Source organism: Panthera leo, chromosome A3, assembly GCF_018350215.1.
Source record: "Panthera leo isolate Ple1 chromosome A3, P.leo_Ple1_pat1.1, whole genome shotgun sequence".
In the NCBI taxonomy this organism is placed as follows: Eukaryota; Metazoa; Chordata; class Mammalia; order Carnivora; family Felidae; genus Panthera; species Panthera leo.
Window position 1 is genome coordinate 51,628,279 of NC_056681.1, and position 216,414 is coordinate 51,844,692.

The 216,414-nt window shown below is 39.3% G+C and overlaps 2 protein-coding genes, 1 long non-coding RNA gene, 1 other non-coding gene and 1 pseudogene across 12 annotated transcripts; 2 read left to right on the top strand and 3 right to left on the bottom strand.

Moving 5' to 3' along the window:
* The first annotated feature begins 893 nt into the window (after nt 1-893).
* Nucleotides 894-34,951, top strand: EDAR (ectodysplasin A receptor). Of its 2 annotated transcripts, none has more exons than XM_042931825.1 (13): nt 894-1,286; nt 4,094-4,261; nt 4,583-4,651; nt 5,378-5,500; nt 6,277-6,458; nt 13,477-13,562; nt 21,017-21,103; nt 22,692-22,820; nt 22,937-23,011; nt 23,296-23,368; nt 25,985-26,141; nt 27,233-27,293; nt 32,269-34,951. In XM_042931825.1, the coding sequence occupies exons 1-13, from the start codon at nt 1,278-1,280 to the stop codon at nt 32,589-32,591; spliced, it is 1,542 nt and encodes a 513-aa protein (XP_042787759.1). In that variant the 5' UTR covers nt 894-1,277; the 3' UTR covers nt 32,592-34,951. The 2 variants fall into 2 exon arrangements, with proteins under 2 accessions (XP_042787759.1, XP_042787760.1); XM_042931826.1 differs by having other exon boundaries at nt 22,695-22,820.
* A 36,775-nt stretch (nt 34,952-71,726) lies between these two features.
* On the bottom strand, nt 71,727-74,789 carry LOC122215903. The gene is made up of 2 exons (XR_006200604.1): nt 73,673-74,789; nt 71,727-71,899 (listed from the first exon to the last, which is right to left on the bottom strand). It is a non-coding gene; the product is annotated as an uncharacterized LOC122215903 (long non-coding RNA).
* Nucleotides 74,790-81,058: 6,269 nt separating this feature from the next.
* On the bottom strand, nt 81,059-215,371 carry CCDC138 (coiled-coil domain containing 138). 8 transcript variants are annotated; one of them, XM_042931828.1, is made up of 15 exons: nt 215,167-215,353; nt 213,724-213,781; nt 212,177-212,297; nt 210,092-210,219; nt 201,021-201,205; nt 193,711-193,869; nt 186,675-186,791; nt 178,152-178,229; nt 177,947-178,054; nt 175,040-175,204; nt 159,549-159,665; nt 144,633-144,825; nt 123,201-123,377; nt 83,059-83,197; nt 81,059-81,318 (listed from the first exon to the last, which is right to left on the bottom strand). In XM_042931828.1, the coding sequence occupies exons 1-15, from the start codon at nt 215,257-215,259 to the stop codon at nt 81,153-81,155; spliced, it is 2,004 nt and encodes a 667-aa protein (XP_042787762.1). In that variant the 5' UTR covers nt 215,260-215,353; the 3' UTR covers nt 81,059-81,152. The 8 variants fall into 8 exon arrangements, with proteins under 8 accessions (XP_042787762.1, XP_042787763.1, XP_042787761.1 ...); XM_042931829.1 differs by having other exon boundaries at nt 186,675-186,794; nt 213,724-213,757; nt 215,167-215,351; XM_042931827.1 differs by having other exon boundaries at nt 186,675-186,794; nt 215,167-215,351.
* Nucleotides 153,336-153,442, top strand: LOC122216798. Its single transcript, XR_006201124.1, has one exon. It is a non-coding gene; the product is annotated as a U6 spliceosomal RNA (small nuclear RNA).
* LOC122214792 lies at nt 175,844-177,074 on the bottom strand (annotated as a pseudogene).
* Nucleotides 215,372-216,414: the final 1,043 nt, after the last annotated feature.

The following is a 216,414-nucleotide window of genomic DNA, read 5'->3' on the forward strand; positions in this document are numbered from 1 at the left end:
CTTTCTATCTTGAAATAATTTCCACCTTACAGAAAAGTTGCAAGTGTTCATTATTGTTTTTGCCAGATGTGGTGTCTGTTGGCCCCTGGTTTCCTTCCCTGTGGGCAAAGAAGGATGTGCTTCCCCATCTGCAGGAACCCTGGCTTTCTCTTGAGTTCCAGAAAGTCTCCTTGAGCAAAGGAAGTGATCCAACAGTCTCCAGCCTGGCACTTATCTATCCAGAGAAAAGAAGGCACCTGGGAATGGGGTCTCCACCCCTCCTCGAGGCCTAGACCAGGGCTTTTTCTCATGAACAAGTCCTTGTCCACATGACAGCAAGGGATGGACCAATAGAACTCAGGCTGCCTTGACACTGTGACAGCCACGTCTCTCCTTTGCTCAGATATTTCTCACAAGCTCAACTCTTGTGTGCAGCTGCCAGAGGCTGCCTCCTCTTGGAGGCCCTCCAGGTTCTACAATGTGTTCACAGTTGTGACATCTCCCACCTGTGTTCGTTCCAACTCAGGAAGAACTTCACATGCCTCCCATGCACCCAGCAGCCAAACGGAGACCTGGGTCAACTTGGTTCTCAGTTTCCTTAGTCCTGGCCCCTCCAGGCCCTCCTCTCCACCCTCTGACCCCCTAAGGTCAGGGCACCATCAGCATCTTTCAGGCTTCCTCCCTCCTGCCTTGTCCTGTCTAAGCCAGTGGTTTTCAGATTACTGATCATGTCCCAGTGATGGTTTTCCTGATCGCTGTCTTGGGCTACAACCACTGCCATTGTTCTGTCGGAATAAAAATAGTAGGATGGAGTAGATCACAGTCCATTGTGTTCGGTAAGTATAAATATTGTTTCACTTGCTTTGGGGCGTGTGTGTGTGTGTGTGTGTGTGTGTGTGTGTGTGTGTTGGGTGGCATTACGACATACACTTCTTGCCAGAGTTGGCCCCTTCTGTCACTGCAATGGCAAGTTGGTCCCGCCACTCTCTCATTGCATCGCACAGCCTTTGTGTGAGACCCATGGCAACCTGATGATGTCATCTGACCTCATGCTCAGCCCTCTGGTCCAGCTGTGGCTTCGCCTCCAGCCATTTGGGCCCCCTACTTCCACTTCCTAGGAGACCTTTTTCCCACCTCTTTCCAAGTGAACTTTTACCTACTCTTTAGGACCTAGGTGAGACTCTGCCTGCCCTGATCTCTTCAAAAATGGATCAGGTGCCTCTGAGGGTGCAAGCCACCTGCCCCTCCAAAGCTTCTCAGTCAGTGGTCTTCATGGGTGGCTTCAATCAGCAACTGAAATGGCCATGGTGAGAGTGTTTATTTTACTAAAATAGTCAAACACTGCAAATCAGACACCTTCCCTGCACACCACAGGATGCCCTGAGCATCTTGGACCTCTAGCCCCCAACGTGTGGGTGACCCTCTGGCCCCTTAACTCTCCAGTCACCTGGAGAGCAGGAGGTGGGCCTCATTCTGTGAGCCCTCCAGCTCTAGCCCAGGACTGGAGAGCCTTTGTAGTTTTGAACAACATCCCAGAGTTGATATATCTCAGCTCCATCCAACCCTCCTGGTTAATAAACCACAAGCTTCTTAAGGGCCACACCTCTGAAAGCCATCCTGAATCTTCTGGTTTTGTGTTAACCACCAAGCTCTCCCAGGAGCACTGTGAAGCAGGGTCCCAACCGCTGTTCCCAGAGCATCTTTCCAGCCCAGGTCTCCAGAGGTCAGCCTGCTTGGTGTTAGCCAAAGTCTTGCCATAAAGTGAGGATGTTATAGGGAATCCATGTGCCAGAAATGCCGAGGCTGGAGCTAAGGTCGTGGTCACAGCAGGGGAGGCTAAATTCAAGTTTGGGAATACACAGGCCTCCCTTCCTCCCCATATGAAGTAGGCATTCATCTTATGCCTGTTTTATGGATAAGGGAACTGAGGCACTGAGAGGCTACATAACTTGCCAAGATGTGATTCAGCCCTTGCTCTTAATCACTACCCTTTTTTTCCTATTTGGTTAACAGCAGGTCTGGGACTGCAGGCTGAGGTCACAGAATGGAAAGGAAACAAACAGGCCAGTAATCCTAGCCGCACTCGTCTCTGCATGTGGGTCCACAGTTCGAGCCTGTTCTCACTGACCCTTGAGTTAGAGCTTGTGCTGGGGTGGTGAGAGTTAAGCCAGAGCAGTGCCTGGGGAGGGGTCAGAGGTCCACAGTCATCAGCTGTTGTTTCCATTGTAGTGTTGTTGTTCTAGGAGGATATGGTGCTGAGGAAGGAACAGTAGACTCCGTGGAAGGCAGGAGAAGCAGTGAACGAGGGCCGGGTGGGCAGAGCTTTCCTGAAAAGGGCTCACCTGGCCATGGGTCTCCGTGCTATCATGAAAGTGGCCACAGGCACTAGGAAACAAAATCGTGGCCATGAGACTGGGTGGTGGCTGGATTCACCTGTGGGAAGAGATGTTTTGGGGACACCTCCATTTCTCCATCACTGTTGGAGCTATAGGGGCTCAGCTCCTTCCACTGTCACCTCTGATGGCTGGCAGGCAAGGGTGCTGCCCTGCTCAGGGCACTGGGGGTCCCCAAAGTAAAAACCAGGAGGTCACTTCTGGGAACAGCTTGGGAACAGCTCCCAGGCCAGGCCAGCTCCCACGTGCAGAGCTTCAAGGGAAATCAGACCTTGGAAATGGAACCCTAACCAGAGGGCTGCCCTTGCCTTCCTCCCTCCACCCCGTTACCTTCTTTGAGAACTGGTAATCGTGGCAGAAATGCATCCAACACGACAGGCTTTGTTTTGCCTTGTGTATTTGTTTTTCTTTTCTGTCTTCTTGGGTTGGCCTGGGAACATCTTTAACGAGCCTTTCAATAAATGCTCTAGGTTGACACTCCGGTGCACCCAGCCCAGCCCTTCTCAGTATTTACAGGGAAGCCCTCCCAGGCTCAGCTATAATTGGAAGTCAATTACATTAGAAACCCTTAGTATTGTTCTTGGAAGGCCTCCAGGGCTGCAACTCTTCTGGGAAGAGCCTCTACCCCGTCTGTAGACCCAATGCAAACCCATCTCTGCTACCCACCATCCTGAAGCAAAGGCTGGGCTGCCACCATCATGAAGCTGGGGTGGCAGGCAGGGAGTTGGTTCCTAAGATCTGGTTGGGACTTTGTACCTTACCCTCCCCACCTGGCAGGACTGCAGGTGGGGCCTCCCTCTGCCTCCCTCCCTGCCTGTCCCAGCTTGCTCCATTGCTAGAAGGAAAACACCCAGAAGTTCACTGCTGGGGTGGCTGGGTGCTTTAATCTTGCCTCAGTTCATTTAGTGTGTCTCAAAAGTAAATGGGGCACTGAATTGCAAGACAGCAAGCGTGGTAGAAAGAGAGAAGAGGCAGCTTTTGTATCTCTTCAAGAGATTCTGGAAACCTAAGCCTTCCCCAAAGCCTCCCCACCAATGTTATTCACAAGTGAAGACACTTCAAGGTAAGCAGGGACAAGATGCTGGAAAGAGCCAAGCCCCCCAGGGCCCTGCCCCATTCCCCTTACTGACACAGTAGTAGCCAGTGGGCCCCTGTCTCTGGAATCACCCTTGGGACATCCTTCTCAGCCTGTTCTCAGAGTAATCAGATGCTTCTTCCCAAAGTGAAATGTCTTTATTGCCTTTTTTCCTGGTCACAAAGTTCACATCATTCTGACACTAGGAAATGTGTGGAAAGGGAGCGTTCCCCATAACCCACCACAGTCCATAGTCATTCCCACCCTATTTCACTCCTGCCAAAAAAAATCTTTATTGAAAATTTAGTGAATATCACTCCAGACCTGCTTCTGTGTATCACGTCCCATGTCTTTGTATAGTCAGGCTCCCAGGTAAGACTGCTTTCAGTTAGAAACACAGGCCTCCCAGTCTGAAAATGGAAAAGTGAAAAACAATACCTCCTCCTTCAAAGCAGTGCATTAATTTAGCAGTTGGTGAAAGCATCTAAACACCTGGGCTGTAGCTACCCTCTGTCTGTTTAGTGGCTGTGTGGCCCTGGGCATGTCACTACCCTCTCTGGGCTTCAATTGTTTCAGCTATAAAATTAAGTGGTTGGACTCATGCACTGAGTCCTTAATCACTCTGACAACAATCTGTTCTTAACAGAGACAAGAAGAGTCTGACTGTGGGGCCGGGAGAGAGGGCAGAGGGCTTGGGGGAGAGGCTATCCTGCCACCATCTCCAGGACTGCTCTGGAGCCAGAAGGTCAGGACCAGCCCTGAGTACCCCTTGACACACTGTGTAAAGCCAGGCTTCCTCAGACTCTGTGAGCAGGTGAACCATCCGCCATTGCCCTGGCTTCCATAATTGGCTCTCAGTGCACTCTGGACCTTTCGTCCTTGCTGGAGGTGGGGGGGGGGTGATACTGGGAGGACCATGGATGGAGTCAGTCCATGTGGCCTGGGGCTCAGCTTAAAACCTACCTTTTCTTTTAGGGTGCATTCATTTCCTGCCTCACTTGCAGGGAGGCCCCTCACACCCAGTGGGACATGGTGGAGGAAGCCAGACTGAGGGTGGGGGCTGGGCTGTGGCCAGCCAGTGCTGGGGCAGCTCAGGCCCTACAGGCACCAGGGTGCCATGAAGTGTGTCTTTCAGGCAAGGCCCCAGGAGAAGATGGCCCACGCGGGAGACTGCAAGCAGATGCCCTGGCTCCCTGTCCTGGTGGTAAGTGCACCCTCACCCTGCGGAGCACCTGCAGTATGGCCCGGGAGGAGGTTCAGTGGGAGCTCCTTCACCTTCCACACTGCTGTAGGCCAGTCCCTTGGCCTCTTACACCTCAGTTTCCACAGCTGTGCAGTGGGATTAATGTTAACGGCACCTCCTTCACCAGGCTCTTTTGAGAGTGCAAAGCACTGAGCAGCACCCGGTCCAAATCAGACTTCTCCTCGGTAGCTTCCTTTCTAGGGGGTCTTTAAATGCTTCCTTGTGTTGCAGTCTATGTAACCCAGTGTCTGTGTGGTGAGCACCATGCTTGTGGTCCTATAGCTGAGAAAGATCCAGGCCCCCATCATGGGACTCCCCAAAGAGGAGAGGCTGCATGTGACTGAAACCTGCCTTTCTAGAGGCTCCAGGAAGAGGGCTGCCTCCTCCATAACCTTAGAGAGGCTGGAAGCAAGATTTCATGGGTGAAGAGAGTTTGGAGCAGGCCTCAAAGATGGGATGGAGTTTTGATGGAGGGGTAAAAGGAGATGCAGGAGTGAAACCAGCTGATGGGAAGCGAGTTGGCCTGCCCAGTTTATTAGCTGCAGTTTCTAGGATTTGGTACCACATGAGTAGTAGCAGGCCCCCACACCCAGACTCCTTCCTCTGCAACATGTGCATGGGGTGCTCACACCTGAGTGTGTCTCCAAGGAGGCACAGAGGCCAAAAGGACCCCCTTTCTTGTGGCAGGTGTCACTGCTGTGTTCAGCCAGAGCAGAATACTCCAACTGCGGAGAGAATGAGTACTACAACCAGACCACGGGACTGTGCCACGAGTGTCCCCAGTGTGGCCCGGGAGAGGAGCCCTACCTGGTAAGGCCCCTGCTAGCTGTGCCTGGGCCTGGCACTCTCTATCACATGAGTGTTGCCCTCATCTGTATCACTCTACTTGTGGTTCCTAAGCTAAATCAGGCTAGTCACTATAGTCCTCAGATGTCACAATTAAAGGGTTGAAGCAGCAGTGAGCACAGAAACGGTGTCTCCCTGGCAAGGGAGATGGCCGAGCACTTGTTACAGATTTCTAAGGACCTGTTTTTAGTTTTTTAAAGGATGATTACTTTCCTACTCTTCTTTGATCAAGTAGGTTTCAAGCCATCTGGATTGGAGGATGACTGATGTCCTCCAGGAATGGCATACTGATTCCTGAGTGCTGCAGTGCCCCTCTTCTTTGGGAAAGCCTCATTATGTTGTTCTGTTAAGTGCTGAGCAAAACACCCACAGTGTCAGCATTCACGGTTCTTGTACAGAGCTGAGGACATCAGATGCCACAGGCTGCATCACTGGCAGGTTATCCCTTTAGCTGGCTGCCTTTATTCAGAAACCCTTGGGAGAGGGACAGTGTCTAAAGCCTAGAAGCACTGGGGAAAGAAGCTCAGAGTTGGAGATGCAAGGGGGTTGCAGTTAAGGCAGATCAGGAAGCCAAAGCCTAGCAAGAGAAGCTTCTGGAAACAGCTAGTGTGCTCATTGTGCGCAGTGTGCCCAATTCACCCACTGTGCCTGGTGTGCTGGTGCCCCAAGGACTGAAGGCCCAGTCGTGGTGGGTGTGGCTGCTGTACTCACCTGTATCCTCTGTCCGGTTTCTTGGCCAGTCCTGTGGTTATGGCACCAAAGATGAGGACTATGGCTGCGTCCCCTGCCCAGCGGAGAAGTTTTCCAAAGGAGGTTACCAGATATGCAGGCGTCACAAAGACTGTGAGGGCTTCTTCCGGGCCACCGTGCTGACACCAGGGGACATGGAGAATGATGCTGAGTGCGGGCCGTGTCTTCCTGGGTAAGCATGGCTGCTACCAGACAACACCCCAGGACACTTTGTGCAGAAAGCCCTGAATGTGAGCACCTCAGGCTGCAGTGTAGCATCACTCCTGCATTTGCCCATTCTATAAGGAGCAGCTCAGCAGGGAGGAGGGCATGTGTCTGGAGTCAGGAAGCACAGGGTCTAGGATGGTGAGTCCCACATCTTTCAGAGGATAGGCAGCCCACCCAGGCTCAGCTTCCAGATCTCTTAAGCGGATGTTCATCATAATAATGTCTTCTGATGACCCAAAACAAACAAACTTGTTGAATACTTACTATAAGATAACACATGTGGAATGCTTTGGAGAAAAGAAAACTAAAATTCTGATTAAATTTAGTGTTTTTGGTATTCTGGAAAAATCTGAGGGTACATATTCCTACTAAGGAATATGTGAGTCATTTGGTGCCTATAATTCCACCACAATTCTGTTATTTATCAAAAGTTATCCCATAAAAGCAAAGTGAAAATGCAGTTAGTGTGAAAGACAGAAAGATAATCTTCCTTCTCACAGGCAGGACACATTAGCAAGTTCTGCCTAGGAGAGCAAAGTGCAATCTTGACACTCAGATCTACCAAGCCACAGCTGTTGCTGCTGTCTCCCTCTAGTGTCCACATAGCACAATGCTTGGAAGGGTTACAGATAAAACTGAAAGCAGTGACAAAGGCGGCATGGTAGTAGAGGTGGTACAGGTGGTAGAGGTGGTGTGGTGGTAGTGATGATGGAGGTGGTGATGGTGATGGAGACAGTGGCAGTGATGATAGAGGTGGTGGGGATGATGGAGACAGTGGCGATGGTGGAGGTGGTGATGATGGAGGAAGTGGTGGTGATGATGAGGGTGGTGGTGACAGAGGTGGTGGTGATGGAGGTTATGGTAGTAATGATGGTAGTAGTGATGATAATGATGGTGGTCATGGTAATAGTGGCATTTTGAATAGCACACTATACTTTGCAACCCATTTGTGCGCATTATCTTTCTAGATCTCTGTCTTGGATTAAGAGGAGAAAGAAAACAAGGAGGATATATCCAAACAAGAACACCAGGCATTAGTCTGTAAGAAGAAGGAAGTATAAGGAAGGCATAAAGACCCACCAACTTCAGAATAGATTGAAAGTGAATAACTCTTTAAAATGAGGAGATCTTTTAAAATTACAGAAATTGACCTTAGTTCAAATTTGTGACTGAGAAGCATTGATTCCCATGGCTTCCACCACCATCTTTCTACTGGGGACCATCCCCCAGCCCTAGTCTCTCCCATTTTCTGTCTTCAGTTCAGACCTACCTCCAGAGCTACAGACCTTCATTTCCAAATATCTGCTTGACAACTCTATGTCAGTGTCCCTGACACAGAGTATGATTCAAACATATTGGTCAAATTAATAAAGAAAACATGGAATCTTATTACAGAACCTTATTTTTCAATATGCAAAAAATCAGGTAATACACAGGAATTAGACTATTCTCTTAAAAATGTGATAAAAATAAAAGTTCTATAGGTGACAGTCTTTAATTTAATTGTTGAGGCTGTTGTGTTGTGGGGCCTCCACCAAAAGGAACATGTTAGGAGAAGCAGAATCAATGCATTCCCACCCAATGGTACAAGCATCCATTGAAGGACTGCTCTGCACAGACGCCATGCTTGAATGAGACAAATTCAGTATGCTCTTCACATTAGGTGACTAGAACTAGTCTCTGAAAATATATATGCTTCCTGGAACTTCATCTTCACTGGTTTTTATTGGTGCAGATACATAATTCATGAAAGATACACAGAGTTTCACGGATTAACTATAAGTGTGCCAAGGAAAAGTGTGCACACCTTGCCATGCTCACACTGGAAAGTAAATAACCCTCTTTGCAAAATTTCAACTTATTCTCACAGTCTCTCAGGGTGAGAATCTGACTTGACATTCACGACCTAGCATAACCACTTCTGCATTTGTTTTAGTAAACCTGTGAAGTCAGAGCCTACTAGGTAGGCACTAGTGAGGCAAAGAGGAAAGACAGTTTTCTGTGAAGGTGACAAGAAAATCAGTAACCACAGCATAGTATGGTAGGTGTACACGGTGCTCTAGAAGTCCGGGAAGGACCCCTCGCTTCATGGTTGGGGTGGTGGGTCGGAAGGGGTCTCAGAAGACTTCTCAGGGTGACATTGGGAAGGTGGGTGTTAGGCTAAGAATTAGGACAGAGCTCTCCAAGATGCTCAGGGCAAGGCTCAAAGGGGCAAGCAACCTGGTGTGATGTGGAGCTGAGGGTCCCTGTGGCTGCAGAGGAGGCATGCCCAGGGGTTGTGGAGAAACCAGAGAGGGGGGCAGGGGCCAGAGGGAAAATGGCTCTGGAGAACGATGTTGAAGACACTGGTCGTTAGCTCAGTGTGGAAGCAGACCACCATGCAGACTTCTAAGCTGGTATAGGACACAATTGGACTGTACCTTGGAATGATCCTTTTAGCAGCAGTGAGGAAAATGTGCTGTGTAGGGAAGACATAGGAGCCCAGGGGCGTTGTGAGAACTGGGGCAAAGTGGGAGCCTTAGGAATTGGAAGGAGAGGAAACATGAGCGCTCACTGGAAGATAGCATTGACCAGAGTTGCAGACCAAGGGCGTGGGGGGTGGGGGAAGTATATTTTGAAAAGGAATCTCAGATGTCTTCCTTGGCCAGCTGTGTGGACAGTGAGACCCACTTGCTAAGAGGTGGGATACTGGAGGAGGAGGAATTTTGGAGGGAAGGTGAAGGGAGGGTGGAAGAGGTGTGTGTGTGACTTGAGGTGGTTGTAACATCCAGACCAAGCTATCTGACACAGAGATGGATAAACAGGTATGAAGTTCAAGTCAGATCTGCAAGTCATCTCTGCATTAATGGTGTTGTCCAGACAGGCTGTTCCAGTGAAACAGAAGGGGAGCATGGGTAGATGCAGAATGGAGCCTCACTCACAGCATTGCTGGCTTTGTCCCAGCAGTGGCTCAGACCATACATGCATCCCACAGTGGTCTCTGAGATTCAGCCATGGCATAATTACAGATGATCTAGAAGGGGCAATGATTATGCATATTGAGCAGGCTGTTTCATTCTTATCTTTAGGCTACAAAGACTTTCTAGCCAGAAAGCACAAGCCCAGGAACCAATGCAGTAAATAACCTTGTCCTGTAAGCAGGTGCCAGCTTGGTCACTAGAAAGGGTGTTCTGTGACAGTGAAGACAATTTCCTTGGTCCCAATATATTTACCAGAAAGATTACCAGTGGAATAGTTGTGAGTGCCCTGCTTCTAGAAGGCTTCAAAAGATAAGAATGACCATCTGTAGATTAATGGGGAAGCCAGCATCTGTACTCTTAAAAGGGTCTTCCGAGCTCTGAAGTCTTGAGTAACTCGCTCCCTGCTCCACAGGAACAGCGACCTCCTTCTTCCACACCTTGACTGAATCACCCAGAGCACTCATTGAGTGGATGAAGGCCACTGTGCCGGAGATACGTCTCAACTTTCATCTCACTGCATCCTTCACAGATATGAAGATGTAGTTGGTTTCCAGTTTGGCCCTGTAGTGTGACAGACCATTCAAATAAGTCACTCCCAACCCCAAGGCCACTGTAGCAGAAGGCCCCTACTTTATCTCTGGTCCCCCAGCCTCCTCAGAGGGGCTCTATAGAGTACTGTGCTTCTCAGGAGAAGGCTCCAGAGCCTCAGGACCTCCCGTCTCCTGTTACCCACCATAGGCCCAGAGAACAAATGAGGCTCTCATGCTCTGTGTCACAGGGGAGGGTTACCAGGAGTCTGGGTAAGCTGGCGCTGTTCACTCAGTGAAAGGCTGTTTTCATGGAGTCCATGTGGCTGCCAGGCCACAATGCAGGCCGCCACGGATTTGTCTTCCTAACACCATAGGCTCCCTTGGCCCTGCCCCCCTTGTGGTTTGGCAGGCATGCTCCCCTTATTCTTTGCCCTCTCTGCTGTGCGTCAGTATGCGGCTGAGATGCTGGCAGAACAATGAGCATACATGGCTTTCCTGTTGAGAAATGCTGTGTGGGAGGACAGGGAACAAATCAGGAGAAGAGGAAGACATGGAGGTTTTATTTCATAGCCCACCCCCACCCCCTGCCAGGGCAGCGTCTTATCCATGGCTGGCAGTGGCCCATCTTACCTTCTGTTGGCCGGTTTCCAGTCCACGTCCACTCCCTTCAAATAAGGCATTCTAGGGTTGTTGGAAGGCCAGGTGAAGGACACAGTTCTACGTGCCTCATTGTGTGGGAAGACAACATCCAATGGCTCCATCACATCCATTACAAGCTTAGGAGCCCTGAGGAAAGGAAATCTTTGGGTGAAATCTATATATCTGTTGACATGGAATAAGTCAACCCCTTCATAGAAGATTCTAGAGGCCCCATTTAAACTGTGTTTTATCTTTCTCCTTACCTTAATCAACCCTTGAGGAAAAAAACAAAAAACAAAAAAAGAACTAAGAAAAGTCAAAACATAGATCAAAGTGTAGGAAATCAGGCCTCTACAGAAAGACAGAGGGACCCAATACTCTGTGGCAGGGCCACAGACCCCTGAATGAACACCCAGCTTCAAGCTGATGGGAATCTGTCAGAAGCAGCCCAGCAATGATTCTCCACTCCTGTGTAGCCAGACTGAGAGGTCTGGGTGTAAGCTGCAGCACGAGTTGCTGAGGTTAGCCCTGAAGAGGAAACACACCTGACAATGTTCTGGGCAGTGGTACATGCCTGGAAATGCGAGAGGCAGTTCACATGCCGACTTAGGCTGGGAAGTTCCTCTGGAACCAATTTATTTTTTTCGATGTATTACCTTTCAGTATTTTGTTTCTTGGCTACGTTATTTAATATGTCACACAGCTTGGTCCAGACACAGTATCAGGACAGGAGGCCCTGCTGCAGCCCTCCCGAGCCCCCATGGGAGTCAGACAGACCCCCCCCCCCCGCCTTGGGATGAAAGCGAGAAGGAACTGTGTGTGAGGAAGGGCAGCAGAACCGCCCCCAAGTGTGCACAGAGCGTGGCGGCCCCAAGGACCCATCAGGGAGCCATGTTCTAAGCCCAGGCATTCTCCACCCGCTGGGCAGCTGCGGCTCTTCATCTCAGACAGAGCTCAGAGCTCAGATGTCAAACAGGGTAGGTTTAGCTGTGCTGCTTCTTTTTTAAAAGGGAGGAAGAAAGATGCACAGAATGCCCTCAGGGCCCTCGTCAGGCTGTGAACTTTGAACTTCTGTGGAGGAAAACTTAGTGTTGTTCATTTGGTTTTTCCAACCAATGTTGGCCTAGAACCATGCCTCCTCAGTGCCCTGCACAGTTAGTAGGAATATAGCTATGAGCAAGGCTGGCCCTGAGGGACTCCCAGGCCAGGCACACCAACAGTCCTGATCCAGCAGAAGAATGTGCCCGAAGCGGAGGTGAGGACTAACTCAGAGCCCCAAGTGCCAACAGTGGGTCTGGATGTTAGAAATCAGGGGGCTGGTCTGAAGCCTGTCACCCTCATGAGGCCACACACAGACACGTGCCACCTCTTGGGAGCAGGTGCTCCATAGGCCCCACTGTCACTTCCTGTGTCCCAGGCACAGATGCCTTATGGAGAGTGGCAGAATGTTTGAGAGAGGCTTTTTCCAGAAGGCTTAACTGTAAAACTGGCTGTTGTGGCTTCTCTGAGGGCTGTTTTAAGATTGACTAATTAATGTTTATGAGATACACAGGGATCTGAGGATAAAAGGCCCTGAGGAAGGGCAGGCAATTATGATCATAATGTTATTGGTAATGGTCCAGCTCATGGAGGCTGGAGTCCAAAGACAACCCCAGCACCCCTGCCATGCTGCCACCTACTCTGCCATCAGTGGGGGCCTGGGTGTGCACGGCTAATAAGAAAGAGATTAAAAACCAACCATGGAAAAAGCCAATAGTGAAGAGGGATTTTTCATCTCTTGAAATCATAAGGAAAAATGTTGGCACCAGCTCACGTTACTTAATCGACCTCTCATGATGTGATAAATGGTTTCATGATCACCGCTGAATGTGTGTTTATGAAAAGCAGGCACATGCCAAGAGAGGTGCCAAAGTCTGCATGTGGAAAGGAGCCCGAGCTGTGAGCACTGGAGGTGAGGATCGCCAGGTCCAAGGGGTCCTGACTCAGGGTACAGAGCTCTGCAGGCTAGCGTGGTCATCAGGGCTGGCACACTGACACTGGGAGGCTCCAAATACGTGGCATCAATGGGGGTAAACGACTTCACAGTCTTATTGTGAATGATTTCTCTGTTTCATTCAGTACATGCCACCCCAGTGTGAACACTTGAGCTCATGCAGGGTCTGAGTCAGGTGCTTCCTGAGGTGGAAACAAAGGAATTTCAGTTATGACCTGGTTGTATGTCAGGCCAACCCTAAGGCCTTCTGCGTTGACCTCTCTAGACATTGCTGCTTTCTGTACAGTGCAGCCAGCTCCATTCAATCTCAGCAGACATGCAGAAGGTCTGTGAGGTGCCAGTATCGTAAGGGCTCATAGACATATTTGCCAGTAATCCCGCCAGGCTAGAGGTTCTGAGACAGGCTTTTGCTGAGGGGGGGAAGCTCCTCCTCCAGGGGGATCTGGCTCGCTGGCTGGAACTCCCAGAGAGCTAATCAGGGTCTACATGTGGTAGGCACACAGACACTTTGGTCGATGATGTGGATGAAGATGATGAGGACACACACACACACAACAAATTCATCAGTGAAAACAATCAAAAAGGAAAGGAGATTTAAAGGCCCAAAGTGGCCTATTGTTGGAAAAACTATTTTTCCATTTCAAGACATGCTGAAAACTCCCAGGGAAACTCAGTGGTCAAAATGGGCTGCTATTTCTGAGGGTTCCTGATTCCCATGGCATGTGTCTCATCCCTGACTTTGGTTACACTTTGATCATGCTTGGATCATGCCTGAATCATGGGCATGCCAAGTGATCAGTACTTGCTTGTGGTGACACCTGGCTCACCTGTCTGCTTTGTCTTGTCTCGCCCTCCCTGTAGCTACTACATGTTGGAAAATAGACCCAGGAACATCTACGGCATGGTCTGCTACTCCTGCCTCCTGGCACCCCCTAACACCAAGGAATGTGAGTGCCCTTGTCCTTCCATTGGAACACTGCTGCTTCAGCACTGGTATCTCTTGTTATGCGGTGTTGTAAAAATAAGCCAGTCCCAGCACCCAGGCAGATGAATACAGTGAAGGCATAAACAAAAATGCTCCCATGGCCTGGCCAGTCAGGCAGCAGGTCCCTGAAGGGAAGTCTGCTATAGCTGAACCATGAGTCAGTCACCTGACACCTTGAACAAGTTTTGTCATCTGTGACATGGGGCTTTAAAATCTGAACCCTCCATCTCATGCAATTATTGGAAAGACCAATGAGATCACAGTTGCCAAGGTATTTTTGCAAAGTCCTGCAAAGTACTAGACAATTTTAAGTTCTTGTACATACATTTCAAACCAGATGAGACCAAGGGAAAGATGAGGAGTGGTCACAGTGAATGAACTGGACTCCACAAAGCCCATGTAATCAGTGAGGCTCGCAGATTCAGAGTCCCACCTTAAGCTGTCTCTTTCCCCTTCTCATTCTGGTTGATTCTCACTGCATTTATCTGTGAGGAAGGGCCAGGGACCTCTGCTCCAGAGAATGTAGCATGTGGCCCCTTGGATCTATGGTCTGGAGAGACGCCATGGAAGAGAGTGGGTGGACAGCTGTCCCTGGGCTGCAGGAGCCCTTCCTTGCTCTCCCCCAGGCCCACTCCTACCACAGGGCAGAAGAGGGGCTGTGCGGGGACCCTGCCTCTCCCCCACTCCATGTTCTCACCATATTCCTGCCTAGGGGAGTAGAACAAGGGCCTGCCCTTAAGAGCAGTGGGAGGGAGGGAAGGAGAGAAGCAAACAAGGAGCACCACTCCACACCGCGCCCCCCCCCCCCGCACCTTATGGTTCAAGGGGAGGAGATGCCCAAGTGGGCAGGTGAGCATGTGGCAGGTTGCCCCTGGGGGGCCATCCCTCTTTCCTAGATAACTTCAGTAGATGCACTGGCAGTAATGGATTTGCATATCTTTAAAGCTAAGCTTTGTACCCAGCCACATGCTCATTAATTCACAAATTGGGGGAGGGCCAAGGTCTCCAGGCTTCCAGCAGGTCCCGTGGTGAAGTCTGCTCACCATGCCACTGCCTCCTGCTAGAGGATCCCAACTGATTCAATACCAGATAGTTCCGGGATGGAGTTCTCACTGGGAAGATGTGAGGCACTCCCCCACCTATGCAGAAAAGTCTCTTTGCCTGAAGAACCTGGAAAACAAGCTCACACACATGAGGTTTGTTCTTGCTCAGGCCTTCCATAACCAGCCAGATGGCTGGAAGAGCTCTGAGGCAGGGGAGGGGTGCCTCCCTCCTCTTGCCGTCCAACAATGGGGTCCACGACACGGGGAGAGAAAGCAGAGCCCCTGAGCCCTCGACACTTTGAAAATAAGTGCATCCTCTCCCCAGCCCCCAGCCCTGAATTGCTTAACTGAAAACCAGCTTCCAGTAAGGCCTTGTAGTGGGTTCATAGCATCCAGCCCTAAAAGAGGCCAGCAAAGACACCGAAGCCAAGAGTCAAGGGGCAAGCCTCCAGACCTCTGTCTGCCAATCTGGAAAATGGGGAGAGGTAACCAGCTAGGTTGTGGGGTGTCATGGTGAATGGAGCCCTGTCTGGGTCAGGGTCTCAAGTGTGCATGTGAGAGTTTCTCTCTCCAGCTCTGGGGTCTGCACTTCCCCCATGCACCAAGCTTCAGTCCCAAGATCTTTCAAACCAAGGCTCCTGCTCAGGAGCAGCCAATAGAATCAGAAAAGCTGGTTGTGACCACAGCCTCCATGAAGACCCTGGGACTCAAATCCATAGGACTGCCTTCAACAGCTCCACCCCAGGAGAGCCAGGAGAGTCAGTGAAGCCTCATTCATCAGGATCCTGACATCACTGGCTGGCTGTCCCAGTCCCATCAGGTGCTGCCTTTCCTGAGCCTACAGTCAGTGGTCAAGAACTCCTTTGCCTCCAAGCTGAGACGCTCCCTCTAGTTTTGATGTGATTTACCTGGGCACTTGCTGCATGAAACTACCCAGAGTCAGTGAGTAGCAGAGTGTGCAAACCTGTGGTCAGAGAGCCTGGCATGGACCCTGGGCAAAGCATATAATGCAGACCTGGAGCTGGCCAGAGGTGACAGGAGTCCCCTGAAAGACACCCATGCAGGAGTCTGGAAGACACCATACCAGAGAAGGCCAGCCAGGAGCTGTCACATCTCCCCCCACCCTCTAGGGCACTCCGCCTCTCTCTGTACAGGGGTTCCTCTTCCATCTTACAGAAGCATCTTCCCTACACAGCTCTATGAAATGTAGGGTGAAGGGGCCATTGTTTGCGATCATGTTGCCTTTGGGCCAGTTGTTCTCTCTCATGAGAACAGAAATTAGTGGACGTTACTGTGGAGCCTGGTATTCAGGGACTGTGAAAAACCCTGCAAGCCAGGAACCACCCTCCATCTGTTTTCTCTCCTGTATAATTGAGAAACTAATATCCTCTCAGTATGCCAATAGGGCTGACCTACGTGCACAAAATACTTGCAGTATTGAAAGCACAAAGCAAGTGCAAATGAGGAGACTCCTCTCTAAACCAACTAGAGTGCAACAGGGAGACCCCTGGATGCTCATAGCACCCCCAGAGGAGCCTCCCCTCCTCCCTGCTTGTGACCTGCCCATAGGAAAGTGTGCAGCTTCCTTCCAGATGCAGCAATGACCGCAGTCACTTCCAATCCCATCCCTATCTGGGTCCTGGCAAATCAGCGCCAGATGGAAAAAAAAGAAGAAGCCCAAGTCAAAGAGCACTATTCACTTGGTGAACCAGCACTGTCTGTTTTTATTTCCCGCACATTCTGAAGAACTCATGCCTGAGGGCTGCCTCATAAAGGAATCTGTGGTGTGATAACACAGAGGTGGCCTAGTGCCATAGCCAGGAAGATTTGGGTTTCATTATGAGTTTCCCCTCTTGGGAAAGTTACTTAACTTTATGCCTTAGTTTCCTCATCCTTAAAATGTGGATATCTGTGTCATAAGATGTGGTGAGGGATGGTGCATCAACCGTGAATGATGAGTCCACCCAGTACCACACAGGGTGCTCAGGGAGCAGATGGCAGAGTTCCACAGCCCAATGGGTGAGCGTGGCCCCACCCCAGGTAGCCCACACTGACTTTCTGTCCCCCACCTGCCCCAGTGGGACCAGACCAACAGGAGCTCACCCTCACAGAATGCTGGAGGGACCAATGAGTCAGGTCCGGGGCTGGGTCCTCACTTGTCCCAATGTCCTCATTTTTATTATCCCTCCTCCGTGACGACAAGCCCTGCATCGGGTCCAGGATAGACTCAACCAGAGTCTGTTTTGGAGAATTCTGCTTAGGAAAGCTGTGGCAAGTTTCATTCAGATGCCATCATGCAATGCCCACTAAATGTGGAGCTGTGGCATTCCCAAATGCCAGCGGCCAGCTGTTTCTAACACAGTGTCTCTCAAACTGGAATGTGTACACCCATCACAGAGTCCTGCTAAGAAAGAGATCCCGACAAGGCAGGTCTGGGGTGGGTTCCTAGACTGCATTTCCAGGGAGATCCTGGAGACACCCTCCTGCCAAGTTTCCAGCAGCTTTGCCCATTGTTCCAGGCTCCGCCACTGGGGGGCACTGGGCCAACACAGCATCCTGGGGGCACCTGCGCCGACAGCTCTAAGAATCAAACAAACCACTCCTGAAAATCCAACCTGTTTGCCCTATGCAGAGAAGACCAGCAGTCTCTAACACATACAGCATATTTATAAACTGTGTGGATTAACAAACCACAAAGGCCCCGTAAGTCCTGTCATCACATTGAATAGAGGTATTACTGCATTGAGCCACAGGCTTACAGTTCTCAAAATCCTCTTGAGGAAAATGGGCCTACACCGTGTAGAACCCCCACCTCCCCTACCTACTGTCCAAGTCAGTCTGCCCCGAACACACCAGTGAGCTAAGCAGAGCCAGGACCCACTTGCTTTCATTTTAATATAGACCTTGTGTGAAGATGTCTGCTTATTTTCTGGGCCTATGGTTTTCATCTACTTCTCTGACTCTGTGTGTAAAGGACTTATCTCTGCTTATTCAAAGCTAGGCTCCAGTGGGAGCATTATGCTGTGTAAGATGGACCAGTAGTTGGTCACCCGACAGAAACTACTGAGAAATATGTTCACCTAACAATCCATTCTAAGGAGGCCAAGTGGACCCAAAACGTGCCATGTGTTGGAGTGGAGGGAAACCTCCTGGACACCAAATACTTGTGTTAGTACTGAGTTAACCCTCATTAGACCAAAGGGGAATCTGGAATAGGGAAATTGCCATGCAGTGGCCTGGTGGCCTGGTGGCCTGCTGTACTCAGGGCACCTACCCACAGAGATAGACCTCTAATCATGCAGCCTTCCTGCCTACCCTCCCTCTCTCCCTGGGATGTGCTCAGAACAGAACATTTTTCTAGTAGGCTCAGGGATCATTGAACAGCCAGAGAACACCCCACCCAGCACCTGCAGGCCAGGGCCATTCATTTGACACTGGCTAGAGCTCAATTGGGGGAATGTCTAGTGAACCAGGATGGAGGCAGGGCCCACCTTGCCACCTGACCGAGTTCAGGAGCTGTCCATTGGGTGTAGTGAGATGTGTTTTACAGACATGCAGTAGCCTGGACACCTTGTTTGCTGATGGCACTGTGTGAGCAGTCCTGCCAGTCGGGTGCAAAGGCATCTCACAAGTCTGTGTGTGGCTGGGCTGTTCTCATTGTTCCTCCCTGGACCACAGGCCTGGGTACATTTGTGCCTCTAACCCCAGACTCTGTCACCCAGCCTTGGCCAGCAAGCCCTGGCAGAAAGGGACAAGAAGAGACAAAGATGACAAATCCACAAACAGAGCCCATGGGTATTTTTTTTTTCCTGATGAATAGCTTAAACTCCTTTCAGCCCCTTACCAGATAGATTAGCTTTATTTTCAGTGTCCTGTTTGCTTTCAAAAAAGAAACTGGGTTCTGCTTAAAGCCATGCCCCATGTTGCTTTTCCTACTTGACTGGATGCAGTTGAAGCCCCCTTACCATGATGAAGGGGAGCCGCATGGCCTGTGAGGTGCACACAGCAGAGCCCCCAGCCCCAGGGTTTGCCGTGTGCACATAGCCCTCACAGGGAGACGGAGAGGGGGTGCGCCTTCCCACCAGCACTTCCTGAGAGGCCACTGGTTCTGAGGCCAGGTGAAAAGGCTAAAAACTTTGGGGATGGTTGGGGGGAGGAAGGTGCGGGCCACCTCCATTCTGAGCGGGTCAGCTCTGCAGTCTGCACTAACACAAGGGTAGCCCATGGTGGTGTGCAGGGCTGGGCACCACAGATGGGCCTGCTGCCTTGGTGCCCTGTGCACCCCTCAGCATGCCCCACCTCTTGTAATGGCAGAGCTAAGAAGTGATCCCCATAACCAGCAGTTGAGAAAGAGGAGAGAAGCCGGAGCCACAGAACTCAGAGTGCCCTGTGCAGGGGAGGGGACTGCTCCGTCCATTGTGTGGTGGTCCTGGCACAGCCACATCCATGTCTGGGGCAGCACAGCAGGTGACAGAGACCAGGTGAAAGGGCAAAGACCAGGAGCACCAGATAAGTTAGACCCCTGGGCTCCAGAAGTGATGGATCCCCAGACAGGAGACACCTCTGGTGCTGAGAGGTCTGATTTAGCAAGACTGCTCTGGCCTGGGCTGGAAGGGTGGCAGGGTGGTCCCAGCAGCCCCCAAGCTGACTTTGTTGACAAGCCTTCTTGGGCTCCCGGGCTGGCCCCTGTGCAGGGGCTGCTGGGGTTATGTGTGCCTCACACCCCTCAGTGCTTCCTTACAGTAGGTGTGTGGTTTAAAGAGCCCACCTCTTGACTCCTCCACCTGCAGATGACATTTCTCATCCAGCAGCAACAGTTACATTCCTGGCAAACCCAAGTGACAGGCCAGCCCTGAGACCCATGGCACCTAACAGAAGTACAGTGACCCCGGGAGCCAATCTTCAGTCTGTCCCCATTGTATTTGCAGTTTTCTCTTTTGTTCTGGCCCTGCTCTCCTGTGACCTTGTCTACTTACTGGACACAGATGTGTGGATAATTCAACAGGACTTTCCTCACCCAGTTGGCTGTGGTGCCCATCTCCCAAGTTGACCCAAGCTGTGTGCACAGATAGTTTTGGAAATACCACTTACAGAGTGTGGTTTCTCCTGAATGACTTCTCTTAAAGAAACTGTCTGTGTTACAGATGGCTCTCATGGAAGCCTTGAGGCTGGCTGACCAGGGTCCCAGGGCAGGTGTCACTCCTTGCTGGGCCAGCTGGGGGACCAAGTGTGTGACTTTTGGAGAGGCCAGCTCACCTGCCCTTACTTGGGATCATGCAAGGACACTTCACAAATTACTCCAGAACTGGCAGAGACAAAAATGAGACAGAGGAAGCATATTTGAAACATGATCATTTTCGTTAATGGCAAAACTCAAGTCCAGCCTACAGGAAGATTGGCTATCAGGATGTTGTGTTTTCTGTGGCAGAACATTTTTGCTTTGTTTTAACCAATTTCTCAGTGATGCAATTGGTCACAAAACCAGCTTCCATTTCATCCCTGCTAAGTGACAGAAGGAATAGAGAAGGGAAGTTTTAGGAGTCACAGTTTTGAAAGAAGGCAAAGTTCATCTCTGTTCTTAAACTGCTTGAGCACAAGTATTATTAAAAATGAATCCTAGGAGGGGCACCTCGTTGGCTCAGTAGGCTGAGCATCTGAATTCAGCTGAGGTCATGATCTCGCAGTCCATGAGTTTGATCCCCAGGTCGGGCTCTGTGCTGACAGCTCGGAGCCTGGAGCCTGTTTCAGATTCTGTGTCTCCCTCTCTCTCTGCCCCTCTGCTGCTCATGCTAACTCTCTCAAAAGTAAATAAACATTAAAAAAAATGAATCCTAGGAAAATCCTAAAGGAAAACACACCAAATTTTCAACTTCAGCTAGCAATTCTTTTACTTCTTTCTTGTGTTCCCATTTTTTTCCTGATTTTTAATAATGGAACATATTACTTTTATAACTAGAAAAAGTATTAAAAAGACATTTCTGTTTTGTGTAATTGAAGAAATTTCTCAATTATTACTTTCCTCCAGTAATACTTGTATGTATATGTACTTTTCTCATCTTTATAGATTGCATATATTTTACCTCTGTTCATAGAAATATTGAGTTGGTGAGGCACCACTTTTTAGTCTTAGCAGATTTACCTACGTGTCTTCTCTTGAAGATTAACCCTTGGGAGGTCAGAACACTCTTTAGGGATTATGAAACATTCTAGGAGATTAAAATGTTTCCCTGTCCCATGCCCCTTGCTGCAGTCCCTGCATAATCCAGAATACTAGATCTCCAGGCTCTGCGACTACACCTTGCGTTCCATCCTTGGAGGTGGGGCTTGTCCAGGTCATCCCGAGGAATACGCGGTGACTGGGTTCTCATTGCAGGTACAGGAGCCAGCTCCGGAGTCTCTGCCAACTTCCCCAGCACCTCTGGCAGCAGCACCCTCTCTCCTTTCCAGCACGCCCACAAAGGTAAGGATTGCACTTCTGCAGCTAGCCAGCTGGAAATGAGGGGCTTGGATAAGAGCAAAAGGGAGGCTGGAAGCAGCTATGAGGAATAGCAGTAGGGCTCCTCAGTGCCCCCAGTAGCAGGAAGGTGGTCATGATCTCTGCAAGGAGTGGAATGGATCTCTCCGTGGGTGTTCTGGGCCCCTTAGAACATGCTGGCAAGAAAAGCACATCCCGGGGATGGCAGGGTGGTGCTCAGAGCACAGGCGGCCCCTCAGAGGGGAGCCAGCTTCCTGGCCGTGGCTGGGCTTGACAGCAATAGCCATTCTGTTGCTGGCTTTCAGATAAACCTGCTGAGTTCAACACTTTAATATTTGTTTCCAGTAACTACGTTTCACTACCTATTCCCTTAGGGATGGAAAATCTTGAGGAGGGCAGGAGACCCCAAGACCCATGTTTCTCTCAGATCAAGGCCTCATGCTGCCATCTGGCAGTTTTAATGCTGTTATTTAAGCATATTTAGGGCCTTGGTCTCAGTGAGGCTTGGGGGCCCTTCAAAATCCCATAGTGCACTCAGCGTGCCAGCCTTGGCATTGCTCTCCAAACCTGACCTGTACTTTCACAGAGCATCAAAGCAGGAAGACTTTGCTAGGATATATGAGTCTCATTTCCTCCAGACCCCAAGTGAGGGGCAGGAGTAGCACACCACAGAGAATATTACAATATTTATATCATCCATACCTGGCATCCAAATAATGATACTCCCCACATGACAAGCTGAGGCCAGTTTTCCTGCAGACACACCCCACTGGGGAGGATGGGCAGCTGTGGAAACAAGCAGTGCTGGGGCTACAAGCTCTATGCCTCTTCCTAAAGGGCTGCCACCTCCCTTACATGGTCCCCAGTGCTTTAGATCTTATCCCTTTCCCATGGTGGATAACCTGGATCCTGCCTCATGACAACAGGAATCTTGTGATTTCAGAGAATTAGAACACATGTCAGGGCATTGTATGTATCAACAGCAGGCATTACTGGGGAAATGAGTGAGAACCGCCTGGCGAACTGCCCCAGGGAAGAATCATGGTGGAAGTGATAGAACAGAGGAAGAGGTGTGGCAGCACCTGTACCACCTTTGCCCTGAGACTCCGATTATTACATGCAACTGAAATTGCATGAGACACAGGACAGAGCCAAACCAAAAATAGAATTTCTAGCCCTCAGAAAAACCTTGGGTGGAACTGTCTTCAGGACACTTGCTCATGGGTCTCTTCCTCTCCATATCCCACCTGACCCAGGGCTCCCAAAGTAGGAGAAGCACAAGCAAGCACCTCAGGAACAAATGAGTGAACCCAAACCATGGGGTTCCAGAGAAGTCTGGATCAGCCTTAGTTAAGACCAGCCAGGAGAGCTCCTGGGCAGTCCTGACATGATTCCCAAAGAAAATCTGTACAGCTTTGGTCTCAGGCTAAGCATGTGTTTTGGATTCCGAGGGTCCCCTGGAAGCATCTCCTGCCACAGGCGCTGCCATCTTCTCAGAGGGCGGGTCCTGCCGGCCTGATGGGCTCTTGTAGGGAGTCCTGAGCCCTATGTTGCCCTCTCTCCCTGCCTCCAGCAGAGCTCTCAGGCCAAGGGCACCTGGCCACAGCCCTGATCATTGCCATGTCCACCATCTTCATCATGGCCATAGCCATTGTCCTCATCATCATGTTCTACATCATGAAGACGAAGCCTTCAGCCCCAGGTGACTGCTCCCCAATGCCCCTACACCCACCCCACAAACCCTCACTCTCAGACTGCTCCATCAGCTTACCCTGTCAGCGAGCCAGGCTCCTCACACCCTTCCCTTTCTCCAACCAGCATGCTGCACCAGCCACCCAGTGAAGAGTGTGGAAGCCCAAGTGAGCAAGGAAGAGGAGAAGAAAGAGGCCCAAGGTCTGCATACACAGCCCCCACAGCACGGGTGTCCATCTCCAGGGTGGAGGTTGTCTGCCCCACTCACCAGCCTGGCCTCATAACACTGGTGCTCCCATGCAACGTAGAACAGGGCTGCAGGAAAAAGTGTCAGTGCCCCCACATTGTGCTTGGCTTTGAGGGTGGTGTGGTTTAGACACCAGTCAGGCCTGCTAAAGAGGAAGTGAGCAGGGAAGGATGAGCTCAGAGTCACGGGCTGACTCCAGCTCCCTTCTCCCACCCCCAATCTTTCCATTTATCTGCAGACAGCGTGGTGATTTTCTCCGAGAAGGACGAATTTGAGAAGCTGACCGCAGCTCCAGCCAAGACTGCCAAGAGGTAAGCCAAGCCAAGGCAGCCACTTACCATGGGGTGGAGCAGCCCCCAGCCCAAGGTGAGGTCAGGGATCCTCTTGGGTTCCTGAGCAGGAAGGGGAGCTGGGTTGCCAGATGGGGAGCACATGGAGAAGCCTAGCCACTGGCTGGAGGCTCCAGAGGGAGCAGGGCCTCAAGACCGGCAAGGCAAGTGAGTACCAGGTTTCACCCTCACCACTGACCTGCAGCAGGGGCCAGGCAGCATGAGGGGCAGGTGGTTAACACCTTGCTCCAGGGCCAGATGCCCTGGGCTTTCTTCTTCTACATCCACCTTCTGCGTGCAGACCCAAAGCCTGCGAGTGCCCCTTTCTTCTCCAGCAGCCTACTGTGGCCAGCACTGACACTGACATCACTAGTGCTAAGGCCAGCACTAGTATCCCTAAACCCTGAATGGCACAGGTGATGATGATGGCTACCAGACATCTGGCCGCCAGGCACCATGCTAAGTGTAAGCACCCCATGAGCAAGGTGCTAATAATATCCCTGATTGTGGGAAGCCAAGGTCTGGAAGCTGTCACATGCCTGAGGTCACACATCCATGAGTGGCAGGGCAGAGAGCCAGAGCCCCTGGAGCTCTGACTCCAGAGCCCACATTGTACAGGCTCCAGACCAACCACTAATGCTTGTGAAGTAAGGCCTCTTAAGGAAGAGGTTTGGCATATGAAATTTGCACCATACTTAGTGCACATTAGGATGTAGAATCAGCCCTGGCTCTAATGTCTAGGGCAGAGGGAAGTGAACTTTTCCTTAGCCCCTTAGATGGTAATTTGAACTTGGTCCTGCTTAGGTTCCGAAAACCCACCGCATGGTATCAGCACCCTGTCCAGCCTCCACCCACTTGGCCATTCCAGGACACCATCTACCCAAATGCCCATGTATTTGGGGCACAGAGGCCATGGGAGACCCCCAAACTAGTTACAGGAAGAGCAGAGGCAGAGGACAGAGCAGAGGACAGAGGACAGAGGACAGAGGACAGAGCAATGCCTCCTGTCCTGGCCTCCGGCCTGGGACCTTCCTGTGGTGGGTGAACTCTTGCAAAGGCTTTCATTTGTAGGAATGATCATGAATCCACATGTTCATGTAGAGCTTTGGTGTTAATAAAGCACTTCTAAACATGTTACATTTGGAAAACCCCAGCATCTCTCAAGACCCTTGACACAAGGTCAGAAAGCAGACTTAAATCATGAAATCTTTGCATGCTGGAAGAAAAGAAAGTGTGTCCACCTCAGCAGGCCCTCAGATGGCAGGTATTTCCTGTGAGTGCCTCCATTCCCACTGACCTCATTTCAGAACCCCAGGGCATGCAGGGGCCATGATGCAGGGTCTGGCTCTGCAGAGTGCCTCCCTGGGGACAAGTTTCTCCTCCACCCTCCAGTCTATCCAGCCTGGTGTTGTGGCAGCCTCTCCTCTTCTGTTCTTCCAGCCTTTTCTCATTCTCAAAAGTAAGGAAAAAAGAATACTAAAAAGGGCAGGGATGTGTCCCATGACTTAAGCTTCATCTAAAGAATGAGGGAAATTTGGGGAATTTGGAAAAATATTTGGAAAAATAATACTTGTTTCATATGTAAATGTCAAGTAAAACTTAAAATCCAACGATGGTGCTATAGAAGACAAGGCACAGAGCTCCTCTCCCCTCTGCCTGCTCTCAGTTCTTAGGGAAAGGACCTGGGACAGTCAGTGGTCTCTGGGGACAACCATGCTTTTGTTCCTAGCCTGCTGTCAAGTGGAGACAGCAGCAGGCCAGCCAACTCCAAGTGAGTCCCTTGAACCTACTGGGCCTCACCTTTATTTGGTCTCTACAGTTGTGTTTGAGTGTGGGCTTCATTACTGTAACCCAGTTGCTAGAAAAGAATAATTCTTTGTAAGTCTTCAGCCAGACCACAGGAAGCCAGCAGGATGCCTATAAAAAAGAATGCTGTTTTTTATATATTTGGAATGATTTTGAGAGTTTGAGCTCCACCCCACATGTGCCTAGGGCTGTGGACAGTGAGCAGTGGTGGAACGTGGGCCCACATGACTTCCTGGGGGATTTCCCGGAGCCCCTCACCAGGCTCTCTGTGACCCCCCCCCACCACAATGCACACATTTCAGCCAGGTCACCCCCTAGTCAAGAGGGGGTCCCCAGGCAGGCTTCATTCAGCTTTGTTTTGGGTTATTCCAGAGAGCTTGCAGAGATTCGGTGCTGGCCACATAAACTGTTTGCGTTTAGACACGAGGCTGAACCTGGCACTTTCCTGCATTAAATATAGGAAGCTGTGACGTATTTAAGAAAGCTTGACTGAGCTAGGTGGGGGTGGACAGATGAACAGATGCCGTCCCCCTCACTGTTGGACCCCAGCCCTGCGGGGCTCATGAGACACCTTGTGAGTCCTCTGACAGGACACCTGCAGGCCACCCAACATCCGGGTCACTAGTTAGGAAAATAGCAGAGGACGAGGAGTAAGAGCGGGGCACGTCTCTCTCGCTTCATGCCCAGAAGCTGCTCAGTAAAAGCATGGGGAACAAGTCCCTGACCCGGTTGTCTCCCCACTGGGAGGACGTATCAGGGCTGCAGTTAACACACACCCTTCTGTTTCCACAGCGAGAATGACGCATCATCGGAGAATGAGCAGCTGCTAAGCCGGAGCATGGACAGTGATGAGGAGCCTGCCACTGACAAGCAGGGCTCCCCAGAGCTGTGCCTGTTGTCGCTGGTTCACCTGGCCCGGGAGAAGTCAGCAGCCACGAAGTCAGCCGGGGTGAGGCCCTGGCGCTGCCGCACGCACGCTCACCGTTCCCCAGTAGACCCACCGCCAGGAACCTAGACAGAGTGGCAGGTTCAAAACGATATAGTAAAAAAATAGGAAACTTATCTCTCTATTATAGAACTTTACAAAAGAAAATGAAAATAAGCAGAAAGAAAAAAGTTAAAATTGTTTGGGATACCATAGGACAGGAAAAAACCTTTGCAAACATACTGGTGTGTATCTAAGCAGACAAGCGTATGTATATGTGTGGGGTGGGGGTGGGAATGGGCATATGAATACACACACATACATAATATGCATTTTTCATGTAAAATTGTCCAAAGGGCTTGTCACCTAAATCAGGCCCCCACCCTCATGGCAGGGTGCATGGGCAAAGAAGCACAGCTCTGCCCAGGCTGCCTGAGTGTGTAGCACTTGGGTCGCTGGCAGCCCCTTGGGACCTATTCTCCCAACCCCAGGTCAGCATGTTGCTAGGTAATGTAGCTTAGGGTAAAAAAAAGTCCCTCCATTGGGAAGCTGGATCTGGCCTGGGTCTGGACAGGGATGCCATGCTCTGGGCTGCCCTGAGTTCAGGGATGTCTGTAATGGCACCCATCACTTGCAGGGACCCTGGAGGCCTATGGAGTTTTTCTGAGAGGTACTGGCTCCTGTGGGGCATGGGACTTTTCAGCCAGGGTCCCTTCTGCACTCATCCAGCATGGGCCTTGTGTCCTTACCCCAAGCTGTGTGCTCTGGGAGAAGAGTCTGTGGATAGCTGCAGACACGGCCATAGCATCTCAGGCCACCGCCAGCCGGCTGGGGTCCTCCCCACTTACCCTCCCACACAGTCTTGTGAGCCTGAATGTCCAGTGGGAGCAGCAGCCTCTACCTCTGTGAATACTGAATGTGCTTCAGGCAGAGACCTGAAGAAAAGGCTTTCTCCCTGTGATTTCCTGATGAGATGTTCATGTGAGGGCGCCATTCAGCATTTCTGACTAGAAGTCAGGGGAGAGCAGCTGCCAACACTCCAATGGAGAATTTGTATCTTTGATGGCTACCACTTTCCCTTGTGAAAATTAACATTCTCTTAACTTTTCCTATAGATTCAAAGTCGAAGGAAAAAGATATTGGATGTGTATGCCAATGTGTGTGGAGTTGTTGAAGGTAAGCATGGATGCACTGTTGGGGGACACTTAGCCAGGTTTCCCCAAGGATCTTGTCCCAATCATCAATATGTAGGAAACAGCTCTGGTAGGAGTCCTGAGGCCCCATGAGGGCTGAGAAAGGCCGCCCACTCTAGCTTGTCATGCTCCTTATCCCAGTAGCTGGGGAACCCACTTCAGGTGTGGAAGGACATGGGATTTGGCATGAAGCTATTTAAAACTTTTGCCTTGGGGCGCCTGGGTGGCTCAGTCGGTTAAGCGTCCGACTTCAGCTCAGGTCACGATCTTGCGGTCCGTGAGTTCGAGCCCCGCGTCGGACTCTGGGTTGATGGCTCAGAGCCTGGAGCCTGCTTCCAATTCTGTGTCTCCCTCTCTCTCTGGCCCTCCCCTGTTCATGCTCTGTCTCTGTCTCAAAAATAAATAAACGTTAAAAAAAATTTTTTTTTAAACTTTTACCTGGCACTCCCCACAGCCCTTTCCCTCACAGGACAAGAAGATGACACCCATCCCCAGGGCAGAGCCTGTCTAGGGCACTGTGGATTCATGATGATCTAGAGAACAGTGTCCTCCAGTGTCCCCAGATGCTGTCCCCACATTGGTGTTTTCAGTCACTTACCCAATAATTAGCTGGCCTTGCCCTTTCCCTGTGTAATGGTCTCCATCCACAAAGATGCTTCTGGAGCAAGCAAAGTCAGGCTGTATCACAGCAGGTACCCTCCAGGTATGGGCAGCAGGACTAGGAATATAAACATTTCAACCTGAAACAGGAATCCACACTGCCCACTTCTTCTCAATCCAGGCTCTAAATCACCTTTGTATTCACCCAGGAGACAAAACCCCTCATCACTGAGGTTAGGGAATGTTCCCAGCTTCATCAGGCCACTCAGTCCTGGTCTCACTGGCATCCCTCCTTGGACTTCAAGGTCTGGCCCAGGCAGCAGGAGTGGAGCCTGGTGCTCTCAGTTCTCCGCACAGTTAGAGCCCAGCACACCTTGCCTGGGGCAGGCTCCCTGGCTGGGTGCTCTGTTGGTCAGAAATAAGTTCTAGGGGCCAAGAACTCTACTTGGCTGCCTGCTGAAATATGGCATCTCTTCTCCAAAAATACACATGCCCCAGGGTCAGCCTGTTTGATAAGGCTGGCAAGGCCAAGGGACCTCAGCTGCCCAGTGGAGGGCAGCACTGTGGAGTTATTCCCAGTGCCAGTGGCTCTCTTCACGGCAGAAAGAAGGACACAGAGGAGAAAGTGACTGCTGGTGATTCATCCCTGCATGGGAAACACCAACAGCCTTTGGTTCTAAAACCTCCCAGAAAGAGGAGGATCCATATATCTTTTCTTCCCCCACCCCCATATGCAATTTTCTTCTAAAGGAAAGTCAAGGGAACTGACAGGAACCTAATAAAGATCTCTGAAAAGAAGTCTCTTCATTTGAAAAATAAACCATGTCTTTAAATGCAATAACTCCATGGAGAAATAAATGTAATAAACCAAATTTCATCCCTGACAATAGAAAAAAAAAGAGGTTGTTGTTTACTTTCCAAGTGTGTGAAGATTTTCCTGTTATCTTTGTTATTTATTGATTTATGGTTTGATTCCATTGTGGTAGGTAAATACACTCTTTCAATTCTTTTAAATTCTTTTGTTGAAATTGAAGGCCTGTATTCTGCTATTGTTGAGTCACGTGTTCTATAATGTTGATTGGATTTTCTTCATGGTTGGATTTTCCTTCTGTTGTTGAGTTTTGTATTCTTGCTGATTTCCTAGTAATTGTTCTATGAATCACTAAGGGAAAGGTGTTGAAGTCCCCAACTGTAATTGTGGAATTGTCTATTTCTCCTTTAAGTTCTTCAGTTTTTTGCTTCATATATTTTGGAGCTCTGTTGTTTGATGCATATGGATTTAGGATTGCTATGTCTTCACAGACAGTGGATTGACCCTTTTATTAATGTCCCTCTCTATCTCTGGTCATTTCCTTTATTCTGAAGTCTACTCTGTCTGATGTAATAGCCACTTGTGCTTTCCTTTTATTAAGTGTTTACATAGTATATCTTTTTCTATTCTTGTACTTTCAACCTGCCTATATCATTATATTGGACATCAGCTTCTTGTAGATAGCATATAATTAGGATATTTTTAACATAGTCATTGATATGTTAGCATTTAAGATTGCTATTTTATTTTTTGTTTACTCTTTTTTGTCCCTGTTTTTCATTTCTCTGTTTTCTTTTTCCTGCTTTCCTTTGGGTCACTTGAACATAATTTAGAAATACACTTTGATGTTTTTTGAGTGATGTATACTATATGTTTTGAGTGCATCTTTTTCCATAGCTATTTTAGCAGTTTCTCTAGGTACTGTATTATATATACATATATAATCCACTGAGGTCATCCTTTCACTAGTTCAAGGGAAGTATAAAAACCTTACGTCCTGGGACACCTGGGTGGCTCAGTCAGTTAAGCATCCAACTCTTGATCACAGCTCAGGTCTTGATCTCAGGGTCATGAGTTCAAGCTCCCCACTGGGTTCCGCACTGGGCATGAAGCCTACTTAAAAAAAAAAAAACAACAGCTTCTGTTTATGTCCTTCCTGTTTATAGTTGTCTTAAATATTTCCTCTCTATATATTTAGAACCACATCAGTTGCTTCAAACTAGCAAACATAACTCAGAAAACCTAAAAGGAAAAGGAAAGCTATTGTGGTTACCAATATTTTTGCTTACTGTGCTCTTTACTGATGTTCCAAAATTCCTTCTTTTAGCATTTCCTTTCTGTTTAGAGACCTCCCTTTGTCATTCTTTTAGGGTAGTTCTCTTGGTGACAAATTCTTAGTTCTCCTTCATTTTGAGAATGCCTTGATTTTCCCCTCACTCTTGAGAGGTATTTTCACTGGGCATGGGGCACTGTGTTGACAGTTCTTTCATTTCCATAGTTGAAAATACAGTGCCACATCCCTTTGGCTTCCAGGTTTCTAATGAGAAATACTTTCTCATTCTAATACTTTTCCCCTGTAGGTAAAGTGTTGATTTTTCTTGCTATTTTCAAGATTCCTTTGTCTTTAGTTCCATGAATTTATGATGTATCTTGATATGAATTTCTTTGGGTGTATTCTGTTTGGAGTTTTCTCAGCTTCTTAAATCTGTAGGCTTATGTCTCTTTCCAAGTTTGGGGAATTTTCAGTTATTTCTTTTTTCATCCACACTCTCTTTCTCCTCTCCTAGGCCTCCATGACAAAAATGTGAGATATTTTGTTATAGCCCCACAGGTCCTTGGGGCTCTGTGTTTTTCAGTTTATTTTTTATCTGTTGTTCAAATAAGTGATTCCTATTCTGTTACCCAGTTCACTAATTCTTTCCTCAGTCTATATTCTGCCACTGAGCATATCTACTTAACTTTTTATCTCGATTGTATTTTTGCAGTTCTAACATTTCTACTTGGTTCTTATATTTTCTATCTTTTGCTAAGGCTTCCTATTTTTTCATTTGTTTTAAGCATGTGTGTAATTATTTGTTGAAGCATTTGTATCATGGCGTCTATAAAATCCTTGTCAGGTAATTCTAGCATCTCTGTTATCTCTGATATTTTCTATTTTTATTTGAGATTTTTCTAGCTACAAAAACCACAGAGAATTTGGCTGACCCTGCCTCACACTCCTTATCCCTTTTTGGAAATATTTTCAAAAGTAAAATTAAGAACATTTGAGATCTTCCTAGTTCTTGGTATGATAAGTGGGTTTCTATTGAAATCTAGAGAGTTTTATGTCATGTTATGAGACTCTGTGTCTTATTTAAACCTTCTGTTGTATCTGGCTTCCTCTGATACCTCTATGGAGGTAAATATCTAGGTTCCCACTCAGCCTTCATTTACACCCAAGTAGGAATCTCTTTTTGTTGATGGCAGAGGGGTGGGGTGGGAAACTGTTTTTCCAAGTGGTCTCCACTGATACCACTGGGCTGGGAGGCTTGTTACCAGCTGATGATGATAAAGTCCAGGCTCTTGACCTTGCCTTCCCTGAAACCTGGTGCAATGTAACAGCCTATGGAGAGTGGACATCCAGGCTTTGCTGGCCTTGTTGAGGGTGGGGCCACAGTTTTCTCTGTGGTGTTTGGCTGTAACAAAGCAGTTACTGTCTAAATGTTTTCTTCTTGCTAAGCTTCTTTTTTCCTAGTGCTTTAGTTAGAGCAGGCATCTGTTGGACAATTTTGGTTTGTTATTGTTCATATTTCTGGATTGCCGGACTCTTCAGCTCCATGTCTGGGATAATGATGCAAAAGGCTCAGCACCATGTCATTGCTCTATTCCCAAGCTCTCTACCAGTCTGTCTTTTCTCACCACTTTCCAGAGTTTCTTTGTGTTTGCTTTGTACAGAGCATCTAGGGTTTTTAGCTGTACTTACTAGGAGCAATCAGGAAAAGCATGTCTACTCCAGCTGCCAAAAGTAAAAATACATCATTTTTAAAAAATGCTCCCAGGTAAGTCTAACAGGCAGGAAGATTGAGAACCATTGGACCACTCAGGTTGCAGTAAGTTGGCTCAGGTAACACCAATTTTGGGCTGTCTTTGAAAGCACTTTTCATAAAGGTGACTGCTGTCTCCATAAAGGGCATAATACTGTCTGTCCTTTTGACTCCCTCCTCAGCCCAGCTCCATGTAAAGCACGGTGACCTAAGGGTAGCCCATATTCAAGGCTTTGGTGACTGCTGACAGTGTTCTTGAGGGGATTATTGTAACAGTCAATATAGTGGCTATTTTCCTAGGAGGAAGGGGCTGTTATTGGGGTTAGGATCCATGGTAAGGCTTCTCATGTGGCTGGCAAAGTCCTGGGTGTAGTTCACCTCAAGCTATGCACTTATTTTATATGGTTTTCTGCATCTGTGTTTTATTTTACAATCTTTTTTTAAGTTTTAAAAATAATTTTTAATGGTGTTGAGCTTCTATTGACTGCCATTTGCAATGTCTGACTGTGGCTATTTGTCCGCAGGTCTCAGCCCCACAGAGCTGCCATTTGACTGCCTTGAGAAGACAAGCCGAATGCTCAGTTCCACGTACAACTCCGAGAAGGCTGTTGTGAAAACATGGCGCCACCTTGCCGAGAGCTTTGGACTCAAGAGGGATGAGATTGGGGGCATGACAGATGGCATGCAGCTCTTTGATCGCATCAGCACAGCAGGCTACAGCATCCCAGAGCTGCTCACAAAACTGGTGCAGATTGAACGGCTGGATGCTGTGGAGTCCTTGTGTGCAGACATACTGGAGTGGGCTGGGCTTGTGCCACCTGCCTCCCAGCCACCCACTACATCCTGAGGAGCCTGCCTATAGTCTGCCTTCCCTGGGAGGCACCAAGGATCTACCAAGGGCTCTGGAGCTGTGAGTGCTGGCAACAGACTGCCAAGAGTCAGGCTTTTTCTGCTGTCACGAGGATTTGCCTTAGGCCATTCCAAGGAACAAGAGGAAATGAGGCCTGTCTTCTAATCTAACCAAAAATAAAAGATTAAAGTTGGGATAGTCCCAGCTACCCACCTGTACCTCACCAGGCAGGATGAATATTTATTCAACTCATTCAAGGGATGTTTTTGGGTGCTCAGATGAACCAAACAATGTGGGGATGGCAGAGGTGAAGAATCTAGTACCTGTTTTTAAGGAGTTTACAACCTCAGGAGAGACAGAAGACGTGTCTACAAACCATCTTGCTAGAAAACATCAAACAGTCTAGATGAGGGGATACTAAGAAAACATAGTAAGTTCTGAGGGAGGGAGATGGCTCCCCACTGGGGTGATGAAGGAGGGCAGCATCATGAAGAAAGAAGCTTGAATGCCTGGTGAAATGGCTACCAAAGGCAGATGTCACACTCCACATAGTGTGTCAGGTTTGGTACAAGTCTGTTAATATCTTAAGTGGCTGTTCTTAAGGTCATTCGTATTCCTACAGCCCTTCCAATCACTAATGGAAGAGTTCACTCTGTGGCCTGCCTTCTGTTACTGATCTACAAGGCATGTGTTTGTCCAGTCAAGTAGACCTGTGTCCAGTCAGTGGCCAGTTTCACCTATTGCCTGATTCCCAGGCCTGAGACCCAGTGGTTTTGTATTACACATGAATTGCTTTCCACTCTCATCCCTAGTCAGATTTGACCCTTTGGGGGCAGCAATGTTCAAAGACACAGTCCATTTAAATTATGTGTCAGCCTGTTTTTGCTTCAAACAGAAATGAGTGGTCAGCTATATGTGGAAAGAGAAATGGTGACTTCCTAGGAATTCAGCCATGCATAATTTTAGATTCTGAGTGTCTGAGACTTGTGAATGAGCCTTGTGACATGAGGGTTTCTGAGCCAGTCAAGGAAAATGGAGCCTCACAACACAGGCAGGGCCTGGGCTTGAAATCCAAGGACCTGATTCTAGTTGTGCCAGCTTGGGCCATTCTCTTCTCCCTCTTGGGCTTCAGTTTCTCTTTTGCAAAAGAGAGATTAGTCTGTGATTCTGTAATCAGGAAAAGTAAGGTTTAGGTGGGCAACAGGAAAGTGGACTTCAGGAAATGCCAGGCCTTCAAGGTGCACATTGAAGTGAACACAGATGAGTCATCAAGATGAGACTAGAAGCAGAAAAACTCGGAGTAACTATAATTGTTTGACATACACTTAGAGGTAAAGTAATAAACTGGCATTGTTCTTGGCAAAATCTCTTACTACACCTGCAGTTGCCAAGAACATGGGAGCCAGGGTAGTGATCATACCAGGGGTTTAATTTAGAGTTCACTGCTGAGCTTCCTAATGACAGATCTGACTATAGTTATTACCAAATTAAAACCAGTCTCTGACTTACAAAGCGATGTTTTTAAAATTATAAGTCACATGACTGAGCAAATGCTTTGGGGAGAGGAAATCAGTCATACATTTAGAGCCAACAAGCAATTGCCCACCAATGAATGTAGAACATACTGTGATAGGATCATAATTAGGTCCTGAATATTTAATATCATCATTTTCTGTGTCTCTTTGCTGTTTTTCAGAACCTATTTGCTATATCCTACAAGCTAAATACTCCATGGCAAAACTTAATTATCCTTTTAACCCCTCTTTGAAATCCTATGGCACCCCTTTCTCCTGCTTTGTGATGATGATGATGAGATTGTCCCCCTGAATCAGGCTGCAAATGTCACATGTGATAAGAATGCTGTTCCAGGGAGACAGCTTGCAGTTTCCCAAGAACAATATTTTCAGTGAAGAAGCAGAGGCGGCTGTTCCTGGACCCAGAGCTTTGCCTCATTTCACACTTACAATGCTGGGGCCAGATGTCTAGCCAGCATCATGCCATGTTTCAGTGATTCTCAACCTGCCATTTTTAGAAAGTTAGTCCTTATAGAGCTAAACATTCCTTTGTCATCTACTTATTTGGACATAAATCCAAGAATAGTCTATTCTGATGAGCTTTAGCCTACATTGTGGAATTCAAATCAATGTGACCATAATGATTATCACTGACCAGAACAGGGACTTCCACCCTGACATTTTGTATGGAGACATTCATTATTTTGCTATACTTAAAAACTTTTAGGAAACACCCTAAGCTGGAGCTGTGGGCCTTAACCAGTGAAGTCTTAATTGTTAATAGTTTTGTCTCATCCTGTATATATAACTTATTATATTTTACAGTTTCAATAAACTAATAAAAAGGAGATCTACAGACTGCTACAATGTGAGTTCTTTCTGGGGGTGGAGGGAGGGAGGGGGCAGGTGAGTGGAGAAGCCTCTGATTACTCTGTTCCTGGTTATTGCACGTGTAAGATGAGACTGTAGGATTGTGACCAGCCTAAATGAACTTCCTAAATTTTTATGGCCTGGACCATGCACTCAACAGAAGCAAACATTACAGTGAGATTGTAAAACAAAAACAAAACAAAACAAAACAAAACAAAAAAACCGCTTTGCTTTCCAAGTTGCCATCACTGTATCACTTAGCTACTGCTGTGTAACAAACCATCCCAAAATTCAATAGCTTAAAGTGACAATTTATTATTATAGTTCGGAGGTCACTAAGGATCCCAGATGACCTAAGTTGTGCTCAGTTGGCTATGATTTAGATGGGGCCTATGGCTGTTGGGATACTTTAATTGGGGTTGCTGTGTTCCAATGTCCCCCATCCTTGTCCTCAAACCAACATCTAGCCTATGCCTGCCTTCATCATGGCAATGACAGAAGTGCAATAGTGAGCAGACACACAAAGTTCCTTCAGGCCTATACCCAGAACTGGCACACCATCACTTCTAGCTCATTCTTTTGGCCAGAGCAAATCATATGGCCAACCCAGAGTCAAGAGTAGGAAAACAGGCCCCACTCTAACTCTGTGAGCAATAAAGGTAACTCACAAAAGGCAAAATATTAAGGCAGAAAATGTAAACATCTACAGTTATGTTCATTTCCTATGGCTGCTGTAACAAATTACCACAAACCTAGTGGTTTCAAGCAACACAAATTTATTATCTTACAGTTCTAGAGGACTCCAAAGTTTTAACACAGTTGTATTACTTGTGGAGACTATAGAAGAAAATCTGTTTTCCTGCCTTTTCTAACTTCTAGAGTCTGTCCATATTCCTTGGCTCATTCCTCCCTTCCACCTTCCAGGCCAGCAATCCCATCTCTCCAACCTCTGTTCCCATTGTCACATTTCCTTCCCTGCTTCCCTCTCTTCTCCCTTGTGATCACACAGGACCCACCTGGGTAATCCAGGATCATCTCTCCATCTCAAGATCCTTAATCATCTCTGCAAAGTCCTTTTGTAACATCATGTATCACAAGTTCTAGGGCTTAGAGGGTATATGCTTTTGAGAGCTCATTGTTCTACCAACCACAATAAGTATGTAAGTGGCTGTGGAATATAACAACATAACACCATCAGAGGAAGTGTGCTGTCAAAGCATACTTTCCAGCTGGGGCTATTTTATTATATGAATAAATGTAAACTAAGCAGTGGTGGCCTTCCCACTGGGAACTATGAAGAAGGGATGGACGAGCTGGGCTGCAGGTGCTCAGCAGCAAAGACTTCAGTGAACCACCTGCTTCTATGAGCCCCACTCTCCTCCACCTTCAGCCTCAGTGGTCCAGGGGGATGTGGCAGAGTCTCATGAACACCCAGTTTGGATTGGACAACATCTCTTTATTCAGGGCTTTGTTTACACTATTCTTCCCCAAACATTTCTAGTGAATTACTTTGGCAACAACGATGGCTTTTGGAGGCTTAAATGAATTGTTGGCTTTATGTAAAAACCAACATAGACCTGTATTTTGTGGCTTCACTCTATGCATTTGGGGCCCTTCAAAGACAGCTTGCATTTTGTAATAAAATGCAATAGTCCTGGTACTATTTCCTCTATGTTGGAATGCTTTATGAATGAGGAAAATCTGGAAATAGCACAAACATTGTATTAAAAAAAGCATTTTCGAGTGTCAGAGGAATCCTGCTTAGCTAAACATTCTGGTGTCAAGAGACCTTGTGAGGAGTTCAAGTAATATAAATATTTCACTTTTTTAAACCCAGGGGAGAGATAACCAGAGGGTGAAAATGGAGACAAGGTTTAAAACCATTTTGCTGAGAGTCACCCTAAGCCTGGTTTGTCACTCAGACTAAAAGTTATGTAGTGATTCCAATGAAACAGGTTATTCATGTTCTGTCTATTCTTGTTTTCAAAATGCTGGTCAGCATCACTTATACAGGATAACTCCTCCACTGAGGGAAAATGTTCTTGTTCACTCATAGTCACTAGTGTGGGACTCTTTTAAAGACCACATGATTTTTATCCTTATGTCAATGTGGTGTATTACACTGACTGATATGCAGATGTTGAACCATCCTTGCATCACTGGAATAAATCCCACTTGCTCATGGTGTAAGATCCTTTTAATGTATTGTTGAAATTCAGTTTGCTAATATTTTGTTGAGGACTTTTCCATCTATGTTCATAGTGGCCTATAATTTTGTTTGTAGTATCCTTGTCTGGTTTTGGTATTAGGGTTGGCCTAATGCTGGCCTCATAAAATGTGTTTGGAAGTTTCCTGTCTTCTATTTGTTGTTGTTGTTGTTGTTGTTGTTGTTGTTGTTGTTGAAGAGTTTGAGAAGGATTTGTATTAATTCATTTTTTAATGCTTTGTAAAATTCACCAGTGAAGCGATCTGGTCCTAAATTTTTGCTTGATGAGAGGTTTTTAACTACTGATTCAATCTCCTTTCTGGTTCAGATTTTCTATTTTATTATGATTCAGTCTTGATAAGCTATATATGTTTCTAGGAATTTATCCACTTCTAGGTTGTCCAACTTGCTGGCTTATAATTATTCATAGTAGTCTCTAATGAGCCTTTGCATTTCTATGGTATCAGCTGTAACATCTCCTCTTTCATTTCTGATTATATTTATTTGAGTGCTCTTTTTTTCTTGGTGAGTGTAGCTAAAGGTTTGTCACTTTATCTTTTCAAAGAACTACTTCTTAGGTTCATCTGAAAGATTCAAGATGGTGACTAGAAGATCCTGAACTCACTTCCTCCCACCAGCATATTGAATCTAAAGCTACATATGGAACAATTTCCTCTCAAAATATCAAATGTGGCTGAGTGGTGACTATGCATTGGGAAATGAGAAGAAAACCACATCAAAGCAGGTAGGAGAGACTGGGACACAATCTCACCATAAAACACACCCTGGCAGAACAACCCATAACTTGAAGTGTACTAAAACCTAGAGCTTCTCCCTGAAGGATGAAGGGTTCAAACCCCACATCGGTCACCCCAACTTTTTAAAAAATTTATTTAAATTCGTAACATACCATGTAGTATTGGTTTCAGAAGTAAGTAGAACCCAGTGATTCATCACAGCCAGTGCTCATCCCAACAAGTGCCCTCCTTAAATGCCCATCCTCCATTTAGCTCATCCCCCCTCACCTCTCCTCTAGCAACTCTCAGTTTGTTCCCTGTATTTAATATATATTCTTAGGGGCGCCTGGGTGGCTCAGTTGATTTAAGTGTCTGACTTTGGCTCAGATCATGATCTCACGGTTCATGGGTTTGAGCCCCGTGTTCGGCTCTGTGCTGACAGCTCAGAGCCTGGAGCCTGTTTTGGATTCTGTGTCTCTCTCTCTCTGCCCTTCCCCCACTCACACTCTGTCTCCATCTGTCTCAAAAATAAATAAACATTTAAAAAAATTTAAGTATTTTTTAATGCTTATTTGTTTTTAAGAGAGAGAGAATGTGAGCAGGGGAGGGGCAGAGAGAGAGAGAGGAAGACACAGAATCCAAAGCAGGCTCCAGGCTCTGAGCTATCAGCACAGAGTCCCACATGGGGCTAGATCTCATGAACTGTGAGATCGTGACCAGAGCCGAAGTTGGACACTTAACAAACTGAGCCAACCAGGTGCTCCTGTTCTCTGTATTTATGAGTCTCTTATGGTGTGCCTTCCTGTTTTTTTTTTTAATGTTTATTTATTCTGAGAGAGACAGAGACAGAGACAGAGACAGAGACTGAGCATGAGTGGGGGAAGGGCAGAGAGAGAGAGAGGGAGAATAAGAAGCAGAAGCAGACTCCAGGCTCTGAGCTGTCAGCACAGAGCCTGACAGGAGGCTCGAACTCACTAACCAAGAGATCGTGACCTGAGTCAAAGTCTGATGCTTAACCGACTGAGTCACCCAGATGTCCCACTCTCTGTTTTTATCTTATTTGTTCTTCCCTTACCCTATGTTCATCTGCTTTGTTTCTTAAATTCCATATGAGTGAAATCATATGATATTTGTCTTTCTCTAACTGACTTATTTCACTTAGCATAATACACTCTAGTTCCATCCACATTGCTGCAAATCAGTCATCCCAAATTTTAAGACATGCACTTGAGAGCTCCCAAAACATCTTATTATGAAAGCCAACAGGGCATGCATCCTGAGACCCAGAAGAAGGTAATAATCTGTGGGGTGCCTGGGTGGCTCAGTAAGTTAAGCGTCTGACTCTTGATTATAGCTCAGGTCATGATCTCACAGTTCATGTGTTAGAACCCCACGTCGGGCTCTGAAGCTGGTAGCACAGAGCCTGCTTGGAATTCTCTCTCTCCCGCCCACTCTGCCCCTCCCCCATTCATGCTATCTTTGTCTCTCTAAAAATAAATGAATAAATTTAAAAAAAATGGTAGTGATCTGAGAAAAAGCTATTAAAGGGCTCATGCACTTGGACTCATCCACCCCAGGGCCTAGCTGAGGCACCCAATTGTGTTCAGAGTAAAGTGGAGGATCACCTTGGCCTGAGGGACAGACATCTAATTCAACACACACACTGCTGCTGGAACACTCTCTGGGCACAGAACTGGAAGGCATCATATTCACGTTCTCCCTTTGCCATACTCCAAAGCACCAGTATCTTCCAGAAAGGAGCTTTTATATGTGTCTGCTGCCCTGATTTTTGCAGCTGCTACCTAGAAGATGCCTCTTGATGCCTGACTCTGGAGGCCAGGGGGCGCTTATGCTCATGGCCCCTCAAGGCTGTATATATTTGCATACTTTTAAAAGCTGATCTCTGGGGTTGGAGGGAAGATGGCGGCGTAGGAGGACGCTGGGCTCACCGCGCGTCCTGCTGATCACTTAGATTCCACCTACACCTGCCTAAAGAACCCAGAAAACCGCCAGAGGATTAGCAGAATGGAGTCTCCAGAGCCAAGCGCAGACGAGAGGCCCACGGAAGAGGGTAGGAAGGGCGGCGAGGCGGTGTGCGCTCCACGGACTGGCGGGAGGTAGCTGGGGTGGAGGGGCGGCTCCCCGGCCAAGCGGAGCCCCCGAGTCTGGCTGGCAAAAGCGGAAGGGCCGGATGGACTGTGTTCCGACAGCAAGCGCGACTTAGCGTCTGGGAGGTCATAAGTTAACAGCTCTGCTCAGAAAGCGGGAAGGCTGGAGGACAAAGGGAGGGAGAGCTGCTGAGCCCCCGGATGGCAGAGCTCAGCTTGGCGGGGAACAAAGGCGCTCGCCAGCGCCATCTCCCTCGCCCATCCACCAGCCAAAATCCCAAAGAGAACCAGTTCCTGCCAGGGAACTTGCTCGCTCTGAGCAAACACCCAACTCTGTGCTTCTGCGGAGCCAAACCTCCGGCAGCGGATCTGACTCCCTCCCGCTGCCACAGGGCTCCTCCTGAAGTGGATCACCTAAGGAGAAGCGAGCTAAGCCTGCCCCTCCTGCCCCCGTGCACCTTGCCTACCCACCCCAGCTAATACACCAGATCCCCAGCACCACAAGCCTGGCAGTGTGCAAGTAGCCCAGACGGGCCACGCCACCCCACAGTGAATCCCACCCCTAGGAGAGGGGAAGAGAAGGCACACACCAGTCTGACTGTGGCCCCAGCAGTGGGCTGGGGGCAGACATCAGGACTGACTGCAGCCCCGCCCACCAACTCCAGTTATACACCACAGAACAGGGGAAGTGCCCTGCAGGTCCTCACCACTCCAGGGACTATCCAAAATGACCAAACGGAAGAATTCCCCCCAGAAGAATCTCCAGGAAATAACAACAGCTAATGAACTGATCAAAAAGGATTTAAATAATATAACAGAAAGTGAATTTAGAATAATAGTCATAAAATTAATCCCTGGGCTTGAAAACAGTATACAGGACAGCAGAGAATCTCTTGCCACAGAGATCAAGGGACTAAGGAACAGTCACGAGGAGCTGAAAAGCGCTTTAAACGAAATGCAAAACAAAATGGAAATGACGACGGCTCGGATTGAAGAGGCAGAGGAGAGAATAGGTGAACTAGAAGATAAAGTTATGGAAAAAGAGGAAGCTGAGAGAAAGAGAGATAAAAAAAATCCAGGAGTATGAGGGGAAAATTAGAGAACTAAGTGATACACTAAAAAGAAATAATATATGCATAATTGGTATCCCAGAGGAGGAAGAGAGAGGGAAAGGTGTTGAAGGGGTACTTGAAGAAATTATAGCTGAGAACTTCCCTGAACTGGGGAAGGAAAAAGGCATTGAAATCCAAGAGGCACAGAGAACTCCCTTCAGATGTAACTTGAATCGATCTTCTGCACGACATATCGTAGTGAAACTGGCAAAATACAAGGATAAAGAGAAAACTCTGAAAGCAGCAAGGGATAAACGTGCCCTCACATATAAAGGGAGACCTATAAGACTCGTGACGGATCTCTCCTTTGAAACTTGGCAGGCCAGAAAGGCTTGGCACGATATCTTCAGTGTGCTAAACAGAAAAAATATGCAGCCGAGAATCCTTTATCCAGCAAGTCTGTCATTTAGAATAGAAGGAGAGATAAAGGTCTTCCCAAACAAACAAAAACTGAAGGAATTCGTCACCACTAAACCAGCCCTACAAGAGATCCTAAGGGGGATCCTGTGAGACAAAGTACCAGAGACATCCCTACAAGCATAAAACATACAGACATCACAATGACTCTAAATCCGTATCTTTCTATAATAACACTGAATGTAAATGGATTAAATGCGCCAACCAAAAGACATAGGCTATCAGAATGGATAAAGAAACAAGACCCATCTATTTGCTGTCTACAAGAGACTCATTTTAGATCTGAGGACACCTTTAGATTGAGAGTGAGGGGATGGAGAACTATTTATCATGCTACTGGAAGCCAAAAGAAAGCTGGAGTAGCCATACTTATATCAGACAAACTAGACTTTAAATTAAAGGCTGTCACAAGAGATGAAGAAGGGCATTATATAATAATTACAGGGTCTATCCATCAGGAAGAGCTAACAGTTATAAATGTCTATGCGCCAAATACCGGAGCCCCCAGATATATAAAACAATTACTCATAAACATAAGCAACCTTATTGATAAGAATGTGGTAATTGCAGGGGACTTTAACACCCCACTTACAGAAATGGATAGATCATCTAGACACACAGTCAAAAAAGAAACAAGGGCCCTGAATGATACATTGGATCAGATGGACTTGACAGATATATTTAGAACTCTACATCCCAAAGCAACAGAATATACTTTCTTCTCTAGTGCACATGGAACATTCTCCAAGATAGATCATATACTGGGTCACAAAACAGCCCTTCATAAGTTTACAAGAATTGAAATTATACCATGCATACTTTCAGACCACAATGCTATGAAGCTTGAAATCAACCACAGGAAAAAGTCTGGAAAACCTCCAAAAGCATGGAGGTTAAGGAACACCCTACTAAAGAATGAATGGGTCAACCAGGCAATTAGAGAAGAAATTAAAAAATACATGGAAACAAACGAAAATGAAAATACAACAATCCAAACGCTTTGGGACGCAGCGAAGGCAGTCCTGAGAGGAAAATACATTGCAATCCAGGCTTATCTCAAGAAACAAGAAAAATCCCAAATACAAATTTAACAGCACACCTAAAGGAAATAGAAGCAGAACAGCAAAGGCAGCCTAAACCCAGCAGAAGAAGAGAAATAATAAAGATCAGAGCAGAAATAAACAATATAGAATCTAAAAAAACGGTAGAGCAGATCAACGAAACCAAGAGTTGGTTTTTTGAAAAAATAAACAAAATTGACAAACCTCTAGCCAGGCTTCTCAAAAAGAAAAGGGAGATGACCAAAGAGATAAAATCATGAATGAAAATGGAATGATTACAACCAATCTCTCAGAGATACAAACAACTATCAGGGAATACTATGAAAAATTATATGCCAACAAATTGGACAACCTGGAAGAAATGGACAAATTCCTAAACACCCACACTCTTCCAAAACTCAATCAGGAGGAAATAGAAAGCTTGAACAGACCCATAACCAGCGAAGAAATTGAATCGGTTATCAAAAATCTCCCAACAAATAAGAGTCCAGGACCAGATGGCTTCCCAGGGGAGTTCTACCAGACGTTTAAAGCAGAGATAATACCTATCCTTCTCAAGCTATTCCAAGAAATAGAAAGGGAAGGAAAACTTCCAGACTCATTCTATGAAGCCAGTATTACTTTGATTCCTAAACCAGACAGAGACCCAGTAAAAAAAAGAGAACTACAGGCCAATATCCCTGATGAATATGGATGCAAAAATTCTCAATAAGATACTAGCAAATCGAATTCAACAGCATATGAAAAGAATTCTTCACCATGATCAAGTGGGATTCATTCCTGGGATGCAGGGCTGGTTCAACATTCGCAAATCGATCAACGTGATACATCACATTAACAAAAAAAAAGAGAAGAACCATATGATCCTGTCAATCGATGCAGAAAAGGCCTTTGACAAAATCCAGCACCCTTTCTTAATAAAAACCCTTGAGAAAGTCGGGATAGAAGGAACATACTTAAACATCATAAAAGCCATTTATGAAAAGCCCACAGCTAACATCATCCTCAACGGGGAAAAACTGAGAGCTTTCCCCCTGAGATCAGGAACACGACAGGGATGCCCACACTCACCGCTGTTGTTTAACATAGTGCTGGAAGTTCTAGCATCAGCAATCAGACAACAAAAGGAAATCAAAGGTATCAACATTGGCAAAGATGAAGTCAAGCTTTCGCTTTTTGCAGAGGACATGATATTATACATGGAAAATCCGATAGACTCCACCAAAAGTCTGCTAGAACTGATACATGAATTCAGCAAAGTTGCAGGATACAAAATCAATGTACAGAAATCAGTTGCATTCTTATACACTAACAATGAAGCAACAGAAAGACAAATGAAGAAACTGATCCCATTCACAATTGCACCAAGAAGCATAAAATACCTAGGAATAAATCTAACTCAAAGATGTAAAAGATCTGTATGCTGAAAACTATAGAAAGCTTATGCAGGTAATTGAAGAAGATATAAAGAAATGGAAAGACATTCCCTGCTCATGGATTGGAAGAATAAATATTGTCAAAATGTCAATACTACCCAAAGCTATCTACACATTCAATGCAATCCCAATCAAAATTGCACCAGCATTCTTCTCAAAACTAGAACAAGCAATCCTAAAATTCATATGGAACCACAAAAGGCCCCGAATAGCCAAAGTAATCTTGAAGAAGAAGACCAAATCAGGAGGCATCACAATCCCAGACTTTAGCCTCTACTACAAAGCTGTAATCATCAAGACAGCATGGTATTGGCACAAAAACAGACACATAGACCAATGGAATAGAATAGAAACCCCAGAACTAGACCCACAAACGTATGGCCAACTAATCTTATCCAAGGGATAGAGGAGTACTGATGCATAGGGGCACTTGTACCCCAATGTTTATAGCAGCACTCTCAACAAGAGCCAAATTATGGAAAGAGCCTAAATGTCCATCAACTGATGAATGGATAAAGAAATTGTGGTTTATATACACAATGGAATACTACGTGGCAATGAGAAAAAATGAAATATGGCCTTTTGTAGCAACGTGGATGGAACTGGAGAGTGTGATGCTAAGTGAAATCAGCCATACAGAGAAAGACAGATACCATATGGTTTCACTCTTATGTGGATCCTGAGAAACGTAACAGGAACCCATGGGGGAGGGGAAGGAAAAAAAAAAAAGAGGTTAGAGTGGGAGAGAGCCAAAGCATAAGAGTATGTTAAAAACTGAGAACAAACTGAGGGTTGATGGGGGGTGGGAGGGAGGGCAGGGTGGGTGATGGGTATTGAGGAGGGCACCTTTTGGGATGAGCACTGGGTGTTGTATGGAAACCAATTTGACAGTAAATTTCATATATTAAAAAATAAAAAAATAAAATAAAACATAAAAAAAAATAATAATAATACCATATTGTATACTTGAAATTTACTAAGAGAACAGATCTCAAGTGTTCTAACAATACCAGAGAAAAGAAAAGTAGGTATGGTGGTGATGGATATGTTAACTACTTTGACTGTGGTTATCAGTGCACAATGTATGCATATATCAGCACATCACATTGTACGTCTTCTTAAATACAGAAAATTTTTATTCCTCAAAAATAAATAAATAAAAACCAAAATAAAGAGATAAAAAAAAAAGAAAAAGAAATTGTGCTTTATATACACAATGGAATACTACGTGGCAATGAGAAAAAATGAAATATGGCCTTTTGTAGCAACGTGGATGGAACTGGAGAGTGTGATGCTAAGTGAAATAAGCCATACAGAGAAAGAGAGATACCATATGGTTTCACTCTTATGTGGATCCTGAGAAACGTAACAGAAACCCATGGGGGAGGGGAAGGAAAAAAAAAAAAAGAGGTTAGAGTGGGAGAGAGCCAAAGCATAAGAGACTGTTAAAAACTGAGAACAAACTGAGGGTTGATGGGGGGTGGGAGTGAGGGCAGGGTGGGTGATGGGTATTGAGGAGGGAACCTTTTGGGATGAGCACTAGGTGTTGTATGGAAACCAATTTAAATTAAAAAAAAAAGCTGATCTCTTAAAAACTGAGAATAAACTGAGGGTTGATGGGGGGGATGGGAGGGAGGGTAGGGTGGGTGATGGGCATTGAGGAGGGCACCTGTTGGGATGAGCACTGGGTGTTGTATGGAAACCAATCTGACAATAAATTTAATATTAAAAAATAAAAGTTAAAAAAAAGCTGATCCCTGGGTATTTCTCTTCCAGTCAGCCTGAATCTAGGTGCTAACATTCTCCCGTTTGGGGTACTGACAGGTCTTGGCACATCCTCATCTACTGGGATTGATTGCTTAGATAAGCACAAAGGTTTGAGAGATGACCAAAAGCTGGAGTAGTGTTGAATGAAAAGTTTCATCTGCTACAAGAGGCCACTCCTTCAAACTGGGAGAGGTGGTGGTTTCATCTATTGTGTAGAAACCAACACAGAGAATCAAGCAAAATCAAGAAATGTAAGGATATATTCCAACTGAAAGAACTAGATAAAACCTTAGGGGAGAAAATGAAATGAAGATAATTTACCTCATAAAGTGTTCAAAGTAATGGTCACAAATAGTCTTCTTCCCACCAGACTTGGAAGAAGAATGGATGAACATCATGAGAAATTCAGTAAAGAGATGGAAACTATAAGAAATATGAAACAGAAGTCACAAAGCTGAAGAATACAATAATTAAAATGAAAAATACACTGGAGGGGTTCAATATCAGCTTAGATGAGGCAGAAGAAAGAATCAGTCAACTATAAGACAAAGCAGTGGAACTCACCCAATCAGAGCAGCAAAAAGAAAAAAAATATGAAAAAATGTGAAGATAGTTTAAGGGATTTATAGGATAACATCAAACAGGCTAACATTCATATTATAGGGGTCCTAGCAGGAGAAAACAAAGAAAAAGGGGAATATTATTTGAAGAAAAAATGGCTTAAAACTTCCCTAATCTGGGGAAAGAAACACATCCAGATCCAGGAATCCAAATAAGAAGAACTCAAAGAGACCTACAACAATACACATTATAATTAAAATGTCAAAGTTAAAGACAAGGAGAGAATATCAAAGCAGCAAGAATAAAACAACTCATAACATACAGGAGAACCCCATAAAACTAGGCACATTTTTCAGCAGAAACTGTGCAGGCCAGAGGGGGTGGCATGATGTATTTATTTAAAGTGCTGAAAGAGGGGCACCTGGGTGGCGCAGTCGGTTAAGCATCCAACTTCAGCCAGGTCACGATCTCGTGGTCCGTGAGTTCGAGCCCCGCGTCAGGCTCTGGGCTGATGGCTCGGAGCCTGGAGCCTGTTTCCGATTCTGTGTCTCCCTCTCTCTCTGCCCCTCCCCCGTTCATGCTCTGTCTCTCTCTGTCCCAAAAATAAATAAAAAATAAATAAATAAATAAATAAAAATAAAGTGCTGAAAGAGAAAACTTCCAACCCAGAATACTCTACCCAGCCAAGTTACCATTCAGAATTGAAGGAAAGATAGAGTTTTCCAGATAAGCAAAAGTTAAAGGAGTTTATCAACACTAAGTTGACCTTACAAGAAATGTTACAGGAGCTTCTTCAAGCTGAAAGAAGAAAGGGTGCTAATTATTAGCAAGGAACACATTATTAGCAAGGGTCCTAATTATTAGCAAGAACAAATCTCACTTGAAAAGTAAATATATAGTAGAGGTAGTGGCTTAATTACTTATAAAACTAGGATTAAAATTGAAAGAAAAAAGTAGTAAAAATAACTATGATTAGAATAATTAGTTAAGAGATACACAAGATGGGGTGCCTGGATGGCTCAGTTGGTGGGGTGTCTGAATCTTGATTTTGGCTTAGGGTTGTAAAACTAATTCCCATGTTAGGCTCCACACTGGGCATGAAGAAGCCTGTTTAATATCTGCTCTCTCCCTCTCCTTCTGCCTCTCCAACATGCTCACTCACACTCTCTCTCTCTCTCTCAAAAAAAAAAAAAAGATACACAAGATAAGATGTCACATAAAATACATAATATGAGGGAGGAGAAACAAAAAATGTTGAGCATTAAATGGAATGAAACTTAAGTTGTTACCAACTTAAAATAGACTGTTATAAATATAAGATGTTATATGTAAGCCTAATGGTAATCACAAAGCAATAAAAAAAAAAAAACAAAATAAACAAACAAACAACAACAATAAAAAACACAAAAGATACACAGAAAAGAATCTAAGCTTACTACTAAAAAAGTCATGAAATCACAAAGGAAGAGAGCAAGAGAAGAAAGGAACTGAGGCACCTGGGTGGCTCAGCTGGTTAAGTGTCTGACTTCAGCTCAGGTCGTGATCTCATAGTTCATGAGTTTGAGCCCACATTGGGCTCTGTGCTGACAGCTCAGAGCCTGGAGCCTGCTTGGGATTCTGTGTCTCCCTTTCTCTCTGCCCCTCCCCCTGTCATGCTCGCTCTTCCTCTCTCCCTCTCAAAAATAAATAAATGTTAAAAAAAATTTAAAGAGAAGAAAGGAACAGAGAGGAATTACAAAAAAAGCTAGAAAAACAATAAACAAAATGGCAATAAGCACATACCTATCAATAACTACTTTAAATGTAAGCAGACCAATTCTCCAATCAAAAGACATAGAGTATCTGAGTTGATTAAAAAACAAACCCATCTATATGTCGCGTATAAGAGACATGCTTTATATGTATGGACACACACACATTGAAAGTGAAGAGTTGAACAAAGCTATTCCATGCAAATGGAACCAAAAGAAAGCTAAGGTAGTTATACTTCTATCAGACAACATAGACATTAAAACAAAGACGGTAAAGGCACAAAAACACACACATAGATCCATACAACTGAATAGAGAACCAGAAATGGACCCTCATTTTTGACAAAGCAGGAAAGAATCTCCAATGGAAAAAGACATTCTCTTCAGCAAATGGTGTTAGAAAAACTGGACAGTGACATGCAGAAGAATGAAACTGGACCACTTTCTTACACCATACACAAAAATAAATTCAAAATGGATGAAAGACCTAAACGTAAGACAAGAAACCATCAAAATCTTGGAGAAAACAGGCAACAGCCTCTTTACCTTAGCCACAGCAACTCCTTACTTGACATGTCTCTGGAGGCAAGGGAAATAAAAGCAAAAATGAACTATTGATACCTTATCAAGATAAAAACTTCTGCACAGTATAGGAAATAATCAGCAAAATTAAAAGGCAACTGATGGAATGGGAGAAGATATTTGTAAATGACAGATCATATAAAGGGTTAGTACCCAAAATCTATAAAGAACTTATCAAACTCAACACCCCAAAAACAAATAATCCAGTGAAGAAATGGGCAAAAGACATGAATAGACACTTTTCCAAGGAAGACATCCAGATGGCTAACAGATACCTGAAAAGATGCTCAACATCACTCATCATCAGAGAAATACAAATAAAAACCACAATGAGTCACCACCTCACACCAGTCAGAATGGCTAAAATGTACAACTCAGGCAACAACAGATGTTGGTGAGGATGCAGAGAAAAGGAAACCCTTTTGCACTGCTTGCGGGAATGCAAACTGGTGCAGCCACTCTGGAAAACAGTATGGACGTTCCTCAAAAAATTAAAAATAGAACTATCCTATGACCCAGGAATTACACTACTAGGTATTTATCTGAGGAATAAAAAAGGCTGATTCAAATGGGCACAGGTACCCCAATGTTTATAGCAGCAGTATCAACAACAGCCAAGTTGTGGAAAGAGCCCATAACTGATAACTGATGAATGGATAAAGAAGATGTGGTATATATATATATATATATATATATATATATATATATATACACACACGCATATATATATATACATAATATAAAAACAGGGAGGGGGACAAAACAGAAGAGATTCATAAATATGGAGAACAAACTGAGGGTTACTGGAAGTCTTGTGGGAGGGGGGATGAGCTAAATGGGTAAGGGGCACTAAGGAATCTACTCCTGAAATCATTGTTGCACTATATGCTAATTTGGATGTAAATTTTAAAAAATAAAAAATTAAATTAAATTTTAAAAAGATAAAAAAAATTATCTTGTGACCTGGCACCTTGCTAAACTTTCTAATAGTTTTTGAAAATTTTAAATTCATTCCCTTGTGATTTCAAATCATCATACTGGTAAATAGTAATACTTAAAAAAAATCCCAATATACAGGCAGATCTTGCTTTCCATGGATTCAATATGCATGCTTATCAGTTGCTATAGTTTAGTTAAAAACACTACTCCTCCAACAACACAGTTCAGATTTCAGTTACCATGAAATATGAGCTGTGAGTAACTGCATAAAGTACAAATTTTTTACTGGCTCTTCAGTGCACAAATCACTACATAATAACAGATGCACATCATGATCAGTGGCCTATCACACTACTTCTTTCAAAGTCTTTTTTTAAACTTAAAAAAAAGTTAAATCCAACTTAGTTAACATGGTACAATAACGATTTCAGAAATAGAATTTAGTAATTCATCACTTACAACACCAGTACTCATCCCAGCAAGTGTCCTCCTCAATGCCCCTTGCCCATTTAGCCCATCCCTCCATCCAACACTCTGCCAGCAGCCCTCAGTTTGTTTTCTGTATTTAAGAGTCTCTTATGATTTGTCTCCCTCTTTGTTTTTATATCATTTTTGCTTCTCTTCCTTTTTTTTTTTTTTTTTAATTTTTTTTTTTTCAACGTTTTTTATTTATTTTTGGGACAGAGAGAGACAGAGCATGAGCGGGGGAGGGGCAGAGAGAGAGGGAGACACAGAATCGGAAACAGGCTCCAGGCTCCGAGCCATCAGCCCAGAGCCTGACGCGGGGCTCGAACTCACGGACTCACGGACCGCAAGATCGTGACCTGGCTGAAGTCGGACGCTTAACCGACTGCGCCACCCAGGCGCCCCTGCTTCTCTTCCTTTATATTCATCTGTTTTGTATCTTAAATTCCACTTATGAGTGAAATCATATGATATTTATCTTTCTCTGAATGACTTATTTTGCTTAGCATAATACTCTAGTTCCATCCACATTGTTGCAAATGGAAAGATTTCTTTATTTTTTTTATTGTTGAGTAATACTCCATTGTATGTATATACTACCTCTTCTTTATCCATTCATCCATTGATGGACATTTGGGCTCTTTCCATACTTTAGCTATTGTCAATAGTGCTGCTATAAACACTGGGGTGCATGGAACCCCTTTGAAACAGCACTCCCGTATCCTTTGGATAAATATCTAGTGCAATTGCTGAGTCATAGGATAGTTCTATTTATAATTTTTGAGGAACCTCCCTACTGTTTTCCAGAGTGGCTGCACCAGTTTGCATTCATACCAGCAGTGCAAAAAGGGTTCCTCTTTCTCTGCATCCTCACCAACACCTGTCATTGCCTGAGTTGTTCATTTAAGCCATTCTGACTGGCATGAAGTAGTATCTCATTGTGGTTTTGATTTGTATTTCCCTGATGATGAGTGATGTTGAGCATTTTTTCATGTGTTGATTGGCCATCTGGATGTCTTCCTTGGAGAAGTGTCTATTCATGTCTTTTGCCCATTTCTTCACAGGATTATTTGTTTTGGGGGTGTTCAGTTTGATAAGTTTTTTATAGACTTTGGATACTAACCCTTTATCTGTATGTGGTTTTCAAATATCTTCTCCCATTCCATAGGTTGCCTTTTAGCATTGCTGATTGTTTCCTTTGCTGTGAAGAAGCTTTTTATCTTTTTTTTCTTCAACTGCTGTATGTATGCCCACCCACAGGCCAACCTCCAGAGATTTTAAATGATAACTTTTACTAGTTACAGTTGTTTCCCTGGAAAGCAGATCCATGTAGCTTCTCACATGGCCATTCTAGGAGCAAGCTTTCTTGTTTACTTTTTAAAATAATGTAAAGGCATTCTTGTAGATTTTGGATACAAGTTCTTTGTCAAGTACATGTACGGCAAATATTATCTCTGAGTGAGTAGCTTGCTTTTAATTTTCTTAAAAGTGTCTCTTGATGAGCAGAAAATGTATAATTTTTATTAGTTCAGTTTTCTCTTCCTCCTCTTTCTTCCTTCCCTTCTCATACTGCTTCCGTCCACCTCCTCCTTTTGGTTACTGTTTTGAGGAGACTTTGCCTACACTAGTTATAAAGATTCTTCTATTATTTCTTATAAATGCTTTATATGCTTAACTTTTATGTTTAGAGTCTGTTTCAAACTAATACTTGTGTATGGAGCAAAGTAAGCGTTGAGATTCACTTTTTTCGTTGTTCTAGCACCACTTACTTCTTTCCCCATTGAATTGCTTTATCACATTTGTCAAAAATCAAAGGGCTATAGAAGTGTGGGTGTATTTCTGGAGTCCTGTTCTATTCCACTGATCTATATGTTTCATGCCATACTGCCTTGATTACTGTGACTTAATAGTCATTTTTAAATCAGATCATTTAAGCCTTCCATATTTGTTCTGATTATTTCCTATAATCAGGCTCTGACCCTCTCTTTCAAGTTAATGGTTTTTAGAGACATGAGGATGTGCAACTGAGCCAAACTAAACTTACTTCTCACTAGGCCTTTCCTCATAAATCCAAGCTCCCAGGTACATAATTAGGTTTGTGGTTCAGTTCTTAGCCTTCTCCACTGGGGAGGGTCTTCTAGATATCTCATCTTCTAAGGATCAGGCTCCAAGAAACACCACTCAGTACCCATACTATCCAAGGTGCTGGCTGCTTTCATTGGAAGGCACTTATGCCAACAAATGTAGACCCATGTCCTTCTCTCTTAAAGTAACAATTTATATGTAGTTGGATCCACAGTAAATATATATATTAGTTTAAGTTTTTCTGCTTAATACTATTTCGTTTGAATTTCCCCATGCATGTAGACGGCTGTTGAGTTTATTCTGTGAATGTTTGCATAATACTTCCTCAAGTAAACCATCAAGCTTTATGCTCTATTATACTTAGACATGTAACAGGTTTCTAGGGATTTTTTTTTCTATTAAAAAATATGTTGCCAGAAACATTTTTAACACATATTCCTTCTTTGAAGTTTGTATTTAGGCTAAATTTCCAAGTCTAGAGGACTGGCTCCGTCTAATAGATTTCATTACTATATTTCAAGGATAAAATGGAGCTGATGGGATGTTATATAAAGTAGATGATTATAAATATATTTAAATTACTAGATTGATAGGGTAAAAATTGTACCTAGAAAGTATTAGGATCACTAGTTCCAAAATTCCAAGTTAGAAAGTCAAGTGAGATATATTTTTACAAAATCTAGATATGTTAAAAAGATAATCCTACAACTCAATAGCACAAAAAATAATTCAATTAAAAAATAGGAGGTGGAGGCACCTGGCTAGTTCAGTTGGTAGAGCATGCGACTCTTGATCATGGGGTCATGAATTCAAATTCCAACCCCACACTGGGTGTAGAGATTACTTTTAAAAATATATAAAACCCCAAAGCACAACATCCTCAGGAAAAAATAAAAATTTTAAAAAATAGGCAGAGGATCTGAACAGATATTTTTCCAAAAGCCAACAGGTATATGAAAAGATGCTCAATATCACTATTCATCAGTAAGATATCACCTCACACTTGTTAGAATGTCTATTGTCAAAAAGACAAGACAAAACAAGTGTTGGTGAGGATATGGAAAAAAGGGAACCCTGGTGCACTGTTAGCGGGAATGCAAATTGGTGTAGCCGCTGTGGAAAACAGTATGGACGTTCCTTTAAAAATTAAAATAGAGGGGCGCCTGGGTGGCTCAGTCGGTTGAGCGGCCGACTTCAGCTCAGGTCATGATCTCGCGGTCCGTGAGTTCGAGCCCCGCGTTGGGCTCTGTGCTGACAGCTCAGAGCCTGGAGCCTGTTTCAGATTCTGTGTCTCCCTCTCTCTGACCCTCCCCTGTTCATGCTCTGTCTCTCTCTGTCTCAAAAATAAATAAACGTTAAAAATTAAAATAGATCTACCATATGATCCAGTAATTCCATTTCTGGGTACCTATCCAAAGGATGTGAAAACACAAACTCAAAAAATATCTGGACCCTCATGTTCAGAGCAGCATTATTTACAATAGACGGAAATGTCTAAGTGTCTACTGATAGATGAATGAAGAGATTCATATATCTATAATATATACAAATGGAATATTATTCCACCACAAAAAGAATGAGACCTTGTCATTTATAGCAATATATATGTACTTTGAGAGCTTTACGCTAAGTGAAATAAGTCAAAGACAAATAATATAAATACTGTACATATACGAGGAATCTTTAAAAAAAGAAAAGAAAAAGAACTCATATATACAGAGAACAGATTGGTGGTTGTCAGAGATGGATTGTGGGGGTAGGTGAAAAGGGTGAAAGTGGTCAAAAGGTACAAACTTCCAGTTATAAAATAATTAAGTTCATGGATTGCAACGTATAGCAAGGTGACTATAGTTAATACTGTATTGTATATTTGAAAGTTGCTAAGAGAGTAGATCTCTCAAAAGTTTTCATCACAAGAAAAAAAAGCTAATTATGTGTGGTAGTAGATGTTAACTAGGCATATTGTGATCATACCATAATAGATATAAATATTAAATCATAATTTTGTACACCTGAAACCAGTATACTATGTCAATTATATCTCAATAAGAAAGGCAATCTCAACAAAATGAAATAAATAAAATTAAGTTTAAAAATCAAATATGGGGAACACCAAAGAAAAAGGAGTAACAAATTCTTGGAGAGATGTCATATAAGACAAATTTTAAATATACTATAAGGGAATCTAAAACTAGAGATAAAAATGGCCTCCTGTATTATGAAATCTAAATAAGCAAAATATATTAATAGAAGCCTTTGTTACCTATCCAAATGAGTCTAGAGACCTGAGTCCCACATCAGGGAGAGAGCAGGCAAAGTGGATGTGTGTATGTCTTGGGGAGGGCATCCAGCAAGCTGCCAGCACAAAGCAGTTTCCTGGAAGAAAAGGCACATGGCCCAAAAAGGGGAGGCTAGAGGGGATGGAGCAGGAGGCCGCATCAGGGAGAGGAAAGGTAGGAAAGAAAAAAGCCAAGCGAGCTTAGAGCAAACTGTGATATCTGTCTCATAACAAAATAGATGCAAACTGCTGATGAATGAATAACTGGATACATTAAGTATCACTGATAAAAAGGTCCCTTCCCTCTACGATCCTGCGTGAAGGGGGAAGTGTGACAGGACAGAGCACTGCCGGGGAATGGGCTGTCCAGTGATGATGCCATGCTGACCTCCCTATGCTTTAGTCTGTGTACCTGCCAGAGCCCCCAGGCACAGACAGCACCCAAATCAGGACAAGATAAGGGAGGTTTCATGAAAGGTTGGTTACCAACATATGCCCAGGGTACAGCCATAAATGCAGTTCCAGACCAGCTGTTCCCAGCCCTGGGCCCAAGGGGGGTGGGCAGGGAGTTGGAGAGCGTAGGGAGCAGTTTCCAGAACCTTAAAGCAGAAAGTTGTGAATAGAAGGCCATCTTGAGAGGCCAGGACTCCGCCAACAATGTAGTCCCATGGGGAGGATGTGGGGAATCCCATAACCCACCCTGCTCTCCCCTCTCTCTGACCTCCTATCAGGGCTCTCCAGGGGCCCTGCCCTGGCAGACTTTTCAGGTCTGAGAGTGGGTTGGGAGCAAGGCTCAAGGTTCAAAGAGAGGGTGACCAAAATTGAACAGCTTGCCAAAGGGCAGGTAGGGGGTAATTGGACTTCTTGTGCAAATTTCTCCCCTTGTTATACTCATGATGCTGAAAAACATTAACTATTCATCTCCTCCGGGACTAGAGGTAGATCACTTGAACCTACCTCTAAGGCCCAGGTTAAAAAGGCCTGGCATCCTTGGCATGACCTTCTGTGCTAGGATTATTCCCAGCTACTTGTATAACAGTAAGGCAAGCACAGTGGCAGAACTCTAGGATTTATTCTTGCCTGTAACAGGAAGTCTAGAGGGGCAGCCCACAGCACGGCCAGCAGGGACTTAGGCTCCCACTGTGTTTATGCATTGAACAAAGAGTAGGGGCCACAGCCCAGGCAGGATGTTGGGGGTGGGTACAGTCCCAGTAGCTCTTCTGGAAGCCCTGTTAGTAACTTCATTTCATCATCAGAGTGAGTCTCACAGCCATCGTACTGCAAGGCAATCTGGCAAGCCGAGTCTTTTAACTAAGTCATTACCCTCAGTCAACTCAGAAATTTATTAGGAAGGCAGAAGGGGAGAGTGGGTGCAGATTAACAGTAGCATCTGCTATGTGCACTGGAATTCCCCTACCCCAAGCTGGTTATTCATCAGAAATCTTCCTCCACTTACCCTTTCAATTTATAAAACACGATGGGGAAATAACCTACATCAAACACAAAGTCATCATCCTCACTCAGAGCATTTTCTTCAAGTAAACAGGACAGTTGTCCATACAAAATGCAGTTGGACAATTTCTCAAAGTTGTTGATGTGTATACAAGTCACTTTCATTATTAAGTTGGTAGACAAGACACATCTAAATAAAGAAAAACTGCTTGAGGAGCTATAATGTTTTGTTCTTTAATTTTTAAACAATATTTAGGAGACTCAAAGCCTATTTGTTTAAAACATATGTAACACTTTCTAACAGCCATTTTTTAAAGATAATTTTTAAAAATGTATTTGGTTCCCAAACAATAAATGTCCAAGCACAACTTCATCATCAGGAGTCAAGCGCTGGTAGAGTGAACAGAAAGAAAGCTCAGAGGTCTATCCCATCAGATTTCCCGGGAAGGAGACACTGATGAGTAAACTATATCCGCTGAATCATAATTCAGCGTCTCTCGGCCTCAGTCTTCTGCAAAGATTTTTGTTGGCAGTATTCGGATTAGCTCCCTGGGAAGGAATGTTGGTGTGGCTGTTCTCATTCTGCAGACAGGGAAATTCCAGAAGCCTCTGCTGACAGAGAGTGGGGAGGTGCTGAAACACCTGGCCACAGAGGAAAGGTTTTTTCAAATGAGGGAGTTTGGCTTGGCAGGCACACCTTCCATTCCTGTGCCTGCACCCAGAGGTGGCATGCCTGGACTCACAGCGGCCTGGCATTTGAAAGGGAAAGAAAAAGGCCAAGTGGCCCTTCCCAGCTTGAAGATTGCAACCACAGCTGCTGGAGAGTTCTAGCTGGGCAGGGGAGGGAGATGGCCTCTGGCACACACTCACTGAGAGGAACCCGCTAGGACAGCTGCGGTGTGTTTACCTTGCTTCTTGGCCAAGACCATCACCTTGTATGAAATCAGCCTTGACTTTCTGATGTTTTTATTATGTGTAGTTTTATCACAGGATCCTAAGTAAAGGGGCTTTTTAAATACAACACCACTACCACCAAAAACCAAAAAATAAAACAAAGATCTTGTTTCCTCTCATTCTCTTCTGTAATATTCTTTCTGCTATTTTGCTTTTATTAGGCTCTTCAGAATAGAATCATACTCACCATCTCAGAGTCCCATTTTTCTCATGAAAGATGTTCTAATTCAAATCAGGTTATGCATTAAATGCCCATTCTGTGCCTCACAGAATTACATTGATAGCACACCCTTTTTATGTTTTCCAAAGTGCCTTTCCATCTGTTATTTTCTTCAACATTCACAGCAAGTGAGGTCAGGGATCACGATCCCTGACTGACAGGTAAAGAAAGTTAGGTCTGGGCTTTGGATCAAGATGGTGAAGCAGCATGGAGAACCTCAGCTTGTCTCATCCCTGAAATGCAGCTAGGTCAGCACCAAACCACTTTGCACGCCTAGCAAATTGATCTGAGGATTAACACAACAATCTGTATAACTTGAGCCACAAAACTTAGCAGGTATGCAGTACATAGAAGTGAATTGTGGGAGAGAGAAGCCACCAAGGGTAGGGAGCTGTTATAGCAGAGAAAGGACAGAGAAAGGGGAGAATGAGGCACATCAGGAAAGTACAGGAAAAACAGTTTCCCAAAATTAGCTGCAGAGAAAGAAAGAAAAAGAGTGAAAACACTTGCAGGGGACTGAATAAGAAATCTGTTCCCCAAAACTACGGACAGGGAGAAAGGAGAAGGTCTCAATACCACTAGGATTCTATAAACAGTGGAGAGCAGAGTCAGAAAGTCTGGAGCTCAGTGCCTGGTGGTGCTCTGGTGAGGAAATAGGGTGAATCCCCAGAAGCAGGCAGTGGGGTCTGAAGGGTCCATGTGCCACACTGGGAGAAGCAGTTCCTCTGCTTGGAGTGCATTTGGTAGAGGCCATATGCCCTCCCCACAGGCAAAGGTCCCAGTGGACCCCAGAGAGCAGCCAGTTTGCTGGTATTGGGACAAAGATGCCAGAGTATTGTAAAACCTGGTGTTGGCTGTGTGTTGTGTTTGGCACAATCTCTGAACCTCTGTTGCTGTGTGATCACACAAATGTTTTCTGGGGAAGCTGGCACCCATCCATTGCTCAGCAAGACTCTCCCCCAGAGAATCAGTGTGGGCCAAAGCTGCAGGGGTCTCTGAAGTGTGGGATTTTGAAAGAACATTGCATTTGAGATAAAACTCTGGAGGGAGGTGCCACCCAGCACCTGACAAGGTAGAGGTGGGGAGTGGACAGAGGACTGAGACAAAGGAGGGGTGCTTGATTACAGGTCTGTGAGGGCACAATATTCCTGTGCCAGAGACTAGGGAGCTGGATGAAGCCATTTCCACCTCTCCCACGCATACACATGCTTACCACACTGATCCAGTAAGCTAAGCAGTGCCATCTAGTGGAGAACGGGGACATTATACCAAGTCCTGCCCCCTGTGCCCTCCAAGTACATCCCCTAGAAGACGAGGACAAGTCCCTCCATCTGCTTAGTATACGGACTATAGAAGGGCTTCATAGTTTCAGTTCTAGGGGAAAGTGGATGTAACTTCATTCAGGTTTCATTCCGTTTGCTGGTTAATTTATTAGTCCGGGTTTTTTTTGGTTTTTTTTGTTTTTTTGTTTTTTGCTTCTGTTTTTGTTTACATTGTTTTCTCTTTTTTTCCTTTCTTTTCTTTTTCCTGGATACAGAAAGAGAAAAATTTATTTTTATTTTCTATTTTTAATTTTTAAAAATTTTTAAAATTATCTTTTGCTTTCTTTTTTTATTTTTTAAACTTTTTATTCTATTTCATTTTCCGTATTTCATTTTATTCTATTTTATTCCATGATTTTTTTAATTTAAAATTTTTCTTACCTTTTTTTTCTTTTCTTTCCCTTTTTTTTGTCTACTCTATCATGCTTTTTTCAACAAACAGACCAAAACACACCTAGGATTGAGCTTCCTTTGATTTTTTGTTTTGTCTTTAATTTGTTTAAAATATAATTTATTGTCAAATTGGCTTCATATAATACCCAGTGCTCATCCCAAAAATGACCTCCTCAATTCCCATTAGTACTTTCCCCTCTCCCCCCACCTCCCATCAAACCTCAGTTTGTTCTCTGTATGTAAGAATCTCTTATGGTTTGCCTCCCTTCCTCTCTGTTTGTAACTTTTTTCCCCTTTCCCTCCCCCATGGTCTTCTGTTAAGTTTCTCAAGATTCACATATGAGTGAAAACATATGGTATCTGTCTTTCTCTGAATGACTTATTTCACTCAGCATAAGACCCTCCAGTTCCATTCACATCTTTATTTTTTTAACTTTGTTTTTATTTAAAAAAATTTTAACGTTCATTTATTTTTGAGAGACAGAGTGCGAGCAGGGGAGGGGCAGAGAGAGAGAGGGAAACACAGATTCCACAGCAGGCTCCAGGCTCTGAGCTGTCAGCATAGATGCATGCCTGAATGGATGCTACAGTGGCAAGGATGGATGAAGCAGAGCAGCGAATCAGTGATAGAGACGACAAAATTATGGAAAATAAACAAGCAGGAAAAAAGGGGGGAAGGCAAAAGAGCACAATACAAGACTAAGAAAACTCAGTGACTTATTAAAAAGTAATAACATCCAAATCATAGGAGTCCCAGAAGATGAAGAGAGAAAAAAGGGGACAGAATGTTTATGTGAGCAAATTATAGCAGAAAACTTTCCTAATCTAGGAAAGGGCACAGACATCAAAATCCAAGAAGCACAGAGAACTCCCATTAGATTCAGCAAAAACCTACCATCACCAAGGCATATCATAGTCAGATTCACAAAATACACAGAGAAGGAAAGAATTATGAAAGCAGCAAGGGAAAAAAAGTCATTAACCTATAAGGGAAGATAGATCAGGTTCGCAGCAGACTTATCCACAGAAACTTGGCAGGCCAGAAAGGAGTGGCAGGATATATTCAATGTGCTGAATCAGAAAAATATGCACGAAGAATTCTTTATCCAGCAAGGCTGTCATTCAAAATAGAAGGATAAATAAAGAGTTTCCCAGAGAAACAAAAAATAAAGGTGTTCCTGACCACTAAAACAGTCCTGCAAGAAATTTTAAGGGAGACTCGTTGAGTGGGAAAGAAATGAAACAAAACAAAAAAACTGGGGCACCTGGGTGGCTCAGTCAGTTGAGCGTCCAACTTCAGCTCAGGTCATGATCTCACAGTTTGTGGGTTTGAGCCCCACATCAGGCTCTGCGCTGACAGGACAGAGCCTGGAACCTGCTTCACGTTCTGTGTCTATCTGCCCCTCCCGTGCTTGTGGGCTCTCAAAAATAAAAAAAATAAACATTTTAAAAAAAGTCCAAAAGCAACAAAGACTAGAAAGGACCAGAGAACAACACCAACTCTACAGGCAACACAATGACACTAAATTCCTAACTTTCAGTACTCGCTCTAAATGTCAATGGACTAAAAGTTCCAATCAAAAGACACAGGGTATCAGAATGGATAAGAAAACAAGACCCAGGGGTGCCTGGGTGGCTCAGTTGGTTAAGCATCCGACATCAGCTCAGGTAATAATCTCACGGTTTGTGAGTTTGAGCCCCACATCGGGCTCTGCTGACAGCTCAGAGCCTGAAGCCTGCTTCATATTGTGTCTCCCTCTCTCTCTGTCCCATCCCAGCTCATTCTCTCTGTTTCTCTCTCTCTCTCTGTCTCTCTTTCTCTCTCTCAAAAATAAATAAACATAAAAAAAATTTTTTTAAAAGAAGAGAAAATAAGACCCATTTATATACTGCTTACAAGAGACCTATTTTAGACCTAAAGACATCTGCATATTGAAAGTAAGGGGATGGAGCACCATCTAACATGCTAATGGTAATCATAAGAAAGCTGGATTAGCCATACTTATATCAGACAAAACTAGATTTTAAAATAAAGATTGTAGCAAGGGATGAAGAAGGGCATTATATCATAACTAAGGGGTCTATCTACCAAGAAGGCCTAACAATTGTAAATATATATGCTCCAAATGTGAAAGCACCCAAATATAAAAATCAACTAATCACAAACATAAAGAAACTCACTGATAATAATACCATAATAGTAGGGGACTTCAACATCCCACTTACAACAATGGACAGACCATCTAAGCAGAAAATCAACAAGGAAACAATGGTTTTGAATGACAAACTGGACTGGGTGGAATTAACGGATACATTCAGAACATTTCATCCTAAAGCAGTAGAATAACCATTCTTCTCAAGTGCACATAGAACATTCTCAAGAACAGATCACACTGTGACACAAGTCAGCCCTCAACAAGAACAAAAAGATTGACATCATACCTTGTGTATTTTCAGACCACAACACTATGTAACTCAAAATCAACCACAAGAAAAAATTTGGCAATACCGCAAATACTTGGAGATTAAAGAACACCCTACTATAGAATGAATGGGTAAACCAAGAAATTAAAGAGTACATGGAAGCCAATGGAAATGAAAACACCACAGCCCAAAACCTCTGTGATGCAGCAAAGGTGGTCATAAGAGGGAAGTATATAGCAGGCCTTCCTAAAGAAGAAAGAAAGGTCTCAAATACACAACCTAACCTTACACCTTAAAGAGCTAGAAAAAGAACAGCAAATAAAGCCCAAAACCAGCAGAAGAAGGGCAATAATAAAGATTAGAGCAGAAATCAATAGGAGCTACTTCTTTGAAAGCATTAACAAAATTGATAAACCCCTAGCCAGATTGATCAAAAAGGAAAAGGAAAGGACCCAAATAAATAAAATCACAAATGAATTGGAGAGATCACAAATAACGCCACAGAAATACAAACAATAATAAGAGAATATTATGAGCAATTATATGCCAACAATTTGCACAATCTGGAAGAGATGGCCAAACTACCAAAATTGAAACAGGAAGAAATAGAAAATTTGAAAAGACCCATTTCCAGTAAAGAAATTGAATCAGTAATCAAAAATCTCCCAAAAAACGAGTCTAGTGCCAGATGGCTTTCAAGGGGAATTCTATCAAACATTTAAGAATAGATAAAACCTATTCTTTTGAAGATGTTCCCAAAAAATAGAAATGGAAGGAAAGCTTCCAAGCTTATTCTACAAGGCCAGCATTACCCGGATTCCAAAACCAGACAAAGACCTGACTAGAAGAATTACAGACCAATTTCCCTGATGAACATGGATGAAAAAGTTTTCAACAAGATATGAGCCAACTGGATTGAACATACATTAAAAGAATTAATCACCATTATCAAGTGTGATTTATTCCTGGAATGTAGGGCTGATTCAATATCCAAAAATCAATGTGATACATCACATTGATAAAAGAAAGTATAAGAACTACATGGTCCTCTCAATAGATGCAGAGAAAACGTTTGACAAAATACAGCATCCTTTCTTGATAAAAACCTTCAAGAAAGTAGGGATAGAAGGATCATACCTCAAGATCATAAAAGCCATATATGAAAGACAGACTGCTAATATCATCCTCAATGGGGAAAAACTGAGAGTTCTCCCCTAAGGTCAAGGAACATGACAGGGATGTCCACTCTCACCACTATTATTCAACATAGTGTTGGAAGTCCTAGCCTCAGAACTCAGGCAATACAAAGAAATAAAATGCATCCAAATCTGCAAGGAGGAAGTCAAATTTTCACTCTTCACAGATGACATGATACTCTATGTGGAAAACCCAAAACATTCCACCAAAACACTGCTAGAATTCAGCAAAGTTGCAGGATACAAAATCAATGCACAGAAGTCAGTTGCATTTCTATATACCAATAATGAAGCAGCAGAAAGAGAAATCAAGGAATCAATCCCATTTACAATTACACCAAAAATCATTAAATATCTAGGAATAAATCTAACCAAAGAGGTGAAAAAATATATACACTGAAAGCCATAGAAAGTTTATGAAAGAAATTGAAGACACAAAAAAATGGAAAAACATTCCATGCTCATGGATTGGAAGAACAAATACTGTTAAAATGTCGATACTACCCAAAGCAATCTACATATTCAATGAGATCCCTATCAAAGTAACACCAGCATTCTTCACAGAGCTAGAACAACTAATCCTAAAATTTGTATGGAACCAGAAAAGATCCCAAATAGCCAAAGCACTCTTGAAAAAGAAAACCAAAGCAGGAGGCATCACAATCCCAGACTTCAAGCTATACTACATAGCTGTAATCATCAAGACAGTATGGTACTGGCACAAGAGCAGACACTCAGATCAATGGAACAGAATAGAGAACCGTAAATGGACCCACAAATGTATGGCCAACTAGGGGCTCCTAGTTCCTATCCAGGAGCATGGAATATTTTTCCACTTTTTGGTGTCATCTTCAATTTCATTCATAAGCTTTCTATAGTTTTCAGTGTATAGATTTTTCACCTCTTTGGTTAGATTTATTCTTAGGTATTTTACGGTTTTTTGTGCAACTGTAAATGGGATCGATTCCTTGATTTCTCTTTCTGTCACTTCATTGTTGGTGTATAGGAATGCAACCAATTTCTGTGCGTTGATTTTATATCCTGACACTTTGCTGAATTCATGAATCAGTTCTAGCAGTTTTTTTGTGGAATCTTTTGGGTTTTCCATATAGAGTATCATGTCATCTGCGAAGATTGAAAGTGACCTCCTCCTGGCCGATTTGGATGCATTTTATTTCTTTGTGTTGTCTGATTGCAGAGCCTAAGACTTCAAATGCTGTGTTGAATGACAGTGGCGAGAGTGGACATCCCTTTCTTGTTCCTGCCCTGAGGGGGAAAGCTCTCAGTTTTTCCCCATTGAGGATGATATTAGCATTCGGTCGTTCATATATGGCTTTTATGATCTCGAGGTATGATCCTTCTATCCCTACTTTCTTGAGGGTTTTTATCAAAAACGGATGCTGTATTTTGTCAAATGTTTTCTCTGCATCTATTGAGAGGATCATATGGTTCTTGTCCTTTCTTTTACCGATGTGATGAATCACGTTAATTATTTTGCGGATGTTGAACCAGCCCTGCATCCCAGGTATAAATCCCACTTGGATGTGGTGAATAATTTTTTTAATGTATTGTTGGATCCGGTTGGCCAATATCTTGTTGAGGATTTTTGCATCCATGTTCATCAGGGAAATTGGTCTATAGTTCTCCTTTTTAGTGGGGTCTCTGTCTGGTTTTGGAATCAAGGTAATGCTGGCTTCAGAGAAAGAGTTTGGAAGTTTTCCTTCCATTTCTATTTTTTGGAACAGTTTCCAGAGAATAGGTGTTAACTCTTCCTTAAATGTTTGGTAGAATTCCCCTGAAAAGCCATCTGGCCCTGGACTCTTGTTTTTTGGCAGATTTTTGATTACTAATTCGATTTCCTTACTGGTTATAGGGTCTGTTCAAATTTTCTATTTCTTCCTGTTTCAGTTTTGGTAGTGTATATGTTTCTAGGAATTTGTCCATTTCTTCCAGATTACCCATTTTATTGGCATATAATTGCTCATAATATTCTCTTATTGTTTTTATTTCTGCTGTGTTAGTTGTGATCTCTCCTCTTTCATTCTTGATTTCATTTATTTGGGTCCTTTCCTTTTTCTTCTTGATCAAACTGGATAGTGGTTTATCAATTTTGTTAATTCTTTCAAAGAACCAGCTTCTGGTTTCATTCATCTGTTCTACTGTTTTGTTTTGCTTTTTTTTTTTTTTTTTTTGGTTTCAATAGCATTAATTTCTGCTCTAATCTTTATTATTTCCTGTCTTTTTCTGGTTTGGGGTTTTATTTGGTGTTCTTTTTCCAGCTCCTTAGGCGTAAGCTTAGGTTGTGTATCTGAGCTCTTTCTTCCTTCTTTAGGAAAGTCTGGATTGCTATATACTTTCCTCTTATGACTGCCTTTGCTGCGTCCCAGAGGTTTTGGGTTGTGGTGTTATCATTTTCATTGACTTCCATATACTTTTTAATTTCCTCTTTAACTGCTTGGTTAGCCCATTCATTCTTTTTTTTAATGTTTTTTAAATTTTATTTATTTATTTTTGAGACAGAGAGAGACAGAGCATGAGCAGGGGAGGGGCAGAGAGAGAAGGAGATACAGAATCTGAAGCAGGCTTCAGGCTCCGAGCTGTCAGCACAGAGCCAGATGTGGGGCCCGAACCCACGGACTGAGATCATGACCTGAGCTGAAGTCAGATGCTCAACCGACTGAGCCACCCAGGCGCCCCACCCATTCATTCTTTAGTAGAATGTTCTTCAGTCTCCAAGTATTTGTTACCTTTCCAATTTTTTTCTTGTGGTTGATATCGAGTTTCATATTGTTGTGGTCTGAAAATATGCATGGTATGATCTCGATCTTTTTGTACTTACTTAGGGCAGATTTGTGTCCTAGTATATGGCCTATTCTGGAGAATGTTCCATGTGCACTGGAGAAGAATGTATATCCTGCTGCTTTAGGATGGAATGTTCTGAATATGTCTGTTAAGTCCATCTAGTCCAGTGTGTCATTCAAAGCCATTGTTTCCTTGTTGATTTTTTGATTAGATGATCTGTCCATTGCTGTGAGTGGGGTATTAAAGTCTCCTACTATTATGGTATTACTATCAATGAGTTTCTTTATGTTTGTGATTAATTGATTTATATATTTGGGCGCTCACACATTTGGTGCATAAATGTTTACAATTGTTAAGTCTTCGTGGTCTATTAGACCCCTTGATTATGATATAATGCCCTTCTGCATCTCTTGATACAGTCTTTATTTTAAAGTCTAGATTGTCTGATATTAGTATGGCTACTCCAGCTTTCTTTTGTTGACCATTAGCATGATAGATGGTTTTCCATCCCCTTATTTTCAATCTGAAGGTGTCTTTAGGTCTAAAGTGGGTCTCTTGGAAACAGCATATAGATGGATCTTGTTTTCTTATCCATTCTGTTACCCTATGTCTTTTGATTGGAGCATTGAGTCCATTGACATTTAGAGTGAGTATTGAAAGATAGGAATTTATTGCCATTATGATGCTTGTAGAGTTGGAGTTTCTGGTGATGTTCTCTGAATCGTTTGTTGCTTTTGGTATTTATGTATATATAAATATATGTATTTATATACATATAAATATACATATAAATTTATATACATATAAATATACATATAAATTTATATACATATAAATATACACACACACACACACATATATATATATGTATATATATATATATATATATGTATATGTATATATATATATATACATATATATATATATGTATATATATATATATATTTTTTTTTTTTCATCTTTTCTCCCCTCAGAAAGTCCCCCTTAAAATTTCTTGCAGGGTTGGTTTAGTGGTCACAAACTCCTTTAATTTTTGTTTGTCTGGGAAACTTTATCTCTCCTTCTATTTTGAATGATAGCCTTGCTGGATAAAGAATTCTTGGCTGCATATTTTTCTGATTCAACACACTGAATATGTCCCACCACTCCCTTCTGGCCTCCAAGTTTCTGTGGATAGGTCTGCTGCAAACCTAATCTGTCTTCCCTTGTATGTTAGGGACTTTTTTCCCCTTGCTGCTTTCATGATTCCCTCCTTGCCTGAGTATTTTGTGAATTTGACTATGATATGCCTTGTGGATGGTTGGTTTTTGTTGAATCTAATGGGGGTCCTCTGTGCTTCCTGGATTTTGATGTTTGTGTCTTTCCCCAGGTTAGGAAAGTTTTGTCCACTATGATTTGCTCACATAACCCTTTTACCCCTATTTCTCTCTCTTCCTCTTCTGGGACCCCTATGATTCTGATGTTGTTCCTTTTTAATGAGTCACTGATTTCTCTAATTATTAGATCGTGCTCTTTTGCCTTAATCTTCCTCTTTTTTTCTGCTTCGTTATTCTCTATAAGTTTGTCCTCTATATCACTGATTCTCTGTTCTGCCTCGTCCATCCTTGCCGCCGCTGCATCCATCCGTGATTGCAGCTCAATTATAGCATTTTTAATTTCATTATGGCTATTTTTACTTCTTTTATCTCTACAGAAAGGGATTCTAATCTATTTTTGACTCCAGCTAGTATTCTTATTATCGTGATTCTAAATTCTGGTTCAGACATCTTGCTTGTATCTGTGTTGGTTAAATTCCTAGCTGTCGTTTCTTCGTGCTCTTTCTTTTGGGGTGAAGTCCTTCGTTTTGTCATTTTGAAGGGAGAAAAGGAATTAATGAGGTAGAAGAATTGAAATAAAAAAATTAAAATAAAAAAAATATTGAAATTAAAAATTAAACACACACACACACACACACACACACACACACACAAATCAAATAGATGATGCTAGATCCTAGGTGTGTTTTGGTCTGGGTGTTGAAAGTGGTTTGACAGATTCAAGAAAAAAAAGGCGTAGGGGGAAGGAAATCGTTTGAGAATTTGAAAAAAATGAATACACTGAGGTAGACTAAAATGAGATGATGGGGGTAAAATAGAATTTGAAAACATATACACAAAAGTAAAGAATGTAGTAGAAAAAAATTAAAGAACAATATTTTTAATAAGAATTCAAAATAAATATGAATTTTTTTCATTTTCCGTATTTAAGAAAAAAGAAAAGAAATGAAAAAGAAAAAAGATAAAATAAAAAAATAGTTTGAAAATTTGAAAAAGTGAATACACTGTAGTAGACTAAAAAAATGATGGAAGTAAAATAGAATTTGAAAAAACTTACATAACAGCAAAAAATATAGTAATAAAAATTAAATAAAAATATTTTTAATAGAAATTGAAAGTAAAAATGAAGTTTTTCTCTCTCTGCATTCAAGAAAAGGAAAAGAAATGAAAAAGAGGAAAAAAGAAAAAGAAAAAAAGGGAAATTGAGAATTTGAAAAGGTGAGTACACTGAAGTAGAGTAAAATAAAATAATGGAAGTAAAGTAGAATTTGAAAAAATTTATACAAAAGTGAAAAGTATAGTAATAAAAATTAAAGAAATATTTTTTAATAAAAATTGAAAATAAAAATGAATTTTTTCTCTTTATTCAAGAAAAAGAAAAGAATTGTAAAAGAGAAAAAGGAAAAAAAAAAGAAAGAAAATTGAATAGATGAACCTGCTAACAGATTGAAGTAGGACTGAAATTGCTTCGTTTTCCCCTAGAAGTCAGCCTATATAGCTCTTTATAGTCCATAAATTAAGCCGGCGGTGAGACTTGTGTTCTTGAGACGAAGTTGGCCCAGTTGGGTGGGGCTCAGTGTAACAGCCGTGCTCTCCACTAGGTGGTGCTGCTACCCTACTGGGGTGGATTGTTGCGGGGCTCGTAGGTGTGTATGCACATGCATGGGAGCAGTGAAAATGGCGCCACCCAGCTACCCAGTCTGTTCTCCCGGATCAGCAATTGTGTACCCATCCTCTGTCTTCAGCTCTCATCCACTCCCCGCTTCTTCACTTTCCATGACCAGGCCCCAGGCAGCACCTCTCTTCCAAGCCTTGTCTCAGATGTGGCTGTTTTCCCTGGCACCCTACTTCTGAAGGACTGCGGCTCTGACCTGTTCCACCCCTCTGCAGGAGGGTCTCACCAAGCAATGGCCAAATGAGCAATGGCCAAATATCAGCTGCACCCAGGTACACCTGCTGGACCCTGTTGTTGACGGTGCCCCAAGACTGTGGCCAGGTGCCAGCCCGTCCCAGAAAATGTTCGTGAGATAATGTAGCAGCAGCATCTCAGGGATTATGGAAAATCACAATACACGTCTGGCAACAGGCTTCACCCTTAACAACCTTGCCCCAGAGCCAGCAAATGTGGTCGCCTTCTGGGGTCTGCTGGGACCAGGTGGCTTCAACAGTCTCTACCAAATGTCCTTCCAGCAGAGGAACCGCTTTTCCCCATGTGGCCAGAGAACCTCCCAGACCCCACTCTGTTCCTGGGGACTCGCCCTTCCCACCAGAGCACTGCCAGTTGTCGAGCTGCAGAGCTGTAGCCTTTGCGCTCCCCATGTTTACAGTATTAATGGAATTTAAACCCTCTCCTTTCTCCCTTCTCCCTTTTTAGTTTAGTCCCTGTGGCTGTTTCCAATTTTCCACTTTCTCTCCAGCTGCTTTTGGGGAGGGGTGATTTTCCCATATTCTCCTCCCCTCCCCAGTCTCTGTCCTCTCTCTGCGCAAAAGCGGTTCCCTACCTTTCGGAGCTTCTTGCTCCCCAAGTTCAGCTCTCCACGCCGTGTACCTGCTGAATTCTGTGGTTCAGGTTGTGCAGATTGTTGTGTTAATCCTCCAATCAGTTTTCTAGGTGTGTAGGATGGTTCAGTGTTGGTCTGGTTGTATTTTATGGACGTGAGACACACAGAAAGCTTCCATGCTATTCTGCAATCTTGGCTCCTCCCCCAAGATAATTTTAAATAGGGGCATCTGGGTGGCTCAGTTGGTTAAGTGTCTGACTCTTGGTTTTGGCTCAGGTCATCATCTCGTGGTCTCGTGCGTTCAAGTCACATGCCAGACTGCACTGTCAGTGCAGAGCCTGCTTGGGATTCTCTGTCTCCCTCTCTCTGCATCCCTCCATTTGCACTGTCTTTGTCTTTCTCAAATAAATAAACCTTAAAAAACAACAAAATTTGGACCCAGGGAACTTAAATGGCTTGCAAGTTCACACTATTTAAGAGTGAAGCTGGTGAATCAGTCAGGCTCCCAGTAGGAAATGGATGGCACATTCAAGGTGGGTGATATGAAGGAATTATTTACAAAGAGAGGAATTGTCCTGTCTAAGATCTAAAGAAACCAGAAGGGGCAGGAGAGGCAGCAGTTACCAGACCCTGGAGCCAGAGGGCACCATGTAGAGGGGCAGCTTGACAAGGCTGTGACCTGGGGCAAAAGGGTTCTCCTGGCCTCAGGGACCTTGTAGGAAGGAGCTGAGCAATAAACACCCTCCCACCTCCTGATTATGCTCTCTGCTGTCCAAACTCAGCAGGAAGCCCACATAGGTCAGCCTTCCATCTGCAGGGTCCAATGAATCCAGCACAGCCAGAGAGGCTAAAACTAGATGTCCTGGATTTAGTCTCTTTTCACAAAGCCAAAGACTCTGGAAAGAGCACTGTACATATGCCAGTCCCTGGAAAGTGACACACACAGTGCCCATCCTAGCCCTTCCACTACTGGCTGTGTACCTTGGGGAGAGGTTAGATTTAACCTCATCTCTTTATCTATGTGTTAGGAATGGTACAAGTATTGGACTCTGACATTGTGCTGAAGACTGGGGAGAAGATGATACCTGAAAAGCAGTTGGCCCAGTGCCAGGTAAGTGCCCAGCAAACTGGATGTTCTGATTGTTGATCTCATCTTCACCTCACAGAACCTATAATGCAGTCATTGGCAGTTCTTCCGGTTTGGTCTCATCTCAGCTGGGTGCTACACATTTGCTATGAAATGCTTTTAGAGCTTTGAAAAAAGTAACTGTAGACTTTGTGCTACAAACTATTACTTGGGCAAATTTAATGGATTTGAAAGCTGTATCATAACTTCCTCTATATACATCTAAAGACTTCAGGCTTGTCAAGTGGAATGGATGGATTGAAACCACACTGAAATGAAATACAGGTAAAAATAAGGAATGGAACTGAGCACTACTGAATTCCGTAACGAGTTCTAGCTTGATGGCACTGTTACACCAAGAGAAGGCTCTTCCTTAGCCAATCCCCAACCATACCACACTTGAGCCCCAACTTCACATCTCTCAGCTCTCAAGGTCTGTGCATGAGTCGTCAACTGCATGGGACTGACATTCCTTCAGATGCTCACCTAACCGCATAGCTTGCTGCCTGGCCAGGCCAGTTTAGGTGTCCAAGAATTTAGAGAATAAATGGATTAGAAAGAGATCATGAGAGAGGGAGAGGAGGCCCGAGAAGAGAGGGATGTGATGAACATGTGGCATAGAGAGGTAAGGAGGATGGCATGAGGTGGGGGATGGGAGTGGACAGAGGAGGTTGGAGGAAGGAAGGGGTTGGGGGCTTCTTCTGTGATGATACAGCAGATGGGTCCACAATGAGGGGAAGGTTTGAATGGGTAAAGATGAGAGAAAGAGAGAGAGAGAGAGAAATAAGGCATATGGCTTTGGCTGATAACACCTTTTCAGGAGCTTCTGCTTCTGAATTCCCAACCCTTAAATCCTTCACTGGCACAGGAAGGGATTTGAGACCAGTGTACAACCATCAGAAGGATGCCAACTCCACATTCTGCACACATTCCGCTGCTATTCTGTGGTCCTGTGATATCTATGTGCACTGGCTACAGTGGTGACAGTGACGGGCTCACTCTCATGCACTGTGCCACCTGCACAGCACTGCTTACTATCCACCCAGGGCTTTCCTTGCTTTTAATTTTCACAATAATCCTGTGAAATACCATCATTACTCTCATTTTCTTTATTTAAATAAAATCTTTCATGTGAATATAACACACATACACAAAAGTGCCCACCATGTAAACACACCATGTGAGGTATAATACATTATCATAAGGTGAATGTCTGCATAACTTCCTCCCATGTCATGAGATTGAACACTGCCAGCCCTCAGAAGTCCTCCAATCACAAACCTCTCCCTAACTGCATACACAATCCTCTATTTTCTAGATAAATAAACTGTGACTCAGAAATGCGATTGCTTGGGATCACACCACCTGGACCCAAAAGGAAACTTGTCATCTCCTTTACACCTCAAGCACTTTCCAGCCAACCTGCTGCTTCTAGAAACAAGACTAGGCTGTGCCTTTCCATGTGCCACTCAAGGTGTCAGCTTCACACCTGGACAAAAAGCAACTCAAGTGTCCAATGATCTGGAGGAGCCCCTCACCTGAAGCCTAGATGGTGAGAAATCAGTTAGCTCCACGGCTCAAAGCAACAAGTGGCTATTTTCGTGGCAGGCTGAGAAGTAGAGGTAGGAGCTGGTCCAGGCACAGTGGGGTTGAAGGAGGCAGGCTTGTTTGTGTCTATCTCTTGTGGCTCCGGTGCTCCAACAAGTATTCCTACAGAACATAAAACAAGACGATGGTGAAAAGCTTTGTTCAGGCCTTCCTGAATCACTTTTTTAAATAGCTGACTAATACACACTTCTTCCCACCATACACCCCAGCTGTGTAGATCTAAAGTATTCTTCTCTGCAAGATCCCTGAAGAGGCAAGAACATGGTCCTGTGTGGAACTCTGTTCTTCTCCGTTCCAGTGACTGTGGTTATTCCTTGCACTTGGGTCAGGATGAAGTTGAACTACAGTTCAGGCTCATGAAGAAGAGGCAAAGGGAAACCAGACCATCACTGTCAGAGCTTTCCAGCACAGGGATCTTTCACATATCACTCTCTGTCACTGATGGAGCCTGGACAGCCTTTATACAATCTCTCATAAAGGCCCTTCATCAACACAGTCTCAAGGGCCACCAAGCACAAAAAAATCCTACTGTTGGTGTAACAGCAGCCTTACCTATGTCTGCATGATGGTGAAAAATATTTGGGGAAGAAGTTAACAATGTACCTGTAGCACAATGGATAACTGGACTGGACATTTCCCTGTGCCCTTGGTCTCAAGCCTGCTACTTGCCACACTGAGCTTTGAGTCTGAAAGCCCAGAGAATCACAGAAAGTAGAGGGGCTGGGTCTGCTATTCAGCTCTTCCCCTTACAGCTTACTTTTCTGAGACTCATTTTTTGCATCAGGAGGATGGGGATTCCTAAGATTCTTCTTCATGAGGTGGTTGTGAGAACAGATGAGATCAAGTATGTGAATGTGGTTGAAGACTGTAAGATGGAGAGATTAGGAATCCCAATCAGTGCCAGCACTTCTTGCCACATGGCTGGTGGGGCTGTTCTGCCTGCATCCCCTTCCTGTGGGTGGGCTTATCACTGTGATTTTCAAAGGAGTCTGACCCTGGGAGTCCCTCCCTTCTCCATTCCCCCCACCTGATGCTGGTCAGTTCTCACCAGCTTCAGCCAAGCACCTCTCACCTCGACCCTGACCATCCAAGGACTCAGACATTTCCACTGTGGATGCATTACACAAAACACTTTGCAGGGCAGGGCTGCACAGCATATCCACTGTGCCATGTACATTTATTTCTCTTTACAGAACAACCTAGTGACTCTTTCCTTCCACAGACCACACCTAGAAATTCCCTTCCTCCCCATCCCACAGCTATATATGTGTGTCTGTGTATACATATATACGTATATGCACATATACACATGTATATACACAAATACTTTGTATAAATGTATACACACACACAGACACACACACACTACACTTAACACAAAATAGTGGAAGCATTTCTTTTAAAATCAGGAAGATGCCTGGGTGGCTCAGTTGGAGCCAAAAAGAAGCCATTACAATGAGTAAGTAAAAGTATTAGACAAAAAGAAAGATAGGTTCAATGGAGAAGATTTTTGGAGAAACTAACTTCACTGTCAACAGTAAGATTGGAAATGATACACTGGAGCACTAAATGAGTGCTAAAGTGAAAACTAAACAAAATAAAGAGCCCCTGAAAACACTATGAGTGAATTCCCAAGTTTAAATAAATGTTGGGTACTACTTTGTTCCACTCCTTAAAGGAACAAAATTCAGGCTGGCCAGGGACTTCCTACTACTTTTCACTCCTATTAATATGATACTTTGTGTTGTCTTTTTCTTGTGGACAATCTTGTCAGAGATTTGCTTTAGTCTTTCAAAGCACCAGCTTTCAGTATTGATCCTTTGTTACATTGCTTATCTTTTTAATATTCCTTCCTTCCACTTTATTTATACTTACTTTGTTGTTCTTATTCCATCTTCTCTATATGTTTGGTTCACATATTTTCAGCTTCTTCCTTTCTGATAATTCAACCCCACATTTCTGTGGAAAAATTACTTCAGTTAGTTGCATAATACAAGGTCTGGCAAGTAGCATATCATCCTTTAAAGTATTTTCTAATTTCTGGTATGATTTTTTGACCTTTCAGTTATTTAAAACAATGTCAATGCTCTCAATGTATGAGTATTTACATTATCTTTTTGTTACTGACCTCTAACAATTGCACATGGTCAGAAAATGTGCTCATTTTGAAATTGGTTCTTTGAAACTTAAGACTTGATTTATGGCCTAATACATGGTTAATTGTAGGAAATGTTCTGTGCACATTTAAAGAATGTGTATTTTGTTCAGTCAACATTTCATATACTCTTATATTAAGTTTATTGTCTTGTTCAAATCTTTTATATGCTTAGTACTTTTTATGACATGATTTATTGATTACTGAAAGAGATGTATGAAAATCTCCCCTTATAATAATGACCTATTTCTGATTTTCAAAAATTATTCACACTACTTGTATTTTAGAGTTGTACTTTTTTCCCCCCTTTTCTTTTTCCTTTCTTTTTTTTTTTTTTTTTTTTTTTTGGATATGTCTTGTCCGTGTATCTTTTTTCTCCCACTGTTTTATTTTCACTCTTTCTGTGTCCTTATGTTTTTAGAATGGCTCTTGAAAACAATTTATAGCTGAATTTTTAAAATCCACTCCAATAATCATTGCCTCGACTGGTGAGTTTAATCCATTTATATTGATTGTGATTACTGATGTAATTGGATTAACTTCTACTATCTTATTTTATATAGATTTCCTTTTTTCCCTTATTTTTTTCATGCCTTCATTGGTAGAGTCCTCTACCTCTTTTATTAGTATAGAAATTATTGTTTTTAATCTTTTGGTGGTTTATCTAGAAATTTTAACATCATGTTTAATTTAAAAGTTTGAGTTACTTTGGTAAGCAACATAATAACTTAAAACACTTTAACTCTGGGGCACCTGGATGGCTCAGTCGGTTAAGCTTCCTACTTCAGCTCTGGACATGACCTCACTGTTTGCGAGTTCGAGCCTGGCATCAGGCCCTGTGCTGACAGCTGGGAGCCTGGAGCCTGCTTCAGATCCTCCCTCCCTCTCTCTCAGCCCCTCCACTGCTTGCACTCTCTCTCTCAAAAATAAGTAAAAATTAAAAAAATTTTTTTTTAAAAACAAAAGAACATTTTAACTCTAATTCTAGTTACCCCATTCCTGAGTTGCTGTTCGTGTCCTGGGTTTTAGTTCTTTTCTAACCAAATTAAATATGGCTATTTTATAAGTTGCTATAGTCACATTTACCATTTTCTTTGGTGTCATCTCACCTCTTCAACTTCCGGAGAGCGTTTTGCTTCTTCCTAAAGTACATCCTTTAGAAATTCCCCTAAATGTAGTTTATTGGTAGTAAATATTTAGTTTCTCTGAAATGTCTTTATCTTGCCACTGTTCTTGAAAGATATTTTGAGGAGTAGGAAAATTCTACTTTGACAGTCATTGTTCTTTAGTACATTGAAAATATTCCACCATTTAATGGACCAGTTGTTGTTGAAAGTCATTTTTGATCTATGTTGCTGCTTTGAAATTAATCTGTCTTATCTCTGGCTGCTTTTAAGTTTCTACTCCGTCTTTGTTGTTCTTTCATTTTCTATATGATGTTTTTATATCTTTGTTTTATCTTTCTGTTAATTCATTCGGGTTCTTGAACTAGGGATTCATATTTTTCATCAGTTCTCAATAATTTATTCTCAATCCTTATCATTTTTTCACACATTATATCTGCCCTATTCCCTCCTTCTGGAACCCATTTAACATGTATATTAGATCTCCTTATGCTTTTTCCTTCATTTATTACATCTTTTAGATTTTTGTTTCTTTATAGGCATTCTGTATAATTTCTATAACCAATTTTCTTCTAAACCATATCCATTGAATTTCTAATTCAATATTTTCACTTCTATGAAGTTACTTTTCAAAACTTACTAGCCGTTTTTTCTACCTTTTGTTTCTTCATTAGATTTCTAATGACCTTGTTTCTTTAAACCTATTGAACGTACTTTATGTTGTAATTCGGTATCTCAATTGTGAGTCAATTTCTGCTCTCACTTATAGCTTTGTGTATGTGTGTTCACTGTGAACTCATGTTGCTCTGCACCTTATCTGAGTAAACTTCTAAGGTCTGGGATGCTTCTTCGATCAGGCACCTAAGGGTAACCAGTCTGGGACTCATTTCAACCAGATTCTCTGCTTAACTATTTTGACTGCCAACAAATTCAAGTCCCATGTCCATGTAAATGTGGACAGGTAGTTAGGAATTCCAGGAGAGATTTCCTTCCCAGAGTCAAAGCTGAGACAGGCATTCCCACTTTCTCCCTCTGCAGAATAGGGCTTTCCCTAATTCTATCACACACACTGTCCTTCAGGAGTCCTAACTTTATGCAGGGATCACTGGTTCAATCTACCATCTTGATCGTTTCAAGTCTTTGCCTTCTGCCCCATATGCCTACCTTGGCTACTAGTGATTGGCAGGTACCTGAGGGGAAACACTGGGCTCCAGTCCTCAATTACCCTTTTGATTTTATATTTATCATCATTTCGGGCCTCCAAGGAATTTTTTTACTTTGCCATTTGCTCAGGGGTGTGTGTGTGTGTGTGTGTGTGTGTGTGTGTGTGTGTGTGTGTGTGTATCCTCAACATTCTTAGCAGTATTGCACTTGGAGGATAAGTGTAGCATACCACACTGCTGGAAACAAAAATTTTCTATTTAACTTTATGTACTTTAGAAGTATTTCTTCTCTTATTCCCATAGAATTTGGATGTTGGGAGAGAAGGAAAATGCACGGCCTTGAGCCACAAGTATAATATGGCTAAAAATCTCGTATTGACTTTGTCCCCATTATCTCCCTTTGTGTAGATTACTTCCAGTCATATAAGTAATAGTGGCTTAGTTTAGCCAGCCTCTCAGGTCTCCCCGAGGCTGTTTCTTTTCCAATCTGTAAACTGGCAATGATTGTAAGACCCGTCTCAAAGTGCTTACAAGGATTAAATCATACATGTAAAAATGTAGATCAGTGTCCAGTACTTAAAACAGTTAACAAATATTAGCTATGATTATTTTCAAAAACTTCTTTCTCTAATATTGCCTGGTTATTTGAAGTCCAGATACGCTTTAGAATTTTTTTTCAATTTCTAAAAAGAATTCTTTTAGAATTCTGACTGAAATTAATTTTGGTTGAAATATAGGAAGTAATTTGGGGAGATCTGACATCTCAACAAAATCAAGTCCCTTCATCCAGAAACATGGTATATCATTAAGTCTTCTTTGATATTCCTCAGCAAACATTTGGCAGTCCCTCATTTAGGTTCTGAACATTTCTATCATGTTTGTTTCATATTTTATAAAAGTTAATTAAATTATTAAATGCATTATTATAAGTAAAAACAATTTCTAATTATTTATTGCTGGAATATATAAAAGCTTTTGCTTTTAATATGTTTATTTTACAACTGGGTATCTTGATGAAGTTTTGTAAGAATCTTACCATTTTCCGGATAATCACATTTATCTGCAAATGATTGTTTTTTTCCTTTCCCAAAGTTACACTTCCTCACTGGACTCCTTAATTTTATTCCTAACCTTAAGCATGTATGTAGTGCTTCATAAATTTGTTGTTGATTTCATATTCCTTTAAGCATATATCAGGGATAGGAGTTGAATTATAACCTTTTAGGCATTTATTAAGACTGTGTGACTTTCCCCCTTTATTATAAAAATACACTAAAATATATTATTCTTACCAGAAAGCCAACTTTGTATTTCTTTTTTTTATAGTCAATATTTTATTTTATTTTTTTAATATGAAATTTATTGTCAAATTGGTTTCCATACAACACCCAGTGCTCATCCCAATAGGTGCCCTCCTCAATACCCATCACCCACACACCCCTCCCTCCACCCCCTCCATAAACCCTCAGTTTGTTCTCAGTTTTTAGAAATCTCTTAGGTTTTGGTTCCCTCCCTCTCTAACCATTTTTTTTCCTTCCCCTCCCCCATGGTAGAACACCATTAAGTTAAGTTTCTCAGGATCCACATATGAGTGAAAACATATGGAGTCTGTCCTTCTCTGTATGACTTATTTCACTTAGCATAACACTCTCCATTTCCATCCACGTTGCTACAAAAGGTCATATTTCATTCTTTCTCATTGCCATGTAGTATTCCATTGTGTATGTAAACCACAATTTCCAACTTTGTATTTCTAGAATGCATGCTAGCCTACTTGGTCATGGATTGTTCTGGTGATACATGGTTGGTATTGACTTGTTCATAATTCTTTAGACTTTTTAATCTGTTAAATTCTTTCCTACTTCCTTTGACAATTTTTGCTACTGGGTTCATGCTAACTGTATAAAATGAATTAGGATGCTTTTTCTACATTCTGGGACAGTTTAAACAGCTTTAAATATTTTCACCTTAAAATGTCAAAACAATTCTCCTGTAAAACACCTGGACTTGATGTCATTTTTAAAAAGAATTCTGGGATGCCTGGGTGGCTCAGTCGGTTAAGTGTCCGACTCTTGATTTTGGCTCAGATCATGATCTCATGCTTGTGAGATAAAGCTCTGTGTAGAATTCTGCACTGACAGCACAGAACCTGCTTGGGGTTCTCTCTCTCCCTCTCTCTCTGCGCCTCCCCTGCTCCCCACATGCATGCACACACTCTGTCTCAAAATAAATAAACTTAAAAAGAATTCTTCCGTAATTTTATCAAAGACTTCAATAATTTTCTATTGCATATTTCTTAATTTTTTTAGTATTTTTGAGAGAGAGAGAGACAAGAGTGTGAGTGGGGGAGGGTCAGAGAGAGAAGGAGACACAGAATCTGAAGCAGGCTCCAGGCTCCAAGCTGTCAGCACAGAGCCCGATGTGGGGCTCAATTCACAAACCGTGAGATCATGACCTGAGCTGAAGTTGACACTTAACGAACTGAGATACCCAGATGTCCCATATTGCATATTTCTTGATATGATTTTTATAAATTGTTTTCTAGAAAATAGTTTATTTCATCCAGATTTTCAAATTTATCAGAACAGGGTAATAAAGAATTTATAACATTAAAAAAACACTTTTACTTATCCTAATAAATATTTTTATTCTTTACAAGTTCCTAGCTTCTACTTTTTTGCTATGACTATGTATTTTCTTTTTATTCTTCAGTGTTTTGAGAATATTGATCCTGCCTTTAATAGTAGTTACCCTGACATTTTTGACAAACATGCCTTTATCCTTCTTTTCTCTGTCAAAGTTAATTTTGATATGGAACATTCTGACTCTATTTCTCATGAAAATATGGAAGACTTTACTCACTAGCTCTTCCATCTGTGCTTCAATCTCTGGGCTCCATTAATTCTCAGTTTTTAACATCAGTTAATATAGTTTATCCAAATATCACTAAATTATTGCTTTTCCCATTTTTTATCCTTTTGAAAAATTTAACACTTCACCCCATTTTACAAATTTACAATAACTAATTACATTTATTTATGCTTATGTGATTTCAGTTTCACTAGTCTTGTGGTATGAGGTGGATTTAATAAATCCAATTTCCCTTCATGTCTAAGTTGGTTGGAATGATCTAAGTAAGCAGCTTCTTGTCTCAAGACATGGTATCCTTTCTAAACACTTACATATCTGAAAATGTCTTTCTTCCATTGTCTTCATCTGTGAAAGCATCTTCACTAGGTATAAATTCTTTAAGTAAAACTTTTCCTCTCCAAAACATGAGAGGGTAGTTTCCTATCAACTTCTGGCATTGCATGAGGCTAACTTGGTTTTTCTTCTCTTGCAGGTAACTGGCTTTTGTTTGTTCTTGCCTTTATCCTCATAATACTTAGAATTAAATTACAGTTCATTTTTAAATTATAGGATGCATCTAATTATAGAATGCTTTTCTCATTGATTTTTCTGGAACACGATGTGCTCTTTCAATCCATACATGCAGATCTTTCTTTGGTGCCCCAAAATCTTTGTTCAACTATATCTCTGAGCAGTACTTTTGCTCTATCTGTTCTGTTCTTTTCTTCAGAAACATCAAATATGCCAGGCTCAAGTGCCAACCTTTGCTCTTCCATCGGCTGTCCACTCTCTCGTTGGTACCATCTCAAGGTACTTGTGAGAGCTACTCTTTTTTCTCGTGACACTGATTCTATCTTTTGCCATATCAGTGATGGTATATTTTTGTGTCTGCTGTGCATTTCTCCTTCTGCATTCTTTAGTTCCTTAAAGTGTCACTATACTCAACCTGTTCTCTCTTTATGGCTTTCTGTTTCTGCTTCACAAACAGCACATTTTTTATACTCATCTGAAGAGGCCCAAGTGTTTCCTGAAAATTTCTCCATTTCTGGAAATGAGAATATATACTGATACAGCATAATTTAGGACAATGCTCCTTTTCTGTGTTTCTCAGTATTCTGTCCCAACTCCCACCATCTCCATCCACCTCACCCAGACCTGTGGCTACTTCACCCATCTTGGGTTATATAGCAAGAGATATCCCTGGGTGTTGGGAGACTAAGATATTTTTATGTTTTGTTGTTTTTTTTTTTTTTTTTAAAAACCCATCTATGGTACATATATAGTTTGGTGATGATTAAATTATTTTGGAAAAAATAATAGAAAAAATTCTTTACTCTGTGAACAGCACAATAAAAAATCAGTTTTTGTGAATCTAGGATATACACAAAAGTTATAGTATGAGGATGGCAGTTAAAACATATACTTTTGGGGTGCCTGGGTGGCTCAGGTGGTTAAGCTTCCGACTTCGGCTCAAGGTCATGATCTTACGGTTTGTGGGTTCCAGCCCCACGTTGGGCTCTGTGCTGAGGCTCGGAGCCTGGCGCCTGCTTCTTATTCTGTGTCTGTCTCCCTCTCTCTCTCTACCCCTTGCCTCCATTCATGCTCTCTCTCTCTCTCTCTCTCTCTCTCTCAAAAATAAACATTAAAAAGATTTTTTTTAACTTATATACTTTTGCTTCTGAAAGGGGAAATTGTTGATATTTTGAGAAAGAATGACAACATGATCTAATCCTCTTTCCCACATAAACACCAATTTTATTCCAAATAATCACATAATTTAAAAACTTTTCCTAAAACACTCTTACAAAAAGTAACCCCAGTATCACTAATTCTGGAAATTCCATTTTGTACATTAGTAAGTACTACCTCAACTGAAATGAAACAGTCCAAAAATTCCATAGCTTCTATAGATTCAACTTAAAAGTGAAAAAAAATTATATTTTTCATGATAAATGATGCTACTGATAACTTTACTTGGTAGACTTTTAGTTACTTTGGTGATTTTTACAATCTTACAAATAAGCAACACATATATAATTTATATAAAATAATATTAAGCTATTCTAATGGCTTGCACTGGAGGCCAAGGAGTTGCATTTTGTTAAACCCAAATTGAACAGAGTTGAATTTAAGTTAATACAGAGAAAGGCATGCTCTGGATGTGTTGTCCTTTGCATTTCTTGAAGCATCAGATGAATTGTAAAAAGTTCAAAGAGCTTCTTATTACTCCTGGAAGAGAATGAATACATTAACTTAATTGCACACACTTAGGAAGTTTATCTGGAATGGCAATGAGCAATCATTTACTTGTAAATGTGGGCAAATGGCACCTGGTTTTCAACATAGTGCAGAAAATATGTAACTAAAGGATTAATATGTCAAGACAAACAAAAAGGGGTTTTAGGAGAGAAGGCTAAAGTGGAAAACTATTCAAGGAAAAAAAGAATATGCTCTATGATCCTGAAAACTGAACCCTATTCACCATTAAAATGCTTGAGAATATTTTCTTCCTCACAGTTAGAAAAATTAAAATACTTGATCATCTTATTTTAAGTAAGTAGCAGAACATTGGGTTACCTTTTGACTTAGGTCAAAAATACCTTTTCAACCAACCTACCTGTAATTATCAGTCAGTAATTTCATTTTCAATCAGAATAATATCTGAAACATTTTTCTTATTTCCTTGTCTATATATATATATTTGCCTCCTGAAAGAAATTATCAAATAACCTATATAACCACCTGCTAAATACAAAACGATTCACATCTTTGTGGTTTTAAAGATTTACTTCAAGACCTGCTTGAGCGTCAGCTATTCCCAGCCCTCCATTTAGAGATTTGTTCTAGCTCTTTCTCTCAGTCTGAAATGAACGTAAGCTATAAAACACATCGAGAATAGTAAAATGCTTTGGCTCAAGGATATACTTGCACTTTGGGAATACATAAACATAAACCCGTGAATTAAGAGCCAAGACCAAATTAAACCCAAGTAATGTTACTGCAGCTTCAAGGCACTACGGGTAAACTACAACATGTCTTCCTGAGAATTTACTGATTACAAATCAAGATAACCATGGTACCGTCAGTCTGCAAATAAAGGAAGAAAATTAATTGATAAGTTTACCTGACATTTGTCCCAAACTAATAATGTATGAGGTTTTATTTTGACAATTAATAACTTACTGTGGTGTGGTACAGTGTACTAAGCACCAAGCAGAACATGTGGACCTACTAGCACACATCTACAAATAATTTTAAGATGTATTATATTTACTATTCAAGTACACCGAGGCCAGATAAAATACCTAGGTTCATTACCATGCAAATCACAAAGGAGAGGAAAGGAATGGGGCAGTGGAGCTGAACCAAAATCAAAATTTTACCATTATAAACATGGGATGAGACAGATGTTTAATTTGCCTCAAAAGAAACAACAGAAAATACCTCAAGATTAGGAAAATAAAGCTTAAAATCTATGTCCTTTATTTATAATTTAGTAACTGGTTATATCGAAGTTTGCATCAGGGGAAAGAAGACGAAATCCAAAAGCCCTTAATTCTCACAATAAAATCCAAATTAGTGGCGTAACAAGCCCATAATTCTGCTTCATTCTAATTCCCTAAATTCGTTTCAATACATCAATAAGGATTTGCATATATACTTTTATTGCCTTTTTTATTTTCACCTGTGGTATTACAGAGTATCCGTGTGCAGTAAGTCACTCTGATACTACCACTTGCTAAAACTACCATACTTGCTAAAAACTGCTCTTATTTTTACATACCCTGTGGTACTTAAAGTTTGTTTAGCAGAAATGAACTATGGAAACAAGATGTTTCTAGATGGATACTCCAATTCTCATCTGTTACTATGTATCTTAGACATGCATTAATATTTTATGATTCTCAAGTTTCTACATCACAATAATACGTCTTTCAATACAAAATTTTAGAAATAAAAAAATCTTACTTGATTTTGGAAAGTTTCTGCAGAATAATACTGAGCTTTTCTAGTATTTGAAGATCAAGCTTAGGGGCTCGAAGCAGCACTGAGCAAGTACGAAAAAATAAAGTGTTGCTACAGGCTTCCAGGAAAGGCTGCAAAGATTCTGCAAAACAAATTACCAGTGCTTTACTGTTAGGGAGTAGATAAAAAGAAAATTAAAAACAAAATAAACCTGAAGTATATGGGGGTATTCATAAATATTGGTTTGGATTTTCATTCTTTTCATACTTTGGGGCAAAAATATCATCACTTGAAAAATTAAAGTCTCCACTGGCTCTTGTTGAACAATGAAACCAAAAATAAGATTATTTTCCCTAATATCCAACTTCCATTAGTCAGCACTTAGCAGAAATTCCATGTTTGAAAGAATTGGGGAAAGTCATTTCTTCAGTAAGTTCATAATAGTAGACTGACTTTAAACAATTAGCAATAAGAAATATTTTTGGAACAGCAATTTTTTAAAAAACCCTACCTTTAAGAATTTCATTTGTGTGTTAATGACAATTTACATAATTAATGGCTAGGGAATAACGTTTTAACATAAGAGCAAAAGGGTGAAAAGACTGAAAATATTACAAAATAAAAAATTTTTCACGTCTATGTAAAAAAAAATTACAAAACTTAAAAAGCAAAAAGTTCTAAAAAACAAAAGCAAAAAAAAAAAGGAAATCCCCTTGTAATATATTTGCCAGAAGATTGACACTTTTTTTTTTAGACTGATACTATTTTTAAAAAAGCTTTTATAATCAGTATGAAAAAGATGGACCTAATATTTTTTTTAGTAATGAGCAAAGGGCACAAGCAAACAATCATGACAGAATAAATATAGAAAACATATTCAACCTTAGCAAGAATAAAATAATTAGAACTTGGCAAATGTGTATCAAAAGTCTTGAAAGGGTATATCCTTCGATTCAGCAATTCTGCCTCTAAGCCTGTGTCGGAATCAGATGTATGCAGAGGTCTGTGCATATGGGCCACAGAAAAGTCTGTAATAGTGAGAACTGAAAGCTCTGCTAAAGTGGTTATGAGCTGAACACAATAACGTATAAACATACTAAGATGCACATCGCTAGTGGGGCACCTGGGTGGCTCAGTTGGTTAGGTGACTGACTTCGGCTCAGGGCATGATCTTGCAGTTTGTGAGTTCCAGCCCCGCATTGGGCTCTGTGCTGACAGCTCAGAGCTGGAGCCTACTTCAGATTCTGTTCTCCCCCTCTCTCTACCCTTCCCCTGCTCACGTTCTGTGTCTCTGTCTCTCAATAATAATAAATAAACATTTAAAAAAAAGATGTACATCACTAGTATTGGTAATTAGGGGGGCTTGAAAAGAAGCAAAAATCAGAGATTTTTAGACCATACATTATCGCCTTTAAAATAGGTAAATTCCCGTGTAAAAAGCCTCTGTAAAATTCAGAGGCTACCACAGTAAATACAGGACTTTATTTCACACAGGTAAATAAGTCCATAGATACAAAGGACAAAAAAATATGAGAGCTTTGTATAATCATTATTTTTGAATCCACAAGAACAGCTTGAAAGACTGTCTTTACTGAACAAAATATTCAATAATGAAACCAACGAAATCCATACTAGTAAAGTCAGAAGAATGTTGTGATAACAGATGAGAGGTGATACAGGCTGGCAATGGAGCATGATGACAATGGTCACGTGTCCTCTGCATATTACCATGTGGTAAAAAGTAGGAGAAAAAATGTAATACTTTCCCCAGTATTACAGCAGTCTAACCCAAGTATGGACTAAACTGACTTCATCAAGTCCTGTGTTATGTGTGTGCGCCTGTGTGTGTGTGTGCGCCTATGTGTGTGTGTGCACGCACGTGTATCTCAGTTATAGAATCTTTTTTTTATTTGATAAAGAATATGAATGTTCAAGAAACCAATATTCAAAATAGTTACACACATCTGTTTTCACTTTATGTGAATTAAAAAAAATCACATTGTGACAAATCTTATAACCTTAACTTAAAATACATGAATATTAACATTTACTAATATATTTACACATCTTATTTACATCATCAACAAATCTGATGAAAACCAGCATATGTTATTTTAACACAGCAGGTTTTGATCAGTCTTTGAAAATTGATCCAGGAATGTGCACTGAATTTAGTTAAAAAACATTTCAACCTTTCTGAACTCCTAGAAGTTACCTACTCACACAAAATATTCCAAAGCCTCTGTTTAAAAATTAAACAAAAACAGGAGCAGCTGTATTTCATCTTAAAAGACTATAAAACTGCTTTGTTTAAAAATATGAAAATTCTTATGGTATTTTTTAAGTGTATACTTTTACTTTTTGCATCAAAATTACTTAAATGAACATTAAGCATCTAATAAAAGTTATAAATATTCTATCATCTGTGACATTGTGTACTTCATGATTTGAAACAGCTACAAATTAGTTCTCATATAATATCTTTATGAGGTAGGGCCGGTAGTAATCCCATTTTACAGAGGAGGAAAATGAGATGTGCCTATACGCTACTGAAAAGACTGAAGTTAAATTTCTTTTCTTAAAAACCACACTTTCTTATTAGCCTACCTAATTTCTTTTACAAGTGAAAAGGCCTGTTTCAAAGCAGGGGACTGGAGAGGTTGGGAGGAGTGTGTCATTCAAGTATTTCTCAGCAAAGTACCTTCTATGTTGGATACTTAATTAAGGGGGGAAAAATTAGGATTATGGGTTACCTGAATGCATCTACCTAATCAACGGAAGTTACTAACAGAACTGCAAAATCCTTCACCAACATGGTACTTTATGCTTTTTAATTTTTCCTGAAGTCGAAATACTGTTTCTTTTTTTACTCAGAGGTCTTCTAAAATTAAGATCTGAATTATAATCCTGATGGTACACCAAGAGCTCTTTAGTGCATTTTACTGCTCTAAACTTTAATTAGATACCAATATATTTCCCACCACTGACCACTAGGTAAGTTAATAAAACATTATAAAAATACATTAAAAAAAAAAAAAAACAACGAAATGAGATCTCTTCTCAGGTTCGTCTCTGCACAAAGATGTTTCTGTAAACACTTTTAAACCAGTATCTTAAAATTCCAAATTATTCAAGTATCTCTTTAAACATATGTCTACACATTAGTAAAAATTGGGGAAAATATGTAAAGTCTTAAAATTCTCATCTGTAATTCCATGGAAATCATTTACAAAAACTATTTGCCTTTTTTTAAAACCTTCTCAATACCATTTCTTGAGAAGCAGAATTCCATCTTGCATTACTATTACTTTGCATTGCAAGTTTTAACAATTTCTATTGGGTATTTAAACTAATTTTTCCTGAATTCTCCCTTCCCATTTTCTCCCTCTCATCATTGCATCATTGTCACACTGTTACTAGCTGACAAACACTAGGGCTAGTGAGACTCATCTTTCTAAGAAATTAAGTTAAAGGCATGGCACTTTTTCTTCATTGCAAATGCTAAATACAAGGCCAAATTCACCTTCCAATAAGGAGTTTCTTAAATGTGCTCCCAATAGAGGGGTGGGGGGTGGGGGAGAAGCTCCACTGCTACAATATAAACATACCAGAAAAGAAGATCCAAAGAACTGTGAATCAAATACAAGCAAGCATAATTCTTAAGATAGTTCTATTATCCTGGGAAGGGAGGATCAGTTACAGAATCTTCTTAAAGAATGAAATATAGGTTACAAATATAGCACACATAATCTACAAATAGCATTAAAAACACACTGACTGTAATTTCCAAGCAGCTTCATTAAAAAAATGCACACAGTTTTATTTCAGATCCTAAGACATATGATTCATGTCAACTCTGAACAGGAAAGTTATATATATGGCTAATATACTTGAAATTAATGGGTAAAGAACAATCATATAAGTCACTGCCAGAAAGACCACTGAGGGTTCTTAACATACCTATAATTTACAATATTGATGTTTTCAATTTAAAAGCGTAGAAACCACATAAGAAAACTATAATGGCTTTTTGTATAGTAGACCCTTCAACTCGGATTTGAACTACACAGGTCCACTTACACACAATTTTTTTTCAATAAACAGTGCAGTACTATAAATGTATTTTCTCTTCCTTATGATAGTCTTAGTAACATTTTTTTCTTTAGCTTACTTTATTGTAATAATACAGCACATAATACATATAACATACAAACTACGTGTTAACCAACTGCTTACATTATCCGTAAGACTTCCAGTCAACAGTAGGCTATTAGTAGTTAAGTTTTAGGGGAGTTAGTTAGAAGTTCTATGCAGATTTTCAACTGCTTGGGGGGTGGGTAGTGTAAAGGCATGAAAGAGTGTATCTTCCTTTATTTGACTACACTGTAAATGTAAATCAAGTCTTGGAATGAACAAAGCACACACATTTAAGGGCTATTACTAAAAGCCCCAAGTAAATATTGCCAAATAAAAGTGAACTTCCTTGTATGACTTCTATAATGGAAAAAAAAAACAAGACCATCCAAAAACTTTAATACATCAGCATACTTAAAATGTGAAGCTTGTTCAGATCTTTTACAAGTAAAAGAGATTCACTGGTTTGATTTCCAGTCACTCTTAAACCTATGAGAAAGCCATAAAATAAAGAGAAAGGAAATTCTGGAATTCTTTATGTACTGGGTTAGGTTTAACTGTATGACTGAAACTCTGCAGTTTTAACATTTTTCAATTCTACAATGTTCAAATTAAATACATTTTTTTTAAGCTTAGAAGAACTTCAATTTGAATAAAGGTGGCTAGTACAAGAGTGGAAAACAAAAATTGAAGGCCCAAAAGGCCAGGTGACTTGTCTTCTAAAATTCATGTAACACTGGACAAATTACTTAGCATGTCTTCACTGATTTCTACATTAAAATGGAAAGATAATGACTGGGATAATTTCTCTCCCCTAATACCTAGTCGTATTGATCAAAAATTGTAAAACAAAAAACCAGTCCCCTCAAAAACCTCTTACCTATAACAACCAAACACAAACACAGAAACAGAAAGGGGCAAAAATCAAGGTCACAAACTTAAAAAGTTCTGGCAAATGGTCTAGGATAAAAACATAAAGTTCTAGAGTGGAGAAGAGTTAGAAGTGTGGCCAGGATCCTAGCATACCTTCATCATCCTTCTTTCATATCACACACTGGGGTTGACAAAATCTTGGGAATTCTCACTAATAACCCCCAAATCTGAAGAGGAGCAAATAAAACAGCTGTTACCTTTTCATTCTTCTGATTGGGAAACAGAGAAAGGGGTTACCAGGGTCAATTTGAAAATGATGTTCCTGAGCACACACTACACTGGGGAACCAGTCTGAAGCCAAAAGAATTTCTCTGTGGGAATAGGATACTCATACCTCTCACTTTCCTAATTAGGTGAAATAAACCCAAACAAAATATTTAGCCAAATCTCAGAAGTGAGAACACAGTCCTGATAATCTAACAGCATGCCATTACTACACCCATGGGCCACAGAAAAAAATGTATATATTAAGGAAAATGGCTTTTTAAACTGTAGCTCAAAGGAGAAAAGAAAACTGGACTTGGAGAGGGTGGTAAGAAGACAGTGCCTCACACCCTTCTATGAGGACACACACAAAGTATGGACAAGGAAGTCCAAGCAAGAACAAGATTGATTTAGAAACAGTATGGCAACCTGGCATAAATATTACATCAATCAATCAATCGATCAGTCAATCAATAAGAAAGGAACAAAACAAGCACAAGATAGTCAAATGTAAAAGAAGACACAGCTCAAAGAACAGGACAGTTTTCCTAAGAGTTTTGAGGTCTATATTAACCTAATAAAAACATGGCTAATCAATAAAATAGGAAGAGATGACAAACAAGATTTTAAAAAGAAAAATTTTAAACCACCATTAAAAAACTGATAAATTTAAAACATCACAAAACTGAAATGATACAGCTGAAAATTATATTACTATCATAAAAATCTGAGATAATTATAGAGAATACAAATGAAAATGATGGAAATAAATAATCAGAAAGAAGTCAATATACGGAAGACCAAAAAAGATCCAAAATAAGATTCAAGAAACAAAAAAGATGAATATATAGGAACGGGGGCGGGGGGGGGGGGTGTGGGAAGACAAGAGAGGGAAACAAACCATAAAGACTCTTCATGATAGAGAACAAACTATGGGTTGACAGAGAGAGGTGGGTGGGAGATGGGCTCGGTACATGATGGTACTAAGGAGGGCACTTATGATGAGCACTGGGTGTTGTATGTAAGTGATAGATCACTGAATTCTACTCCTGAAACCAATATTACAGTGTATGTTAACTAATTAAAATTTTAAAAAATAAGGAGTTAAAGTTAATAAAATAATATATATTACAGTTGACCCCTGAATAACATGGGGGTTGGGGTGCTGACCACCCCTGCACAATCAAAAATCTGTGTGTAACTTCTGACTCCTCAAAACTTAACTATTAACAGCATATTACCGACCGGAACTCTTACCAATAACAAACAGTTGATTAACACATACTTAGTATGCTATATACATTACATACTGTATTCTTACAATAAAGTAAGCTAGAGAAAAAAATGTTAAGAAAATCATAAGGAAGAGAAAATACATTTATAGTACTATACTGTATTTATTGGAAAAAAAATCCACATAGAAGTACACAGGCATAGTTCAGGGGCACGTGGGTGGCTCAGTTGGTTGAGTGTCCAACTTCGGCTCAGGTCATGATCTCACAGTTTGTGAGTTTCGAGCTCCACATTGGGCTTGCTGTTGTCAGCACAGAGCCTGCTTCAGATCCTCTAACTACCCCCTTTCTGCCCCTCCCCCACTCACACTCTGTCTCAAAAATTAACATTAAAAAAAAGTGGACAGACAACAGCTCAAACCTGTGTTGTTCAAGGGATCAACTGTATATATGAAATACTAAATGAACAAAGAAGTGGATCTGCAGATTGAAAGAGCACAATAGTGATCCAAGAAAATTTGCTTCAGAACATTCAACAGCAAGATATACCCTAAACTTCATAGATAAAATAATTGTTAGCCAACCAAGCAAAACAATAAATAAATTACCACTAACAGGGAAAAAACAGGTTGTACTCTGACTTCTCTGCAACAGTAAAAGCATGGTTTACAAAGTTTTGAACAAAAGAAAGGGAGATCTAAACTTACTCTACTCAGGCAAGATCTTGTTAAGTACAAAATGCCATCATTTTCAAACATGAAATGACTCAGCACCTCGCAAAGCACTTCCTAAATTGGGGAAGGGGGAGTGTGGGACACACATGGGGGAGGGAGCAATTAAGAGATTATTCAAAATTATGAACAAAGAAATGTAGAAGTTACAGTAAAAGAACTTGAATAGTGAATATAATTGAATGTAAAATTAAAATAAAGCAAAATAATAAGAAAACTAATATGAAGCACATGTACAAATTGTGGTCACAGAATGAAAAATATAAACTGTGATAATGTAAAAAAAATAATGTAACTAAAAAACTCAGAAATGGAGGAAGAGAGATTGAAAGTGCACTATTGCTGATGTCTTCATCTTTTTTGGCTGGGAGTCAATACTGTCTAAAACTGAAAACAGTATTTAAAATACAGTATACATTTAAAAATCACTACAATGACAAATTTTACGTTTTTATTTTATAATAAAAAAAGAAAAAGACTCAATGCTTTTTAACTTTTTTTTCAATTGTTTCATGTTTTATTTATTTTTGAGAGAGAGGATTTTTACCTTGTTCTTAACAGAAGGAATTTTTGATACAAAATATAACTCAAATCCATTTCATCTTTCCTATTAAACAGATTTAAGTATGTACACTAAATAGTTTTAATGTTTATTTTTTATTTTTTTTATTTTAAAAAATTTTTAATTTCTTTTTTTAATTTACATCCAAGTTAGTTAGCATATAGTGCAACAATGATTTCAGGAGTAAATTCCTTAATGCCCCTTACTCATTCAGCCCATCCCCCCTCCCACAACCCCTCCAGTAACCCTCTGTTTGTTCTCCAAATTTAAGATTCTCTTATGTTTTTGTCTCCCTCCCTGTTTTTATATTATTTTTGCTTCCCTTCCCTCGTTTTCATGTATTTTGTATCTCAACGTCCTCATATCAGTGAAGTCATATGATATTTGTCTTTCTCTAAGTTCGCTTAGCATAATACTCTCTAGTTCCATCCATGTAGTTGCAAATGGCCAGATTTCATTCTTTTTGGTCACTGAGTAATACTCCATTGTGTATATATACTATGTCTTCTTTGTCCATTCATCCATCAATGGACATTTGGGCTCTTTCCTTTTTTTTTTTAAATTAAATTTTTTTAATATATGAAATTTATTGTCAAATTGGTTTCCATACAATACCCCGTGCTCATCCCAAAAGATGCCCTCTTCAATACCAATCACTCACCTTCCCCTCCCTCCCACCCCCCATCAACCCTCAGTTTGTTCTCAGTTTTTAAGAGTCTCTTATGCTTTGGCTCTCTCCCACTCTAACCTCTTTTTTCTTTTTTTCCTTCCCCTCCCCCATGGGTTTCTGTTGTTTCTCAGGATCCACATAAGAGTGAAAACATATGGTATCTGTCTTTCTCTGTATGGCTTATTTCACTTAGCATCACACTCTCCAGTTCCATCCACGTTGCTACAAAGGGCCATATTTCATTCTTTCTCATTGCCACATAGTACTCCATTGTGTATATAAACCACAATTTCTTTATCCATTCATCAGTTGATGGACATTTAGGCTCTTTCCATAATTTAGCTATTGTTGACAGTGCTGCTAAAAACATTGGGGTACAAGTGCCCCTATGCATCAGCACTCCTGTATCCCTTGGGTAAATTCCTAGCAGTGCTACTGCTCGGTCATAGGGTAGGTCTATTTTTAATTTTTTGAGGAACCTCCACATGGTTTTCTAGAGCGGCTGCACCAGTTTGCATTCTCACCAACAGTTCAAGAGGGTTCCCGTTTCTCCATATCCTCTCCAGCATCTATAGTCTCCTGATTTGTTCATTTTGGCCACTCTGACTGGCGTGAGGTGATATCTGAGTGTGGTTTTGATTTGTATTTCCCTAGTGAGGAGCGACGTTGAGCATCTTTTCATGTGCATGTTGGCCATCCGGATGTCTTCTTTAGAGAAATGTCTATTCCTGTTTTCTGCCCATTTTTACACTGGATTATTTGCTTTTCAGGTGTGGAGTTTGGTGAGCTCTTTATAGATTCTGGATACTAGCCCTTTGTCCGATATGTCATTTGCAAATATCTTTTCCCATTCCGTTGGTTGCCTTTTAGTTTTGTTGATTGTTTCCTTTGCTGTGCAGAAGCTTTGTATCTTCATGAGGTCCCAATAGTTCATTTTTTTAAATTCCCTTGCCTTTTAATTACCTTGCCTTTGGGGATGTGTCAAGTAAGAAATTGCTGCGGCTGAGGTCAGAGAGGTTTTTCCCTGCTTTCTCCTCTAGGGTTTTGATGGTTTCCTGTCTCACATTCAGGTCCTTTATCCATTTTGAGTTTATTTTTGTGAATGTTGTAAAAAAGTGGTCTAGTTTCAATCTTCTGCATGTTGCTGTCCAGTTCTCCCAGCACCATTTGTTAAAGAGACTGTCTTTTTTCCATTGGATGTTCTTTCCTGCTTTGTCAAAGATTAGTTGGCCATATGTTTGTGGGTCTAGTTCTGGGGTTTCTATTCTATTCCATTGGTCTATGTGTCTGTTTTTGTGCCAATACCATGCTGTCTTGATGATTATAGCTTTGTAGTAGAAGCCAAAGTCTGGGATTGTGATGCCTCCTGCTTTGGTCTTCTTCAAAATTACTTTGGCTATTCGGGGTCATTTGTGGTTCCATATGAATTTTAGGATTGCTTGTTCTAGCTTCAAGAAGAATGCTGGTGCAATTTTGATTGAGATTGCACTGAATGTGTAGATAGCTTTGGGTAGTATTGACATTTTGACAATATTTATTCTTCCAATCCATGAGCACGGAATGTTTTTCCATTTCTTTATATCTTCTTCAATTTCCTTCCTAAGCTTTCTATACTTTTCAGCATACAGATCTTTAACATCTTTGGTTAGATTTACTCCTAGATAATTTATGCTTCTTGGTGCAATTGTGAATGGGATCAGTTTCTTTATTTGTCTTTCTGTTGCTTCATTGTTAGTGTATAAGAATGCAACTGATTTCTGTACATTGATTTTGTATCCTGCAACTTTGCTGAATTCATGTATCAGGTCTAGCAGACTTTTGGTGGAGTCTATCGGATTTTCCATGTATAATATCATGTCATCTGCAAAAAGCGAAAGCTTAGCTTCATCTTTGCCAATGTTGATGCCTTTGATTTCCTTTTGTTGTCTGATTGCTGATGCTTGCACTTCCAACACTATGTTAAACAACAGCAGTGAGAGTGGACATCCCTGTCGGGTTCCTGATCTCAGGGAAAAAGCTCTCAGTTTTTCCCCAATGAGGATGATGTTAGCTGTGGGCTTTTCATAAATGGCTTTTATGATGTTTAAGTATGTTCCTTCTATCCCGACTTTCTCGAGGGTTTTTATTAAGAAAGGATGCTGAATTTTGTCAAATGCTTTTTTTGCATCGATTGACAGGGTCATATGGTTCTTATCTTTTATCAATGTGATGTATCACGTTGATTGATTTGCGAATGTTGAACCAGCCCTGCAGCCCAGGAATGAATCCCACTTGATCATGGTGAATAATTCTTTTTATATGCTGTTGACTTCTATTTGCTAGTATCTTATTGAGAATTTTTGCATCCATATTCATTAGGGATATTGGCCTGTAGTTCTCTTTTTTTTTTACTCGGTCTCTGTCTGGTTTAGGAATCAAAGTAATACTGGCTTCATAGAATGAGCCTGGAAGTTTTTCTTCCCTTTCTACTTTTTGGAACAGCTTGAGAAGGACAGGTATTATCTCTGCTTTAAACGTCTGGTAGAACTCCCCTGGGAAGCCATCTGGTCCTGGACTCTTATTTGTTGGGAGAATATTGATAACTGATTCATTTTCTTTGCTGGTTATGGGTCTGTTCAAGCTTTCTATTTCCTCCTGATTGAGTTTTGGAAGTGTGGGTGTTTAGGAATTTGTCCATTTCTTCCAGGTTGTCCAGTTTGTTGGCATATAATTTTTCAGAGTATTCCCTGATAATTGCTTGTACCTCTGAGGGATTGGTTGTAATAATTCCATTTCCATTCATGGTTTTACCTATTTGGGTCATCTCCCTTTTCTTTTTGAGAAGCCTGGCTAGAGGTTTGTCAATTTTGTTTATTTTTTCAAAAAACCAACTCTTGGTTTCATTGATCTTCTCTACAGTTTTTTTAGATTCTATATTGTTTATTTCTGCACTGATCTTTATTATTTCTCTTCTTCTGCTGGGTTTAGGCTGTCTTTGCTGTTCTGCTTCTGTTTCCTTTAGGTGTGCTGTTAGATTTTGTATTTGGGATTTTTCTTGTTTCTTGAGATAGGCCTGGATTGCAATGTATTTTCCTCTCAGGACTGCCTTCGCTGCGTCCCAAAGCGTTTGGATTGTTGTATTTTCATTTTCGTTTGTTTCCATATATTTTTTAATTTCTTCTCTAATTGCCTGGTTGACCCATTCATTCTTTACTAGGGTGTTCTTTAACCTCCATGCTTTTGGAGGTTTTCCAGACTTTTTCCTGTGGTTGATTTCAAGCTTCATTGCATTGTGGTCTGAAAGGATGCATGGTATGATCTCAATTCTTATATACTCATGAAGGGCTGTTTTGTGACCCAGTATGTGATCTATCTTGGAGAATGTTGCATGTGCACTCGAGAAGAAAGTATATTCTGTTGCTTTGGGATGCAGAGTTCTAAATATATCTGTCAAGTCCATCTGATCCAATGTATCATTCAGGGCCCTTGTTTCTTTATTGACCGTGTGTCTAGATGATCTATCCATTGCTGTAAGTGGAGTATTACAGTCCCCTGCAATTACCACATTCTTGTCAATAAGGTTGCTTATGTTTGTGAGTAATTGTTTTATATATTTGGGGGCTCCCGTATTCGGCGCATAGACATTTATGATTGCCAGTTCTTCTTGATGGATAGACCCTATAATTATTATATAATGCCCTTCTTCATCTCTTGTTACAGCCTTTAATTTAAGTCTAGTTTGTCTGATATAAGTATGGCTACTCCAGCTTTCTTTTGACTTCCAGTAGCATGATAAATAGTTCTCCATCCCCTCACTTTCAATCTGAAGGTGTCCTCAGGTCTAAAATGAGTCTCTTGTAGACAGCAAATAGATGGGTCTTGTTTTTTTATCCATTCTGATACCCTATGTCTTTTAATTGGTGCATTTAGTCCATTTACATTCAGTGTTATTAGAGAAAGATATAGGTTTAGAGTCATTGTGATGTCTGTAGGTTTCATGCCTGTATCAACGTCTCTGGTACTTTGTCTCACAGGATCCCCCTTAGGATCTCTTGTAGGGCTGGTTTAGTGGTGATGAATACCTTCAGTTTTTGTTTGTTTGGGAAGACCTTTATCTCTCCTTCTACTTTAAATGACAGATTTGCTGCATAAAGGATTCTCGGCTGTATATTTTTTCTGTTCATATTAAAGATTTCCTGCCATTCCTTTCTGGACTACCAAGTTTCAGTAGAGAGATCAGTCACGAGTCTTATAGGTCTCCCTTTATATGTTAGAGCACGTTTATCCCTAGCTGCTTTCAGAATTTTCTCTTTATCCTTGTATTTTGCCAGTTTCACTATGATATGTTGTGCAGAAGATCGATTCAAGTTACGTCTGAAGGGAGTTCTCTGTGCCTCTTGGATTTCAATGCTTTTTTCTCTCCCCATATCAGGGAAGTTCTCAGCTGTGATTTCTTCAAGTACACCTTCAGCACCTTTCCCTCTCTCTTCCTCCTCTGGAATACCAATTATGCATAGATTATTTCTCTTTAGTGCATCACTTAGTTCTCTAACTCTCCCCTCATTCTCCTGGAATTTTTTCTCTCTCTTTTTCTCAGCTTCCTGTTTTGCCATAATTTTATCTTCTAGTTCACCTCTTCTCTCCTCTGCCTCTTCAATCCGAGCTGTGGTCACCTCCATTTTATTTTGCAGTTCATTTACAGCATTTTTTAGCTCTCCTGCTGTTTCTTAGTCCCTTGATCTCTGTAGCAAGAGATTCTCTGCTGTCCTCTATACTGTTTTCAAGCCCAGCGATTAATTTTATGACTATTATTTTAAATTCACTTTCTGTCATATTGCTTAAATCCTTTTTGATCAGTTCATTAGCTGTCATTACTTCCTGGAGATTCTTTTGAGGGGATTTCTTCCGTTTCGTCATTTTGGATAGTCCCTGGAGTGGTGGGGACCTGCAGGGCACTTCCCCTGTGCTGTCTTGAATAACTTGCATTGGTGGGCGGGGCTGCAGTTAGACCTGATGTCTGCCCCCAGCCCACTGCTGCAGCCACAGTCCGACAGGTGTGTAACTTCTCTTCCCCTCTCCTAGGTGTGGGATTCACTGTAGGGTGGTGTGACCCCTGTCTGGGGTACTTGCACACTGCCAGGCTTGTGGTTCTGGGGATCTGGCGTATTAGCTGGGGTGGATCGGCAAGGTGCACAGGGGCGGGAGGGGCAGGCTCAGCTCAATTATCCTTCGGTGATCCGCTTCAGGGGGGGGGGTCCTGCAGCACCGTGAGGGAGTCAGATCTGCCACCGGAGGGATGGATCCGCAGAAGTACAGCATTGGGCGTTTGCCAGGTGCAAGCAAGTTCCCTGACAGGAAGTGGTTCCCTTTGAGATTTTGGCTGGGGGATGGGTGAGGGAGATGGCGCTGGTGAGCGCCTTTGTTCCCTGCCAAGCTGAGCTCTGTCGTCCGGGGCTCAACAACTTTCCCTCCTATTGTCCACTAGCCCTCCCGCTCTCTGAGCAGAGCTGTTAACTTATAACATTCCAGATGTTAAGTCCTGCTTGCTGTCAGAACACACTCCGTCTGGCCCCTCCGCTTTTGCAAGTCAGGCTCAGGGCTCTGCTTTGCCAGTGGGATGCCCCTCCACCCCGGGTCCCTCCCGCCAGTCCATGTAGCGTGCACCGCCTCTCCGCCCTTCCTACCCTCTTCCGTGGGCCTCTTGTCTACGCTTGGCTGCAGAGAATCCATTCTGCTAGTTTTCTGGCAGTTTTCTGGGTTATTTAGGCAGGTGTGGGTGGAATCTAAGTGATCAGCAGGACGCGGTGAACCCAGCGTCCTCCTACGCCGCCATCTTCTCCCCTCCTCTTTAATGTTTATTTTTGAAAGAGAGAGAGAGAGAGAGAGAGAGAGAGAGAGAGGAGGGAGGAAGGGAGTCAGACCATGAGCGGGGAAGGGGCAGAAAGAGAGGGAGACACAGAAGCTGAAGCAGGCTCTGAGCTGTCAGCATAGAGCCTGACACAGGGCTTGAAATCACAAACTGTGAGATCATGATCTGAGCCAAAGTCAGATGTTTAACCAACTGAGCTACCCAGGCACCCCTTAACTAACTGGAATTTAAATAAAAACTTAAAAAAAATAGATTTCATTAAGTAACATGTATAATAAATCCCATTTCTGTAAAAGTATTTCCATCTGCTTATCCATTCATCCGTATTTTCACATGTACACAACAATAGAAAGGTGCCCGAAATAACATTTACTTAATGTTAATGATGGTGTTTTTTTTTTGTTGTTTGTTTTTTTTAAGGTAGGCTCCACAGCCAGCGTGGAGCCCAGTACAGGGCTTTAACTTAAGACCTGAGCTGAGACCAACAGCTACAGATGCTTAAGTGAGCCACCCAGGCACCCTGATGGTCATTTCTAAATGATAAAGTTTATGGTGATGCTTAAACAACAACAACAACACGCTTTCTACGCTTCTTCTTAACTTGATTTTTTTTTTCTTTAGTTCTAAAAGTTTATTTATATTTAATATTAGGTTGTGGTTAAATATGCATAAAACTTAACATTTTAACCATTTTTAAGTGTAGAGTTTGTTAGTGTTAAATACATTCACATTGTTGTGCAGACATCCATCTCCAGAAATTTTCCATTTTTCCTAACAAAAACTACACCCATGAAACACTAACACCCACCTCCATGTGTTCCCTCAGCTCCTGGCAACCAACATTCTACTTCTCTCTTTATAGATTTGACTATTCTAGGTATTTTGTGTAAATAGAATCATGTAATATTTGTTTTTTTTATGTCTGGCTTATTTCACTTAACATAATGTCCTCCAGGTTCATCCAGGTTGTAGTAGGTATCAAAATTTCCTTCCTTTTTAAAGCTGAATAATATTCCATTTTATGTATACATCACATTTTCCCTTGCTGCTTTCAAGATTCTCTCTTTGACTTTTGACAATATAATTATCATGTGTCTTTACTGTAGGCACTTTGAGTTTATCCTGAAGTTCACTGAGCTCTGGAATTTGGTGAACGTCTTAGATTTGTAAAACCATGTCCTTCCTCAAATTTGATAAGTTTTCAGCCATTATTTCTTCAAATAGATTATGAAGATGCAGATTATTCTACTCTTTTCTCTCTCTTCTTCTGGAGCTACCATAATGTGTATATTGATTTACTTAATGATGTCTCGTAAGTCCTTTAGGCCCTGCTCTGTTCCTTTCTCTTCATTCTTCTTTTTACTCCTCAGTCTCAATAATGCGTCTTTTTAAAAAAAATTTTTTTTAAGTTTTTATTTCTTGAGAGAGAGAGAGACAGAGAGAGAGAGAGAGAGAGAGAGAGAGAGAGAGAGAGAGAGAGTGTACGCAAACGCATGAGCAGGGAAGAGGCAGAAAGGGAGGGAGAGAGAAATCCTAGCAGGCTCCACACAGCGCAGAGCCTGATGCGGGGCTCAAACCCATGAACCATGAGACCATAACCTGAGCCAAAGTTGGGACACTTAACCAACTGAGCCACCCAGGGGTCCCTCAAATGCTCTGTCTTTAAGTTCACTGACTCTTTCTTCTGTTTGAATCTGTTGAAGCTGTCTAGTGCTTTTTCAACTCGGTTATTGTATTTTTCAGCTCCAGAATTTCTAATTGGTTCTTTTTACAATTTCTACCTCGTTGTTGAAATTTTCACTTTTTCATAGTTTTCCTGATTTCTTTTGGTTCTGTGTTTTCTTTTAGCTCTTTGAGGATATATAAGGCAGTTGCCTTACAATTTTTTTTTAAGTTTATTTATTTGAGAAAAAGAAAGAAAGGATCCCAAGCAGGCTCTCTGCTCAGCATGGAGGCCAATGCAGGGCCCGATGTCACAACCATGAGATCATGACCTGAGCCAATATCAAGAGTCAGATGTTTAACCAACTGTACCATCTAGGTGCCCCAAGACAGTAGTTTTAAAAGTCTTTGCTGAGAGAATCTACTGCATGTTTCTTTAGGGATATTTTCTCAAGATTCATTTTGTTTTGTTTTGAATGGGCCATGTTTCCTGTTTCTTTGTATGCCTTGTAATTTTTAGCTGAAAATTTATTATTTGAAAAAACAGTCACCTTTCCTAGTCCTTGCAGACTGGTATGGAAGATCTCCTTCATTAATTAGCAGTCCTCTGGGACCTTGGGAAGAGTGTTGGGTATAGGCCTAAGGTCTTCTCTGGTCTTTTTTAGGCATAAGTCCTGTCTGGGCCTGTGTGTGTGCTTTTTCTTTTCCCAATTTCCCCTGACTGCTTTTACATGTCTTAATTTTCCAGAGTCTCACCTCAGCTTACTCTTGAGACATTAAATGTTATACTGTATTCCTCTGTCCATAATTTCTTGTCCCATGCATCTGTAGGTCTACAGTCCCCCTGCAACTTTCAAGTGCCATGGTGCCTACCACTGCCTTTCTCAGCCTTCAGTCTGAGATCCAAGCTATTAGCAAACATCCTAGTCTGTACTCTAAGTCAGGCAAGAGAGAAACCAATCCTTTGGGCAACTGAAATAGGCCAGAATACTGAAGATTAGTTCTACCTTGTCTTTTCTGTCCCAAGGGAGGGAGCAAGGAATTAAGCCACTTCCTCCCATCTGCCCTGTACCACTTCAGGGATGGGATGGTGCAGAGGCAACAAAAAGGTAACAAAATTTCCTATAATTTTGATTATGGCGTTCTTGAATGTGTATTAGGTTGAATGCTACAGATCTCTGACTGTTTTCCAGAGCTCCTATAAAGTTAATTTAGTCTGTAGTTGTTAAATTGATATTTATGGGAGGAATGAGGGCCTGGAGCACCCCAGTATCCCATCTTGCTGATATCTATCTTTACTTGAATTTTAAAATAATAAACATATAGTTTGAATCCCCCAAAAAAGACTTCAAAGAAAACAGAATTTTTAGAGAGTAAAATGAAATTCAGTCTAAGTATGAAATAAAGTATATGTTGGTTCAGTTGGGAATGTAACAGAAAGTCTAATTTGTAGTGGCTTAATCAAACAGATTATTGTTTCTCTCTTAAGAGGTAGGCACTTCCTAGAACTGGTCAGGTACAAGACTATGCTATCAGAAACCCAAACTTTTCATTTCAGACTCTTTGTTTCTTCAAGTGTAATTCATGATCAAAAGGCTCTAGACAACAAGACAAAAAGAAGCATGTAGACTAGGAACAGTGCCAATCATCTGTTCCTTCTTATCAGAAAATCAAAAGCAAAAGGTTTCCAGGAAATTCTCAGTGAACTTCTAAATTCCCCTTCACTGACCATAAGTGTGTCATGCATGTGGCCATTCCTGCCAGCAAAAGAGCTGAGAGAAGATGAAGGAGAAAGATGAGAATGGTGATGGGGCAGCCAACCCATAATGTTTGCCACAAGGGGCTAAATTAAATTACCTCTTGAAAACAATTTTTTTCAATGTTTTCTTGAGTCACAGTATTTTATGTAAATTTATACTCCATACACTTGGTGGGAGGTGTTTAAATCTTCAATTTGAGAAAGGATTACCTAAAGACACAATCTCAGTGACAGGTTACTTTCAATAGTAAGGGGAGAGTGGCATAAGAACTCCCTACACCAACATTATACTAATATCTGACAAAACACTGTATTAGTGGGCAACTTAAGACAATAACCACATTCTTATAAATTTAAAAGTCAATCACTGAAATCTCTCAAGAGAATTATTTATCCAAGATCTGCCAACAGTTCTAATCGTGGTATGTTTTTAAAAAGTATGTGCTATCAGCAATACAGCACAGTCTTTGATAAAGAATATGTCTGCAAATATTAGACATCAGCTTGTTGATAACTGACTAGATATGCAGTTTACACACTAAGAATTTAAGTCTGTATTTCCCAGGTAGCAGCTATTTTAATCTTTTCAGAATTCTAAGGCAAAGTGGTAATCAGAATAAAATTATTTCAAAATCAAACTCTCAACTCTCAGACATATTAACATGTTATTACATGGGACAAAATGTGTAATATTTTAATAATAAGGCTTTTTTACTTCTAGTTCTGATGGTTCCAAAGTTCTAACATGGCAACATTCAACACCAGCCAAAAAACTTCAGCTGCCCATCCCTGCACTGAATAAAGGTCACTAATACTTAAACAGGAAACAAGAGCAATAGTAAGAAGGACATGCATAGGTAATCTTTTGAAAACATGCAACTCTACATAAACTCCCCCCTTAAGTATTTTTTCCAAGTCTACCATCATTCTTTTTTGGAACAAGGCAGGTTGTAAAACACACTGAAGATTATTTCATGAAAGACGAGAGGGAGTCTGTCATGGGCCTGAAGTGGGGAAATGTACTATAGTCCAGGGACAATATCTCTCTCTGGAACAGGACAATCCCACACAAAGTGCTCAAATCCTTGGTCCTCCTTCTACTTCTTCATTCTTGAGAGAATTCCAAAGTTTCCTCCCATCCCCTTCTTTTCTTTCTTTTTTAATCCCTGGGACACAGTAAATGCTACCACCACTCTCTGCTCTGGAATCCCTTGGTTCTGGGGTCCTCAGTCCAAGGGAAGTTTCTCCCTTGTCTCTATGTTCTCCTTCTGAAAGACATTTATTCCTCATCACTGCCCTGGCCATAGCCATGTGATGTGAAACAAGTCACATCATTTCTCAGGGCATCAGGTACCCATTTATCTACAGGAATACCATGTTTTATTCACTTCATTGATTTCACTGATACTGTGTTTTTTTACTAATTAAAAGTTTGTGGCAAGCAAGCCTATTTGTGCCATCTTTCAACAGCACTTTCTCACTTCATGTCTCTGTGTCACATTTTGTAATTCCTGCAATATTTCATTATGATTTTTGGCTATTAATATATTTGCTATGGTGATCTGTGATCAGTGATCTTTGCTGTTATTTTAATTGTTTTAGGGTGCCACAAATCACACTCGTATGTAAGACGGTGAACTTCATTGATACATGTTGTGTGTTTTCTAACTACTCCACTGACCAGTCATTCCCTTGTCTCTCCCTCATCTCCTCAGGCCTCCCTATTCCCTGAGACACAACACTATTGAAATTAGGCCAATTCATAATCCTGTAATGGCCTCTACATGTTCAAGTAAAAGGAAGAGCTCAGGAAGGAAGGCATGCTGAAACCAAGATATGCCAAAAGCTAGGTGTCTTACACCAAACAGCCAAGGTGTGAATGCAAGGAAAAGTTCTTGAAGGGAATTAAAAGTACTACTCCAGTAAAGTACATGGATGATAAAGTGAAACAGCCTTATTGCTGATATGGGGAAATTGTGGTCTGTATAGAAGATCAAACCAGCCACAGCATTCCCTTAAGTCAAAGCCTAAACCAGTGCAAGGCCCTAACTCTTTTCAATTGTATGAAAGCTAAGAGAGGTGAGGAAACTGCAGAAGAAAAGTTTGAAGATAGCAGAGGTTGGTTCATGAGGTTTAAGGAAAGAAGCCATCTCCATAACATAAAAGTACAAGGTAAAGCAGCAAGTGCTAATGTAGAAGCTGCAACAAATTACCCAGAATGTCTAGCTAAGATAATGAAGATGGCTACACCATACACCAGATTTTCAGTGTAGATGAAACATCTTCTATTGGAAGAAGATGCCATCCAGGACTTTATAGCTAGAGAGAAGTCAATGCCTGGCTTCAAAGGTTCAATGGATAGACTGACTCTTTTGTTAAGAGGTAATGCAGCTGGTGACTTTAAGTTGAAGCCAATGCTCATTTACCATTCAAAAAATCCTAGGGCCTTTAAGAATTATGCTAAATCTACTCTGCCTGTGCTCTGTCAATAGAACAAAGCCTGGATAACAGAACATCTGTTAACAACATGATTCAGTGAATATTCTAAGCCTATTATTGAGACCTACTGCTCAGAAAAGAAAATTCCCTTCAAAATATTACTGGTCATTGACAATGCACCTGGTCACCCAACAGCTCTCATGGAGATATACAACATCCATTTGGCAGCCCATGTATCAAGAAGTAATTTTGACTTTCAAGTCTTAATTATTTAAGAAATACATTTTGTAGATATAGCTGCCATAGATGGTGATTCCTCTGATGGTTCAGGGAGAAATCAATTAAAAACCTTCTGGAAAGAATTCACCACTCTAGATGTCATTAAGAACACTCATGATTCAAGGAAACACATCAAAATATCAATGCTAACAGGAGTTTGTCAAAGGTTGATTCCAATCCTCATGGATGACTTTGAGGGGTTCAAGACTTTGTGGAGGAAGTAACTGCAGATGTGGTAGAAAGAGCAAGAGAACTAGAATTCCAAGTGCAGCCTGAAGATGTGACTGAATTGCTGCATTCTCATGATAAAACTTGGAAAGATGAGGAGTTGCTTCTTATAAATCAGCAAAGAATGTGGTTTCTTGAGATGGAATCTACTCTTGGTGAAGATTGCTGAAATGGCAACAAATGATTTTAGAATATTCCATAAACTTAGTAGATAAAATAAAGCAGAGGCAAGGTTTGAGAGGACTGACTCCAATTTTGAGAGAAGTTCTACTGTGGGTAAAATGCTACCAAACAGTATCACATGAAGGGAAGAGTTCATTGACGTGGCAAACTTCATTGTCTTATTTTAAGACATTTGCCACAGCCACCCAAAACTTCAGCAACCACCACCCTGATCAATCAGCAGCCATAAACATGGAGGTAAGACCCTCCAACAGCAAAAATACTACAACCTACTGAAAGCTTAGATGATGGTTAACATTTTTTGGTAATATGTAATATATATATATATCTATATATATTAGAGTAAATGAGGAAGGAGGGGCAGAAGGGGAGGAAGAGAATCTTAAGCCAGCACAAAGCCTAACACAGGGCTCGATCTCATGACCATGAGATCATGACCTGAACCCAAATCAAGAGTTGGATGCTAAGGGAAGAGCCAGGATGGCAGAACAGCATGGAAGTCTTTTTGTGTCTCGTATCCATGAAATACAGCCAGATCAACACTAAACCATCCTGCACACCCAGAAAAGTGAATGAGGATTAACACAACAATCTGCACAACAAAATTCAGCAGGTACATGGCGTGGGGAGGAGAACTGGGGGGAAAGAGAAGCCGCAGAAGGCAGGGAGCTGTTTTCGCTTGTGGAGAGAGAACAGAGACAGGGGGAGAGTACAGGAAAAGCACCCCCCACTCCCCACAGCAGCTGGAGAGAAAGTGGAAAAGAGGAAACAGCCACAGGGACTGAACTAAAAAGGGAGAAAGGAGAAAGGAGAAAGCAAAGGGTGTAAATTCCATTAAGACTCTACAAAGAGGGGGAGTGCAGAGTCTGAAACACCGCAGCTCAGTACCTGGTGGTGCTCTAGTGGGAAGGGCAAATCCCCAGGAGAAGAGTGAGATCCGGGGATCCTCAGGCTACACAGGAGAGGCAGTTCCCCTGCTGGGAGGACATCTGGTAAAGGCTGTGTGGCCACCCCGCAGGCAAAGGTTCCACAATCACTGAACAACCACATTCACTGGTGCTGGAACAAGGTCGTTAAGGTTTGTGAAGCCTGGCACTAGATGTGTATTGTGATTTTCCATAATCCCTTAAACACTGCTGCTACATGATCCTATGAACTTTTTCTGAGGCGGGTTTGTACCCAGCAGCAGTATCTGGGCATCGGTAGCAGCACTTTTCTGCAAACATTCCTGGGTGTGGCCGGCATCTGGCCATTGCTCAGTGAGACTCTCCCGCAGGAGGTCTGAGCAGGTCAAAGTTGCAGTCCCTCAGAGTGAGGGGTCGGGAAACACAGCTGCATCTGACAGAAAACTCAGGAGGGAGGTGCCGCCTGGGAACCTGACAGTTTGGTCACAGACAGTGTAAAAGCGGGGGGCAGGTGGAAGCTGAAGACAAAGGACAGGTGCATGATTGCTGATCGGGAAGAGCACAGAGTTCTGATACTAGAGACAGGGTAGCTGGGTGACGCATTTTCACCCCTCCCGCACATGAGCATACATGCCTACAAGCCCCACAACAATCCACCCCAGTAAGCTATTAGCGCCATCTAGTGGAGAATGGAGCTGTTACACTAAGCCCAGCCCAACTGGGCCAACCTCACACTTCAGGAACATCACAAGACTCTCCACCTGCTTAGTTTACAGACTACAAAATGCTTCAAAGTTTGACTTTTAGGGGAAAACGATGTAATTTCAATTGTATTTCAGTCTGTTTGCTGGTCCATCTATTCAATTTTCATTTTTCTTTCTCATTTCTTTTCTTTATTACAGGACTAGAAAAAACTTAATTTTATTTCAATTTTTATTAAAAATATTTTTCTTTTTTTCTACTATATTTTTTACTTTTTTCGTAAATTTTCAAATTCCATTTTACTTCCATCATTTCATTTTATTCTATTTCACTGTATTCATTTTTTCAAATTTTCAAATGTTTTCCTTTTTTCTTCCCTTTTTTTCTCTATCAATCTCCTTTTAACAGCCAGACCAAAACACACCTAGAATCTAGCGTTTATTTGATTTTTATGTGTTGTTGATAATTTTTTAGTTTCAATTTCTTTTACCTTATTAATTCCTTTTCTTCCTTCAAAATGACGAAATGAAGGAATTCACCCCAAAAGAAAGAGCAGGAAGAAAAGACAGCCAGGGACTTAATCAACAGAGATACAAGCAAGATGTCTGAACGAGAATTTAGAATCATGACACTAAGAATACTAGCTGGCATTGAAAACAGATTAGAATCCCTTTCTGTAGAGATAAAAGAAGTAAAAGCTAGTAAGCAGGAAATAAAAAATGCCATGACTGAGCTGCAAACTCAAATGGATGCCAGAGCGGCAAGGATGGATGAGGCAAAAGCAGCAAATCAGTGATATAGAGGATAAACTTATGGAGGATAATGAAGCAGAAAAAAAAAGAGGGAGACTAAGACAAAAGAGCACATTTTAAGAATTAGAGAAATCAGTGACTCATTAAAAAGGAACAACATCAGAATCATAGGGGACCCAGAAGATGAAGAGAAAGAAAACATGGTGGAAGGGTTATGTGAGCAAATCATACTGGAAAACTTTAGTAACCTGGGGAAAGACACAGACATCAAAATCCATAGAGCACAGAGGACTCCCAGTAGAGTCAACAAAAACCGACCATCAACAAGGCATATCGTAGTCAAATTCACAAAATACTCAGGCAAGGAAAGAATCATGAAAGCAGCAAGGCAAAAAAAGTCCTTAACCTACAAAGGAAGACAGATCAGGTTTGTAGCAGACCTATCCACAGAAACTTGGCAAGCCAGAAAGGAGTGGCAGAATATATTCAATGTGCTGAATCAGAAAAAATATGCAGCCAAGTATTGTTTATCCAGCAAGGGTGTCACTCAAAATAGAAGGTGAGATTAAAAGTTTCCCAAACAAAAATTAAAGGAGTGTGTGACCACTAAACCAACCCTGCAAAAAATTTTAAGCAGGACTGAGGGGAGAAAAGACCAAAAAAAAAAAAAAAAAAAGACCAAAAGCAACAAAGGACAAGAGAACACCACCAGAAACTCCAACTCTACAAGAAACACAATGGCAGTAAATTCATATCTTTCAGTACTCACTCTAAACATCAGTGGACTAAATGCTCCAATCAGAAGACAGAGAGTAACAGAAAGGATAAGAAAACAAGATCTGTCTATATGTTGTTTATAAGAGACCCACTTGAGACCTAAAGGAACCTTCAGATTGGAAGTAAGGGGATGGAGAACCATCTATCATGCTAATCGTAGTCAAAAGAAAGCCAGAGTAGCCATACTTAGACAATCTAGACTTTAAGACAGACTGCCACACACTCAGATCAATGGAACAGAATAGAGAACCCAGAAATGGACCCACAAATGTATGGCCAACTAATCTTTGACAGAGCAGGAAAAAATGTCCAATGGAATAAAGACAGTCTCTTCAGCAAGTGGTGCTGGGAAAACTGGACAGAAACATGCAGAAGAATGAACTTTCTTACACCATACACAAAAATAAACTCAAAATGGATGAAAGACCTCAATGTAAGACAGAAAGCCATCAAAATCCTCAAGGAGAAAGCAGGCAAAAACCTCTTTGATCTTGGCTGCAGCAACTTCTTACTCAACACGTCTCCCGAAGCAAGGGAAATAAAAGCAAAAATGAACTACTGGGACCTCATCAAAATAAAAAGCTTCTGCACAATAAAGGAAATAATCAGAAAAACTAAAATTCAACTGATGGAACGGGAGAAGATATTTGCAAATGATATATCAGATAAAGGGGTAGTAACCAAAATCTATAAAGAACTTATCAAACTCAACAGCCAAAAAACAAATAATCCAGTGAAGAAATGGGCAAAAGACATGAATAGACACTTCTCCAAGAAAGACATCCAGATGGCCAATCAACACATGAAAACATGCTCAACATCATCACGGAAAAACAAATCAAAACCACAATGAGATACCACCTTACACCTGTCAGAATGGCTAACATTAACAACTTAGGCAACAACGGATATTGGTGAGGATGCAGAGAAAGAAGATCTCTTTTGCACCGTTGATGGCAATGCAAGCTGGTGCAGCCACTCTGGAAAACAGGATGGAGGTTCCTCAAAAAACTAAAAATAGAACTACACTATGACCCAGCAATTGCACTACTAGGCATTTATCCATGGGATACAGATGTGCTGTTTCAAAGGGACACATGCACCCCCCATGTTTATAGCAGCACTATCAACAATAGCCAAATGTCTATCGATGGATGAATGGATAAAGAAAATGTGGTATATATATACAATGGAGTATTAACTCGGCAATCAAAAAGAATGAAATCTTGCCATTTGCAACATGGATGGAACTGGAGGGTATTATGTTAAGTGAAATTAGTCAGAGAAAGACAAAAATCATATGACTTCACTCAGGAGGACTTTAAGAGGCAAACAGATGAATATAAGGGAAGGGAAACAAAAATAATATAAAAACAGGGAGGGGGACAAAACAGAAGAGGCTCATAAATATGGAGAACAAACTGAGGGTTGCTGGAGGGGTTGATGGAGAGGGGAGGGGCTAAATGGGTAAGGGGCATTAAGGAATCTACTCCTGAAATCATTGTTGTACTATATGCTAATTTGGATGTAAATTTTGAAAAATAAAAAATAAAAAATAAAATTAAAAAATAATAATAAATAAATAAAAGAGACTTGTCACAAGAGATGAAGAAGGGCATTATATCATAATTATAATTAATAACTCATTGATAATAATACCATAATAGTAGGAGACTTGAACACCCCACTTATAGCAATGGACAGATCATGTAAACAGAAAATCAACAAGGAAACAATGGCTTTGAATGACACACTGGACCAGATGGACCAAACAGATATATTCAGAACATTTCATCCTCAAGCAGCGAAATATACATTCTTCTCCAGTGAACACGGAACGTTCTCCAGAATAGATCACATACTGAGACACAAATGAGCCTTCAAGTACAAAAATATCGGTATCATAACATGCATATTTCCAGACCACAATGTTATGAAACTTGAAATCAACCACAAGAAAAAATGTGGAAAGATAACAAGTACTTGGAGACTAAAGAACATCCTACTAAAGAATGATTGGGCTAACCAAGAAGTTAAAGAGGAAATTAAAAAGTATTTGCAAGCCAATGAAAATGATAACACCACAGCCCAAAACCACTGGGATGCAGCAAAGGCAGTCACAAGAGGGAAGTATATAGCAATCCATGCCTTCCCAAAGAAGGAAAAAAAGTCTCAGATACACAACCAACCTTACACATTAAAGAGTTGGAAAAAGAACAGCAAATAAAACCCAAAATCAGCAAAAGATAGGAAATAATAAAGATCAGAGCAGAAATCAATGCTATCAAAACCAAAATAAACAGAACAGATCAATGAAACCAGAAGCTGTTTCTTAAAAAGAATTAACAAAATTGATAAACCACTAGCCAGTTGGATCAAAATGAAAAAGGAAAGGACCCCAAAAAATAAAATCAAGGATTAAAGAGATCACAACCAACACAGCAGAAATACAAATGATAAAAGAATATTATGCGCAATTATATGCCAATAAAATGGGCAATCTGGAAGAAATGGACAAATTCCTAGAAACATATAAACTACCAAAATTAAAACAGGGAGAAATAGAAAATTTGAATAGTAAAGAAATTGAAATAGTAATCAAAAATCTCCTCCAAAACAAGAGTCCAGGGTCAGATGGCTTTCCAGGAAAATTCTACCAAACATTTAAGGAAGAATTAACACCTATTCTCTTGAAGCTGTTCCAAAAAATAGAAATGGAAGGAAATCTTCCAAACTCTTTCAATGAAGTCAGCATTACCTTGATTCCAAAAACCAGATGAAGACCCCACTAAAAAGAACTACAGACCAATTTCCCTGATGAACATGGATTCAAAAATCCTCAATAAGATATTAGCCAACCAGATCCAACAAAACATTATAAAAATTATTCACCAAGACCAAGTGGGATTTATACCTGGGATGCAGCGTTGGTTCAGTTCAATATCCACAAAACAATCAGTGTGATTCATCACATCAATAAAGTAGGGACAGAAGGATCATACCTTGAGATCATAAAAGCCATATATGAAAGACCCAATGCTAAGATTATCCTCAATGGGGAAAAAAATGAGAGCTTTCCCCCTAAGGTCAGGAACAAGACAGGGATGTCCACTCTCACCACTGTTATTCAACATAATATTGGAAGTCTTAGCCTCAGCCATCAGACAACACAAAGAAATAAAAGGCATCCAAATCGGCCAGGAGGAGGTCAAACTTTCACTCTTTGCAGATGACATGGTACTCTATATGGAAAACCCAAAAGATTCCACCAAGAAACTGCTAGAACTGATTCAAGAATTCAGCAAAGTTGCAGGATATAAAATCAATGCACAGAAATCGGTTGCATTCCTATAAGCCACCAATGAAGCAACAGAAAGAGAAATCAAGGAATCGATCCCATTTACAATTGCACTAAAACCCATAAAATACCTAGGAAAAAAATCTAACCAAAGAGGTGAAAAATCTATACACTGAAAGCTATAGAAAGCTTATGAAACAAATTGAAGAAGACACAAAAAAAATGGAAAAATATTCCATGCTCCTGGATAGGAAGAGCAAATATTGTTAAAATGTCAATACTACCCAAAGCAATCTACGTGTTCAATGCAATACCTATCAAAACAACACCAGTATTCTTCACAGAGCTAGAACAAACAATCCTACAATTTGTATGGAACCACAAAAGACCCCGAATAGCCAAAGCAATCTTGAAAAAGGAAACCAAAGCAGGAGGCATCACAATCCCACACTTCAAGCTGTATTACAAAGCTGTAATCATCAAGACAGTATGGTACTAACACAAAAACAGACACTCAGATCAATGGAACAGAATAGAGAACCCAGAAATGGATCCAGAATCATATGGCCAACTAATTTTTGACAAAGAATGTCCAATGGAATAAAGACACTCTCTTCAGCAAGTGGTGCTGGGAAAACTGGACAGCGACATGCAGAACAATGAACCTGGACCACTTTCTTGCACCATACACAAAAATAAACTCAAAATGGGCCACCTGGGTGGCTCAGTCGGTTGAGTGTCCAACTTTGACTCAGGTCACAATCTTGCGGTCTGTGAGTTCAAGCCCCATGTTGGGCTCTGTGCTGACAGCTCAGAGTCTGGAGCCTGCTTCGGATTCTGTGTCTCCCTCTCTCTCTGCCCCTCCCCCGCTCATGCTCGCTCGCGCGCTCTCTCTCTCTCTCTCTCTCTGTCAAAAATAAACATTAAAAAAAATTAAAAAAGAAAAACCTCAAAATGGATGAAAGACCTAAATGTGAGGCGGGAAGCCATCAAAATCCTCAAGGAGAAAGCAAGCAAAAACCTCTTTTACCTTGCCACAGCAACCTCTTACTCAACATGTCTCTGGAGGAAGGGAAGCAAAAGCAAAAGTGAATTATTGGGACCTCATCAAAATAAAAAGCTTCTGCATAATAAAGGAAACAATCAGCAAAACTCAAAGGCAACCAATGGGATGGGAGGAGATATCTGCAAACGACATATCAGATAAAGGGTTAGTATCCAAAATCTATAAACAACTTATCAAACTCAACAGCCAAAAACCAAATAATCCAGTGAAGAAATGGGCAAAAGGCACAAATAGACACTTCTCCAAGGAAGACATTCAGATGGCCAACTGACACATGAAAACATGCTCAACATCACTCATCATCAGGGAAATACAAATCAAAACCACAATGAGATACTACCTCATACCTGTCAGAATGGCTAACATTAACAACTCAGGCAACAACAGATGTTGGAGAGGATGCGGGAAAGAGGATCTCTTTTGCACTGCTGGTGGGAATGCAAACTGGTGCAGCCACTCTGGAAAACAGGATGGAGGTTCCTCAAAAAATTAAAAGTAGAACTACCCTATAACCCAGCAATTGCACTACTAGGTATTTACCCAAAGGATACAGATATGCTGTTTTGAAGGGGCACATGCACCCCAATGTTTATAGCAGCACTATCAACAATAGCCAAAGAATGGAAAGAGCCCAAATGTCCATCGATGGATGAATGGATAAAGAAGATGTGGTGTATATATATACAATGGAGTATTACTCGGCAATCAAAAGAATGAAATCTTGCCATTTGCAACTATATGGATGGAACTAGAGGGTATTATGCTAAGCAAAATTAGTCAGAGAAAAACAAGTATCATATGACTTCACTCATATGATGACTTTAAGAAACAAAACAGATGAACACAAGGGAAGGGAAGCAAAAACAATAATAAAAACAGGGAGGGGGACAAAACATAACAGAGTCTTAAATATGGAGAACAAACAGTGGGTTACTAGAGGCATTGTGGGGGTGGGGGAGGGCTAAATGGATAAGGGGCATTAAGAAATCTACTCCTGAAATCATTGTCACACTATATGCTAACTTGGATATAAATTAAAAAAATAAACTAAATTAAAAAAAAAAAGGCTAGATTCTTAATGGAGTGACTCACCCAGGCACCCCAGTAATATATTTTAATTAAGGTATGTACATTGGTTTTTTGGGGGGTGGGGGATATGATGCTATTCCATACCTAAATGGCTACAATATGGTGTAAACGTAACTTTTATATGCACTAGGAAACCAAAAAGTTTAGAATTCAGTTTATTGCAATATTCACTTTACTGCAATCTCTTTGCCAGCCTGCAATCTCCTCTATATATAAAATAAGTAGCTGAACTAGAGGAGCAGTTCCTAATTCAGTGACTCATGCCATCTTTTTATAATAAACATTTTATAAAACATTTTAAACAGTTCCTTTAAAACACAAAGGAAAGGGTGCCTGGGTTGCAGTGGCTCAGTCAGGTTAAGTGTCTGACTTTGGCTCGGGTCATGATCTCTAGGTTTGTGGGTTCGAGCCCCATGTCAGGCTCTGTGCTGAAAGTTCAGAGCCTGGAGCCTGCTTCATATCCTAACCACTAGCACCTGTGAATGTGCTAGTGCTTAGGATGGCAAAGGCAAAGGCTTTGCAGATGTGACTAAATTAAGGATTGTGAGATGGGGAGAGATAGTTCCTACAGATAGTAAATGATCTGCCTGTGAATGCATCTTCCATATGCAAACCAACCAATCTATAGCCCATGCCCCCCAATCACCTCTTGTGTGGTATTACACTTCAGACCACTATCCACCTGCTCTAATCACTCTCAGGACAGGTACCAACCCCTGTGCCCCGGTACCCACAGAAATTATTCAAAATAGCCAATCCTAAACCCGCTTATTCTGCCTTGCCCATACCTTCCCAGGGGAAGCCACAATAAAGGTTCCTGTTCACAGTTCCCCGCCTTTCCCTCCTCTGCCTGCTGACTGACCTAGGTGCTTCCTGTGTGGCCCCCTACAAATGGTGTGCCCGTTTCAATTAGCCACTGTAAGTACAGGGGCACCTGGATGCCTCAGTCGGTTAGGAGTATGACTTCAGCACAGGTCCTGATCTCATGGTGTGTGACTTCGAGCCCAGTGTCAGGCTCTCTGCTGTCAGCGCAGAGCTGCTTCGGATCCTCTGCCTCCCTCTCTCTCTGCCCCTCCCCACTTGCTAAAATAAATAAACATTAAAAAAAAAAAGAAACTGTAAGTATAAAGGATCTTTTTAATGGCAGTCATCTCCTGATCTGTTTGTTGGATTCAACATACTTGAATAATAAAGAAATTATTTTACATATTAAATGTGACCTAGGAGGCAGATATTAATGATGTAGCCACAAGCCAAGGAATGCTACCTGGTACCAGAAGCTGGAAGAGACAAGCAGACTGTCCCCTAGAGGCTCTGAAGAAAGCATGGCCCTGTCAATGCTTTGATTCTGGCCCAGTGAAACTGATGTCAGACTTCTGGCTTCCAGAACCGTGAGAGAATAAATTTCTGTTGTGTGAAGGAACAGGTCTGTGGTAATTTGTTAGAGCAGCCATAGAAAACTTATACAACTAGTAACATGTCCACATCCCAGAGCTTTACACATAAAGTACACTTTACACATAAAGTAAAATAGAAAGAAATAAAACTCAGCATGCAATTGTTACAGTAAACATAAATGCTAATATTCAGTCTAGAATTTTGAATGGATATCATAAATGAGACAGTTATTTTCTTTTGTGATGCAAACAAAATCAGCAGTACAGTATAAGAAAAACATCCCATGACTAAATGTAGTTTATTTTAGTAATCTAAAGATGGTATAAAGTCACCATTTTAATTCCCTCTATTGATCACATGATCCTTTTTTGATATATCAAACTCCATAAATACTAAAAATTCATTTGACAAAATTCAACACGCACTCTGTAGATGAATATTTTCTTAAAATGAGAAGACGTATGTATTTCAACCCAAGCCAGCAACATTTTGCTGAATGAAACAACACTAGGAACATTCTCATTAAAATGAGGACTACTGGGGTGCCTGGGTGGCTCAGTCGGTTAAACTTCCAACTTCGGCTCAGGTCATGATCTCATGGTTGGTGAGTTTGAGCCCCATGTCGGGGTCTGGGCTGACAGCTCAGAGCCTGGAACCTGCTTCAGATTCTGTGTCTCCCTCTCTCAGCCCCTCCCTCATTCATGCTCTCTCTCTCTCAAAAATAAACATAAAAAAATTTTTTTTAATAAATAAAATAAAATGAGGACTATGATGAAAATGTTTGCTACCATTGCCATTATTTTATCATTGTACTAAAGGTGACTGGGTGTCAATGAGACAAGGCAAAATAAAATTATAAAGATTGTTAAGAAAGAGATAAATTATTTACAGATAATATGACTGTATATCTGGAGAAACCAAAAGAATGGAATGAAAACCATTACAAACAATTAGAGAATGCAGATAAACTTTAAATACTCTAAAATAGACTTTCTAAACAAAGGGGGAAAGACAGTTTGTGGAATAAAGGGTGGGTAGCCATCTAGAAAAATAGTTTAATCCATAACACCTCATAGCTTTCACTAAGATAAACTGTAAATAAATCAGAGATCAGTGCGTGTGCATGTACATATGTCAGGTAAGCATTAGAGGGTAGAATAAAATGGAGTAAGGGGGATAAGGAAAGTGCATGGGGCTCAGTTACATAGAACAAAGAAGGACTCTCTGAGGATGTGATATTGGAGCAGGGACCCAAAGGCATGGAGGTAAGCAAGCCTTGCCACTATCTGGGAGCAAAGTATTGCAGGTGGGAGGATCAGCTGCAAAGACCACTGAGGAAGGAGCAAGTCTGACAATTGGTGAAAGTGGTAAGACATGAACTGAAAAAGGCAGCCAGAGGCCAGACTTTAACAGGCCTTGTGGGTCATTTCAAGAATCTCACCTTTTATCTGCAACAAGAAGCTACTTAGGGAGTTCTTACACTTATGTTTTTCAAGGGAGTGACATACACTTTGGTGGAGGCACAGAGAATGCAGTGAGAAGAGTGGCAAGGGGGGAAGCAAGGAAATCAGTGAGAAACTACTGCAGTAGTTCACATAAGATATGATAGTTTGGCATTGGATGGTAGTAAGAATCATAAAAGTACCTGGGGAAAATGAAACAATTCTGAAGATGGCTGGAGATGGATGGCTGCACAACAATGTGAATGTACTTAACACTAACAAACTATATACTTAAAAATGGTTAAGATGGCAAATTTTATGATATATGTATTTTACAATTAAAAAACTATTTCAAAGAAAATGAACTAAAACTGATATGTAAGTGGCATTTTGGAAATGCTTTAGAAAAGAGAAAAAAAAAAACTGCTTTTCACCTGTCCCCGATTAAACTTGAAATAAGATGTCTACAGAGGCAGTCCTCAGCCTCCAAACATTATATCTGGAAACCCCCCAGACTACCTCCTGTAGTTAGACTACTGTGCAACAACCACTGAGAAGCTCAGAAAGCCAAAGTTTCCATGTCAGCAGCGCTGCTGTCTTAGCTGGGCAAATGGGCTACCTTCACCCATTCAATGCACTATACTGAGTAGCAGGTAGATGGATTTAAGAGTAGGGAAAGAAGGAGCAAAGAGCTGAAGTGGTAGGGAGGATGGAGTCACATAAAGAAAAGGGTATGGGGTGTAAGAGCTGCCTGAATTATCCATATCACCATACCCACCTATATACTCAATTCTTACGTCTCTGAACTACGAATTATTAGAAAAAATCATTTTGTAAAACATAAACAACAAAGTAAATGAATAAACAATTTTGTAACTGCCTTTTTGACTTCCCTGTTCTTTTTCTTTTGTTATTTTACCTACTTTTTACTCCATGTCATTCTCACAATCTGATAAATTTTCTTTTGATCCAACAATTCTACTTCCTAGGTATCTATTCTTCTTTCTAGGTATCTATACAATTCAAATAAGCTCCCACATGTGCAAATTTGTTTTTGTATAAAGAAGCACTGTTTGCATTAGTAAAAGCCTAGACAACCCAAATATCTGTGAAAATTAATAAAAGGAAATCTCATTTTGAATGGGGTCAGAAGGCCAGCAGAGGGCGCTCTCATGCCCTAACACTTGTGATCAATTGCAGACCCAACAGAAAGAGATATACCTTGCACATGGATACTACTTTACTAAGCCAGGAGGTGGAAGAAAGGTTTCCTCCTTCCACAGCAAAAGCCCAGCCAAGGAGAAATGGTCACAACTCAGTAAATGAAACGCCCCTTTACTTCCAACTCCCAGTTTACTCAGATGAGCTTTTTGTTTATAACAGCCCTCCCACCCATCCACCCTCCCAACCCCCCAACCACCACCACCACTTTCTTGTATTCAGAGGAGTCCTTTGTTCTCTGGTCTTGCCTGTGGTTTTCTGGTAGCTTGTTTGTTCTGTATTTCAATTCTCTGCTGTTACCAAATAAACCCATTTTTGCTGATAGAATTAACTGGTAGTTTTATTTTTTAAGGTTAACACATCTATCAATGGTCATCTTAAATGAATAAGTTTTCATTGAAGAAACTCTTTATGTACTAATACAAGATCTCTAAGATGTATTTTTCATAACACATATAGTATGCTAACATTATTTTGAAAAAAATGAAGGAGTAAGAACTGGCATGTGTGTGTGTATGTAGAGAGACATGGTACACCTATGAAATAATTTGGAAAAAGCTAGTTAAATTGCTTTCTCAAAGGAAGGAAAAGAAGACTTTTCACTTTTGTACCTTTGAAATGATTAGCTATGTGAATGTGTTTTCTTTTAAACAATAAATGCAGTGTTGAAAAAAATCCTTAAGTTAAATACCCAGAGAACTTTTATTAAAAAAATAAATAAATAAAAATAGTATATTCATTATCTGTACATTTAATTATTTATTTGATTTCTTCTTGGCTTCCTCTATCATACTAATTGGCAGGTGGGATTTTACTCCCTAACATAGACACTGGTTTCTTTTGTTGTCACAAAATATTGAAACAAGTTTCCTCAAGACAGGCTATATATAAAATAAACCTAAACCTGACCAAAAAAGGGCTCATTGTCATCTAGCGTTACACTAGGAAATCCAGGCTTAGATCTAAAAAAAAGAAAAAAAAAAGATTCTCTTATAGTGTCAGACTAGGAAATGGAAACATCATTAAAGCAATTATGCAACTTATAATATAGCTATAAATCTGACAGCATTCAGAGACCACTATCATATGTAGAGCTACATGTGAACATCAACTGACTCTTAAGTAGACTTCAAAAGGTCATGCAAGGGTCTACTAGGTTAGTTCCCTGTGCCACATATCCCTCATGGGGCTGGCCACAAACTACTTGAAAGCTCTTTGACGGTGGGATGGAAGACCAATGAATTGATTTTCTTATCAAATTTCATACAAACTTCCCACAAGAAATGTCTTAATAAATGGTAAAAATAATAAATGAGTATTACATAAATACATAGTACATGAATATAATGAAAATAAGCAAAAATAAGGGCTATTCAGAAATATACCCAAAAAAGGTTCATAATATGACATTCAACAAAGTGGAATAGAAAGGGAAAGCTTCAGGAGTTCTGGGTTTTTTAATTTTTAAGTTTATTTATTTATTGGGGGGCAGGGATGCAGAGAGAAAAGAAGAGAGAATATCAAGCAGGCCCCATGCTGTCAGCACAGGGCCTTATACAAGGCTTGATCTCACAAACTGTAAGATCATGACCTTAGCTGAAACTAACAGACACTTAACCAAATGAGCCACCCAGGATATTCCCAGGGGAATGAAAGTCCCCACGTCTCACTAATGGGCAACAAGGCCCTTCTGAACAAGTGCCAGACCCCATCTTCTGATTCTTCTACTACTCTGCTTCAGCTACACTGACTTCCCTGCTGTGTCTTGAAAATCATACCTAATAACTAATACCTACCCTAACGTCTTTACTCTAGCAGTTCCTGATCCCTAGAATAGTTTCCCGAACCTCTGCATGGCTAACTCACTTACCATTTTTATAATTCTATGATGGTAGTATTATTATCATCCCAAGTATACCAGGAATTTGACAAAAGTCAAGTAGACAAGAAGTTCCACGTTGACAGGGACTTACTTATCTTGTTCTCTGCTGTATCCCTAAGTGCCCCACTCAGTGCCAGGGATAAATGTGCAGTCTACAGACAGATATTTGTTGAATGAAATAAATCTGTATTTTCTAATCTTTCTATAATCAATATGCACTTCTTATAAAACAAAGTATGCATATTATGATTGCAACTATGTAAAAAAACACATATCAGGCAATATGCAAACTATGTGTTATCAAGGTGGTGGAATTAAGAGGGGTGTCAAATTCTTTTAGACTTAAAAAATTATTATATATTCTTCAGTTATTAAAAACAAATCTTCCCATGGTGTTTTGTTATAGAGAACATTCTTTCATTTGAAAGCTTGTAACGGAGAAAACAGGTTATATGCATGAGGGATTCATGACTAGAAACATGGGTGTGTGCATGCTAAGTTGGTACACTGTTGGAAATATCACATATATCATTACATTGAAATTACCCTTGCTTTTATCTCCTTAAGAATAAAAACATAATAGAATGACAGCAAGAAGGGAAGAAATAATATTGCCCAAATCAAGAAAAATCAAACTGCCAATGAAAAATAGCACCAAACTAAAAAATATAAACACATAATTTCTAGATCCATAGAATAAATTTAATGCATGTAGCATAGTCCAAAGTATTTGATAATTCTGTGCTATCTTGATTATATTTTTTACACATATTCACAATTTAAACAGAACTCAAGTATATTTCTTTGCAAAATACCCTAATATTTTCCTGTATTTTGGTATTTTAGACAGATAAACAGAGATTGATACAACTAAATGTACACTAGAATTTAACCATGTTAAACAATGAAAAAGAAAAGAAATACCCAACATCATAAAAATTATTCATGGAAAAAAAGAGAGAAAGTAATATTCATATGAAGTAAATGTAGGTATCTTTGGATAGTAAGACTTTTTCTCTAGCTTGTAGTTTTCCAACTTTGTATTATTTTTGTAATAAAAATAAACTTCAAAAAGTATCTGCAAAATATACTCAAAAACATTATTGCCATTCAAGTGTTAAATGGTAGCATGTTACCTTAGACAAGGCAGTTTTAAGCCACAAAACAGAGTGAACTAAATAATACAAATACAAACTTAAATCCCTCTATTTAAACTAAGTCTGACAAGAAAAGGAAAGTATTCTTTGAAATAAAATAAGACTCAAGTTCTTACCCAGCTAAACCCAGGTAAATGAATAATAGCTTTTAACCACTGACAGGAAAAAGAAAAAAAGAAACCACAAAGTAATTTTCTAAAAGCAACATTACTAAGTTATTATATGATATACACTCACACCCAAAAGAGATATTATCAGAAGCACTCAATCTTAAAAAAAAAAAAGTATTCATAACATGTGTTGAGGTAAATCAATGTACTGATCTCAATTTATACTCAAAGAAATGCATTTTAAAATAGATCTAGGGGTGCCTGGGTGGCTCAATCGGTTAAGTGTTTGACTTTGGCTCAGGTCATGATCTCACAGTCTGTGAGTTTGAGCCCCTCTGTGCTAACAGCTCAGAGCCTGGAGATGCTTCAGGTTCCGTGTCTCCCTCTCTCTCTGCCCCTCCCCGGCTCGTGCTCTCTCTCTCTCAAAAATAAACATACATTTAAAAATTTTAAATAAAATAGATCTAGATTTTAAAAAATGCATTTTACCAGCTTTCAAAAAAAAGTTAATACTTAAATAGCATAACATTTCTCATATCTGAAAAGATGAATCTGGGGGAAGAGCACAAGGGTACAAGAGAAAAACCATCAACTATAGCAATACAAACTATATCGTGGCTTAATATGAAATATCAAGTAGAGATGGAGTATCCTATTGCTCCTCAAATTACTGTGGGTCAGCACCAGTCTGAGATTTCCAATCCAGCATAGAGAATATAACACACTTTAACAAAATACGGTTTAAAATAGTTAAACAAAGAGGCTATTACACTGAAGAGCTCTCATGGTACCCTACCTAAACAAATCAAATTCTAAAGCAGTCAATGTGCTTCAATCTAAGAAAACAAAACCCAAGAAAAACTACTCATCAACAGTCAACTAGATTTTCTCAAATCTAGGAAAATGAACCTCAAGAAAAACTATCATCACGGCCAAATAACTAAATTTTCCCAAACAAAGCAAACATTTAAGTTAAAACCAATTAAATAATTTTTTTTTGTTTTGTTTCCCTGTCTTTTCTATTAAAACCTCTGTCCTAGGCCCCATAGGCAGAGCACATGTTAATCATTTCAGATTTGGTGCTCCCCACTAGAATTGGTGTTTGCTCAAATAAACTATTAAAATTTATCTTTTTACAATACCATTAAAAAACACTAGAAATGAAATAAAACAAACATACAAAATAAGGGTCCAAATGTATTTTTTAAATGTTTATTTATTTATTTTTGCATAAGCAGGGGAGGGACAGAGAGAGGGAGAGAGAGAATCCCAAGCAGGCTCTGCAACAGCGCCGTCAGCGCAGAGCCCAGCACGGCACTCAATCTCACCAACCCTGAGGTCATGACCTGAGCTGAAATTAGGATGGACCTAAGCCAACCAGGCACCTCACAAGTCCAAATGTTTTAAATTATAATTGAGTTTGGCATACAATTAGTAACTTGACAACTACTACACAGGTTTTGAACACTATTTCTATACTAACCTGTGTTAGAGAACCAGTACTAAGCACTTTGAGTACTCCCAGGCTAGAGCTTGGTCCACTGACACCTTCCTCCAGCCTTTCTCCAAAGCCCTAAATGGACACTGAAGGAAGCCATAAGGTTCAGCAAGTACTGCAAACACAACACTTGAAATATGTCATCATATTGGCACAGAGCCCAACACAGGGCTAGAACCCATGAACCATGAGATGAACCAGAGCTGAAGTCGAATGCCTAACCAACTAGGCCACCCAGGCACCCCAAAGGTTTACTCATTTCTAACCTTCCAACAGTTTCCCATCACTAAAAATGACACGTTTTTCTAGCACTCCGCATAAGAAATTGCTTTATTTACTCAATTTGAACAAGAAAGGATAACGCTGGATTTGAGAATAATTTGAAAAAAGGAAAACATGAGTGAATGAACTGAACATCTGTTGACTTTTTATCTACTATATTTCTCCAAATATGAATGTTACAGTGCCATAAAGTCATTTTACCCAAGTAGGCCCACTATTTCATAAAATTATATTTAGTTTTCCTTTGGATGCAAGATTTCATCTCTGTTAGAAATGTTCACACAGAGTTGTTTCTAATAAACAGACATTTGCATCTGGTAAAATTTTTATTCTCTTCATTAAGAAAAATCCTGTGAAACTTAACTGTAAATCTACCCACTTTAAACAAGTAATCTTGGGTGGCTGTGTCTCATTTTACGAATTTTTCATTTTTTGCTCTATACGTTACATTAGTTAATCAAGATACAAAACCCTGAGATTACTTATCTAGGTAGCTAGACACCCAATAGTCAAAAATGGCTAAAAATATTAAATATGTCAGAGAAGACTTGACATTTTGCAGCAGGAAAAAAGCCTCTGGAAAACCTAATCACAGTGCAACAGTAGAATTGTACCTTGTTACATCTAGAATCAGACCTGGTTTCAAGTCTAAGTCCTACCTCTGTCTCACTGTGGAACCATGGACAAGTTACCTAATTTTTCCAGGCCTCAGTTTTTCTATACAGGCCCTTCACAGGGATGTTGTAAAGGAAAAAATGAGAAAGTATACAAAGTAAATTGAAAATGTGAAGCCATACACTGAATGTACCTAGTTAGAAATATAACTATAGTTTATACCCAGCTCTTAGGAATTCGCCCACAAGCAGCATCAAATTCCACAGACTGCTTACTACCACACTGAGCAATGGCTTTCCAGTTTTAGTTTCCACCTTCTGAAAGGCATAAACATTTCATTTTTAGAAGTACTGTAGAAGGAAGAAGGAATAGGGAAGAGGAAAAACTAAAGTGAAAAAGAATTACTGAGGCAAAATGGTTGCTTGTTACAAGTCAAGGGGTTACTTGAGGTTCAAAGAGCAATACCAACAAAAGCAAATGAAAATATTTATGTTCAACATCCCCATATATATCAGGGCTAAATTAGGAACCATCAAAATAGTAAGTTTGAAGAACTTGTTATGCCAATATAAAAACCAAAAAGGTCAAATAAATCCACAGACTACAAATGTTACAAATATGCATGAAAAAGAGTACCCATATATATAGATAAGTGCTCCCCCAACCCCCAAACTCCAACAAAAACAGTAAGGTTGAAGAGGCAATGAGTAGCTTTGTCATTACTCTCACTTTAGATGGAGATACACTTGAACATCTACTCCCTTTGAGCAAACAGAGAATACAGGGTTACATATGTCAGAATGATTAGATGGGAGAACAGACAGAGAAGCTCGAAAACATGACTTAACAATGCAGAATATATCTATATAACTGAAACGACTGAATATTGGAAATTGTACTTAGTGGAAATCTAGACACATAACTCCTAGTAATGTTATTAATGACTCTACTATACAGCTGCCAAAAGTACATTAAACCATTTCTATTATAAAATACAGTATGTCTATGTAGAGTTATACATTCAGAACACATGAGGAGAATAATCTTACTGTCCTTTCTTTGTGTATCTAAAAACTTTAAAACTTACTAGATTCCACTGTCATCTGAAGCAAACTATCAATGACATTGGAGAGGAGTCCTTTACTGGATATTCTTAGATGATTTAGTATTACTGGAACAGCTTGATACTCCAAAAACAAGATTTTTCCTTCATCTGTCTTCAAGTCTAAACACAGAGAATCAAACGCCTGAGCCAGGTAGTCAGCTGAAAAAAAATACATAAAATCAACTGCTGTTATCAGTCAGGGGTGTAGTTGGTAATCAAAAAAAATAAAAGAAAATAAAAAGAAAATACCATCACTTAAATTCAAAAGGGAAAAAATAGATTTGAGGAGGGGAAGATGGCGGCATAGGAGGACGCTGGGCTCACCGCGTCCTGCTGATCACTTAGATTCCACCTACACCTGACTAAATAACCCAGAAAACCGCCAAAAGACTAGCAGAACGGATTCTCTGGAGCCAAGAGCAGACGAGAGGCCCACGGAAGAGGGTAGAAGGGCGGAGAGGCGGTGCACTCTACACAGACTGGCGGGAGGGAGCCGGGGTGGAGGGGCAGCCCTCCAGCCAAGCAGAGGCCCCGAGTCTGGCTTGCAAAAGCAGAGGGGCCGGACGGAGTATGTTCGGACAGCAAGCGGGACTTAACATCTGCTCCGAGAGCCGGAGGGCTGGAGGACAACAGGAGGGAGAGTTGTTGAGCCCCGGACAACAGAGCTCAGCTTGGCTGGGAACAGAGGCGCTCGCCAGTGCCATCTCCCTCACCCATCTCCCAGCCAAAATCCCAAAGGGAACCAGTTCCTGCCAGGGAACTTGCTTGCACCTCACAAACACCCAACGTTGTGCTTCTGCGGATCCATCCGTTGGGTCTCACTCCCTCCCAGTGCCGCAGGGCCCCTCCCGAAGCAGATCACCAAAGGATAAACGAGCTGAGCCTGCCCCTCCCGCCCCTGTGCACCTTGCCGATCCACCCCAGCTAATACACCAGATCCCCAGAACCACAAGCCTGGCAGTGTGCAAGTAGCCCAGAAGGGCCACGCCACCCCACAGTGAATCCCACCCCTAGGAGAGGGGAAGAGACGGCACACACCAGTCTGACTGTGGCCCCAGCAGTGGGCTGGGGGCAGACATCAGGTCTGACTGCTGCCCCACCTACTAATGCAAGTTACTCAAGACAGCACAGGGGAAGTGCCCTGCAGTTCCGCACCATTCCAGGGACTATCCAAAATGACAAAACGGAAGAATTCCCCTCAAAAGAATCTCCAGGAAATAACAACAGCTAACGAACTGATCAAAAAGGATTTAAACAATATAACAGAAAGTGAATTTAGAATAATAGTCATGAAATTAATCGCTGGGCTTGAAAACAGTATAGAGGACAACAGAGAATCTCTTGCTACAGAGATCAAGGGACTAAGGAACAGCCAGGAGGAGCTAAAAAATGCTATTAATGAGCTGCAAAATAAAATGGAGGTGACCACAGCTCGGATTGAAGAGGCAGAGGAGAGAATAGGTGAACTAGAAGATAAAATTATGGCAAAACAGGAAGCTGAGAAAAAGAGAGAGAAAAAATTCCAGGAGAATGAGGGGAGAGTTAGAGAACTAAGTGATGCACTAAAGAGAAATAATCTATGCATAATTGGTATTCCAGAGGAGGAAGAGAGAGGGAAAGGTGCTGAAGGTGTACTTGAAGAAATCATAGCTGAGAACTTCCCTGATATGGGGAGAGAAAAAAGCATTGAAATCCAAGAGGCACAGAGAACTCCCTCCAGACGTAACTTGAATCGATCTTCTGCACAACATATCATAGTGAAACTGGCAAAATACAAGGATAAAGAGAAAATTCTGAAAGCAGCTAGGGATAAACGTGCTCTAACATATAAAGGGAGACCTATAAGACTCGTGACCGATCTTTCTACTGAAACTAGGCAGGCCAGAAAGGAATGGGAGGAAATATTTAATGTGATGAACAGAAAAATATGCAGCCGAGAATCCTTTATCCAGCAAGTCTGTCATTCAGAATGGAAGGAGAGATAAAGGTCTTCCCAAACAAAAACTGAAGGAATTCGTCACCACTAAACCAGCCCTAGAAGAGATCCTAAGGGGGATCCTGTGAGACAAAGTACCAGAGATATTGCTACAAGTATGAAACCTACAGACATCACAATGACTCTAAACCCATATCTTTCTATAATAACACTGAATGTAAATGGGCTAAATGCGCCAACCAAAACACATAGGGTATCAGAATGGATAAAAAAAACAAGACCCATCTATTTGCTGTCTACAAGAGACTCATTTTAGACCAGAGGACACCTTCAGATTGAAAGTGAGGGGAGGAGGGCGCCTGGGTGGCTCAGTCGGTTAAACGTCCGACTTCGGCTCAGGTCATGATCTCACGGTCTGTGAGCTCGAGCCTCGCGTCAGGCTCTGTGCTGACAGCTCAGAGCCTGGAGACTGTTTCAGATTCTGTGTCTCCCTCTCTCTCTGCCCCTCCCCTGTTCACGCTCTGTCTCCCTCCGTCTCAAAAATAAATAAACGTTAAAAAAAAAATTAAAAAAAAAAAAAAGAGAAAGTGAGGGGAGGGAGAACTATCATACTACTGGAAGTCAAAAGAAAGCTGGAGTAGCCATACTTATATCAGACAAACTAGACTTTAAATTAAAGGCTGTAACAAGAGATGAAGAAGGGCATTATACAATAATTACAGGGTCTATTCATGAAGAAGAACTAACAATTATAAATGTCTATGCACTAACTACGGGAGCCCCCAAATATATAAAACAATTACTCACAAACATAAGCAACCTTATTGATAAGATGCGGTAATTGCAGGGGACTTTAACACTCCACTTACAGCAATGGATAGATCATCTAGACACACGGTCAATAAAGAAACAAGGGCCCTGAATGATACATTGGATCAGATGGACTTGACAGATATATTTAGAACTCTGCATCCCAAAGCAACAGAATATACTTTCTTCTCGAGTGCACATGGAACATTCTCCAAGATAGATCACATACTGGGTCACAAAACAGTATACAAGAATTGAGATCATACCATGCATCCTTTCAGACCACAATGCAATGAAGCTTGAAATCAACCACAGGAAAAAGTCTGGAAAACCTCCAAAAGCATGGAGGTTAAAGAACACCCTACTAAAGAATGAATAGGTCAACCAGGCAATTAGAGAAGAAATTAAAAAATATATGGAAACAAACGAAAATGAAAATACAACAATCCAAACGCTTTGGGATGCAGCAAAGGCAGTCCTGAGAGGAAAATACATTGCAATCCAGGCCTATCTCAAGAAACAAGAAAAATCCCAAATACAAAATCTAACAGCACACCTAAAGGAAATAGAAGTTGAACAGCAAAGACAGCCTAAACCCAGCAGAAGAAGAGAAATTAAATAAAGATCAGAGCAGAAATAAACAATATAGAATCTAAAAAAACTGTAGAGCAGATCAATGAAACCAAGAGTTGGTTTTTTTGAAAAAATAAACAAAATTGATAAACCTCTAGCCAGGCTTCTCAAAAAGAAAAGGGAGATGACCCAAATAGATAAAATCATGAATGAAAATGGAATTATTACAACCAGTCCCTCAGAGATACAAGCAATTATCAGGGAATACTATGAAAAATTATATGCCAACAAACTGGACAACCTGGAAGAAATGGACAAGTTCCTAAACACCCACAATTCCAAAACTCAATCAGGAGGAAATAGAAAGCTTGAACAGACCCATAACCAGTGAAGAAATTGAATCAGTCATCAAAAATCTCCCAACAAATAAGAGTCCAGGACCAGATGGCTTCCCAGGGGAGTTCTACCAGACGTTTAAAACAGAGATAATACCTATCCTTCTCAAGCTATTCCAAGAAATAGAAAGGGAAGGAAAACTTCCAGACTCATTCTATGAAGCCAGTATTACTTTGATTCCTAAACCAGACAGAGACCCAGTAAAAAAAGAGAACTACAGGCCAATATCCCTGATGAATATGGATGCAAAAATTCTCAATAAGATACTAGCAAATAGAAGTCAACAGCATATAAAAAGAATTATTCACCATGATCAAGTGGGATTCATTCCTGGGCTGCAGGGCTGGTTCAACATTCGCAAATTGATCAACGTGATACATCACATTAAAAAGAAAAGAGAAGAACCATATGATCCTGTCAATCGATGCAGAAAAGGCCTTTGACAAAATTCAGCAACCTTTCTTAATAAAAACCCTCGAGAAAGTCGGGATAGAAGGAACATACTCAAAGATCATAAAAGCCATTTATGAAAAGCCCACAGCTAACATCATCCTTAATGGGGAAAACTGAGAGCTTTTTCCCTGAGATCAGGAACACAACAGGGATGTCCACTCTCACCGCTGCTGTTTAACATAGCGTTGGAAGTGCTAGCATAAGCAATCAGACAACAAAAGGAAATCAAAGGCATCAAAATTGGCAAAGATGAAGTCAAGCTTTCGCTTTTTGCAGATGACATGATATTATTATACATGGAAAATCCGATAGACTCCACCAAAAGTCTGCTAGACCTGATACATGAATTCAGCAAAGTTGCAGGATACAAAATCAATGTACAGAAATCAGTTGCATTCTTATACACTAACAATGAAGCAACAGAAAGACAAATAAAGAAACTGATCCCATTCACAATTACACCAAGAAGCATAAAATACCTAGGGATAAATCTAACCAAAGATGTAAAAGATCTGTATGCTGAAAACTATAGAAAGTTTATGAAGGAAATTGAAGAAGATATAAAGAAATGGAAAAACATTCCGTGCTCATGGATTGGAAGAATAAATATTGTCAAAATGTCAATACTACCCAAAGCTATCTACACATTCAGTGCAATCCCAATCAAAATTGCACCAGCATTCTTCTCGAAACTAGAACAAGCAACCCTAAAATTCATATGGAACCACAAATGACCCCGAATAGCCAAAGCAATTTTGAAGAAGACCAAAGCAGGAGGCATCACAATCCCAGACTTTGGCCTCTACTACAAAGCTATAATCATCAAGACAGCATGGTATTGGCACAAAAACAGACACATAGACCAATGCAATAGAATACAAACCCCAGAACTAGACCCACAAAAGCATGGCCAACTAATCTTTGACAAAGCAGGAAAGAACATCCAATGGAAAAAAGACAGTCTCTTTAACAAATGGTGCTGGGAGAACTGGACAGCAACATGCAGAAGATTGAAACTAGACCACTTTCTCACACCATTCACAAAAATAAACTCAAAATGGATAAAGGACCTGAATGTGAGACAGGAAACCGTCAAAACCCTAGAGGAGAAAGCAGGAAAAGACCTCTCTGACCTCAGCCGTAGCAATCTCTTACTTGACACATCTCCAAAGGCAAGGGAAGTAAAAGCAAAAATGAACTACTGGGACCTCATGAAGATAAAAAGCTTCTGCACAGCAAAGGAAACAACCAACAAGACTAAAAGGCAACCAACGGAACGGGAAAAGATATTTGCAAATGACATATCGGACAAAGGGCTAGTATCCAAAAGCTATAAAGAGCTCACCCAACTCCACACCTGAAAAACAAATAATCCCGTGAAGAAATGGGCAGAAAACATGAATAGACACTTCTCTAAAGAAGACATCCGGATGGCTAACAGGCAAATGAAAAGATGATCAACGTTGCTCCTCATCAGGGAAATACAAATCAAAACCACACTCAGGTATCACCTCACGCCAGTTAGAGTGGCCAAAATGAACAAATCAGGAGACTATAGATGCTGGAGAGGATGTGGACAAACGGAACCCTCTTGAACTGTTGGTGGGAATGCAAACTGGTGCAGCCGCTCTAGAAAACCATGTGGAGGTTCCTCAAAAAATTAAAAATAGACCTACCCTATGACCCAGCAGTAGCACTGCTAGGAATTTACCCAAGGGATACAGGAGTACTGATGCATAGGGGCACTTGTACCCCAATGTTTATAGCAGCACTCTCAATAGCCAAATTATGGAAAGAGCCTAAATGTCCATCAACTGATGAATGGATAAAGAAATTGTGGTTTATATACACAATGGAGTACTACGTGGCAATGAGAAAAAATGAAATATGGCCCTTTGTAGCAACGTGGATGGAACTGGAGAGTGTTATGCTAAGTGAAATAAGCCATACAGAGAAAGACAGATACCATATGATTTCACTCTTATGTGGATCCTGAGAAACTTAACAGAAACCCATGGGGGAGGGGAAGGAAATAAAAAAGAGGTTAGAGTGGGAGAGAGCCAAAGAATAAGAGACTCTTAAAAACTGAGAACAAACTGAGGGTTGATGGGGGGTGTGAGGGAGGGGAGGGTGGGTGATGGGTATTGAGGAGGGCATCTTTTGGGATGAGCACTGGGTGTTGTATAGAAACCAATTTGACAATAAATTACAAAAAAAAAAAAAAAGAACGAAAATGGATATTTGGAAAAAAAAAAAGGGGGGGGGGGAACAATAATTCAATGACCAGAGATTGCTGCTAAATTTAGAATCAGTTAGGATTCAAATGCTTCAAAGGAAGAAAAAAGAGGAATTACACTATGATAGGGTAAATTTCCTTCATATTTTAACACTGAATTAATAATATCTATTTCTTTTTATTATAACAGCTGATGTTTAATAGTAAACACCACAAGTAATGTTTATTTTCAATATCTGATAACTACCATATGCTTCCAAATCTTAAAACAGAGCCCTATGTGGGGCTCAAACTCAAGACCTGTGAGATCATGACCTGATCCGAAGTCAGACATTCAACCGACTGAGCCACTCAAGTGTCCCTAGAGATTGTGGTTTTTATCGCTATGTATTTACTTACTTCAAAATGTAACTTTATGCAAACTTTTAAAGGACTAATTTTGTCTCTTAATAAAGATTAAACAGCCACTGAAAGACTTCAGAAGACTGAATATGCTTTGGTGTTTTACTTTTTTGTGATATACCTGCCATTAACACAGTAAAGTTTTCTCAAGGCCAATATTATGATGACACCCACTAGATCAGACTCCCTGGAACTCTCCTAAAGATGTTCTACAGATGACTGGGAAGCTTGCAAAGCCAGAACTGAGACTAATTTAACTAGAATCAATGCAAATGAGATAGTAAGATACTTATATTGTTATACTCCAATACACCAAACAACCCAATCAGTACTCTTACAACAATTTTACATTGCACTTTTAAATGTATAAGAATATTTCAGTTTCCTAAACTCAATATACTATTGAAAGAAAAAAAAACTGTTCATGCTGTTCAAATACTAGTGAGTTTTCTCCTGAGATTTGTTTAAAGAAGGCTCAAGAGTACTTTGAAAATATGAACAGAAAATATGACAGAATCTATCCATTAAAATTTACTGTCTTCGGGGCACCTGGGTATCTCAGTTGGTTGAACATCCGACTTTGGCTCAGATCATGACCTGGTTTTGAGTGCAAGCCCCACATAGAGCTCGCTGCTGTCAGCTCAAGGCTCACTTTAGAGCCTCTGTCCCTCTCGCTCTGTCCCTCCCCCACTTATTCTCTCTTTTTTTTCTCTCTCTCAGAGATAAACATTTAAAAAAATTTACTGTCTTCTGGCTGATGTGTTACATTTCATATTTGCTGCATCAGTTTACATACACTAAAGATGTAATTTAAGATCCTAATTATTAAGAATAAGAAGCTGAGGATAACCTGTGTGAAATACCTATGAAAGAATTAAAATACATACACATTAAAATACATATGAAAGAATTTTGAGAAATTAAAATCTGTGCCTCTAGATCAATTTATAGTACACTCTATTCTTCCTTTCAGTAGAATTTAATTCAAGGAACACTGCCATTATTGTACTTAATTTTTGTAATTTAACAAAATAAAACACTGCAAATTACTGTGTATTTAGGTTAAGCAAAGTTGCTAGATTCTGTTCATATTTGTCTTATTTAGTAACCTACCATTATTTAGCAAAAACTCAGGCAGAAGAGTACAGATGAATCCTGAACTCAATTCTTCACAAAAACAGAAGTTTTTATCATAGTGCCACCTACTGTATTTGACACAGACTTCACTTCTCATTAATACATCATCTGAGATTAAATAGGCTAAACGCTACATGATGCAGCAAATTCGTAAACTTAAAAAATTGTCCTTTATGAATTTGGGGAGAGGAATGGTATTTGGTTATATTTAAAAAAAATTTTTTTAAATGTTTATTTATTTTCGAAGGAGAGAAAGACAGAGCGTGAGCAGGGGCATGGCTCAAACTCACAAGCCGAGAGAGCATGACCCAAGCCAAAGTTGGACACTTAACCAACGAGTCACCCAGGCGCTCCTATTTGGTTATATTTTTTAAGTTGCCTTAAGTGAAAATTAAATTCTTATTTTAATTTCCCTAATAGTGAAGATTGTCTAAAATCAAGAAAAAATTAACTTTAAGAGTATTTAAAGAAATTTGAGTTATCAATTGTACCAAAGCTGGTTGTTGTCTTAAGTAAGCAACTAAGTATTTGGTGGTTTATTATGAACCAACAGAAATCTAATGCAGTCTAATAGACCTCAATTCTGATCTCAAGTAAAACCAACTCTTAGATGTTAAACAAAAATGTTTATGATGATGATAGCAGCTAACACTTACTATATGCCAGACTCTTTACTAAACCTTCATATTAATTCTCATTTGCTCTTCAAAAAATTGTGGTGAAACACAGAAAAGGGACATGCCCAATGTCACATAGCTGGTGATGGGACTGAGACCCAAATGTTAGTTATCTGACTGCAAAACTGAAGTTCTTAACTACTACACTGTTCCTGTTATCTGAGAATGGCAATAATGCCTTACATTTCTTTGGGCCTAAGGTATAAATAACTACATAGTTTATAAATATATAAATCTGCATAAGTATAATAAATATGCATAATATATAAATCTGCCAAGTGTTGAGAAGGGCAGTACAGCAGAACTAGCTCTGATGCACACAACTAAACAGAAGAGAGAGTATATTTAATTAGTAAGACCAGAAATTTGTCCCTAAAATAGTTCTATCAGGTAAGATTCTTTTTTTATATATGTTTTTTAAATGTTTAGTTTTGAGAGAGAGAGAGAAAGAGAAACAGAGAGAGACAGAGTGAGAGCGGGGGAGGGGGAGAGAGAGGGAGACCCAGAATCTAAAGCAGGCTTCAGGCTCTGAGCTGTCAGCACAGAGCCCAAGGCAGGGCTCGAAACCATGAAGATCCTGACCTGAGCCAAAACTGGATGCTTAACTATCAGGTAAGATTCTTACTACCGCTTTCAGTTCTCATATCTTTATACTGATGAAACTAATGTGTACCGCAAGTTTTATTAATTAAAATGTTTTACATTGATTCCCACATTGGCATACTTAAATCTGTTAATGACACACAACATTCTACTGTCCTCATGATGATATTGTTAAAGGCCTGATTACTTAGGGTCAAGAAAAGATCTGGGTCCCTTACAAGTGCCTGACCCTCCATTTGCTCTTCTGTAAAAATGACAATACTGTCTATTTCCTAAGGTTACTGCTAGGAAAAAAATTGAAAAAAATGAATGATTACAAAAATGCCAACAACAGTACAAGAACTTATGTCCTTCACTACTTTAATTGTGGATTTGTCAATTATTTATCCTTTATCATTATTACAAACAGCACATTAACCCCTTTGAACTTTTTCCCTTTTGAATTATTTCCTTGCAGTAAATCTTATTAAAGGTTATGATACATTTTGGTGACTCCTATAAGCAGAATGCACTTCAGAAATGGTTAAGTTACAATACAATCAAAATTGTACCTGTTTCGACTCTTAACTATAGAGAACAAACTGATGGTTACCAAAGGGGAGGTGGGTGGGGGGATGGGTGAAATAGGTGATGAGAATTAAGGAGTGCACTTGTCTTTTGAGCACTGGGTGATGTATGGAAGTGTTGAATCACTGTATTGTACACCTGAAACTAATAGAACACTGTATTTTAACTAACTGGAATTAAAATAAAAAGTTAGGGGCGGCTGGGTGGCTCAGTTGGTTAAGCATCCAACTTCAGCTCAGGTCATGGTCTTCCGGTTGGTGGGTTTGAGCCCTGCATCAGGCTCTGTGCTGACAGCTCAGACCCTATAGCCTGCTTCAGATTCTGTCTCCCTCTCTATCTGTCCCTCCCCAGCTTGTGCTCTCTCCCAAAAATTAACTTAACGGGCACCTGGGTGGCTCAGTTGGTTAAGCATCCAACTCCAGCTCAGGTCATGATCTTGTGGTTCATGAGTTTAAGCCCCACACCAGGCTCTGTACTGACAGCTCAGAGACTGTAGCCTGCTTCAGATTCTGTGTCTCCCTCTCTCTCTGCCCCTCCCCTGCTCGTGCTCTGTGTCTCTCTCTCTCTCTCTCTCTCTCTCAAAAATGAATAAAGATGAAAAAATAATAAACTTTAAAAAATTATATAAAAAATAAAAACTTAAAAAACCCATATTTCTCAAGACAGTTTTGATTTTATATTTAAATTGTAATATTTATGTAAATATTACATATTAATCTTACAAGTGAACTATTGTATTGTAATTTGAAGTGCTGCATATTGAAATACTGTATTATTAAAGTCAAATATACATGCATTTTACCAATATACTTTTAGCTGGCAATGACTAAAATTGTACCTATTTCTTCTCAGCAATACATTATATTCAATCATTTTATTTTTCTGAGTGTAATGGAGAGGTTATATCTTACAGTTATATTTTATTTCAGAGAATCAGTGTAGCACAGTAAGAATGCAGACTTACCCTCTTTATGTCTCAATTTTCTCATTTATAAAATTGAGATGTTAATACTGACATCTCATAACCTTGTTATAAGGATTAAATGAGTTACTATATGTAAAGTGCTTAGCCTGTAACATAGTAAGTGCTATGTAAGTATTATTATTTCTTTGATTGTCTCAGGAGCACTTGATCTTAGGAAGTCACACAAAGGGTCAAGAGGGTGGGCTCTAGAAATGGAGAGAGGTGAGCTGAACCAGACTCTGTCAAATACTGGCTGTGTGGCCGTGACACAATTATCTAACCTCTATAAACTAGTAACAACTAATATGGGAACAATAATATTCAGAGACAATCTATAAAGGGCTTAGCATTATAGAGTTAATCACACCCAGTATTATTATCTTTTTGAACAACATATTTGCACTATCCAGTCAATGGAAACCAAGTATCTTACAGATCTATATATATTTGGGTACCAAGTATTTAATATTATGTATATTAACCAACACATTTATCTGTTTTTGTCTTTTTATACTAAATTTATAAATCTTGTAAGGGATACTTTTCTTTTATAAATAGCAAATAATCTTCTTACCAGAGTTAAGACAAGTATTCTAGGTTTTTCCTATGTGTAAATTTTTAGTTCTCCCAAAGTTTGCTGTAGCACACCATAAGACAGGTATATCTTTTATTTTGCCCTATACTTATAATCATTTCTCCTAATTGTATTTAATACATGTCATCTCTTTCCTTTTCTGGTTCTTCTACCTGGCTTGCTTTGCTGATCCACCAGCTGCCTTTCAACCCTCAGCCTACTGAACCTGTAGAGCACCAGACAATGAAGACAAAAACCACAAGATCAAAAAGAAATAGTTCATCAGCTCTAGAATAGGATACCGATGTGAATTTCACCTTTCAGCCACTCACTTTTCTCAACATTAATTTTCTCTCCTTGAAAGTGTTCTTCAGGATAATGTTAACCTTCATAAGGCATTACACTGGTGCTTTATAAACTGTAGGACAGTGTTTCCCAAGTTGTTCTCAGAAAATTAGTGCTATATATCACTCTTCCGAAAGGATTTGGAGATTAAATAAGTTTGGGAAATATTGCATATAATATATTTGAGTTTTAGTGACTCAGAAAGCCCACTGGTAATGAAATTAAAGTATTGGCATTATTAAACTTTAGTTATCCTCAAATTTCTCAAAGGTTTTTAACTACAGACCACAACTCTCTGTTTTTTGAGTCACATCTATTATTTAACCCACAGAGCTGCTTTTCCATGACACAGACTGCTATGATGTTCTAGGAAAACATGCAGATGTCTTTTAAAGTAATAATCGAAGTATCTGGGGCCCTCTGTAGGTTCTCACTCTACTTCCCATGGAAGTTTGCACAGTTCTTAAATCTCTCAAAACTTCCACTGGAAAAATAATTTTTAATTTCAAAAAATGAATTCTGAACTATACACCTAGAAAAATGGTATAAAAGATGCATATGTTAGGGCACCTGGGTGGCTCAGCGTCTGACTTTGGCTCAAGTCATGATCTCATGGTTATGGGTTCAAGCCCCACACTGGGCTCTCTGCTGTCAGCGCTGAGACTGCTTCAGATCCTCTGTCTCCTCCTCTGCCCCTCCCTAGCTCATGTACTCACTCTCTCTTTCTCTAAGATAAACATTAAAAAAAAAAAAAAAAAAGATTATTTCCACATAGACCTAGCAGCTCTTAATATTTTGCCATAAACACTTCTATTAAAAAAGAAATAAACTGTTATAGAAAAAAGTGAACTGAACAAAAACTAACCCCAGATGTGTTTGTCACAAATGGAAAATTAGGGATAGTTTTACAACTTTAGGAAAACATATTTGTTGCTTTATGTGCTTTGTCAGTTAATCAAAATTAGGAGAGAATCATGGGTGGTAAGTTTTATACACCATAAGGCAATATATAACTTTTTTTAAAAAGTTTATTTATCTTTGAGAGAGACAGAGACAGAATGCAAGTGAGTTAGGGGCAGAGAGAGAGGGAGACACAGAATCTGAAGCAGGATCCAGGCTCTGAGCTGTCAGCACAGAGCCCAATGCAGGGCTCAAACTCACAAGCTGTGAGATCATGACCTGAGCCGAAGTCGGATGCTCAACCGACTGAGCTATTGATTAGATTTTTAATAACATACCCAACTTATTTTCAGTTAATCATACTCATTCTGCCTGTTTTGTAATGACTTAACTGATTTTTGAATTTTGATTCCAGCTCTCAAATCTTGTCTGATGCCAAATTAGACGTAACAGATTATTTTCAATCATCAATTTATATACAAATACTTCTGGAATCTCCTATGGGATTCTTAAAAACAGCTTTAAGATATATTTCTAAGTGAATTCTGAGTGATTTCTCAGATATTTCTTTAAAAAAATTTTTTAAACCATTTCAGAATCAGAAAAAACATCTAAACAAATAATTTTTCAAATTAAACAAACAGCATAAATTGTGTATTCACACATTTAGATGAAAGATAATAAACTTATACAGTTCTTAGTTTCTTAAAATAAATTAATGGGAGTTTTGTCTAATTTTTCAACTTTCATTTTATATACTAAAGATTATACTTAAAAATATACACACTTTTCAGAAGTTATTAGCTTAGAAATTGGACAAAACTCATAACAAAAACAAGACAGTTATGAGGTGACAAGGATGGACAAGAGATACCATAATGTGAATTCTGGCTAGAAATTTTATTACCAAGTAACACACAAAGCTTAAAATTCACCACATATTGTGCCAGTATGAATGAATTGTAAACACACTGTTAACTAAAAATGGTTAACCATGTAGAAAAACATGGTATAATCTCTGTATGTTTTTCAAAGAAGATAAACCAAAAGTAATGTTTTAAGAGGTTGATATAACACCATTTCAGAACAGCTGTGACCCCAACAAATGTTTTCCTCTTGAAATAACTCACTGGTCTCCTTGTATGTCATGCTTTTCCACAGTTTCAAGCACTGGCTCATACTGTTCCCTTAGGAAAGGTCTTTCTCTTTATTTTCTGCCTATGAAATCCTACACACCCCTGACAGTCCAGTTCAAATGCTAACTGCTTATACTATATCGTCTCCTGATCCCCTCAATCATACCACCAAAAGTAATTTATCATCTCTCTTTTAAACAGAAGCACATTATTTAAACATCTGTGTGGAAATTATAAAATGAAGCAGAATTAAATATTTATAATCTACTTACCCACCAGACTAGTGACTTTGAAAGCACTTACGATTCCATTTTCTTAAAAAAGTGACTTGCACAAGGAAGTCACCAAATTCACTAATTGTGTCATTTCATTCCTATTGCCCTATTTTGAGGTTTTAAGTTAAAATTACTCTTTTTTATAATATATCATGATTGTTTAAAATTTATTTTTTTCAAAAATATAGTTGACATATAATGTTACATTAGTTTCAGCTGTACAAAATAGTTATTTGACATTTAAATACACTACAAAACGCTCACAATGATATTTAGATACCATCTGTCACCAAAGTTATTAAAATATTATGGACTGTATTCCCTATGCTGTACTTTACATTCTCATGACTTATTTTTTTAACTAGAAGTCTGTACCTCTTAGTCCCCTTCACCTGTTTCCTCCATCCCTCTCTGGCAACCACCAATTTGTTTTCTGTAAGTCTGTTTCTGTTTCGTTTATTCATTTATTTAGTTTTTTAGATTCCATGTAGAAGTGAAAACATGTAGTATTTGTCTTTCTCTGACTTGTTTCACTTAGCATAATACCCCTTAGGTCTATCCATGTCACCAAAAATATAAAGATTTCATTGTTTTTTTATGGCTGAGTGATATTCCTCTGTGTGTGCGGTGTGTGTGTGCACGCACGGGCACCACATCCTCCTATCAATTCATGTATCAATGAACACTAAGGTTGCTTCCTTATCTTGGTTATTGCAAATAATGCTGCAGTTAGTAGACAGGAGTGCACATATATTTTCAAACTACTTTTTTTTTTTTTTTTTTTTCAGGTAAATGACCCGAAGTGGAATTGCTGGGTCATATGGTAGTTCTAGTTTTAATTTTTTGAGAAACCTCCACACTGTTTTACATAGTGACTGCATCAATTTACATTCCCAACAACAGCATACCAGGGTTGCCTTTTCTCCACATCCTCACCAACACTTACTATGTCTTGTCTTTTTTTTTAAGTAGGTTTCATGTCCAGTGTGGCGCCCAATGTGGGCTTGAACTCACAACCCTGAGATCAAGACCTGAGCTAAGATACAGTGGGATACTTAACTGACTGAGCCACCCAGGTACCCCACTTGTCTTTTTGATAACAGACATTCTGACTGGTGTGAGATGATATCATCTCACTATGGTTTTGATTTGCATTTCCCTGATGCTGAACATCTTTTCATGTGTCTGTTGACCATGTATATGTCTTCTTTGGAAAAATGTCTGTTCCCGTTCTCAGCCTGCTTTTTAATTGGATTTTTTTTTTTTTTTTTTTTTGGTGTTGAGTTATACTAAGTCCCATATATATTTTGGATATTAATCCCTTATCAGATAGATCATTTGCAAGTATCTTCTCCAGTTCAGAAGGCTATCTTTTCATTCTGTGAATGGTTTCCTTCACTATGCAAAAGCTTTTTAATTTGATGTAGTCTCAATTGTTTGTTTTTGCTTTTGTTACCCTTGCTTGAGGATGCATATTCAAAAACATATTGGTCAGACTATTATCCAGGAGTTTATTCTTTTAGTTTTATGATTTCAGGTCTTACATTTAAGTCTTTAATCCATTCTGAATTTATTTGTTTTATATGGTATAGTAAACTGGTCCAATTTTCCAAGCACCATTCATTGAAGAGACTGTCATTTCCACCATTATATATTCTTGCCTCCTCTGTCACAGATTAATTGACTATGTAAATGTGGGTTTATTTCTGAGCTCTCTATTCTGTTCCATTGATCTGTGTGTCTATTTTTGTGCCAATACCAGTCTGTTTTGATAACAACAGTTTTGTAATCAAGTTTGAAATCTTTTCAGAGTACAGGTCTTTCACCTCTTTGGTTAAGTTTATTCCTAAATATTTTATTGGTTTTGGTGCAACTGCAAATGGGACTGTTTTCTTAATTTCACTTTGTGCTTGTTCATTATTGTGTTGTTGATCTCTGATTCATTTTTATGTCTGTGTTAAGATGTCTTACACTTTTTTTTAATTTTTAATTTCCACATTTTTTTTTGTTTTTACCTCCATTTTTTTCTCAAGTCCAGTGAGTATCTTTATGATCATTACTTTAAATTTTCTATCAGGCATATTACTTACATCCATTTCACTTAGGCCTCTTGCTGTGGTTTAGTCCCGTTCTTTCATTTGAGACATATTTCTCTATCTCCTCATTTTGTCTCTTTGTCTGTTTCTTTGTGTTAGGAAACGCAGCTACTTCTCTTGCTCTTGACGATAACAGTCTTATAAAGAAGAGGTGATATAGTGTCTTGTGTCCCCTGTTCTCCAGGGCCTGGCACTCAGGGAGTGTGTCCTATGTGTGTTGCATGTGCTCTGCTGTTGAGTGTTAGTTTGCTTTTTTTTGTTTTGTTTTGTTTTTTTTTTTTTTTACTTCAGTCCAGTTGTCTGTAGAGACTCTTTGCCTACTGTGTGCAGTGTTTGGTCCCCAGCGGGGGTGGGGAGCATTTTAACGTGTGCAGTGGTTTGCGTGAGAAACGAGACCTGCCCCTGCCACCAGTGGAACTGAGGTCCTTCAGACATGTAGGTTAGGAGATGTGTTGGCAGGGTTTGTACTGGTCTTCTGGGGGGAGGGACTGCAGCAAACTAAGGCAAGTGTGACTCGGAAGAGTGGATCCACCAAAGTGGGAGGCCACAGGCTTGGTGTAACAAGTTAGGTAAAAAGTGTCGGCACTGCACTGGTTTTGGCAGATGGCTGTTTTGTTTTTTTTTTTATGCAGGAGGGAAATGTGCCTGCCAGCTTCTTTGCTCCTGGAGAGGTCTCCCCATGATCCCCGTCTCTCCAAGCCATACTTGAAGATGAGCAAATCACTCTCCCTCCCATCTGCCCCTGGAGTTTTTCAAACTGATGGTTCTATGCTGTTATTTACACCAGCTGTCTGTCCTGCTGTCACGTTAATGGTAGACTCTACTTCCTAATGCCCTCAAGGCTCCCCCAGAGCTGAGATACTGATTTTTAAAATTCCAGGTGTTAAAGGGCACCTGGGTGACTCAGTCAGTTAAGCAGCTGACTCTTGACTTCAGCTCAGGTCATTATCTCAAGGTTCGTGAGTTCAAGCCCCTCAGTGGGCTCTGTGCTGACAGGGCGGAGCCTGCTTGGGATTCTCTCTCTCTCTCTCTCTCTCTCTCTCTCTCTCTCTCTCTCTCTCTCTGCCCCTCCCCAGCTTGTTCTCTCTCTCAAAAAATTAAATTAAACTAAATTAAACTAAATGAAAATGAAAATTATAGGTGGTAAGTCTCACTGGTTGTAAGAAGTCACGAAGTTTGGCCCCTCTTGCTTTCAAAGGCAAATGTAATGGGGATTCATCCTTCCCATTCGTGGGCTCCTCAGTGTGAAAGTCTGTTTTCAACCTTCTCTGTACCACTGGCTCTCTCCCCACCATAGACAGCCATGGTCTGCTTTGCTCCCAGACCATGTCTTTGCCCTTCCTACCTTTTTCAATGTGGCCTCTTTTCTACCTTTAGTTGTGGAGTTTGTTCTGCCAGTCTTCAAATCATTTTATGGGTTATTTACGCTGATGTGTTCTCCAGTTGTATCTAGGGGATGAGGCGAGCTTAGGGTCCCCCTACTCTTCCATCTTCCCAGTCGACCCTCTAATTTTTGACATTTTTATTATTATGTTTCTTGGTGTGGATTCCTTTGGGTTCCTCTTGTTTGAGGTTCTCTGTGCTTCCTAGACCTGGATGTCTATTTCCCGCCCCAGGTTAGGAAAGTTTTCAGCTATTATTTTTTCAAGTAAGTTCTTTATCCCTTTCTCTCTCTTCTCCTTTAGGACCCCTATAATGAAGTTATTAGTATGCTTAATGTTGTCCTAGAGGTCACTTAACCTATCTCACTTTTCTATGGTCTTTTCTCTCTTTGCTGTTCAGCCTGATTTCCACTACTCTGTCTCCCAGATTGAAGAGCCACCCAGGCACCCTGTTCTTCTGCATCCTCTAATCTGCTGTTGACTTCTCTAGTGTGTTTGTTCTCCCAAGTTCAGGAGTCCTCTTTATGACCATTATTTTAAACTCTATCAGGTAGATTATCTATTTTGTTTAGATCTTTTTCTGAGGTTTTGTCTTGTTCTTTCATTTTGAACATATTCCTCTGTCTCCTCATTTTGTCTGTGTTTCTATGCATTAGGTAGATTAGTATATCTCCTGATCTTGAAAGTAATGGCTTTACATAGAAAACATCCTGGAGGGTCCAGAATCACAGTGTACTCTGATCACCAGAACTCAACCCTCAAGCAGTGTATCCTTGTGGGCTATGTGCACCTACCTGTTGTGACTGGGCTGCAAATGCTGTGCCAGTTGGTGGGTTGAGGTGACCACTGAACCAGCTGCCCACCAATGCCCAGCCATGACTACTATGGACGTACTGGTGGGAGGGTCTGGCCCTGGCACAGCTGGATGAGGGGACCAGCTGTCGATTACTGCAGGTGTGCTGGTTGGTGGGGCCAACCACTAGTGTGAAGAAAGGCAGGAGGCGCTTTAAAAATGTGCCTGCTCGGGCAAGTGCTTTGGGATGGGCATGTTCACAGGGGAACACTGGTAGAGAGCAAGCAGTGCCATTAAGGTAGATAGGGAGTGTCAAAAGGCATGCCAGCATCATGCCTTGCTAGACTGAGGAGGGCAATAAAAATGGCACCTGCCAGCACTTTGTTCCTAGAGAAAGTTCCTATAGATCCCTATCCCTCCAAGCACATGCCCTATAATTAGTCAATAAATCTCCTTCACTTATGGCCCAGGTGCTTTTCAAACTGTTTCCCCATGCTTTGTCTACATGAGACTGTGCATGGGCACTTTAAGAGCAGAGTCTCCATTTCCTACAGCCCTCCAGCTCTCCTAGAGTTATGACCCACTGTTTTTCAAAGCCAGACATTATTGGGCTCATCTTCCCAGTGCAGATCCTTACAGTGGGGTGCCCAATGTAGGGCTCGAACCCCTCACTCCTAGAGAGGTCTCTGCACCTGTGATGTCCTTCCTGATTCTTGACCACCACAGCATGTATTTGGTTCTTAAACAGACCATGTCTCTGTCCCTCCTACCCTTCTTGATGTGACTTTTTCCTTGTGTCTTTAGCTGTGGAATAGCTGTTCTCCCTAGTCTTCAGGCCATTTGCAGAAAGAATTGCTCTATATGTAGTTGCAGCTTTGCCGTGTCCCTGAGAGGAGGTAAGCTCAGGATCTTTCTAGTCCTGGACTCTATCAAGGTTGCTTTAAAATCTTCTCAGGCAAGCCATGACCCATGTTGCTGTTTTACTTGTTTTAAATGATCACATTCATTTCAAGTGTTTTTTCACCTTTCCTACCACTTTCTCAACTTAAACTATAGTTGAATTCTCATTGGTATTATTACACTACGTCACTTGGAGTATCTTATAGTTTTTAAAATATTTATAAGGAAGAATAAAAGTCCCTTATTTATGTCATTTAACTTCATCTATAATCTTTATTACCCTGTTCATTCATCCATTATTTACCATATCTTTATGCCCTATTATATTTCACAAAGGGTTTACAGACACCGTACTAGACTTATATCCATATTTTACACTTTTTGTTTTGTTTATATTAATAAGTCTTTTTAAAAAATGTATTATTGCTATTTGTTAGTGATACTCATAGTAGTCATACTACAGCCATAGATAGTCATAGATGGTAATGATAGTTATTGAAAGTCAATAGACTTTGTGAATTTTCTTTGATTTTCTGAAACAAATTCTATCAGGCTGCTATAGCAAATACCACAGACTGTGTAGCTTATATATAACAGATATTTTATTGCTTACAGTTCTGGAGGTGGAGAAATACAACACAAAGTTGCCAGTATGATCACTTTCTGGTGAAGACCCTCTCCCTGGTTCACAGCCTACAACTTCTTTTTCACTGTGTCCTCAACATGATGTAAGGGGCTAAAGAGAGAGATCTCTATGGAGTATCTTTTATAAGGGCACTAATTCCATTCACAAGGGCTCTACCCTCATGATCTAATAAGCACCTCTTAAAGACCCCAACTATTAACAGCATCAACTCTGGGGGTTAGTATTTCACCATATGAATTTCTAGGGGACACAAATATTCAGATCATAGCACATTATATTCAATTTATTTCTTAGCTAGTCTTATTGGATGGCCTTGATTTATAGAGAGTATCCACAAATTTAATAGTTTTTTATTAATAGTTTAAGACTATTAATAGTTTTCTGTATTCCTTTCCAATATTCATTTCTTTCCTTTTTTTTAATGGATCGTTGAAGACTGTCAGCATGTCCAATATTGAATTCCACAGAAGGTGACAGAGAGTACCCATTCTCTCTTGTTTTATCTCTATTGCATTAGTTTTATCAGTGATCATTTTATCAAATGATGTTGTAATGTATGTTGGTATGTGGTGAACTTTATTTTGAGCAAATATACCCTTCTCATAAATGACCTTTCAAACCGTTGCCAATGTGTTTAACTATGAGAACCATAAACATAAGGAAAAAATAATTAAGAAGATAGTTATAGTTTCATATTGTTGTTGTTGTAAAAGTCCATAATCAGGTGTAACTAAATCATACACACTTTCAGATAAAGTAGTAAAATTAAGTTATTGCCATTTCCCACTGAAAAAAAAAAACCCTACACTGAGTTACATAATTTAACAAACAGGAAAGATAAAAGGATGCATACTTAATGTCTGACTATATTGGTATGGCTTACTTTAACAAGAAATCACCTGTTTAGTAATCCAAAAACATAACTCCTTACAGCTATATATCAAAACTATATTTAAAATGGTCAACTTTGATTGAAACATTATTTTTAATCCATTAATTTCCTATTCACTATTATACATCAAGCACTATGCTAGTTGCAGGGGGATACAGTAGTAAACAAGGCAATTTTTCTTCAGTCAACTTACAAACTAGTGTAGGGATTGACAAAATTTTGCTGTAGAGGGCCACATAATAATATAAGCATCTAGGGGGCCATATAGTCTCTGTTGTCAACTACTCACCTCTGTTGTTATAAGACAAAAACAGTCATAGACAACGGGTAAAAAGTGAGCATGCATGTGTTTAAATAAAACTTTATTTACACATCAGGTGGTGGGGCCAGATCTGATCACTAGGCTATAGTCTGCCAACACATGCTCCAGTAAAAAATAACATATTAGGAATTTCAATACTTTATGGTGAATACAATAATATTACCATGGGAACATGATCTAAAAGAATCAACAAAGTCTTCTGGGAGGGGGCAACAATCCAACTGACTAATCCATTTTCTCAAATTTAGCGAATAAAAGCTTACTATAATGTGCCACCATTATAAAATCTCATTCTAAAAATGGAAAACATATTTGACTATGTAAGAGTTGCTTCATTATATAGTATTCTCTTCTACTTGTTTATGAAAAATTATACCATAAGCACATTTGAAAGCTTACCTTGAGTGACTGTTTTGAGAACAATTAAAGTTGATAAAAATCTCAATGGTAAATTGGAGCTCTTAAAGAAAGCAGCTGTCTTTGGTTTATTCTCCACTGAATGGTCTAAAGAATTATCCTGAATTCCCTTAGTTACTACTCCTTTGAATATGTCTTCACCCAGTCTCCTCAATGTTGATGTCATAGTTGAATGCTGTTAAAAATATGTATTATCTTAGTATATTTGTCTATATCCATAATATATTTCAAATACTACAATCAAATATAGAAACAAGAAAAAGTCAGATTTTTTCTAATTAAAAAATGGGTTAGAAATATACAAGATTAAAAAGTAGTAATTTTATAATCAACTTTTAAAAATTATTTCTGATTACTTTTCTAAAAGAATGAGCAGTCTGGAGCACCTGGGTGGCTCAGTCAGTTGAGCGTCCAACTCTTGATTTTGGTTGAGGTCGTGATCTCACAATTCATGAGATAGAGCTCCACACATCAGGCTCCGTGCTGCCAGTGCAGTGCCTGCTTGGGATTCTTTCTCTCCCTTTCTCTCTGCCTATCCTCCCACTCACACACACATGCACTCTCTCTCTCAAAATAAATAAACATTTGAAAATAGAAATAAGCAGTCTACAAGAATTAAGAAATTGGAAATGGTACTTTTCTATGAAAAAAATTAGGAGAACTGAGAATTTGAAAATGTTTAAGAACATAGTATGATATGTTTCTGGCACAGAGAAATCAACTGAGCAGAGAGGTAGACAACTATAGGTTCTTCACTCCTCCAACATTACTGATAAATAGCTTATCGGGTGTGTATCTTACAGTGTTAGCTTATAAAGTGATCATCTAGGGCCTCACTGCTTTACAACTCAGTATGATTATAACCATCACAGTGATTTTGATAACTTTTTTAACAATTGCAGAATAAAATACATGGTTAGAATCATGGATGATTCTCATGGTGAATAAACTAAAGACAATGGGCAAAACAGACATACTGGCATAAAAATATTTCTAAAATAACATAAGCTTTTATGATATTCGACATATATATTAAGAACCAAATAAAGGAAAACCATTTCACACTGCTGCAGATGAGGGTACATACCCACACTTTGAAATAAATATGGGTAACAAGTATTTGTTTAGAATTTCTACATATTAAAATTAAAGAGGTACATGGAGGTTTTATGGGTATCAAAAAACACAATGATTGGGTGGTGAATGGCGTAACAGATGCAATCTAATTTATTTAAATATATGGTCAGTAAATTCTAAATCAAAAAAAGGAACCCTCATACACTGTGGATAGGAATGTAAACTGGTATAGCTACAGTGGAAAATAGTAGGGACGTTTTTCAAAAAATTAAAAATAGAAATACCGTATGATCCAGCAATTCTGCTATCAGTTATTTACCCAAAGAAAACAAAAACATTAACTCAAAAAGGTATGTGCACTCCTCTGTTTATTGCAGCATTATTTATAATAGCCAAGATATGGAAGCAACCTAAGTGTCCATCAACAGACAACTGGATAAAAAAGATGTGGCATACACACACACACACACACACACACACACACACACACAGTCATAAAAACAGATGAGATTTTGTCATTTGTGACAACATGGATAGACCTAGAGAATATTATACTAAGTGAAATAATACTGAGAAACACAAATACCATCTGATTTCATTCATAATGTAGAATCAAAAACAAACAAACAAAAAGAATCAACCTTCAAATACAGAGAACAAATTGATGGTTGCTGGAGGGAAGGACAAAATGGGTAAAGGAAGTGGGAGATATAAACTTCCAGTTATGGAAGGAATAAGTCCTAGGAACAAAAAGCACAGCACTGGAATATAGTCAATGATACTGTAGTAGTGTTATATGGTGACAGTAGGTAGCTAATATTTGTTGTAGAGCATAGAATAATGTATATAAAAGTTGAATCACTATGTTGTATATCCAAAACTAATATAAGACTGTGTGTCAATTGCAGTCAAATGAAAAACAATTTTAAATAAGCTTTTAATAACATTAGGAAAAGATAATACATATATGTTTTAAAACCTTGGTATAAAAATAGGAGAAAATATTAGAAATTCTAGAAGTTTCTTGATGCCTCATATTTCCCAGACTTGCAGCTGAAACAGCTGGCAACCTGGAAACTGCAGACAAAAAAGCCCCAACATAAGCCTGCTCTCTCTAGCCAAAGGGCTAAGAAAAGAGCAGCCTTGCAAGACAAGAAACTTTTAGACAAAACCACAATTCAGCCAAACACCAGAGAAAAATCTGTGGTCCAATATCCACTTAGATGAACAAAATTTCAAGGACAGCCTACACTTTCCAGGAAAGCCTAAAACCAGGCAGTAACAAAGTGTCCAGGAAGGCCATGTGAGGGGTAGTAATGAGGCACTCCCATCCTTCCCAGTTAGGGAGGTATCTCAGTGAAGGCCTAATGGGGAATCAGAACTCCTACTTAAGTTGGCAATAAAGAGGAGCCACCCTGTATTTCCCCTCTGCAAGAGCAGTGTCAAAGCCAGATAAACAGAGATCCAAAGTTTTATAATACCAAAATGTCCAGTTTTCAATAAAAAAATCACTAATCACACCAAGAACCAGGAAGATCTTAAACGGAATGAAAATCAGTAATTGGCAATACCAATAGCACAAAGATGTTAGAATTATCTGACAAACAGGGGCAGTTGGGTGGCTCAGTTGGTTAAATGTCCAACTTCGGCTCAGGTCATGATCTCACGGTTCATGAGTTCAAACCCAGAGTTGGGCTCTATGCTAACAGCTCAAACCCTGGAGCCTGCTTCAGATTTTGTGTCTCCCTCTCTCTACCCCTCCCCTGCTCGTGCGCAGTCTCTCTCTCAAAAAAATAAACATTAAAAATTTTAAAAAAAATTATCTGATATTTTAAAGCAGCTGTGATAAAATTAGTAATTATGCATTTAAAAAAAAGAAAAATAGAAAACTTATCAAAGAAATAGAAATCCTTACCAGAGAAAATATAAAGAACCAAATGCAAATTTTATAACTGAAAATACATTAACCAAAATAAAAAACCAATAGGTTAAACAGCTGAATGGAGAACACAAGGAAATAATTGGTTAACTGGAAAATAAAACAACTGAATTTACCCAATCTGAACAACATAAAAAAAAAACAAAAACAAAAAACAAAAAAAAACTGGAGGGAAAAATAAACAGAAATTAATTCAAGGAACTGAGGAACTAAAACAAAATATTTAACCATCATGTCAATCAGAATCCTGAAAAGAAAAAAAAAAAAAAAATCAGGGGGGACTGAAAAAATATTTGAAGAAATAATGTCTGAAAACTTCCCACATTTGGGGGCAAAAAAAAATCTAGACACTGAAGAAAGTGACCAAACCCCAGAAAGGATAAATCCAAAGTAATCAAGCCAAATTAATCAAATCCAAGATACATCATAGCCAATTTATGAAAACTAAAGAGAAAGAAAAAAATTGAGAGCAGTAACAGAGAAATTAACATATATGAAGAAAACAATTCAAGTAACAGTGGATTTCTTATTGTAAAGCCATGAAAATTGGCTAAAAGAAATTAGCACAACATTTTTCAAGTATTACAAGAAAATAACTATCATCTCAAAACCCCATGCCCAGTGAAAATATCCTTCAGGAATGAAGAGGAAACTAGGACATTCTAAGATGAAGTAAAACTAAAACAATTTATTAACAGCAGACCTCTTCTAAAAGACTGCCTGAAAGAAGTTCTCAATGGTGAAATGAAATAATAAAAGAAGGAACCCTATAATATCTGGAAAGAAGAAAGAACACAGTAAGCAAAAAATATGGGCAAATTCTGAGTTTTATGTTTGACAGTAGAAGCAAAAATAATAACACTGTCTAATGTGATTCTAAATGTATGTAGAAGAAATAGTAGTATTATAGAGGGGGTTAATTAAGGGATGAAAAGGCAAGGTTTCTCTATTTTAGTCAAATTGACAAAATGAAAACACCAGTAGACTATGGTAAATTATTTATATACAATGTGCTACCTAGAAAAACTAATAAAAAAGCTATAAGAAGAGAAATACTCAAAATTCTATAAATGAACCAAAATGGAGTTTTAAAAAATGTTCAAGTAACCCATAGGAAAAAACCCAGAGAAATGGAAAAGAGAAATGAAAACAAACAGTAAACACAAAATAAAGTCAAAAAACTTAAACCCTAACATATCAATAACTACATTAAATATAAGTGGCCTAAATATACCAATTAGAACACAGAACTTGATAAAGTTGAGTAAAAAGAAAATCTAGCTATATGCTATCTATAAAAAACTCATTTCAAATATAACATTACAAGTAGGTCAAAATTAAAAAATAGAAAAGGACATTATAAATCTAAAGAAAGCAGAGTGGTTGGTCATATTAATATCAGAAAATAGATCTCAGAGCAAGGTTAATTACCAGGTACAGAGACATTACATAACGAAAAAAGAGTCAATCCACTAAAAAGACAAAACAAGCTTAAATTTATATGTGCAAAGCAAAAGAGTTGCAAAATATATGAGGCAAAAAAATGATAATACCAAATAGGACAAATATATAAATTCACAATTATAGCTGAAGACTTCACTGAACACTTGATACAACTGGACAGAATATTAACAAGGACCTAAACTAATTCTAAAATACTATCAACCAGTAGAATCAAATCCACATTTATAGAACACTCTACACAACAACAGCAGACTACATATCTTCAGCCAAACAACATCAACAATGCAACCAAACCAGAAAAAACAGAAAGGTAAAAGTGAGATCTATGACAAACTTCTAAATAAATCATGGGTCAAGAGGATGTTTGAAGGGAACTTTTAAAAATACATTAAATTGAAAGTAAATGAAAATGGAACATATCAAAATTTGTGGGATACAGTTAAAGCAGTGCTGAAAGAAAAACAGCACTAAAAATAGCACTATGTTAGAAAAAAAGGGAGTCCCAAATCAATAATCTAAGTTTTTACCTCAGTAACCTAAAAAAGAACAAAATAAATCCAAAGCAAACAGAAAATAGGAAATAATAAAGACGAGATAAAAATGAAAACTATGAAACAAAGAGATAATCCTTTGGGGGAAAAAAAATCAATAAAACAAACAAATTTCTGTCAAGAAAGCCAAAAAAAAGTGACACAGTTATCAATACCAGGAACGAAAGAGAGGGCATCACTACCAACACTGAGAACATCAAAAGGATAAGAGAATATTACGAAAAATTTTACACATATATATTTAACAGCTTAGACAAAATGGGTCATTCAATTCCTTGAAAAGCACACACTTCTATAAATCACTTATATGAATCACCTATTAGAATATCCTTACAACTATTAAGGAACTTGAATCTCCCAAAAAAAGATATATTCAGGCTGAGTTTCATAGAAGAATTCTACCAGATGTCTGAAGAAAAATGAACACTAATTCTATCTAATTTCTTTTAGAAAAGTAAGAGGATGGTACAATTCCCAATAAATTTTATGAACATAGTATGACCCTGATACAAAACCAGACAAAGACAGTATAAAAGAAAACTGTAAATCAATACCCCTAATGAATATAGATAGGAAACTCTTTAACAAAATATCAGGAAACAGAATTCAGCAAATATAAAAAGACCTATACAACATGGCCAAGTGGGGTTTATTTTAGGACCACATGACTAGCTCAGTATTTGAAAGCCATTTGAAAGCCACATTATCAGGTTAAAGAAAAAAATCACATGATCCTATCAGTAAACACAAAAATCCATTTAAAAAACATTTTAACATTCATTCATGATTATAAAAACTCAGAAAAATAGTAATAGAGGGGAACTAAACTTGACAAAAAGCATCTATAAAACTATAGCTAATATTAATAGCGAAAGGACTATTTTCCCCTAAGATCAAGAACAAGTCAATGATTTCCATTATCATTCATATTCACCATAGTCCTAGATATTGTAGCTTATGAAAGACACAAATTGAAAGCATATAGTCAAAAAAGGAAAACAAGAAAACTTTCTTATTCATAGATGCATGACTATATACAAAATCCCAAAGAATCTTCAAGAAAACTCCTAAAACTAATAAGATCATGGTCATAGGATACAGAATGAACAACAGGGACACCAAAATTTTAAAAATACCAACTTTAACCACTCAAAAACACTAAATATGCAGCTGAAAATCTAACAAATAATGGACAGGAATTCTATGCTTAAAACTACATAACATGGATGAAAGAAATCAACTTTCTAAATAAAATGGAGAAATCATGTTTCTGAACTGGAACACCCAACACTGTAAAGATGCCAATTTTTCTTAAATTTGTATACAGGCTAATGCAATTTCTATCAAAACCTCAGCAAGAAATTTTGTAGATAGTGAAGATTATTCTAAAATGTATAAGGAAAGGCAAAGGAACTATTTATAAACATTTTGAAAAACAGGAAAATGAGGGGGCACCTGGGTGGCTCAGTCCATTTAGTGTCCAATTTCAGCTCAGGTCATGATCTCGCAGTTTGTGAGTTTGAGCCCCATATCAGGCTCTGTGCTAACAGCTCGGGGCCTGAAGCCTGCTTCTGATTCTGTGTCTCCCTCTCTCTCTCTCTGCCCCTCCACTGCTCATGCTCTCTCTCTCTCTCTCTCTCTCAAAAATAACCAAACATTAAAAAAATGTTTTTTAATTAAATAAAAGAAAAACAGGAAAATGGGGAAAAAATCCAACTACTCAACTTCAAAACATATTTTATTTTTTTCTTTTCCTGAAATTTATTGTCAAATTGGTTTCCATACAACACCCAGTGCTCATCCCAACAGGTGCCCTCCTCAATGCCCAACACCCACTTTCCCCTCCCTCCCACCCCCCATCAACCCTCAATTTATTCTCAGTCTTTAAGAGACTCATGTTTTGGCTCTCTCCCTCTCTCTTTTTTTTCTCAAAACATATTTTAAAATTATAGTAATCAACAGTATGGAACTGGCGAAGGAACAGACACACAGATACATGGACATAACAGAGAATCAAGAAAGAAGCCCACATAACTATTCCCAACTGACAAAGGTGCAGAGGAAGGAAAGCCTTTTCAGTAAATGTGCTAGAGCAACTGGACATTTACAGGCAAAAATGTAATCTTGATCTAAGTCTCACACCTCATACAAAATTAACTCAAACTGTACACGGACTTAAATGTAGAAAATGCAAACATAGAAAATTTTAAGAAAAAACACAGGAGAACACAATTTAGGGTTAGGCAAAAAATCCTTACACTTGACCCCAAAAGCAACATCCACAAAAGGAAAAACCAGTTCACTGGAAATCATCAAAATTTAAAGTTCTGCAAAAGACCTTGGTTGGATGAAAATACAAGCTACAAAAAAAGAAAAACAGTATTTCCAAATGACATATCCAACAAAGGACTAGTACCCAAAGTATGTAAACAAGTCTCAAAACAATGGAAGACAAACAATCCAATTAGAGAATGGGCAAAAGACAAAAACATACTGAAGAGGATATACATTTGGAAAGCAAACACATGAGAAGATACATTTAGCCACTGGAGAGATGCAAATGAAAACTCCAATGAGAAAACAATACTACCAGAATGGTGAAAATAAAAAATAGTAACAACATAGTGGTGCCTGGGTGACTCAGTCAGTTAAGCTTCTGACTCTTCGTTTTGGCTTAGGTCATGATCTCACAGTTGGTGGGTCCAAGCTCCTTGTCAGGCTCCACACTGCTCCTGCAGAGCCTGCTTGGGATTTTCTGTTTGCCTCTCTCTGCCCCTCCCCTGCTTGCAATCTCTCTCTCTAAAATTAAAAAAAACATAAAATAAAATAACATAAAATAAAATAACAAAACAAAACAAATAAAATATAAAACAAAAAATAAAACTTAAAAAAAATAATAAAAACACTAAATGCTGGTGAGGTCATGGAGAAACTAGATCACTCATATATTGCTGGTAAGAGCATAAAATAATAAAATCACTCTTAAAATTTGGCAGTTTATTAAAAAAATTAAACATGGAGCTACCATACAACAAGTACACTCTTGGACATTTATCCTAGAGGAATAAAAACTATTTATACACAAAAACCTCCACATAAATGTTTACAGCATTTATAATGGTTAAAAACCAGTTTCCTTTAACCAATGAATGGTTAAAATGTGGTATATTCCTATCATGGAATCAATAAAAAGAAATGCCACAACTTAAATAGATCTCCAGCAAATTATGCTAAGTAAAAAAAGTCAATCTCAAAGGGTTACATACTATATAATTCCACTCATATAACATTTGCGAAATGACAAAATCATAGAAATGGAAGTTCGTGACTGGAGGGATTAAAGAGGGGGTAGACCAGGAGGAAAGTGGGTATTGCTATAAAAATGCAACATGAGAACTTCTGATTTCTGGTTAGGCAGGTAAGGGGGTTGGAAGTTATCACTCCATCCTAACAAAAGTAAAAAGCTGAACAACTGAAAAATTAAACTTTCTTAGATCCAACAGAAGTGAGAACACAGGGCAAAGCCCAAATTTGGAGACAGACAGGTGAATACAGAGAATTACAGCTTACTGCAGCAGAAACCCATGAGCTGAAATCTCTGTGGGAACTGGTACCAGGGTAGGAAAATATGAACCATAACCAAAAATTGCTGGAGTGCTTGCTTCGGCAGCACATATACTAAAATTGGAACAATACAGAAAAGATTAGCATGGCCCCTGAGTATGGATGACATGCAAATTCATGAAGTGTGCCATATTTAAAAAAAGGAAAAAGAAAAGAAAACTGCTGGAGGCCCAATGTGAACAAGTCTGAGAGTTAAGAATGCTGGCTGTGGCCAGTCACAAGGGAGTTCTCAGATTTTGTTGGTTTTAGATGAGGAGCTCTAACAGTTCTCACAGTGAAGACTGGAGAAAAATCCCCTCATGCTTCAGGTGGGGGGGGGGGGGGGGTAAAAAAAGTAACCATTTGGAAATATGACACAATTTTGTCCTTGTTAAAAAGATCTGTCCTCAAGAGAAACTACCTTACCAGAGCTTAACCTACTGAGATTTTATAAGAATCTAACAGACTTAGCAGAAAGGAAATACGAAACTCCAGCCCACTCTAGCAATCCTGCCCCACCTCATGGGGAGAAAAACTGAGAGGCATTTATGAAGTTCATAGCCCCAAGACACAAGCTCACCAAATGACTGAGACTGAATTACACAACTACAGAACACTTCCCCTTCCCACACATCTTACCATAGTATTGAAGGCTCATTTACAGCAGTCACTTTTACATAGTATATCATGTCCAGATAACAAGAAAAAATTACAAGCCATGCTAAAAGGCAAAAAACACAGTGTGAAAAGACAGAGCAAACTTCAGAATCAGACTCAAATATGGTAGAAATGCTGGAATAATCAAAGAATTTAAAACAACTATGATTAATATTCTAAGAGCTCTAATGAAACAAGTAGACAACAGAGAGCAGAGAGATGGAAACTCTAAGAAAGAATCAAAAGAAATAACAGAGGGGCCCCTGGGTGGCTCAGTCAGTTAAGCATCTGACTCTTGATTTTGGCTCAGGTCATGATCTCACGGTTCTTGAGATTGAGCCCAGTGTTGGGCTCTGTGCTGATAGTGTGGAGCCTCCTTGGAATTCTCTCTCCCCCTCTCTCTCTGTACCCCCCCCCAAAATAAATAAATTAAACCCAAAAAAACCCCAAAATACTAGAGATCAGAAACACTGTAAATGCAGAATACTTTTGGTGGGCTCATTAGTAGACTACACACAGACAAAGAAATAATATCTAAGTCTGATGGCACATCAACAGAAATTGGAACACAAGGAGGAAAACCCAAACTGGAAAAAATGGAACAGAATATCCAAAAATTATGAGACAATTACAAAAGGTGCAACACATGGGTAATGAAAATACCAGAAGGAAAATAAACAAAGGAATAAAATAAATATTTGAAGTGGGGATCCTAGGTGGCTCAGCTGGTGAAGCATCCCACTTGGGCTCAGGTGATGATTTCACGACTTGTGAGTTTGAGCCCCACATTGGGTGATCTTGAGCACTGCTTCTGGTGACCCTGAGCCCTGCTCTGGGCTCTGCACTCTGTCTCTTCTCTCTCTGCACTTCCTGGGATTCTTCCTCTGCCCCTCACTCACTCACACACTCTCAAAAAAAAAAAAAAATTAAAAAAAAAAAAATATATATATATAGAGAGAGCAGTAATGACAGAATTTCCTCCAAATTAACACAAGAAAAAAACCCCACAAAACCAGGAAGCTCAGAGAACACCTAAGAGGATAAATAAATGCACACAAAAATGCATTAAGGCATATCATATTCAAACTTCAGAAAATAAAAGCTTTTTTTAAAAATCTTGATAGAAGCCAAAAGAGAAAAAAGGTTATTTACAGAGAAGCAAAGATAAGAATTACATCCAAAGTCTCCTCAAAAATCATGTAAGCATGAAGAAAATATAATGAAATGTTTAAAATGCTGAGGAAAAAACCCCACCAACCTAGAATTCTACATACTCTGAAATTATCTATCAAAAATAAAGGAAAAATAAAGATTTTCTCACACCAACAAAAATTGAGGGATTCTGTTACTGAAAGTAATATTAATAAAAGTTATTTAGAGACAAGGAAAATTATATAGCTTAGAAACCTGGATGTACATAAAGAGCATTAGAGAAGGAATAAGTGCTTTTATTTGTTATTAACTGATCTAACAGATAAGTTTTTTGAAAACAATAGCAACAATGTATTGGATTATGGATGCCTGTGTGTCTGTGAGCATGTGCATGTGTGCCTGTGTGTGTATGTGTGTATACACAATTGTATTATTGATCATTGTATCATAGACGTAGATATAGATATATACATGTTTATGTAGGTTAATGTGTAGTGAAATGAATGACAGGAATTATACAAGGGAATAAGAGACAGGAGGAAGACATCAGCAGTATTTTGTTATAGTAGTCCCCCCTTATCACGGGACATGTGTTCCAAGACCACAGTGGATATCCGAAACCATGGACAGTACCAAACCTTTTATATACTGCATCTTTTCCTATACATACATACCTATGATAAAGTTTAATTTATAAGTTATGCACAGTAAGAGGTTAACAATAATAAAACAGATTACAACAACATACCATAATAAAAGTTGTATGAGTGTGGCTTCTCTCTCTCCCTCAAAATATCTTATTTGTACTGTACTCACCCTTATGGTAATATTGTAGATGCTAAAATGTCTACAGGATGAGAAAAAGTGAGGTAAATGATATAGACATTGTGACCCTACTTAGCATTAGACTATTACTGACCTTTGACAATACTTCAGAAGGAGGATAACCTGCTTCCAGACTTTGGTTTACCATGGGTAACTGAAATCGCAGGTAAGGTGAGTCTACTGTATTATAAGATACACTACATGTAAAGCTGTATAGTGTAATTTGAAAGTGGATTTAGAGTAGTTCTAAGTGTATATTGCAAAGTCAGGGCAACCACTAAAAAATGTAAAAGAAGAAGTACAACTGAAGGCTAAGAAAGAAGGGAAAGTTAGAAGCATATAAAAGGTCCAATTAAAACCACAAAAGGCAGGAAAAGACTGAGAGAACAAAACAGGAACAAAGAATAATTGTCAATAAATAAAAAACAGTGACAACTATGGTAGATATTAATCCAACAATATCAATAATCACTTTCAATATCAATAGTCAAAATATACCAATTAAAAGAGATTATCAGACTAAATCAAAATATAAGACCCACACTGTCGACAAGAAACCCACTTTATTTTTTTTTTATTTTTTATTTTTTAGGAAACCCACTTTAAATATAAAGACAAATACAGATTGAAAGTAAATGGATAGAAAGATATACCATGCAAACACTAATCAAAAGCTAGCTGGAATAACTATATTAATTTCAGACAAAACAGACCTCAGAGCAAGGAAAGTTACCAGGGAAAGAAAGGCATTACACAATAATAAAGGGGTCAATTCTCCATGAGTGTGTAAGATGCTAGATACAATAAATACTTTTTAGATACCACACTAAAGGCATGATGCACAAAAAATAACTGAGAAATTGGACTTCATTAAAATTAAAAACCACTCTTGTCAAGAGAATGAGAAATGAGAAACAGATTGGGAGGAGAAAATATCTGCAAAGACACATCTGATAAAGAACTGTTACCCAAAATTTAGAAAGAATTCTAAAAACGCTATTGTAAGAAAACCCAATTTAAAAAATGGGCAAAAGAACCTGGAAACCTCACCAGAGAAGATATACAGATGGCAAATCAGCATATGAAAAGATGCCCAACAGTATGTCATTAGGGAATTGCAAATTAAAAGGAGACTTGACTCTACACCAATTAGAACAGCCAAAACCCAAAACACTGACAACACCAAATGTTGATGAGGATGTGGAGCAACAGAAACTCTCATTCACTGCTGCTAAAATGCAAAATGGTATAGCCACTTTGGAAGGCAGCTTACAGTTTTTCAAAAAAATTAAACATATTCTTACCATATCTATCTAACAATTGTGCTCCTTGGTATTTACCCAAAGGAATTGAAAATTAATGTCACACAAATCCTGCACATGGATGTTTATATTATTCATACTTGCCAAAACTTGGAAGCAATCAAGAGATCCTTCAGTAGGTGAATGGATAAACCGTGGTACATACAGACAACGGAGTGTTACTCAGCACTGAAAGAAATGAGCTATCAAACCAAGAAAAGGCATGGAGGAATCTTAAGTACATACTGCTAAGTGAAAGAAGCCAATCTGAAAAGGCGACATACAGAATAACTCTTAACTATATGATATTCTGTAAAGGGCAAAGCTATGACATTATGTAAAAAGCAAAGAGTAAAAGGATTAGTGGTCTGCAGGAATTAGGGGTGTGGGAAGTATAAATAGGCAGAGCACAGAGGAATTTTAGGGAAAACTATTTTTAGTATCAAATTATTCTGTAAATGATGGTCATATACCATTATATTTTTGTCAAAACTCAGAGAATGTAAAACACCAAAGTGAACTCTAACGTAAGGTATGGACTTGGAGTGGAAGGACATACCAAGATACATTCGAGTGTAACAAATTGTAATAATTTGTAACAAATTCTGTTGCAGGAAGCTGATAGTGTGGTAAGCAGTACATATGTGGGGTCAGGGAGTATATGGGGAATTTCTGTTCTCAATTTTACTGTGAACCCAAATTAGCTCTAAAAAATAAAGTCTGTATATATATATATATATATATATATATATATGTGTGTGTGTACATGAAGAATCTCTATGGTGATGTAGAACTCCTACTATTTTGACTACTATCAATTGTGGCTGTGATATTGTACTAGTTTTTCAAGATGTTACCATTGGGGGAAAGTGGGTTAGGGACACAAGTGATTTCTCTGTAGTAGTTGTTATTACTGAGTGAATCTACTATTATGTCAAAATAAAAAGCTTAATTTTTAAAAAGTACATGAACTCAGAGCCTGGACCCACTTCTAGATCTGTGTCTCCCTCTCTCTCTGCCCCTCCCCTGCACACATTCTGTCTCTCTCACTCTCAAAAATAAATAAACATTTTTAAAACTTAAAAATAAACATTAAAAAGAATGAAAAAGTATTTGCAGTCAGACAACTGTTAAAACTGAAATATCAGAAATCCATCAATGCTGAATAAAGAAACAGGACGGTGGCAAGAATGCTACTTTTCATTAGAAACATAGATGCAGGCTAGTATCTGTCTAGAATAGCACACAGAGAAGGGTGCAGAGTATATATTTGTAGATAAAAATAAACTGTAAATTATCTGAAGGAAAATGAGAAGAATATTTGGAAGGAAGACAAAGTAAGATTTCATTCAATTTCTGAGCCTAGCCTTTTGTGGCTGAGAGCATTCAGAAACCATTATACAAAAAGCAAAATAAAATTTTAAGAAGAAGATAGCAACATTACAAGACCTGATAATCAATATAACTTTGTTTAGTGAGAAATGTAGTTAAGACTAATAAATTAAAAATGATATTCCATGGGGCTGGGGGGTGTGCAAGCACATGTGTGCATTTATGCTCCTGTGTTTACTTGTGCAACACAGAGGCAAAATATATGGAATACCACCTCAGGAAAGATATTTTTGCTTAATCTTAATCATCATACTACATAATAATCACATGACTCAATTAATACTACTTAATCATAAGTACCACACTGAGTGATTTAGCTATGTGCTTCTATAATTCCATAGGACCAAGATTACACTACCCAAGCACAAATTCATTTTTCTCCTTTAAGTAAATGAAAGCTATAACAGCATTTATTAATACTAATTAGGGAAATAAAATTTTACAAACCTAATACAGCTCATAGCACAAATGATTACATATGCATGACATAATTTAAATTGAATGAACCTTATATGAACAGATAACATATAGCATTCATTTTATAATATGCCAGAATAATTTTTTTGTTCTGATTAGGCTATTATAAAAATTATTATCTAATTTAGCTAATATGTACTTATTAGCATAAAACACAAGAAATCTTACATTTTTATTACCTTCAGTAAAATATGAAATATTATAAAATATAGTGGGGAGGGGGCAGTAAGTTTTAACAATAACCGAACAGTGACACTTATTATATAATTTTGAAACTCAAAAAACAATTTTACATATTGATTAAAACCTACGGCACTAAAAAACAGTATTTATAAAAGGATAAAGAAAAAGTAATAAAGCAGAGAAGGCAAAAAGTTCTGAAATGTAAACAGAACAAAAAACCTGTAAAAGAACAAGATCAAGAGAAATAATTAAAAAACATAGACTATTAATCAATTACCTGTGTTCCAGCATCTAGCTGCCTTAGAGACCAATATATAAATTTTACAAAAGGCTGATGAAGTTTGGCATTCACAAATGGCATCCACTGTAACTGCTCTGTAATCACAGGCAAAAGCTAAAGATAAAATGATGGAAGATACAAAAGCACAGTAATTTTAGATGTATGAAATCAAATACCACAATTTTCCAAAAATTATCCTTTTTCAAAAGAAAAAGAGTTCTCTAACAAAAACCCTCACTTTGAAACCATAAGCAACACATGTAGAAATATATATTTGAAAATTTAAATACATATATCCCTTAACCCAGCAGCAGTACACTAAGATTTTAAATGAGATGAACCTATACAAACATATTATCTGGACTTTAAAAGATTAAGTAATTTTAAGATACACATGTAACCACTAAAAATTATAATGGAATCTGTATTTTATTTAGATGATAAAAGTGGATTACAAAAAAACAAGTGTAATATGATGCCATTTATGGTTTACATTTAAAAAGATATATGAAAGAATATTTTTAAAAAATACTATAAAATTTTAGCAATTAGGGTAATACTTTCCTCTTAACAGGTGTGACTTGCATAAATAATAATAATTAATAAAGTCAATTTGTAAAAATAATCAAATGTTTAAAAAAGATGTCTATGGGGCATCTGGGTGGCTCAGCTGGTTAAGCATCCTACTTTGGCCCAGGTCATGATCTCATGGTTCGTGAGTTCAAGCCCTGCATCAGGCTCTGTGCTGATAGCTCGGAGCCTAGAGCCTACTTCTGATTCTGTGCCTCCCTCTCTCTCTCTGCCCCTCCCCCACTAGTGCTCTGTCTCTGTCTCTCAAAAATAAAAATATTAAAAATTTTTTTTAAAAGATGTCTATGAACACTGCTTCAAAAATATGTCATTTTGCTAGAAAATGTCAAGACCACAAAGATATATTCTAAGCCTTTGATGGAATCCTACTTCTGGTATAGTAGCCTAAGAAAAACACCTAAAATACACCCCTTCTAAAGCATATGAGGTGCTTCAAAAATGTAGAGGTATCTTAATTACTTAGCAATAGGGAAATGGTTAACTCGAACTCCACACCCAAAAAACAAATAATCCAGTGAAGAAATGGGCAGAAGACATGAATAGACACTTCTCTAAAGAAGACATCCAGATGGCCAACAGGCACATGAAAAGATGCTCAACGTTGCTCCTCATCAGGAAAATACAAATCAAAACCACACTCAGATACCACCTCATGCCAGTCAGAGTGACTAAAATGAACAAATCAGGAGACTACAGATACTGGCGAGGATACCCCTCTTGCACTGGTGGTGGGAATGCAAACTGGTGGAGCCACTCTGGAAAACAGTATGGAGGTTCCTCAAAAAATTAAAAATTGATCTACCCTATGACTCAGCAATAGCACTGCTAGGTATTTACCCAAGGGATACAGGAGTGCTGATGCATAGGGGCACTTGTACCCCAATGTTTATAGCAGCACTTTCAACAATAGCCAAATTATGGAATGAGCCTAAATGTCCATCAACTGATGAATGGATAAAGGAATTGTGCTTTATATATACAATGGAATACAACGTGGCAATGAGAAAGAATGAAATATGGCCTTTTGTAGCAACGTGGATGGAACTGGAGAGTGTTATGCTAAGTGAAATAAGTCATACAGAGAAAGACAGATACCATATGTTTTCACTCTTATGTGGATCCTGAGAAACTTAACAGAAGACCACGGCAGAGAGGAAGGGAAAAAAAAAAAAAAAGGTTAGAGAGGGAGGGAGTCAAAACATAAGAGACTCTTAAAACCTGAGAATAAATTGAGGGTTGATGGGGGGTGGGAGGGAGGGGAAAGTGGGTCATGGGCATTGAGGAGGGCACCTGTTGGGATAATCACTGGGTGTTGTATGGAAACCAATTTGACAATAAATTTCATATTTAAAAAAAGTGTATATCCACTCTGTGGACTAAAGATTATAAACAAGAAAAATATTAATAATAATTAAGTAAAAACAATAAAAGCTAGGATACAAAGTCATATGTAATTAGACCACAGATATGATCAATAGGTACAGAAAATAAACATACGAGTTTGGAAGGACATATGTAGCCTTTCACAGTACCATCTAGGCACTACTGACTACTTCCTCCTTTTGAAATACTCATTGGCTTCTGCGACACCAATTTCTCCTAGTTTTCCTTCTACTTCTCTAGTCACTATCAGTCTTTCTGGCCGGTTCATCTTCACTCACTTGGTCATTAAATGTTGGCGTTCCTCAAATTCAGTATTAGCCAACACAGACTAATTAGCCCATACAAACTAATGACTCCCATATTTACATATCTAGCACAGACTCCTCTTTGTGTTGAGCTCTGGTCCCTTATATTGATGTCTATCAGACACATCCATTTTGGTATCTCAAACTCAGCTTGTCCAGAACTTATCAGATTAAGGAGGCTCAAACCCAGATGTACTCCAATATTTCCTATTTTGAGAGAATGCTACTGACATTCATCCAGTTGCAAAAGTCAGAAACCTGGGAACCAACTAGATACCTCAACTTATATACTAGATCCATTACGAAGTCTCATCTGTTTTACCTCCTAAATATTTTCTCAACAGTCTACTTCTAATTCCATAACCATGATTCTCATGCAAATTACTGTCTTAATTCATCTGAACTACTTAAGACTTTCCTAACTGTTCTCCAGCATCTGCTCTGGAGCCTTCACTGCAGTGAAGGATCCTCAAAAGCATAAATCTGATGCTATTTTCTCCTTAAAGATCTTCACTGGTTTCCTACTAGTCTTAGTTATTATTTTCTGGAATGAAATTTCAAGCAAAACTGAAAAATTAGACACCTCAAGGAGAAATGTCTAAACTGTATGTTTATGGGTGAATGGAATTTAATAACTATTCACTATCTTAAGGCCATAATTCCAGTAAAATCTTGTATACTTAATCCCCTTCACCCTATATTTTAATATGAGATTTAAAATTGGTAAAGAATCAAAGTGATTTGGGGTACTTGGCTGGCTGAGTTGGTAGAGCATGTGACCCTTGATCTTGGGGTTGTGAGTTCAACCCCCAACTGGGGAAGAGGGGGAGGAGGAGGAGAAGTATCATCATCATCATCATCAAAGTGATTTTTTTCAGAGTGAAATCTTTCAAACGAGACTACACATATGTAGGCAAGATAGAGTACACAGAATTACCTATAAAGCATTTCTGCCACACAAGTTACATAATACCAAAAAGAAGGATGCAGAAAAATTAAGAATGTGAGATACTCAACTGAGCTCTTCCACAAACTACCATAAAAATGGGAGGCAAGAAGGATGGTGGAGAAAGTGAAGTATCTTAAGTTTAAAGAGACTCGACCAAGACAACCATAAAGGCCTGGTTATATTTCTATTTCTGTTGTGGTGGTGAATTTTTTGTTAATAGGTTTATTGAGACATAATTCATACACCATATAATTCACCTATTTAAAGTGTACAATTAAATGATTTTTAGTATATTCACACAGTTGTGAAACCATTATCATAATCAGTTTTAGAACATTTTCATCACCTACTCCCAAAAAACCCTAACCATTAGCAGTCATCCCAATACTGCCCCAACCACTGATCTGCCTTCTCTATATAGATTTACCTATTCTGGATTTTTCATATAAATGGAATCATACAATATGTGGTCTTTTGTGACTTGCTTCTGTCACTTTGAATATTTTCTTTCTTTTTTTTTTAAGGTTTGAGACTGGGTTCATTTGTTGTTTTTTTAAATGTTTATTTGAGAGAGAGAGAGAGAGAGAGAGAGAGAGTCAAAGAGAAAGGAAAACAGAGGATCTGAAGCAGACTCTGTGCTGACCAGAGAGAACCCAATGCAGGGCTTGAACTCACGAACAGTGAGATCACGACCCGAGCCTAAGTCAGACACTTAACCAACAGAGGCCACTCAGGAGCCCCTACTTTCAATATTCTCAAGGTTCATTCATGTTGTAGTATGCATCAATACAGCATGTCTTTTTACCACCAAATAATGTTCCACTGTATACATAGACCATATCCATTTATCCACCGATGGACATTTGGATTGTCCACTTTTTGGCTATTATGAATCACGCTGCTATGAACATCCCTGTACAAATTTCTGTGCGTACATATGCCTTCATCTCTCCTGTACATACCTAGGAATGGAAATGCTGACTTACATAGTAATCTATGTTAAATCTTTTCAGGAACTGCCAGACTATTTTCCAAAGGTGCTACAGTTTTATAATTTCACCAGCAGTATATGAGTTTCAATTTCTTCATTTACATTTTGGTCACAATTAAGATTACCTAGTTTTTTGTTTTTTAATTTGCCATCCTAGTGATGGGATGTGATATATCAAAATGGTTTTGATTTGCATTTCCCAAGTTAGTAATGTTGAGCATCATTTCATGTGCTTATTGACCATTTGTATATGATTCTTACAGAAATGTCTACTCAGATCCATAGTGCATTTTTAATTAGGTTTTCTTTTATATTACTAAGTTGTAAGGCTTTTTAAAAAATATTTCAAATGGAAGTCCCTTATCAGATACATGACTTGAAAAATACTTTCTCTATTCAGTTGGGTTGTCTTTTGACTTTCATGATGGTATCCTCTGGAGCATAAAAGTTAAAAAGAAAGTTTTATCTTAAATTTCATTTTTATTAGTTAGAATTTTCTCAGCAACGGAGGTTTTTTTGTCTTCTGGTTTGGTCTTAACAACAATTAACATTTATTGAATATGTGTTTTTATCAGGCACTGTAAGAAGCTAGGGCTGTAGAGATGTAGAAGCCAAATTTGTTGGCAAAACTCCAAAGATCACCATGCTTCAACCCTGCTTTCTTCTCCCACTACTGCCCATTACTTTCTTCACATCTGGTACTCCAGCCATCCAGACCTTCTGTAAATAACTAACATACATTGCTCTTTTCCCCAATTCCATGTTTTCTTTCATGTTATTTCCATATACCCTTATTACTAAGATAAGATGAGCAAAACCGAATGCATTTAAGGTGTACAATGTGATGTTTTAATATATGTATACATTGTGAAATGGCTACCACAACCAAGATAATTAACATACCCATCATCTCACACAGTTACCTTTTATTTATTTTTGGTGGTGAGAACACACTTGAGATCCTAACAGGTCTGAGGTGAGATCTCACTGTAGGTTTGTTTTAATCTGTGCTTCCTGGATTATCAGTGATGTTTACCTTTTCATATACTTGTTGGCCATGCATAGGTCTTCTTTGGAAAAATGTCTATTCAGGTCCTTTACCCATTTTTTAATCAGTTAAGTTTTAAATTTTGATACAGCCCAATTATCTTTTTTTAATTAATTTTCTTTTTAAAATTTTTAAAATGTTTATTTATTTTTGAGAGAGACAGAGCACAAGAGCACAGAGAGAGAGAGGGAGACACAGAATCTGAAGTAGGCTCCAGGCCTTGAGCTGTCAGCACAGAGCCCAACATGGGCGTGGCTCGAACCCACAAACCGTGAGATCATGATCTGAGCCACCCAGGTGCCCCCAGTTATCTTTCTTCTTTGTTTCGTTCTGCTTTCAGTGTCATATTTAAGAAGCCATTTTCAAACCCAATGGCACAATTTACATGTATGTTTCTTCAGAGAGTTTTGTGTTTTTTTACCTCTTATATGTAGGCCTTGGATGCACTATAAGGGGTCATTTCTGGATTCTCAATTCTAGTCCCTAGACCTGCACATCTGTCCTTACGCCAACATCACACTCTATCCATTAATGTAGCTTTGTAGAAAAATTTAAAATCAGGAAGTGTGAGTTCTCCAACTCAGTCCTTTTTCAAGCTTGTTTTGGATATTCTGGGTCCCTGGCATTTCCATATGAATTTCAGGATGAGGTTATTAATTTCTGCCAAGAAGCAAGCTGGGATTTTATAATAAGGATTGCACTGAATATGTAGATCAGTTTAGGAAATACCAGCATGCTAAATCTTCCAATCCATGAATAAGGATGTCATTCAATTTTTATTAGATCTTCTTAATTTCTTTCAACAATGTTTTATAGTTTTCAGAGCATGAGTTTTACACTTCTTCTGAAAAACTAATTTCTAAGTATTCTTTTTGATGCCACTGAAAGGGGAATTGTTTTCTTACATTCATTCTCAAATTGTTCATTGCTAGCATATAAATATACAATTGATTTCTTGAATATTGAACTTGTATCCTTTAACCTTAATTTGCTTATTAGTTTTTATAGTTGTTTTTTTTTTTAGTGACTTCCTTAGGTTTTTATATAAACAAGATTATGTCATCTGCAAATAGTTTTACTTTCTCTCTACTCTGGATGCCTTTATTTCATTTTCTTAACTAACTTCCCGGGCTAGAAACTCCAGTGCAATATTAAATAGAAGAGGTCAGAATAAGTATTCTTTTCTTGTTCCTAATTTTAGGGAGAAGCATACAGGGTTTTTTTTCATCATTAAGTATGATATTAAGTGTCTCAGTCCTGAAGAGAGCTCAGTAATTCTTGTAATAATTTTTTACATGCCAATCTTTAGCCTTTCAACATGGAAAAAAACTCCACATTTATCATACACTAAAAGTAATAGGAATTTAATAGACATTTGTGAGGTAAAGTAAAAAAGGTAAAGTAGTTGATCCTCTAATGGATGGATGAATGGAGAGATACAGATGGAGAGATATGGCTTTCTTAGGGAGTCATACTTAGGGAGATTTTGTGGATGTACTTTATCAATAAAGAAAGTTCCCTTTTATCTCTAGCTTTTAACTGCTTTTATCATAAAAGTATGTTGAATTGTCAAATGCTTTTTTTTGTATCTGTTGAGAAAATAATGTGATTTTTATCCTTATTTTACTGGTATAACATGAGTAGATTTCTGGAGGTTAAGTCAACCTTACATTCCTGGGATAAATCATACTTAGTTATGGTATACAATTCTTTTTATATGTGACTGGATTCAATTTGCTTGTATTGGGTTGAGGAGTTTTGTGTCTGTAATCCTAAGAGATTGGTTTCTACTGTTCTTGTGATATATTTGTCTGGTTTTGTTATCATGATAATACTGGCATCATAAGATGAGTTAAGTGTGGGATCCTTTTCTATTTTTGAGAAGAGTTTGTGCAGAATTTACATTAATTCTTTAATGACTATTAGAATTCACCAACGAAGCCATATGGACCTGGCTTTTTCTTTGTAGGTAGTATTTTGATTAATTTAATCTCTTTAACTTATTACAGATCAATTTAACTTTTCTACTTCTTCTTGAGTCATTTTTTGATAGTTTTTATCCCTCTAGGAATTTGCCTACTTCACCTCACTTATCTATTAGCCTACAATTATTCATAATATTTCCTTATAAATCTTTTTATTTCTGTAAGATGATCATGTCTCTTTTTTCCCCCCAATTTTAGTAATCTTGGTTTGGTCTTTCTTCAAATGACCAATCTAGATAAAGGTTTGTCAGGTTTCAAAACCTCTGGAAAAAGAACCAACTTTCAGTTTTGTTGATTTTCTCTACTGTTTTTCTATTCTCAGTTTCACAAACTTCTGCTCTACTCTTTAGTACTTCTTTACTGCTGGCTTTAGGATTAGTTTGCTTGATTATCCCAGTGTCTTATGGTAGAAGGTAACATTACTGAGATTCGTCTTTTCTAATGTAGGCATTTGCAGCTACATATCCTCCCCTAAGTATTGTTCTAGCTGCATCCCATGTGTCTTGGTAAATGTGTTTTCATTTTTTTTCATCTTACTTTCTAATTCCCCTTGTGATTACTTCATTGGCCAGTTGGTTATTTAGTTACATATTATTTAACTTCCATACATTTGTGAATTTCTCAAATTTCATTCTGTTACTGATTTCTAATTTAATTCCACTGTGGTCAGAAAATATACTTTGTATAATGTATTAAGGTTCCATTTTTCTTGGCATATGGGCTATGCTGGTGAATGTTCCAGGTACACTGTAGAGGAATGTATATTCTGCAACTGTTGAGTGGAGGGTTCTATGGATATCTGCCTTGTTAGATTGAAATTTGAACTAAATATAAAAAAAAGATTGGGGCCACCTGTGGAAATCTGTATATGGACCAGTTATTAAATATTTTAGAAAGACCTCCAAACCTCTACAATTTTTTTTACTGATTGCTGCATGCTGAATACTTATAACAAAAATTATTACTTCAAACTTTGTATTTTAACAGACTAGAAATTCTAGGTTACTTTTCTTTTGGAATCAATAGATACAGGGAAATAATACTAAAACCATCATTTAGGTCTCCAACATCTTCTCAAAACATCAATGAACTTTAAAATACAGAATCAAGACATTATAAGCAGTTATGTTTAAATACACAAAACAGTCAATTACCTAGCATTCAAGATATACATAGAAATAATAGCTAGCGCACAGAAAATACACGGTAATGAGAGACCTGACAGGAAATCTATTGATACCCAGTGTCTCAGTCCTGAAGAGAGCTCAGTAATTCTTGTAATAATTTTTTACATGCCAATCTTTAGCCTTTCAACATGGAAAAAAACTCCACATTTATCATACACTAAAAGTAATAGGAATTTAATAGACATTTGTGAGGTAAAGTAAAAAAGGTAAAGTAGTTGATCCTCTAATGGATGGATGAATGGAGAGATACAGATGGAGAGATATGGCTTTCTTAGGGAGTCATACTTATAATAACCTTAGCTACCATGTAAGTTTCCAAGCTATTTTAAACAATTATTTCATATTCTACTACTATTTTAACTGTGCGGTCTAGAATAGACTTTTGTATATGATTGAAACTTGAATTTTCATATCTTAGTGGATAATGAGTTACATCAACTTTAAAGAAAAATTTTGATTGACAAAGCCAATAAAGGGATGAGTAGCTAGCTATTCATGGAAAACTGTACTGATGCTTATAACCTTTACACAGAGACTTACTCAATTTTGTTTTTCATCATGGATTATAAGAGACAAGACAGCAGAATGTCCATGAACTAAATTCCAAATCTGCCATTTTCTTCCCAGCCATGTAGAATAATAAAATCTCAAAACTCTCTTAATACTGCTTGTGAAACTGGCATAATAACAGATCTGGTTATCTCACAAAAATTGCTGTGAGGTTTACATGAAAAAATATATGTGGAAGCATTTTTAAAACTATGAAAAAGTAGATGATCCAAAGGAAGATGGTGGAATAGGATCCAGAGCTCGCCTTGTCCCACAAGTACACTCACACTACACCTATTCAACTCACTATGTAAACAACCTGAAGACTGAGAGAAACGACCTTCAACAGTTAATTGTAGAAAGGCCGTGACATCAAAAAGGGTAGGAGGGGCAGGGATGTAGTTGGGAACCAAATCCCCAGTAACACTAACCACAAATGGGAGGGATACCACAAGCACAGAGAAGCAAGAGGATGAGACTCCACAGCAGGCACCCCAGGCACTGGGGACTTGCACTGGGAAGACAAGTACCAGTAACATCTGGCTTTAGAAACCAGTGGGGCTTAACTTTGGGAGCTTTTGAAATCAGCCAGGCTTAACTTCAGGTATTTTAAAAATCAGCAGGCTTAACTCTGGGCATCCAGAAGGCAACAGGAAATTGAGTCCTCATCCTTCAAGAGCTCCCATAATAAATAACTCCAGCCCCAAGACACAGCACAGAAGCAGCAGTTTGAAAAGCACCTGGGGTATATGTAAAGATTAATTTACTAATCTCAGAAGGTGCAGTGGAGGGGCAGGGATCTTCAGATTCCTCCAAAAACAAAAGTGCTCGCAGGTACCATTTCTTTTTCCTTCCCCGAGACCAGATAGCCAGGCACTTGTGGGAGCCGAGGCTAAAACTCTCCACCTAGCTTGCTAACACTATATACCTTACGCTAGCCTAGTAATCCCTGTAAAAACCTGTCCCATCCAAAACATCCACCTCACCAGGCAGCCATCCAAAGCTGTCCCACCCCACTACACCCTGCAAGCAGCCCTGGCAGGGATGGGCACCACTCCAAAGTAACTCTTGACCTGGCGAGGGGGAGATAACCCCATACACCAGCACGCCCACAGTTCTAGCAGCTGAGTCTTTTAGCTAGCTGCACGGGGAGAAAGCCCTGCCATTGGGTGCACCAGCACCTATGGCAGAGAGGCTAAGTGCCGAATCAAGTCTGACTGCCAGCTCCATTCACCAAGGAAAGCCTCTCAATTGGCCCTGCTGGGAGAAAGTAATGCTGCTCAGTGCCTTGCATCTATAGCAGACAGGCTAACTGCAGACAGCTAGCCTGACTGCTGGCACCACCCACCTATGAGCCCATGGAAGCCTCAGACAGATACCTGAATGGCGAAAAAACCAAATCCTGCCCTTTATGCTAATACCAGGCAAAGCAGGATCACTGTAACCAACTGGGCTAAAGGCTTAGACACAAGAGGGGGAAACACATAGGAGAAACACCACATAGGAGAAACACCTGGAGTACCTGGTTCTAGTGACAAGTGGGCACGGCACTGTAGGACACCAAAGGACCTCTTCTACACAAGACCACTGTTTTCAAGACAAGGTGACACTGCTGACCTACACAGTACATAGACACAAACACAGAGAGTTAGATGAAATGAAGAAACAGAGAATATGTCCCAAAAGAAAGAACAGGACAAAACCATAGCAATAAGAGCTAAGTGAAACAGAGATAATATGCCTGATAAAGAATTCAAAATAATGATCAAAAAGATGCTCACTAGATTGGAGACAAGAGAGTATTAATTCAGTAAGAACTTCAACATATACATAGAAAATATAAAAAAGAACCAGTAAGAAATAAAGAATTCAAACTGAAATAAAATATACAGTAGAGGCAATCAGTAGTAAGTTAGAGGAGGTAGAAGAAGGGATCAGTGATATAAAAGACAGAGTAATGGAAAGCAACCAGACTGAATAGCAAATAATACTACTACTAATAAATGAGAATAGGTTGAGAAAACTCAGTGACATCATCAAGCATAATGTTTACATCATAGGGATCCCAGAAGGAGAAGAGAGAGAGAAGGGGACAGAAAATTTATTTGAAGAAATAATAGCTGAAAATATCCCAAATCTGGGGAAGAAAACAGACATCCAGATCCAGGAAGTAAGAGTAAACCAAAAGATCCACACCAAGGGACATACAAAAATGGCAAAGAGCGGGGTGCCTAGGTGGCTCAGTTGGTTAGGTATCTGACTCTTGGTCTCAGCTCAGGTCTTGCTCTCAGGGTCATGAGTTCAAGCCCCACATTGGGCTCCATGCTGCGTGTGAAGCCTGCTTAAAAGAAAAAAAAAAAAGGCAAAAAGTGGTGATAAAGAGAAATCTTTCAAAAACAGCAAGAGTAAACAATCACTTACAAGAAACCCCAAAAGGCTATCATCAGCAGAAACTCTGTAGGCCAGAGGAAAGTGGCATGCTATATCGAAAGTATTGAAAGGAAAAAACGTGCAATCAAGAATACCCAGGGACTCAGTCAGTTAAGAATCTGACTATTTCGGCTCAGGTCATGATCTCATAGTTCATGAGATCTAGTCCTGTGTCAGGCTCTGCGCTGACAGCATGGAGCCTACTTAGAATTCTCTCTCTATACATGGAAAACCTGATAAACTCCACCAAAAGTCTGCTAGAACTGATACATAAATTCAGCAAAGTCTCAGGATACAAAATCAATGTACAGAAATCAGTTGCATTCTTATACACTAACAATGAAGCAACAGAAAGACAAATAAAGAAACTGATCTCATTCACAATTGCACCAAGAACCATAAAATACCTAGGAATAAATCTAACCAAAGATGTAAAGGATCTGTATGCTGAAAACTATAGAAAGCTTATGAAGGAAATTGATGAAGATATAAAGAAATGGAAAAACATTCCGTGCTCATGGATTGGAAGAATAAATATTGTCAAAATGTCAATACTACCCAAAGCTATCTACACATTCAATGCAATCCCAATCAAAATTGCACCAGCATTCTTCTCAAAACTAGAACAAGTAATCCTAAAATTGATATGGAACCACAAAAGGCCCTGAACAGCCAAAGTAATTTTGAAGAAGAAGACCAAAGCAGGAGGCATCACAATCCCAGACTTTAGCCTCTACTACAAAGCTGTCATCATCAAGACAGCATGGTATTGGCACAAAAACAGACACATAGACCAATGGAATAGAATAGAAACCCCAGAACTAGACCCACAAACGTATGGCCAACTCATCTTTGACAAAGCAGGAAAGAATATCCGATGGAAAAAAGACAGTCTCTTTAACAAATGGTGCTGGGAGAACTGGACAGCAACATGCAGAAGATTGAAACTAGACCACTTGAGAAACTAGACCACCATTCACAAAAATAAACTCAAAATGGATAAAGGACCTGAATGTGAGACAGGAAACCATCAAAACCCTGGAAGGGGAAAGCAGGAAGACCTCTCTGACCTCAGCCGTAGCAATTTCTTACTTGACACACCCCCAAAGGCAAGGGAATTAAAAGCAAAAATGAATTACTGGGACCTTATGAAGATAAAAGGCTTCTGCACAGCAAAGGAAACAACCGACAAAACTAAAAGGCAACCAACAGAATGGGAAAAGATATTTGCAAATGACATATCGGACAAAGGGCTAGTATCCAAAATCTATAAAGAGCTCACCAAGTCCACACCCGAAAAACAAATAATCCAGTGAAGAAATGGGCAGAAAACATGAATAGACATTTCTCTAAAGAAGACATCTGGATGGCCAACAGGCACATGAAAAGATGCTCAACGTCGCTCCTCATTAGGGAAATACAAATCAAAACCACACTCAGATACCACCTCACACCAGTCAGAGAGGCCAAAATGAACAAATCAGGAGACTATAGATGCTGGAGAGGATGTGGAGAAACAGGAACCCTCTTGCACTGTTGGTGGGAATGCAAATTGGTGCAGCCACTCTGGAAAACAGTGTGGAGGTTCCTCAAAAAAGTAAAAATAGACCTACCCTATGACCCAGCAGTAGCACTGCTAGGAATTTACCCAAGGGATACAGGAGTACTGATGCATAGGGGCACTTGTACCCCAATGTTTATAGCAGCACTCTCAACAATAGCCAAATTATGGAAAGAGCCTAAATGTCCATCAACTGATGAATGGATAAAGAAACTGTGGTTTATATACACAATGGAGTACTACGTGGCAATGAGAAAGAATGAAATATGGCCCTTTGTAGCAATGTGGATGGGACTGGAGAGTGTTATGCTAAGTGAAATAAGCCATACAGAGAAAGACAGATACCACATGGTTTCACTCTTATGTGGATCCTGAGAAACTTAACAGAAACCCATGGGGGAGGGGAAGAAAGAAAAAAAAAAAAAAAGGAGGTTAGAGTGGAAGAGAGCCAAAGCATAAGAGACACTTAAAAACTGAGAACAGGGGCGCCTGGGTGGCGCAGTCGGTTCAGCGTCCGACTTCGGCCAGGTCACGATCTCGCGGTCCGTGAGTTCGAGCCCCGCGTCAGGCTCTGGGCTGATGGCTCGGAGCCTGGAGCCTGTTTCCGATTCTGTGTCTCCCTCTCTCTCTGCCCCTCCCCCGTTCATGCTCTGTCTCTCTCTGTCCCAAAAATAAATAAAAAAAAAAAAATGTTGGAAAAAAAAAAAACAAAAAACAAAACTGAGAACAAACTGAGGGTTGATGGGGGGTGTGAGGGAGGGGAGGGTGGGTGATGGGTATTGAGGAGGGCACCTTTTGGGATGAGCACTGGGTGTTGTATGGAAACCAATTTGACAATAAACTTCATAGATTGAAAAAAAAATAACACTGATGCAGTGGCAGAAACAAAACAAAGCATAAGGGGGGGGGGGGGGGGGGCACCTGGGTGGCTCAGTCAGTTAGGCGTCTGATTGCTGATTTCAGCTCAGGTCATGATCTCATGGTTTGTGGGACTGAGCCCTGCACTGGACTTCTGCTCTGTCAGGGGCTTGGGAATCCCTGCTTGAGATTCTCTCTCTTCTCTCTCTGCCCCTCCCCTGCTCACTCACTCACTCTCTCTCAAAATAAAAAATACATATATAAATACATAAATAAATAAATAAGAAAGGATATGGGCTTAATTACACAAAAATGTAAAACTTTTATACAACATAGACTACTACTCTTTCTAAAATTCATATGGAATCTCCAGGCACAGTGAACAGACAAAAAACAATCTTGAAAAAGAACAAAGTTGAAGGTCTCACACTTCCTGATTTCAAACTTGCTGCAAAGCTACAGTAATCACAACAGTGTCATATTCACATAGAGATATAAAAACCAATGAGACAGAGAGCCCAGAAATAAGCCCTCACATACATGGTGAAATAATGTTTATCAAGGGTGCCAAGACCACTCAATGGGGAAAAGGACAGTCTCTTCAACAAACGGTGAGGGGAAAACTGGATATTCACTTGTGAAAAATGAAGTGGACGCTTATCTTACACCAGAGACAAAAAATTAACTGAAAATTAATCACAGCCTTAAATATAACTAAAATTGCACTAATTTCTAGAAGCTTTACTTGGCTTATGGCACTTTTCTTCCACCTTCAAAGCTAGCAAACATGGGCTGAGTCTCTGACCTGTTCTTCTGCTTTGTCTGGTTAAAAGCTCACATGACTACTGGACCCACTCAGACAACCTGGTCAATCTCTATTGGAAAGTCAGCTGATTAGCAAACCGTAATTCACTTCTGCCATATAACATAACATATGGAAAGGTTCCAGGGATTAGGATATGAGTATCTTGAAGGCCATTATTCTGCCAAGCAGAAAAGGCATTTAGAAGAAACATTTTAGTTACGTAAAGATGAAAACTGGAAATAATTTTGTCAAATGAAACCCTAGCCAATATTTAACAATTATGTAATTGTTTCTGAAAACACTAAACAAACAACTTTAGATGTCTACTCTTCAAAGTTTTAATATATTTCTTGTAGAATATAGTTGTCAACCTCTAATGACCACATATACTAACTAGAAATCATGAATACTAATATCCAAATTAATGTCTGTAACTTAAGAAAATGGTCATTTCTTTTTGTTAACGAGAAGCCCCTTACAAATAGACTTTTCATCCCTTCATGACAAAAAGTAAAACAAAATTATTTTAGTGGAAATCATGTGTTATCAATCAGGAATTGTTCGTATCACTGATCATTTGCCTAACTCTAGTATACAATTATTTTGCCATTTCTGGATTAAGATGTTAACTTCTAGTCTCTATCTTTAAAAAGAAATTCCCATTATGTTAAGAAAAATAAAAGTATGAATTAATTTTAATTAAGTCTGAAATGAATCTTTTCAGAACTATTGGTATGGTCAATTTTCAATCAAAAATATTTTCAATATTTTTTCCCTTATAACATATACAATAGGCTTTCCAGTTTTGATCTTCATAAGTCATATGTATCAAATCAAGAAACAAACCTTTATACACTTCTCCTGAATATCATTTCTCTGAGAAGCAAATTTCAGTAGGGGCTTTTCACCATCCATTCCAGATTCTTCGCTTTTTAATTTACTAAGGTGGTGATCTGAAATCCAGTCCATGAAGACAGTTAAAAGTTCATAAACTTGTGCATTAAGTGGTACCTATATGTAAAAAATTAAACCAAACATATATTTCAGTTCACAACCTGATAAAATTTCAAAGACAAGTTTTAAATTTGGGGATTATAGAAAAAGTTACCTAAAGAATGCCATTAAAATATGTATTGAGAGTCTATCTCTGAGAGTCTATCAAACTGAAGTAAAGAACAAAATGCCAGAAAAATTTATAGATTCAATTACACTGATTTTAGTATTCCTTCAAATCACTTTTAGTCAATTTAATTCTACATTTATCACACATCTACCTTAAACAGGGAACTACACTAGATTTAGTTTTTTAGAAATCTGAAAAGACAAAGAAACAAAAGCAAATAAATAAAAAAGTAACATTAAGCAGACAGCAATCTACAAAATCAGAATGAGATTAGAGTTACATTATTCTGAACGAGTAATTTTAACCTGTTTTCTTCAAATGGAAACTTTAGATGACTTCAGTCATCATTAAGTACCGAGTAGAAATAAAACTGAGTTAATACAACATGGAAGGCTGTATAAGAGGAAAAAGGTCAGAGTGGGGGTATGAAATATTTCCATTTACAACCACAAAAAATATTTCTGAACATATGTGCTGCCTGGCAGAGGGCAGTGGCAGGCCAGGGCAGTGGCAGACAGGGGCAAGTCCTATTTGTAGAGGAAATCGTAGTTCCAGGAGGTAGAGAAGGTAGATCTTAGGCCCAGAGACTTCAGGGAAAGATGTGCAGGTTGGTGCTATACCCTCTGTGCAATCTCCTTCCACCCACCTGGATGGAACCCTGAGGGCGTGGGCTGGCATGATGACAAGAATGTGGTTACTATCCTCATACGTGGCCTCTACCTCCTGGTGGCAGAATTCCTTTACAGTGCACCCACCTTCAATGAAGTGCTCATACTACAGGAAGCCTGAGGTGAACAGTTGCAGGTAGACTAACAGAAAGTCCAAGGTCCTCTGGTTATTGAAGGAGGGCAACAAGTTGGCTACTTAGGTCTGCTTCTCCATCTGCTCAGTTAGGTCTATAAACATGGTGTGGAAATCTTCAACTGTGAACAGTGAAGCCCTGGGACACCAGGTCTTCTTTGATCTTGGCAGACACGGGCTTGAACTGCTAAAACTCCCTGCTGACATCCAGCAGCATTTCCACGTGGAGAATCCAAAACCTCGATAGAAGCTGTTCATATAAGGGCATCTGGGTAGCTCAGCAGTTAAGTATCCCACTTCAGCGTAAGTCATGATCTCCCAGTTTGTGGGTTTAAGCCCTATATTGGGCTCTCTGCTGGCAGCACGGAGCCCACTTTGGATGCTCTATCTCCCTCTCTCTCTCTGTCCCTCCCCTCTCTCAGAAATAAATAAACATTTAAGAAGAAGGAGGAGGAGGAGGAGGAGGAGCAGCAGCAGCAGCAGCTGCTCACATAAAGCCTGGTCTTGCAGATGTATGAGAACTTTTGGTGGAGGTGCTCAATCTTCCAGTGATAGATGTCATCCAGCATATTCCCTGCATAGGATGGTGAGTTCTAGTAGCTCCAAGAAGAGAAGGTTCTGCATAGCAATCTTTTGCTGAATTTGGTCCTGAGTCATGATGTCTTCATCATAAGCCAGATAGTTAACACCTTCAGAGTCACACTGCCCAATGGTGGCTCCTGATTTTACTACTCAGATTCCACAAAAATCTTTAAACAGTGCTGTGTTCCCACTTTATGAAAATAAGTAGAGGATTTATAAAAATTATTAAAAACCCACATTGAGATATCACTACTCACCTACCGAAAGGTCAAAATGAAAAAGACTGAAAACAAATGTTGGCAAGGTTGTGGAGCAATCACAAAATTCATAGGAGTATAAAACGGTACAACAGCTTTGGAAAACTGGCAGTTTCATGAAAAGTCAAATATCTATGACCCATAAATTCTGGCCTTAGTTGTATTTCCAAGATGAATGAAAACACATGTCCGCTAAAAGCCTTGTACACAAATATTCTTAACAGCTTTATTCATAATAGACAAAAAATAGAAATAGCCCAGGTGTCTATCAACAGAAGAATAAACAAATTCTGTGATACAGTCATACAACGGAATACTACTGAGCAACTACAGAGGAACAAACTATTGATACACCCAATGTTATAATGAGTAAAATAAGCCTTACCCAAATGAATGCATACTATACAATCTCATTGACCTAAGTTCTAAAATAGGTAAAATGAATTCATGGTGATAGAATGCAGATTAGCAGCTACTTCTTACAAGGAAGAGCTGAGAAGGGACAAGGGAACTTTCTAGAGTGATGGAAATATTCTCTATCTAGTTGTAGGTTACAGGAGTATAGGCATTCTTCAATACTGACCAAACTATATACTTAACAATATGCATTATGTTACTGTAATTTATGCCTCAATGTAAAAAAATTATTAGGAAAAAATAAATAAATTAGAGCTCATTCAGGTGTGGATTGCAGTCTTGACAGAAAACATTGAAAGCTTATGGGTTCTTAAAACACAATGAATAATAAAGCTCTTATTAAGCTTAAGGTCCTGTGATCTGTCAATGTTACTAGGCCTGAAACACTACTGAAATACTTTGTTTTGCTTTTGTAAATAGAAGCATATTAGAAACATTATACAGCTATTTCTCTGTAAATGAATTATTATGGTGAATCTTTTCATATCAAAAAGGATAGGAAAAAAAAGGTTCAAGAACAAAGAGAAAAAATGTCTTTGCCTTCTATTGGAGAAATTTTCAATCACATCATACCTTGTGAGTTTTTGAGACTGGTACTTTTTCTTGTCTTAAACTTTTCATTTCGTTAGCAGCATGGGAATTTCCTTTCAGTCTCTGTATTGTCATAAACTCATATTTCCTCTGCAACAGTGCATATCCATGAATTAAAACACAATTGTATTAAATGTGAGAAAACCCAAAGGCAATCATTTAAAATTCACTTGTGCAGGCAGCTTACCTGTAAATTATCTAAACGAGCTTGAACTCTCTTAGCCTGAATCTCCATCTTCTTGTTTTCTTCACTTACTTCATTTAACTACAGTGAGAAAATATTAAATATTTCAATATAAAACTTAAGCTGATTTCATACTAAAGATTTCCAAAATAATCTACTATCTTATCTAGTCTGGCTAACCACACAATGTAACAAAACAGAGGTAGCATTCATGATTAAAGAAAATCACAGCTGAGGGTAACTAGACTTATCTTGGAAATCATTTTGAAATGTATAAAAACATTGAATCACTATGATATACACCTGAAATTAACAGGATATTGTATGTCAATTATACTTCAACAATAAAATAAATTTTTTAATTAAAATAAAACACAGCTAAAAATCATCATTAGTCCTCAAAGTATTAACAGTATCTAAGTTTACTGCATTCTATAAAAATCTGTTAAGTCTCCTGATATCTTACAAGTATATGTTTTAATGGGAAAGATCTTTTAATTGAGCTTTTTATTGAACTATAATGTATGTATAGAAAAGTGTACAAATCATTAAAGCATGCAGTGTAATAAACTATTGAAATTGGATTAATATATAAATTTGGGAAGAACTGTCATGCTTAAAAATATTGAGTCTTCCCACCTATGATCATAACATAAACTTCAATTTATTTAGGTATTCTTTATTTTATCTTAATAATGTTTTGTACTTTTCAGTATATATGTTATACACATCTTTATTTAGATTTAACCTGGATAGCTAATATTTTTTGATGTTATTATCTGTATCTTTCAATAAATAACATTTATTATCTGATTTTTGGTATATAAAAATACACCTGGTTTTTGAATATTGAACTTATATCCAAAGATTCTCCTAAATTTATTTAATTCTACTAACTTGTCTGTATACTTATCTTAATTCTACTTACTTGTTTGGATACCTCTGTATATAAGTACATAATCATATCATCAGTAGATAAGTCTTACTTCTTATTCCTTATTTTTCCAATCCTTATTTTCTACTTTTTTTTTTCCCTATTGCACTGACTAGCAATTTCATTATAGTGTTCAATAGAAACAGGAACAGTGAGGACACTTTGTTCTGATTTCAGAGGGAAAACATTTCAATAACCTATATTAAGTATGATTTTGCTGTTGGTTTTTTTTTTTTTGTAGATACTTATCAAAATTAAGTTTTCTTTTATTACTATTATCAACATGGTGCTCAATTTTATTATCAGCAGAAATTATGATTTTTCTACTCTTTTTCTACTCTTATTAGATGTGTTAATTTTCAAATGATAAATCACCTTTGTATTCCTGTATTAAATCCACTCAGTTGTATTATTTTTATGCACTGCTAGACTCAACCTGCTAACATTTAAAAATTTTACATCTATATTCATGTAACTGGTTTGAATTTTTCTTTTCTTGTAACATTCTTGACATGTTTAGTTTCAAGATTACACTGGCCTATTACAACAAGAAAGGGAGTTTTTCTCTTTTCCTATTTATATTTAAGACACAGGATGTTTCCTCCTTAATAGTCATTAGTTTTACTGTTCCTGGTCTTATTTTTCTCTGAACACTTTTAAAATTTTATCTTTATTTAATGTTTTTAGCAGTCTTAAAATTAAAGCAGTGTTCTTCTGTATGGTTTTCCTAAATATGTACCCTGCTTAGGCTTAACATACTTTCTTGAATCTGTAGGTTGCTGGGTTTGCTTGTTTGTTTTTTACCGTTTTGGATAGTGATTATTTCTCTTCCCATATTTTGTTTTTGTCCTATTATCCCTCTTATTTTTTATTTTATTTTATTTTTTTAATTTACATCCAAGTTAGTTAACATATAGTGCAACAATGATTTACCCATTTAGCCCATCCCCCCCCAACAACCCCTCCAGTAACCCTTTGTTTGTTCCCATCTTAAGAGTCTCTTATGTTTTGTCCCCTCCCTATTTTTGTATTATTTTTGCTTCCCTTCTCTTATGTTCATCTGTTCTGTGTCTCAAAGTCCTCATATGAATGAAGTTATATATTTGTCTTTTTCTAATTTCACTTAGCAAAATACCCTCCAGTTCCACCCACATAGTTACAAACGGCAAGATTTAATTCTTTATGACTGCCGGGTAATACTCCATTGTATATATATACCACTTCTACTTTATCCATTCATCCATTGATGGACATTTGGGCTCTTTCCATACTTTGGCTATTGTTGATAGTGCTGCTATAAACATTGGGGTGCATGTGCCCCCTCGAAACAGCATACCTCTTCCCCTATGATAAATACCTAATAGTGCAATTGCTGGGTCGTAGGGTAGTTCTATTTTTAGTTTTTTGAGGAACCTCCATACTGTTTTCCAGAGTGGCTGCACCAGTTTGCATTCCCACCAGCAATACAAAGGAGATCATCTTTCTCCACATGCTCTCCAACATCTGTTGTTGCCTGGTTAATGTTAGCCATTCTGACAGGAGTGAGGTAGTATCTCATTGTGGTTTTGATTTGTATTTCCCTGATGATGAGTGATGTTGAGCATGTTTTCATGTGTTGGTTGGCCATCTGGATGTCTTCCTTGGAGAAGTATCTATTCATGTGTTTTGCCCATTTCTTCACTGGGTTATTTTTTTGGGGGTATTGAGTTTGATAAGTTCTTTATAAATTTTGGATACTAACCCTTTATCTGATATGTCATTTGCAAATATCTTCTCCCATTCTGTCGGTTGCCTTTTAGCATTGCTTGTGCAGAAGCTTTTTATTTTGATGAGGTCCCAATAATTCATTTTTACTTTTGTTTCCCTTGCCTCCCTTGTTTCCCTTGACGTGTTGAGTAAGAAGTTGCTGCAGCCAAGATCAAAGAAGTTTTTGCCTGCTTTCTCCTCAAGGATTTTGATGGCTTCCTGTCTCACATTTAGGTCTTTCATCCATTTTGAGTTTATTTTTGTGGATGGTGTAAGAAAGTGGTCCAGGTTAATTCTTCTGCATGTTGCTGTCCAGTTTCCCCAGCACGACTTGCTGAAGAGACTGTCTTTATTCCATTGGATATTCTTTCCTGCTTTGTCAAAGATTAGTTGGCCATACGTTTTTGGATCCATTTTTGGGTTCTCTATTCTGTTCCATTGATCTGAGTGTCTGTTTTTGTGCCAGTACCATACGGTCTTGGTGATTACAGCCTTGTAATACAGCTTGAAGTCCAGGATTGTGATGACTCTTGCTTTGGTTTTCTTTTTCGAGATTGCTTTGGCTATTCGGGGTCTTTTCTGGTTCCATTCAAATTTTAGGATTATTTGTTCCAGCTCTGTGAAGAATGGTGTTATTTTGATAGGGATTGCATTGAATATGTAGATTGCTTTGGATAGTGTTGACATTTTAACAATATTTGTTCTTCTTATCCAGGAGCATGGAATATTTTTCCATTTTTTTGTTTATTCTTCAACTTCTTTCATAAGCTTTCTACTGTTTTCAATGTAGAGAGTTCTCACCTCTTTGGTTAGATTTCTTCCTAGGGATTTTATGGTTTTTGGTGCAATTGTAAATGGGATTGATTCCTTGATTTCTCTTTCTGTTGCTTCATTGTTGTTGTGTAGGAATTCAACCGATTTCTATGCATTGATTTTATATCCTGCAACTTTGCTGAATTCATGAATCAGTTCTAGTGGTTTTTTGGTGGAATCTTTTGGGTTTTCCATATAAAGCATCATATCATGTGCGAAGAGTGAAAGTTTGACCTCCTCCTGGCCAATTTGGATGCCTTTTGTGTTGCCTGACTGCTCAAGTTAAGACTTCCAATACTATGTTGAATAACAGTGGTTACGAGTGGACATCCCTGTCTTGTTCCTGACCTTAGGAGGAAACCTCTGTTTTTCTCCATTGAGGATGATATTAGCATTGGATTTTTCATATGTGGCTTTTATGATCTCGAGGTATGATCCTTCTATCCCTACTTTCTCAGGGTTTTTATCAGAAAGGATGCTGTGTTTTGTCGAATGCTTTCTCTGCATCTATTGAGAGGATCATGTGGTTCTTATCCTTTCTTTTATTGATGTGATGAATCACATTGATTGTTTTCCAGATACTGAACCAGCCCTGCATCCCAGGTATAAATCCCACTTGGTCGTGGTGAATTATTTTTTTCAATGTATTGTTGGATTTGGTTGGCTAATGTCTCGTTGAGGATTTTTGCATCCATGTTCATCAGGGAAATTGGTCTGTAGTTCTCCTTTTTAATGGGGTCTTTGGTTTTGGAATCAAAGTAATGCTGGCTTCATAGAAAGAGTTTGGAAGTTTTCCTTCTATTTCTATCTTTTGGAACAGCTTCAAGAGAATAGGTGTTAACTCTTCCTTAAATGTTTGGTAGAATTCCCCTGGAAAGTCACCTGCCCTGGACTCTTGATTTTTGGGAGATATTTGATTACTAATTCAATTTCTTTACTGGTTATGTGTGTGTTCAAATTTTCTACTTCTTCCTGTTTCACTTTTGGTAGTTTATATGTTTCTAGGAATTTGTCCATTTCTTCCAGATTGCCCATTTTATTGGCATACAGCTGCTCATATTCTATTATTGTTTTTATTTCTTCTGTGTTGCTTGTGATCTCTTTCATTCTTGACTTGGGTCCTTTCCTTTTTCTTTTTGATCAAACTGGCTAGTAATTTATCAAGCCCTATTATCTCTTTTTGAATTCCCATGTTAAAACTTTTAACAAATGTTTCTTATTCTTTCTCCACTCAATGTTTTCATTTCAAGATTTTTTAGGAAATGATCCTCCAGTTCATTAATCCTAACTTCTGCTGTGACTTATCTACTGTTAAATCCTTTCACTGGAGTTTTGAAATTCAATTAGTGCATTTTTTAGTTTTAGAATTTCAATTTAATTCCTTTTTACATATTCTGCTTCTCTAATGAAGTTCTCAATCTTTTTTTCCTACTTATTTGAACATATTAATCACTTTCTGAACTTTAAAAAGAACTTTTTTTTATGTTTATTTATTTTTCAGGGAGAGAGAGACAGAATGAGAGTGGGCAAGGGGCAGAGAGAAAGGGAGACACAGAATCCTAAGCAGGCTCCAGGCTCTGAACTGTCAGCACAAAGCCCGACGTAGGGCTTGAACTCACGAACCCTGAGATCATGACCTGAGCCGCAGTCAGACGCTTAACCAACTGAGCCACCCAGGCATCCTTATCAGTTTTTTAATCGTAATCATCATTTTAAAGTCATGGTTAGTAGCTCCAATATCTGGATCACTCGCAGGTATATTCATATTGTCTGGGGCATTTTTGTTCTCTTCATAGTCATGTGATTCTGCCCTTAGTGCAATTATTAATTTCATACAGAATGACTAAGAAAATTTACAAATTCTATGCACATATCTTCTTCCAAAGAGGGCTCATTCTAAGAGCTCAAATGTCCATCGATAGATGAATAGATAAAGATGTGGTATATGTATACAATGAAGTATTACTCGGTAATCAAAAAGAATGAAATCTTGCCATTTACATCTATGTGGATGGAACTAGAGAGTATTATGATAAGTGAAATTAGTCAGAGAAAGACAAATATGACTTCACTCAATGACGACTTTAAGACACAGAACAGATGAACACAAGGGAAGGGAAGCAAAAATAACATAAAAACAGGGATGGGGACAAAACATAAGAGACTCTTAAATATGGAGAACAGAGAGTTACTGGAGGGGTTGTGGGAGGGGGGAAGGGCTAAATGGGTAAGGGGCATTAAGGAATCTACTCCTGAAATCATTGTTGCACTGTCTGCTAACTAACTTGGATGTAAATTTAAAAAATCAAATAAAAAAAAAAAGAGGGCTCATTCTAGGTATTCAAAATGGAGACTGATTACTCTAAATAGGAACTAAGATCATTTAGGAAATTTCAATCAGAGGAGGGTTCCATCTACCTCTAATTTGCCTCTTCCTAGAGTGCAACCCTGCTGCTTTTTTTTTTTTAATATATGAAATTTATTGTCAAATTGGTTTCTATATAACCCAGTGCTCATCCCAAAAGATGCCCTCTTCAATGCCCATCACCTACCCTTCCCTCCCTCCCCCCTCCCACCCCCCCATCAACCCTCAGTTTGTTCTCAGTATTTAAGAGTGTCTTCCCTGCTGCTTTTTCAACCGAGGACCTATGTTGTCCACAGGGACTCTCCAGCCTGGTGAGTCCTGAATATTAATCCTTGCCTCCTCAGCTTAGCATGACTTAACGGATTTGTTATCATTGATGTTGTTATTATTGTTTCAAACTTATTTATGCCCACTGGTGCCACAAATTACTACTTAAGACAGTCATGGAAATAACTTACCTTTTTATTTAGCAATTTTGAAATGCAGTTGAGCCTTAAGCCATGTGTGCGTTAGGGGTGTTGACCCCCAGGCAATAAAAAATTCATATAGAACTTCTGACTCCCCAAACTTAACTACAATAGCTTACTGTTGACCAGAAAAGCCTTAGTGATAACAGACAGTCAATTAACACATAATTCGTATGTTTTACTCCTATATACTATGTTCTTACAATAAATAAGCTAGAGAAAACAAAATGTTATTAAGAAAATCCTAAGGAAAATATATTTACAGTACTGTACTACTTATCAAAAAAAATCTGCATATAAGTGTAACAGTGCAAACCCGTGTTGTTCAAGGGTCAGCTGTATATATCATTCATAGTGCAAACTATAGCCCATGGGCCAAATCTGAACACTGTTGTTATAAAGTCTTATTAGAACACAGCCATACTCACTCACTTATTGACTATAGTTGCTTTTGCATTACGTCAGAGTTGAGTCATTGTGACAGACTGTATGGCTCAGAGTCCAAAGTATTTACTATTTCATCCTTAACAGAAAACAAAAAACGATCCCTTATCCACACTAAACAAAGTAACTATAAAAAAGCACCCCGGGGACACCTGATTGGTTCAGTTAGTTAAGCATCTGACTCTCAATTTCGATGCAGGTCATAAACTCACAGTTCATGATTTCAAGCCCCACATCAGGCTCTGCGCTGACAGTGGGGAGTCTGCTTAGGATTCTCTCTCTTCTTCTCTCTTTACCCCTACCCCACTTGTGTTCTCTCGTTCATGTGCTCTCTCTCTCTCTCAAAATAAATGAACTTAAAAAATTGTTTTAAAAAGCATTCTGCCAGTTGGTACCAAAGGGTTTCTCCCAAGCTTTTTCAGTTTGGACATACTAGATCAAAAATCCAATTATCAATAGGTTGATCACTTAATAATTACATATCCACTCCGCTCACCAGATACTGATACAAACACATGCAAGACTATTAAGAATTGTACAACCTTAAAAGATAGGTATAGGCAACAATGCTCCTTGGCTAGTAGTTAAAGAAACCCTTCTCAAAAAAAATGTGCTAGAGTTGTCTGGTGACAGACAGTACCTACACTTGTGGTAAGAACAGCATAACATACAAAGTTGTCAAATCATTAATTTGTACGCCTGAAACTAATACAATGTTGTGTGTCAACTACAATTTAAAAAAGAGAGGGAGAGAGCACTACACTGAGTGTGATGGGAAAAAGTAATCTCACCAGGGATAAAGCAGGCTTCCAAACAACAGTAAGTGAAGGCCATACTCCAACTGTGGGAGGCCATAAATGAATTCAGAGAAGCCAAAGAACTTAGATCAAATGAGAAACAGCATCCCTAGTTATCAAGGCCACTGAGAAAAGCTGTAACAAGCCGTGACTACAGGACATCAAAAAGAGAAACTGAGAACATATAGCTAGCTACCTAAGGAATTCCAGGATTCATATTATCTCTGAGAGTCTGAGCTTAGAATCCATATAGTTTTCCAGCCCAAAGCTTTAATTTTTGAAGTGACTGGGTTTAGCCCAGTTTCTGCTCATCTACTTCTCCTCTTCCCACAAATACACACACAATCAGTCTCTCATCTCTCTTCAACATATTCTTTCACATCTTTCAGTCAAAAACTGGCAAAAGTTAAACAAACAAAAAAAGAAAAACAGATACAACTCATAAAAATATTTGCAACTTCAGTATTAAGTAGCAACCGAGATTACATCACACACATAATCACAGTACAACATGATAGCACTCTATACTCATGGGACTACAAGCAATGTGTAGGCTTCCTTCTAGTACACTGCCTAGCACATAATAGATACCCAGAAAATAAACGAATGTTAAATAAGCAGTGGTGTAAAATAGCAGTTAAAAGAAGTAGTATTAGATTAGCTAAATGCCTAAAAATCCCCAGGTTATCAAGCAGGTTTTTTTGCTTGTTTTTAATTTTAAAAATTTCAAATTGCAAAAGCATCTCAACTAGTTGCTAAAATAGATGATGAAAAACCAAAAGCTTAAGAATACCATATTTATATTTGGAAGTATTATACAAAATAAAGTTAGCAAATAAAGTTAATAAAAAAATTTCTCTAGATAGAATATATCCTAAGACTTTGATAAATAATTTAAGTATAGATGATAAAAGTTTTAAGAGTATTTTGAAATCTAGTATATACTAAAATAGATCTTACCTGCTTTTTTAAGTTATCATTCAATTCTTTTAATGCATCAAAAGAGGACCTTAGCCTCTTACTTTCTTTATTTCTTTCCTTAAGAACTTCAGTTAAGTGCTCAACTTCTGCACTGTGCTGCTAGAAGGGGAAAAAAAATCTGATTTAAAAATTAGGTGTGGATTCCATGCCACAAATGGCTACTGAACACAAAGTAATTAAAAATTAGAACTCCTCTGGGCGCATGGTTGGCTCAGTCAGTTAAGCATCCAATTCTTGATTTCAGCTCAGGTAATGATCTCAACAGTCATGGGATCAAGCCCTGTGTCAGGCTCACCGTTGATGGACCAGAGCCTGCTTGGGATTCTCTCTCTCCTTCTCTCTCTGCCCCTCTGTGCCTCGTGCACGTGAGTGCTCCCCCTCTCTCTCAATGTAAACATTAAAAAAAAAAAAATAGAACTCCTTGAATCAGGACTTTTATCAATGTATTTAAGCATATATGACTAATACCACAATTAATTATAAAAACTATGTCATCAAACAAAGTAATAACTAAGCATTGAAAACATTTGTTAAGTACTTACTAAAAAAACTATTTTGTGCTTCTGCTCAAAAGAGTCCACTGAAACTCACTAAAATAATTTCTTTCACACCATGGAATGATAAAACAATGAAGGGTTTCTGATCTTTTTTTTTTTTTTTTAATGTTTGAGAATGTGAGTGAGTGGGTGTGAGAGAAGGAGGGGCAGTGAAAGGGAGAGAAAGAATCCCAGCAGGTTCTCTGCCTCAGTGCAGAGCCTGAGGCAGGGCTCAATCTCACAAATAGTGAGATCATGACCCAAGCTGAAACCAGAGTCAGGCACTTAAACCAACTGAGCCACCCAGGCTCCCTGGGTTTCTGATCTTCTTCAAGAGTCTGGTTAGCAATTCATAGCTTTATAAGTTAAAATTTAAGATTTAAGTTACCCTGAGGAATAAATATCCATAGATATAGAACTAATTTCTTATTCTCATAAAGTAGCTAATTGTTTACATCTCAAATTTAAAAACATATTAATATATCTGAGTCTTTTTAATTTTTTTTTTTTAACGTTTATTTATTTTTGAGACAGAGACAGAGCATGAACGGGGGAGGGTCAGAGAGAGGGAGACACAGAATCTGAAACAGGCTCCAGGCTCTGAGCTGTCAGCACAGAGCCCGATGCGGGGCTCGAACTCACAGACCACAAGATCATGACCTGAGCCGAAGTCGGCCACTTAACTGACTGAGCCACCCAGGCGCCCCAATATATCTGAGTCTTAAACTATTTGACTTTCCTTAATCAGTTTTATAAATAATTGAAATCAATTAACCTTCTAATCACATTTAAACGAGATAGCACTTTTTGATTTAAAGTACAGATACATGTCACCTTTTATTCTCAATTTATTCATAATGTATTAAAACAAGCAAATTTCTATATGAAATAAAAAAATTGAGTTAATTTCTTTCTTCCAAGTAATCATATAGGAACTATTTAAAAAAAGGCTGTTATCTTTACACTTAAGAATAGCAGACAAATCTAAAGAGGAAAAAAATCAAGAAGTCTAGTATGGAAACCTCTTGAGAATCCAAGCATTTCTTCTTTTGCCCTGTTTAAAAATCCAACCACGTGAAAACATTAGCTTTATGCAATTTTATTATTACATTAAATGATTCTTTAAATAACTTAGTATCTAACCACAAATACAGGTATTTCAAACATTAGGTTAACATTCTCATTGTCCAAATTTTTCCAAATCAAAAAGATGTTAAAAATAGGATAGGAGTTCCATTTCCGGAATGGCAAGATAAGCCCACTACATTCTAGTTCTGTTACTGATTACAACTGAAAACCTTAGACAAAACACAAAAAGTAACCCTAAAGACTGTAAAACGTAAACAGAAATAGGGAATTGTAGCAGTCTTGCCCCAGTGCAGGCCCCCAGCACTCTGAAGTGCAGCAGAGCACTGTAGGCTGCTAAACTGAGAGAAACTCTGCCTTTACAGTCAGGGAAGCCAGGAAAAGGGCCACTGTGAGCCACGGAATGTGTGCAGTATCTCAGAGAAGAGACTCAGAAAAAGAATCTTTTCATTCAGGTGTACAAACACCTGTAGAAATCTGGCTTAACTCTAAGCATAGCACAAACAAAAGTGGCAAAGCAAAGGTGGAGAGATCAGAGTTTGGTTTAAAAATACCACCCACATCTCAAACTAACCCCCAATTCTGCAAGCATGGGAAAGACACAGGCACCATACTAAGGGTCTTGAGAACTGAACTGATTTAAACCATTGCCTGAGTATTAGAGTAAACCTAAGTGGCACAGGTACAACTCCAAAGCTTTGAAAACTGAACTGAGATTGGGTCACTTCCCACAGAAGGTGAGAAAGAACCCTGGCCTAAATCTAATGAGGATGGAATAGGGAAAATGGAGTATGAAGATCCTGAGCTCACCTCTTCTCATGAACACACCAAGGTTGCAACTATATGGACAGCAACTCCCTCTGAGAATGACCTGAAGACTAGCAGGACAGCTCTTTCACAGGTAAAAACATAAAGAAACAGACACATCAAGAAGGGTGAGAGATAGGGCTCCTGGGTGGCTCAGTGGGTTGGGCATCCAACTTTGGCTCAGGTCCTGATCTCACAGCTCATGAGTCTGAGCCCTGAATCTGGCTCTGTGCTGACAGCTCGGAGCCTGGAGCCGGTTTTGGATTCTGTCTCCGTGTCTCTCTGTCCAGCCCTGCTCACGCACTATTTGTCTGCCTCTCTCTATCTCAAATATAAAAAAAATAATAATAATAATAATCATAATAATAAAAGAATTTTTAAAAAAAGTACACAATCTTCCAAAACTGAATCAGGAAACAGAAAATCTGAACAGAACAATTACTAGTAATGAAATTGAATCAGTAATCAAAAACTGTCAACAGCTAGCTTCAGAGGTGAATTCTACCAAACATTCAAAGAGTTAATACCTATTCTTCTCTCAAGTATTCCCAAAAAAATTTAAGAGGAAGGAATGCTTCCAAATTCACTCTGAGGCCAGGATTACCCTGATTTATTCCAGGGATGCAAGAATGGCTCAATATTCACACACCTATGTGATATGACACATTAAAATAATGAAGGATAAAAACCATATGGTCATCTCAACAGATGCAGAAAAAACATTTATCAAAAGGCAACATCCATTCATGATAAAAACTGTTAACAAAGTGAGTACAGAGGGAACATACCTCAACGTAATAAAGGCCATACATTGGAAAGCTATAGCTAGCATCATACTCAAAGGTGAAAGCTACAAGCTTTTACTCTAAGATTAGGAATAAGACTAGAATGCCTACTTTTACCACTTTTATTCAACACAGCATTGGAAGTCCTAGCCACAGCAATCAGACAGGAAAAAGAAATAAAAGACATCCAAGTTGGTAAGGAAGATGTAAAACTGTCACTATCTGCAGATGACATTATATTCTATATAGTAAACCATAAAGAATTCACCAGAAACTATTAGAATATATGAATTCAGTAAAGTTGCAGGATACAAAATTAATATACAGAAATCAGTTGTGTTTTTATACTAATACCATAATAGCAGAAAGAGAAATTAAGAAAACAATCATACTAACAATTGCACTAAAAACAATAAGAATACCTAGGAATTAATTTAACCAAGGAGGTGAAAGACCTTTACTCTGAAAACTATATGACATTAATAAAAGAAATAGAAGATGTCACAAATAAATAAGATACACCATGCTCATGGATTAAAACAACTAATACTGTTAAAATGCCCATACTACCTAACGTAATCTACAGATTGAATGCAATCCTTACCAAAATACCAACAGTCTTTTTCACAGAACTAGAACAAATAATACCACAAAAGACCCAAAACAGCCAGAGCAACTTTAAGAAGAACAAACTTGGAGGTATCATCCTCGCACTTTTCCAACAATACTGCAAAGCTATAGTTATCAAAACAGTATAGTGTTGGCACAAAAACTGACATGGAGATCAAGGGAACAGAACAGAGGGCCCCAAAATAAATTCACGCTTATATGGTAAAGTAATCTACAACAAAGGAGGAAAGAAGATACAATGGGGAAAGAGTCTCTTCAATAAATAGTGCTGAGAAAACTAAAAAGCTACATACAAAAGAATGAAACTTTCTTAATTTAGGAAAACACTCTCTCATACCATATATAAAAATAAATTAGGAATGAACTAAAGATCTAAATGTAAGACCTGAAACCATAAAACTCCTAAAAGAAAACAAGGGTATTAAACTTCTGGATATCAGTCTTAGCAATGTTTTTTTGGTCTGTCTCTTCAGACAAGGGCAACAAAAACAAAAATAAACAATTGGGAAAAAAACCACAACTGGGTCTACATCAAACTAAAAACCTTTTGAACAGTGAAGGAAACAATAAAACAAAAAAGCAACCTACTGAACAAGAGAAGATACTTGCAAATTATATATCCAATAAATGTGGATACTGGTTAATACTCAAAATATATAAAGAACTCATACAACTCAACACCAAAATAAACAATCCAATTAAAAAATGGGAAGTGGACCTGAACAGATACTTTTCCAAAGACATACTGATGGCCAACAGGTACATGAAAAAAATGCTCAATCCACTAAAATTGTCAGGGAAATGCAAATCAAAACCACAATGAGATATCACCTTATACCAGTCAGAATGGCTTGTATCAAAAACACAAGAAATAACAAGTATTGGTAAGACGTGAGGAAAGGGTAACTTTGTGCACTGGTGGTGAAAATGTAAATTGATACAGACACTCTGGAAAGCACTATGGAAGTTCCTCAAAAAATTAGAAATAAAAATACCATATGATCCAGCAATCCCACTGTTGGTTATTTACCTAAAGAAAATGAAAACATTAATTTCAAAAGATATATGCATACCTATGTGCACTGCAGCATTATTTACAATAGCTAAGATATGGAAGAAACCTCAGTGTCCACTGATAGATGAATGGATAAAGATGTGGTATAAATCCACAATGGAATAGTACTCAGACGTAAAAAAGAATGAAATTCTACCATTTGTGACAACATGAAGGAACCTAGAGGGTATTATGCTAAGTGAAAGAAGTCAGAGAAAGACAAATACCGCATGATTTCACTTATATATAAAATCTAAAAACAAAACAAATGAACAAACAAAATAAAACAGAAACAGACTCCTAAAAGAAAGAACTGGTGGTGACTGCCAGATGGGAGGGGAGGAGGTAGGCAGTAGGAAAAACGGGTGAAGGTGGTCAAAAGGCACAAACTTCCAGTTATAAAATTAAATAAATCAGGGATGTAAAGTACACCATAGAGAATATAGTTAATAATATTGTAATAGCATTCATTATATAGTGACAGATGGTAACTAGTTTATCGTGGTGAGCATTTCATAATATATATAAAAGTTGAATCACTATGTTGTACATCTGAAACTAACATAAGGTCCATAAGCTATACTTCAATTTATAAACAAACAACTCAATTGGGTTGACTGCTTAAAAAAAGAAACATTCTCCAGAGGATTATAACCAGATCCAGAATCTGTATAATATCCACAAAGTCCCAAATATAATCCAAAAGTCACTGAACATGCAAAGAACAAGAAAAATGTGACTATGTCGCAAGAAAAATACCAATCCTTACATGACCCAGATGTTGAATTTTTAGGTGTGTTCTATGAGGTAAATACAAATGAATACAAATGGAAAGATAAAAATGCTCATGAGGAAAATTAAACATAATTTTAAAAAGAACCTAATTAGCAATTTTAGAACATTAAAATATCAGAAACAAAAAATTCACTAGATGATCTCAGTAGCAACATGGATATGCAAGGATAAACAATGAACATAACGACAGACAACAGATATTATCAAATCTGAAGAGCACAGAAGAAATAGACGAGGAAAAAGGAGCAGAGCCTCAGCAGTTTGTAACAGCAAAAGACCTAACATATGAGTCACTGGAGACACAGAAGGAGGAGAAAGCAGTTGGAACATAAAAAATATTTGAAGAAACACTGGTTGAAAACTTCCCAAATTTGGTAAAAGACATTCATCTACAAAGTCAAGATGTTCAGGGAACCCCAAACAGGGTAAACTCAAAGAAAAACATGTGGAGATACCTCCTAATTGAATTGCTGCTGAAAACCACAGATAAAGAAAAATCACAATTCTATTTACATGACATTCTGGGAAAGGCAGAAGTACAGGGACAGAAAATAGGTCAGGGGTTGCCAGGGCAGGGTGCAGGGAGCAGGGAGAGAACTACAAAGGAGTGTAAGGAAACCTTTGGGGTGCTAGAATTATTCTTTATCAGAATTATGGTGGTGATTACAAGACTATATGCATTTTTCAAAACAGAATGAAATTCATTCTCTGTAAGTTACACAGATAGTAATGTATCTATTGATATGAAAGAAAGTATACTATATCACCTAGATAATATTCTTGAGAAAAATATTTAACCTGAATAAAATCCTTAGCAAATCCATCCAGGACATGACATAAGACTGCTGGCCTGGAATCTTCAAAGAAAGGTCTTACAAAAAGAAAACTGGTTGACTGCTCTACATCCAAAGAAACCAAAAAGACATAAAAATCAAATGTAATGCAAAAATTCTGTCTAGTTCTTTGATCAGAAAATAAAAACAAAAGATTTCAAGGCCCAACTGGGAAAGTGAATGTGGACTGTGTATTACATTAAATTATTCAAGTACCATTAATTTCCTAACATGTTAACCATGCAGCAAATGCCCTTATGCTTACTTAGGAGACACATAGTCCTAAGATTAAGTAGTGATAATACTAAGGAAGTATTTAGGGGTGTTGAGTCATGATTTTTGCAAATGAGTTTCAAATGGCTCAGGAAAAAATACGTGGGGGGAAGGGAGGTTGGAGAAGAATGTGACAAAATGCTAAGATCTAGTGAATCTAAATTAAGAAGAAAAACACAAATTATATTACTATGAAATCAAATGCTATATAGTTACCTCCTTCATAATCTGAAATCTTGTAAGAACCTCTTCTTCGACACCTTTAATTTTACTCAAAGCAGTTTCATGTCTGAAAAGCAGTTGTTCTCTTTCAACTAAAAAACGTTCCCGCTTTTGAAGTTCTTCAGCAAACTCCTGTTGGGCTGCAGTTTCACACTGTATTAAAATGTCAGATTCAAGTGTTTTTAGAAAATATATTCACAAACTCTACAAATTATGTTTTTATTTACTGAGGTTGTAGCTTAATCAAATGGTGTTTAGGACTACATGGGTACAAGTAAAGTGTGGATTACAGTAACAGCCAGACTAGCACAGCAAGTTAAGTTTGCACAGAAATTCTATCTTGTTGCAAAATGATGTGACAACATAGTGAGATTCTACTATGAGGACTCTAGAGAATTTGAGGTACAAAATGCATCAGTACTATGCAGAATAACTCCCTTTCCAGCTTCAATTCCATGTCGTACTTCAACTTCACCATCTGCTCTTTTCCTATACTCTCCGCCCCCTTCCCTTCTTGTCCTTCACTTGGACTGAAAGGCCCCAGCCCTACATTACAGTACTAACCACCTACCCAGCCTCAATGCCGCACTACTCCATACCAATGGAGAGAACTCACACATCAGGAAAAGTTGTACTGTTGTAAATTCATGGAACCTATATCAGATTCTCAATGCAGTCCAGAAATCATTTTATATTTTCATGATTCACTCTCTCTCTCACTCTCCACAGTGTTTATTTCAAGCCTTCTCCACTCTTTACTTTGAAACCTCACCTCCCTCCTACACCATTCTGTTCAGACAGCCTCATCTCTAACTTCACAGGGAATACAGAAGACAGCAGAAGGAAACACCAATCTCCTGCCCTCAAGACACACAGTTCTCTTCTTTACATTACATTACAAAGGCAGACTCAGGATCTCATTGCCTGCTGTCTTCTTGTGGACACTGCCATGCTGATAACCCCTGTAATATTTTTAATCTCTCCCATCTCATCTGAAATGGAGTCTCTTTTGAAAATGCCCACTAACTGCCTCCCTTTCATAAAATTCTTTAACAGTCTGTCTACACCTGTTGAACCCTCTTCTTTATTTCCTAATCACTCCTCAATTTACTTCAATCTGGCCTTGGCCTGCATCCCCCTAATGAAATGGCTTACCTATTATTGCATCTGAAGGTCACTTTCAGTTCTGTAGTCTCTCAACAGCATTTTATACCAGAGCCCCTTTCTTCCAACCTAAAATAATCTCTTTCATTGGTCTCCATGACACTACTTTATCCTGGTTTTCCACCTCACTCTCTGGCCAGGGCTTCTCAGTCTTCTTTGCAGGCTCTGCTTCCTCTACTGTCATTACCAATGTTCCTCAGGATTTGGGCTTAAGCCACTTCCCTTCTCATCTTATACTCTCTCTGCTTGGTTCTCTCCACTCAATGGCTAAATTACCATGTATGTGCTAACTGCTCCCCACCTACAATTGCTCAGCTCTTTCTCCTAAGTTCCAAACTCAAGTCCAAACTGCCTACTGAATTGTGCTGCTTTCAGGTAGCACAAAATAAACATGTCCAAAACTGAATTCAATTAGCCATCAGGGAAATGCAAATCAAAACCACAATGAGGTGTCACTTCACACCCACTAGGATGGTCAGAATCAAAAAGACAAATAACCAATGTTGTCAACGATGTCAAGAAAATAGAACCCTCATACACTGCTGGTGGGAATGTAAAACGATGCAGTCATATTGGAAAAGTCTTGAAAATTCCTCAGAGTCAAGCACAGAGCTACCACATGACCCTGCAATTCTATTCCTTCAAATACACCAAAGAGAGATGAAAGCAGATGTCCACACAAAATGTAAACATGAATGTTCACAGCAGCATTAGTCATAATAGCCAAAAAGTAGAAACCCACATGTCCATCAACTGATGGAAAAAAAGAAAAAAAGAAAATGTGGTGTATTTATGTAATGGAGTATTCAGTAATAAAAAGGAATAAAGTTCTGATATATGCTGCAACACAGATGAACCTCTCTTTCATCAAGCCAGGCACTTCATACACACTACATATTATATTATTTATTATATTATATTATTGCATTTATATGAAAAGTCCAGAATAAACAAATCTATACCCAGAAAATAGATTAATGGTTGCCTAGGGCTGAGAGGAGTTAGGTGGGGTGGGAGGTATCTAATGAGTAGACTGGATAATGAAAATATTTTAAAATTGGCTGTGCTGATGGCAGCATATACTCTTTGAATATACCAAAAATAACTAAATTGTACACTTTAAAAAAAATAAGAGGCCCTTCCAACATGTAAGGATACAACAAAAAGATGGCTGTCTATGAACTGGAAAGTGGGCTCCCAACAGACAATGAATCTGCTGAAGCTTGATCTTGGACGTCCTAGCTTCTGGAACTATTTGATGCGTGTTCACTGTTTTATGTAGCGCTCAGGAGGCCACTGTGAGGATATATCACATTTTCCCTTTATTGGAGATGGCTCAAGATGTATGGAATTGTTTAATCACTATATTGCACACCTGAAACTAACATAACATTGTATGTTAACTGGACTTAAAAACTTAAAAAAAAAAAAAAGATTTATTTAGTAGACCTTTTTTTGACTATCAGGTTTTAGATGTAGAAACTTTCTGGGACCAGGCCTCCACCTGCCTTCACCTGCCTCAGTTCCAGCAGTTCCTGAGGGAGATATACTTAGCCTTGGAAGAGATGGATTCTAATGCAATCATTAACAGATGCACCACCATTGGTCAACTGTTAACAAAAACTTGCTAGAATTCTTTTATCTCAGCATGATGAAAGCCAGAATGTCCTACTATGATGCTTATATTGTTTGATTAACAAAGAATCCCAGAATTCTACAAAATTGAAACTTAACTCCTGAACACAGAGTTGTCATCTCATATACTTTTAACATTCAGATTTAATATAAAAGAAATTGGTACTTTTACTCAAAGTGGTGGATATGCATCTGCAAATTACTATTCTGGTTCGCTTAAAAATATGGTCTCATTAGTGTCAGAACTCAGAATCATCTTAATGGATTTAACATTCACAGACAAAAAATGCAAACTACATCAGTGAGACAGCTATCAGATTATGGGGGAAAGACAACTCTGGGATGTTGACGATGGGAACGTAAATAAGTAGGCACAGCCACTTTGGAGAACAATTTAGTAGCACCCTGCACATTTTCTTCTTATAAGTTAAGGATACTTAAACAGAACTATTTGTAAAGTATAAACTCCATCTTATATATTTATATAGAAATAAATAAAGTAATGGTGGTTTATTTAGAGGCCGAAATCCTACATGGCAGTTAAATACGGGCGCCTGGGTGGCTCAGTAGGTTAGGCATCCAACTGCAGCGCAGGTCATGATCTCATGGCTCATGAGTTGGAGACCCACATCAGGTTCTGTGCTAACAGCTCGGAGCTTGGAGCCCGCGTCCGATTCTATATCTGCCCCTCTCTCTGCCCTCCCCTGCTTCTGTTTCTGTCTCTCTCTCTCTCAAAAATAAACATTAAAAAAAATTTTTTAATGAGTATCTTAAAAAATAAAAAATAAAAAAATAAAATGAATGAACTAGATCTACATTTTCCAAACACATAAATCCAAAAATATAACAATGAATGAAGCAAAGAAACTACAAAAAGAAAGCCACAATATATCATTACTTATGTAATGTTTTAAAACATTCAAAGCAATTACTACATGTGAATACATAAAAGTGCTAAAATAGGAGACAACGGATCCACACCAATTTCAAGGGAGTGCTTAATTCTGGGAAAAGGGAGAAGAAATGGGAGGGAAGAAGGCTGTTTCAACTCTAAGTGAAATACTCTATTTCTTTTAAAAATAATATATAGAATTATTAATAAAACATTAGCATTATGCAATATTAATGGGTATACAGTTGATATTATAATATTCCCTATGTTTTTCTGTAGGTCCTAAGTATTTTATAAACTTTTAAAAACTAAAATACAGTGTTACCTAGTCAAATGTTGCAAATGAAAAGATACTAATAATAATAATAAAGGAATTATTTCCTGCACAAAAATTGAAGTTATACATTTCAAAAAAACATTCAAAAGGAAAAAATAAATTTCAAAAAAACAGAATTCTCTCCTCCTCCAGTTTTGTTCCCTACCCTTAACAAAAAGCAGCATCATTTATCCAATAGCCAAAAGAATAAACCTACATTTCATTCTTGACTAAAACCCTACTGAATGGGGTGCCTGGGTGGCTCAGTTGGTTAATCATCCAACTCTTGATTTCCGCTCAGGTCATGATCTCACAGTTAGTTAGACAGGGCCTTGCATCCAGCTCCAAGCTATCAGCATGGATTGTCAGCAATCCCATGCTTGGGATTCTCTTTCCTTCTCTCTCTACCCCTTCCCCGCTCTCTCTCTCAAAATAAATAAACATTAAAAAGAATAAAAAGAATAAAACCCTACTGTACACCTTCCATATCAAAACAATCTCCAAGACCTACTGATCCCATCCCTTAAAAATGTTTAGACTCCATTCACTTCTTTCTACCCATCATCCTAACCCAGGACACCATCAGACTAGTCACATGTCTTCACATTCTGCCCTCTCTCTAGATCTCAGCTACAGGTGACAGCTTTAAATATCTATGTGAATGACTCCCAATTTAGTTACACATCCAAGACCTTTGTTCTAAATGCCAAGCTTTTAACTATTATGTCTCCATTAAATCCTCAAACTTAATCCATTCCAAACTAAAATCTTGATCTTTCTCTCTGTATCTATTCTTCTAAGTTGTACAAACCAGAAATATGGGAATCATCCCAGACACCTATTCTCTCCTATACCACATTCAACTCATTACACCAAGTCTAGCCAATTTTACCTCCAAAAGCAATCTCTAATCTATTCAATTCCATTTCTCTGCCACCATCCAGTCCAAGTTACCATTACCTCTCACCTGCATGATTACAGTAGGATATCCTTCCCAGTCTCCCAACTTCCACACCTATGCCCCTACAACCCATTGATTTAATAAGCATACATTACATTAAGCAATTCCCCTACTCTAAAAATCCTGTTACTTACTACAATTTCCTTGAATGAACATATCATCAGGCTTCTAGGGCTTCTCATACTAGACCATCACAGTCTAGTAGGGCTTATCCCTTATTCTTCCTCCACAGTTTAATTTAAATGTTACTTTCTCAGAAAACCTTACCTGACCTTTCAATCTATCCCAATCAGGTTTCATACTGTACCTATATTATTTACTTAAATTTATAAAATTATAACTATATGAGTGCTCACAATTGATTTTAATAAGCTATGTGTGGCAAGAACCATAAATATTTTATTTACTTCCATACACTCAACACCAAGCACGCAAATACATATTAACAAGTGTTCAAATGTATGTTGAATAAAATCAAAGAGTAAGACAAAATATGTACACTTAATAACATAACAGATGACCAAAAAAAAAAATGTTTAAGTTAGAGTCAACTATAAATTAAACTAGATTAATCCACTGCACTTCATTTTTAATTAAATATTCGTATCTATATTGTGTTTACAGTAAATGATGTATCTTTACAAACTTGCTTATTCTTTTTGCCTGCTAATTCTTTTTTATCTTATAAATTATTAGTAAAAGAATCTTTCCAATGCGCTATTTGTTACTCTGTCACTCATTTGCTTAAAAACCTGTAGCAGCTGGGACACGTGGGTGGCTCAGTTGGACTTCAGCTCAGGGCATGACTTCACCATTCGTGAGTTCGAGCCCCACACTGGGCTGTGTGCTGATTAGCTGAGCCTGGAGCCTGCTTCCAATTCTGCCTCCCTCTCTCTCTCTGCTCCTCCCCGCAATGTGCACGCGCTCCCTCTCTCAAAAATAAAACAAAAACAGGGGTGCCTGGGTGGCTTAGTCAGTTAAGTGTCTGACTTCAGCTCAGGTCATGATTTCATGGCTCGTGGGTTCAAGCCCCACATCAGGCTCTGTGCTGACAGCTCAGAGCCTGGAGCCTGCTTCAGATTCTGTCTCCCTCTCTCTCTGCCCCTCAGCCGCTTGCGCTCTGTCTCTCCCTCTCTCTCAGATGTAAACAAACATTAAAAATACACAAAGACATTAATAAATAAATAAATAAATAAATAAATAAATAAATAAAAAGTTCTCTTTAAAAAAACAAAGCACATTTTAAAAAAGCCTGTAACAGCTAGCCTGGCTGTTCTTTCTTCAGACAGGCTGATAAACTCAGTCTGACAAATCACTCCTTTCCCAAAACTTCTCCCCTCCAACTCCTTGCCACCTGGAATGGCCTTCCCACCTCCTCTCTAAATTTTTTCTCAGTCAACTTTAGACTCTCCTTGAGCTTTTCTCCAGTGATTTTAGGCAAAAATAATTTTTCTGAAATGCTATAGTAATTATAATCTGAATTATTTAGACAAAATGAGATACTGGGTTGTTCTTTTTTTAATACTAGTTTTTAAAAAAATGTGTAACCATTTCATTGTATGCAAACATATGTACAATTCCAGCTAGAACAGTTTCAGTCAGGAATTGTGTATTATACATACTTTTGCTTCCTTCTGTACTCCCACCTAGTGGACACTTAATAAATATATGAATTACATCTTTTAGAAATAAAAAAATCCCGAAGAAGACAAAATATCAATGTTCTGAACTGAATTCTGGTGAGAAGTGACAAGAGAACTTCTTATGTATAGGTATTTAAAACAATGCATCAGGAACACTACTTCAAAAAGCACATTTTAAGGGCACCTGGGTGGCTAAGTCAGTTAAGCATCCAACTTCAGCTTAGGTCATGATCTCACAGTTTGTGAGTTCAAGCCCCACACCAGGCTCTCTGATGTCAGCACAGAACCTGCTTCGGATCCTCTCTCTCTCTGCCCCTCCCCTGCTGGTTCTCTCTAAATAAATAAATAAATAAACAAACAAACAAACTAAAAAAAAAAACAGAAAAAGCACATTTTACCAGCAGATATTGTTTTATTTCAGAAGCAAGGATGGGATGGAAATAAAGAAATAAACATAAAACACCAGACAGTCTGAAATCCAAGAAATATACCTATTCATAAAAACACCATTTAAATTTTTCCCTCAGCTATAAAATTTCCCTTCAATAATTGCAATAAATTTGTCCCTTCTCACCGTATCTCAACAGACTTACCTAAAATAATTTAAATGACATACTCTATTCAAATTTTATAAATGTTTGGTATTTAGAACATAAATACATCTGAATTCTAAATTCAGTTTTGAGTTCTTACCTGCAGTTTCTGATGTATTTGAAATAATTCATCATATATCTGATTAATCTGATATGGAAGTATTCTGTGCTTGTTTGGTACTTTAGATGTCGGATAGCTAACACGTCTCAGAGGACAGTCACTTGCATCACTACAACATTCAGTCCAATTTCTTGAATTTGCGGCCAAATTAGTTGGCTGGGCAACTGGTAAAAAAAATTACCAAGCTTATTAATTTACAGTTTTAAGTATTTCAGAGTAATCTTCAGAAAGTTACTTTAAATGTGAATTATAGTATTGTAAAAAGTCTCCAAGTATTGGGCTGCCTGGGTGACTCAGTCAGCTGAGCACCTGACTCTTGATTTTGGCCCAGGTTGTGCTCTCACGGTCGCGAGATCGAGCCGTGTGTCAGCCTCCGTGCTAAGCATGGACCCTGCTTGGGATTCTGTCGCTCTCTCCCTTGTCCCTCCTCCCCACTCATGTCTCTCTCAAAAACAACAAAACAAAACAAAAAAAGAAGTCTCCAAGTAGAGACTTGCAGAGAGAAAGAATTATACAATAAATGTGATAAAATGTTAACATTTAGAAGATCTGTGTAAAGGTCTTACAGATGCTCTTTGCTCTTTTTGCAACTTTTTTGTAAGTCTGAAATTATTTCAAAATAGATTTCAAAGTGCATGAAAATATTCATGTATTAACTGCCTAGGCCAAGAAATGGAAAATTACCTCAGAAGCCCCAGATCACATTCCCTTCTCTCCCTTAAACCAAATTAACTACTAAGCCAAATATAGCATTAACCATTGCTTTACTTTTTAAATTTTTACTACTTGGGTAAAAAAAATTTTTAAGACTTTGTTTTGCCTATTGTTTTGCCTGTTTTAAACTTTATATAATATCTGTAATCATTTAATGATGCAATTATGTAATTTCTATAACCTCCTTTAAGTATGTTCTTATGTTAATGACAGAATCAGGTCAAAATCTTCACTACTTCATTTTGTTTTATATTTTTATATGCCAACATTCTACTATAGGTCGATACGTGAGCTGTTTGTCTACATAGATGCTCTATGCACATGGCTCCTGTTACACGCATTCAAGAGTTTACCTAGGGTATATGACTAACAGCAACAATGCTGGATCACAGGGTACATGTACATGTTCAACTGTGTTAGTGATGCCAAAATGCTTCCCAAAGTGCTTATACTAATTTACTCTCCCAACAGCAGCGGATGAGCAAGTTCCTCTTGCTTCATTTCTTTGCCAACACTGTATTGTCAGAGTTTATTTTCTGTTAATACTGAAAGCTGTGGTTTTAACTTGCATTAGCCTTCCTGAGAACACCAGTTTTAAGAAGGGGGCCTCCTATTTTACTCCCAGAACGCCAGGTTTAAGAAGGGGGTCTATTTTACTCCCCATCTTGGACAGACCCTAGGGAGCCAAAATAAAAATTACATGAATTTTTAACAAAGAAAAAGTTTCACTTCACTCAGTCCAGCAAACGCCCTTAAAGTGAAAGACACTTTCAGTGCGCTGCTTGCCTTTCTAGATTCCCAGCTCACAATCAGTAGCTTAAATATTCCTTAATTATGTTAACTTTTCAATATATTCACCCTTTTTTTTTTTTTTTTTTTTACATTATCCTCTATTTTCAATTGTTTTTCAGGGGGAAAATCCACCATGTAGCCGGAAACAAAGTCCAGGCATAATTATTTTTCATTTTCCTCAAACTGAGATGAATGGAACAAAGAGGATGACAAAGAGCAGGAAGGGAGAAATGAGTTTGTGTTGCGTACAATGTATGCCCAGAAGAGATGCGCGGAGGCTATCAGAGAGGGAACAGTGCTCTAAAAGTCTTGCAGCCAAGAGGAAGCCATCTCTGGGTGCCCTGAAATCCTGACAAAACTATGACATGCAGCCATGTACAGAGAGAGTTATTAAACAAGTGCCTGAAGAAGTCGTACCTTAAGCAATCTGCAGTAGTCTTAAAATATTAAGGGTTTACTCAAATTTACCACAATATTTACTGACTTCCTAACAAATACTGCTATGAAAAAAAAACAAGAAATTATAAAAAGTACTTAGTTGAAAACTGTATGGAGGTTCCTCAAAAAATTTAAAACAGAGGGGAAGATGGCAGCGTAGGAGGATGCTAGGATCACTGCATCCTGCTGGTCACTTAGAATCCACCTACACCTGCCTAAATAACCCAGAAAACCACCAGAAAACTAGCAGAATGGAGTCTCTGGAGCCAAGTGCAGACGAGAGGCCCACGGAAGAGGGTAGGAAGGGTGGAGAGGCGGTGTGCGCTACAGGGACTGGCGGGAGGGAGCCGGGAGCCGGGGGGAGGGGCAGCCTGCCAGCCAAGCAGAGACCCCAAGTCTGGCTGGCAAATGCGGAGGGGCCAGACGGAGTGTGTTTGGACAGCAAGCGGGACTTAACATCTGGAAGGTTATAAGTTAACAGCTCTACTCTGAGAGTGGGAAGGCTGGAGGAAAACGGGAGGGAGAGTTGCTGAGCCCCGGACAACAGAGCTCAGCTTGGCTGGGAACAAAGGCGCTCGCCAGGGCCATCTCCCTCGCCCATCCCCCAGCCAAAATCCCAAAGGGAACCAGTTCCTGCCAAGGAACTTGCTTGCACTGCGCAAACACCGAATGCTGTGCTTCTGCGGATCCATCCCTCAAGCAGAGGGTCTGACTCCCTCCCGGTGCCACAGGGCCCCTCCCGAAGCGGATCACCGAAAGGAGAAGAAGGAGAAGGGAGCTGAGCCTGCCACTCCCGCCCCCGTGCACCTTGGCTATCCACCCCAGCTAATACACCAGTTCCCCAGCACCACAAGCCTGGCAGTGTGCAAGTAGCCCAGACAGGCCACGCCACCCCACAGTGAATCCTGCCCTTAGGAGAGGGGAAGAGAAGGTACACACCAGTCTGACTGTGGCCCTAGCGGTGGGCTGGGGGCAGACATCAGGTCTCACTGCTGCCCCGCCCACCAATGCAAGTTATTCAAGACAGTACAGGGAAGTGCCCTGCAGGTCTGCACCATTCCAGGGACTATCCAAAAGACCAAACTGAAGAATTCCCCTCAAAAGAATCTCCAGGAAATAACAACAGCTAACGAACTGATCAAAAAGAATTTAAACAATATAACAGAAAGTGAATTTAGAATAATAGTCATGAAATTAATCGCTGGGCTTGAAAACAGCATAGAGGACAGCAGAAAATCTATTGCTACAGGGATCAAGGGACTAAGGAATAGTCAGGAGGAGCTAAAAAATGCTATAAACAAGCTGTGAAATAAAATGGAAACGACCACGGCTCAGATTGAAGAGGCAGAGGAGAGAATAGGTGAACTAGAAGATAAAATTATGGAAAATCAGGAAGCTGAGAAAAAGAGAGAGAAAAAAATCCAGGAGTATGAGGGGAAAACTAGAGAACTAAGTGATGCACTAAAGAGAAATAATCTACGCATAATTGGTATTCCAGAAGAAGAAGCAAGAGGGAAAGGTGCTGAAGGTGTACTTGAAGAAATAATAGCTGAGAACTTCCCAGATCTGGGAAAGGAAAAAGGCAATGAAATCCAAGAGGCACAGACAACTCCCTTCAGACGTAACTTGAATTGATCTTCTGCACGACATATCATAGTGAAACTGGCAAATACAAGGATAAAGAGAAAATTCTGAAAACAGCGAGGGATAAACGTGCCCTAATATATAAAGGGAGACCTATAAGACTCGTGACTGATCTCTCTTCTGAAACTTGGCAGGCCAGAAAAGAATGGCAGGAGATCTTCAATGTGATGAACGGAAAAATATGCAGCCGAGAATCCTTTATCCAGCAAATCTGTCATTTAGAATAGAGAAAGAGATAAAGGTCTTCCCAAACAAACAAAAACTGAAGGAATTCATCACCACTAAACCAGCCCTACAAGAGATCCTAAGGGGGATCCTGTGAGACAAAGTACCAGAGACATCACTACAAGCATAAAACATACAGACATCACAATGACTCTAAACCCGTATCTTTCTATAATAACACTGAATGTAAATGGATTAAATGCGCCTCCAAAAGACATAGGGTATCAGAATGGATAAAAAAACAAGACCCACCTATTTGCTGTCTACAAGAGACTCATTTTAGACCTGAGGACACCTTCAAATTGAGAGTGAGGGGATGGCGAACTATCTTGCTACTGGAAGTCAAAAGAAAGCTGGAGTAGCAATACTGATATCAGACAAACTAGACTTTAAAGACTGTAACAGGAGATGAAGAAGGGCATTATATAATAATTACAGGGTCTATCCATCAGGAAGAGCTAACAATTATAAATGTCTATGCACCGAATATGGGAGCCCCCAAATAAATAAAACAATTACTCATAAACATAAGCAACCTTATTGATAAGAATGTGGTAATTACAGGGGACTTTAATACTCCACTTACAGCAATGGATAGATCATCTAGACACACGGTCAATAAAGAAACAAGGGCCCTGAATGATACATTGGATCAGTTGGACTTGACAGATATATTTAGAACTCTACATCCCAAAGCAACAGAATATACTTTCTTCTCGAGTGCACATGCAACATTCTCCAAGATAGATCATATACTGGGTCACAAAACAGCCCTTCATAAGTATACAAGAATTGAGATCATACCATGCATACTTTCAGACCACAATGCTATGAAGCTTGAAATCAACCACAGGAAAAAGTCTGGAAAACCTCCAAAAGCAGGGAGGTTAAAGAACACCCTACTAAAGAATGAGTGGGTCAACCAGGCAATTAGAGAAGAAATTAAAAAAGATATGGAAACAAACGAAAATGAAAATACAACAATCCAAACGCTTTGGGATGCAGCAAAGGCAGTCCTGAGAGGAAAATACACTGCAATCCAGGCCTATCTCAAGAAACAAGAAAAATCCCAAATACAAAATCTAACAGCACACCTAAAGGAAACAGAAGCAGAACAGCAAAGGCAGCCTAAACCCAGCAGAAGAAGAGAAATAATAAAGATCAGAGCAGAAATAAACAATATAGAATCTAAAAAAAACTGTAGAGCAGATCAACAAAAACAAGAGTTGGTTTTTTGAAAAAATAAACAAAATTGACAAACCTCTAGCCAGGCTTCTCAAAAAGAAAAGGGAGATGACCCAAATAGATAAAATCATGAATGAAAATGGAATTATTACAACCAGTCCCTCAGAGATACAAGCAATTATCAGGGAATACTATGAAAAATTATATGCTAACAAACTGGGCAACCTGGAAGAAATGGACAAATTCCTAAACACCCACACACTTCCAAAACTCAATCAGGAGGAAATAGAAAGCTTGAACAGACCCATAACCAGTGAAGAAATTGAATCAGTCATCAAAAATCTCCCAACAAATAAGAGTCCAGGACCAGATGGCTTCCCAGGGGAGTTCTACCAGACGTTTAAAGCAGAGATAATACCTATCCTTCTCAAGCTATTCCAAAAAATAGAAAGGGAAGGAAAACTTCCAGACTCATTCTATGAAGCCAGTATTACTTTGATTCCTAAACCAGACAGAGACCCAGTAAAAAAAGAGAACTACAGGCCAATATCCCGGATGAATATGGATGCAAAAATTCTCAATAAGATACTAGCAAATCGAATTCAACAGCATAGAAAAAGAATTATTCACCATAATCCAGTGGGATTCATTCCTGGGCTGCAGGGCTGGTTCAACATTTGCAAATCAATCAACGTGATACATCACGTTAATAAAAGAACAATATGATCCTGTCAATTGATGCAGAAAAGGCATTTGACAAATTCAGCAACCTTCTTAATAAAAACCCTTCAGAAAGTCAGGATAGAAGGAACATACTTAAACATCATAAAAGCCATTTATGAAAAGCCCACAGCTAACATCATCTTCAATGGGGAAAAACTCAGGGCTTTTCCCCTGAGATCAGGAACACAACAGGGATGTCCACTCTCACCACTGTTGTTTAACATAGCGTTGGAAGTGCTAGCATAAGCAATCAGACAACAAAAGGAAATCAAAGGCATCCAAATTGGCAAAGATGAAGTCAAGCTTTCGCTTTTTGCAGAGGACATGATATTATACATGGAAAATCCGATAGACTCCACCAAAAGTCTGCTAGACCTGATACATGAATTCAGCAAAGTTGCAGGATACAAAATCAATGTACAGAAATCAGTTGCATTCTTATACACTAACAATGAAGCAACAGAAAGACAAATAAAGAAACTGATCTCATTCACAATTACACCAAGAAGCATAAAATACCTAGGGATAAATCTAACCAAAGATGTAAAAGATCTGTATGCTGAAAACTATAGAAAGTTTATGAAGGAAATTGAAGAAGATATAAAGAAATGGAAAAACATTCCGTGCTCATGGATTGGAAGAATAAATATTGTCAAAATGTCAATACTACCCAAAGCTATCTACACATTCAATGCAATCCCAATCAAAATTGCACCAGCATTCTTCTCGAAACTAGAACAAGCAATCCTAAAATTCATATGGAACCACAAATGACCCCGAATAGCCAAAGTAATTTTGAAGAAGACCAAAGCAGGAGGCATCACAATCCCAGACTTTGGCCTCTACTACAAAGCTATAATCATCAAGACAGCATGGTATTGGCACAAAAACAGACATATAGACCAATGCAATAGAATACAAACCCCAGAACTAGACCCACAAAAGCATGGCCAACTAATCTTTGACAAAGCAGGAAAGAATATCCGATGGAAAAAAGACAGTCTCTTTAACAAATGGTGCTGGGAGAACTGGACAGCAACATGCAGAAGATTGAAACTAGACCACTTTCTCACACCATTCACAAAAATAAACTCAAAATGGATAAAGGACCTGAATGTGAGACAGGAAACCATCAAAACCCTAGAGGAGAAAGCAGGAAAAGACCTCTCTGACCTCAGCCGTAGCAATCTCTTACTTGACACATCTCCAAAGGCAAGGGAATTAAAAGCAAAAATGAACTACTGGGACCTCATGAAGATAAAAAGCTTCTGCACAGCAAAGGAAACAACCAACAAGACTAAAAGGCAACCAACGGAATGGGAAAAGATATTTGCAAATGACATATCGGACAAAGGGCTAGTATCCAAAATCTATAAAGAGCTCACCAAACTCCACACCTGAAAACCAAATAACCCAGTGAAGAAATGGGCAGAAAACATGAACAGACACTTCTCTAAAGAAGACATCCGGATGGCCAACAGGCACATGAAAAGATGCTCAACGTCATTCCTCATCAGGGAAATACAAATCAAAACCACACTCAGATATCACCTCACACCAGTCAGAGAGGCCAAAATGAACAAATCAGGAGACTATAGATGCTGGAGAGGATGTGGAGAAACGGGAACCCTCTTGCACTGTTGGTGGGAATGCAAATTGGTGAAGCCACTCTGGAAAACAGTGTGGAGGTTCCTCAAAAAAGTAAAAATAGACCTACCCTATGACCCAGCAGTAGCACTGCTAGGAATTTACCCAAGGGATACAGGAGTACTGATGCATAGGGTCGCTTGTACCCCAGGGTTTATAGCAGCACTCTCAATAGCCAAATTATGGAAAGAGCCTAAATGTCCATCAACTGATGAATGGATAAAGAAATTGTGGTTTACATACACAATGGAGTACTACGTGGCAATGAGAAAGAATGAAATATGGCCTTTTGTAGCAATGTGGATGGAACTGGAGAGTGTTATGCTAAGTAAAATAAGCCATACAGAGAAAGACAGATACCATATGTTTTCACTCTTATGTGGATCCTTAGAAACTTAACAGAAACCCATGGGGGAGAGGAAGGAAAAAAAAAAAAGAGGTTAGAGTGGGAGAGCCAAAGCATAAGAGACTCTTAAAAACTGAGAACAAACTGAGGGTTGATGGGGGGTGGGAGGGAGGGGAGGGTGAGTGATGGGTATTGAGGAAGGCACCTTTTGGGATGAGCACTGGGTGTTGTATGGAAAACAATTTGACAATAAACTTCATATATTGAAAAAAAAAAAATTAAAACAGAACTACCCTATGACCAAGCGACTGCACTACTAGGTATTTATTCAAAGGATACAGGAATGCTGATTCAAAGAAGCACATGAATCTCAATGTTTATAACAGTACTATCAACAAGAGTCAAATTATGGAAATAGCCCAAATGTCCATCGACTGATGAATGGATAAAGAAGATTATATCTATATATACAGATTATAACTATCTATCTAATGGAATACTACTCAGTGATCTAAAAGAATGAAACCTTGCCATTTGCAATGATGTGGATGAACCTAGAGTATATTATGCTAAGAGAATTACCAGTCAGAGAAAGATAAATATCGTATGATTTCACTCATGTGTGGAATTTAAGAAACAAAACAGATGAGCATAGGGGAAGGGAAGGAAAAATAAGACAAAAACGAGAAGGCGGCAAACCATAAGAGACTCTTAAATACACAGATGAAACTAAGAGTTGCTGGAGGGGAGGTGGGGCAAGGGGTTGTGCTAAATAATGTGTACTAAGGAGGGCACTTGTTGAGATGGGCACTGGGTGTTGTGTATAAGTGATGAATCACTAAATTCTACTCCTAAAATCAATACTACACAGTATGTTAATTATTTTGGTAAGTTTTGAGAGTATGGGAATACTACTGGAAAACAATGAAGTTTATCTTTCTCTTCTTTAGTTTAACAATAAGCACAATTACTGCCTCATGGCTTACACAAATGCAAGATCACAGAAATATACAGAGAACCAGTGTTATTACTACAGGATAAGCTTTATGTGCTCTACTTAACAAAGCTACTTTTTAAATGACTGTTCTAGGGGCACCTGGATGGCTCAGTTGGTTGAGTGTCCAACTCTGGCTCAGAGCATGATCTCACAGGTGGATAGCTGACAGATCAGAGCCTGGAGTCTGCTTCGGATTCTGTGTTTCCCTCTCTCTCTGTCCCTCCCTGGCTCGTGCTCTCTCCCTCCCTCTCTCTCTCTCTCTCTCTCAAAAATAAATAAAACATTAAAAAAAAAAAAGAATGAAAGAAATGACTGTTCTAAAATGAGTATCTCTTTTACCTTTTTCTATGTCTTTAAAAGACTGCTTGGTTATTTTGGAGGTACTAACTCCATAATCATTTTCAATTAAGTCTTCTTTTGCTTCTTTTTGCTTCAAATCTTGAAAAGAATCCAGTTCATCATCTAGGCTTTAAAAATAAAAAATTCTATCACAGCATTCTGGAAGTTTTCTACAGTATTTAAAAAAGATAAAAGTGCTTTCCAAATATTAACAGCACAAAAATTGAAAACAAAGTAACAAGTAAACATTTTAAAGTGGAAAACATAAAAATATGAAAAATAACAGCCAATGGTCTAAAAACTCACTACAAACATCTTTCTACATATTCAAATGGGCACAATTTAAAATAACATATACCTATAGAATGTTCTACAACTGCCAATCTCTTTCCTTTGATTCCTAATATTTCTGTGAGGTCACTATAACAGGTAATGTCAGCTATAATTTTAGCTAAAAAAATGTAATGTCTAACAGGAAGAAACCAAACCCTAAAGAATTTAAATAATGGACAGGTGATATAACTAGTAAGGTGAAGCAGAACTAGAATCTCAGGTGTTTTCTCCAAAAAGATGATCTCAAAGTTGAAATTTCTAGAGCAGTGCTGTTCAAGGAATATAATTCAATCACATAAGATAATTTAAAATTCCCTAGGAGCCATACTAAAAACATAAAAAGACATAACATTTTAACTATGTGTTATATTTAACCCAGTATATCTAAAAGATTATTTTAACATATAATCAATATAAAAATTATTAAGATATTTTGCATTCTTTATCCATCTTTGAAATCCGGTGTGTATTTTGTACTTACAGCATTTCAAGTACTCAATAGCCTCATGTGGCTTGTGGCTACTTGTGCTGGACAGTACTATAATTCCAGATTAGATAATAACTAGGGAATGTGAAAAAACTGTCTAATGTTATAAAAACTTTCATAGTTCAAAGGCTTCAAATTATAACTGGAAATTATACCCAGATTATTTATAAAAACAAAAAATGACAAAACTATCAGTTAAATATAAGAAAATAATTTCCAGAAATTCATAATCTGAAAACAATTTTTTACTTTCCTTACTCTATATTCAATCTACCTCATGTCCAAATCTTAAATCTAGATTAACAATGCTACTTTGTGAATGCCAAATGAAACAGTAATAACAACAGTAATAGCACTTTGAGTGCTTTTCTATGTACTAGAACACCATTCTAAGAACACCACTTAGAACACCATTCTAAGTGCTTTATATGGATTAAATCATTTAAGCAGAGAAAGAAGCAATTATATAAAATATTCAAGCTCTCAAATATCAATTACATTAATATTATATGTATATTTTAGGCACAGTTAACTCTTCCTCTCCCCACAATTATCTCAACATTTCATTTTGTGTATGTATATACATCTTTATGGTTTAACATTATTTCAAAATGTTGATACCCACAGCACTTTCTTCTGCCATGTATTTCTGGCTTTTAATAACACCTACTGAGAACTTGATTTCATCTTAGCTTCCACTGTTTTTATACTGATTTCACTCACAGTACAATCTCCTCTACAAAACTATTTACCCCTCACAGACCAACACTCTATCATGCATATTTTGTAGTTACCAACTCACCAGACCGGTTTCTTCCATCTCCTTCTCTCAACTACCTAAAATAGAGCTTACTACCCTAGTAGACAATGAATGTGGCGTTAAACATCACTGCCCAACAAACCTGCATTCATTTTTATCCTACATCCTTTAAAAAAAAAAAAGGAAAGAAAGAAAGAAAGGGAATATGGTGTTCATTTGGGCCCTGGATGAATAACCATAAAAATAACTTCACGTTTTATACTGTGTAAATAACTTTCCATTATACTACCAAATGTAATGAATGCTAGGTTCATGCTTTTATAACAAAGATCTCAGTAAAAATAAATCAGTCTCTATAACCATTCAGCAAGCTCCAGACTGCTTGTTACTTCCTCAAAAAAAAAAAAAAAAAAAAAAAGGCAAAGACATAAACAAACCACTCTTTAATCTCCCAGTTTTTTAGACACTGAGGGGATAGCAACAGTAAGGATTCAGGGTACTTTACCAATTCACATTTAACTGTTTGAATGAACTACAAAGTGGTGTTGTGCAATGCTTTCTTTCATCGGAATAACATCTTAATGATGAACCAACTTTATCACCAGATGAGAAGATATCCAAATCATCTGTTAACAAAAGAGAAAAAAGCAGAGATTACTAAAATCAGATACTAATCTCATTCTAGGCTTCTAAGGTAAGATGGCAAAATTATCTAATGATTTTAATGTGTATATCTCTGTAATGCAAACTTCAGAAAACAGGCATCAAGCCTTGTATTAATATGGCACTTAACTGATTACAAAATGCTCTTTCATTTATTACCTTATTTGATCCTAGCAACAGCTAGCTGACTCTGAAGTAAGCAGAATTGGTGCCTTTAACCCTATTCTAATGGTGGTAAGTCTAAGGACCAGAGAAGTTAGTGAAGTTATCTAAGTAACAGAACCAGCAAGTGGAAAGATTAAAATTCAGAATTCAGCCTTCTTCCTACCTAATCATGATATTTCATCAGTCTCAAACATTAAACATTTTTTTTTAATTTTATATATTTTAAACATTCAACATTTAACGGACTGTTAGCCTGTATCCAAATTCAGAGACTAAAAGGCAAAGAGAGCTTCTCTGATAAGAAATTTAGAATTTTTTTTTCCTTAAGGTTTTATTTTTAAGTAATCTCCACAGCCAATGTGAGGCTCAGACTTACAACCCCAAGATCGGGAGTCACATGCCCTACTGACTGAGCCAACCAGGAATCCCTATAAATATTTTTAAATGTATGCACCTTTGTCTAACATACATTTTTACCCCATCAGAAATTAAATGAGCTATACTTTTTGTTACATTTTAGAAAGTTGGAAATTTTAGGCTATATTTCAAACTAAAATATAATTTTAAGATATTTTTTAGATACTAGATTCAGTAATAACTGGGTCTTTTTTTTCACACTGAAGAAATGTTTCAAGAGTGTTTACAAAATTTCAAAATGAAATAAACTTGGAAAAAAATGAAATTCTCTAATCTACTCTGACAAAACTTTTAAACATACTGTTTTTGTTGCAATCACCTCAAAATTCAACGATTGTACTTGTAAAAACATCACCAAAGAAGTATCAACAAATCAAAAGACTAATGGTTAGTTATACATTACTTCCAGATTGCCACATGATGTTCCAATACACCCAATCCCACAATTATCAAGTACATTTGATAAATTCTTCAAGTGCAACAATTATTATCTCAGTAACTTGGAAAGTCTATGCCTTAAAAAGAAAGCAGTTTTCTTTACCCAACATACTTTACCCAATTTCTAAAGGAAAAAAAAAAAAAATTGTAATTAAAACACCAAAAAAATTAATTCAATTTGATTTAAAGACATCTTACGTTTACCCACAAAATCTTGGTTTACTATTAGTTTGTTACCCGATTGAAGAAAGCTTAATATCACAAGATATCTGGCATTTAGTCTTAAATCTAAACATTTTTTTTTTAATGTTTTCTCTCAAATTAAATTTGTTAAAACCCCCAAGTATACAAAATACTCTATCAGCTTACCTGGGGAGGTTAGAGATCTTCTCTTCCATTTAGCCTGATCAAAATTTGAAAAATCATACTTAAAAAAAAAAAGATATATTTAATTTGTATATTAAGAATCAATCTACAGTCTCAAAAAAGAGTTCCCCACCAATTATGTACTAAGTACAAGGGTTAATTACAAAGGTTAGAGTGGACAAATCTTGTAGACACTACCTTAACCAACTGGTTAAAATTAATATCCGGAATAACAGGACAAAGCAACATTGCAAGTCTCCTAATGAACAAGCGCAACCCACACATCACTCCCAGTAGTATTCCTGCCAAAAACGCATAACCAGATAGTCACGAGGAACAGCCATCAGAGAAACTCCAGTTAAGGGACAGTCCAATACACAGTTATCCTATACTCTTCAAAAATGGGTGGCTCAGTTGGTTGAGCAACCTACTCTTGATTTCCACTCAAGTCATGATCCCAGGGATCAAGCCTGGTGTTGGGCTCCACACTGAGCTTGGAGCCTGCGTAAGATTCTCCCTCTGCCTCACTCTCCAGCTCCCAGTCTCTCTCACTAAAAAAAAAAAAATTAAAATATCAACATTATAAAAGACATGGGCTTAAAAACCTGTTCCAGATTAAAAAGAAAAAAAAAAAAAAAAAGAAAAAAAAAAAGAAACAAACCAAATGCAATGCTCATCTTTAGACTGTATCTGCACCAGAGGAAAAAAAATGTATAAAGGACATTATTTAGATAATTGGTGAAATCTGAATACGAACTATATGTTACATATTATTGTATAAATGGTCAGCTTCCTCAATTTGTTACTGCAAATATAAGAGAATATTCTTATTCCTAGAAAATACATTTAAGTATTTATATTTGGGGGTAAAAGTGTCACAGCACCGGCAAATTATCCTTAGTTAAAAGGAAAAAAATGTGTGTAGGGAGTCAAAAATACGAAGATAATAGTAAAGCAAATGTGGCGAAATGTTAACCAATGGCAAATCCATGCGAAGTGCTCAAGAGTTCCTTGTATATTCCTGCAACTTTAAATTTGGAATTTTTTTTCAAAATAGTAAAGTTTTTAAATAAATTAAAATCGCTTTTCGAACTCCGCTCAAGTCACTGTAAATAAAAGTTCAGATACACTTTCAACAGTGTCATGCTATGCCTGTAGTAACATAAACCTTCAAGAATTTACAGTAAAGAATTTTTTTATATAAAATGTGCTTTTCCCACATATGGAGCATCTGTGGCCACAAATGACTTCTGCCCCCGCAGCTACCTTCCGCTAACCCTGGTTCCGGCGGAGCTGCTCGAGCCCCGGAGAGTGGCTCCCTCCCCCAGGGTCCTTCTGAACAGCGGCCCCGAGGCCTCTGGCGCAGCTGCGCGTCAGGCCGCTTCACACCGGCAGAAACCGGCCCGCGGGCCCAGGGACAAGGCCGAGGAAAGGGCGAAGCCTCACCTCGGCGAGGTGCCTGCCCCCTAGTCCGTAGAGGCTTTTCAGACGCTCTACTACCAAATCCTGCCCCGGCGGCTTCACTACTCTCGGTTCCATGGTGCACCAAGTCCGCCGTTGTTTCCCCGGGAACAGCGTTCAAACCCACCGCGGCCGTACGCGCAGGGGCGGAGCTCGCGCAACGGAACTGCGTCATGACGCACGGCACGCTCCACCTCTCGGGGGTCAACAGCTACGCCGAAGCGCTCGCAGTTCGAGCCGCCCGGGGGCGCTTTCACTATGGTGGGACCCACGCTCCGCCGCAGGCGACAGCGACAGAGGCGCGCGTGTTAGGGCCCCTTGGTCTGACTCTCTGTACTATGTTAAAAACGTCCTGGCGGTACAAATGTTTTTCCTGCCGAATATTTTAATGACTAATTCCTTCACCACTGTTATTTTGACTGATGGTGTTTTGTCTTACAATTTTGTTACTTAAGTTTTCCTCCCTCGTATCCAAGGCACCAAAAAAAGCAGGGTTGTTCACAGCAGTTACACCTTAGCTGATGTGGCCCCTCACGAGAGGGAACTCAGCCTTGGCCTCAGGCACCACCCCCACCATGGCGTCAGGTAAGGAGATACCGCTTTCAGGGTGCCAGGATGGCTCAGTCAGTTAAGCATCCAAGTCTGGATTTTGGCTCAGGTTATGATCTGGTGGTTTGAGTCTCTCATCAGGCTTTGCGTAGCCTGCTTGGGTTCTCTCTCTCTAAAATAGCTAGCTGATTGATAGATAGATAGATAGATAGATAGATAGATAGATGGATGATGTTCAACAGCATGTCTGGACTAACAAATCCTAGATTCTCTGGATTATCTTTAGTTTTTCAAATGCCAAAGTTTTACAAGATCATCTTACTAAAGTATTATCTGAAAATTATTTAAACCAATACTCTCTGCCATCAAATATTAGTGTACAAATAATGAACATTTTTATATTCTATTTTAAGCAGATTTTTAATGAGACAATATAAAATCGAACCAGTTGGGGGGGGGGGGAGTACATCTCAGTGTGGATTTATACTGCATTAGTAATTAAATAAAGAGAAATCAGTCCTTTCTCATTAATGTCCCAAGCCACTTGTAAGCATTTTTGGAATACTAATTCTGGAAGTCAGTTTACATGTCATTTAATCAAATTTTTGGTCCAAGTATTATTAGCTTTTAAAGCTTAATACATTGTTTTAATGCTTTATGATAGCACAGTAGATAGTGTAAAAC

Excerpts from the sequence above, each read along its gene's own strand:
- EDAR (XM_042931825.1), top strand. Across the intron at positions 13,563-21,016 it reads ACCCCCTAACACCAAGGAAT|GTACAGGAGCCAGCTCCGGA; the intron begins GTGAGTGCCCTT and ends TTCTCATTGCAG. Across the intron at positions 27,294-32,268 it reads TGTGTGTGGAGTTGTTGAAG|GTCTCAGCCCCACAGAGCTG; the intron begins GTAAGCATGGAT and ends ATTTGTCCGCAG.
- CCDC138 (XM_042931835.1), bottom strand. The coding sequence starts at position 215,356 with ATGACGCAGTTCCGTTGCGCGAGCTCCGCCCCTGCGCGTACGGCCGCG. Across the intron at positions 201,206-210,091 it reads TTTTAAAGACATAGAAAAAG|TTGCCCAGCCAACTAATTTG; the intron begins GTAAAAGAGATA and ends TTTTTTTACCAG. Across the intron at positions 123,378-144,632 it reads TCTCAAAACAGTCACTCAAG|CTGACTACCTGGCTCAGGCG; the intron begins GTAAGCTTTCAA and ends ATTTTTTTTCAG.